Source organism: Lissotriton helveticus, chromosome 10, assembly GCF_964261635.1.
Source record: "Lissotriton helveticus chromosome 10, aLisHel1.1, whole genome shotgun sequence".
In the NCBI taxonomy this organism is placed as follows: domain Eukaryota; kingdom Metazoa; phylum Chordata; class Amphibia; order Caudata; family Salamandridae; genus Lissotriton; species Lissotriton helveticus.
This window is the reverse complement of record NC_136071.1, coordinates 98,245,097-98,533,454: the sequence shown is the minus strand read 5'-3', so window position 1 is coordinate 98,533,454 and position 288,358 is coordinate 98,245,097. Positions and strand designations below refer to the sequence as shown.

The following is a 288,358-nucleotide window of genomic DNA, read 5'->3' as shown; positions in this document are numbered from 1 at the left end:
AAGGCAACACCCAGCCTATAAACAGTGAAAAATCTGACAATAAATCCCTCACTGCGCAGTTGAGAAAATATGAAAAATTACGCAAACAGGAGATTGCCCGATGGTGGGAGGCCACCTCATTACAGGACTATGTAGACAAAGAGATGGTGCCAAGTGGGCTTAGAATCTATATAACACCGTCCCACGAGTCACCCAAGCCACAGATGTTAGATGATTGGGCTTGGAATTCTGCAATAAGTAGCAAAAACATGCTCCACATCCTCATCAAGTACGCATGAGAGGAACGTGAAGACATCCTCAAACAACTCAAAGAATTGGATGAAGAGTTTACCAGCAGTCCAGACCAAGAGACCATTGTCAAATTCAAAGAAGAATTAAAAACTTGCCTAAAAAAACATGAAGACGATATAAAATACCGCAAGCAGCGCAAGTTACATAGGGACTGCGGCGACTATGAGAGTGGATGCATCCTTACGTACAGTCCTAAATATGATTATATGTACAATCAAACGGGGTTACAAAAACAGAGCACATCTACAAGTATACCTATGGCTGAGGCAGGAACGTCCAACATACCGACAGAATCGGACAGTGATGCATCCGGACAAAGTACAAGCACTACATCGGAGCTGGAAATCGTCACCAAGCAAGCAAATTTTTTAGACGAATTCAGAGTGCTGAGGACAAGACGCAAAAAGGCACAGGAACCAACCCCCACATTCCAGAAGAATCCCGCACGGGGACGCCCAAAGGGAAGAGGAAGAGGCAGGGGAGGTCATTCAGAAGACGACTCAAGCTCCAGCAGAGGAGAAGAAAAGAAACAAAAACCAGTGGGAAACAAAAGAGGTGGTTACAAAAACAGAAAATAACCATGGATGCACAAATGGTAAATAAAACTATCATCAATCTTTCTTCTAGAACCCTTACCCACTCTGAAAAACAAACTCTATGTCTGGGTCTTACCTTCTGCCCTACCGAACTCTTCAACTATTCAGGTACTAGGGTGGACATATTTAAGTTCACTAGAAAATTAAAATTGAAGAAATGGCACTTTTTGATACAAAATCGGGGTGCCTTGTATGTGGAAGGTGGGGTAGACATGGCTGAAATTCTGCCAGAGGAAGATCCAACTGATACTATTGACCTGACCATATGGGAAAGTCAAGGAGATGTTAGCAACACGATCCTGGAAGAAAGCAGAACTGATAGAGCAGCATGCTCATCGTTTAAGCCTAAATCAGTCTTCTGCCCGATTATGCCCCATGACGCCATAGATACTTTCCACAAAGTCGTTACTAAAGAACTTACCAAACTTAAACACACTTCGGGAGGATGGGGGGAAGGTGACTTTAATCTCACAAAAAATCAAAGGGAATTTATTCTCTCATTGGCAGAAGACACTAGCATTATACTGAGACCTGCTGACAAAGGGGGCAATATTGTACTTTGGGGCAGGGACATGTATGTCACCGAAGCACTTAGACAGCTTAATACCAGTAATTTCTATGTGAAATGTACTATGATGAACTATAAAGAAAGTATAATGGAAACCTGGGAATTATTGAACGAATGGCGGAATAAGGGTTTGCTTACTTGGCAAGAATTCTGTTTTCTGAAAAGGGACTACCCCAAACTGCCTATATTCTACCTTTTACCCAAGGTGCACAAGGATGCCAGGGTTCATCCTGGCAGACCTATCATCTCATCTATAGGCAGTGTAATACATCGACCACTTCCTGAGGGAATATGTTTGTGGGTTACCAACATATATCAGGGATACCACCGACTTTCTCAATAAGATTGGTACTATACAATGGGTAGAGGGTTCCCTACTTATTACAATGGACGTTAATGCCCTGTATACGATCATCGATCATGTCCAGGGCATGGAAGCTAGCCGCCATTTCCTTAGACAAAGGGACACATGCTGCTCAGACCATACTCACATGCTCATTGAAATGATGAAGATTTGTCTTAAGAACAATATCTTCATGTTCGATGGAGCTATATATAAACAGATACGTGGCGCGGCCATGGGTTCAGCATTTGCTCCCAGTTTCGCGAATCTGTTCCTAGGGAAATGGGAGGAGGAAATCAGATGTGACAGTAACCTCATGAAAGATTTTGAGAAAGTCTCCACTTGGGTCAGATACATCGACGACCTGTTTGTTATATGGCAGGGCACACGAGAGGAAGCAATCACGTTCATTGAGAAACTCAATACTAACACCTACAATATACACCTGACACATAACATCAATGAGAAACGTGTAGAATTCCTTGATACCGTAATAGAAGTGATTGATGGCAATCTCACTTCTAAGTTACATAGGAAGGACACGGCAGGAAACACCCTACTTCATGCCCTCAGTGCTCACCCGGACCCTCTAAAATGGAGTATTCCGTTCGGTGAGCTACTGAAGGCAAAAAGAAACTGCAGCAATGAGGCTGGCTTTGCTGCCAAACAAGAAAATATGCTGAAAAGGTTCGGGGAAAGAGGGTACCCGGAGGGGGTCCTTATCAAAGCAGTTCAAAAAGTGTCGGTTGTAGATCGCAGTGATACGTTGAATCCGGTAGCTCCTGAGACTGATACTGATACTGAGATTGGTACTCGGGTTATAACCACATTTAACCAGCGATCAGATGAGATCCGGAAAATCCTTGCCAATAATTGGAATATTCTCAAGGCAGACAACATAGTGGGTCCTTATCTCAAAGATAGACCTCAAATTACCTACAGACGAGGCAGGAATCTCAGGGACATGTTGATCAAAGGGGACATAACTGAAAATAAACGTCATGTACAAGGCCTAAAGGGGTTTTACCCCTGCGGGCACTGTAAAGCCTGTACAACTAGCATCATGGTCAAACATATTGACATACCAGGCAGGAAGGAACCCAAAGCGATTAAACAATTTTTGACATGCACTACCACCCATGTCATTTATGTACTTGAGTGCCCGTGCAAAAAGAGGTATGTGGGCAGCACCACATGTATGGCTAAGAAGAGGATACAAGAGCATCTCAGGGCCATCACACATGCAGATAGCCATTATCCCATTGCTAGACATTTCCAGGAACATCACCACTCTGATAACTCCCTATTGAGGTACTTTGCGATCGAGCAGGTGAACATTGGGAGAAGAGGGGGGAACCGTGAACTAGCGTTGAGGAAGAAAGAATCGCGCTGGATCATGGAACTCGAAGTTCCCCGGGGGGCATAATTGGGATGAAGAGCTTGCAACTCACCTGCATGAGGATTAGTCAGTCGCATGAGACCTATGTGCCCACTATGATGTACCCACTGATTATGTGTAATGAGAAAAGAATTGAAGAAACTGTGTGTAATGAAGAAGTTAAAATGTTCATTTGATTTTAATGCAGATTTTAACTGTAAGTTATATGTGTTTTTTAGGAGGATTGGAAGATCTTTCTCACTCCTGTCACGCCTATTATCACGGTCTTCTGACCTGTTTGAAACCTGGATGAAAGGCACGAGCACCTGTATGAAAGTAGATTTTTCACTTATTAATTTTCTTTGCACTGTTCCCTGCAGGACACTTGTATTTTTACGTCATTTCTTTATTTCAATGGAGGATCCCAGCATAGATGATTGATTTTGGGCACTAGACCCGCACAATCGTTCTATAAAAACCCACCATTAGCTGCTGGGGAGTACTACACACTCCCCCGCCACGTACGGGTACGTCGTATCTGGCACCCGTTAATCTCACATCCATTTAACAAGCGATAACAGTTTTGGCACTTGACCGAACGCAATTGTATGCTTATAGTGTTAAATGACCCTGGAATTTTTGAACAATCTTATATGGTCTTGGATGTGAATATGGGTTGATATTAAGACAATCACCGCCCATCACGTTTTGTAAGTATACACATGATATACCACTTTAAGATGGCGGCCTTTTGTACGACCTAGTACTACTAGAAAGAGTATGACTGTTAGGGGAAATCCTCTTCTATGTCCATGAATTTGTATAGAGTGTGTATATTATACTGTGACCGGCAGGGGTTTTCTCACGTGTGATCAAGACACGAGATATTGTCGAAACGCGTAGCGTGTAAACTGGACAATAAACCCTTTATGCTGCAGTATTCCTGAGTGCGTCTTTTGCTTCTAAGAAACCTGCTCGTATGTATATATATATATATATATTCACTGAAAAAACCATAGGTTATAGACCATATATAGTTAGGAATTAGCATTTAAAAAACCTTATTTTACTCACACAAAACCATTGAAATTCCATATATACTAGTTGCACTAACTATATATCGCGCACCCGCAATCCACTGCTGATCATGTCACATATTACATCATTCATGACATGGTCAGTGACATCACTGATGACATCACTGATGACATCTCAAATGACATCACTGATGACATCACTGATGACAACATCCAGTGACTGTATGTTTCTGTAAAGTTAAAATATGTCTTACATATTGAAGAATGAGTGGATGTATAAGTGTCTGGATGAAGGATTTAGTAGGTGCGTGACTGACTGTATGAGTGAGTGATTAAATGTGTCTCACTGAATGCATGGGTTAGTGACTAAACTGTCTTAATTTGTGCATCATTATGTCTGTTGTGATGTAAACTGCTGCATCTGTTGATCATTAGCTATACGAGAGGCTATATGTGTTATTAATTGGTTGCCCAAGTATTTCTATGGGAGATTGAGTTTGTGTGGGGGTGGCTGGAAGGTGTGTGACTCTGTGCATAGATGTGTGAGCAGTTTATTCACTAGGTGTATGAGTTCAAGAGTGCATGTGGAAACAGCTACATGGGCAGTTGACTGTGTGCATGAGTGTATTGATGAGTGAATGGATATCTCAATGCTACATGTCATAGTAAGTACATATGTAAAACACAGTACATGTGAGAGTTGGCATATATAAATAACTGTGCATGAGAGCCACTGAATGAGTGAGTGGTTGTATCGATCATTGTGAACTTGTATCAGGGATTGTATAAGAGAGTAAATATGTGTTAGTATATGTTTCAATAAGTAAGGTGTGTATAACTGTATAGTTGAAGACATGGAGGTGAGATTGTTTCTTTGCATGACTGACTGGGTGTGTGAGTAACTCCATGGATGAGTGGCAGTGTGTGAGTGTCTGTATACACTGAGTGTATCTAAGGTTATATTAGAGTCTGAAGAGGTTTATCGTATTAGCACAAGAATGATGTCAAATGAGATGTCATCAGTGATGTCATCAGTGATGTCATCAGTGATGTCACTGACCATGTCATGAATGATGTAATATGTGACCTGATCAGCAGTGGATTGCGGGTGCGCGATATATAGTTAGTGCAACTAACTATATATGGAATTTCAATGGTTTTGTGTGAGTAAAATAAGGTTTTTTAAATGCTAATTCCTAACTATATATGGTCTATAACCTATGGTCTTTTCAGTGAATTTCAATGGTTTTTTAATAGCAAATATCATAAGCTGTCGAATGTCAAGTACGTGGTAAGTAAAAACATTTTCGTGTTTATGCACACTGATCTGCTTTGAATGCTGCCCCCCACCCCTCATTTCTATTAGTAGTACTCTCTCTTTGCAGATAGTGAAGGGTAGTTAACGCAGGCCTTTGCCCCCGTTGTAATCCGTCGTGCCTGCTTCTCTCTCCATTTGATTGATTGTTCTCTTTGGTTCATTCTCTATTTACAAACAAGCACAGAGTCGCAATACTCTGTTTAGTCTTTGCAGATAGCGAAAAATCGTGTAAAAAAACAAAAGGAATCGAGCAAAATCAGTAGGCCACTAATGGGATCTCTTTTTGACCTCCCTAAAATAGAAACATTAGGAACAACCTGTTGATAATACCAATGTGTATGTACATAAGCGGCGTTCATTTGTGTTCACAGTACCCCTTGTTGATTGTTTGAATCGAGCATTGAATTGTTCGAAGTTGGTTCTCTTAAGAATCTTCTCTGCCTGCAAACGAGGAAGAATAGGAATATTCTCTCTCCCTTTGCAGATAGTGAAGGGTAGGTAACGCAAACCTTTAACACGTCGTGCCTATTTCGTTCCTCATTGATTGATTGTTTCCCCAAACATTGACTGTTTGGGAATTGGTTCTTTTTGGAGGTATTCCCTGTTTGCAAATATACGTAGGAAAATCTTTGCAAATAGTGAAAGGGTACGTAATGCGGACCTTTCTCCCCCGTTGTAATCTGTCATGCCTATCTACTCCCCACTGATTGATGCACCTGTTTCACCCGGACCATTTACTAGAGATACGTCATCTGGCCCGACCAGAGAGCACCCCTAGTGAAAAGGACATATGCAATAATAACGAAGTGATCACTGTATCCTGTTAACAGAAACTTTAGCATGAAACAACCTGGAAAGAAAAGAATAGGAAAACGAAAATCAGTAGGCCACTGATGAACATGAACTTTTATTAAACAACGAACAAAGAAACGATAACATAACGTAATGATAAAACCTATTAATGTCCTAGAAACAAGAAAACGTTAGAAATATGCCAGTGGTGAGAGACCAGAAAAACAGTAAGAGAAACCAAATCACCCCTCGCTGTCCCACCGCCTGCCACGCCAAAAAAATCGATAGACTAGGGAAAATGCAAGTCAGTAGAACATCCGCCCCCACTCTGGAAACTTCCAAGGTGGGGCAGGGTTGCGGCTACGCCCAGCCGGGAGCAGCCCATATAAGGCGGGTCCTGCTGCCACGCCTCGGCCAGGAGATCCTAACGTAGGGTGTAGCCGGAGGAGAGGCCGAGGCCAGCGGGACCCGGCCAGGGGATTGCCTTTACAACGCTGAAGAGTTGCAGGGGGGGGAATGTCTCCTCGACCCTCCCCTCTCTCTCCCAGTCCGGCCGCGGTGGCCCTTGAGAGTTTCAGGTAGTCCCGCCACATGCTCTTCCGGTCCGGCTGTAAAAAGTTCAATCGGGTCGGGGACAATCGATATTTGCCCGGCGGTATTGCCTCTGTGACCCTCCAGTTATTTAAATCAATGAAGAGGCAGGCGCTGGAGACTGGAAAGCAGGAAACAAGGTTTTTTATTCTCTCCGGAGGAGAACACAACGAAACGGACAGAAGGTATCGTTCTGAGGTGCTCTAACTGTATTCCTGAGGCCTGGCCTCTTATACCCACATTTATGACTTTATTGTAGATTACACATACATGTTAAAGCTTTGATGTACGGAAAAGACATTCTCGGAACTCCCCTTTGGGCCCGTTCCCACACACATTTACAGTTGAAGTCCCCACCCTAGTCACAACAGGTGATGAGCATCGCGCAGCTGGATAATCCGCCGATTCACGGAATGTGGGGGGTTTGATCGGGTCTCATGGGGTGGGGGCTTTGATCAGCCCGGGGATTCTTTGATGGGGGAAGCTTTCTATTGTACGGGGAGGGGCAAGGATGGTATCGGCAGAGCTGGGTGTCGGCTTGGGAACGGGGAGGACAAAACGGGCACACGGGGAAAAAGGGGGTTTGCATCTAAGGGCCGGAGATCATGAAAGGAAAGCAGGGAGGTGTCGCGCTGGGAACAGGATGAGGGCCTGGGGCAGAGCAGCGCCGAAGAGGGGTTTATGACTCAAGGCAGGTGCAAGCAGGGGGTGGTCAGCGTGCAGGCTTAGCGAAGGCAAAGGGCTATGTCAGGGGCCAGCGGCATGCAAAAGGGTTTGTTCTGATCGGGGCATCTTAAAATGGCGGGCGCGCACGACAAAAGTGTGGCATCAGGGGAAGAGGCAAGATGGCGCAGATAATGTTCACCAAAACGTACTAATTTTCAACAGTCCTCCCTTTAACATATTCAAGACATCTTGCTGGTTCATTTTCTACTCGGGTCTATTGTGGTGGGCATGAGAAGGAAAACGGTAGGAACCCTAGATGAAAAAATTGTAAACAATACATTTTAACATTTCTAGTTTTCAGGAGGCGGGTCTATTTGATAAACTTTGATAAACTTGTTCAGCAGGAAAGTCATAGGAATGTAATACAAAAAACGGTTCTGTAGCGAGCAGCAAGTACATATCATAACGTGAACTGGCAGGTTATTACATATTTCAGATTCGGATTGGAGCAGGATCAATACAATGGCGGCTGGGAGAGAAATGAGGCATAGCAAAAACGGTGATTGTGGATGTCAAATGTTCGAAGTTTTACGAGTTCTCATTGTTCTTTGTGGTCTTTCGTTGGCGCTGTTGAGCACCGGCGGTGGAGCTACGAGTCCAGCTCTGTTCTAAGTTCCGCGTTGCAGGGCACGACCCTTTCCTCGCGTTTCTGGTCGGTAAGGTCCTTTTCGCCCTGTGTCCTTTAAGGTGATTGTCAGAAAGTTCCGATGGAAGAAGAGCGTTCAAAACAGTCCATAGGGTAGGTCAGAGGAAAAGGGGGATGGAGCAAGGCCAAATTGGGAACAAACTAGGGGAACGAGAGACTTCAAATAGGCGGGCGTGTGACAGAATTCAGAGAGCGGGGACTTGTCGACAGGCACTGGACGTCGAGCAGGGGCATCAGGTCGACCCTTTCTTTTCATGCTGTCGAAAACAGTGCCTCGTCCTGCAGCTCTTTTCTGTCGTGGTCTCGCCTTGGCTAATGTCGCAGGTGTTCCTTAGTCTGCAGTCAGGCCTCGTGCTCCCACATCCGGTCCTTCTCTCCTCCAACAGCAGTACCCTTAAACAAGTTTGAAAAGACAGTCTTTAGAAAATTTGCAGATGGAGATAATCAAAAAGTCTATTTCTCCCCCAGCTCCAGGCAAAGAATGAAAATGCTCGTTCTCACAACTGGCATATGAAATGACCGGTGACGGGCCTGTTGGATTCACTTATGACTTTCCCTCATAATTAGTTCACGACAGTTCATCTGATGGTGACCCACCTTCGTGAGACGAACCTGGCGAAGATATGCTGTTCTCTAGAGTTTTACATTTACAAAGGGTACTGTGAGTCATCAACATGGTACTACACAGGTATTTTGCTGAGAGACGAACATGACTAAAACATCTCCTTTCTATAGATGCATCCTGCTTTTAAACTACTACGGGGTTCATTTCGGTTATTTCTTTACCTTGGGCTAATCTGTTAATCTTGTAAAACATCATTCTGGATCCTACGTAACCTTTTACAGCCCGATTACTTAATCAGGAAGGACAGGGGTTTTTATGGGAAACAACCAGGGACATATACAGGGGAGGTAACGGGGGTGATCATTTTTTTTTGGGTTTGGGTATTGCGACAATTCGGGGAGGGGAGGGTCGCGTATTCTGAGGTCCTTGTTTTATACTATAGGAGCCGTTGACATGTAGTTCCCTTATTTCGGGTCAGATTAGGGAACCTCTGTCGTCTTACCTGTCCTTTCCCTTACGGCCCAACCTTGGCTCATTGACTTCTAGCGGAAAAGGAGAGGTAATGACGCGGCCTCAGGGTGATCGTATTAAAGACAAGTTTTTGTGCAAATACTGACGGTATTTGAAGCCAATTAGGTGGTGTGCTAGGGGTGGCAGTCTGCCAATTTCGGGGTTAACCACTCGGAAGAGTGGGAGTGCAGAAATGGAGAGAGAGAGAGAGAGAGAGAGAGAGAGAGAGAGAGAGAGAGAGAGAGAGAGAGAGAGAGAGAGAGAGAGAGAGTGAGAGAGAGAGAGAGAGAGAGAGAGAGAGAGAGAGAGAGAGAGAGAGTGCAACGGCAGGCTAAATAGTACACGTGCAACAGAGAGGGTGGCAGTGTATTCAAGAAAGGCTATTTAGTGCATTACACAGTAAAGGGCATTCGCGGGTCTGCGTTAGGATCTTGTAATCATGCAGTTTGAGCATTAGGCAGGGTAGAGGGGACGCGCCTTGAGAAGAAGGAAAGAAGAAAGGAGGTACCATTTTGTCGCACTTCTCGCATTCTCGGTCCTTCGACCAGTTGGGTCGACGCCTCAGTCACACACACACATTCCCTCATAGTTTCGCATCATACGTGACATGGGTTCATTCGTCCGGTCTGGTTTAAGGGTGATCACTTTGTATCAGGGTTGTGCTAATTTTTCGGGTTTGTTCGGTACGTGAGTAGTCTGCAGGCATGCTTAGACGCCACCTTGCGGCGCTAGTCCGTTTCGTGCATTAGACATGGCAAGGTTTCGGATCTTCGCCACACCTCGGCTGTAATCTCTGATGTAACCTGCAGAGGGAGGAAAAAAGGGGGGGGGGGGTGGGAGACAGCATTCGCGCACATTCAAATACATGGATTCATAAGTCCTTTACTTACCTCTTACTCGTCTTTCCTCCTCGGGGCAGGGTCCCTGGGGGTATGGTTTCTGGAGTCGAGGGGGGGTAGTGTGTTCATATAGGTCGTGTGCGGGGAAACGTAAAAAGGAAACCAGAGGTGCCTAGTGCGAGGTATCTAGTCAAAAGGATGTATCTCACTATCGGGGTCCTTAAACCTTTTTCAACGCTGTGGCGTCTAAGGTTCTTCGGTTCTTGGGCCCCTGATACTTTGGAACGTGGTACTTTATAATATTTACATTATTTTATTTCTCCCTCCTTTACATTCCCTCATTTACACCGTTCGTTTTACCCATCCTTGGAAGTCAAGATCTTCCTCTACGCGAGAGTTCATGAGTCAGACGCGTACCTTGAAGGCGGAGTGTCGTGTTGTCGATCCGATCCGTCCTCCAGGGCTGGGCAACCATCTTCTTTTAACCTTAAAGAGAGAGCAGAGCAGGGTGCACAGAAAAGAACTTTCCCACCGATCCCACATTCTTAAAATAAAGCATGCAATATCCGTCCATAGTTTCAAAAACTTTATTTTTCAAAATCATTTCAGCATGTGGATTATGAGGGTGCGGTCGTATTTGGCCGGTCGTGGCAATGGCTAAAGTGCGTACAGTGGGGGGTGTCGTTTGCAGCAATAAAAACATCGGAAAGTTTTACTCGTTCATTTGTAAGTAACTAAAACGTCTATTAATTGGCTGGGGGTTCGGGGGCATTTAATTTCATAATTCAGAAGCATAATCACAATAGTTGTAATCAGATTTCCTATATGCATACCGTACGTGTGCGTCGTAAATGAGGTTTACATCGGTTATAAAAATATAATACAGTGTACATTTGTAATCAACATTTGTAATGGGGATTCTTTCATACTGTTCGTCGAGTGAGCTCTCCTTGTCTTTTCTAGCCAAGTGTACAAAGGATCACAAAAAAAATCTCAGGACATCAAGTTTATATTAGTGCGAAGGAACACCACGAGGTGTTCGTAAGTTCCGATTGATACCAGCGCCATTTTGGGCGGGGCCGGCACAGTCCGGAAGCAGCATCAGGGGGAAATGTTTCCATTACTGGCAGTTTGGACCAGAGTCCTTTTCGGCAGTTCTAGAATTCACGCTAACAGAAGGTGTGGCAATGTCATGTTTGTTTCGTTGGCGATCAAGGCAGCCGTCCCTTACCGGAAACCTGCAAAGGCCGAAGGTTCCGCCGGGGACCTTTGTATGATCTTCAAGGCTGCGGAGATGCTGTCGGAGATGGGGGCTCGTGCTCCATGGGACAAATGTTCGAGTTATATGGCTGGCCAAAGTTACTCTAGTGGCCGGGGCCCACCTTCCAGCGGACCCAGACGCCATTTTGAGGCCCTACAGGGGCCACTCTCGTCGAGTTTGCAAGAATGGAAGAGATCCTTCGGAGTGAAAGGAAGAGGTCCCTGTTTTGTGTAAGCGGGACGTTCAGCTGGGGTGCAGCTGTGATGCCCCCACCTGGGGGGGCGAGGGAGACTCGTTCACATCGTCTCCTTCTCCCGGTGCACTCCCTGCCGCTCTTTTTCATCGCCCCGCATGAAGGTCTCTCCACATCCGGTGTTCCCCAAGTGCCACCATTGTACGTTCGGTGCTGCGCAAGTACTGGGGTGCCACCATCGTACGTTCGGTGCTGCGCAAGTACTGGGGTGCCACCATTGTACGTTCGGTGCTGTGGAAGTATTGGCACCATCGCCTGACTGGGGGTGTTCGGCGTCGGGCCGGGGGCTGGGAAACCTCCTATCGGTGGAGGTGGGAGAGGCTCGTCCGCGTCGCCTCTCCCTCCCAGCCCAACTTGGACAAATTGTTGTGGAGGTACGTGCAGGACATCCCGCCGTCCAGGACTGCTGCGGCTGTGACGGAAGAGAAAAGGAAGAGGTGCCTCGTTCTCCTCTTGACATGTGGCGGGACTACCTTAGTCTTTCCAGGCCCGTTGCGGCCGGCCAAGGAGACATGTGGCGGGACTACCTGCAAATGCCCAGGCTGCGGGCTCCTGCCTCTCCTCCGGCTCCCCCATACGTTAAGATTTCCTGACCAAGAGTTGGCGGCCGGGCTCGCCTTATATGGGTTGCCGTTGGTTGGGCGTAGCCGTAACCCTGCCCTACTTTGGAAGGTTCCAGAATGGGGGGGGGCGAATGTTCTGTTTGACTTTCATTTTCTACAGTTTATCGTTATTATTCCTTGTTTGTTGTGTTAAATTAAAAGTTCAAGTTCATTAATGGTCTACGGATTTTGTTTTACCATTTCTTTCTTTCCAGGTTGCTTTTATGCTAAGTTTCTGCTAACAGAGGTCGAGTAACACGGAAACACGTGTAGAGGGATGACGCAGATTTGTACATTACATACACACAAACTCAGACGGGGGACAGTACAAGTACGACATACAAAGACCCAAGACAAATATAAAAACAGTTATTGGTCATAATTATCTCTTTCCGTCTGTGAATTTTAAACGAGGCTGGGTTCCCGTCTTGACATTGCCCGACCTAGGAGAACTTGAGCATGCCGCTGAGATTTTCCTGGCGAAATCTGTGCCATCGGGCATAATCAAACGTGGTAGTTCTGTCTGGTCTGTCTATGTAAGTCGGGTTCTTCTTTGTCTCGCGCCTTTTCTCGTACTGTTGGTCTGTCGTTCTTGTCGGCCCTTTGCCTTTACTCACGCTCAGTAGAGTCGGGCATTGGGCTTTCCAGTGTCCGACATACCTACAAAAAGCGCATTGGTCTGACCCTAAGTCTGGTCGTCCTTTGCATAGTGTCGGGGGATAAGTCGTGGGTAGCGGTGTCCTGGGGTTGTCCTGTCGGTATATTTCTCTACTTGGTTTGTCCTCGTCGTTTCTCTGTCGTTTCGTAGCCTCCCTGCGCCACATACCGAGACTGTCGAGCATAATTGGCGTTGTCTTATTATTTCGAAGGGCTATTTCTAACGTTTCTATTTTATCAAGGTCAAAGGATCCTGCCAGTGGCCACTGTTTGTCTTGGCTATCTTCGGTATACCTGTGCCATAATTTATTATAAGCTATGGTGACTAACCCATAGTTTATGAACATGTCCTTATTAGGGGTGCCTTCTAGTGGAGCTATATGGTCCACCTCTAACACCCGGTCCGGGCTAAACAGGCTATTTATCAGTGGGGAGAAGACAGACATGACGGCTCGTAACGAGGGACTAAAAAAAGTCAGCACTGCCTATCTTATCACTAGGTGCAAAGACTAGACAGAATATTTCTATTCTACGTTGTTTGCAGGTAGTGAATACCTCATGGATCAAAAAACCAAAAGACCAATAAATAACAATGGGGAGAATGAGTAGGACCGCAAAGATCTGCGTTACCTACCCTTTTCACTATCTGCAAAAAGGGTGGTCACTTCCCTGTTTGCAGACAGGGAATCTCCAGGAAACAATATTTTTGCGAACAACAGTTCAGTTTCAAGCAATTATTAAGTGGGGGAGAAAGAAAACAAGCACGGCTGCTACCCTACCTATCCTCCACTGCTTGCAAAGAGAGAGAGCCTGTTGTTTCTCCGTTTGCAGACAGTGAATCTCCAAAATAAAAAAAAATAAAAATAAAACGAGCAATACTAGTATTTTTGAACAATCAAGCAATCAAACAAATTTTTTCGCAACTTGTCGTGGCAACACGACCTTACCCGGACCATGTGGACAGTTTCTTGTCTTCCGAATCCAGCGCCCGATCGTCCTCTTTTTCTCGTATTTCTCACGGCACTCCTGATGGTTCCCAGTCAGGACCGTAGATCACTCGAGAGAGGTCTGTTCGGAACTAGTGAAGTTCGGATGATCGGCTGCCAGACGAGGGTCTATTGGGCAAGAGCTCTCCCGATCGTTGCAGTCGTTCACTCTGTCGTCGGGACCTCTCCCACTGGATCCACGAGTCGCTGATGGGCCCCACGCTTGGGACGCCAATTGTAAAAAGTTCAATCGGGTCGGGGACAATCGATATTTGCCCGGCGGTATTGCCTCTGTGACCCTCCAGTTATTTAAATCAATGAAGAGGCAGGCGCTGGAGACTGGAAAGCAGGAAACAAGGTTTTTTATTCTCTCCGGAGGAGAACACAACGAAACGGACAGAAGGTATCGTTCTGAGGTGCTCTAACTGTATTCCTGAGGCCTGGCCTCTTATACCCACATTTATGACTTTATTGTAGATTACACATACATGTTAAAGCTTTGATGTACGGAAAAGACATTCTCGGAACTCCCCTTTGGGCCCGTTCCCACACACATTTACAGTTGAAGTCCCCACCCTAGTCACAACAGGTGATGAGCATCGCGCAGCTGGATAATCCGCCGATTCACGGAATGTGGGGGGTTTGATCGGGTCTCATGGGGTGGGGGCTTTGATCAGCCCGGGGATTCTTTGATGGGGGAAGCTTTCTATTGTACGGGGAGGGGCAAGGATGGTATCGGCAGAGCTGGGTGTCGGCTTGGGAACGGGGAGGACAAAACGGGCACACGGGGAAAAAGGGGGTTTGCATCTAAGGGCCGGAGATCATGAAAGGAAAGCAGGGAGGTGTCGCGCTGGGAACAGGATGAGGGCCTGGGGCAGAGCAGCGCCGAAGAGGGGTTTATGACTCAAGGCAGGTGCAAGCAGGGGGTGGTCAGCGTGCAGGCTTAGCGAAGGCAAAGGGCTATGTCAGGGGCCAGCGGCATGCAAAAGGGTTTGTTCTGATCGGGGCATCTTAAAATGGCGGGCGCGCACGACAAAAGTGTGGCATCAGGGGAAGAGGCAAGATGGCGCAGATAATGTTCACCAAAACGTACTAATTTTCAACACGGCCACCAACGGTCGGGGGGCCGAGGCCGACGGGATCCGGCTGCAGCCGATAAACCAAGGAACCCGTTCATGGGGCCAGAGCAAGGGGCGTCCGGCCGACATCCACCGGAAGCCCGGCCCGAAGACGGACGGGACACTTCTTCTTTCTTGAATAATGGCTTTGACAAAACTGGGGGGGATGTCTTGCACATGCCTCCGACCCCCCCCCCCCCCTCGGCTCATCGCCTGGTCCGGCCATAACAAATCTCAAGCGAGACGCCGTGGGGTGCACTGGGAGGGAGAGACGATGCGAACAGGCCTCTCCCGCCTCCCCAGTGGAGGCTTCCCACCTGCACCCTCAGCGCTCCAAGCGCCCGGAAAAGGGTTCTTCCACTGTGGCGATGCTGCAACGTCTCGCCCGGCAGGGTGGAGCCCGTCCGCTCATTTGACCCCGCGATCGCCAGTAGCTACCGAACTCTCAAAATGGCGGTCGACCTGGCAAGAGCGGGCCCAGCATAAAGAAATGGCCCGGTCACTGGTTGACTCCACCACCGTAGTCCTCCACGACCTTGAAGATTCTAGAGGAGCCGCGGGAGTCTCCGACCCCCGCAGACACCCCCGATGGGGAATGACTGCCATGATCGCCCGTGGAGTGACGAAACTGTATCCGCGGGACGTCGGCGCTCCCATGCTGGCGCCAGCCTCACTTTGAATTACTAGAATCCTGCAGACCTCAGTTCCGGTGAAAGCACAGTGTGACCCGGTAGGAAAAATTGTTGCACCCCCTCCCCTTTTTGACTGATAGTTCAAACCACCGATCCTTTCCTTTGCCCTTTTAACGGAACTTTGGACTGCCTCCCCCTCTTTTACATTTTCTAGAGAAAACAAAACATTAACCACTACATTAGCATAGCAGTTGACACCAGAACTGTTTTCAAATTGAAAACCAACAACATCTTCAACAGAATCCTTTTTGTTTCTGCTGTGACCCTGCTACAGCACAGGCATTGTCCCCAGCAGTAATTCTGCAATGCCGGTAAGAATAGCTGTGGTGCCTACTGGACTCACTCACCCCCGCGGCGCCCCACGCCGTTATTTGCTGGGCGGCAACTTACTAGACATCACTTTCGTGCCATCTAGATTTCAGCGCGTTCTGCTGCCTTGGAACTATTCGCACAACAGACTGCTACTGACGACCCACCCACAGGCAACATCTTCTGAATTTTCATAATTTGAAAGAACTAGTAACATGTCCTCATCAGGAATTCAAAAGAAATTGCCACGGTCTCTTCGTTGTTTAAATGTTTTTACTGTTTTTGTTTTGTTGTATATATTTATATGTTATTAAAGTTTTATATTCCTACTACTTTGTTGGAGTGCTATATATTTTTAATGTGACACATAATTGTAAAAACTTTGATGTACAAAGAGTCATTCCTGGAATCTTCCGCTTCAGGCTCGGTCCCCTCCCCAATCACAATACAGGATGGTTTTCAGATAGTAGGAACACGTGTGGTGTGACGGATCTCATCGGGTGTGGGCCTTGATCTACTATAACTCCTTTGAAGAGGGGTGATTCTTTACAGCTGGAGCCATAAACTACATCTGCAGGGCTAGCTGATAGCCTGGACAATCGGACACAGAGGAAGAGGAGTGTCAGAGGGTGCGGTAGTGAATAGGGCGAAAGGGAGGTGTCGGGCGGGCACAGAGTGTGATTCTCAGGGAAGAGCAGCGCAGATGGGGGGAGGTTTATTGCCCATGCATAAGACAGAGAGCGGGGGTGACCAGTGCCTGGGGAAGATGCTTGCGAGGGTGGGGAGCCATGCTACGAATCGACAGCGTGCAGAGAGTGGGTCTGGTCAAGGCATCTAAAATGGCTGCCGTGCACGACAAAAGTGTGGCATTTCAAAAAAGGCAAGATGGCGCAAACAATGTTTTTCAACACTTCCTCATTTCCTTCGAATCGAACGTTAACAGACGTTGGTGCATAGTACCAAAGTTAAGCGATATTTATCGCTAACGATGCTTACCAACGAATTTTTTACCGCTAAGCATCGTCAGAAATTATCGAAGATAAACCTTGCTATTATCAAGGTTTATCGCAAATGCGATAAAAAACGGCCGCAATGCATGAATATCGCTAAAAAGTCAGCGATATTCATGCATTACCGAGCTAATGCTCTTAGCCATGTTATCCACCTCCCATTGGATAACATGGCTAAGAACTGCTCAGGGCAGGTGTTACTTTTTGGAGATACTCGCGCTTAGCGCGAATATCTCCAAAAGTTGGTAATAGGAGATATATATCTTGCATGTTGTAATGCAAATTATTGTGGTATATGGAACTCATACCATAATCTCTCAGGAAAGCAGAAACTGATCCTTTTGGGACCGCCTGAGAAGGCCTAGGGGGTGAGGGGTACTCTACTTTGCCCCCTTTTCACGTTCCGAACTATTTTATTTTACTCTCTTCTGTAATTACACAAAATAGCAGCGATAAGATGCATCAGAGACACACAGTGAGAGAAAGGAGGCCGGAGATGAAGAAGAGATGTCAAATACACATTGGAGATAATATAGTGGGAGAAGGGAAGTAAATATGAGTAAACTTACCATGTAACATAAAAATGTTGCACTCTATACTATAAGTCTCATTTTATACTACAATCACTTCGCTACAACCTCATAAATTAAAAATAAAAATGAATAATGTCTCAAACAATTTTTGATTTCTAAATATAAATTTATTCTTCAGAATTTTCTAAATTTGAAAGAACTAGTAACATGTCCTCATCAGCAATTTCCTCTTCAATCATCTCATCTGGAATCTCCTCATTAAAAGTCTGCAATGATGATTCTTGTAACTCTATGGTCTCCAAACATTCGATAAATTCGCCATCAACAGATTGATCAAAAAAATCATTTAAGTCATCTCCTCCTTGTGACAATATTTCATTATTGGTGCTGTCAATTTCAATCAATGTAGTGGAATCATTCAAGTCATCTCCTCCTTGTGACAATATTTCATTATTGGTGCTGTCAATTTCAATCAATGTAGTGGAATCATTCAAGTCATCTCCTCGTGACAATATTTCATTATTGGTGCTCTCAATTTCAATCAATGTAGTGGAATCATTCAAGTCATCTCCTCCTTGTGACAATATTTCATTATTGGTGCTGTCAATTTCAATCAATCTAATGAAATCATTCAAGTCATCTCCTCCTTGTGACAATATTTCATTATTGGTGCTCTCAATTTCAATCAATGTAGTGGACAATTCAAAAGAAATTGCCACAGTCTCTTCATTGTGAGCCATTTTATTTTGAAATTGCTTGCTGTAAATTGCAGAAAAAAATAATCACTTTCATTTATCGTTTTTAGTAATACATAATATAAAACTAACTTTATCAAGTATTTAGTATAACAGAAGGACTGCAAATAAATAACAGAAAACATTTTTCAAATTATCTTCAAGTGTACAACATAGTTCCCCTTACAAAGAAATTGCCACGGTCTCTTCATTGTGAGCCATTTTATTTTGAAATTGCTTGCTGTAAATTGCAGAAAAAAATAATCACTTTCATTTATCGTTTTTAGTAATACATAATATAAAACTAACTTTATCAAGTATTTAGTATAACAGAAGGACTGCAAATAAATAACAGAAAACATTTTTCAAATTATCTTCAAGTGTACAACATAGTTCCCCTTACAAATTAACAACTCACCTTTTTAAAAGTAGGAGAAGTGTTAGTACTGTGTAAATCAAACACCAGAAATTCACCACCAAAAATTCCTCACAAATGTACCTCAGACAGTAGTATCACAAAATGGCTGTGGTTTCCTCTCATTTGAGATATATACATAACCAATTAACTTTCATCACACACAAATACAAAACCAAAGTAACATTTTAATTGGTTCTAAATTTCAACACTTTCAAATGTGTTTTCCCCATGCAATTTTCCATAGGACATTTACATACGTCTACAGCCTGAATGGCTGAACGGAATTACACCAAACTTGGCAAAATGGTACATCAAACCTAAGAGGTCAGGAAGGATCTACTATGCCCCCTTATGGTCATTTGCCCCTTCGCTTTGGCCTCCTCTTGTCTCTCGATCCTACCGAGAGACAAGATGGCGGCCGCTACGGACTGTTTGTAATGTTGACAGACGCCGGAGAACCAATCAGCTTCGCAAAGCTCCGTAACGCGAAAAGTACGCGAAGCGGAGCGCTGTTACAGATATATATCTTTTTTTGAACGTTAATTTCTCAAAATCCACTGGAGCACATATATTGAGACCTAGCAAAGGCACATCGGGCTACCAGTCCCTAATATTTTGCCAAGTTTCGTGCAAATCCATTCAGCCGTTCGATTATTGACATTTAGATACGTCTACAGCCTGAATGGCTGAACAGAATTACACCAAACTTGGCAAAATGGTACATCAAACCTAAGAGGTCAGGGAGGATCTACTATGCCCCCTTATGGTCATTTGCCCCTTCGCTTTGGCCTCCTCTTGTCTCTCGATCCTACCGAGAGACAAGATGGCGGCCGCTACGGACTGTTTGGAATGTTTACAGACGCCGGAGAACCAATCAGCTTCGCTTCACAAAGCTCTGTTGCGCGCAAAGTACGCGAACTGGAGCGCTGCCCGGTCCGCTGTTACAGATATATATCTTTTTTTAAACGTTAATTTCTCAAAATCCACTGGAGCACATATATTGAGACCTACAAAAGGCACATCGGGCTACCAGTCCCTACAATTTTGCCAAGTTTCGTGCAAATCCATTCAGCCGTTCGGGCTAAAAGTGAGGCCAACCGCCCTATGGAAAACTCAATGTTAAAAACACGTTTTGGGACCCCCCTTTTTTCTCGACCCCCCCTGGACGAACCCCCCCCCAATTTTCAGGGGCTGCTCAGAAACAAAATGTGCCATTTTCCTGAAAATTTCAGCCAATTCCGTCCACAAACGCCAAAGTTATTAGACATAGAATTTTCAAAAATCCCATAGAGAAAAAATCCTAACTATATATACCTACTGGCGACCGCCAGTAGGTAATATATATATATATATATATATATATATATATATATATATATATATCTATATATATATATATATATATTTCTGCATCTGGGCCCTTTTCAATCTAAAGAGAAAACGGTCTCCTCCGGAGTTCCCCAAGGGTCCATCCTAAGTCCCCTCTTTTTTAACATTTACCTCATCCCTCTCCTCACCCTGATTGAATCATTCAGCATAACTGTCACCTCATATGCCGATGATACTCAGTTGATCATCCCCCTAGACGACAACTCCAACATTGCAGAGCTCAATCTTAAATATTGCCTAACTGCTGTATTCCAATGGATGGACTCCAACCACCTCCGTTGTAACTCAAATAAAACAGAGATCCTCCCCATCGGAAAGAACGCCTCTTTCTGTCCTGCCCTGTGGTGGCCTGATAATTCTGCTGCCCCCCCCCCCCCAGACCGTCACTACCGCTAGAAACCTCGGGGTACTTTTTGACTCTGATCTTTCATTTGACCATCATGCCACGACCGTGGCCGGCAGATGCTTCGGCATAATCAAATCCCTCAGAATTTTTTTTTACTTTCTTCCCCTAGATTCTAGAAAAACGGTAACAGTAGCCCTCATTCTTTCGCGCGTGGACTACTGCAACGGCCTCCTGGCAGGGACCAAGAAGTCCACCCTCTCCAAACTCCAAAGTGTTCTACACACTGCCGCCCGCCTGGTCTTAAAATTACCTCGCAAATCCTCAATCTCCGCAGCTCTAAAGACCTTACATTGGCTTCCCCTGCACAAGAGAATACTTTTCAAGATTCTCATCGTTGCCTTTCGGGCCTTTAACAAAACAGGTCCTGTTTACCTTACTAGACGCTTCCTACACTACAACCCGAGTCGTTCCCTCCGCTCTGCCCAAGAAAATTTCATGGCCTCTACCAGGTTTAACCTGAAGTCTAAAGGAGGTAAAACCCTAAGCTCCCTGGCTATCAAAGCCTGGAACAGCATGCCCAGACACCTAAGACATCAGACACTTGAGAAGCCTTTTAGAAAACTTCTCAAAACATGGATTTTCAATCTCCCCGACGAGTGGACCAAAGCTTCCATTTAGCCTCCCCCTTACCACTCTGCGACCTGGCCTCAAGGACTATTCAGCGCCATGATGCTCCTTCCGGAGCGAACGCCGCGCTCTATAAATACCCCTCCAAATATCCAAATATCCAAATATCCAAAATATCTGTGGCTTCTAGGTGCTATATAAATAAATATATATATGTATAGATATATTTCTTTATATAGCGCCAAGAATCCACAGATACAAAGAATGTAGAGCACCATGCACCCCCGAACAGGGTAGCGTGGGGGTACCGAATATAGAAACCAGCCATGATCTATGCCGGTAACAGAGGTGGGGCAGTGTAAAGGGGGATTTTGAGGGACCATACAGAGGGAAAATTAAATAATTAATTTTCCCGCTGCATCGTCCCTCGAAATCCCCCCTTACATCGCCCAACAGCTGTTACCTACACGGATATCGCCTGATAGAAACCAACTATCAGGAATCTAAACACATCTATCTCATGGAGTGGATGAAGGGAGATTTGGTCAAAGAGTGGTGTTCAGTAGATTTCAGCTTAGCAAAGAGATCCCTGTGGGTGATGCCATGGATTCCAAAATCTCAGAGGCAGAGATAATATACCGGTCACCAGTAGTGTCTATGGTGATGAGTACATGGGACATATTAAATAACAAAGGTAAATTGACTATTTATACCACTATGAGGGCAATACCTACTTTAACCCAGGTTGAAAGAAGGATATGTTTCACAAATGGACTGAGATAGGATGCTTCGGATTGGGGGATATGTTTTAAGGGGATCAAATTTTGAGTTTTGAGACTAGGAGGCAAGAATTTAGCTTTTTGGAGGGGGAACAGTATTGATGTACACAGGTGAGACAATGGGACCACCAACCATTGATAAGGCAGGTCACTACCAAAGGCTTAATGCCAATGGAAAAATGCCCTAAATCACATTCTGAAATTTAACATGGGGCCACTGACCTAGGCCATGTCCTACAGAAACTCAAAGGGAGAAATAAAGCAGCCTGCAGGAAGGCATGGAAAATAGTGCAGGTCTCCACCTAAATGATGATCAGTGGCAAAAGATACTCATTGGAAACATCAGCCATGCTAGCTACGGCAAGGGTAAGGTGACACTGTACAAGATACTTTGTGGATGGCGTTTATCCCCTGAGAGATAATATGCCAGCTATACATACACACACCAGTAAGACAAATGTTGGAAGGGTTTCAGTGAAGTTGCAATGGTCTTGCAAATCCTGTTGAGTTGTCCTAAGATATGGGAGTTTCAGGAGAATATTTTGGGGGCAATGACAGAGATTACAGGAGGTGAGATACACAAGTGCCCTAAAGTAGACGTAATGAGACACCCCTATGAAGAAAAGCAAGCTTATCTCATCCTACTAGTAGCAGGTAAGCAGGAGTTTTGGCACACTGGAGCAGGTCAAGGGGTCCTACATGGGAAATCTGGTGGGTGAGGATCTGGTCGTTATTACCCATGGAAAAGCTGGCAAGTGGTATACACAATTTGTGGAACATGAGTATAGTTACTATTTGATGTTTGTAGAACTGGAAAATAAGGAACATCATTAAAATAATCTGATTCCTTGCCCCCATTGGTATATAAGGGAATATCTTGAAATGACTGTGAACAAGGAGCTCTTGTTCCAAAACGCATAAGGCTTGCAATTTCTTTCTGATGAAAGAATGCTGGTTGCCTGCACTTGGATTCATGGAATCAGTCTGTTCTAGAGTGCGTTTTTTAACTTTTTAACTGGGAATAAATAGTTGAACATTTTATTTTACTGCAGTGCAGCAGTGAAGACTGCACCACCCTTTAAACGGAAGCAGGGGCCATGAAGACACAGAACTGTTGAGTCTGTCAGTGGGAGAACAGAATTGGCATAATTACCAACATTTCTCTTTTCAGAGGCCCACCAGAGAGTAAGGAAAATACAAAGTGACAGTCCCTCCTGGCAGCACAACAGCTTTTCTTCCTGGCAACATGTCCAGAAGTTTTCTGAGTATATGGTGTCCGAGGTCCAGTACTTATACCCATTTCAGCCTTTGAAGTCAGGAGACTTCAAAGAAAGGTCTTTGTAGTCCACAAGATCCTATTCCTTTCTTGACACACTACAGGGGGTGGAGATTTCTTTGTGCGGGGACAGGCACAGCCCTATTCAGGTGAAAGTGTCAAATCCTCCCACTACTCTGACTCAGGAAGGCTTGTCAGCCTGGTGATGGGCCATCAGAATATGCAGGGCACACCTCAGCTCCCTTTGTGTGAGACTGTCTAGAGTGAATTCACAAAGCCCAACTGTCATCCAACCCAGACGTGTAATGGAGGGACAGGCAGAGGCACCAAATAGTTAAGTAAGAAAATCCTACCTTTCTAAAAGTGGCATTTCAGACCTGTAATTTAAAATCCAACTTCACTTACTGATGTGTTTTAAAATTGTGAGTCCAGAGACACGAAACTCCTATTTTCTGTCAGCTCCTATTTAAAAGATACAATTGTAAGGTGTTACAATGCAGCTCCAGTGCTAGCCTATGACAGAGATAGGCCTTGCTGTAGTGAACAAGGAATTTAGCGGTTTTTCACTACTTGGACATGTAAAACTTAAAAGCACATGTCCTACCTTTTAAATACACTGCATCCTGCCCAATGGGCTACCTAGAGCCTACCTTAGGAGTGCCTTAGATGTAATAAAAGAGAAGGTTTGGGCCTGGTAAGTAGGTGAACTTGCCAGGTCGGCATGGCAGTTTAAAACTGCACACACAGGCTCTGCCGTGGCAGGCCTCAGACCTGTTTGCAGGGCTACTCAAGGGGTGGCACTGTCAGTGCTGCAGGCCATTAGTAGCATTTGATTATACAGGCCCTGGGCACACCTAGTGCCATGTGCAAGGGACTTACTAGTAAAGCAAATATGCCAGTCATGGAGAAACCAATTACCATCAGGTTTTAGTCACAGAGCACTTGCACTTTAGCACACTGGTCAGCAGTGGTAAAATGCCCATAGCAATAAAGCCAGCAAAAACGAAATTCAGCACACAGTCAAAAACAGGAGGTCAGAAGAAAAAAGACAGGGGAACCACACCAAAAGATGCCGGGTGTAACACATGCCCCCCCCCCCCCCCCCCAGCTGAAAGTGGGGAGAGCTACCCAACCTCTTGGGAGCTATCATCACTAAGGCAGAACAACCTGGAAAGACCATCAGTGTTGGCGTGTTCTGTTCCAGGGTGGTGTTCCACCGTGAAGTCCATTCTCTGTACAGAGATGGACCACTTCAGCCGTGTAGGATTCTCACCCCTCCTCTGCATTAACCATTTGAGGGGCCTATGGTCTGTCTGAATCCAGAAGTGAGTCCCAAACAAGTAGGGCCTTAGCTTCTTTAGCACCCAGACCACAGCAAAAGCTTCCCTTTCTATTGCGCTCCACCTCTTTTCCCTGGGAAATAACCTCCTACTAATGAAGGCTACAGGTTGATATGGCCCCTTTTCACTTAGCTGTGAAAGCACGGCTCCCACATGATGCTCTGAGGCATCAGTCTGCACCATAAATTCCATGGCGAAGTCACGATCCAGGAGCATGAGTGTCATGCACTTGGTTTCCTTCAGGGTGTCAAAAGCTGTCTATCGAGCCTCTGTCCAGATCACCTGATGTGGCTGCTTCTTGGAGGTCACCTCTGTCAAGTGGGCAACAATGGTGCTGTATCCCTTTATGAATCTCCTGTAGTAACCAGTGATACCTATATAGGCTGTCACTTCTGTCTGGGTCTTGGGGGCTGCCCAAGCCTAAATCTTTGGCTGTAGGGGCTGCACCGTGCTGGTCCCTACCTGGTGTCCCAATTACACAAGAGACCCTTGCCCTATATGGTACTTACTGGCCTTGATAGTGAGGCCTGCACTTTACAGGGCTTTCAACACCTCCTGAAGTTGGTACAAATGGTCCTCCCAACTGGAGCTAAAGATGGCAATGACGTCAAAGTAGGTTGCACTGAAATTCTCCAACCCAGCTAGTACCTGGACAACCAACCTCTGGGAAGTTGCAGGGGTGTTCTTCAACCCAAAAGGCATGACCTGGAACTGGTAGAGCCCCTCTGGTTTTGAGAACGCTGGCCTCACTAGTGCCCCCTCAGCCAAGGCAATCTGCCAGTACCCAGACGTTAGGGCAAACGTGCTGAGGAACTTGGCAGCTCCAAGCCGATCAGTGAGCTCATCAGCTCGAGGGATGGGGTGTGCGTCAGCCTTGCTGAAAGCATTGAGTCCACGGTAGTCAACATAGAACTATAATTCAGGCGTGACACCGGGTGGGGCAGCCTTGGGAACCAAAACCACTGGGCTAGACCAAGGACTGTCGGAGGGCTCAATCACCCCTAACTCCAGCATCTTAGAGACTTCTTCATTGATGCTGTTCCTCACTCTGTCACACAATCTGTAAGATTTGTGCTTAAGAGGCAAGCTGTCCCCAGTGTCAATATCATGTGTGCACTATTGGGTGACTCCAGGGATGAGTTAGAACAGAGAGGCAAACTGTTGCAGCAGCTGGCGATAGTCCCTCTGCTGTTCTAGGGTCCAAGTAGGGGAGAGAATCACACCCTCTACTGACCAATCCTGCTCTTTGGAAGACAGGAGTTCGGGGAATGATTCACTCTCTTCTTCCATCCCATCGTTAGTGACTAAGAGCATGGAAAACTCAGGCCTCTCAAACTGTGGTTTGAGGCGGTTGGTGTGTAGGACTCTCAGAGGGTTCCTAGGAGTCTGCATGTCCACCAGTTAGGTGACATCACTCTTGCGCTCCTTCACCTCAAATGACCCAGACCAGAGGTCTTGTAGAGCACGGGGCTCTACTGGTGCCATCACTCACACCTTCTGACCAGGTTGAATCTCAACCAGAGCGGTATTCTAGTCATACCATCATTTCATATCCTCCTGGCTAGCTTCCAGATTCTGCTGGGCGAGTTTCTGGAAGCGGGTGGTCTGGGTTCGGAAGGCCTGCATGTAACTGAATACATCCTAGCGTGGCTTACTTGGAGCTTGCTGCCAGCTCTCCTTTACAAAACTGAGAGGTCCTTTCACAGGGTGCCCACACAGAAGTTCGAAACAGCTTAACCCAACCCCCTTCTGAGGTACCTTACAGTAAGCAAACAGAAGGCATGGCAAGAGTACATCCCACTTACGCCTCATGGATTCCGAGAGACCCAAACTCATGCCCTTCATGGTATGGTGGAACCTTTCAACAAACCCATTGCTTTGGGAGTGGTAAGAAGTGGGGAACTTGTAGATTACACCACATGCCTTCAACATGGCCTTCATGTACAAAGACATGAAGTTGGTACCAAGGTCAAATACCACCTCCTTGGGACTACCCATGTGGGTAAATATCCCCATCAGTGCCCAGGCCACGGTGGGTGCAGTCACCATCCTCAGAGGGATAGCTTCTGAATACTGGGTGGCATGGTCCACCAAGACCAGGATGAGCCTGTTGCCCACAGCAGTCTTGGGATCCAGAGGCCCCACAATGTCAATGCCCAGCAGCTCAAAAGGGGTGCTCACAACAGGAAACGGTTGTAGAGGAGACGTGCATCTCCCTCCAGATTTGCCATTCACCTGGCAAGTAGGATGGGACCTACAGAACGCATCTGCGGCCTCCTTCTTTGGTGGCCAATAGAAGTGGGTTACAAGCCTGTCAAAGGTCTTGTTCTGCCCTAAATGGCCTGCCGGAGGCACATCATGAGCCAAACCCAGTGGGGATGCTCTGAAGCACTGGGGTACCACCAGCACAGAGCTACCCCAGGCTTAGCAACCTTAGGCTCGCTATAAAGGAGATTGTTCTCCCAATAGATCAGGTATGATCCTGATGCCTTACTAGCTGCCTGGTCCTCAGCCTGTTTCTGAAGACCCACTAGAGTGACCATTTAGAATTCCTCCCTGGTGGGGCCTTCTTCCCTTCCTGCTACCAATATGTCAGCTCAGGCAGGTCCCCCAGTTCGGCCACATCTTCCCATGTAAGTTCTGGGTTATCCCCCTCAGGTTCAGTTCCGTCCCGGGTGGTGGGAATTTCAGGAGCAGGTTTCCCGTGCCCCTTGCCCCCCCTCTTCCTGGCAGGCACCTTGACCACTGTTTCAGACTCCATGTCCTTCTGATCACCCTCTCTGGCTGCCATGGACCTTGTGGTCAGGCACACCCATTCTGGCAATCCCAACATCTCCAAGTACACCTGAGTTCACACTCTTTCCAGGCAGTATGCTCTAGGTCGTTGCCTGGTGAACAATCAACAGGCATGGATGGACTCTCAGCTACTTTCAAGGAACCCGAGACCCTCCCTCATTCAAAGGGAACCTGAGCCACCACACGTTGGAGCTTACTGTTGTCTGTAGCAACTACTTGGTGGACCACAAAAGGGACTACCTGCTCTTCAGACAGCAGATGACATCGGGCAGTTGTCATACTGGCTCCTGTGTCTCTCGGAGCCTCCAACCTCTTCCCATTGATTGTTACCCACTGCCTGTACTTGTCAGGTATAAAGGTTTGTTGAACCACTCACTGTCACCCAGGGAGACTAGGGTCATCTCAGCTGGCTCCCCACCTCTAACAAGGACCAACTCCTCCCCAAGTGCTACACTCGCCATCCCCAGTGACTGCCCACCGGTGGGGGGCTGTGACCACTTGGGACACTAGAGGTTCTCCTTGAAGTCCCCTTCCTGATAACAGGCCAAACTCCTCAAGGGTCTCTTCCCTGGAGACTTTCGTGAAGGAAACCAACTCTTCTGCTTAACAGCGGGTTGGGAATCCATATCCTGGGAACTGGTTTGGAGCCCTTTAGAGAACTCCTTAATCTTATTATTTTATGTCCCCCTCTTCCTTCTGCTGGGGACCCTGCCAACCTTGGCTGAGTCACCCACATACAGATTCTTGTGGACCCTGATGCCGAGTGTGGGAAACTGGCCTAGTATATGATGTCCACTTATGTAAGTGGGCACCTTGCACCAGTCCAGACAACTCTTATGGTGATTTAAGAGGTATTAGACACCTAAGAAACCTCTTTAAGTGGTAGCTGTGGAGAGCAGCCTTCAGGCTTAGTCCAGGAGGAGTGTAAAGCAGCTTGCAATCTTATAGTATAGAATAAAGGAAAAAGAACCACACCAAGTATTTATGAAAATATGTATTTATTATATAATACTCTCTAATACGTTCAGGTATTTCCTACACGAAGATAAAAACAATGCACACAATACTTAGCAAAGGAATACAGTAAATAGCACAGAATACACATTGGGACACAGTGGGGACCAAACTATATATTAAGAAAGTGGTATAAGAACCATGACTCGAGTCTGGACGATGTTGAGAGGGTGTAAAAGTGCTGGGGACCCACGGAACCACCCAAGGGAAGTAGATAGGGACCCCACGGAGAGCGTGTACAGTGCGGAAACATGACCGCGTGCGCCGTACAAGTGTAAGTGTAAGTCATGGTTGGATTTTTAAAGATTAAGGACCCTTCCCAGTGTACCCTGAAGAAACCCTGTGGAAGACAGAAGGTTGGAGAGCCTGCCCACATGTGGATACCCTAGTACCCACGTTATCTACACCAGGGAAGCCGGGTGCATACATGTGAAGTGGTGTCGGAAACCGCTGTTGAACCCAATGGAGAACTTCAGAAAAGTACCGCTGCTGGAAAAGGAGAAAGTGTCAGGTGGAATCTAAGGATGCATTCTAGATGAGAGGTACCTGCAAGCAGAGGGGACAGAGTCTTTGTCACTCAGGAGGGAACAGGAGACTTAGAAGACGAATCCCCCCGAAGTTGTGTGTTGCGGGCGGGAGGACGATGACCTTGACTCTGCAGCTGTGAGGACCAGGCGACACTGAGGAGGACCAGAAGCCATGCACGAGCTGCCCCCACGTAGGATGGCGAGTGTTGAGGGGTTTGGTGTCTGGTGGAGCACCAACAAGCTTTGGCAAATGCAACCAACACAGCTGATGAAGAAGGAGCAATGTTGGGACCAGCAAGGTCCAGGAGACTCACCAAAAGCAGGGGAGTCAGGGCAGGGCCCAAGCAATCAGGGGCACCCAAAAGAAACAGAGGTGACCCTCAAGAGTACCCACAGGCCTGAAGCACTGGAGTCGCAAGAGGACCTCGAGCAGCTCACCAAAAGATGCAGGCCACGGTACACACGATGTGGTGTGGCTGAAGTTTCTGGTCACTGGAGGTGCTTGAGATTAGGGCTACATGGAGGCTGAAGATCTTGTTGGAAGGAAGTCAGCAAGCCTTTGCAACTGCAAGTTGACGCAGTGCACAGGGGTTCGGTTATTGCACCCCCACGAGGGATACTGGCCTCAAACTTGGTAAGAGGGCAGGGCAAGCCACGGGAACTTTGGAGAACCACCACCTGTGTTGCAGAATCTTTCAGAGTTTGGAGGAGCTCAGAATCATGTGACCGGTTGACTCAGTTATGGTGCCTGTGAATGCAGGGAAGTGACTCTTTCACTTCAAGGGAGATTCCTTCAGGTGTCTTTGATGCCCACAGGGCTTGAAGGTTCCTGTATGGTGCACAGGCACAGACGATGCTGCAGACTGGAAAGGAAGACGAAGTCGAGCCCAAACAAAGTCCAGAGTGTCCAGATGGTAAAAGAAGTGGTGTCTGATCTGAATCTTGTCCCATGACAAATCTAGGGACCTACCCACAGGTAAGCCCTTAAGTACCCAAAGGAAAGGGTTGTGATGATTCAGGGGCCCCTCCCAGGGGAGGGTCTGGACAGGGGGGAGGTTACTCTTTTGTCCACTTCCGTGCTAAAGCAGGAGCCAACAGCTCCCAGGACTGGTTTGGACTGAACTATGCACGGGGACACCAAATGTGCTCCTCATGCAGATTTAGTGGCGCTGACAAGCTCACTCACCCAGTCCCAATACACTAAATCCTGTCTGGGAGGTGGTTACACCTCCGTGTGACAGGGTGCCTATTGTTCTGCCTTGCCCTGCTCAAGATTGGCTTAGCAGCAGGAGGGCAGAAATGTGTCTCTGGTCGGCAGCAACTATTTTGTGCTGTCGGGGTCTAGTAGACTGGCACCGGGAACACTGAGAGCCTAACAGAGGGCTCTTCCAGTGCTTGAAATTACGCCTCCCACGTTGTTTATGTTGGGAGGGTGTGACTACAACATGTTTGATACCAAACATGATAGGATTCGTTGCAGCCTGTTTCAAGATGGTCATCGCATAATTACGTGGTGCTCCTCTTTATGGTATATGGCTGCTTCACTGACAACCCCAAGAGAATGGACTCCGTAGGATGTAGGGATGTCCTGCTCATCCAGGGGCACCCTCACACTTAGAACCAAGCTCCCTGCCTTCAAGATTGCAAAGGCCTGTTATAGGTCTGACTTATAGGGTTTAAGTTCAGTGACCCAAGATATAGGAAACTTATATCTCTAGTAAGAAGTGCATGCACCAACTTACACAGGCTGCAATGGCAGGCCTGTAGTTCCATTTTGAATGGTCTCTCATGGGTGGCATAATACATGCTTCAGCCCTTGGGAGGCCTCTGGGGTACCTGTGCCCTGGGTACCTTAGTACCAAGCAGCGCAGGGTTCACGGTGAATTTCCAGGTCGGTGGCAGCGCGTGAGATTCGCTGGGGGGATCCTGTGTTAGTGTGAGCTGATCCTTCATCTACGAGCTCGCTATTTACATTTAAAAGCTTGTCAGGCTACTCAGTGAGCGCAGCATGATTTAGATGCTGGCGCCAAACATCTTTTTAAAAATTGCCACTTACTATGTTTGAGCACTGATTTTAATACTTATATCTTCAACTGCTTTTTTTGCACATTCTTGCTCCTTCTGCGGCCTCCCTCGCCCCGTTCCACCGCAGCTGACTGTGCTGTTTGAGTGGAGGGCGAGGCGCCATCTTGGGCTGTGTTGTTCCTGAAGCCTGGCTGGAGTTAGCGGTCTAGCGCTTTTGGGGAGGCAGGGCATAAAAAGCATATGTGTTTCCGGGAGCGCAGCGGACGGGCGCAGCGGGCGCGCCGATGGCGCGCGAAGGTGCGCCTAAGGTAAGCCCGTCTGCGCCCGTCCGCGCCCCGACAGCGCACAGGGCCAGAAACGCTACACGTTTAGGATTACACCATTCAGGCTCTCCTATTACATACAGCCGAGAGCTACTCCACTCTCTTAACAAATATTCGTGTGGCAACTGCACGCCATGGGATGTTTCTTACTCCATAGATAGGGTATGCCCGATTTGTCAGTTTCAATTTAGTACATCTGCCCCCACTCCTACCTCGCCGGCTAACGGTGATTCTGGCTCCAGAATTCGCGCTGCTCTCATTAATGCGCATTCCTTAGTTAAACATACAGAGGAGATCCGCGAGCTGATAATTGATAACTCGCTCGACCTCTTGTTCATCACAGAGACATGGTTACACACCTTCTGTGCTCCGACGATTGAGCTAGTTATACCGAGGGGTTTTAAGATAGCAAGGTTAGATTGTAGTTCGGGCAAAGGGGGAGGACTAGCTGTAATTTATAGGGACAAATGGTCCCTGATGAAGGAATGCTCAGGTGCCATTGAGGACGGGGAAGCACTAGAATTTTCGATTGCTCTCTCTCCGCAGTTCACCTTGGGCGGGTTGCTGATCTACCGTCCCCCAGGTCCTTTGGGCTCCTTCATCAAATCTCTGGAGGAGGTAGTCGCCCAGGGAGCATTGAGGTTCCCCAAGTTCCTGCTCTTGGGGATCTTAATATTCATATGGATGTTCCTACAGCCCAGGGGGTCAGGGATCTGGGCGAGCTTTGCGCCCTAGCTCAGCTTAGGAAACAGAGCCAGGACATTACTCACATGGGAGGGCACTGCCTTGATCTTGTCTATGCCAATTTCAATATCAAGTCTGATGTCCCTCGCCCAGTTACGTGGTCGGACAATTTCTTGGTGGGCTTCTCCTGGGAGCTGGACAGGGCCCGCGCCTTAGCCAAAGAGCATCAGGTCCCCTTTCCCCAAAAAATTAGCATTCCAGCTTTAGCAGTAGCCCTGACCCATTCCCTTCCGACCAAGTCTGATAACCTAGAAGAAGCCGTTGAGAATTTCTCGACATGGATTAGCGCCTCGGTTAGCCTGCCACCACAGCTCAAAGGTACTAAGCGGCCTAGAGCCTCCCCTTCCTCTCCTTGGTATACGGATCATCTTAAAACCTTAAAAATTGGCTGTAAAGAGCGGGAAAAGATTTGGAGGCAAGAGTACTGCCCAGTAGCTAAGGCAGAACTCCGAGCAGTGCAAAAAGACTACTTCGCTGCAATTAAGAAGGCTAAGGGAGACCACTATGCAGACAGGTTTCGTAAGGCCAAAAACAACAGCAGAGAAATTTTCTCTATTGTCAAAAGTTTTACGTCTCCAGTGGCAGAAACTTTGGCGGCCCCTATATCTGAGGGCTGGTGTGAGAAACTGTCCACCTACTTTATAGAAAAAATAAAAAAAATTCAAGAGAGTCTTAATCCTTTTGATTCAGGCTCCTCCCTATCTGCTCAGGGGGCCCGAGATCAAGGTGATTCTCCCCAACCTCCTACCTCTTTTAACTATATAGAGTCGAAAGACGTGATGTGCTCTTTTAAAAAAGCTGAAGAGAAGGATGTTTTGGCCATCCTAAAAGCTCTGAAGTCTGGGTCTCCAGTTGACCCCTGCCCTGCTAGAGTTTTGAGTGGTGTGGCGGAGGTTATTGCTCCTATAGTAACTGACTTGGTTAATGAGTCTCTACAAACAGGCATGGTACCCCCGCAGTGGAAACAAGCAAAACTTCTCCCACTGATCAAAAAACCCTCAGCGGACCCCTTGATTACTTCCAATTATAGGCCTATCTCCTTGCTCCCGGCTTTAGCCAAGGTCTGTGAGAAGGCTGCCTTTCGGCATCTGGAGAAGTTTGTGGAATCTTCGGGGGCCCTACATCCTGCCCAGTCCGAGTTCCGCACCTCCTTTAGCACAGAGACCGCGCTCGTGGAGGTCACCGAGGCCATTAGAGAATGTCTGGATGGGGGCGGCAGAGCGGCTCTAATTCTATTGGACCTCTCTGCCGCGTTTGACACGGTTCCCCACGTCCAGCTTCTCTCTAGGCTGGAGGATATTGGCATCATGGGCGCGGCCCTCAGCTGGGTCAAATCTTTCCTCACAGACAGGTTCCAACAAGTATGGCTGCCCCCCTACCACTCATCGAACAGCAGGGTTGATACAGGAGTTCCACAAGGGTCGACATTGAGTCCCCTGCTTTTTAATGTTTATTTGACTCCCCTTGTCTGCTTGGCTGAGAGCTTGGGTGCGAAAATAATGGCTTATGCCGACGACACCCAACTTCTCTTCACTTGGGACAAGAATAATCTCTGTACCGACGGTGTCCGGCAGTGCCTGTCCTCAGTGTTTGCCTGGCTTGCCCGGGCCTGCCTCAAGTGTAATGAGGACAAGTCAGAGATTCTTCTGTATGGTCACTTCCCGGTGGCTTTTAAGGAAACCATTTGGCCTAGTGGATTGCCATGTCCCACTGGGGGCTGTGGGGTTGCAAAAACTTGGGGATTTGGTTCAGAGCTGATTTATGCTTCCGGGAACAAATCATGCGACTGGCGGGTACTTGTTTTGGGACCCTAACCACTCTCCGGAGGTTTTTTCCTCTCCTTCCCCAAGAGGCAAAAGAAACAGTGGCCAGAGCACTTATTCTCTCGCGTCTGGATTACGCCAACGCCCTTTACATCGGTGCGCCTGACTTTTTGCTTCGCAAATTGCAGGTGGTCCAGAACGCGGCAGTAAGGCTCCTCTTTGACATTCCTAGGAGACTCAGCGTACGCAAGCAGCTCTCACAGCTACATTGGCTTCCAGTTGCTCTAAGAGTACACTTTAAGATCTTGGTCTTGGCCTTCAAAGCCTTACATGGCCCATGTCCTTCCTACTTAAAGGACAGATTTGCCTTCTACCACCCTTCTCATCAATTGCGATCTGCCACCCTTAGACATCTGGTCATTCCCAGATTTAAGAGAGTCCGCCTAGGGGGACAATCCTTGACGGTTAGAGCTGCTCAGTTGTGGAATAGCCTTCCTGACGTCCTCAGGCATACGACAAACCTCACATACTTTAAAAAACATCTGAAAACTCACTTATTCAGGCAAGCCTTGTAGACCATCTGCTTTTACTTTAGCTGACACCTTGATCCCCTCCCGCGCCAGGACAGTTTTGACTAACAGTGCGCGTTACAAGCAACTATATAACATAACATAACATATACTAGAGACATATAAGGGTACCCCAGTATCCAATCTGGGATGTACCTAAGTACTTGTCACAACAATGTAAGCCCAAAACAGAGAGACTGGTGTCCTGATTAACAGGAACTCCGTCAGACCAGTCCAAAAACAGGTTAGCACCAGGCAAAAAGTTGGGGGGGTAACCATGCAGAACAATCCTACCTTCCAACACTAAGCCTGAGGTTCGCCTTCTTAGCTAACTTTCTGGGAATCAGTAAGCTTACTGTCACTCAAGTGCTGGTGCAGCTCAGGAAAACAAAGACTAGACAAGTGCTCACATGCAATTAAATTGCACAGCCCCATAGTAGTCTGTTACCTCACTGCCTTTACCCACCCATCCAGTGAACTGCAAAAGTAATGAACACACTCAAACCATGTCTGTTAACCAAGTTTAGTACTGGCTCTAAACTTCTGTTGGTATGCATTAGAGACAAGATCATATCTCCTGATCAGGGCTGCCTTCATGTTGGGATATTTCCTCAGATGGGGGTTCCCCCAATGTCAAAGTGTCCCTCCCCTCCAAAATGCTTCCACAATCCTGCCCCCCAATCTCTATCAGGGATCCTGTGCATTTGTAAAGCTGCCTCATAGCCCTGAAACCACTGATTGATGTCCTCTCCTTCTTGATATTCATTCACCACACTCTTGGGTATGTGTACTTTTCCTTCAGACTCCACTGAAGATATACTTCCACCATGTGTGGGTGGACTTGGATTTCAAATTCTGCTCCTTTAAGCGCAGCTCCTGAACCAAAAGCATTTTTCTCTCCTCCATTGCCAATTTATATTTTTCAAAAAATTCATTTTGAGTTTGGCCAGTTCCAACTCAAGCTTCCTTTCTTAATGCCTGTCCCTCAACTCCGTTGAGGACATACTTGAAGAGGAAACACTGCTCTCTGCCACGGTTGCCACATCCCCCCCAGGCAGATCCTGATTTTCAAGTAAATCTAAATGCAGACTGTTCCTCCATATCCACAATCTCATTCTCATCCTCTGGGTGTCCAGCTGCCACTCTGGCTGCCAACCAGGCCCTCAGTGCCTTTTACAGCTCCTTCTTTCTAGTGAGGCCTTTAGAAGAGCACTTGAAATTCCCGCAGAACCTTTTGAGCTGAGGTACCATATAGGTTTCCGAACTCTCCTATTCAAACTCCAAATCTGCTGGGACAGCTGATGGCTCTCTAGACAGAGACATGGGATGTATGGCATTACGACGCGGTGTTTACACCGCGCTAACATTACAACGCAGGTATCACAACGCAAGTCGTTACAACGACTTGCGCTGTAGGTGCCTGACTTAGGAATAGTACGATTTCCTATTCCAACTCCAGCCTACGGAACAGTAGGGAAGGTGTGGGAATAGTAAATTTACTATTCCTTAGTCTCTAGCGCCATCCAGCGCAAGTCGTTGTAACGACTTGTGTTGTGATACCTGCGTTGTAATGGTAGCGCGGTGTAAACACCGCGTCGTAATGGATGTTCCCCAAGACATGATTGCCAAAACTCAGAAGGTTGTAACAAAAATGAAAATCAACAGTATGCTGGCACGTAGTGGTCTGAGATATGGCAGTAGTGTACACCAATCACTGTATGTAATGCACAAATACAAGTCCCATCCCACTGCTGCCACCAATGTTAGAAATGGGGTCTCTAGTTGACAGTGGTTTGAACCGACCCACAGTCTTAAATCAGAGTAAAGTAAATTACACACTAAGAAGGACCTGTGCTCACCCCCTTCATAGCTTGGCAAGAGCAGCCTGGCTTATCCACCGAGGCAATGTGAAGAGAATTTGCACACACACCCACCCACAGTAATACAGTGAATACACAAGAAAAGTACTCTACATCAGCTTAGAAAAAGAGCTAATATGTAACCAAGTAAAACAAGACCTAAACAACAAAAACCCAACATACACACATCAAGGTACGTAGTTTTCAATCTTAAATAAAGTTCAGGATCTTAGAAAACAATAGCTTCGATGGGGGCTATTGGGTTGTGTTTGAAAAGGGCAACTCCACAAATTCAAAATCAAAGATCATGTGTGGCGCAGGGGATATGAGGCATAGCGAAAGCATGTCATGCGTCGGTTTCTTACTGCTGGGCAGGGTCGTTGGCATGTTGGCAATCCGGGATGGTGCGTACCGCAAAGGAGGTGAGGCGTCACTGTAGCAAGTGAGGTGTCAGTTCCTGGAAGCGGTGCAGGTTCGGTGAGACGCTATTGCCCGGGGATGATGCGAGGCTCAGGTGAGGTGATGCATTGGTTGCAGGTGCTATACCTCAGTTCCTTACTGCTGTTCGGTATAGATGATGAAGTTGTCAGTCAAACCACAAGGTCTTGGTTTTGCGGCGTTGAGGTCAAACCATTAGCTGCGGCTTTGGAGTCAGAGTGGTACATCCCGGACATTGGTGATGCAGTTCTCGGGACTCCTGCAATGGTGGTTCTTCAGAGGCACTGTGGCCTTGTCGGGTTCTGCATTGTAAGTTATGGTTGTTGTGTCAAGCGGGGACCACGGCTTCGGTGCAGACAGCGGCATGACATCAAAGTTGCAGACAGACGCTGGATCCAAATTTGTTTGACATTGGGATCTTCTGGTAGTACTGAAGCTCCCTTCCAAGGATCTACGAACAGGATTTGGCACCATTCGGCAAGTAGGGCTCTCAGCAGAGGGGTCCAGGTGTTACAGGTAAACTATTTGATGGTCCTGAGACTTTCAACCGGAGGCAGGCTCAACTCAAGCCATTGGAGAAACATTTTAGAAAGCAGGATCTAGGAGCCAAGTCAAGTCCTTTCACTCCCAGGACAGATGCAGCAGGTTAACACGGCTAAACAAACAGCAATGTGGCAGTCCCTCCTGGCAGCTCAACAGCTCTTCTTCCTGGCAGAATGTCCTCAGTCCAGAAATGTTCTGAATATAGGGTTTTAGAGGACCAGCACGTATGCCTGTTTTGGCCTTTGAAGTAGGGAGACTTCAAAGAAAGGTCTTTGTAATGCACAAGACCCTGCCCTTCCTTGCCCTGGCTCCAGACACACTACAGGGAGTGGAGACTTTTTTTTGTGGGGACAGGCACAGCCCTATTCAGGTGAAAGTATCAGCTCCTCCCACCACTCTAGCTCAGGAAGGTTCATCAGACTGGTGATGGGACATCATGATATGCAGGGCACACCTCAGCTCCCTTTCTGTGTGATTGTTTAGAGTAAATTCACAAATCCCACTGTCATCCAACTCAGGTGTATATTCAAGGGACAGGCAGAGGCACCGTATGGTTAGCTAAGAAAATGCCAACTTTCTAAAAGTGGTGTTTTCAGACCTGCAATTTAAAAACCAACCACTTTTGAATTGTGAGTCCAGAGACACCAAACTCCAATTTTCTATTGGCTCCCAAATTGGAAGATACACTTCTAAGGTGTTACAAGGCAGCTCCAATGCTAACCTATGGCAGGGATACGCCTTGCTGTAGTGAAAAATTAATTTAGCAGTTTTTCACTACTAGGACATGCAAAACGTAAAAGGGGTGCCTTACATGTATTAAAAGGGAAGGTTTGGGCCTGTAAGTAGGTGGACTTGCCAGTTCGTCATGGCAGTTTAAAACAACAATCAGTGCTGCAGGCCCACTTGTATCATTTGATTTACAGGCCCTGGGCACACCTGCTGCCCTGTACAAGGAACTTACTAGTAAATCAAATATGCCAATCATCGAGAAACCAATTACTATCAGGTTTTAGACACAGAGCACTTGCACCTTAGCACTGGTCAGCAGTGGTAAAGTGCCCTGAGTCCTAAAGCCAACAAAAAAACAAAAACAAAATTTACCACACAGTCAAATATAGGAGGTCAGAAGCAAAAAGACAGGGGAAAACACACCAAAATATGTCAGGTCTAACAAATGTCAATGATGCAAATGGTCACAGTTGACGTTTTGGCCCTGTGAGGTAACAAATCAGTGGGCCTCCTCAGGACGGGCACGTCAGACTACTGTAACCAGAAAAGGTCTGTCACAAATTGTTCGACATCAGAACCAAAATATAAATGTTGCCCAGCGGCTCATTAAGAGCTAGGGTCAATATAAATCACTAAATGTGCCAGGAAACCCAAAATAGTCATCAGTTCCGAAAGTAGTAGCTTGCTGACACCGCACGCATCAGACAAGCATTTTTCAGTGAGAGCATCTACATTTCTCAGCAGGGCATTTACACTTGTATTGAGTAATAATAAAACTCCTCAGAAGGACTACTTATCTTTTTTGGGGAGTGGGGGGTAGCAGAATTTCTCAGGACTGCCATAACTTATTACTACTGTACCAGTACTTCTCAGCAGTGATGTCATACTTGCATTTAACAATATCAGTACTTCCAGCTGGGCTGCTATACTTTTCATGGACAGCGCCTACAATACTCCGCGGTGCTCACACTTATTAAAAAAGTCTAAAAAAAATCTCAAAGGTGCTATTATGTGTTTAATAGAACATTTCTAACAAATCTCAGCAGAGCTATATTTCAAACCCTAAACCCATGGGTATATATGATAGCATTGAATAAACTATCCATTCATATTGTCAATTATGGTGCAAGGATTTCAGATTTCAGATTCCTGATAGTCTTACATCATTGTCATTTTCGTGTGGGTGCAGCCAGAAGCAGCATTGAGACAATTTGTTGCAATCTGACATCCTCCTGTGAAGCCTGGAGTGTATTAATGTAGCACTGACCCTGCATGATGTTACAATGTTTGATAAAATCAGATGTAACTTTTGTTTTTTTGTAATATTAATTGTAATCCGTTTTGTAACCACTACGTCGTTTCTGCCAACATATCTTGTGTGGAAACTGATTTAAGTATTGCACTTTTACACGGTTTTCAACAACACCTTAAAGTTTGATTTGTCTACTATAATTTGGATGTGCCAAAACATGTGTTCATCTTTAGCCATAAAATAAATGTACTTATTTTCCCTCTATGTACCTCAAGTTTAAATTACACCCGTGCAAGTTACACTTTTTTCAGGACTGCATATACATTTTAAGCAAGACCCAATCACTCAGCGTGCTTTTAGTGCAGTGGTTAGATTGTAAAGAAATAAGTGCAGGTACCCAAATTTTCCTTAAGAGGCCGCCGCCCACTTCTATCACTGGCCCTGTCCACTTCCACCATTGGCCTCTCTCAAAGATGGGTGTAAAACCTGACCCGAGTTGTAACAGAGACCACCTTCCGCAAAAAAGGATCTGGGGATTCCCTATTCTATGCAAGTTTTTGGGAAACATCCTTTACAACGAAACTTTTACAACGCAGTGCTTTTACAACGCAGGTTTTAGAACGAAAACCATTACAACGCATTGCACTGGGGGGCGCTCTAGGATAGGGAATAGATTTAATTTACAATCCAACACCTTCCCTAGTGTCCACGGGGACTGGAGTTGGAATAGTAAATTAAACTATTCACTATCCAGCACCCCAAAGCGCTATGCGTTGTAAAGGTTTGCGTTGTAAAAACCGTGTTGAAACAGCATGCGTGGTAAAAGCATGCGTTGTAACGTCATACATCCCAAGTTTTTTTATACGGTTAGAATTGGAAAAGAGTCCCCTCTTGGGTCGTAGACAACAGACCCAGTTACACATCAGTGGGGCACATGTGCCCTTTGGTACTGTGTTGGTGCACCCGTTGGGTGACTGATAGCTACGCCCCATGTTCTGTGTGTCCCAGAACTGCTATTGCAAGTGATTTATTGTCAAGTAAGCTAACATTATACTTAATAAAACGGAATATGTGTAAAATGAATTGCTTGAAAAAGAAGAAGAAGAAGAAGAAGAAAAAGAAAAAGAAAAAGAAAGGTATCCCGAGCACTCAATTACACTAATGTTACTCAAATATAAGTTTTGGTGCCCTCGTCGTCGCACGTAGTCACACGCGTGCCTATCTGAATCAGTAACGAATGTTGAGGTTAGGTACACTAAAATGAATTGCTTAACATTATGCAAACTATGCCTTGGCTGATTCTTTTTTAAAGAGACAGTGATAAAATGTGATTATTGTGGTATGAAGCGATGAGACATTGCTGGTGCTGTTCATTCCTGTGGGATGTGTCATCTGCTACATTCAGTTACATCTTTGGTTACCATTTCTGAAAAGCATTGGCTGAAATAGGTTGTGCAGTGTACAAATGGTCACTGGCCACAGCATTGAATGTGCCAATATTTATTCAGAGCTCGTGGCTTTATATATATATATATATATATATATTTTTTTTTAATATGGCTTTAAATGAAGCCCGGTCCCCTGAATTAAGTGGCGGCATATGTACTGCATATGAAACACAATAAATACCTTTGGTAGAATGATGGACAGGAGGCTGCTACCAGGGCCGGATGGGCTGGGGAAATCGTAGCCCATCAAACCAGGAAATCAGCCTTGGGTAAATGGCATGCAATTTTTCTATGGCTGTATATTTACAGAAGCCATGTGACTAAATTTCATAAAAAATAACTCCTCTAGGGTTGTGTGATGGAACATGCATGCGTTTACTATGCATGCCGCTTCCACACAGTCTCAACAACGCAAGACTTAGCCACGCATATCCCTTTACGACGCATGCCTTTATAGAGAATTATGCTTTGTTAAGGCATGTTTGGTAAAGACATATCCGTGGTTAAGACTTGACAGGTAAGTCTTAAACCCCCCGGCCCCTCCCCCCGCCCTGAGTCTTAAAACCACCCACTCCCTCCTGGAACCAACCCCCAAGCCTTAAAATAATTCCCTGCCCCCAATCCTAAAAACTAGCCTGCCCTCCCCATAGCCCTAAAAACTACCCAACCCCCAGGGCCTTGAAAACGACCTGCCCTCCCCAAGCCCTAAAAAACTGCCTGACCCCCCCCAAGCCCTAAAAAAACTACCCTGACCCCTAAACGTACTAGGATCCCTGCCTCCCGCCTAAGCCTTACAATGGCCTAAATCCCCCGTCCTGACACCTAAAACGACCCCCTCCCTCCAAAAAACAACCCCCTCCCCCAGCCCTGAAAACTAACCCCAGCCCTAAAAACTACCCTGACCCCCTAGCTCTGAAAATTACTCCAACCCCCGATCCCTAAAAACAACCCCTCAACCTATACAACCTACTCTCCGCCGCACCAAAACCCGGCCCCAGCCCCACTTACTTCACTGAGTCTCGTCCCCTCCCGATCCTTCCTGCCTCCTCCAGCCAACAGCTAGACCACACACTGCCTTAACCACGCATATGCGTGGTTAAGGCAAGAGTGGTAGCACTTGCGAAGTTGGAACATTTGTGGCTTTCCCCACGTTGTTCTGACTGTTTTCCCTCCTTTATTGTTGGATACTGCCTTTGCAAAACACTTTTCCAGGAGTGCTACTCCAGTGCTTAATTTGTAAAGATATAAGTGCCAGGGCCCTCTTCGGGGGGCGACTTGCCCCTGCTAGCGCTGCTAATGACAGAACCAACACAACTGCTAAAAATCAAATCCTATAAGTCTAACAATTCAGACTATTCAGGGCCCCAAAAACTATAAGAATGGTGTGGGCAGCAAGTATTAGTCAATTTTATTGTATATTGAATTAATAAACAACTGTTGTTATGTTCCTCTCTAATTTATACAAACAGTACCACCATGTGGCAGGGTGTCATAAGTGCCAGTATTGACAATTAAGTGCAGGTGCTGTGCACCAGAAACCACTGGCCCAAATAAAGCACAATGTTAGTAGCATTGGCTCAGTTAAACTAAACCAAGACTGTTTGCAGAATGGTTTGATCTTGGATTTAAAGATTTAAGGCTGAGTTGAAGATACCATCCTGACATTGATTCATCTGGAATCCCATACCGGCCAACATTTGGGACCACATTGATGTGCGATTGGGAAACACATGGAGAAAAAAACATTTCCCAATGAACTCCCTTAATGGAGCAAATTCAATCTGGAGGAAGAGAATTTCGTAAAAAATTTTTTTTAGAGATTTTATCTTCAAAAAGCTGGTCTCTCTCACCATAATCAATAGTGATGTCAAGTATGTTATTGTGGTAATATAATGTAGTTGAACACCACTCTTTCTTCTAATAATAATATGACAGTTATCCGCGCACATACGTGATTTCCTGCTACTGAGACACAATGCTCCTGTGTGCACGGTCAGAATGTTTCGCCGATGCTCTTCAGAACGCAGTGTAAAACCTATGGCTTGTTAGACAACTTGTTCTGAAAGTTACTTACAAACCAATTCTCAGCTTGAGTCCGATAATTTAGCATTTTTCAGCAAAAAAAACCTTTTTTTTTTTTTTTAAGCTTTTTCTCACTTAAAATGTGCATGATTCAAATGCAAGACAAGGGGAAAAGTAATCTATCCTGATGTTTTCCAGCTCGCCCTCTTAAGTGTTACCAAATATTTGCATTTACGAAATTGTGCTGTAAAATATTTTTGAGGTAAACAAAAAAGTGATGGGTGGAAAGCTTGAATTAACCTCACCCAATTACAATTATTCAGAGCCTTGACCAGGTGTCATGAACCACCCACTTTAGCAGCTTCAGCTGAGCTTGTGTGCCAGAGGATAGTTGTATGTAAACTGAAATATTTAAATTGTTGTTTATTGCTCCTTTAGCTGATTAAAAGCTCACAAATACCTGCACGTGTAGTGGAAGTAAGGGAGGGCTGATGGTTGTTAGAAATGGAGGGAAGGATGGACGGATGTGGAGAAGCGGTAGTGTTGAGAGGGATTACTAGAGAAAAGATGGATGTACAGAACAAGAGATGAGTGCATGGATGAAGAGATTGATGGATGATGGGAAGAATGGCGAGAAGGATATATTAAGAAAGGTTTGACTGAGAGATTATTGCAAAGAAGAATGGGTGGCTAGAGAAAAGGATGAATGAACAGAACAGGCCTGGTGCAACAATCTTTTTTGGGACCCCCCCCCATTACCTACTCCTCTGATTCGCTCACTTCCTCTCAGCCAAAGTGCCCCTCGTCTTGCCATAGCCCCTCTATGACATACATTTCTATTGTTTTAAAGCACTGGTAAAGGCTGGCTTTACTAATCCACTCCGCTATCCACATGAAATGCAGATCTGTTCTTTGCAGCTGGCATATAAACACTCTGCGTTACTTTATGGCAAGTCAAAATAGCCACTAGACAGAACTCCTATCTCTCTCTTTAACAGGAAAATTAATCACAAGAGTTATCTTGGCATTTTTATTGCAGCCTGAAAGCTGGAGCCACGGAACTCTGCAGCAGGTGCTTTTAAATCGTAAGTTATTGTAAAACACATTGCCCCCATCCCCCCCCCACCCCAGGGCAGCGCCTCCTCCGGGTCAGCGCCCAATGCGGCCGCACCTGTCGCACTGCTCTAAAGCCGGCCCTGGGAGTGAACAAGAATGTAGTGAAGGATGTAAAAAAGGAAGGAAGAGGATGGAGAGATGAATGCAATGAAGAGTGGATAATCAGAAATTATTATGAATTGAGTGAAGGATGGAAGGAAGACAGATAATGGCGGGAAGTATGCCCGGATGGATGGGCGAAGTCAGGATATATGAATGCATGGGGAGAAGGAAGGGTGGGTGGATGGAGGAATGAAGGGAAATACAAGGATAGATAAAAGAATGGCAGATGAATAAAAAGAAAGAAGGATGGCAAAAAGGGTGGATGGAAGTAAAAAGATGGAACGATTGATGGATGAATAAAAGTACAAAAAGATGGAAAGAAGGAAGAAAAGCATGGTGGAAAGCCATCAGAAAGAAAGCTGGTTGGAAGGAAAGATAAATGGCTTAAAGAAGGAGGGCGAGAAGGATGGAAGGGATTTTCAGACATTCAGAATTCCCTCCTAGGAAGCAATGCTGCCAGTGTCTGCTTGCCTCGCTCACCCCCTCCGTGCCATTTTGGATACGGTTCCAAGTTGATGTATTGTATTATTACAGCTACTCCCTTGTTTCAGACAATTGTTTTGTTTGCCGATTATGCCATCTCAGACAGAAACCAGCTATATGTAAATCAGCCTTTGTTGTGCTCCATCTAGAACAGTCAAGCCAGGAACTGCTATGCCAAGTCCTCTTTGAACTGGAACACCAGCAACCTCAGACCAGTAGTTTTGACCTAAGTGGGCCTTGCCTTTACGTCGCAACTTGGTTCCAGGTGCACAGTGAGCATGGGATCTATGTCCATGCACACCCACTGCAACTAGAGCATCACACTGAGGCATACCTCTGTCTGGGATGGCACAGTGGGTGAAAAATGATGGATTGGAATGCTACCCAAGGCAATTTCCAGTGGTAAAGAATTTGCAAGCATTCCTCCCATCACCTTTTGTGTGTTTAATGTTACACTCTACGCGGCAGTGGGTATTCCTAGATGTGGGTTCTTTGCTCACTGTTCCACAGGATACATGGTATGCCAGGGGTCTCCTACAGGTTGAATGCAAGCTCCCAGAAGCTCACAGGCTACCACTGAGTAGATCACACATTATAATTGCCTGTCAGCAGGCTTGAGAATACATAGCTGTCCAACTAATAAGGCAGTTATTTAAAAAAACAAAGCCCGTGTCTGTGATGCTCAAAAGCTGACAATGCAGGATGATAGGATACTGCAGCCTGCCCTCTTCTGAAAAATAATTTCTTTACTTCTTGTTCTCCTTTTTACTAGCCTCTCCTTCCTTCGGCTTTTTTCCTTGTCTTCTATGTCTTTCTTTCCTTTCTCAATGTATCTCCCCTTTCTTGTTTTCCCTCTTTCTTCCCCCTTTCTTCATATCTGTTAATACTTCTGTCTTTCCCTTTTTCTTTCCTTCTCTCATTCTTTGTTGTGCATTATTTTCCAGTTTCTTTCCTTTATCTTCTTGTCTATATTTTACTCTTGCTGTTTTCTCTACTTTTTTTCTTTTTTCCCATTTCTACCTCGATTCTTTTCATTTTCATCCATTTTCCCCTTTGTTTCTTTCTTACTGTTTTCTTCTCTTTTTTCATTCTTTTTATTTCTTCTCTTTTTCTTGGCTGTGCTTTTTTTCCCTAATTTTTTCATCAACTTTTTCTCTCAATAATTATTTCCTGTGTTCTTTCATTCTTTCTTTTCTTGTCTCGTCCCATTTCTATGTTTCTCCATTTGTTTTTCCTTCCTCCCATCTTTCTTTATTTCACTACTTCTCTACTTCCTTTCTTTTGTCCTGTGTCTTTCTTTTTGTGCTGTTCTCTCTTTTTCCTTTCCTCCTTTCTTCCTTTCAGTCATATCTTATTTTTCTGTCTTCATTGTTCCTCCTTTGTTATTTTTTCTCTGTCTTTCTTGTTGTATTTACTTATTGTAATTTTTCCTTTCATTTTCTAATTTCTTCCTCCATTGTTATCCTTTACTACACACCTCTTCCTTTCTGTTTCTTGCTTTCTTTTTCTTCTACTCTTTATTACCTATTCTTTGCCTCATTTTTCCCTTCCTTCCTTTCCATCCTTTTCTTGTTTGCTTTTTCTTTTTCTTGCCTTCTTTCTATTCGCTCTCTCTTTCGTGCTCTTCCTTCTTTCTTTTTCTATTTCTTCCTTAGTCACTCTTTCTTCTTCTCCTTTCATTGTTTTCCTTTTCTTTCTTTGTTCTTTCTCTTTCTTTATCTTCTTAATTTCTCTCATTCTTCCTGCATCTTCTTTCTTTTGTCCCTTTATCTTTATTTGTCTGTCTTTTTCTCCTTTGTTCTTTCTTTCCCTGTCTTTCTCTTCTTCTTTCTTTCTAATTTTCTTTTATTTCTCTTGCCTTTTTCTCTTATTCTGCCATTATTTCCTTTTTGACTCTTTCTCTTCTCTCTTCCACTCCTTTTTCTCTCACATTCTCTGTCTCTCTTTCTTGCTCTCTTTTTATTTCTCTCTTTCAATGTCTCAAAAGCAAATGGAAAAAAATCATCCTCAGAGACACCAAATATAAACCTTTTCCAATACAGCTCCTCTGTCATTAATACTGCACACTCCCTGGACCAGGATTGAGGTACTCTAGGGACAGTGTTTAAGTTATTTGGCCTCTCTATACATTTATTGAATTCCTCTATTTATTAGGCAGTTGCTCACAACAGTTTTCAATGATCAGACGTACATACATGCCAATAGACCCAATTCAGACAGGAGACTCTTGACTTTCTAAGCCAAAAATGGCTTAATTATGGCTGTCTCCGGCCTGAAATGATTTCTGCTTCAATAGAAGTCAATAGGGCAGCAGCATTACAATAGAGGGGGGTTGAACCCATGCAGTCGCGGGGACCTGGGCGTTATATGGTAAATGTAAACGGGGGGTCCCCGCAAGGAGAAGGTGTTGGGTGAAACACACACACTAATACAATTATAAAGCAATCAATCAAGAATAAACAAAAAAGTTACTCATAAACACATGTTGTCATTTATTCAACAACACTACGTATAAATCAGTGAGGCATTACATTCAAATTAAACAGTAAAAAGCCCCAAGACAGGAGAGGGAAAGGGAGGAAGAAGGGTTGTGCTCAAAAGCGGTGAGGAAGTCAAGCGAAGTACACAGACTCAAAAGAAGTAAGTATTTACAATCTTCAAATCGTAATTGGAATTGTTCCCAAAAGCAAAAAGCCAACACAAGTTATGGCATATATTGTAAACACAATTGACATGGGGACATTCTACGGTCACATATATAGTTCAATATAATCCAGGGAATGTGCCGGAAGCCCCGAAGGAGAGAAGTCGTCGACGTTTCGACCCCTACACGTAGGCTAAATTAAGTCCTTTACCGGGGTCTTCATCAGGACAGGTGCAGTGGGAGAGGGGACGAAGTGGGGCTGTCCTATTTCAGATAAGAACGACGTTTCGACCCCTACACGTAGGCTAAATTAAGTCCTTTACCGGGGTCTTCATCAGGACAGGTGCAGTGGGAGAGGGGACGAAGTGGGGCCGTCCTATCTGTGAAATTAAAAACCCGTGTCAAATAAATGAATTCATTCGACACAACAGTCATCATCATATTACCCATAATTGGCATAAGGAAGTCAAAATAAACCATGGAGTCCGGGCCACAACGGACCTCAGGACTTGGACAACAAGAACAGAGTACGCAATTAGTCATGCTCTGGCTCAATGGTGTGAGTCATATTTACAGAGGGGAAATTTAACCAACAAGGATTGAAAAAGACATAGTGAGAAACACTCTACAAAAGGGGAACTCACTTCAGATAAGAACAATCAGACCGCTGGAGTCTGAAATCCGATTTATTAACTGTTCCAGAAAAAACTAGCTGCTCCAAGAAAACACCAACTCTAGGTTGAATAACAATAACATTGATGTTAGTCTGTAACTGAGAATAAATAAAACGCATATGTCGTGTTATACAGTACGATTACTAACTCACATTGGCTACCCAGGCACGAGGACACTGGTAATCAAGTATGGTGCCAGGTGTCGATCATCCTCGCTGGTTGATGCTGTTGGAAAATGTATAACCCTTATTAAAGATGGGCACGTGTGGTCAACTAAATAAGGTGCCGCAGCAATATAACTCTACCATCATACCTTTAAAAATTGCCGATATGGCCCTTGTATATATCTAGGTGAGGCCACGGAGGATTCAGTTGTAGTATTGTTACGTATTCATACGCTGTAACAAAAATGAGAACAAAACCAATTGGTACCGTGATCAAATGGAGGGGACAAACAAACCCCATTCAAAGGGCCGTGACATACCTCATGTGAAGATCTTTACTTAAATTCGTCCACGCTGAACTAAGCGGAACAGCCTGTTCAATTACATGCGGAATTCGCCATATTTCAGAGGTACCGAGTGCGTGTTGTGAATGAATCCTAAGAAAGACATAAATCGCAGATCAGCGAAACCCATCGGGGATATATTCCCGTTTGTCACAAGGCCATACTGTTGAGAGGCAACGCAGGGGATAATTACTTACAAACAGTCCAGAAGAGGCGAAGTCACGATAGTCTGACTCGTCTCTGCAAACTCCGCTGCAGCTACGCGGAGTTAGGGGCGGGGCCACTCATAGACCTCGATCATAGACATGGAAGAGTTATTTGAATGAGGGTCGCTATTATAGAAATGGCTCCGGACATTTAGCGCTATTCAATATCAATACTAAAATATCCTCGATCTTTCAAAGAAAAGCGGTTGGTAGTGGGGCCAGCAACAGATTTAGAACTATGCGATAGTCACCAATGACATGTATCAGAGGTAAATTAGTGTGCGAGAAATATGATTACTCAGGTAAGGCTCGTGCACTTCACAAACATGAGAGTGTAGACGAGCACACACATTGTGGACAGCGAAGGTAACATATCAGAGCATTCATTTCGGTTAAATTCGCATCAAATGACTCGTGCACCTCTCAAGCATGAGGGTGTAGACGAGTGCAGATTAGAGAGGCATAATGAACAAAATTGAAAAAACATCATCTTAAAGCTGCCAACTGTGCCAGACTACTGTCTTGTTCATTTAGCCCATTTTTAATCGAGTCCAAGAGAGACATCCATTTACATTCACGTAAATTCAGGACAGTGGCTAAGTTACCACCTCTCCTTCCTAGGGACACCTTTTCAATAACCAACCATTTTAAATCAGACACCACATGTCCGGCACTTTGCCAGTGATCTACCAAAGGGGCACCCAACACCTTGCATCGTAGTCTGCTACAGTGGGAAGAAATGCGGGACTTGATTTTTTGTTGCGTTTGTCCAACATAAACTTGATTACATGGGCATACTATAATGTAAATTACACTGCTTGTGTTGCAGTTAGTATGGTGTTTTAAGGTATAAACCCTATCGCCATGTGAGAAAGTCTTCGTCTAGATGGTGGTCTCACAGGCTGTGCATGTGCCACATCTGAAGTGTCTGATTACCGGTGGTAAGTTCCATAAGCTTGTGAGTGTGGGGGGACACTCAGGTTCCAAATACGAGTGTACCACCATGTCTCGAATATTCTTCGCCCTTTTGAAGGAATGGAGAGGAAGATGCGGTTGATCAATCTCTCCCGCTATCAGGGGCCAGTTCCTGTTAATGATTTGTTTCACTTCATTGCTTCTTGTTGTGAAAGTGGTGACACAAATCATTCGATTCTGCTCAGTTGGATCACGAGTTTCTGGATTCAGCAGGCTCTCCCGTGGGTTATACCACGCTCGTTTCCTAGCACGTCTTACCATGCGGGCGGGATAGCCACGTGATATGAGACGCTCATTAAGGATCTCAGATTCCTTGATGTAGTTGGCACGTGTCGAACAATTTCTCCTAATTCTGAGAAATTGGCCAATGGGTAAATTGTCTTTAAGACCTCTAGGATGATGACTCCCATACTGTAGCAGGGAGTTCCGCTCAGTCGGTTTCCTGAAGAGTGTAGTCTCCAGGTGGTCGTTCTCCACATAAATGGAAATATCCAAGAAAGGTATGGCTATATTGCTTGATTCCAAAGTGAATTGGATATGAGGATTCCGTTGGTTGAGCCATTCATGAAACTCTTTAAGTTGGTCATTATTGCCTTGCCAAATACATAGAACATCGTCAATATACCTGACCCATAGGGTCAGCATTATTGAAAACGGATTGTTGGGTGAGAAGACATGTTCTTGTTCAAAATGATCCATATAAATGATGGCTAGATTGGGAGCAAATGTAGCTCCCATGGCCACGCCCTTGGTCTGCACATAGAACTTTTCTTGGAAGATGAAAAAATGTTGTTTCATTGCAATACTTAATAGATCAATTATAAAGTCCGTTGGAACTTGGACAGGCGCCGGTCTTCTGTTTAATGCATCTCTCATTACATCCAAAGCATCCTGTTGAGGGATGCTGGTGTAGAGTGATATGATATCACATGTCACCAGGAGTGTTGTTCTAGGATCAAAAGGTCTTTCATCTATCAGTTGGATGACTTGGGAAGTGTCACAAAGATAGGCTCTGGTGTTGAGGGCAATGGGCTTTAGAAAAAAGTCAATGTATTTACACAATGGTTCCAGCATGGATCCGCAACCGGACACAATCGGACGTCCTGGGGGGGTTTCCAGATTTTTATGGACCTTGGGCAAGGTGTAAATTGTGGCCAATCTCGGGAATTTTTGGTTTAAGAATTTGAACTCTTGTTCACTTAAGAAACCTTCTTCCAAACCCTTCTGTGTGGTTGATGAAATTGTAAGGGCTAGCTCTCTTGATGGGTCATTGGACAGTTCTTGATAGCTGACCCCATCTGCCAGTTGTCTGTTGATTTCCTCCTTGTATTTAGACAGGTCCTGTACGACAATTGCCCCGCCCTTATCGGCGGGTTTGATGACCACTTCTTTGTTGGTGCACAAATCCGTCAATGCTCGTTTTTCATTCTTACTAAGGTTTAGTCTGACAAACTTTCTTTTGTCCAACGCTTGATCCACTGATTTGGTCACGATGTCCTCAAACGCCAGAATTCTAGGGCTCATTGCATACGTGGGTGGGAAGAAGGTGGATGGTTCTCTCAGGCCTGTAATAGATCCTTGTTGCCTGGTGGTTTGGTTACGAAAGAAATACCTCAATCGGATCTTTCTGAAGAATCTGTATAGTTCCGTTTTCAGCAGAAATTTATTAGCTGAGGCAGTGGGCACATAGGAAAGGCCTTTACTTAAAACCTTGATCTCATCAGCGTGTAGTTGATAAATAGAAATATTAATCACAGGATTAACAGTGGGACTGTTGTTGGAGAGTACATTAGAGTCCATGGTGGCTATTTCATTCACCATCTGTAGGTGTTTCTCCGGGTCGAGATCTCTCCGTGAGGTTCGGGGCGGAAGGTCACTTGTTTCTGTTGTTTGCCCCTGTTGCCGTCCCGTCCGGAATTTTGTTGCTGACCTCTCCTCTGACCTCTGGTCCAATTGGCTCCGCGTCCACGTGGGGGTCGCCATTGTCCCCGGCCCTGGTCAACCAACGGAATCCTCATATCCAATTCACTTTGGAATCAAGCAATATAGCCATACCTTTCTTGGATATTTCCATTTATGTGGAGAACGACCACCTGGAGACTACACTCTTCAGGAAACCGACTGAGCGGAACTCCCTGCTACAGTATGGGAGTCATCATCCTAGAGGTCTTAAAGACAATTTACCCATTGGCCAATTTCTCAGAATTAGGAGAAATTGTTCGACACGTGCCAACTACATCAAGGAATCTGAGATCCTTAATGAGCGTCTCATATCACGTGGCTATCCCGCCCGCATGGTAAGACGTGCTAGGAAACGAGCGTGGTATAACCCACGGGAGAGCCTGCTGAATCCAGAAACTCGTGATCCAACTGAGCAGAATCGAATGATTTGTGTCACCACTTTCACAACAAGAAGCAATGAAGTGAAACAAATCATTAACAGGAACTGGCCCCTGATAGCGGGAGAGATTGATCAACCGCATCTTCCTCTTCATTCCTTCAAAAGGGCGAAGAATATTCGAGACATGGTGGTACACTCGTATTTGGAACCTGAGTGTCCCCCCACACTCACAAGCTTATGGAACTTACCACCGGTAATCGGACACTTCAGATGTGGCACATGCACAGCCTGTGAGACCACCATCCAGACGAAGACTTTCTCACATGGCGATAGGGTTTATACCTTAAAACACCATACTAACTGCAACACAAGCAGTGTAATTTACATTATAGTATGCCCATGTAATCAAGTTTATGTTGGACAAACGCAACAAAAAATCAAGTCCCGCATTTCTTCCCACTGTAGCAGACTACGATGCAAGGTGTTGGGTGCCCCTTTGGTAGATCACTGGCAAAGTGCCGGACATGTGGTGTCTGATTTAAAATGGTTGGTTATTGAAAAGGTGTCCCTAGGAAGGAGAGGTGGTAACTTAGCCACTGTCCTGAATTTACGTGAATGTAAATGGATGTCTCTCTTGGACTCGATTAAAAATGGGCTAAATGAACAAGACAGTAGTCTGGCACAGTTGGCAGCTTTATGATGATGTTTTTTCAATTTTGTTCATTATGCCTCTCTAATCTGCACTCGTCTACACCCTCATGCTTGAGAGGTGCACGAGTCATTTGATGCAAATTTAACCGAAATGAATGCTCTGATATGTTACCTTCGCTGTCCACAATGTGTGTGCTCGTCTACACTCTCATGTTTGTGAAGTGCACGAGCCTTACCTGAGTAATCATATTTCTCGCACACTAATTTACCTCTGATACATGTCATTGGTGACTATCGCATAGTTCTAAATCTGTTGCTGGCCCCACTACCGACCGCTTTTCTTTGAAAGATCGAGGATATTTTAGTATTGATATTGAATAGCGCTAAATGTCCGGAGCCATTTCTATAATAGCGACCCTCATTCAAGTAACTCTTCCATGTCTATGATCGAGGTCTATGAGTGGCCCCGCCCCTAACTCCGCGTAGCTGCCGGCGGAGTTTGCAGAGACGAGTCAGACTATCGTGACTTCGCCTCTTCTGGACTGTTTGTAAGTAATTATCCCCTGCGTTGCCTCTCAACAGTATGGCCTTGTGACAAACAGGAATATATCCCCGATGGGTTTCGCTGATCTGCGATTTATGTCTTTCTTAGGATTCATTCACAACACGCACTCGGTACCTCTGAAATATGGCGAATTCCGCATGTAATTGAACAGGCTGTTCCGCTTAGTTCAGCGTGGACGAATTTAAGTAAAGATCTTCACATGAGGTATGTCACGGCCCTTTGAATGGGGTTTGTTTGTCCCCTCCATTTGATCACGGTACCAATTGGTTTTGTTCTCATTTTTGTTACAGCGTATGAATACGTAACAATACTATAACTGAATCCTCCGTGGCCTCACCTAGATATATACAAGGGCCATATCGGCAATTTTTAAAGGTATGATGGTAGAGTTATATTGCTGCGGCACCTTATTTAGTTGACCACACGAGCCCATCTTTAATAAGGGTTATACATTTTCCAACAGCATCAACCAGCGAGGATGATCGACACCTGGCACCATACTTGATTACCAGTGTCCTCGTGCCTGGGTAGCCAATGTGAGTTAGTAATCGTACTGTATAACACGACATATGCGTTTTATTTTTTCTCAGTTACAGACTAACATCAATGTTATTGTTATTCAACCTAGAGTTGGTGTTTTCTTGGAGCAGCTAGTTTTTCCTGGAACAGTTAATAAATCGGATTTCAGACTCCAGCGGTCTGATTGTTCTTATCTGAAGTGAGTTCCCCTTTTGTAGAGTGTTTCTCACTATGTCTTTTTCAATCCTTGTTGGTTAAATTTCCCCTCTGTAAATATGACTCACACCATTGAGCCAGAGCATGACTAATTGCGTACTCTGTTCTCGTTGTCCAAGTCCTGAGGTCCGTTGTGGCCCGGACTCCATGGTTTATTTTGACTTCCTTATGCCAATTATGGGTAATATGATGATGACTGTTGTGTCGAATGAATTCATTTATTTGACACGGGTTTTTAATTTCACAGATAGGACGGCCCCACTTCGTCCCCTCTCCCACTGCACCTGTCCTGATGAAGACCCCGGTAAAGGACTTAATTTAGCCTACGTGTAGGGGTCGAAACGTCGTTCTTATCTGAAATAGGACGGCCCCACTTCGTCCCCTCTCCCACTGCACCTGTCCTGATGAAGACCCCGGTAAAGGACTTAATTTAGCCTACGTGTAGGGGTCGAAACGTCGACGACTTCTCTCCTTCGGGGCTTCCGGCACATTCCCTGGATTATATTGAACTATATATGTGACCGTAGAATGTCCCCATGTCAATTGTGTTTACAATATATGCCATAACTTGTGTTGGCTTTTTGCTTTTGGGAACAATTCCAATTACGATTTGAAGATTGTAAATACTTACTTCTTTTGAGTCTGTGTACTTCGCTTGACTTCCTCACCGCTTTTGAGCACAACCCTTCTTCCTCCCTTTCCCTCTCCTGTCTTGGGGCTTTTTACTGTTTAATTTGAATGTAATGCCTCACTGATTTATACGTAGTGTTGTTGAATAAATGACAACATTTGTTTATGAGTAACTTTTTTGTTTATTCTTGATTGATTGCTTTATAATTGTATTAGTGTGTGTGTTTCACCCAACACCTTCTCCTTGCGGGGACCCCCCGTTTACATTTACCAAATAGGGCAGCAGCAGCCGGTGCAAGTAGGCGTGGTGGGGCAGGGAGCTGTGTAGGGATGTCGACAGACGACGGACTAGTGCAAATTAAATAAATAAATAACTCATATTCCGTCATCTGTCGACATCCCCCTCCCAGTGTCCCGCCTTGCCCCACCGCGCTTATCTGCACTGGCTGCTACTGTAATAGGGGAAATACATTATACAGATTCTTTTTTTTTCTCCCACTTTCCTCTTCTAAAAAACTGGCATATATGGATGTAGCTCAGACATGCCAACATTTTCAAAACTGAAAAGTGGGAGGTTTTGAAAAACAATCAGGAGAATGCATTTACCCCATTTACTTACATTGAACCAGAGGCCATCTCAGGCAGGAGACAGCTAAAAAAACATAAGCCATTTTTGGCTTCAAAATCCTGAGCATCTCGCCTGAATCGGGTCTGTTGCCATGTATGGCAGCTCTCAATCTAGAAAAGATTGGAGACCCCTGTGCCATGACAATACTGAGCTGCCTACTTCACGCGTGGATAGACAAGAAGAAGAGAGGACCGTTTCCTCCCCCTTTAATCATATTCAAAGAAAGACAAAGGTTCTCACTTCTACAAATGTTTACCTTTCCCTTTTAGCAGACACGGTGTGTTTATTCTCAGGCATTCACGTAATGTCTACGCAGGGAGACACACCAGCTGTCACATTTGAGAGGCTGAAGCTTTGCTTGTGGGCGTGGCCACTTCCAAACACAAGACATGTTAGAACCAGGCGAGAAATCACGGGGTTTATGAACTCCGAACAATGAAAACTCGAGGCTGTTGCCTTGTCTAAAAATGGCCGTCCCCTGAGGACTAGCTCCGCCCATGCGCAGTTTAGCTTTTCATGAAGGTGTGAAGGGGAGCGCGTGCATACCAAGCAGGCGGTGGCGTGTGTTGCTGGGCGGCTGCGCGCGCTGCCTGTGACGGGGGAGCGCGCGCTGCTGCTGCTGTCAGGACCGGTGCGCGCGCCGAGCTGCCCGCAGTCTGCTCCGCTCTCCTCCTCCGGTGCCTCTTAACCCTCTTAGCGCAGACAGCAGCAGCAGCGGGCGCAGCACCGGGCGGGCGGGCGGCGGCGGCGGCAGCAGACATGGACGGAGCCTCCTTCGGTGCCGGCCGGGCAGGCAGTGCCTTTCAGCCCATGGAGTTCCTGCGGGAGCCGCAGACCATCCTCAGGGTCACCTCTTGGGTAAGGGGAGATGATTTATTGGGGGGAAAGGTGGAGGTGCTGCATGGTCAGCTTGGACAGGATGGCAGGGTGTTGTGCACGGGGAGCGGGCCACGGCAGTGGAAGAAAGAGAAAAATATGGTATTGTATTGTAATTGCATTTATATAGCGCTTACTACCCCTGACGAGGCGTCGAAGCGCTTTTTCCAGAATACCACGGTCGTGCTGTAGATAGAGGGTACTGTGCAGTATGTACATTGGGCTCTGGGTAGATAAGAGGGTGTGTTTTATGGGGTGATCAGTGGGTAATGCTGTGCATGAGGAGGAGGGGGCGCCTAAAGCGTTATTCTGGACAGAAAGATGCTGTGAATATGGGACGATGTATACGGGAAGTGCTGGGAATTACAGATGCTGTATATGGGGTGAGGAATGCGATGCACGGGGGTTCCTCTGTGTGTGGGTTCTGTGAAAGGTGCATCGGTGGGTCTTGTAAGGGGGTTGCTGCTATGCAGGAAGGATTTTGAGGGTGGGCCATATGTATGGAGCGTTACATCCTGCCTATGGGGAGGGCGTGCGGGTTTTTGTATGTATGTGGAACATAAGGGAAGAGTGGTGCTGTCCGTGGTAGATACCTGTGTATGACGTACTACTGTGCAAACCCTAATGGGTGTTCGTGAGGGTAATAGGTGTGGGGACGCTGTGTTCGGGGAACTCCCCATCGAGGTTCAGCGCAGGAGGAGGGCATGCCGCTGTATGGCGGGATGTTGCACCTGCGCGTGCCGCGCATACGTACATGGGAAGCGAGATGGTGCCTAGGGGGTGGGGATTCTTTTCAAGGGGGGAGCTGTCCATGGTCGGGCTCCTGGAGGTTGGAGGGGATGCTATGCCTGAGTAATGTGGTGAATTGGATTGGATTGGAATACGGGCATTGGGGAGGGGTGTGTTTTATTAGGGGCATACCATATCGTCGGCGCAGTGGGTTCCGGGGTACTGCTGTGCAGTGGTCCTTGCTGGCTGTGGGGTGAACCCACCCAGTCCTGGCGCTGGCTCGGCGAGCAAGCTGTGGATGCATCTCGCGCTGGTATTACCGGGAAGGGGGGGGGGTCGCTATAGAGCTTGAGTGCTGGGTACCCATGGGCCTACTGCCCATTTCCTCGAGTTTTTGGGGATTCACCTCTCGCCACCATGAGCCCGTAGGACTGATGACCCTAGTGATCTGGGTGAGTTTGAGATGAGTGGAGGGTGACTAGAGTGTGTTTCTCACACCTGATACCGTATTTATGCATGGAGTATCTTCTCTAGCACTCTACCCCCTCCCCCCCCAGTATGGATAGCAGGGGGACCGAATTCAGCCCTGGCAAACATGTTCGAACTAAGCTTTCCCTGCTCTGTAGGAGGCTCCGACTGGGGTGGTGAGGGTTTCATGGTCGGGTCATGTCAGTCCATCTAGGTCTGGAAGCGGCGCCCTGGCCTGCAGCGTACCCGCAAAATGCAAGAGTGGCAGAACCCCCAACTCCACACTCCACTCATAATGTTTACCTGCTTGTGTGTAACTTGATGGGGATGTTGGTTTCGACTGCAGTGACCATTCCTCTTCACCCAATGAGGTGTTATGAGTGCAGGACATCTCTCGCTGCCACCCTTTCCTCTCTCACTGCCACCCTTTCCTCTTCATCTCTCACTGCCACCCTTTCCTCTTCATCTCTTACTGCCACCCTTTCCTCTTCATCTCTCACTGCCACCCTTTCCTCTCTCACTGCCACCCTTTCCTCTTCATCTCTCACTGCCACCCTTTCCTCTCTCACTGCCACCCTTTCCTCTTCATCTCTCACTGCCACCCTTTCCTCTCTCACTGCCACCCTTTCCTCTTCATCTCTCGCTGCCACCCTTTCCTCTCTCACTGCCACCCCTCCTTTCCTTTCTCACTTCCACCCTTTCCTCTACTTCTCTCATGCCACCCTTTCCTTTCCTCTTCATCTCTCACTGCCACCCTTTCCTTTCCTCTTCATCTCTCACTGCCACCCTTTCCTCTCTCACTGCCACCCTTTCCTCTTCATCTCTCACTGCCACCCTTTCCTCTTCATCTCTCACTGCCACCCTTTCCTCTTTATCTCTCACTGCCACCCTTTCCTCTTCATCTCTCACTGCCACCCTTTCCTCTTCATCTCTTACTGCCACCCTTTCCTCTTTATCTCTCACTGCCACCCTTTCCTTTCCTCTTCATCTCTCACTGCCACCCTTTCCTCTTCATCTCTCACTGCCACCCTTTCCTCTTCATCTCTCACTGCCACCCTTTCCTCTTCATCTCTCACTGCCACCCTTTCCTCTTTATCTCTCACTGCCACCCTTTCCTCTTCATCTCTCACTGCCACCCTTTCCTCTTTATCTCTTACTGCCACCCTTTCCTCTTTATCTCTCACTGCCACCCTTTCCTTTCCTCTTCATCTCTCACTGCCACCCTTTCCTCTCTCACTGCCACCCTTTCCTTTCCTCTTCATCTCTTACTGCCACCCTTTCCTCTTCATCTCTCACTGCCACCCTTTCCTTTCCTCTTCATCTCTCACTGCCACCCTTTCCTCTCTCACTGCCACCCTTTCCTCTTCATCTCTCACTGCCACCCTTTCCTCTTTATCTCTCACTGCCACCCTTTCCTCTTCATCTCTCACTGCCACCCTTTCCTCTTCATCTCTTACTGCCACCCTTTCCTCTTTATCTCTCACTGCCACCCTTTCCTCTTCATCTCTCACTGCCACCCTTTCCTCTCTCACTGCCACCCTTTCCTCTTCATCTCTCACTGCCACCCTTTCCTCTCTCACTGCCACCCTTTCCTCTTTATCTCTCACTGCCACCCTTTCCTCTCTCACTGCCACCCTTTCCTTTTCATCTCTCACTGCCACCCTTTCCTCTTTATCTCTCACTGCCACCCTTTCCTCTTCATCTCTCACTGCCACCCTTTCCTCTTCACCTCTTACTGCCACCCTTTCCTCTTATTCTCTCACTGCCACCCTTTCCTCTTCATCTCTCACTGCCACCCTTTCCTCTTTATCTCTCACTGCCACCCTTTCCTCTTCATCTCTCACTGCCACCCTTTCCTCTTCATCTCTTACTGCCACCCTTTCCTCTTTATCTCTCACTGCCACCCTTTCCTCTTCATCTCTCACTGCCACCCTTTCCTCTCTCACTGCCACCCTTTCCTCTTCATCTCTCGCTGCCACCCTTTCCTCTCTCACTGCCACCCTTTCCTCTTCATCTCTCACTGCCACCCTTTCCTCTTTATCTCTCACTGCCACCCTTTCCTCTTCATCTCTCACTGCCACCCTTTCCTCTTCATCTCTTACTGCCACCCTTTCCTCTTTATCTCTCACTGCCACCCTTTCCTCTTCATCTCTCACTGCCACCCTTTCCTCTCTCACTGCCACCCTTTCCTCTTCATCTCTCACTGCCACCCTTTCCTCTCTCACTGCCACCCTTTCCTCTTTATCTCTCACTGCCACCCTTTCCTCTCTCACTGCCACCCTTTCCTCTTCATCTCTCACTGCCACCCTTTCCTCTTTATCTCTCACTGCCACCCTTTCCTCTTCATCTCTCACTGCCACCCTTTCCTCTTCACCTCTTACTGCCACCCTTTCCTCTTATTCTCTCACTGCCACCCTTTCCTCTTCATCTCTCACTGCCACCCTTTCCTCTCTCACTGCCACCCTTTCCTCTCTCACTGCCACCCTTTCCTCTTCATCTCTCGCTGCCACCCTTTCCTCTCTCACTGCCACCCCTCCTTTCCTTTCTCACTTCCACCCTTTCCTCTACTTCTCTCACTGCCAACCTTTCCCCTTCACCTCATGAGGTATAATGGGTGCAGGACATCACTCACTCCCATCTCTCCTTCCAGTGCTTGTGCACTGAGCAGGGAAGAGGCGGGGCTTGAGGGGAAGCGGAAGTTCATCTCTCCGTTAGGAGGGTAGACGTTCTTCTTAACTTTCGATGTGCATGGCCGCCCGCCCCTCAGCTACTGTTTGTTGTGCAGTCCTTATGTACCCGTGCGGGTGCGGTACAGAGGCCTATTGCTCCCCCTCCTTGGAAGGACATGTGCTCCGAGTTTCAGACATTAACGTTCTCTCCCCAGGGCTCCTCTCTCTTGTCTCCAACTGATGCTAAGAATTTTCCATGTAGTGTAGGCATAAGGCAAAAGGGGGATTTCATTGGGGTGAATGGGCTGGGCCCATAAATTCTGGACCTGTTCTAGAGACACAATCCCATGGTTCTTTTTTCGCAGCGTGAAAGCATAGAGGGGAGGAAATTCGTCATTATTGCAATTAATTAACAAGGAATCCTTTGGACACATGGTAACCACAGATAACTACGTAAGGTTATTTAATTTATTACAAAGCCATAAATAATTGAATATGAAGATACCTGAAGATGAGTGTAAAAGTACATCGCAATTAGCATAAAGCCAAATCTGCGTATCCAATTGAGACGATGTAGCACAAACAAAACTAGTAATTCCAGAAACAGAATGCAAGGTATCAGAAAGCATGAGTCCAGGTTTCCCTGCATCGAGGGTTGATAAGTAAAAAGCATTAATCTATCACTACACTGACACTGAAGTGACATCCCTACTTAAGCATCTTCAGAAAGGAGGAATAAAATGTGTCACCTGTGGAGTCTTTTTAAGAAGTCTCCCCACAGTCAATGGGTCTTAAAAGCTACAGAGGCGGAGCTCGTTCTAAGATGCTCTCTCTCTGAGGGCAGAATAAGTGGGCACTTTCCCTACTCCCAACAGCACATATTGCAAGTATCTTTCCCAAGATTTATTTTGGGTCATGCAATCTGCTCTGGGTACAATCCTAAAGGTAGTTTTCCATGGGACATCAGTGTTCTTCTTTCGCAACAATTTTTCCTTGGTTCCCAGGCCTTCTCCTGCGTGAAGCACAATGACCTTTCTTCATTGACTCAAGCTATAGAATGTAGCTTTTTCTCTCCTTGACTGAATAGTAAAATAAAGACATTATTCCAGATAACAAAAGTGCTTCTTTCACCTGCAACACAAAACGTGAGAGAGAACAAATTCCAGAGCACACATGAATGAAATTCAGCTATTAATTCTAAAGCACGAGTTTCCAGGGAACTGTATTTCAGGCCTATAAGATTCAGCTAACATAAGAAAAATCACATGAGCTTTTACGAACTGCGTGGACAAATAAGGCACATTCAGTTAATGCATTCACCTACAATTAAAATGACACAACTAAATAAAAATGTTTAATACATGACTAATTATCAGTTTGCAACACAAGTTCTTCACATTAATGTCTTCTGCTAGTTACATTCACTTTCTATGTTAATTCTCCATTTTACCTTTCAGTCCTAAGCACACCACGTTTCGAGTTAATACATTTCAAATTCTAATGCGTCATGTTAATGCAGCAAAGGATTATATGCGGGTGTGCTCTACACGTGTGATTATAATTCACCCCTTCAATTTATATGCGATGTCCGCTACATCTGTTCCCCCTCTGATGACGTTGAGTCATCACAAAAAACGTTTATCCCTGTAGAGTAGACCGATCTAAACAGATGTCGTAGCTAGTCTCCTCTGTATGAACTCTTCCAACTGCTTCAAATTCTCATAATGACTGTCCTGCAGTCTTTCCACCCTTCTCTCTCTCTCCCTAAACGAATTCCCTATTTGTCTCGCCTTGCGCCATGTGTATGCCATTATCATATCTACGAAGATGATAACACAGACTACAACAATTATGACTGGCTTCAACATATATCCAATAATTCCCTTCCCTAGGCTAGCGAACCAACTTCCAACGACTCCAAATCCCTTTCCTATCTTACACCAAACTCCCTCAGACGCCAGATCATGTACTTCATGATGTATCTCAATGATGTTACTTACATATCCTCTCAGATCTTTACTTTTATCAGGGATATAAGTACAACACTGTTGGACCTTTAGCATCCAACAGACTCCGCCCTCCTTTGCTAATAACACATCTAACGCAAAATAGTTTTGCATCACCATCACCCTTATTAAAACCATTTCTCCATCTATGAGTAACAACGACTGAGCTGTGTTAACTGACAACTTATCCACAATGGTAGACAACTTCCTGATCTTGATGTCAGTTAGCACCACACCTAAACTTGGTATAATCGCTCCAAATATATCTCCCACAAATTCATCAGCACTCAGTCCACGCCTTCTCTATGGTTCGATTTTCCTTCCAAACCCTCCAAATCCTCCAGATGATATATCTTTGGAAGCACAACTGCCACATAACAAGTACCATACCAGTTGTTCGGAAGCCAAACATATGCATTCTTCCCACACACAAAATATACTCCTGGCACCACTTGTACTGCTACTTGCAAAAACATTTTCAAAGAACCATCGATTAGAACAATGTGATCACACACACTCCGTCCCACAAAAACATCATAACGACTCTGAACCTGTCGAATGCAAAGCTTGCCTTGTTGTTTCCAATCTGGAGCTATAGGAACATAGCTTCCTTTAGCCATGTGAGCTAACTCCTCCTTGGTCCATTCAAACTTTCCTTCCCTATTATTAAGCTTACCAGTTAAACCTCTATGCCTATCCTCTACTTGCTCTACAAATTTCTTTTCTATCTCTGTTAATATGCAGATTAAATTGTGTCTATGCAGTATCTAATGTTAGTGTGGGTACAAAATACTTTCCCATACTCTCTTCTTGCTTGTTATAGTCATATTTGTTCAGGTGTTTGTATACTGGTACTTCTGAGAGCACCACATCATAATTTGAGAAATAGCACTTGTAATGACCAGTTCCATTAAATATGCTAAGGAGCAAACTGCAACTAATACCATACGTCGGGCAAGTGATGATACCTAATCCCCTCCTCAACCGAGGCAGGCAATTGCATACACACATAACAGACACTCACATCCATAGTATTGACATGCTCGTAAAGCAACTTAGCATAAGCGTTCAACGTATAATCACCTTTAGACAAATCTACATGAAGAAAGTGACTAGTTTGTTCTATTGAACCTATATCCGATCCTAGTGTACCCTCCTTTAAGGCAGCGAATTTCCAGACTCCATTTTAAAGGTGGCTCGGATTGTAGCTGTAAGAAGATCAACACACAGAGTCTCTTTCCCCCGCCTGTTATTCGCGTGCAACACAAGTCTTTGAGTAACTCCTCAAGGAACTTGGAAAAAAGTTTTTTAACGGTCTTGGATACAATATTAATAATAAAGATAGCGAGTAACCCTTCAACCAAAAAGGGAACTGGGTAAATCACAATATTTGAACAAAAGTGTTCCCTTAGTAAGTACCTAGTTATCCGCTCAAATTGTTTATTTGACCTACTCTCTTTCCTCACACATTCCAGTGTCTCTTATTCAGACCTCATACCAATCATACTAGATTTTTCATAACACCTTTGATATAAGTAGAACCACAAAAGGCACTTGGCATAGTAGAAAATATTTAGCCTAACAATGCCAATTTATACATTATGTTAAATTTTATTAAAACATTTAAAAACACCTATCTTCATTGGTCAGTTGTAAATATTTGCCTCTCAATTTGTAGCAATACATCAGATATCTGCACTTAGAAGAAACTTTTACTATAATATCACACTTTGAGATACACAGTCATAATATTCAACATTTCATTAAAAACATATGTATATAATTTTAATAAAACCACAGAGGTTTATTGTCGACGCGTTTCGGTGGATCCTGCTTTCGCACCACCTTCCTCAGGACATTTAAAAAAACACACAATATTCTTTAAAAACTTTCGCAGATTCCCTGATAAACCATCCAAGGAGAATGCAGTCGGCTTCACCAGTAGTTATTTTTTGAGACCTCGTGTGAGATATTGGGTGTTTAAAATTACTCCCCGGTCATCCTATATTTCTGACGGTGTGGCTTTTTTTGTCAGCTCTTCACACAAATTATTCACCCGTTAGTATGTGGTGTTCTCCCTCCACTGTAGGAATTGATGCATGAATATTACAGCAATCTTGGAGCACCCCTCTTTTTTCTATATTGGGATTATTCAATTGTAACTGGGTTCCGCTCTCTAATTTCTTGCGGTAATGCTACGTTTTCTCCTGAATCGACGGTGAAATGGAACAAGACGCCACAGTCCCGGCACAAATTTAAATGCCGGGACGGTGCAGTCTTGTTCCTCTTCCCCGTCAAGTCAGGCAAAAACGTAGCGTTGCCACAAGAAATTAGAGAGCGGAACCCAGGTACAATTGAATAATCCCAATATAGAAAAAAGAAGGGTGCTCCAAGTTCGTGGTGATATTCATGCATCAATTCCTTCAGTGGAGGGAGAACACCACGTACTAACGGGTGAATAATTTGTGTGAAGAGCTGACAAGAAAAGCCACACCATCAGAAATATAGGATGACCGAGGAGTGATATAATTTTAAACACCCAATATCTCACACGAGGTCTCAAAAAAGAACTACTGGTGAAGCTGACTGCAGTCTCCTTGGATGGTTTATCAGGGAATCTGCAAAAGATTTTGTGTGTTTTTTTAACTGTCCTGAGGAAGGTGGTGCGAAAGCAGGATACACCGAAACACGTCGACAATAAACCTCTGTGGTTTTATTAAAATTATATACATATATGTTTTTTAATGAAATGTTGGATACAGTATTTACATGGCATAGAAGACTTCCCTAGCCCTCTTTATTCTTCTAAATGAAAAGTCCCTACTTTTATTCTTCTTCCACTCGGGCCTGGGTCATCTTCTTTCAAGCAATTCTTTTACAGTTCAATTTACATCCCTTATGAGATCAGAACAAATCTCCTCAAGGACTCGTTGTAATGATTCAACTTTCAAAGCTGCAATCTCTTGAGGAGACTGTGGAGCTCCGAAGCTCTGAAATTCATTGACTTCCAGAATCAGAGTCCACAAACCACTCAACCTTGGCGGAAAAGGCACAGTCAGTGACAGAATTGCATTAGCCTCGATTCCAGGAGCTCTCAGTAACATCTCGACAATCAGTTTGCGAACTTGGACCTCGCCCTCCCCGGCATTTGTATTAAGATGCGGCCACTTAGGAGAGGAATATCTCTGGCACAGCACTCTTGCTTTCCGAGACCTCCTAACACTTTCTGTGGCTTGCTCGGACTCACTCAGGTCAGACTCAGAAGATTCACTTATTGGTGCAAGTTCTCTTTCAGATGCAAGTTTCAGTTTCCTTCTTTTCTGTCTCACAGGCCTCGTTTCATCTGTGGCATCCTTCTTCCTTGACTGCACATGAACTATTTCCACACCAGTCTCTTCTGCTGAGTCAGACTCTATACATCTTGCAACATTACTAATCTCTCTGAGTCTATACCAGGGTCTTGTGTAGCTTGACCCCCTCAGCTCGCTCTGGTGGGTATCCAGCCTCTTCAGGAACCTCAACAGCTTGACTTGCCCTCTCCGGTGACCCCTCGGTTACGGCTGAGATTACTTCTGGGAGAGAAGCTGCTCCATCAGAGGGACCTGTGACTCTTTGGGTATATGAAGCAGGGATCCAGTTTGGTACTCCTCCACAATTCACAGCAGTATTGGTCACCAATATCACCTGATCTGGTCTTCGCCACTGAGTGTCAAGACAATTTTTCCTTACATGCTTTTGGACAAGCACCCAGTCACCTGGGCTTAGGTCGTGGCAAAGGTCCTTCAAAGTTGGTGCAATTGTCGCTTCAACCTGATGAGACACAGAATGAACCACATCAGCCAATCCTTTACAGTAGTCAAGGATCAAGTCATCTGTGATATTAATCAATGCAGGGGCTTGTACAGCATTCAAGTGCATCGCCCTTCTTAGCAAAGATTTCATGCGGAGATAATCCAGTTCTCCTGTCAGGAATGCTGCACAAACTCATCAGAACCAAGGGCAACACATCAGGCCATTTCAAAGATGTTGAAGCACACACTTTAGCTAGCCTTGCCTTTAAAGTCCCATTAATTTGCTCCACTATGCATGATGCTTCTGGCCTGTAGCTACTATGCAGTCTTTGATCCACACTCAAGGTGGTACACAGCAATTTCATGACTTCGCTATGGAAGTGTGTTCCTCTCTCCAACTCCACTGTAGTTGTAAATCCAAATCTAGGAATGAGTTCCCTCACCAATAATTTTGCTAAGTCCAATTGGATCCGTTTGAAGGGACCCTCTTGACCTGCAAATGTGACTCAGAGCAACAACTGTTCTCTTTCCAACATTCATCTGTTGGCTCGTGACACACCGATTACACACTGCTTCTGCAATCACAGGAAACCTTGAATTGAACCAAGTCTGCCTGAACAATCTCACCATTGCATCCCTTCCTATGTGAGCTGCTTTCTGAATCTCCCTGGCCATTGGGTTTAACAGATAATCCAGTAACACTGCCCTGCCATCAGTCGAGACCCGTATGTCACTTTCTCCCTTCCCACAACCTGCTCTGATCCAATCTGCTTGTTCTTGATCTATGGCTTCCATTTGCAAACACCTGACTTCATCCCATGTGTCTGCAAAAGCTAGCATCATGCTGAGTTCGGTTTTCTGTGTACTCTTGCCAACATATTCCCAATTAAAAATACATGCATGTGTAGCACAAAAACGAGCAACTTCATCAGCATATCGGTTCTCTGTTGTAACAAAGTCATCTCCCTTCCCATGGGCTGCGCACTTAACAACAGCCACTTCCTATGGTAACTGCAATGCTTCCAGCAATTGTCTCACATATTCCTCGTTCCTAATGGGAGAACCTGATGACGGTAGGATCCTCTCTGCGAGCATAGCTGTCCAAAGACATGAACCACACCAAAACCGTACTGGCTATCAATATAGATGGTGACTCGGATCTGCTCAGAGACAAGGCATGCACAGGTCAAAGCAATTATTTCTTCCTGTAATCCCTATAAACAAGCAGCTTCCACCCCCTCCAGAGGTGGTACATACAGCAAATGCTGCTCTCAAATAACCTTCATTGCCTCTCAAGCATGAATCAGCAACAAAAAGGACTTGATCAGGATCAGGCAATTGTTCTTCTACAAGGTCAGGTCTCGGCTTGGTGCAAAGCCCAGTAACGTCCAGACAGTCATGGTCTTGACAATCTTCCCCATTAGTATTTGGAACAGGTAACAAGGTAGGTGGATTTAACACAGAACAACGCTTCAAAGTGACATTTTCTGTGGCTAGCAACACCTGATCATGGGAAACATCCTTTACAACGCAACTTTTACCACGCAATGCTTTTACATCGCAACTTTTACAACGCAAACCATTACAACGCATTGCGCTGGGGGGCGCGCTAGGATAGGGAATAGATTTAATTTACTATCCAACACCTTCCCTACTATCCACGGGGACTGGAGTTGGAATAGTAAATTAAACTATTCACTATCCAGCACCCCAAAGCACTATGCGTTGTAAAGGCATGCGTTGTAAAACTTGCGATGTAAAAGCATGCGTGGTAAAAGCATGCGTTGTAATGTCATACATCCCCTGATCATATCTTGTCAGCCTGTTATTAGTCAAATGCTATGTTTTAGTTCTCATCATCAAGAGCTCAACTGAATGTGGTACATATACAGTAATTGGGTGACCCATCACAATCCTCTCACATCATTCAATACCTGTTGCAGCAACAGATTTGCGACATCTAGGCAACGCTGAAGCTACAGGATCTAAAGTAGCTGAGAAGTAGGCCACTGGTCTACGGGCACCTCCATGTGTCTGGATGAGTTCAGATAGAGCACAACCCTCACTTCATGACAGAATAATGAGAATGCTTTGTTGTAATCATGCATTCCTAAAACTGGAGTGCGACATAGGCACTCTCTCAACTCCAGGAAAACAAGCAAATAGTTGTTATCCGAAGGTACCAGATCACACAGACATCCTTGGGAGTCAGCATCTGCAAAGGCTTTTCCATCAAGGAGAAATTAGGGATCCATTGTCGGCAGTAGCCAACCGTTCCCAGAAACATCCTGATCTCTTTCTGGGTGGTAGGTGGATTCATTTTCATGATCGCCTCCACTCATTTTGGTGACATCTTCCTCTTGCCTCTCTTAATTTGATGACCCAAATACTGAACTTCGATCAGACAGTACTGAAGTTTGCTCGGAGACACCTTATATCCACTGCCAGCCAAATGGTTCAGTAAGGCGATAGTATCGTCCGTACAAGCCTCCCATGTTTTAGACGCAACGAGGAGGTTATCTATGTACTGGACTAGCACTGAGTTTCGGGGCAAAATTAATCCTCAAGGTTCTTTTTCAGTACCTGGTTGAATATGGATGGACATTCAGTATACCCTTGAGGGATACAACACCACATTGAGACACAATTCTCCAGACGGACAGCAAATAAAAATTGGCTTTCCTCGTGTAATGGGCTGGAGAAAAATGCCTGACAGCGGTCAATCACTGTGAACCATGCAGCCTCAAGGAATCTGAAATAGGATCACAGATGGATTCGGTACAACGGGTAACATGAAATCACAATGTTATTCACCTTTCTAAGGTCGTGAACAATGCGATTTTTCCTGCTCGGTTTCTGCAATCCCATGATAGGTGAATTGCATGGGCTTCCTATGATCGCCTTCAGAATGCCTTGCTCAATCATGCACTCAATTAAAGGTGTAATCCCTGCTACAGTTTCTGGGGTCAGGTTGTACTGAGGTGTTCCCGGGAATTCTGCATTAGGCATGATCTGTGTGCAGACTGGCTCAACTCCTCAAATCAGTCCAGTCTCCTCCCCTATGAAGTGCCACACCACTGTAGAGACAGTGTCTTTCAAGTCCAGCGGCATGTCCTCTACTGCCAGCAAGTGAAACATGGCTGTGTAATGATTCTGATTAGCCAAATTGAATGCAATGTCTTCATTATTAGTCTGCAATTCAATTCCCTTTGGTGTGCAGTAGATGGTACAATTCAATTTGTATAAAAGGTCACGCCCTCGCAAACAGACTGGACCAGAATCTCACACTACAAACTGATAGTGATCCTGAAAGGTTCTAATTTTCACTGGTACCTCGTCTGTCAAAGGGTTGGTCCTTCTTTTGTTAGCAACTCCTATAACTTGGATCGATGTTCCTGAGAGAGGTAGGTTTGGGCCTACTGCAGATCTCACAGTAGAACTGGTAGTGCCAGAATCAGTCAAGACTGTAGTTGGATGACTATCTACGTCTGCTTCTACGTAAGGCCCACTTTGGTCTACCTCTAAGACTGCGCCAAGTGTACAGTCTCCCTCCCCCCTCATCGCTGCAATACCTGGCATAACGCAGAGTCTTGTCCATGGACTTCTTTTGCCAGCAGATCGAATGTTGCTGGATCATGAGGGTAACATCCGGCCTCTGTCATGTCAAAAACTTTGAGACAAATTGGCTCATGGCTTTAGGGTCGAGAGTATCTAACCCGTTGAACTACTTAAAGGCTTGTAACAGCCTTTCATTACAAGCATGCGCTGACTCTTTAGGCTCCTGGGTCGTTTGATCTATCTTAACCCAATCGATATCTTGAGGAGCTATTTTGGACTTCAACCATGTGATCACCTGCTTGTACTTTTTCATAACGAACTACGAAGGACCATAAGTTACTGAATCCCTCTCTGGCTCAGCAGCCAGCCATTCAATAGCTATTTTGCATGCAGACCACAGATCACTAGGAACCACAATTCTGAACAAGGTATTTAAGTCAATCCACAACACCTTCAAGATCTTAACAAAGTGATCGACTTGCTTGTACCATTCAGCAGGCTTTTCCCTCAACCTGGGGAAATCATTTGTGAATGCAGCTAGGTCACCCATACTCCAAGAAACATGCACATGCCCTCCACTCAGTACCTCCCATAGTGGATATGCCTCAACCCTCGGTGTTCCCCCTCCTGGAGGTGGCATTTCCCCTGTTATCTTTCTCATACTCTTCTTCTTAGACCATCTTTCCTCCCACTTATCCAGCATACTCTAAGCCTTTATTCCTATAACCAACTCTCGGAAATGTGTCTTCAATCCTGTCACTCTCTTTTCCTCCAGCTCCTAGTCTCTGTAATGAAGCCTATGATTTCCCTGTAACATTTTCATTCCAGACAAGTCTACTCCATACCGCTGAGCTAACTCTGACAACTTCTCATGTGCTCATCTTACCTGCGGGTGACATCCTTTGCTACAAACAACAGGTCATAGGCTCTTAGGTCTCTATCCTTTCCAGAGGTAAATTTCCACTGACGATCGTATCTGCCTCAGCCTTCAGCCCCACCACTCGCTGCAGCCTTGATTATACCCTGACTTGACGTGTTATTCTGACCCTCTGTGTTATTGTTGTTGTGATCTCTCAACCAGGTTTCCAAATCTGAAACTTCTAAGACATGCTGATTACCAGCGGCTCCCCGACTTGTACTTTCTTCAGAGACTGCAACAATTGGTTTTCTCACTGGAGTTTCCCCCAGCCGTAGGTTTGAAATAGTGCTTGCCCTAGGTATATAGACCTTATAGTACTTGAACCAATGCGTGCCTCCGAAGGATCGGCAGTAGCTACTAAAGGGCTACTAGATCCTCTAGGCACCGGAGATGGACAATTCCTGCTCGTGCTCTCTACTCTTTCCAATCCAGTTCCTTCAACCTGTGTAGAATGTTGCTGACTAAGGTTTCCCACTAAACTTGGGTCATACCCAGGAACAACAGGACCAATAGACAGACAGACAGACAGACAATCACTTTTATTCGATTTTTGAAAATCATAAAAAGACACAGGATACAGTTCATAAATTACACACAAAATATAAAGCGACAATATGTACATAATATGTATACATAATGAATCATAAATCATGTCATCAGGGAAACTATTTTTAAAGTGACAAGTGCATAAACAAACGATATATACAATCCAAGAGTTTAAAAAGACTATTAAAACATTTTAAAACATCATCATATCTTGGTGTCTATTGTCTATTATAGATACACTTAAGATATTTCGTTTATAGTTAATCCATTGTTACCTTTGCTTCGCATTTTGTTAATACGTACTCCAGCTACTAAAAAATTAGCAACATGAAAAGTGACTTGTGCATTGTGCAAAAGTTGCAGAAATAAGAGCGCAGGCCTAACCTGAAAAAAGCCAGCCTCTCTAAGGATGGGAACAAGATATTTTCTTCTGATTTTATCGTAGTGATCACAGAACATAATAAAATGTAATGTGTCCTGGGGTGAAAAGTGATCACAGTCGCATGGCTTATTGTTATCAGGAGTATCCCATCTATAGTATGTGCCCAACAAAAAATTTATTAAATTCAAACAAAATCTGATTAAAAGAAAGCGGTGAAATGGTTTATTGACAAATACCAGGTATGGTTCTGGACCTGGAACAGTTTTAAGTGCAAAATTTCTTCTCACCGTTATTTTCTTTAATTCTATTTCTTCCCGCTCTGCTGTAAAAAAAAATTTCAGTGATGCCTTAATCGTTTTGACATCCTCCTTTTGGATGCCCTCAGGGGAGTTAAAGAGATCAATACGTCCCACCTGGGTTAACATTGTTTTTACGTACATCAACCATGGGATCTTTAAGGCTCCATCCATGCTTAATCAATCTTCAAGAATTTTATAATTTAATAAAATCTAATCATTTAACCAAGTTTTTAACCAGGAAATGACAGGAGCGGCTTTTATAACGTCTGAGACATACCCAACCCCCAGCTCTGAATGGATAGTAAAGGTGGGGGTGGACTGGGGAACAGTGAGTAATGATCTGAGAAACCTATTTTCTGCCCTCTGAATGAGGACTGGACTCGTATATCCCCAAATCGAGGCCCCATAGGTGGCGATCGCCATGCTTTTAGCGTTATACACTTTAAGAATGGCGTTCGTCGGTCTTGACCCCAATTTCCTAGCGAAATTCAAGATGGCTCCAGCAGATCTACTCACTGCATTAGATTTGACCTTATGTTGAGCACCCCAAGTGCCCTTATCATCGAATAGGACACCCAAATAAGTAAAAGAAGGAACCCTATGTACCTCCTTTCCTGTGCAAACAAGGGTTATGGGTTTCTTTTTTCTGCCATTGAGTCCCATGATCATAACATGAGATTTTTGCGTATTTATTTTTAGATCTAGGGAACTCATAAAATCCCCAAAAGAGGCCAATAACTTGTAAAGGGCTACACCTGTTCGTGCCAGGAGGACCGCGTCGTCCGCGTACAGGAGGACCGGAATATTAGTCTCTCATGCACGCGGAACGTCGGCCCCCAAAGCAGAAAGCACCGGCTCGAGTGTGTTTATATACAGTGTAAAGAGGAGAGGGGCAAGGATACATCCTTGCCTCACTCCTCTCTCAGAGCTAAAGGGTTTGGTACATCTACCATCCCTGGTAACTCTGACCGATGCCTCCAATCCTTGGTGCAGATCAGCCAGGAAGCCTACCAATGATTTTTCTATGCCTATTTCCAAAAAGACCCCCCCACAGCCTTGACCTGTTGACCAGGTCAAAGGCTGAGGAGAGATCCATAAATGCCATGTATAAGGCCCCTTTTTTAACTACGGTATATTTGCTGATGATCAGATGCAAATTGAGGCACTGATCTAGTGTGCTTCTTTTGGGCCTGAAACCATATTGTGCGTTAGATAGAATTCCCCTGCCCTCCAGCCAAGATGTTAACCTCCCCAAGATGACTCTGCCCAAGATTTTAATCGCAGAGTCAATGAGGGAAAAAGGTCTGTAGCAGGCAGGGTCACTCTTTAGGCCTTTTTAGGTTTTGACTGGCCATGCGCTTTGCGCATGTGCCAAAAAAACCTCTTGAGTTGTGTGTGTGGGTCGGGATACGCCCCCTCCTCCGATTGGCTAGCTCCATAAATGGAGGCTAGCCATTGGACGAGGGGCCTGTCCGTCAATGCCGGACCAGATTCGTGGGCGTTCCCGAGATTCTTTGGCTTTTGCCGACGTCACGCGACGTCAGCCAAAAGCCGGGAACGCCCCCGAATCTGTCCCGGCATTGAGCCGGCACCCGCCTTCCGATGCAGCATTTTCATTGTTACTATAAGCTTGTTTATTTTATACGTTTTAGCGTTGTGGACATTAAAAAGGACTGAAATGATGTACATATATGTGAATATCCGTTTTAGAGTTAGGTCCTTTGCTGGATGTGTTTTATTTCATGGGAGTAAAGTATACCGAATTCACGCTGGTTTCTCTTTATTTTAATGAGGCGAAAACAGACTAATTTGTGCGGTGATAAATGTCCCAGCGGCGAGCATGCTACTTTTTTTTATTTAATGACAGCCTCATTAGATGAAGTTATTTATTTAGAGCTTCCCATGTGTTACCTATTATAGGGCACCGACCCCCACTGTGAAACCACTAACTTTCCACTTTCCGACCAGAAAAGTGCACCCGGGATCACAGCATCGCCTAATTGTGCACTTCCCGCGGCAGCGAAAGGCCACGAGGCAGCAATATTGTGCTACTGAACACTGCCTGACCCGCTGGGCATTGACAAACATTGCATGCGTATTAACACGAGGAATAAAAAGGTCTGCTTACTACAGAACAAAGGGAATATTTCAAGTAGATAAACTTCCAAATAAGGTAGGAATCGTAAGCTGATAGTTAAAAAAAATTTTTATGCTGTCGCACTTTGAAACTTCCTGCTCACCTTTTAATAAAATTTCGTAACGAACATCAGGCAAACAAAGGAACCGAGAGTGGATTTTAAAGCGTGCAGATTCAGAGTCAGAGTGCAGATTCAGAGTCAGAGTGCAGATTCAGAGTCAGAGTGCAGATTCAGAGTCAGAGTGCAGATTCAGAGTGCGAGTGCAGAGTGCGAGTGCAGAGTGCGAGTGCAGAGTGCGAGTGCAGAGTGCAGAGTGCGAGTGCAGAGTGCGAGTGCAGAGTGCGAGTGCAGAGTGCAGACTGATAGTGCATACTGATAGTGCATACTGATAGTGCAGACTGATAGTGCAGACTGATAGTGCAGATTGAGAGTGCAGATTGAGAGTGCAGATTGAGAGTGCAGATTGAGAGTGCAGATTGAGAGTGCAGAGTGCAGATTGAGAGTGCAGAGTGCAGATTGAGAGTGCAGAGTGCAGATTGAGAGTGCAGATTGAGAGTGCAGATTGAGAGTGCAGAGTGCAGATTCAGAGTGCAGATTCAGAGTGCAGATTCAGAGTGCAGATTCAGAGTGCAGATTCAGAGTGTAGAGTGCAGATTCAGAGTGCAGATTGAGAGTGCAGATTGAGAGTGCAGATTGAGAGTGCAGAGTGCAGATTGAGAGTGCAGATTGAGAGTGCAGATTGAGAGTGCAGAGTGCAGATTCAGAGTGCAGATTCAGAGTGCAGGTTCAGAGTGCAGATTCAGAGTGCAGATTCAGAGTGCAGATTCAGAGTGCAGATTCAGAGTGCAGATTCAGAGTGCAGATTCAGAGTGTAGAGTGCAGATTCAGAGTGCAGATTCAGAGTGCAGATTCAGAGTGCAGATTCAGAGTGCAGATTCAGAGTGCAGAGTGCAGATGCAGAGTGCAGATGCAGAGTGCAGATTCAGAGTGCAGATTCAGAGTGCAGATTCAGAGTTCAGAGTGCAGATGCAGAGTGCAGATGCAGAGTGCAGATGCAGAGTGCAGATTCAGAGTGCAGAGTGCAGATTCAGAGTGCAGAGTGGAGATTCAGAGTGCAGAGTGGAGATTCAGAGTGCAGAGTGCAGATTCAGAGTGCAGATTCAGAGTGTAGAGTGCAGATGCAGAGTGCAGATGCAGAGTGCAGATGCAGAGTGCAGATGCAGAGTGCAGATTCAGAGTGCAGATTCAGAGTGCAGATTCAGAGTGTAGAGTGTAGATTCAGAGTGCAGATTCAGAGTGCAGATTCAGAGTGCAGAGTGCAGATTGAGAGTGCAGAGTGCAGATTGAGAGTGCAGATTGAGAGTGCAGAGTGCAGATTGAGAGTGCAGAGTGCAGATTGAGAGTGCAGAGTGCAGATTGAGAGTGCAGATTGAGAGTGCAGATTGAGAGTGCAGATTGAGAGTGCAGATTGAGAGTGCAGAGTGGAGATTCAGAGTGCAGATTCAGAGTGCAGAGTGGAGATTCAGAGTGCAGATTCAGAGTGCAGAGTGGAGATTCAGAGTGCAGATTCAGAGTGCAGAGTGCAGATTCAGAGTGCAGATTCAGAGTGCAGAGTGGAGATTCAGAGTGCAGATTCAGAGTGCAGAGTGGAGATTCAGAGTGCAGATTCAGAGTGCAGAGTGGAGATTCAGAGTGCAGATTCAGAGTGCAGAGTGGAGATTCAGAGTTCAGAGTGCAGAGTGCAGATTCAGAGTGCAGATTCAAGATTCAGAGTGCAGATTCAGAGTGCAGAGTGCAGATTCAGAGTGCAGATTCAAGATTCAGAGTGCAGATTCAAGATTCAGAGTGCAGATTCAGAGTGCAGAGTGCAGATTCAGAGTGCAGAGTGCAGAGTGCAGAGTCAGAGTGCAGAGTGCAGATTCAGAGTGCAGATTCAGAGTGCAGATTCAGAGTGCAGATTCAGCCCTGTGTGTGGTGAGGAGGGCCCCTCAGTGTTTCACATGCTTCTACGGAGGTTTAGGGACCTTGTTGCTTCACTGCTGATTGGGCTCTGAGACGACCATCCTGCCTAGTTACCTGTTGTGAATGGGTATAAACAATAAACGTCCGATTATGGTGCCGGTTGGACCTATCCCCCCCTCAAGAACACAAAGAACCTACTGACATTTTCTACCTGAAATAGACCATCTAATTTGGAAAGACCACCCTGTGTCCTTCCTGATTTTATTTTCACCCAGTCACTAATCTCAAACTTATACTCCTTTCTCTCCATGCTCACATTTGTCCCCTTGCCTCCTACACCATTTCAACCTTTCAGCCATGCATGGACCAATTTAGTACCAGGTAAGCATCACACATCTATTGAAATGGGGGTCGCAGTGTGTAGGGCTTGCAGTGTGTGGGGGGGGTCGCAGTGTGTGGGGGGGCTCTGTGTGGGTGTGTGTGGAGGGCTCCGTGTGGGTGTGTGTGTGGGGGGGCTTTGTGTGGCTGTGTGTGTGGGGGGCTCTGTGTGGGTGTGTGTGTGGGGGGCTCTGTGTGTGTGTGTGGGGGGGCTCTGTGTGTGTGTGGGGGGCTCTCTGTGGGTGTTTGTGTGTGTCATTTGCGAGAGATAAAGCTAGTTGCATTGTAAATGACAATGCCATTTATTTATGTTTTAAAAAAACACATAAATAAAAATAATGTCAAGAGCAATGCCAATAGCTCTAACTTTAACAAAGGCAAAACCATTGCATTGTAAATGCTTGTTTAAAAATTGGTACTATAATAGATGTAGCCCAGGACTGTGGAAACGTACCTGCCCTGGCGGCATTAAACACATTCGTCAGGATCCTAGCCCAGAATTTGGGTGCTACCTTGTACAGATCTGCCGGGACCCCATCCGGGCCCGGAGCCTCATTTTTAGATGTCTCATTTATAGCTTCTTCAATTTCCTCTGATTGGAAAACATCAATTAAATCAACATTGGGATGAGTCAGGTTATCCTGTGGTTGGACAGTTAAAGTCTGTCTTTAAATATTACCAAAGTGGGATAACCACAGGTCGTCAGGTATGACACACTCCACGGGATGACTATCTGCTCCTGAGAAGTATGGGTGGTTAATAACTTCCCAGAATTTGGAGCTATCCCGGAGGACCTCTGGTGATTGAAGATCCAACCATGCCTGTTCCTTAACGTCCTTCTTCCTGATGTAAATGGCCTGTTTGTACTCCTTCCTCAGTTGTATTATGGTGGATTTATTTCTTGGTGACTCTTTTAGTGCCTTTAACAGGGCAGTGTGAGCCCTTGAGCAGTTAGAATCAAACCACCGTCTAACTTTCTGTCCCCCAATTTTTATTTTCAGGGTTAAATCATTATTGACTTGTTGACATAGTCGGTTAAAAGCCTGTACGATGGTAATATTGGGGGAAAGAGAGTCCAGACAAATGCCTACCTCCTTTTCGACTTTTGTCAGGACTTCTTTTAAAAAACTAATCGGTGTTACATTAGACCATTTTAACCTTCTCCCCTTATCTTTAGGTATTAAATTTGTCACTGTTTGTACACCAGATTCTTTAGAATCTATAAAATCAATCAATCCGTCCTGTGGGACCAATAGTGACTAATACCGTAAGAGCTTCTGGCAACTATGAATTAGTGCTAAATACATTCTGCTCCATACCGGCTAAGGTGGGCACTCCTGCTCCCCCTACGCCTGCTGATATCCTCCCCAGAACTCCTGTGCGGTGACCCACTTGAGCTGGGGCACTTCCGCATTTCCTACACTAGCTGAGTCTCGTCCCCCATCTCTTGATTGTGGATTGTAAAGTGGCGGACGCTCAGACAATACCCATCCAACAGGCTGTCGTCAGTGTCACTACCATCGTTTCCATTTGCCTTTCTGCTGCTGTTCTGAGAATCTCCCTCTCCTACCAACATTGGGTACAACCTTTCTCCCTCAATAGTATCCACTCTCCATCTTTTAAACTGTGCGTCCCATTGTGCATTCTGGCATGCCCTCAAAGCTTTCCTCATCTTGCCTTGATATTTCTCCCTCTGCTTAGCATGTGCTGCACGCATCAATGCATCTAACGCCTCAAAATGTGTTGGTCTAGGCAAAGATCGCAGTGCAAACAATACTCCTCTCAACTGGTGCAGTACATCCAACCGGAATGAACCAAACGTGGGAATGACAATTCACCCTCCTTTTCAGTGATTTTATGCCAATTTTGAAGCCAAATTATAGTATGGAGCCCTACTTTTGTCATCATATAGTGTGCTTGATTATCCTCGGGTGGCACCTCTTTGCCCACTTGAGTCACAGCCCCTTGATCACCTCTGAAAAGATCTCGCAACACCCTAAAATAATGCATTATCTCAATTGCAACTTGTTAAATTTTACGATGGAACAATATTCTCTTCAACCACAACTTCCCGATGACAACCAACCAATCCCATTGCGGCGTTACACTAACTAACCTATCGCAGCGCGACACTCTCTGACGTCACATTCACTCCTCGCAGCGGCTCACCTTCCTTCACAATTTCTCTGTACACATTCAATCACACAATCGTCTTAAACTCTGTAATTGTCGGCCATCTAAAAGATCGCTAGAATTCAATCATCCAAGAACATTCACATGCGGTGACCCTCGACCTGCGCTGGTCACCTGAATCAGTATAGCTCACCTCTGTTCACAAGGTTTTACCAACGGATTCCCATACGTCCCATTCACACAAAATTGCCTGTCTTAAGTGGAACTGCCAATGACGTCACACGACAACTCCTCAATTTTTCGGTCAGGCAATCACAATCTCAATCTCTGTGTCTTCTCTAGCCTTTAATATATCCCGGAATTTTAGCCCACTTCGGGACCTGAAACTCAAATCTCAAACCTTGGACTTCCTCACCAACTCCACAAGACATCACACAATCAATTCATTCCCACACTCTAACACACTGCATACACCCTAATGATATTCACTCCTCCGCACGCTGGCAATCTCCCCACACCATCTAACTCCATCAGTCCCCGCCGGATTCCGTCGCTCTCCATTCTTGGTCATTCTCCCCTCGCTTTATTAGCTAACCATCCTACTCTGCTACCAACTGAAAGGGCCGGGCCCTAAGTTCTGGGCCTGTTCTAAAGAAACATTCTGATGGTTCTTTTTAGCTGCATGGAAGCGCGGAGGGGAGGAAACTTGCCATTAATGCCAATTAATTAACAAGAAATCCTTGGACACATAGTAACCACAGACAACTACATACGGTTATTTAATTTATTACAAAGCCAACAATAATTGGACTTAAAAAAGACACCTCAAGACGAGAGTGTAAATGCACATCGGAATTAGCATAAAGCCAAATCTACGTGTCCAATTGAGACAATGTAGCATAAACAAAACAATGAATTCCAGAAACAGAATGCAAAGTATCAGAAAACATGAGTCCAAGATTTCCTGTATCGAGGGTTGATCAATCAAAAGCATTAATGTATCCCTACATTAACACTGAAGTGACATCCCTACTCAAGCATCTTCAGAAAGGAGGAATAAAAGGTGTCAGCCTGTGGAGTTTTCCTTAGAAATCTCCCCACAGTCAATGGCTTCTTCTAAGATGCTCTCTCTCCGATGAAGTGGGCACTTTCCCTACTCCCAACAGCACATTATTGCAAGTATCTTTCTAAAGATTCAGTTCGGATCACGCCATCTGCTCTGGGTAAAACTCTAAAGGTAGTTTTCCATGGGGCATCTGTGTTTTTCTTTTGCAACCATTTGTCCTTGGTTCCCAGGCCTTCTCCTGTGTGAAGCACAATGATCATCCTTCATTGACTGAAGATTTACAAAGTAACGTCTTCTCTCCTTGCCTGACTAGTAAAACAAAGACATTATTCTAGCTAACAAAAGTGCTTCTTTCACTTGCAACATAAAACGTAAGAAAGAACAATTCCACAGCACACATGAAATGTAGCTATTAATTCTAAAGCGGGAGTTTCGAGGGAACTGTATTTCAGGCTTACAAGATGCAGCTAACATAAGAAACATCACATGCGCTTTCACAAACTGCATGGAAAAATAAGGCAAATTAATGCAATTACCTACAATTAAAATGACACAACTAAATAAGCATGTTTAATACATGAATAATTATTGGTTCACAACATGAGTACTTCACGTTAATGTCTTTTGCTAATTACATTCACATTCTAAATTAATTCTCCATATAACTTTTCAAAGGCTTAAGAACACCATGTTTCGAGTTAATACATTTCAAATTCTAACATGTTATTTTAATACACCAAAGGATTATTCGCAGGTGTGCTCTACCCGTGTGAATATAATGCACCCATACAATTTAAATGCGATTTCTGCTACACCAGGGGCAGTCCAGGCCCCTCCCGGAGCGTGGATGCCCCACTGTGCTAGACGCTCATTGGCTACGTCAGACCCTTCAGCATTATTCTTTTTCTGTGATTTGACAAGTTGCAACGTCAGCATGTACTAGGCTGGAGTTATTCCTCTCTCCCCCCCTCCCTAGGTGCAGAGATGTCCTGGGCTGCCCCATCCCCCTCTCGCCTTCCCTAGGTGCAGAGATGCCCTGGGCCCACCTCTGCTGTTCTTGCCGCCCTATCCTTTCCCTAACGCTTGACTGTCTCTTTTGGGATCATGACCTCAATGCTGCTGTTCCTCGTAGCAGTGGGAACTAAGGGACAAATATTGCCTGTATCTTGCCACCGCATGCCTCTATTCATGCCATTTGGTGAATTGAACTGCTTGTAATTGGGCTACAGACAGTACCCAGGCCACTCCTTTCGAGGACGGATGCCCAGGAGGCACAAAAATCCAATCAATCAATCAGTATTTGTTAAGTGCGACTACCCACCCATTCTCTGGGTCTCTGTCTGTCCTGGTGCAAGGGTGCGACCCCCTCCTCTCCTCCACACTCCATCCCACCCTCCTCTCTCTGACTCTCCTCTGCCTTTGCCTGCCCGTGTACCCATGGTGGCAGTAGCCAGATCGCTTGCACTCGAACCACTAGCGCCCCCTTTCCCTGCCCGTGGTTCCTTCAGGGTGCGAAGCCAGATGCCTGGCCAAGTCCTTTGCATGCACTTTCTGGGTGAAGACATCTTGCTGAGCATCCTGGCACAGTTTCATTCTTAAGATGAGCCTCTGCATGTAGCTTCCTGTGACACAAGGCACTGTGTTCCTGGATGTGACGCAGCAGTAGGCAGATGTTTTAAAAAAAAATATTATTAAAATATATTTATAGGCAGCCAGGTAATATAATCGGTTTACAATGTGATATACTTAAAACACCACCTCAGCTTCTTCATTCCTAAATTACATGTTCACAAGAAAGGAAGGCTTTTAATACATGTGATTGTGTACATACTGTGAAGAGGCCACCTCTCTGTCTCCACTATACTGTGCTTTACGACTGTGAATAGGCCTCCTTTCTGTCTCCACCATACTGTGCTTTACGAGTGGGAATAGGCTACCTCTCTGTCTCCACCATACTGTGCTTTACGAGTGGGAATAGGCCTCCTCTTTGTATTCACCATACTGTGCTTTACGACTGTGAATAGGCCTCCTCTCTGTCTCCACCATACTGAGCTTTACGACTGTTAATAGGCCACCTCTCTGTCTCCACCGTCTGTGTATAGGCCTCCTCCCTGTCTCCACCATACTGTGTTTACGGCTGTGAATAGGCCACCTCTCTGTCTCCACCAACTGTGTTTTACAACTGTGAATAGGCCACCTCTCTGTCTCCACCATACTGTGCTTTACGACTGTGAATAGGCCTACATTTCCAATTGTATTTATCCATATTTATTTTTGTTAATTTTACCTCTATATATCCATATTTATGTTGTGTTTAATGAAAACATAAATCTACAACTAGTATAGTTCCACTTTTATTGAACTGCATCGAAAGTGCACTCGCCTTCATGCCTGATTGGTTTTAGTGCTATATGAAGACATATGCCATGCATCCCTCATATGCAATACAATCATATGAAAACATCAGAATTGTAGCATAAACATGTGCATTTGCAGATAATTGGAGGTTAATTACAGAACCTTTTAAACTCCCCTATCTGTCTGTATGCAAAGCCATTTACCTGGAAGTCACAATCGAGTGCATTGAAATTAAAGCAAAAGAACACTTATATTTTTCCACATTTAAAAATAAATACAGGTGAAGAAAAGATGTTTCTGTGTGTGTGTATATGTAAAAAGCAGTAAAAACGAAAACCGGCAGCCTCATTTATAATAAGTCTCATATCTCAAACATTTTAATGTATTGAACAATTATACTATGCTGTGCTTGTGCTCACATTTATGTGAATAATGCACTCTCAACATATTTATTCGCTTTTGTAAATAGAGATGTTTTCATATAAATGCATTTTTCTTATATGTTTGTGTGGGTTCTTGTGTAAGTACACACTACCCAGGAGCCACTTTTCCTCTGATACATGTACACACCTATTAGTCTATAGGAAAACTAATTTTGATTTCCTAGTAACTTTGATGCAGCTTGTAAAATAGCTTTACATTGCCATAAGGGGTTCTGGTGAGATCACATATCACTTGACCAAAAGCAGAGATTAACTTTCAAGAAAGCAGTGTAGGACTATAGAACATGTCCTTTCTGGAGAAGGGAGAGATTGTTGAAGCTCTCCGTTGCAAGGTACAGCCAGCAATTGGCATTGAATCAGGCTTAGAATGATCATGAATACAATGTTGTGTTTTATGAACTTTTATGGGAATATCATTACAATTGCTATAGCTACGGCGAACTAACTGTGGGGGGCTGTGTTATTTTAGCTGGTCTAATTTTTAGGTCATTTGCTGATTTTGCACTTTGGCGTGTGTTAAATTCCCTTTTGCTGGCTTAACTCGTTCATAGCACTTTGCGCTCTAGTCGCTGCACGCAGGACTTCAAACACACTATTTAATGGCCACTGCCCGTAGGCGCAGCGGACGTGCCTAAGGCAAGCCCGTCTGCGCCCGTCAGCACAGCGGCCAGGGCCAGTTATGCTGCCCAACTGAATGAGGTGGTGGGTGAAAGGGTCGTACGGTCTGCGGCGTTCTTAAAAGCACTTCGGCTGTCTATGTGTCTACCCCAAGGTAGGATGGTTATAACGTGCTGCCTGGATTTTGTTTGCAAAACCTGTGGTTTTAGGCCGATTCTAGATCCCCCAGATAGGATTCCTCCTAGTTTGGCACCTAGGTCCCAGTGTTTTCAAGCTGCCCTTATTAACGTGAGATCTCTCAGGAAGCATCATGTGGATGTATTTGATTTGATATTGGATAACGGCTTAGATTTGTTTTGCTTATCACGGAGACCTGGTTAGACAACACTTCAAATCCAATTGCTGCACTTGCCACCCCAGTCGGCTTTAAGATCGCCTGTTTAGACCGGAAGGTTGGAAGGGGAGGGGGCGTTGCTATTGTGTATAGGGAAAAGTGGTCTCTCCACAAGGAGGACATCAACGTTTGGGGAGATAGTAAAGTGCTGGACTTTAGCATAACCTTTCTGCTCATTTTACGCTGGGGAACTCTCTTATTTATCATCCCTCAGGCCCGGCTAGCAATTTGCTCAATTCTTTTAGTGATGCCGTGGCGGAGCAGGGGTCTTCGCTTTTCGCATTACCTGGTCTTAGGAGATGTTAACCTCCATCTTGATCAGCCTGAGACTAGGGATTCCAGTGACTTTCTGTATTCGCTCAATTTGGCTCAACTTTCACAATGGGTTTGCCTTCCCACGCACCAGGGTGGCCATTTATTAGACCCCATCTGCTCTAACTTCCCCATTCAGGTGGACCAGCCCTTGCAGGTTTCTTGGTCAGACCACTTTCTCATCTGCTTTTCTTGGGATGTCCCGCAACAGACGGTGCCATAGCGGTCCAACCTGCCCCCATTGTTTCATAAAATTGATCCTCAGCAGTTTAACAGCGCTTTAGCTTCCTTGCGGCCCACTTGTCAGCAGGACCTGGAAGGATGCTTGTTGGGGTTTCCCGAATGGATCTCCAATTCGGTGACCGCACTTTCTCTATCGCGTGTATCTAGGCTCGCTAGAGATTCCCCCTCCAAACCCTGGTTCTCGCCTGAGCTCCAATTACTGAAACATGACTGTACGGTATTGGAGAGATTATGGCGTTCCAATAAACTATTGCCCACTGGGGAAGCATGCTCTTAGAACTAAACAAAATAATTATTATAGGGCGATTGTCGGAGCAAAAAAAAAAAGTTACTTTTCTTTGCGCATTGATCGGGGGAATAACAACCCGAAAGACATTGTTTCAATAGTGCAAAGTTTTGTGGCTCCCCGTGCCCAGGTTTGTTCGGCACCAATCTCTGAGACATGGTGCAATGTTCTTGCTAAGTTCTTCCTAGATAAGATTCAGGCTATCCAGGCGGCTTTTTCTGGCTGTTTCATGGGACCCTTTGTTCTTTCTACTCTTTCCGGATCCCCAGTTGGCCCTATCCATAAATTACATGATTTTCCTCCAGCAGAGCTGCCCAGTACCCTTAGAATTCTTAAGGGTCTGAAATCGGGCTTGCCTGCCGATCCGTGTGCGACTAGGCTGTTAGCCTCAGCCGCTGACAACATTAATTCTGAGGTCAACAATATTGTCAATATGTCCCTGTCAGAGGGCCGGGTGCCTGTTACCTGGAAGCAGGCTATGATTCTCCGCCTTCTAAAAAAGCCTTCACTAGACATTGTGTCCCCTGGAAATTACCGCCCAATCTCTCTTCTGCCAAGTTTAGCAAAGTATGTGAGAAGGTGGTTACGAGACAACTTACGGTTTTTGTTGAAGATGCTGGCCTGTTGCACCCAGCGCAGTCTGGCTTTCGAGCCTTTTATAGTAAAGAGGCTGCACTGATAGAGGTTTCGGAAGTTATCCAAGAGTGTCTGGATGCTGGCGGGAGGGCAGCTTTGAATATGCTGGACCTTTTCGGCAGCAATCAACACGGTGCCTCACTCCCTTCTTCTTGCTCGCCGTTCGGAGATTGGTATTGCCGGTTCTGCTTTAAGCTGGCTCACTTCTTTCTTGGCCGACCGGACGCAGCAGGTCTGGCTCCCACCTTGTGTCTCAGCATCACAGCCTGTGGTTACAGGCGTCCCGCAGGGGTCGTCTCCTAGCTCCTTGATATATTTAGCGGAGGAGTGTGGGGCTAAGGTGATTGCCTATGCGGATGACACTCAGCTGTTGTTTACCTGGGAGGGTGACGATGCAGAGGTTTTCTCCGCCTGGCACTGCCTGCTCTCGATATTTCGCTGGTTGGCTCAGGCCCAGTTGAAGTGTAATGAGGAGAAATCCGAAATACTTCTTTATGGTAAATTTCCGCCTAACTTAAGAGTTATTATGGCCCGCGGGGTTTCCTTTGCCCTGTCTGTCAGGCACTGCTGCAAAAATGCTGGGCGTTTGTTTTGAGGAGAACCTAACCTTTGCCACCCAGATTAAGAAACTGGCAGGGTCTTGTTTTGGCATTTTAAAAACTTTGAGGAAGTTTCTCCCTCTTCTCCCAAAGGATGCGAGGGAAACCGTGGTTCGGGCGTTGATCCTTTCTCTCCTGGACTATTCTAATGCATTGTATGTCGGGACCCCAGGCTATTTGGTGAAGAAGCTCCAGGTGGTGCAGAATTCTGCGGCCCGCCTCCTCCTGGATTTGCCCAGAAGGAGTAGTGTGCGCCTCTATTTGCGCACCTTGCATTGGCTTCCTATGGAGGTGCGGATTAAATTTAAGGTCTTGTCAATTGCCCATTCTGCCTTGTATGGCCGGGGACCCAGGTATTTGCAGAAGAGGTTTTCTTTGTATACGCCGTCAAGACAGTTGCGATCCGCTTCCCAATTGTTGGTTCAGATCGCCCGTTTTATCCGTCAAAGGCTTGGCGGTTGCTCCCTTGTTCGGAAAGTGGCTCTTGGCTGGAACGCACTGCCTTTGGCTATACGTAGCATTCAAGATACCTGGAATAAAAAAAAAAGCTGAAAACTTTCCTGTTTTAATTCTTCGAGCTACGATCTGTTTCAAGTTCGTGCCGGGACACTCTTTGGAGTAGCTGTGCGCGATACAAATACATTTAACAATGTTGATTACGCAATGGGCAATGTTAAAGCTCTGCAGAATGGTACAGGGCTGTCATTATGATAATGTAAACCATGTTTCACATGTAACCTAGAAATATTCTCCATATTTCCGACGACAGTTGAAATATTTTCCATATTTCTTGAGTCCCTGGAAAATATATTTTATAGCACTGTATTTTGAGCTATAAAATTATTTATCCATCTAGCCATCCATCTATATCCAAACAGCTGCCCTGCTGTTTCCAACTATATCCTCCTTTCGGGGCCAGAGTAGTTTTAAATAAGAACAAAGTCTTTGACGAAAATCACAACAAAGAACGAGCCAGCACTCCAGGAATTTTATCACAGATTAGTTTATTTTTATCAATGACTTGTTTATATATTATGAGAAGGACAATATGGAACTATACAGTAGATAGTGTTGCACTTGCAGTTTATTGCTTGGACAGTTGGGAATTGCATTTGTATATATGATTCACCAAGTGAGGCGTAAAAAACAGCATTTGCAGGTTATGTTGTTGATTTATTGAAGATTTAATCCAAAAAAATACTTGCCATTAAGTAAACATAAACTGAAAACCATTGTAACGGAGATTTTTTAGAAGGTTTTTTAAAAAAAAAAGAGTACTGCACTAGCACTTTATTGTTGATAGTTTATTCAATTATCTACATATGATTGCTAATATGTGGTCTAAAGGGACAAAAGCATTCAATTTAATCATAATATTTTCTCCTTTTTGAAATATGAGGATGAATTGTGATAATCCGTTGTTGGAAAAGCAAAACATGAGTCTGTTTTCAGTGGCACTAGACACTGCTAATCGTGGGTTTTAAATAGAGTGTGTAAAAGAACGCTCCGTGTGTGACCAAGGCAGTAATTACGAAACGCATTACAGCGGATCAATACAGCGCAAAACAAAAAGAATTTGAATTGAGTCGTTTACTTGCTGTTGGCGTCCGAACCCTATTGAGGAAATTGGAATTGGAGTGAATATTTATATATTTATATGTATATGTATAAATATATAGTATATTTACACTTACTATATATACTCAACTAGCAGCCCGTCCAGACGTTGTCCGGGTATGAATTGCTGCCGACCAGTAGTATATTGTTTTGTAGGATTTCGTTTTGATAGCATTTTTTATCTGTGACAGGCCTGTGAAACGCTCCGATTCACGGTGCACTGCTGATGCACTTAAGTGTGCGCGTTCAGTAGTGTGTGATCTCGAGTTTCCCTACTTTATTTTTCCTTGCAATATTATATAGCGCGAACTCGACAATATGGCATGAGCACAATTTACATTACAGAAGAACACATTCATTTGTGGTAGGCACGGGGAGACAAAGCGATTTGCCTGGAATCACAGGATGTTGAGCTGATGCCGAGATTCGAACGTAGCTCTCCAGCTCTAAAGTGCGCAATTCTAGAACTTGTGGCGGGAGGTGTGTCTAATAGTGTATGTCGGTGCTGGCCATCAATGAGAGAGACCTGTGCATGTTTCAAATCGGTGGTGAAAAAATATGAGTATGTTGCTGGAGATGTGGGCCGCCGTGCCACCAATGTACTTACCGGGGGAGGGTAAACACCCATTATTCCGCAACTTTCTTTCCGCATACCATCACTCCGCATACTTACATTACGAAAGTACCATGACTCTGCAATGCCATTATAACGCATGGCATTACATTTTATATGCTTTTACCACGCATACATTTACAACGAAATTCGTTGTAAATGCATGAATGGTAAAAGCATGTTTTTTTTTAATGTTTGGATAAGGTAAGTATGGGTATAGGGGTATATGTTTTGGGGTACTGAGGTATATGTTTTGGGGTGTTTGGGTATTTTAAGGGTTCAGGGCTAGGTTTGGCTTTTGGGGTATAGGGGTATTTTTAGGGTTAGGTTTGGGTTTTGGGGTACAGGGGTATTTTAAAGGTTCAGGGCTAGGTTTGGGTTTTGGGGTACATGGGTATTTTTAGGGTTCAGGGCTAGGTTTTGGGGTACAGGGATATTTTAGGGTTCAGGGGCTAGGTTTGGGTTTTGGGGTACAGGGTTATTTTTATGGTTTAGGGCTAGGTTTGGGTTTTGGGGTACAGGTGTATTTTTAGGGTTCAGGGGTAGGTTTGGGTTTTGGGGTACAGGGGTATTTTAAGGGTTCATGGCTAGGTTTGGGTTTTGGGGTACAGGGGTATTTTTAGGGTTCAGGGCTAGGTTTGGGTTTTGGGGTACAGGGGTATTTTTAGGGTTCAGGAGTAGGTTTGGGTTTTGAGGTACAGGGGTATTTATAGGGTTCAGGGCTAGGTTTGGGTTTTGGGATACAGGGGTATTTTTAGGGTTTAGGGATAGGCTTGGGTTTTGGGGTACAGGGTATATTTATAGGGTTAAGATGGGTTAGTGTTTAAGGGTGTTGGGGTGTTTTTAGGAGTAAGGGTGGGTTATGATTATGGGGTGCATGGGTATTTAAAGGGAGCAGGGTGGACACCCGGAGCTGGAATGTACAGAACCTGGGAAGAAAAAACAATGAAATATTGGGCACAACGCTCGCTTTTTTTTCCCGTAATCCCGCGCCCCGCACACGCCCACGCCCACAGCCCACGATATGAGACGTGGCATGAAGGGCGGAACGTACCACACGCCCCCAGCGTTTGTCACGCCCCCAGCACACGCCCACAGCACAACGCAGACACGCCCACAAGGGACTACTTTGCTGGCACGGTTCTTTTACCTTTTAAATGTATATGGTGGGCGTCTGCATAGCCTATGTCCTTCTGCTGCAACTGCCCTTTCCAACGCTGTATTGGGTGTTGTGATTGGTGCTGTGATTCCTGAGATTACCCGCCTCAAAGGTTTGGGCTCTCTCTTTATTATATTAGTATAGATATATATGATCTGGTCAATGCATTGAAAGTGTGCCATGCAGCTCCGTCAGGTGGCTTACATCACACTTTCAATATATTTTATTACTTTCATGAGCAAAATCCCAAAGCAGGATTTTCTTTTCAAAAATATTTTTTTTAAACTCACCATGGGAGTGTTTTGTATTCTCATGACGTGGGAGGGTAAAATGTTTTTACTTTAACTTAATACCACATTTTAGATGGTGATGTGTGAAAGTAAAAACTGACCATTTGTCTTCCCATTCTAAATAGGTCGGGCGGACAAATGACCAAAGCTCCGATGGCCCTTATTCCATTTGGACCGTTGAAAGAGTATGTCAGTGATGGAAACAGAGTATTCTTAAGTTCCTCCTGTTCTAAATGAGGCAGGCAGAACTTCAGTTTGGCGGGAGGGTACTGTTGCGCCGTTGTGATGGAGTCACCTCTCTGCCAAACTCGAAATCAGACCCTACGTTATTCAGTAAGAAAAAGCAAATTATGCAGCACAATATGACACATTCTTTAGCAGTATTTTTTCACTTTGTTGTTTGAACACCAATTCATACTGCTGGAGTAAAAGTTTAAAAAGTTTCACTTCGTTAGTACCAGGTTAAAACCAGAATACAGCGACCAGTAACTGGAAGGTGACCAATAAACCTTCATTTTTTATTAACTTTTAATCAATTTGAGCTAGAAACCATTTGTTTAAATCAAAATATGCAAAATATGCAGCAGATGAATTATTTGGTAAGCGCAGTAAATGCTTAATGATGTTCAACGCATCACAATGACACTTTCCGCAGCACAATGACACTTTCCGCAGCACAATGACACTTTCCGCAGCACAATGACACTTTCCCTGGACCTGGTCATGATGCCGTTCCCATCCATTGAACATTAATTAATGTGATGTACTAGGACAATAACATGGAATTTCCTTTAAACTGGTGAATGTATGTTTGCTAGCACTCATGTACCAAATCTCATTATATGGTGTATATATATATGCAGATGTGCAGAGTGTAATATGCTAGTTATTACCATTGTTAAGTGTGGAGAAGGTGCCATGTTCCCCCATTCCCCTTCATGTTGGTTTTTTATGCTGGTTTCTGTCTGGGCTGCTGATGTAAGGATGTTGAGTATTTAATTTTGGAACTTGCAGACAGAGTTGGGCCTTGGGCTGGGGTCCTTCTAGAACAGGTTCTCGATTACTTTGGATATGGTGGGCCGCTGCCTGCGATGTTGCGGATGAGCTTAAAACAGTGGAATGGAATGTGCAGAGAGTAGCTAGCAGTGGTTCACGTTGATGAACTTGTTTCCACTTATCACTTTTGAATTAAGTAACCTGGTTTCTAAGCCTGGCTTCAGCACTTGTCCAAAAATATTGTGTTTTGAGTCACATCGTTTACTCTCTGCCCCTGGGATTGTGGATATGTTTCACTATGTGCACTGTGCTGTGCAGGCATGTCCCAATTACATGTTCCTTTTCCCACACATCTGTCATTGATTTCTGAACAGCACCACAGCTCCTGCTGCACTGTCAAGATTCCCACTGCCCCACCCCCCTGAATTTACGCTGTAACAAGTGCCTAAAAATAATCCTGTGAATGCATTTTCTAGTGCACGACTCAGACTGTTGCCGCAAGAGCTCTGACTTGTTTTGGCAGGCGAGGGAACTGAGGCTGGGTGAGATAGTTATTTACACAAACTGAGACCACATGGTCAAGTTGGGGAGAGCGAGATTGAGACCGTGCAGAGTCCGGTTGAGAAGGCCACGCGTTTGGTGAGGTGGGATTGCGATCATGTCTGCCCAAGGGCCTCAGCTCACCCTCCCACTCAGTCCACAGAAGGCGAGAGGCAAGTCTAGTTAGTGCGCCCATTCAAACCCAGGCCTCTCTGCTGAGGGTGCCTTTTTCATCAATGCTCTCTGTGCAGCATTTCACATAGATACAAAACAGAGAGCTATTTCAATACTTTTCCCTTCAGTGAAAAAATAAAAATGCATTGGAACACTTGAAGATTTTTAAACAACAAATTGCAATGATGGACCCTTCCTAGAGTCAGCACCTGACTAACTTACGCCCAACGATAATTGATATCCCTTAAATTATTGAAGGGGATTGTGTGCACACCGAATGGCACCCATCATCACTGTGCCTATTCCCCTGGGGAATTTAAATGCAATGGAAAAACAACCGCAAAGGTGCACCACAACAAATAAAATAATAAGTGCAAAAAGTATTTGAGCACAATAAAGAAATATATCATGAAGAGATGTTGTTAGTCTTCTTTTAATCTTTATTTTTCAATTTGTGGTGAAACAGAAACAGCCGACGCGTTTCGTCCCAAGCCGGGACTTCTTCAGGGCTTTAAGTTTGATAATACGTCGCTTTTGAAGGCAGGATAATGTAAAGTGAACTGGAGTCCAAGGATAGTCTTCCCAGCAACTTTACTCCTGTTGTGTTTTATTTCTTAACAATGTCGAATTTAAGATATTTGGACTTAAAACATGCCAATCGGCGAAGATGGCGATGTTTATCAAATCTTCCTGAGTGGTGAGCACGGTCGCAGGGGGTGTTTCGCTGTAACGAGGGATGTGGATGGACGCCGGTCGTTTTATCAGGAACGACCTGCTGTATTACAGTGCCCACATCCGAATCTCATGGAGTAATAGGACCTCCTGTCCTCCATTAGATCTATAGATCACTCAGTAATTGACCAAAAAAGGTATACTATTAAGGTGGCAAGACCGTGCTCACCACTCAGGAAGATTTGATAAACATCGCCATCTTCGCCGATTGGCATGTTTTAAGTCCAAATATCTTAAATTCGACATTGTTAAGAAATAAAACACAACGGGAGTAAAGTTGCTGGGAAGACTATCCTTGGACTCCAGTTCACTTTACATTATCCTGCCTTCAAAAGCGACGTATTATCAAACTTAAAGCCCTGAAGAAGTCCCGGCTTGGGACGAAACGCGTCGGCTGTTTCTGTTTCACCACAAATTGAAAAATAAAGATTAAAAGAAGACTAACAACATCTCTTCATGATATATTTCTTTATTGTGCTCAAATACTTTTTGCACTTATTATTTTATTTGTTGTGGTGCACCTTTGCGGTTGTTTTTCCCTTGAAGATTTTTAATACAAATGATATTCCGCAAGAGATTGTTTACAACCAGTTTATTTAAAAGTCCTTTCTCAGTGCCTCCAGCGACGTGCCATCTCCTTAAGGCAAATAAAAAGGAACACGCAAGCCACTTGTATGTGCCTTGGGAGGCCCTGCCGCCTCTTTATCTCTTCCTCACACAAGCTGCACTTAAACATTCCCTGCTCTACCTTAAAGAACTGCATCCTCTACCCCTCAGTAAATCTGGGGTGTGGCACTACACTCACTTGTAAACCGGCTGTGCAGCACTACACTCACTTGTAAACCTGCTGTGCGGCACTGCACTCACTTATAAACTTGCTGTGCGGCACTACACTCATTTGTAAACCTGCGGTGCGGCATTACACTCACTTGTAAACATGCTGAGGGGCACCGCACTCGCTTGTAAACCTGCTATGCTGCACTACACTCACCTGTAAACATGCTGTGGGGCACTACACTCACTTGTAAACATGCTATGCTACGCTACACTCACTTGTAAACCTGCTGTGCGGCACTACACTCACTTGTAAACCTGCTATGCTGCGCTACACTCACCTGTAAACATGCTGTGGGGCTCTACACTCACTTGTAAACATGCTATGCGGCACCACACACACTTGTAAACCTGTTGTGCGGCACTACACTCACTTGTAAACCTGCTATGCTACGCTACACTCACTTGTAAACCTGCTGTGCGGCACTACACTCGCTTGTAAACCTGCTATGCTGCACTACACTCACCTGTAAACATGCTGTGGGGCACTACACTCACTTGTAAACATGCTATGCGGCACCACACACACTTGTAAACCTGTTGTGCGGCACTACACTCACTTGTAAACCTGCTATGCTAAGCTACACTCACTTGTAAACCTGCTATGCTGCGCTACACTCACTTGTAAACCTGCTGTGCGGCCCTACACTCACTGGTAAACCTGCTGTGCTACGCTACACTCACTTGTAAACCTGCTATGCTGCACTACACTCACTTGTAAACCTGCTGTGCGGCACTACACTCACTGGTAAACCTGCTGTGCTACGCTACACTCACTTGTAAACCTGCTATGCTGCGCTACACTCACTTGTAAACCTGCTGTGCAGCACTACACTCACTTGTAAACCTGTTGTATGCAGTACACTCACTTATATACTTGCTCTGTCGCATTGCACTGATGTGCGGCACTATACTCACTTGTAAACCTGCTATGATGCACTACACTCACTTGTAAACCTGCTGTGCGGCAGTACACTCAGCTGCCCCTGTACCATCTGAAACTCTCATTCCTGGTCCGAGTGTCCACATGAACTTTTAGCTATAAAGAGCTGTACAACTTAAAATGGGGAATAACCGTTCGGACACGGAAATGCATTGTTGAACTCTGCACATTCTTTCCTACTCCAAGGGAGTTAACCCTCCCATTTACCACCCGCTGAAACCCTCTGTTTCTAACATCTCATCCGTTAGGGGTCCTTTCCCTTCAGGCCAACCCTACAGCAAGCCAGCATCCCAGTAGCCCTCAGAATTCCAGCAGATTACTTGCTCTCACCCTACAGCACTGGACACCCTCACGTATCAGGCAGGTCTGACTCAGTCTCCTGAAGAAAACACAAATCCCCCCCTGCCCAAAGGCCACCAGCTCAACCTCTACTTGTAAGGAACTAAAAAGGGAAACCCGACACCCATAAGTTATAGTTTGCCAGTTTCTTCTGACTACACCGAGGTTTGCAGTCAGTGGCACGCTTATAAACTCCCCCTGATCCCCCCCTTACCTGAAAATAAAATAACAGTAGCTCGTCCAGGTTATAAATAGAATTGGTTCTGTTCTTTCATTAGAAACCTATGACAAGAGGACGTTAAAACTATCGTGTCTCCAGTTGACATATATGCACTTTGACGCTAGGACTGTCGTGTTATATTCGTCTTGAGAAAGACCCGCTGCGACCAACAAATTGGCGCCTAACAGGGTCGAAACGTCGACATTTCCCTACAGGCCCCATAACTCTAGAACTCCATCGAATTAAAAGAAATTAAAAGAGTTCAGGAAGTGTACACCAATGGAAGGCCTCTGTAAATCAAGAATATTGTAATTTTTGTATTGTATATTTTATCTGAATGTTTTAACTTTGTATATATTGACACGTGATCACTATTCACTGTTTTCACTGCTTTGCACTACACTGTAGATATTGACAGTCGTTATACAGAAAGTTTTTTTTTCAAAAGTATGACATATACAAAATATAAAGAGGATATATAGTCACTTAAAAGGCTTGTCTTGTCATTGACTGTAAGAAAGTGCTTCTTCTTTTTGTTCTCAGAGGGGGTTGAGCTGCTGTTGTTGTGTGTTTTCCAGTTTCAAACTAAAATGAACTTAGGTATTGTATGACAAAGGAATTGTTGTCCGCACCCGACAGAACCAATTTTGTTTGAACTACCAAGTACCCAGGTTCTGAGGGACACAGGGTTAACCCCGTTGTTTTCATAATCAGGTTATAAATAGGGCTATTGCCTCACTCAGGGTAATCTAATGCCAGGTGGAGTTTACACGCTTTAGAACAAGATCACGAGCTAAAAGAGAGTGAGTTCTGAAAGGAGTAAGTACATCTCTTGGCAGTCAGCAGTCACAACAGCAAGGACGGCATGTCAAGTATGCCGGCCGCATAATTTGGCACTTGACCAGGCCTGGTCAGCCGCGAGGCCTTGAGCCAAGTGGAAAGGGCAGCCAGAATTCTCAGAGGGCTGCAAGGCCATATAGTAGACGGATAGGCGCTACACAAATGCTGATAGCAACATTGTATTGTAATTGTGAATGCATTTATATAGTGCTTGCAGTGCCGGACTGGCCGTAGCGGGCACCGGGCAATCCCCCGGTGCGCCACACGGGTGGGGCCGGTTTGGGGCCCCTGGGGCCGTTTTTGTTACAGGGCCGTTTTTGTAACAAAATCAGCTGAAAACCGTCCCTGGCAAAGAGCTCGGTGGCACACCCAACCCCCCGGGGGGAGGGGGAGGGGCCGGCCGAGCACTTTGCCAGGGACAGTTTTGGTTCCCAGTCCGGCCCTGAGTGCTTGCTACCCCTGATGAGCCGTCGAAGCGCTTTTCGGCGAGTAGCGCGCTACTCCGGAACCCAAAAAGGATTAGTGGTAAATTGTATCGGGATTGTCCTGAGGTGCTGGCCAGACGTCATGTCGAGTGGCCGTACAGCTGCGCCAGCACGTGCCGAGCAAACGGGAACTGCGCGGTAAATCATGTTTAGTAGCTGTTGTGATGTTTGCTGTTGCCGCCATGGGACTGGCCTATTGGCATGGCCATTGGAATTATGCGATACTGTGGTCGCTGCTTTTTTCGCATAATTTTATATTTGCCACATAATCCATCATCTGCTCAATAATCTGCAGATTTAAACAACAATAGCATTTGATTTGAGTCCAGCTCAAACAGATCAAAAGTTACTAAAAAGGTGGTGACGTGTTTGCACACAGTTCAGAGCCCTTCGCAAAGGTTAACTGGTCAATTTTTAGTTGCTTATTTCTGGATTTGGTTGTTAAACTGGTACTAATGAAGTGAAATATTTGCCTAAACAGTAGTGTCATGTATAATATGTACAAAATAATCAAGTAACACTATCAGAAAATCTGCTGTATTATGCAGCGTAATTTGCCTTTTCTTGCCACATAATGTAGTCAACCCAGCCACGTAATTAGATGCTTCCCTGTCGCGTAGTTCCATTTGCCTTGCCTACAGTCTTTTAAAAAATTGCTTAAAACTCGTCTCTTTGCTTAGTCTGGTCGTGCTTTCAGTCCCCTGTACTCGCGCCGGGACACTCCTTGGAGTAGCTGTGCTGCGTTCGAAAATTAATTAACATAACATAACATAACAGGCAATGCCAAAAAAGGCTGGCTTGACATATAAGCGTGGGACTTTTTTTTGTCTGTTTAGGGGCCTGTTTATGGCCTCTTGGGCCGATTTTTACTGTTGATTGCCCTGATATTACAGCAAACATTATTTGCAGTATGTGCAAACGTATGCGGTCTCCCATCCCTTGCAAATCACCTATTCAATGTGTCCTTACAAGCGAAAAGTGCCCGGATTTACACATATGGGCCACTTTTTTTGAGCTATCTGGTTTGCTAATGGGGGCCACTTTTATTCTGGTTCCTGGCTTATTTTCTATCTGAGTCCGGCCTATTTATTAGGGGAGGGGTCTTGCAGGGGGGGGGGAGGTCATGCAGGGGGGTCACGCAAAGGGGGGCTATGCAGGGGGGTTAGTAATACCATTTTTTTTTAAAGAATGTACTTGATGCCGCTGACCACCTCTTGCCTCTTCTCCTCTTCCTGGACCCTGCAGCCCCTGGGACAGACCCGCTTCCAATCCCCGTGCTGCAGAGAAGCAGCACAGGGATTGGCCTGAGCGGGCTGGAAAGACGCTCCGCTCAGACCAGGGAGTCTGTGGGGTTTTTCCAGCCCGGCTGTTCAATGCAGCCGGCCTGGAGAGATCTAAGTGTGCATGTGTGTTTTGGCCGGCCTGATACAGCCGGACAAACACATATGTGCACTTAGGGAGTGCACATAGCCCTCTTCCTCCCTCCTCCCATGCCTCGGCCCTGCCCCTCCCTACAGTTTTGGGTCAGAACCGGCAAATAAAAATTAAAATGATGCTAGAACATAGTTTTATTTTTCATTTGCTGGCTCTGAGACAGGCAGTGGGGCAACGCTCCTCCGCCATTGCAGAGGAGCTGCCGCTGAACTCGATCTGTAAGGACTGGGACGAGGAGGATGGAGATGAGGGGGTAATGAGCCTGTTAGTTACCGGTAATCTTCATTACAATTCGTAGTCCTTCTTGACGTCCGAATGACACTGAGCGATAACCAATTATGATAATCTATGATAATGATTTATGACCCCGGCCTGAGAAGGTACCCAGGGGAGTTGTACAAATATGGCGTATGTCATGATTAATAAAAACTGCGGCCAACAACCACCACAAAAACAATGTCTGTTGGCTGTGTGTAGTTATCCATGTACATGGGTATAGTACAGTTCCGGGAATGGGGGCAGTGCGGCCGTTATGAGCCTGTTAGTTACCGGTAATCTTCATTACAATTCGTAGTCCTTCTTGTTGCGAAATCGCCTCAATCTGTAAGGACTGGGACGAGGAGGATGGTGATGAGGGAGTGATGCTTCCAGAGTCAAAGTTGTAGGATGCGGTAAATTCAGGCAGTAAGTCTTATTCAGCAGATTCTCTGACTTAGGACAAACTCTAACAACATGCATGTGAGCCATCCATGTTGCTAAAGTAAGAGTCCTCAGCAAACTTTCTTGAATAAAAGTGAACTCCGAGATAAAATGCACAATGAAATAAAGTCTAAAAGCACTAAAGTGTTATATCTGTCATATCATTCTTCTTCGGTTTCATCAGTTTTGAAAGCCTGGTTGTAAATACCGGGCCAGCTGCAGCACTCCGCACAGCGTTGCCAGTAAGCGGGTTTGCATGTTTGATTAGTTTTCGTCCGTCCCACTAAGTTGATTGTAGCTTAATGAATAACAATTAACTTATTGCGCCTCCTTTAAATGCATTATATGAAATTCTGCACGCCCTAATCCAGTTTATGCCTCAGTTTTTCATATCTAGGACAGCGATTCGTCCACGCTGATGTCATCTGACATCCTGCCGGAATGCTTCCGGGGTAAAGTGGAGACTGACGTAGGCCTGAGCAGCTGAGGGCCAGGCGGTGTTTGCACCAGCCAGCTGCCATATTCAAGCCTTTGCATAATACGCGATAGAGAGTCCGCCACTTCACGCCCAAGTGTCACCTTTGTTCAGTGAGACACTATATTATGTAGAAGAGCATGAAATGTAGATAAACAAAAAGAGAGAGGCCAAATCAGTCTCAGAATAGCCACTAAATTGGAGCGAGATAGAAAAGGATCACACACTCACTTTGGGTGAATAGGAAAGCCCTCACACACCGACCTGGTCAGTGTCATGCTTCATCATCGGGCCCCACCAAAGAGGCCGAGTGCCTCTTCGGTGTGCTACAACGCCAGAAAGACTGCGGAGCTGGTTGTGTGAAGAAGGGCGTGTTGTGAGGGTGAGTGAAATTAAAAGTGTCTGGAAGAGTATCAGGAATTTTTTTTTTTAATAGATGATCCCTAAGACACGTATTTACAAGTATTATGTGTCTGAATTTAGTTGCCAAGGTTTAGGAATGGTAAAATTCAGAGAAATACAATAAATCAGTCAGTCAACATGTTTCTGCCATTTAAGAGGCGTAAATTTACCAAGGCATTCATCAGGACTATACCCCGGCGGTATGGACTCTCTAATCGTCCACCCTAACCTAGGGACGTGAAAGTGAAAAAAAGGTGAAAAAAGTGCATAAAAAGGGAGAGCAAAGGCTCGATCCCAAAAAAAAAACCAAATTCAGGAGAGTTTCTGCACTTTAAAACGTGGCGCTACTTGCACCATGGGTCTCGGGAGGGGGGTTGGAGCGTGCCTGGCACATCGCCCTTGACGCTCACAGCCCGCTAAAAACCTAGGATCTGCCTCAGAACCGGACCCCGAAGAGCATGAAAAGCAGGTGTACACAAATAAAGACACAAAATGGACCCCAGTGGTGTCTTTCGCAATACTGAAGTTGGGGGCAGGATGGGGGAATATAAAAGAAAAAAAACCTAACTGAGTATGCGGCTGCCTTGGTTCTCTTCTCCAGCTCTCCTTGAGTCCCAGCATGCACTGGGGCACAAGCTTCTCTCCCAGTCCCGGCGCTGTGCTCCTGCTATGAGAGCGGTGGCAGGATTGGTCTGAGCGGCATGGTTTGCCGCTCCGACAGGGACTAGGCGCTTGTGACATTTCTCCAACCTGGCTATGCAACACAGCTGGGTTGGATAAACCTAAGTGCGCATGTCTGTTTGGCCGGCCGATGTGCACTTAGAGTGCGCCTACCACTCCTCCCTGCTATGCCTAGCCCCGCCCCTCCCTTCATTGCTGGCATCAGCTCAATCAGTCACCAGTCATTTTATTTTTGACTGGACCGCTGACTGACTGACCATTGGAGCGACGTTCCTCCACCAGTGGAGGAGCTGCCCCTGATGGACCCTCCTTTTAAGGCAGACCTAGAAGCAGCTTTAGGTGTCTCGCCAGCAGTTGCGGCCGTCATGACTCGCAGGGGGTGGGGGTATCATGTGGGGGAGGGGGTCTCACGCGGGGGAGGGGGGTAATTAAAAAAATTAAATAAACTTACCTTCCCGGATCCTGCGTCGTCTCTGCTCCTGACCTGCTCTCCTGCTGGAACAGGAAGCAGGCAGCCTCCCTCCCCTCCCCTAAGCCAATCACAACACTGCAATGGCAGTGTTGTCATTGGTCGAGACGGCGCCCAGCCATGCGCCTATGGGTAGGCCATATTCTCCATGTAGGCTGCATTGCAGACTACATGGAGAAAGGGCAGAGTGCGCAAGACTGCTTTGGGCGGCCCCAGAGGGCTGACCAAACAGTTAGCACCCTCAGCAGTGGGCAAACCACTCCTACCCTGCCCTAAAGCAGACCCGCCCATCCCCCAACCAACCCCTTCTACTTTCTCGCAAAGCAAGAAGCAGGAACATAAAATGGTAGTTTTACCATTTAGGAACATAAAATGGTAGTTTTACCATTTTATGTTTCTGCTTCTCGCACTGCGAGAAAACAGTGGGGTGACGCTCCTCCGCCCTAGTGGAGGAGCCGCCCCTGCTCACCAGTCTCATATAGTACAAAGAATACACAAAAATACATACATAGTGGGTCCTTGGGCCTGCCGTAAGATCCGGGCAACTCTGAGTGGCCCGGTGTTTCCGGACCTGAAATTTCTGGGTGCAGAAACACCACAGAGGTTTTTTACAGATGCGGATCAACATGGTGAAAAACAGGGACAGGGGCTGCAGGGAAGAGGCTCAGTCGCTTCCATGAAAGAGCCTACAATGCCCTCGCAGACCCCCCCCCCACACCCCACCCCCATCCAAATAGCAAAATTAAACTCCCCTAGAATCGGGGGACAACCAGGGCTTTAAGTGGGAAAAAACAACTGGGGGTGCTCTAAAAGGGGCGTGGCAAATTTCTTAAAGGGGTGTGGCCTATCCGAGTAGAGGCGTGGTCTAAATCAAGATAACTAGCATTGTGTTTAAGAAAATCATGAAGTCGCATCCAGCAAAGGATAATAAAATAGGCAAAAAAGTATATTTATTAAGTATAAACCATAAAATACCAAACACTTTAAAAAAACATGTAAAAATTATTTACATTACTTAGAAATCTATCGCAGGATTTCCCAAAACCCTTGAAGATATTCACTGTGTCTATTTTGCTGGGGTTTCTCACAACAATTTTCTTCAGCAGACCTTCTACCTTTTGCCAGCCAACTCTTTACATACAGCTTTGCGTCAAATGTTCCAAATGGAGGACCATTGAGTTTTACCCATAAGTATGAAGAAATGGTCTCTACAAAAAATGTATTAGAATGGTGGCTTTTACTCCACATATTGTTGTTAGGAGAAAATGCCAATTCAAGACTGGAGCAAACTTAACCATCACCAGAGAGAAATTCCACAGTAATCGGTGCAAATGTGCCCAAAGTTTGTGGAGCTGGCTTTAAGTGAGCACTTCCTTCCCATTTTTCTTTAATTATTCTCTTATTACACACTTGAGGGAAACTGTCTAATTTCAAGTAAGTGTTATTTGGTTTCCCAGTAGGAACTAAGCAATTTCGCTGAGACTGCATAGTTAACAGAGGCACTTGATGCTGACTAATGGTTTCCTTTAAGACTTTGATGTCATTTTTCAACAATATAAAATATGGTATAATTGAAGCATTCCACCCATCACTTTTCCCTCACTGAGAAACCCAAGTACAATGGATTTGTCAAATCACGTGTCGAAGCGAAGTTGCACATCAGCCTTATACCTGGTACCAGTCAGTGTGATTGTATATTCCCCATCTGTGTAGTGTCACTGTTTGATTTGGGGGGTCTCTAGTTGGCAGAGGTAAGTACCTTTGTCCAAATAGGGACCATTACTTCTAGTCAGGGTAAGGGGGTACACACTGTAGATAACCCCTGTTCGGTGTGCCGATGAGCAGGTTATTCCCCATTCCAGAGATTTAAACTTGTGATCCCCTTATCTCACGGGGACATGCTGGCCAGAATTGTTAATTGCAAGGAAGGTATCTCCCCCCACCCCCCGCAGAGATAAACTCATAACAAATACCTTACTGTTCTAGTTAAATTGTATGCGAAGCGTAATGTTTTAACTTATAAATTATTGCAAGCTTATGTTCGCCACATTTTATTTTTTTATTTTTGTTGCACATGCTCGCAATAAAACACATTAAAATAACCTTTGCGCCTGCATGTGAAAGCTTACCGCTTGGCTGTCCTAGTGTTTGGTGTTTGTCGTTGTGGTTATGTTTTAATACATCCCTTTTACAGTTCCCACTTTTATTTGCTTCTGGTTTCCTTTGGCATTCTGCCACTTGCACACTTTGCTTTAGAGTGGTGGTTTTGTTTTCTTTTCCCGTTTTTACGTGTTTTCTTCTATATATGTGTGTTTCTTTGCAAACACTACCTCTTTCCAGGTCGAATATTTCTCGGTTCTGCTTTTTGTGCCCCCGTGTCTTCTAGGGTGGGAGATTTACATTGATTGAGACAGTCTAGGCGTAGTCTTTAGCTATTTTGATTAAAGTGGAGCTTACAGGAAGGGAGGGGACTTTGTTAAATGACAGGAAGTGTTGTGAGGTAATGTGTAATGTGATGTGAGGCTTCTTCTTTTCTACATCTTGACACTAAGCATTTGAGTCAAACAGTGCAATATTTACATATGTATTTACTTTTGTGTGGGGTTTGGATTGAGACTTGCATTGCAGATGCCTGGGGGAATATGTTGGGCGAAGATTGCATATGTGCCCATAGTTTGAAATAAACCCTTCTCAAGAATCTTTATGTATCTTAACACATAGACATGGGCGTTACAGGAAACAGTTTTCAGGTTCTGTCTGGATCCTTATAAGGGGAGCTGTATATTTTCTTCAAAGTGTTTAAGGATGATGCAAATAGCCGGGGGAAGAGGAAGGCATTAGTGTGAGGATAAGGGTGGGTAAGGCTGTTCAGGGTGGACGAGTGCTTTAGAAATGACACTGCAGCTTAGTCCCTGTCAGAGAATCTCTGATATCAGTCTGCAAGAGATCAGGGGCGGCTCCTCCACTAAGGCGGAGGATCGTCTCCCCCCAGCTATTTGAGCAGTGCAAAAAAGAAAATGATAATAACAAGACGTTATTATCATTTTATTTTTATTTTTGGGACTGGAGCCAGGTTGGGGCGGGCAGGGCTGGGCTCACCGCTGTCAGAGTGAGGAGTAGTTTGCACTCCCTAAGTGCGCATGACTGTCCGGCCAAACGGTCATCTGCACTTAGCATGTTCTCCACCTTGCTGTGTTGCACAGCCCGGTGGAGAACATGCCCAGGCTCACGGGCACTGCCTGAGCGGCCAACCATCCCGCTCAGAACAATCACAACGCTGCTCGTGCAGCATCGTGATTGGCTGGTAGAGTCCTTGAGCCTGGGTGCTTCCTGTGCTGCTACTGCAGAGAGATGAGAACGAAGGTGAGGAATGAGGCGGCGAAGGCAGGTTTTGTTTATTTTTTTTAATCCATCATCCATCTTCTGCCTCACCACCCCCGTTCTGAAACAGCCGCCACTGCAAGAGAGGCAGGGCTCCTTCAATGACTTAAGCACACAACCTGGTTGGCAATCATAGTAGGTGAGCCTGGCACAGCAGGGTGTGCAGATCCTTGTTGAGGTACGCGTAACGTAAAAGAGAAGAAAGACTATTATTGGTCGTCCAGGAAAGTCTTGATCCTGACAGTGAGATGGCACAGACATGGGGATATGGATATGTGTCCCTCGGCCACAAAAGCATGGTGGTGGTAAACTTCCTGGCTGACAGATGTGCTGCAGATCTCCGGATGGTCCTGTGGTCAAAGCCATTGAAAATCAGTGGGCTTTTCCGGGGTCTAACACATATATCCCGTCACCATGGAAGAGCCGCTGACAGACCCTTGCTGCCCCTTTTGCTCGAATAGGCTGCCAGAAGCAAGCCCAGTCCTCCCTGGTCCAGCCCCAGATGGTCATTGGCGCCTACCAGGGACCATAAAGCAATGTTAAATCATTTTAACCAAAAATGGAAGCCTCACACTTACTTTGATTTTCTAGGAAGTTCATCTTCCCAGCTAAAATGGAAATTTTTGGAGGAACTAGAAATTCTGGCTTGAGATTTTCATGCCTAATCCTTGTAACAAGCGTAAAGGAATTACGAAAAAGGAAACAAAAGAAGAAAAACAACACTACGAATGATAATTGTGGTCTGTATTGGTCATATAGCAAGAACAACATTAATTTTGAGACCAAGGATTAGGCATGAATATCTCAAATGAGAATGTATAGTTCCTCCAAAAATGTTCATTTTATCTGTTAGATAAAGGAGCCACAAGAGAAGATTATCTACATTATAGGCATGTTGTAAGGATAGCATTACAAAAATCACTTTTAAGAATGATTGTTGAGGGCACGGGTGTTAATAAATAAAATATACAAATATGTTAAATAGATTAATGTAGAATTAAAATACAGAAAGGGGAGAGCTCCCAGCAAGGTATATGGAAACATACCGAGAACCCTATATAGAGACTGCATTGTTCCATTTGTGAAGAGTGTTGAGGCCCTCATTGACGGAGTTGCAACGTGTGATCCACCTACATTCACATCTGTGTAGCATGCGTGAGAAATCGCCCCCGCTGGGAGGAAGGGATGATTGATCTATCACTTGCCAGGTTAAGTCTGTCTCTGAATGATTCATGGCCATGAAGTGGGAGACCGGGGGTGCGTTTTCAACTTTATATCTTATCCGGCTCTTATGCTGGATGATACGTTGTTTGTCTCAAAAAAAGGAGAGGGATCCTCCTCACCAAAGGGACAGGACACCAAAATAACACTAAGTCAGACATAACTTCCCTTTGGGTTGTTTAAAAGCACACCATCATAGATACATTACATATTCATACACATCCAAAAATCACCAACGAGTATAACAGAAGCCAAAAACTACTACAAAAATTTTTTATTCAAAGGATCCTGTGTTTAAATTAGAAAGTTCAAAACACAATATAGACAACGAGCCAAAAGTTAGCACAACATATGTAAAATAGTCCTCATAACATTAAAAAAAATGGGAGAATGCAGTTGATGATAAAGTTTAAAATGTAAAACACAACAAGCACCAAACCAATGATCATTACAGGTTCAACACCTCATAATATACTACTGGTATTTTATCAATGGGAACCAATTCGATTTGGTGCTTATAAGTAGCGACACGTTTCAGTGGTATAAGCTGATCCGACCACCTGCTTCAGGCTTAATAAATCAATGTCTCCCAACACTTTCATCTATTATAAAAACATTATATAAAAAAACCTCACATGGTGCAGTCACATTCCCACATTTCCTTATGGGAACATATGTTACGGCCATAAACCAGCTGTAGTATATGCTCCCATAGGGAAATGTGAGGTTGTGTTAATCCCTGCACCATGTGGCAGGCACCTCAAGGTGCCTGCCACAGGGTGCAGGGATTAACAGGGCCCCAACCGTAGGCCGGAAGGGAAACCCTGCTAGAAACCGTGCATCGTAATCCAGATGACGTAAGCAGTTTCAATTCCAACTGGCTGTATCGTAATCAGACGGATGGAATTGAAACCAACGATGTTGATCTTAAAGCCGTAATCGGCCCCTTAATGTACACACAGCAGTCCTGTGGGACTCATTCAAGGTGGGAGACCTCTACGTGATTTAGAGGAATCCAATAATGAATAGCAAAAACATTTCTCCACACAAGAAATGTTTGCGTAACATTGGAGACCAGATAGAATATAAACAGACAACTCCTGTTTTTTCTGTCAGTTGCATACATTAGAAAGTATATATACTTGCAATTCACCTGCAGTCAAAGGTGAGCCAAGTGCATATGACACAGTGCTCAAACGTGAAACAATATTTACAATTCCCATGGGACTGCTGTGTGTATGTTACATGTTGACCCTAGTCCCAGTAGGCGTATAGGGTGGTCCTTGTGTTAGGTTTTTTTTCACACAGCATGCATGCATTCTACAAATTCTCCCTAAACAGTTTGGAGTCTTGCCCAGCACCATATTCACATGCCTGTCGTAGAAAAAGCATCACCTGGGAACATATTTAAAGGTGTCATGTAATGGAAGATGTCACAGTAGGTTTTACAAACCAATCAGAAGTCATCAAACCAAGGGACATTTCGGAGCAATTACTATTGTCACACGAGGGTGAAGAGTGGCACTCTGGTACGCACCCTAGAAGTTGGCGCACACACGCAGAGTGCACCATTTTTATTCTGAACAGTGGGAGTGTTGCAACAAACCATTTGTTGCCCACACCCTGTCCACACCTTCCCACACATCATTCCATTGGCCAGGTACTTGCTTCCTTGGGCTCATGCTGTCTTCCCAGCATCTCTCATCCTCATTCTCTATAAGCTCACCATGTAGCTGTAATACTGTATCTTCGGTCTTGGGTCATTGAATCTGATGATCTAAGTATGAGTAAGCAATGCACGTGTGCTATGAGAGTGACTGGGAAATGTTGGAGTTCAGAGGGAGATGTAGACATTAAGTAGAGAAGGCATGTTACACGTTAGTCACTGCACCACACACATACACACACACACTTATCCACCACAACTCAGAAGTACCTTGTAATTTGACCTCACCAAGATCACAAGAAGACACTGTTCTTCTTAAAACTATATACCTCTTCAGGACCAGGCTTACTACTCAATATCCCACTCCAGTCTGGTTTAAGGGGATACTTTGGACCCTTGCAAGACGCTACACTCCAAAGCGTCGCAGACAATACTTCAAGCTGGACAGTACCCAAACCAATCCCTACAAATGGAACTTTGAGCCATATTCACAATGTGCATTTCGTAGTACGTAAAGTAGTATTACTAATGCTTCTGCCTCTTCTCTTGTTTAAGTGTGGAGGACTCGGACACACTGCAGAGATCTCCACATACGTATGTGTATGTTTTTGTAGCGAATGTTGGGTGGACATAGAGGAATAGCTGTAAAATGGGACTACTTAGTATGGGAGGGGTTTAGAGAAACTTAAGATAGGTTTGGAAGGGGCATGCTAATGCAAAACAAACATCCACAAAAGAATAAGACAAGTGCGAATGACAAAGCACACTTCCAAAGTTACTACAGACCTAAAGTTGTCACAATAGGTGTAAATGTACCCCAGACATTGGAGTAAGTCAGGCACCACACATGGCCAACCACAGGTACTACAATGCACTCCAACAGAAATTAATGGAAGCAAGGAATTCAAATAACACCCCATACGAACTAATGCTAAATTAGTTTAAATTATTAACGTAAAACTTCAACGTTAAAAAATATACTTTGTTTTTAAATTCTTGTAAATGATCAAATTGTTTATATGTATATAAGTAATGTAAACATATTTTAATAGTAAACTTAATTTTAAAACTTTTAATTGAAGGTAATTGAAAATATTTTAAATGGAATAAATATAAAACATTTAAGCCTAGTTCACAGAATATTAAGTTAAAATAAAAATGCTAGCACCATTTTTTAAATTTTTTATTATTGCTTCAAAAAGAATCTTTATAAGTTTAATTAATGTATTTAAAATATTATATTTAATTTGAAGAGTTAATTTGCTGTAAAAAATATTTTTATTATTTCTAAGTTAACAATATATTCTAATTAATTTGCATTTCAATTTATATTGTACATTAAAATATTTTTCTTTTATTTTCAACATCTAATAATACAGTTGATTTAATTGCCTTGTACTTTGACCAAAGCCAGATCTCCCTCTCTGTGGCAGAGTTCTCTGCCCCAACAGCGGACATGTTTGCCAACTATATGGAACATAAACTACATTTGTAAAGTTACTTGCAGTAAGTTAATGGTTGTAAATACCATCATAGGAGGCACTGCTCCATCATTTGAGGATGTGGAGAAATACAAGTCTTCATGTAGGTGTAAATCTTCACTTGAAAATGGTGAACAGCAAAAAAGTTGAGTTACACCAAGGTGTACGCTTTAGTAGTAAATATGCACGTGAGTAAATGTACATGTGTACATTTTCCTTTGTGAATCAGATCCTTTGTGTCCAACCCTAGAGCCACATCTCCAGAAGTTCTAAGATGAATTGGAAGCAGAAATGTGCTGTTTAATCTTCAGCTCCTAGGGTACCTATTTAATAATGAGTCTTTAACCCCTCTAATTAAAGAAGCATGTGTTTATGTGTTAAAAATACTAATATGCTTAAAGAAAATTGGTGAAGATCAAGAAAAAATAGATTTCCTGCAGAGAGGCCGTGGGGCAAGGCAACATGAGGCCTCAGGAGGTATTAGATGCAAATATGTTTTTTTTTCTGAAAAGCAGCAAATGAACAGATCCAGCCCCAAAAAAACATGGCGGCAGCAAAAGTGCATGATTTCAAGAAACTGTGCTGCTGATAGGCCTAGGAGAGTAGCAGACGTGTAAGCAAACTTAAAGCCCTTTGTGACAGGGAGAGGATCTCCCATCCAGGCATGATTCTGCCAGGATGTGGCCTAACGGCTAGAGCTGTTGACCTTAAAGGTGGGGAACTGGATTCAAGTCTCAGCAGTGACGCTCAACATCCTGTGATTCTGGACAAATCACTTAATCTCCCTGTGTCTAACAAAAATGAACGTGTCCGTCTGTAGCGCAACTGGTGCTTATGTAAAGCTCTCTGATCCCTTCGGGTCATGTTTGGGCTATATTAAACTCCCAAAAATTGTTGAGATGAAAGTGGCCGAGGTTGACTGACCACCAGTGAAATCTGGAGATTCGGTGATAGGCTGGTCCCTCTGATAGGCAGGTAGAACTGGGGCGAAGTCGGGCATTGCATGTAGGGTGCTGACCAGCATAAAGACTGTGAGGCACAGGCCTGTTGTAAATTTCCATACTTCCCTGTGTGCCAGGCTATGTTTTGAAAGACGAATGTTAAACTCATTAGTTCATCAACCCCTTTGTTTTTTTAGACATACACAGAATCCTTATCTTTGTTCCACCCTCCGCTCCAAGCCCCTGATGTTTTGGTACTTGTTGATGGCAAAGAACCCAACATCCTTCTATAACCCCAAAAAAACCTTCAAAATATAAAACTAAAGTGAAATATTCCCCCAAATAACATGCAAAAAAATTGCTTTCATATTCCAAATTGGGATTAAATGTATTGTGAGATTTCGAGGGCACTGATTACCCCAAGCCCGTTTTCCCTTGACCAATAGAAGAAAAGCAGTGATGCCCCCAAACATGTCCCATTCATACCAGGCCTATTACAGTGCATGCGCAAGATAGTGCAACGACCCCCGTCAGCCTGATGCATCTGGGGACCGCGCATGCGCGAAAACAATTCTGAAAGATCCGTCCCAGTCCTTACAGAAGATGCCGCAGGCCTTTCCAGATTAAAGATGGCTGCTGCCAAACCAAGATTTTTTTTTTCCGGAGGATATAATTGTCAACCAGGCCTTGCCTTGGTGTTTGCATCTATGCGGCTTGCAAGCTGACGTGAACGTTCTAGAATCTTTAATTGTGTCCTCGGGGAACCCCCTAAGTTCTTTCATGATTCTTTCCACTGCTGAAAACCCCCTTGGGATGCGGCGGAGGAGCAGAGAGCGGTATAGTCAGAGCGTGCAGTGCTAATGCGGCGGATGCAAACGACTGGAACAGACGGCTGTTCTTTTCAGTTCTCTGTAAATGCTTCTTGTTGGATTTCAGTTTCTTAACAGCTCATTATACTACAGCGATGTCAGTGCCAGTGAGTTAAGTGCCTGAGTCAGTGACGATGAATGTAGATTAGAAGCCTCAGCTATGTATGGAACTGTGGAATTGTCATTCTCCAACACCAGGCAATCAGCTTACTTTGCATATAGCACAGGTAGAGAATAGACAGCAGCAGTACCATTCATAAACAGGATATTGACTAGGAGAATGTTAATGACATTGTGGGCTATAATTCACGAAGATAATTTACACTTATGAGTAATTTACTTGTGTAATTTGCTATTACACTTTTGAATACTGTAATGAAGTGGTTCCCCCAATGAGGACGCTGCAGCATCTAGAGTTTAACTCGTCTTTATTTATTACAGTTGCCCTAAAGAGCGCCGAGCCGCAGCTGCTCTCTGTCGGCTTTTTGCGCTTCTCAATGCGCGCTGCGCACGCAGCCCACAAGATGGCGGTCGCACGTCACGCCGGTACGTGACGTGCAACAACTAGACCGCCACTACATATCTCCCCTTTTTTCCCAAACAAACGATTAACTCACTGTCCGGCGTTCATAACAAAGTCTCGAAACCTTGCGGGCTTAATCACCGCCCTACCACTCCGTGTGAGTCTCAGGGGGTCAGGCGGGATCACTCTTTCCTGCGTCTCTTCACTCCTTCCTCCACTTTCAAGCGCGGTCGCGCCTCCATCTCGTCTGCTCATTCCCGCTTCACTAACTGTTCCCTGATCGCCATAGTCCATTCTCTCTCCTCGCTGTTCCCCTCTGCTCACCTCCAACTCTCCATTTGGTCGTTCTTGTTCCTGAGACCCTTCTTCTGCATCTTCTGGCTCTTCTCCACCTCGGTCCCATCCTTGCACTCTGTTGCATCTTGCCATGCGGTCTTGTGACCACACGTTGCCATCACTCAACAAAGCCGCTCTACCCATCACTTCCTTGACTTGCAGGGGTTTGCTGTATTTGCTCTCTCCTTTCCTCCTTAGCGTGGCCAGTGTTACTCGTACCCATTCCCCTTTCTCCAGCACTGTCTCTTTCACGTTTCTCCGTGTGTTGTAGTGTCTAGAGTAAATGGCTTGTGCTTTTTCCAGGTTAGCTCGCACTACCGCAGGGGACCATTCGCTTGTTATGATTTTGTCCTTCCACACGAGGTTGTCCCGGGTGAATGGTTCGCGTCCTCTCAGTATTTGAAAAGGGCTGTAACCTGTCCCTGTGGGGGTGATCCTGTATGCCCACACCATGCGTTCAATCTCTCTTTCCCAGTCCTTGTTGTTGGCGATAGCTGCCTGCACAGAGCCCATCACCACTCTGTTAAATCGCTCCACAAGTCCGTTCCCGGCCGGGTGGTATATGGACGTGTGCTTTGCTATAATCCCATTTCTTTGCATAAAGTTGCTCCATTTCTCTGATCTGAATTGGGGGCCATTGTCGCTTAGGATGGACTTCGGGATGCCTTCCCTCACAAAAGTGTCCGCCAGGAACTTTATGATGGTCTCTGTATCCATCGCCTCGTCAATTTTCAGCTCAGGCCATTTCGAGTACCTGTCCACCAAGACACATACGTACTTCTGGACACCATGCACATCCAGGATAGGGCCCAGTATATCCACTGACAACTCCTCCCACGGATTCCTTGGGGGGTCAAATTTACCAAGGGCTGGGCTGAGTGGTTTGAGCGTTTTGTCTGCCCCTTGGCACTGTGGACAGTCCCTGACGTGCCTCTCAGCTCTTGCGTCCATCCCTGGCCACCAGTAGTTTTGCTTGGCCCTCAGTTTCAGTTTTCCTATCCGCAAGTGTCCCTCGTGGAGCATGTCTAATAGTTTGGGGATGATTTCTGCTGGGGGGGTGACTTTCTCCCCTCTGTATACAAACACACCTAGGTCGTCCATCGACAACTCCTCTCTGACTTCGAAGAATGGGTTGAGGCCTCCACGGGTTAGTCTCTTATCAGGCCACCCCTTTGTGATGTATGATTTCACTTCCTCAAGGACCTGATCTTTCTCATAAGCCTGCCTCCATTCCTGATGCCCTATGGTTTTCTCTTGGTCTTCCATGAGTGCCACCATTTCTTCTGCTCCTGTTTGGTCCTCTCCACTCTGATCCATGGCCGCCGCTCTACTCAGGTAGTCTGCTACCCTGTTCCTACTGCCGGGGATGTGTTCCACGTCGTACCTAAATTCTAGCAGTTTGAGGGTCATCTTTGAGATCCGGGGCGTGGCACTTGCATGACCGCTGGATGTTAGTACCTTCAGCAAGGGTTTGTGATCTGTCCTTAACAAGAACCGTGTGCCCCACAAGAACTGCCTGAACCTGGTCATGGCCCATACGACCGCCAGCATCTCCTTCTCAATTACACTTTACTTCTTTTCAGTCTCACTGAGCGTGCGGGATGCAAAACTGATTGTTTCCATTGACCCTTGACCTCGATCTTGCATAAGGACGGCACCCAGCCCCTTGTCGCTGGCGTCCGTGGTTAGCACAGTGGTGCCTTGGGGATCATAGCCTTGGAGTGGAACTGCTCCAGCCACCTCTCTCTTGATGATTTCGAATTCACCTTGCGCTCCCTCCGACCAGCAGAATTCTGTGTTGTCTCGTGTCAGCTGCCTCATGTGATGGGTTTTGGATGCGAAGTGCTGCACAAACTTACTATAATATTCCGCCATTCCGAGGAACGATCGGACTTCTTCTTTGTTGGAAGGCGGCGGCGCCTCGCAGATGGCTCTCACATTGTCTGCTTTCGGGGTAACCCCTCGCACCCCTATCTCATGTCCCAGGTACGTCACGGACTCCATTCCTATTCGGCACTTGGTCCACTCGGCTGTGAGGCCCTTGCTCTCGAGGATCTTTAGCACCTTTCCTAGTTTGCTGTCGTGATCCGGTCTGTCACGTCCCATTACCAAGATGTCGTCCTGGAAATATTGGACTCCATCGGTGTCTTTAAACAGTTGGTGCATTAACTTTTGGAACACCGCAGCTGCCGAGGCGAGCCCGAACGGCATGCGGCGGAACTGGTAGCACCCGAATGGGGTGATGAAGGAAGTAAGTTTTCGGCTTTCCGGATGCAGGGCGATCTGGTGGTAGGCGGAGGTCAAGTCTATGGTGGAGTACCATTTGACCCCGCTGGTTCTGGCCAGCATTTCCTCGATCCGGGGCAAGGGGAACTTTTCCACCACTATGCTCTTGTTCAACTCGCGTAGGTCGACGCACAGCCTGATCTTCCCGCTTGGCTTCTTCACTACCACCAAGGGCGCGAGCCACTCCGCGCACGTGATGGGTTCGATGATCCCTTTCCTTTCCAGATCCTGCAGTTCTTCTTGCACTGCATCCCTCACCGCCAAAGGTACATTTCTCACTTTGTGGGCGACCGGTACTGCATCGTCCTTCAAGACTATCTTGTGCGTGAATTTCTCCATCCTTCCGACTGTGCCTCCGAACACCTTGGGGAACTCTTCCTTCCATTTGTCTAGGTCAGGCCAGGTTCCCGGTTCCGCGAGTAGTATCTGTTCCTTGCCCCCTGGGTCCAGCTTGATGCCTAAGTCGCCTTGGTCGAACCATCCTAGGACCGAGGGTCCTCTCTCAGATATGTACAGTTTGCAGAGCGCTGACCGGCCCCTGAACTCAAAATTTAATGGTCTGAATCCTGCCATAGGAATGCGGTCCCCATTGTACGTCACTGGGCGGATGTCCAACCTCTCCAGCTCCGGGCCTAGGTGTGGTGCGAAAGTCTCCTCCCACACCGCTCTTTGGATGATGGTGTAGGGTGAGCCGGTGTCAGCCACAACCTTTATCGGTATTCCGCCAATCAGCATCTCCAGGACCGGTTTCATCGTTCTCTTGCCGTCGACGTTCAATACCTGGACATCCACGCCTAGTACTTGATTTTCTATGTAAATGACGGTGACCACGTCTTCCTCTGCGCCCTCTTCTTGTTCTTCGCTGTCCTCTCCAACATACTTCACCATGCTCTTCGAGGTTTTCCTCCGACACACCTTCTCATAGTGGCCCACTATCCCGCAGTATAAACATTTGGCGCGGAATGCTGGGCACTTTCTGTCGTGCGCCTCATGCGACCAGCTCCCGCATCGATAGCATGGTTTCTTGCTGCTTCCCGCTTGTTTCCCTGGAGAGCCTGGGTTGCCTTGCCATTTGTTGGGCCCCTTCACCGCCGAACCCTTGTTCTTGTAGTCCCTGCGGGGCTCCTCCTCGTCTATCCTGTTCACCATGGCGTTGGGGGTTGTCTCTTTCCTCGTTGCTTCCGCACACCTGCGCGCCAGTTCTGCCCTTTTGACGATTACCATCACCTCCTTTAGGGTGGTGTCACCACTGGCCCACAACTTGTCCTGCACTGCTGTGCTCGTGGTATGCATCACCACCTGATCTTTGATGAACTCCTCTTACCAATTATCATACTTGCACGTGGACGCCAGTCTCTTCAAGGCCGCAACATATTCCTCTACTGTCTCTCCCGGGCGTTGTTTCCTTTGCTGGAAATTGAATCTGTCCACTGAAACACACACCGCCGGTCTGTAGTGCTCGTTCAGATCTTCGACGGCATGGGCATACACGTCCCCGTCGGTGCTTCCTCTTTCTTTTGGCACTAGGCTTTTGTAAATTCTCAGGCCTTCTGGGCCCAGGTTGAGCAATAATATGCGTTTCTTCCTCTTGGGATTGAATTGTTCTTCATTCTCATCCTCCAAGACTCCTATGAAATTATCAATGTATTCCCTCCAGTCCTCCCACTACATTAGCGGTTCTCCTGGTCTGGGCAGGAACTGCACCGGCACCATCGCATACCCCGCCTGCGCACTCATCTTCTTGCTCTTGATCGTGGGATGCATGCTCACTTGGCCTCTGGGACTTCCTGGTGTGTTGTCTCGCTCTTCCTTGCCTGTTTGAGCCTGGGGACTACCTTCGTCAGCCCCCTCGATCTTGCCTGGGGGATCCAGCGCGGTTCTCCCTGTCTGGTGGGTCGTCGCGTGCTCAGGTGCGCTTTGCTTGGCGTCTCTGGGGCTTGGGCTACCCCTTTGGGTCGATAATCACTTCCCTTGGCTGTGCTGAGCTCTGCCGCGCTCTTTAGGGTGTGGTACCTGTGTGGGGGCTGCTGGCCACTTCTCGACTGCCTGCTCCTCCTGGTACCGAGTTTCCCGTGGTCCTGTTCCTTGCTGCGTGCCCTCTGGCCACCGGTGGTTGCTGTTTCCTCGGTGGTCTGGTTGTCTGCAGGGGCAGGGGGTCTAGTATCCCAACCTCGTCGCCATTGTAATGAAGTGGTTCCCCCAATGACGACGCTGCAGCATCTAGAGTTTAACTCGTCTTTATTTATTACAGTTGCCCTAAAGAGCGCCGAGCCGCAGCTGCTCTCTGTCGGCTTTTCGCGCTTCTCAATGCGCGCTGCGCGCGCAGCCCACAAGATGGCGGTCGCACGTCACGTCGGTACGTGACGTGCAACAACTAGACTGCCACTACAAATACTTGTACTGCTTTGGGCTATTCACAAAATCCAAGCCCAAAGTTACATAGAAGTGTAGACTTACACATCTCCACCCCATGAAAAAGGGGTTAGGCCAAATTTATGAGTGTAAATTACTTCTGCCAGGAAAAACAGTACTAAGCTCAGCAGAACGCGGCCAACTACTGGTACTGCCATACCATCCCATGGAAAATAACGGAGGTAGGGACTTAAAATAAAACCGAGAGAAAATACTTTTACATTAAATTAAATTCGTTAAAATAATAAAAAATATAAATAAATTAATTTAATGTTAACATAAAAAAATACATATTCATTATTGTATTCTAAAATATTTTAACCTTTTCAAATTCAAAATGTAATTTTGGGTTACATTTTAATAAAATGTAGTTAAAATACTTTCAATTAATTTCATACACAATTTTTAAAAATTATTAATGCATATTTTTTCTTGTTTTAGGTGGGAATTTATTTTTTATTTTAAACTTAAGCAGAATAATTTGGACTTTAATATATTTAAAATAATTAAAGATTTATTTCAAAATTAAGTTAATAGTGCTGTAGCATATATTGATTTTCCATTTGTTCTACATTTAAAATATAAAATGAATTAACAGTAATATGTAATAAAAAAATTCCCTACCTTTTTCCAAGTTGAATAAAGTATTTAAATTGTCCCTGTACTTTACCATAGTGTGATCTTTGCCACTGGGGTGGAGATGTCCCATAGTGTTGTATTGGGAACTTTTCCTCACACTTTAAAATATGGAGATCTCCGCCTCGGTGGTGGAGCTCTCCCTTCCGTAAAGTATTGGAAAGTGTCCCCCTTACTTTACCATTGGTAAATCTCCATACAAGTGGTGGAGTTTTGCTTATATTAAAGTATAGGAAAAAGGTTTTTTTTAAAAGGTTACTAAACATGAAAGAATAGTGTACCAATATTTATGGAAATTCTTTTGCTATATTAATTTTAAATGAACTAAATAAAAAAAATACAGCTTTAATGCCATCATTGAAATCTACAATTTAATTTTTTTTGAATATATTAAATTTAAATAAAAATATTTTTCTGAACTTAGAATAAAAGGAAAAGTATTTCCACCTAACGTAAAAAATTAAATGTTACTTATATATGAATAATTATTAAAAGTGATCTATAGAATGTATTAAAATATATGTAAATATATTTGAATAACAATTTGTTACATTACTTTGCAATTACAAATTGCTAAAATAAATAATGTTTTATTCTTGTTAACATTAGATTACATTGTATGTTTTACTATTTGTAAATAATGTATTTTAATTTAACATTCTTTGCTTTGGGGTTATATTTTAAGCCCATATCTCCACAGATTTCTCTGAGAGGGTGTTGCAGTCACTCTAGATAGCCATGTGTGGTGGTAGACTTAATCCAGCTCTTATCTGGAGGAATTTACTGCTGTTTTGTGTGATTGGCATTGGCCTTGCTCTTCTGCGGCTGGGTGTCTGTCTCTTTCAAAGCCCCTCTCTAACTCCCCCTAAGCTCCTCCTTAGTCTTCCCGTATCCCCTGCCATTTAGTACTAAGTATACTCCTTTTTTAACAGCCACTTTCGGTGGACCCTTCCTCAATTTCTATTAAGTAGTATATTACATGTGTGAGGATCTCCCCATAGAAAAGATAGGGCACGTGGAGATGTACACTTGCAGGTTTGTGAATAACATTTTGTAGCACATTAGTAGCAGTAATGTAGTACTACTAAATGTACTACAAAATACTGTTGGTGAATAGGACCCATAATATCTACAATTGGCTACATAATAATTATGGAAATCTGAAGTTCAGCTTCAAAAGATTCTTGAGAACATTTCTTGTTGTGGCCAGTTGGATGTTTATTTCTTTATCTCTTGGTAGTCACTCACACAACTTTAAATGCTTTTATGTAGATCGGTGATTTATATCTCTGCTTTTTTCCCTTTCTTTCTTCCTTTGATACAAAGGCCAACATGTGCTTTTTCTCCAATAGCCAGAAATCTAGGGGCTTTTTCAGGGCTGAAAGTCACAGTGCAATAAATGAGTCACATATTTACATGTTTAAAGATCAGTGTGTGGGCACTTTCGAGCACTTGCAAAAGTACAACCAACATAACTCACTGGTAGAAATAGGGGTGAAAGAGCAGATGATTACCCTTTGCTGTGTAGTTAACATACTAAATTACAATTATAATTGGAGTAAAATTAATACCAGTTTTCTTTTGTATCTAAGGTGTTAATAAAATTGTCAAGTATTGAGCTTCATTATTTAAAAAATTAACAGTAGTAAAGATTATAAAAAAATGAATGTGTCATGCCTGTATTTAAGTTTAGTAAAGTAGTCAAGCAGATAATATTTGAGACAGCACTAAGGCTACATCACTACTTCCTTACAAAAGGAGACGAGGGGAAAGGGTCCATGAATAGGTACTGACTGAGACATGTTTCCCTTGATGACTGTGTGCCTAAAGGGAGATCTCCCTCCACTTCTTATGATGTCTAAACATATCTCACAATAAGTTATGAACGTACTTAAAAGAGGGCAATATATCCTCTTTGTATGTTCGATTTTTGTCCTGACCATCGGGGATAGGACTATTGATGGTACATAAAAAGAATAGATCTGAGGTATTAGATTAAGCCCTGAAGAAAGCCTTGGACCCCTAGAAGCCACATTTAGAAGGCTGAAACATGTCGGCTTTCTAAGGGTGGAGGGATACAATTTTACCCGATCTCTGGCGCTTATTAATAAAGGGCTACCCAGGTGACCTGAAGGTATTTGTATCTAGTAAGATACCTGATTAGAAAATATCCAGAGTGCTCCCTGGAAAACGGTTGTGCCCACCCGGGTTTATAGGGATCAGACTGAGTCCCAATGAGGAAACACACCACTAATAGAGGGGGTGAGGGTCTAACAAAAACAACCTGGAAGAGTCTTGTGTGGCTTCTCTTATTAGGGCCCATATACACTGTCGAATGGGGACTTATAGGAGACCTCTTGTGAATTAGTTAAACCTAAGAAAATAGTATCTTGTGTCCTAGTCATTGACAATTTTAAACCTTTTCCAAATTCGATTGTGAACTAAACAAATGATTCCAGTATATGGATATTTGTTTGGTGTATACATATTTTTGTGTATTGTTTTGGGGCTCAAATAATAGAAATTGCTTAGGCTGGGGGCCTTGGCTTCCAATAATGACTCAGTGGGGGTCCCGGATTCCAGGCGTCAACAGGATTCAAAAGGTTAAGAACCACTGGACTAAACCATTAAAACAATTTGTTTCTCTTGAAAGTTCCTTACCTGGTCATCCATTTAGCTTGCCATGTAGGATACAAAGAACGTTTTCCCCTCGCGCCTCTTCCTTTTCCAAACTATCTCCCACTGTTACTATCATCTTCCACCACTATCGAGGCACCCAACTCAAACTATATGAATTCCATTTACACTTTCCACCGATCTTCATCAAGGGATAAGTAAATCTTACTACATCTCCTGTATCACTCTTTCGACTATTTCACCACACCTAATAGAGACAGCACTGTTTTTATTCTAATCTTTGCTTCTATGAAACGTTTCCAACAGTAAAGCTCTATACTTGACAACTTCATTATTATTTTTAAAACATTATTTTTTATTACTTTTAATCTAAATATGTTTCCCCCAAATCGTAAAGTGTGATCACATCGTCTTATGCTCCCATTTTTCACGCAGTGTAGTGTTAGTTGGTTTTTCACGAGTGCTCACTAGTGCCCGCCACAGATCTTATAAACCTCTAAATATGTGAATCAGTTGATTCTATTGTTGCTTTAATCCTTGAAAAATCCCCGGGCATTTCGGCCATAAAGAGCGAGCAACAAAGGGAGAAAGAAAGAGAAAACGGGAAAGACATAGAGGAGGCTCTTTACAGGAACTGCCGTGTGAAATGATTACCACGATGTAAAAATACGAAGAAATAAACATCTACTGTCCTCACCAAAATGTTCTGGAGAGTCTTATGAAATTAACTTCATGGTTTTCGATAATTATTGTGAAACCAATTGTAGATGTTATGATATTAACAGGATACCAATGGCCATGATTATGAATTGGTGTATATAATGTCTGGGGTTCACTGGGTGCACCCCTAGTAGCAAAAATTGACGGAGTTGCACCAAATGTGGCTATTTGTAGGGGATACCAAATACCTGCACCCTTTTCTTTCTTATCATGTGCAAAGCCCCCATATAAGCCTCCTTCGCACATGGTGCAGGCACACATGACGCGGTAGCAGTGCAAGCCTCCCTCACATGCTGAACTGAGACACAAGAGACCGTGATAGTGCAAGCCTCCCTCACACCCTGATCAGAGGCACAAGATGCAGTGACCGTGCAAGCCTCCCTCACACATTGAACAGAGGCAAAAGAAACAGTAACAGTGCAAGCCTCCCTACCAAACTTAACAGTGACACAAGAGACAGTGCTGTATGAACAGAGACACAAAAGGCAGCAGTGGTGCAAGCCTCCCTAACACACTAGAGGCAAAAGAAACAGTAACAGTGCAAGCCTTCCTCACACAATAAACATAGACACGAGAGACAGTGGCGATGCAAGCCTCCCTCACACACTGAACAGAGGCAAAAGAAACCGTAACGGTGCAAGCCTCCCTACCAAACTTAACAGTGACACAAGAGACAGTGCTGTGTGAACAGAGACACAAAAGGCAGCAGCGGTGCAAGCCTCCCTAACACACTAGAGGCAAAAGAAACAGTAACAGTGCAAGCCTCCCTCACACACTGAACAGAGACACGAGAGACAGTGGCGATGCAAGCCTCCCTCACACACTAAACAGAGACACGAGAGACAATGGTGTGTGAACAGAGACACACGAGGCAGTGGTGTGTGAACAGAGACACAAGAGCCAGTGGTGTGTGAACAGAGGCAAAAGAAACAGTAACGGTGCAAGCCTCCCTCACACACTGAACTGAGGCACAAGAGACAGGGATGTGTGACCAGAGCCACAAGAGGCAGGGGTGTGTGAACAGAGACACAAGAAGCAGCGGTGATGCAAGCCTCCCTCACACTGAACTGAGACACAAGAGGCAGTGGCTGTGCAAGCCTCCCTCACACACTGAACAGAGACACAAGAGGCAGTGGTGTGTGACCAGAGACACAAGAGGCAGTGGTGTGTGACCAGAGACACAAGAGGCAGTGGTGTGTGACCAGAGACACAAGAGGCAGTGGTGTGTGAACAGAGACACAAGAGGCAGTGGTGATGCAAGACTCCCTCACACTGAACTGAGACACAAGAGGCAGTGGATGTGCAAGCCTCCCTCACACACTGAACAGAGACACAAGAGGCAGTGGTGTGTGAACAGAGACACAAGAAGCAGCGGTGATGCAAGCCTCCCTCACACTGAACTGAGACACAAGAGGCAGTGGCTGTGCAAGCCTCCCTCACACACTGAACTGAGACACAAGAGGCAGTGGTGTGTGACTAGAGACACAAGAGGCAGTGGCGTGTGACCAGAGACACAAGAGGCAGTGGTGTGTGACCAGAGACACAAGAGGCAGTGGTGTGTGAACAGAGACACAAGAGGCAGTGGTGATGCAAGCCTCCCTCACACTGAACTGAGACACAAGAGGCAGTGGCTGTGCAAGCCTCCCTCACACACTGAACAGAGACACAAGAGGCAGTGGTGTGTGAACAGACACAAGAAGCAGCGGTGATGCAAGCCTCCCTCACACTGAACTGAGACACAAGAGGCAGTGGCTGTGCAAGCCTCCCTCACACACTGAACAGAGACACAAGAGGCAGTGGTGTGTGACCAGAGACACAAGAGGCCGTGGTGTGTGACCAGAGACACAAGAGGCAGTGGTGTGTGACCAGAGACACAAGAGGCAGTGGTGTGTGACCAGAGACACAAGAGGCAGTGGTGTGTGAACAGAGACACAAGAGGCAGTGGTGATGCAAGCCTCCCTCACACTGAACTGAGACACAAGAGGCAGTGGCTGTGCAAGCCTCCCTCACACACTGAGCAGAGACACAAGAGGCAGTGGTGTGTGAACAGAGACACAAGAAGCAGCGGTGATGCAAGCCTCCCTCACACTGAACTGAGACACAAGAGGCAGTGGCTGTGCAAGCCTCCCTCACACACTGAACAGAGACACAAGAGGCCGTGGTGTGTGACCAGAGACACAAGAGGCAGTGGTGTGTGACCAGAGACCCAAGAGGCAGTGGTGTGTGACCAGAGACACAAGAGGCAGTGGTGTGTGAACAGAGACACAAGAGGCAGTGGTGATGCAAGCCTCCCTCACACTGAACTGAGACACAAGAGGCAGTGGCTGTGCAAGCCTCCCTCACACACTGAACAGAGACACAAGAGGCAGTGGTGTGTGAACAGAGACACAAGAGGCAGTGGTGATGCAAGCCTCCCTCACACTGAACTGAGACACAAGAGTCAGTGGCTGTGCAAGCCTCCCTCACACACTGAACTGAGACACAAGAGGCAGCGGTGTGTGACCAGAGACACAAGAGGCAGTGGTGTGTGACCAGAGACACAAGAGGCAGTGGTGTGTGAACAGAGACACAAGAGGCAGTGGTGATGCAAACTTCCATCACAACTGAACAGAGACCCAAGAGACAGCGGCAGTGCAAGTCTTCCTCACACATCGAACTGAGACACAAGAGGCAGTCACTGTGCAAGTTTCCCTCACAGACTGAACAGACACACAAGACAGTGGTGTGTGAACAGAAACACTAGAGGCAGTGGCCGTGCAAGCCTCCCTCACACACTGAACAGAGGCACAAGAGCCAGCTGTGGTGCAAGCCTCTCCCTCAGACACTGAACTGAGACACAAGAGACAACGGTGGTGCAAGCCGCCCTCACACACTGAACAGAGACACAAGAGAAAGCTGCAGTGCAAGCCTCTCCCACACGCTGAACTGAGACAGAAGAGGCAGTGACCATGCAAGCCTCTCCCACACGCTGAACACGGACACAAGAAGCAGTGCAAGCTTCCGTCACTCACTGAACAGGGACACAAGAGGCAGCATGTCGTGCAAGCTTCTTTTACTCACTGAACAGGGACACAAAAGGCAGCAGCCATTCAAGCCTCCCACATACAGAAAAAGGACACAAGGACAGCAGCGGTGCTAAATTTTCTCGCACACTGAACAGGGACACAAGAGACCGAAATGGTGTAAGCCTCGACCACACAATGCACACACAGAGCAGAAGCAAAGGCAGGACAAACTTCCCACACACAGTAAAGGCACATATTGAACAATAGTGAAAGGTTCCTCCAGGCACACCAGGGGCAGCCTGAGCACTGTCCAGATGGAACAAAAAACAGCCATGGACATCACAAAGAAAACTAGTGGCAAAACGTGCCTATCTGGGAACAACCCTGGAACTGTTCTATATACAGAATAAAGCAAATCAGGAGATTTTGTAGTTCTTTTATTTTTTTGTATCACTATTCTTTATCAAAAGATTTTGTTCCTTTTCAAAATTACATAAACAATGAACAAATTTCCCATTTCTTCACAAAAGTAGAAATTTAGTATCAATATCACTGTTTCAAACATCGACAGTTTTGTTATATAACAATATTAATAATAAAAAAATTTATATATGTTCACAAGAATGAAAGAAATATATACATTCAAAAGTAAAATCCCTCGGGTCACGCCCTCCTGTACTGTCTAGTTTTATGTTACACTCAGTACCTGGGTAACCCCCGGAGTATGTGTAAGTGGTTGCTGTTTGTCTTTTCCCATCCTGGTGGACTGCTCTTCCTTTTGAAAAAGATCTCCATGACGCCTTTCTTCAAGAAGTCTATTGCAAATTCACAAAGAGTTAAAGCCCAGTAGAGAGCAGCCGCTCTCTACTGGACACAGGTCATTTAGAGCTTGACTGAATGGTTCTTCCACCATAAATCAGCAGACATATGGTTCCAGCACACAGGCTGTCCACCTGCTTCATCCGAAGGTGGAGAAACTGTCGGGCTTCCACCGGAAGGGCCTCGGTCAGTTCTGCTTATGGAATCCTTGGACCTGGTGGTCCACCCACCATAGACCTACCTGGCCACAGTCGAGGTTGCCTTAACGCCACTCTATTTAGGGTGTTGAGACTATCACCCATTTTCATTACCCCGGGCTATCCGGCGAGACACGGGAGTACCAAGTATGAGGAATTGCATTGTTGCCTCCAGGCACAGGGAGAAAACTTCCTGCATGAAGGTGCAGGTACTTGGGGAGTTTGTTCTCGCAGAGCAAAATACTTTGCCGAGCCAACCCATCACACACGGTGTCCGCATGGCAAAGGATCAGTACTTTCAAGTGGAGCTGGGGGCAACACTGAAGGCCCAGAGAGCCCCACTGAAGGCACAGACCCCCTCCAGGCTGGTGAGATCTCTAAACTGGCAAGAAGTCTTCAACCTGGGGAAGATGGAGGGATCTCTAAGTCCTGAAAGTCTGCTTCCACCAGGGGATGCTAAACCTTCCATGAAGTGGTGGACTGCCTGCCAGCCATACCCTAAACGACCCCCTTGTGAGCTCCCTGAATACATCTCCTCTAAATCCTTCCAATGACACATATAAAATCATCACGCCTCCTGGGACACCTGCCCAGACACCTCCTAACATTGACTTTAAATCAACCTATTTTATTAATTCATGCATCCAGGGACTCTGATTTGCATGACAAACCTGCAACAACTTTTGTTCTGAAATTGTTGGAGTCGACAGCTTGCAAATTCATTCTTAAAATCCTGTTGAGCCCAAAGTTAGTCATGTCCCTGGACTCCCACGCTTTTTCTCACTCACTGTTTGTTGTTCCTCACACTTCTGCGAGATCCTGCTTCCTGCTTGAATATATTTGGAGCCCCAGATGCCAAGAAATGAATTTTGGAAGCGGTCCCTGCCATTAGAGGATAGTGCTTCTGGGCTGAGCTATGCATGCGATTGGTAACTTTCCGCTGTGTCTGCCTTTCAAAGTCTTTTTCTGCCCAGTGGCCTAATCACCTTATAACATGCCTAGCTGTTTGCAAAGTAATGCCAATATGTATGTTAGGTTTAACTCTTTTTTTGTTTTAACAAATCAAGTTAACACATATTCTCGCCTACATCTGTACCAGCGAGCGGTTCTTCAATATTTAGCTTCAGTTCCAGGAGTATGGCAGAGATCGGGAAAGAGAAGAAAGCAAAAGAAACGCCAGGGAGAAAGAGATAAACCACCTGGATTAACAAATGTCCTTGCACCCTAACTTGCTCGGCTCAACGCCCCATGGGTATCATGTATCTCACCTTTGGGTGTCATATTATTTCCCAACCTTTTCTCTGGGAGTCTCTCTCAACATTTGTCGTGCTTGCAGTTACCTCACTCAGTTTCATTTGTTACTCTCCCATCTCTTGTTATGTTATGTGTAATTGTAAAGCACACTATCACCAGCGAGGGTTTCCTGGCGACGAGCAGGTGTGAGTGCCCAGTCCTACCCATGGTAGGTTGGTTAATTGAACAAACAAGTCATCAGGTTCTTGCAGAATTTAAGAAGAGAGGAGTTGCTTGGTAAGTTGCTTGATTATCCCTGTGTAGAGGGTGTTCCCACAGTCCCACTTGCTGGTGACTAGGGCATGAGTGACAGTTTTTCTAGTGTTGCTTGGGAGCCATTTGAAGATCTTACTAAGCATCTTAAGGGTATAGAAGTGGGTTGCAGTGATTGCTTCAACTTGTGTGGTCCAGGTTGCTGTCAATGATTATTCAAAGGTTCCTGGCGTGGATTCTGAGTGTGGGGTGGATCCGAGTTCGGCCGGCCACCTGACAGTGTTTCGCGCACTCGGCGCTTGTATTTACATGCTGGGAACCCCTTTGGAACCCCATTGTCCTCTTCGAAGCGCCATCGCACCCACTGCAGTCTATTAGGTACTGCTTGGGTCGACGACTTCGGGCGCCATCTTGAGTGAGGCACGGAGCTGGCGAGCGGTCTAGTGCTCGGCCCCTCCTGCCCCACAGGCATAAAAACTTGCTGAATTCTCCACATTCAACGATTAACAGTTGAATGGGAAGGTCTTGAGGCGGAAGCCGGGACCCTGCGCTAGTGTGTGAAGAGATTTGATTGATTCTCCCTATTTTAATTTGCACTTGCACTTTAACTCGCTTTTAGCCTGACTTTGTTAAAATTTTAATCCAGTGTTTCGCGCACTCGGCGCTTGTATTTACATGCTGGGAACCCCTTTGGAACCCCATTGTCCTCCTCGAAGCGCCATCGCACCCACTGCAGACGATTAGGTACTGCTTGGTTCGACGACTTCGGGCGCCATCTTGAGTGAGACACGGAGCTGGCGAGCGGTCTAGTGCTCGGCCCCTCCTGCCCCACAGGCATAAATGGTTCCATGGCATCGGAAGCGCAGCGGACGAGCGCAGCGGGCGCGCCGGCGGCACGCCAAAGGCGAGCCCGTCTGCGCCCATCCGCGCCAGCTCCGTGCCTAGGGCCAGTCACGCTGCCGGTTTCCATTCCACTCATAGGCATTCCTGGTCTAGTTCCCAGCTGATGGCCTTGAACAAGGGAGCTTGCATTCCCCAGGCACGGTGCAATTTGTCTTCGCTTAACCCTCCCCATTTTAATTGTAAGCAATGTACCTTTTCTCTCACAATCAATAAATCACTCCCTCACTCCCCTACAAATAACCCTCCCACTCCACAACGATCCTACACGGCCGGCCTATTGAATTGCCGTTCTCTACCGCGTCACTCAAGTGACATATGGCTGCTACTCTCTTCCACGTCCTGCGATTTACTTTTTCTCACAGAGACGTGGATCAAGGACTCTTCTAGTCCAGATATTGCCCTGGCCACACCCCCGGGCTACCGCCTAACGGGAATTAGCCGCGAGGGAGGAAAGTCTGGTGGTGGAATTGCTGTCATTTTACAGAATCACTTAACTATCACCTCTAGGAAAATCCCCAATTTAGGACCCATAGAGGCACTTTATTTCTCCATCTCAGAAGCCTCCACTGCCATATTTTCAGATGCCCTGGTATATAGTCCCCCCAACACCCCCCAGCCTGCAATTGCCTCGCTACTGGCAGCCATTGCAGATCTGGCTCTTAAACACCCTCACTTCACTGTACTAGGTGATTTTAATCACCACGTCGACGTCCATGACTGTACACGTGCCAAAAATCTTCTAGATTCTATGCAAGGCTTGAATCTTACCCAATGGGTTAGTGGTCCTACACACTCTGCAGGGCACACCCTTGATCTAATTTTCTCCAATTGGTCTGACCTTTGTGTTCTCCCCCCTCTGCCCCTCACGTGGTCTGACCACTACTTGATCCCGTTTGAAGTATCTACGCCCAGACCGCCCAAGATGGTATCTACCATCAGAGAACAGGGCAGAAAGTGGCATAAAGTCACTTGTACGGCCCTGGAGCAAATATTCAGGAGCAGATCCGATCCTCCTGATGCTGATCTTAATGTAGTAGTACTACCTTTAATAAAGATCTCTCTGCTGCCATTGAGCAAATTGCCCCCACGCAAAACCTTTCCTCTTCAAGATCCAAAGCCTCAGCCCCATGGTTCTCCACGATACTACGGGAAAACAGAAGTAAATGCAAAAAACTGGAGCGTATATGGCGCAGATCTTACGACCCGGTGGCCAAAGCCCTTTATAGATCAGCTCTCAAAGAATTCCACAAACTCAAATGCACCGCCATGAAACAGCACTTTGCGGATAAAATTTAAAAAGCTGAAAACTCCACCAAGGCCCTTTTTAACATTGTCAAGGAGTTCGCTAACCCCTCTGCCTTGGCATGCCCTGTCACCCCTTGCCATTTGCTTAGCGAAGGCCTGTCTGACTTCTTTTACGAGAAAATCGTGAACAGTACGGCAACTATTCCACAGATTCCTACAGCAGCTACTTCAGTTCATGACACCATTTGTGCTGAAGCATTTACCTCATTTAAACCTTTGTCTGAAGAACATGCCTTGTCCTTGTTCCTGAAATGTAAATCCGGTTCTCCGCTCGATCCAGCCCCGGCTCAGATTTTGAATGAAATAGCTCCGCTTTTGATTAAACCTCTGCTAGAAATCTGGAACGCCTCCCTTCAATCGGGCTTCTTTCCCTCTGTGTGGAAACATGCGCTGTTGTTACCGATTGTTTTAAAAAACGGGTGCGGACCCATTATGTTTTAGCAATTACCGGCCCATCTCTCTTCTCCCTAAGCCAGCAAAAGTGCTAGAGAAGGCGGTACAAGAGCAATTGTCCGAATACTTGGAAACGAACCATCTGCTTCATGACACTCAGTCAGGATTCAGGCCGAATTTTAGCACTGAATCAGCTCTGCTGGAAGCAACTGAGTCAATTCGCGAATGTGTGGGTAGGGGAGAGGAGGCCATCTTGGTCCTCCTCGAATTATCCGCAGCATTCAATACCATCTCCCATGACATTTTGCTAAATCGCCTTCAGGAGGTGGGCATTGGAGGGATCCCGCTGGCCTGGGTGAAATCATTTTTGACGGGCAGATTCCAACAGGTCGCCCTTGGCTCTTTTGTTTCCACGGAGAAACCATTGATATGGGGGGTGCCGCAGGGATCTGCCCTTAGCCCCCTCCTATTCAATGTGTACCTGATGCCGCTGGCGAAGGTGGTCGAGTCCTGGGACGTCAGAGTGATCTTTTATGCTGATGACACTCAGCTTGTGTTCTCATTTAAAGATCACTCTGAAAGCTCTTTGGTTAATTTTCGCCAGTGCCTGGTTAACATCGCCTCCTGGATGTCCGTCAACAACTTAAAGCTGAATACTGATAAGACGGAGGTCTTATTTTTTAACCAGAAAACTCCTATCCCCCCAATATCTGGTGGCCAATTAAACTTAATCATCCCCCGGCATCAGTTCAAGCTGCCCATAATTTAGGTTTTCTATTGGACACAGCCCTTTTCTGCAAAACCCAAATCAATAAAGTCTCATCATCCTGCTTTGGAAAACTCTGAATGATTAAAAAAATCATCCCTTTTCTGCCACTTGAGTCCCGCAGAACAGTAGTCCATGCCCTAATAACGTCCCACCTGGACTACGCAAACAACCTGTATGTTGGGGCCCAGGTGTACCTCATCAATCGTTTGCAAACAGTGCAGAACTCAGCGGCCAGGCTGATTTGTAATATCCCTTATCGGCATTCGATTTCACCATATCTGGCCAAACTGCACTGGTTACCAGTGAGATACCGCATTCAGTTCAAGGCTTTGGTCCTCGCCTTTAGGGCTCTCAACGGCCGAGGCCCCGCATACCTAATGCACAGACTTAGGCCGAATTATGCGACACGGGATCTGAGATCCAACCATCTTCGTCTTATGTTCTGCCCACGATTCTGTCTGGCACGTACGGGTGGCAGAGCTTTTGCCGTGGCCACCTCCAGATTGTGGAATCTACTACCGGTGGAACTCAGATTCTTGACATCAGAGCCTCTGTTTCGTAGGAAACTGAAGACCTGGCTCTTTGCTTGTATCTAGCCTCATTGATCCTTTTCAGCTCATCCTTATGACCTTCCTATCCGCATGTTTTTAGCGCCGGGACACCCCCGTTGGAGGTAGCTGAGCGCTCTATAAATGTCTAAATAAATAAATAAATAATAAATGGAGCCACATGGTGAGGTGCTCTTGCCAAAGATCACTACTTCTGTCTTGTCGGGGTTGAGCTTGAGAGAGTTAGCTTTCATCCAGTTAGAAACTTCAGTCCTAGAGGCAGTGAACTTGTATCTTGTGCTGGAAGTCTTGTCCGAGAGGGAGAGTATGAGTTACGTGTTGTCTGTATAGGAGAGGATGTGGATGTTGTGTGCATGGATGCCATTGGTCAGAAGGATCGTGTATGCACTGAAGAGGGTGGGGCTGAGTGATGAACCTTGAGGCACTCCGCAGATGAATTTGCGTGCTTCAAAGAAATAAGGTGCAAAAACAACAGGTGATGGACAGAATGCAGAACAATGTCATACATTCACCCCAGTACAGAGATCTGGGCTTAAATCCATCGTTTTTTTGCACTCCACACCACCCCAGTTCAGACATGGCCATATGCAAATCAGCCTTGACCCTGTGCCTCATGGGAACAGTCCAGCCCGAACTGCCAAGCCATGTCTTTCCTGGACCGGAATCAAGCATCCTAGGACCGGTTTCTGGCTATCAGCCGTCATCAGCCAGGATAGCTTGACTCCAGTGGTGTGGAGAGCACGGGACTCACTTCTGAGCATACCCTTCCCACTCGGGGTGACAAATGCAAAAACAACAGTTGATGGACAGAATGCAGAACAATGTCATACATTCACCCCAGTACATAGATCTGGGCCTAAATCCATCGTTTTTTTGCACTCCACACCACTCCAGTTCAGACATGGCCATATGCTAATCAGCCTTGACCCTGTGTCTCATTTGAACAGTCCAGCCTGAACTGCCAAGCCATGTCTTCCCTGGACCGGAATCAAGCATCCTAGGACCGGTATCTGGCTATCAGCCGTCATCAGCCAGGATAGCTTGACTCTAGTGGTGTGGAGAGCACGGGACTCACGTCTGAGCATACCCTTCCCACTCGGGGTGACAAATGCAAAAACAACAGTTGATGGACAGAATGCAGAACAATGTCATACATTCACCCCAGTACATAGATCTGGGCCTAAATCCATCGTTTTTTTGCACTCCACACCACCCCAGTTCAGACATGGCCATATGCAAATCAGCCTTGACCCTGTGACTCATGGGAACAGTCCAGCCCGAACTGCCAAGCCATGTCTTCCCTGGACCGGAATCAAGCATCCTAGGACCGGTTTCTGGCTATCAGCCAAGATAGCTTGACCCCAGTGGTGTGGAGAGCACAAGACTCACATCTGAGCATACCCTTCCCACTCGGGGTGACAAATGCAAAAACAACAGTTGATGGACAGAATGCAGAACAATGTCATACATTCACCGCAGTACAGCGATCTTGGGCCTAAATCCATTGTTTTTTTGCACTCCACACCACCCCAGTTCAGACATGGCCATATGCAAATCAGCCTTGACCCTGTGCCTCATGGGAACAGTCCAGCCCGAACTGCCAAGCCATGTCTTCCCTGGACCGGAATCAAGCATCCTAGGACCGGTTTCTGGCTATTAGCCGTCATCAGCCAGGATAGCTTGACTCCAGTGGTGTGGAGAGCACGTGACTCACGTCTGAGCATACCCTTCCCACTCGGGGTAACAAATGCAAAAACAACAGTTGATGGACAGAATGCAGAACAATGTCATACATTCACCCCAGTACAGAGATCTGGGCCTAAATCCATCGTTTTTTTGCACTCCACACCACCCCAGTTCAGACATGGCCATATGCAAATCAGCCTTGACCCTGTGCCTCATGGAAACAGTCCAGCCCGAACTGCTAAGCCATGTCTTCCCTGGACCGGAATCAAGCATCCTAGGACCGGTTTCTGGCTATCAGCCGTCATCAGCCAGGATAGCTTGACTCCAGTTGTGTGGAGGGCACGGGACTTACGTCTGAGCATACCCTTCCCACTCGGGGTGACAAATGCAAAAACAACAGTTGATGGACAGAATGCAGAACAATGTCATACATTCACCCCAGTACAGAGATCTGGGCCTAAATCCATCGTTTTTTTGCACTCCACACCACCCCAGTTCAGACATGGCCATATGCAAATCAGCCTTGACCCTGTGCCTCATGGGAACAGTCCAGCCCGAACTGCCAAGCCATGTCTTCCCTGGACCGGAATCAAGCATCCTAGGACCGGTCCCAGGATGCTTGTTTCCGGGCCAGGGAAGACATGGCTTGGCAGCTCGGGCTGGACTGTTCCCATGAGGCACAGGGTCAGACTGATTTGCATATGGCCATGTCTGAACTGGGGTGGCTGAGTGAGCTAAAGAATGGTGATGGATTAAACTCAGATCAGTTGACTGGGGGTGAGTGTTTGATTTGCTCAAACGCTCCGTCCATCATCCCCTTTTGTATCGCTTTGTTCGCCCTAAGTGTGGCAGGGTATGCTCAGACGTGAGTCCCTTGCTCACTTGGCCACTGGATTCAAGATAGCCTGGCTGATGAGGATTATGAATCCGAAACTGGTCCCAGGATACTTGTTTCCGGTCCAGGGAAGACATGGCTTGGCAGCTCGGGCTGGACTGTTCCCATGAGGCACAGGGTCAGACTGATTTGTATATGGCCATGTCTGAACTGGGGTGGCTGAGTGAGCTAAAGAATGGTGATGGATTAAACCCATATCAGTTGACTGGGGGTGAGTGTTTGATTTGCTCAAACGCTCCGTCCATCATCCCCTTTTGTATCGCTTTGTTCGCTCTAAGTGTGGCAGGGTATGCTCAGACGTGAGTCCCTTGCTCACTTGGCCACTGGATTCAAGATAGCCTGGCTGATGAGGATTATGAATCCGAAACCGGTCCCAGGATGCTTGTTTCCGGTCCAGGGAAGACATGGCTTGGCAGCTCAGGCTGGACTGTTCCCATGAGGCACAGGGTCAGACTGATGTGCATATGGCCATGTCTGAACTGGGGTGGCTGAGTGAGCTAAAGAATGGTGATGGATTAAACCCAGATCAGTTGACTGGGGGTGAGTGTTTGATTTGCTCAAACGCTCCGTCCATCATCCCCTTTTGTATCGCTTTGTTCCCCCTAAGTGTGGCAGGGTATGCTCAGACGTGAGTCCCTTGCTCACTTGTCCACTGGATTCAAGATAGCTTGGCTGATGAGGATTATGAATCCGAAACCAGTCCCAGGATGCTTGTTTCCGGTCCAGGGAAGACATGGCTTGGCAGCTCGGGCTGGACTGTTCCTATGAGGCACAGGGTCAGACTGATTTGCATATGGCCATGTCTGAACTGGGGTGGCTGAGTGAGCTAAAGAATGGTGATGGATTAAACCCAGATCAGTTGACTGGGGGTGAGTGTTTGATTTGCTCAAACGCTCCGTCCATCATCCCCTTTTGTATCAAAGAAATAAGGTGCCAGGCTACAGTTAATAAGGAGCAGATCTAGAGGAGAGGTCCTGTAATGCCAATCTCGTGCAGGCTCCTGATGAGGATGGAGTGCGAGACAATGCCAAACTCTGCAGAGAAGTCCAGGAGAATGAGTGTTGAAGTGTCTCCTCCGTTAAGGATCATGCAGATGTCTGTGCTGGCAATGCATGCTGTTTATATATTGTGGTTGGGCCTGAATCCAGACTGCTTTGCAGTAAGTTGCTGGTGGTTTTTGAGGTGAGCGATGAAGAGTCGGTTGATTTGTTTCTCTAAGACCTTGGCCAGGTATGGTAAGAGGGAGATGGGTGTGTAGTTGGTGGTGGTTTCTTGAGTAGGGGCATGATGGTGGCATGTTTCCTGCTGTCCAGGACTGTAGCTGTGTCGATGAAGGCATTGAGGATGGATGTTAGAGCTTCACTGATCGGTAGAATCCTTTGGTGAAGGCGTGGGGGGTCATGGGTCAGATGGAGCCCCGAGTGAATGGTTTTCAGGGGAGCAGCGATTCTGATGGTGGTGGTGGTGGCAGACCATAAGGTCAGTGTTCATTCATCGACCTTGATAGGAAGTTGAATTGCGATGGTACCCGGGTCCTGTTGAGGGTCAAAGTTGTTGTATATAGTGATGATTTTGCTACAGAAGATTTCCGAGAGCTTGTTATAAAGGTCTTGTGAGGGGGTGATGTTGCTGGAGGTGGTAGGAGGAATGGTGAAATCTTTCATGGTGGCGAAGATTTCCTTGCTGCTGTTAGTACTGGCTTCAATACTATCTGGAAGAGATGTGCATTTGGTGTTCCTTATCTGCTGGTGGTGGTGTCTTAAGGCTTATTTGAAGTGGTCTTTCTCTGCATTGTCTTGACTTGTTCTCCACTTAAGCTCCAGTTGCTTGCAGTGGTGTTTCGTCTACCTGAGTCCTTCTGTGCACCAGCTGGCCTGTGGTCGGGCTCTTGTCATTGGGTTGAGCTCGAGGGAAGCCAGGGTGTCGGCGCATTCGATGATCCAGCTGTTGAGGTTCTTGATGGCTTTCGATAAGTTTCTGGTGTGCTCAGGCTGGTGTTCGGTGAGGGCAGAAGTCCACTCTTCTTCTTAGATGCTTTTCCAGCTCCGGTGGACAGATCCATTGGTGGTAGGTCTGTGGTATTAAGGGATGGGTATGCTGAAACTGATGAGGAAGTAATCTTCCCGATCAAAGTTGCTGGCTTGTCGACTGTGATGTTGATGATTGAGGAGAAACTCGGGTCCAGTAGGTGTCTGGCGTTGGTGGGTTCGGTAACATGCTGTGTGAGGCCAATGTTTCTGAGGTTTTGTTGATGGGCCGTAGAGCTTGGATTCGTGGGGTCTTCTAGGTGAAAGTTAAGGTCTCTGAGAAGGATGAAGATGCTAGCATTAATGATGAGGCGTGCCATGAACTCCATGATGTCCCTGGTGAAATTGGTGCGGTGCCTTCGTGGTTTGTTTTTGAATATTCCTATTAGGGAGACCAATGCTAATTTTTCCCAGGCTAGGATCTTCCATATCCTAGAAAAACAATCCTGCCAGGAAGGTATTTTGTCTTTCCCCATCTCACCAGTATTACAACAACTACTGCACCCAGTGCCATGCATATCTGTTTCTCCCGTAATGTTCTCAAAGTTCTGTGTCATTTATACCGTGCTCCCAGGATTATCCCACCCACATCCCCAGGGATATTTTCAACTGATACATTTTGTCAACTATCAAACTTCACGCATATACGTCAGTTCACGTAATTATGAGTAATTGTGCACACAAATCCCACTGCAGGAGGACAGGAGCATTAAATTTAGCTTCTTTGAGCATTTTGGACACGCGGGTGCATTTGAACCAAGAAAATAGTACAAAATGTTGCTTTACCCTCATCACATAAATCCACATAAGGTCACGTAATTTTGCTGTAATTTTGTGTAAGTGCGCTACAGGAAATTACGATAGTTACGCCCAGCCAAGTTTCTATGCCCATAAATATTCACACATTCGCCAACCTTACTGGCTCCAGATGTTGCTTTTATACTCATTTATACATATAAATGCCACAACACATTTTATTTCTCTGTCTATATTTTTTGTCAAAAACTAAAACTAGAAACCGGTTTTTAGTTGAACTCCCCATTCTATCACCAAGCATTCTAATCCAGTGTCTGAGGGCGTTTTGGTCATTAGCCTAGTCTGGGAGTCATTGGCAAAGAAAATGGGTCTTCTGCCGCCGCCTAAGTCCTTATTAAATGACATGCATAATTGGGGTGCGATAGGCCCCTCACACATCTGGATCATAGTGTCCCTGAACCTGCTGCACTATCTCGAAGTCCCATCATTATACTTCTCTTTCCTTTTGTCCTCCCAAACTCAATCTTTCTCTTCACTCATGCCCCAACTCTGCATCCCAGTTGCTCCCCCCTCTATCTCCTCCCCCCTTCTGTCTCTCACTCGTCCTTGTCCCCTTCCTTCATTCTCCCCCTGAATTCCTTGAATGTGGCCCCTTTCTTTGTTCTTCCCCTTTTGCTTGTTTTGATCTCTTTCTTCTTGTATTCCCATACTAGCAGCCCGTCCCGACGTTGTCCGGAGGCAATCAGGCTTGCTTACAGCCTCCCTGCGCTCCTGTCCGCTAAACTTCACCTTTCCTCCGGCAATCAGGCTTGATTACAGCCTCCCTGCGCTCCTGTCCGCTAAACTTCACCTTTCTTCCCCGCGCTCGTGTCGGCTGCAGTCGGCCAAACCCAGGCCCCCAACCACCTCCTCAGCCCATCGCGGGCGCCTCTCACCTACCTCAGCCCACAGCGCAGTTGGCAAAAGTTCACCGCTCCTCCCCAAGGTCCTGTGTGCTAAACTTCACCGCTCCTCCCCGCGCTCCTGTCCGCCAAACCCAGGCCCCCTACCACCTCCTCAGCCCACCGCGGGCGCCTCTCACCTACCTCAGCCCACAGCGCAGTCGACAAAAGTTCACCGCTCCTCCCCAAGGTCCTGTGTGCTAAACTCCGCGCTCCTGTCCGCCGCTCCTCCCCGCGCTCCTGTCCGCCACTCCTCCTAGCGCTCCTGTCCGCCGATCCTCCCCGGGCTCCTGATGATGTCATCACGCACGTCGTTAGCGCACACGGCCGGCGCTACTTCCAAGGGACTACTTTTTTTTAACGTATAGTTTTTTAAAGAACGTATATTTTTGGGTGGTATATAGCCTATGTCACTCTGCAGACCCTGACAATTCCAATGATGTATTGGGTGTTTGGATTGGCGCTGTGGTTCCTGAGTTTACCCGCCTCAAAGGTTCACAGTTCTCTCTTTATAATAGTAGTATAGAGCTCCTTCTCCTATTCTTTTTATCATCTTCCTTTCCCCCTTTTTATTTTTCACCCTTTCCTGTTCTTTTATAAATGTTCTCTCTCCTTTTCTGTTTCTTCCTTATTCTCTACTCTCTTCCACCCTCCCCATCCTCCAAAGAGTAAACACAGACCCAGGCCAGCTCTAATGCCTCGACCTTAAAAAATAAAATACAAACAGAGGCCCCAGTGCAGGACAGTCTAGGGCCTCTCTCACCTCTGGGACCCGGTGCCACTGCACTGGCTTCACCAGTGACAGCTACACCCCTAAATATGGCAGCAGACAAAGCGTAAAGGAAAATAAATATGAATTTCCCTTGCAAGTAGCCAACTCTTGCAACACTCCAATGGCCGTTTCAGTTACTGTTCCCAACTGAATAAACCCCTCTCATCCACTGAGCAGGAAGTTCTTGTTTTGGTGTTTGTAAATGGTGGGCAGTCACTAAAACTAACAGCCTGATTCACAAAGAGTATACTGTGATTTACTATTGTAGTATTCATTGGTTAGTTCTGAATTCCAAGTATAAAGAAAAGTAAAACAAGACTAATCCTGGATTTTGTTTAAAACAAATTGTATTCTTTTTCTTCAGTTATAGTACATGAAAAAGATGTTTACGGAATACCTTTTCTACACAGCAGGAATACACATATATACATGATGATGGCACAGATCCAATACACTCTTAACATAACAGAGTCTTGCATCGCAATAATAAACCCAACTCCTTGGGAAGACTAATCCTGGATAACTCCTGGAATTCAACAGTACACTAGGGGGTCGATTCCGATCCGGTAAAAAGCGCTCCGAATTGCCGTTCGGAGCGGTTTTCCCGTACGAATCGTACCCTGCAACGTCCCCCGTATGTACGACGAAGTACGATCCGTACCAGGAGCTGGACTCCGTACGAATCGTACAGGGACCGTACGAATCAAATCCCCGTACGAATCTCCCTCGGAACCCGCTGTACGCGACATCTGTATGGTTCACGGCTGCTTTTTCCGAACCAGCAAGTACGATTCGTGTTGGGTACGCACCGTACGACCCTTTTTCTACGGGAGCTGAAAACAGCGGTAAAAGCAGAGTTCGCCCCGAAACAGGTACGGAACGCCCCCCCCCCCCCCCGGGTACAGTGCGTACCCCCCATGATCACAGGGGTACGGTGCGTACCCCTGCAATCACGGGGTGTACGAACCGTACCACGCGATCTTGGGGTGTACGCACCGTACACGGGGGGCGTTCCGTACCTGTTTCGGGGCGAACTCTGGGTGTACGGTGCGTACCCCATGTCCGCTGGGAGTACGGTGCGTACCCCCCATGATCGCAGGGGTACGGTGCGTACCCCTGCGATCATGGAGGGGTACGCACTGTACCATGTGTATGTGAATGTGCGCTTTTCCGTACGAATCGCCCTTACCTGACGTGGACCGTACGAATTGCGTCCTGATACCCCGGTCCGGATCGTACTCGTCGAGTCGTACGGTGTGTGTACGAGTCGTACGGAAACGGCTCCGGATGAGAATCGTACGGACAAGAATTTTACCGGATCGGAATCGCCCCCTAGGACTACTATAAGGGTCAGTCACAGGTCTCAAAGCAAAACCTTCGAGTATCAGGCCCTAGTTGTATAAGGACTATGAATCTTCATGATTCATCTTGCTTGTGATCTTATTGGGGAACGCTTTCATTTACGATTTTGTGTAAAAGCAACTCAAGGTCCTTCTCAATCCAGGAAGCAAATTCTTTGGTTGTGGTTTCACGGTGTGAGCTAGTTCAATAGCTGCGAAGAAACCTTTTTTTGCAATCCACATAAACCAGCAAGTTTCACATGCGAACTAATGTTTGAATAAGTTTAGCCGCAAAAGATCAATACATTTATCTGTATCCTAGTGTGCGTATAAAGTTTCTATAAATTAATATGAACAGATAATAGTTACTATAACTATGATATATGATGATAAAATGATTACACGAACATCATAGGCGATGGGACTTGCTTTTCTTAAACATGCAGTGCCCGAGTTAATAGGTCTGGCTTTTTGTAAGTGTTGGGTAATAGTTAGGTCAATTTGTGACTGTTGCTCCCAGCTGTCCTAGAAAGTAAATACCTAATAAAACAAGTATTGGGCTAAAACAATAAGGAAGCTGGCAATAGAACCTCTTAGTTCAACAAATGTCATGAGCATATTTAAGCTGTACCTTCAAAGAACGACAGGAGTGACCGTGGAGGGCTTTAGGTAAAGGGTTCGTCCCTTTTGAAGTTCAATGAAAGTGCTTGAATGAAGGCTGCCAATGGCAATAGGTGAGAAATGAATACTGCAAATTGTTTAGCCAAGGCATGATTGACAAAGTCTCAAGCAAATGACTGACAGAGGCTGGTCAAAGAAAGCCAATGATTGAACAGGGTGGACCAAAACCAGCCCAATCCATATTGTGGGCAATAGGTCTTTTGACAGCTGTCATCCCAAAATCCTGAGACATGGTTGCACTTTTGCACTAATCACCTACCTGTTAGAAAAGCAGTGTATTACACAAGGTCACTCTGAGGACAGACACGTTCAGTAAAATGAGTTGAGTGCTTAGGTGACTTCAGATTTGATGCCAAGTTATGGCCTGAACCCAGCCTTACCATCGTTTAACAGCATGTTTTAGACATTCGGTTGTCACTATTTTCTCTGTCAACTTGGATATATAGGGTAAAAGAGAAATTGGTCTAAAATTGGCTGGACATTTGGAATTAAAGAGGGTTTCTTCAAAATTGGCATTACAATTGCATTTTTAAATGATGAAGGTACTGCCACTAAGTTAGTCATTAATAATGGTATTAAGCAACATAAGCTATTTCAAATCTACCTGCTTTTAGAAGCCATGCGGACAGACGATTAGCTAGAGCCGGAGGCAAGCCATCCATTTTTCGCATTCTGAAACCAGGAGGGGAATACATTTCCTTCATGAATCTGACATGGTTATTTTTAATAAGTTTTCTTCTGAATTCATCATGCTCCATGTTATCTCTCATATTGCCTACTCTCTCGTGGAAAAAAATAGAAAATGTACACATTAACGTTTGAGTTGGAGAGATTTATTTTTGAATAAAGGTGGGATTGGAAAGCGATTTCAGTGCATTGAATAGTTCTATTGCGGACACTTAAACCAAGAGATATTTTTTGTGAATTTGTCTTTTTTTGTCAGTTTGTTCAAATGGTTGTATTTTCTTCAAGCAGGTGGTTTTATCTTGCTGAGTATGTGATTTCTGCCAGATATTTTCTAAATGTTGGAGCTGTTTTATTAACGTTCAACTAAGGAGTGAACCATCGCAATGAATATATTTATATATTTATATATATATATATATATATATATATATATATATATATATATATATATATATATATATATATTTCACAGCATATTCTGACAAAGAGGTGATTTAATTAAGGGCCATCTTTAAAATGGAGTTGTATGCATTTGTCTTTGAATATTAGAGTTTTAAGTCATTAAATGTGCTGTTGTAGCTTTCTTCTCAGTGCATGCAGTCAATGTTTCTGTGGTTATGGATTTCCAGGGTAGTAAGCATTCATAGAAAGAGTTAATGTAATTCCTAGAAAATATTTATTCTTGCTTTTACACAGGCTGGCTGGAGTTATCAATATGTTAAATTTCATGAGGAAGTGGTCTGATCATGGTAAATCTTTTGATAAACTATATAGAATACTGTTAATCAGTCAGAAGATGAAATCTAATTGGTGACCTGCTGCATGGGTGTTGCCACAAAAGTGTTGACAGAAATCCACGTCTCTCTAGATGAATGTATTGGAGTTGCATTCTCCACAGATGTTAATGGCTCCTGTTATAGTGGCCTTATCACAAAGCACGTGCATGCGCATTTCAAAATCCTCAAACCAAAGTAGTATAATGCTTAAGATAGAATATAAACTTCTGGCTCCTTCTAACCAATGTCAATAAACAAAGTTCTAGTTCCTTTAATCTTGGCACATTCTATAGGTGTTATTTTAAGGAATTCATGTGAGATGATAACTACACCATTACCTTTTTGTAAACTTGATCAAAGCCACTGATTTTATAATTATCTTGCACCAGAACGTCTATTATAGAGTTACAGTTTTTGGGTAACTGTGTTTCTGTCAGGCAGATAGTTTGGAGGTGGTCTTTGTCTATTAAATTGACTCTAAAGCTCTACTGCCCACTGCAGAGGTCGGTGTTAATTGTAATCAGTTTCTTTAAAGGATGCTTCATTGGTGAGGGTTTGTGAAATTTAAATACGGGCAGACTCAATTCAGAGGGCGCACTAGCTGGTTTAGGTCAGAATCTGAATATTTATTGTATGATTTACACAAAACCATAATAAAATAATGAAATACCTTTCAATTAGAAATTCACAACAATGCCACATTTAAAATACACATTTCAAAATGTTAAGTTAAATAATTTCAATCAAACATTTTAGGTAACTGATTCACTAATAGAAATCTGTAATGCCTTTATTTCCTGAATAACATGATTAACATATTTGACAATCCTAGATATTAATTGAGGAGAGGAATTGTTCAAACAAACATCAACATCTCAGCTGAGAGTGTGCGCTTTGGCAGCCAGGAAGAATGATTTTAATAATGTGTCTTTTGTTAAGAAGACAAGAACATAAGCACAAAATGCGTGGTAAGCATTTGTTCCAGCTGCCGTAAAACCAGCAATTAGTTGAAATTCCTTTATTTGGATGATTGCCTTCCATGTCTTAACTCTAGCACATATGTTAACATTCACCTACGCCTGAGAAATTAGTGGTATGCATATTTCTTTAGGGAAATTGTTAAATAGGCCAGTGGTTTAATGTTTGTATCACTCTCATTAGTATATTTAGCAGTAGAGGACAGATGTTGAAAGTTCCACATCTTGTAAATATGATTCCAAGTACAAGTAATGACTTATGATGTGGTTAAAATCACATAGTTCAAACTAATCAAGTTACTGCTGTCCGGTGGTGGCTCTTGACATTTGAAAGTGGTGAGGCGTAAAGGTTTGGTATGACTTTTATGTAGTGAGCTTTGTAAGAAGACTTAATGGACAAAAGTGAGTTCCAGGCTGGGTCCTCCTCCAGAGAAAAATTGAAAAAAGATTGGCAAATGGTGCATTTTAAAGCAAATTAATTTAGTGATAGAGCAGAAGATTATAAAGCAGTGGGAATGTATAGTCTTGAAATATTAAACACATTAAACCTACCCTCTATCTTACTGCATTCATATGCTCAACAGCTACTGTAATGTGCAAATTGTACAACTTTAGTGTGCCCACCACTCTTCCCCTGCCCTGCTCTGTGAGCAGAGCAGCCCGCCCCCATGCTGCCGTAGCAGGAAGGATCAAATATAATGATAATAACCTCAAGTTATTATCATTTTATTTTTCCTTTTCTTCACTGCTGCAACGCAGTGGGTCGATGCTCCTCTGTCTTAGCGGAGAAGCCGCCATTGACTGTAAGCACATATCTCTCGCTTTGTGCTTGACTCAGATATTTGGATCAACTTCACAAGGGAACAAGAACTCTGGCCTGTTTGTCTTATTGATCAATTTCGCTGGAGAACAAATGCAGCAGCTCCGCTTCTAACGGGGCCAGGGATGTGCCTGGGGTGTCGCAGTGGGGGAGGTTAGCCTGGCAAGTGGTCTCAGCACAATATACATAACAGAAGATTAGCTTTCTAATACTTACCATTGCAGAGAACAAGGCATAAAAACACACATGCTTGCACTTTGCATCCACTCCTACCTGTGACGAATGGGAAAGGGCGAGATTTATGCCTGTGAATGACAGACGTCTGGAATCATGCAGGGATGATGTTTCCGTGCTCGAAACCTTCCGTCTCCTGCTTCAGAGCGAGGAGGGCAGGCAGCCTAGGACGGACAGCCCAGACTTAAACACATCGATTTTTTTAGAGATACGATCATCTCTCTAAATTAATTGGTCTATTTAATATTTGTACAAGAATGTGTAGGACTTTCAGGGAAGCGCAGCCCCAGAGCCCTATTGGAGAATTGCCCCTCCTGCCGTCAGTGACTTAGACAAGTGTTCCATGAGCATAAAGCACCTTTTTGGGATCAATGCTAGATGAAGCCCCAAATCTGAGGTGTAATTAAGTCATCACAGACCATTCTTGCCCTGATGCAGAATTTGTTAAAACGTGCCATATCTGCCCATCATTGCTTAATCAAGCCAAATTGCAGCCTGCGCCAACATTGCCCTAAAGAGACGGGTAAGGCAAATTTAAACATAAATAAAGAACATTGAGCTACATCCAATCTTTTTCCAAATATCCTTGGGAAGTCTTCAAAGGCATAAGCGAGGATAGGAAGAAATTGCCACTGAATAATGTTGAAAATACTTGTTTGGGTAACTGAACCTGAATCCTGAGAAGGGCGACATTTAGTGCACACGCCCTATGATGAAGATGTATTTGATGACATTTAATACTACTTTGACTGTCTAACCAGATGCCAAGATAGTTAGCGATTGATCAATAGGGGTATCGCCTAGATACTAGGTATATCAACTAACAGCCTGTTTACCAAAGACCATGACATTTGCTTATTAACATTAACTTCTAGTTTGCTATCTCCCTTAAATCTGATTAAGGAATTCACTGCCATTAAAGTGGAATATCAAATACTGCATACAGTAAAAATGTAGTTGAATTACTATGTGCCATGAAATTTAGTTGCAATATTTAAATAAGAAGCTAAGCACGTAGGGTATAGACTAAATAGAAGTGGGTGGAGGGTGCATCCTTAATTCGGGCCACAGTTGGTAAATATCTTTCAAAATGTGGGATTGACCTTCACCAGTTTGATCTGCAGCTATGTGTTTTTGTACAAAGACATAATGGCTGTGACTAGGATGTGCTTTATCCTCCAGTTGTTTAATTTAGACCAAAGGTTGTCTTCTACATCATATGCTGTCAAAGGCTGCCTTAATGTCCACAAGGGAAGCATAAAGTAGTGTGTGCTTGACATATGTTTTATTTGTGAACCATTATCCTTGAGGTTACAATGTTGTCCGAATTCCCACATTATGGACCAAGTCCGTTCCGAAAAGGTGAGATCAGACAATTCACATCCGACCATTCATGTAAGTCATTTAAGCGCAAACAATTTCAAAAATTTCACTTCAACATCTAAAAATTTGATTACTCGATAATTACCTAGCAAGACTGACTCACCTTTTATATAAGGGAACACAGAATCAAACCCCTTCATTTTTTTGGGATGCTGGAAGTTTCTATCTATAACCTACACAAGGAAGCCAAATTGGAAGACCAAAATTGATGTCAGATTTAATTAGGACAGTTGGCTGGCAATTTTTGCCTAGGACACCATTGGTTCGGCTGTCCGATATCACTTTGACTATTGATTTAATGAAAACTGATGCCATTTCATTAAAGAGTTGGACTGAGAATGATGTTATGATATGAGTTATTTTAGAATGTATATAACAGATACATGATGTACATTAGTGTGAGATTGTTGGGCATCCACATCAAGCTTGTGGACAATTTAGCAATTCTGCTGCAGTGAATAAACTTGAAAATGTTGATTTAGGGCTGAAGGACAAAACTTTTTTGTGGTCGCAAATAGGACAAATCGCTGGATAGACCCATTTGCGACCACAAAAAGCAATTTCTAATGTAAAAATCCAAATATGCGATTTGGTAACTTTTTACTGAACTGCTATTTGTTTTAGAGATTCTGTATTTGAAAGAGGCGGGGTTTGGAGCTTCCGAATTTGGTGTGGAATGTATGAATGTATTGCGACCGAATGACATTTTTACACTGACACCTCGAAGGAGGTGGTAACTAATTTGCAGATGGAAAAGTGTCCACAAGAGACCTCTTCTCCTTTGAGAATGTAAAGAAAATGATTTTTTAAGAGCAGGCAGTTGTCCCAGGGACCACTGCTTACTCCTAAGAATTGAAACTTCAAAGTTTCATGTTTTTTTTAAACCTGTTGGGTTTTTATTTAAGGAAAACCTGCTCCATTGTTTTATAAAGTTTGCTTTATTAAAAAGCAATAAGAAACATGGTGGTCTGCTGATCTCAGCATGCGGCCATCCCTGTGATCACAGCGATTCTTAATGGGTCTAAAACAACTGTGAATCGCATAACTCACTCTGGTCTAAATTGGAGTCTCTTCATAATGGGGACTGTGGCCCTCTAAGTGCTAACATATATTTGTGTTTCATGTAACAGATTAAAAATGTAAGTTTGTTTATCTATTACATGTTTTAGGACTTAAACGCATTTGGACCATAATTTATCTACCTCTCCGATAATAGTGACTAGAACATCTTATAGAAAGTAGAAATATGTGTTCTGGTTACCAACACCATTGAAACGTGTTCAAACAGAGAGTCTTCTGTAGGGATGTAAACTCCATAATGCGTACCTAGTCATCCAGTGTTGAGCAAAATAAAGTTCTCTTTGCCCATTCCTGCATGACTAACAGTCACCAATAAAAGGCATTCTAGAATATTTGTTTGAAGATGTCAGCTGCACGTTTGAGATCTGTTGTGACACGATTCACCTGGTACCCCCTTCAACGGAAACCCACACAAGGAGAGAAAAGTAATTATTATGAGGAGGAAAAATAGGTTAAATTATGTGTCTGTAAGGGATTCACATGTTTGGCCAAATTGTAAGCCTTTTTCCCCTGAGTGTTGTTCCTATTCAGTCTTAAAAATATATCCATACTTTTGGGGTTTTCTCACAAGCGTATAAAATATCCTGTGATTGTAAATGTAAATATATTTTCCAGAGTGCACCTAATTTGAAAATAATGCTTGCTGCTCTTGTATTTTATCTGTTTTAAAATTTGAGTTTTCAAATGTATGTACTGGATTTTGTAACGCTGGGGTTTTCATTATAGAGTAGGTTTGCGAGGTATCCCTTTTTAGTTCTGGGTTTTCATTGCACTGTCATTAAATTGACCTATTGCTAACAATATATATGGAGTGAGTTTCAGTCTGCAGCCTTCAAACCTTGGCTTTCTTCGACCAGCAAGATTTTGTCAATCAAGTCTTGGCTTAGCCCAATGGTGTCTTCATCCCCATCTAATACTATTGGTAGTATGGAAGCATCCTTCCACCGCCAAACTAATGCTTGTATTATACATGAGAAACTACATTACAGCTCAAGCCTTCTTTGACCACTCCCTCGGTCTCCATCTCATATGTCTGGCTCTAAAACACCAACATTAATTGTGTTAGAACATTAAACACAGACCTATCTGCTTTGCCAGTGCTTGGTGGAAAATGAATTAGTAAGCAGCCTAAAGCCCTGTTTACAACTGGGGCAAACAATTTCAGTATGTGCATTATCTTTAATTACCGCACATTTTGGATTCCTGAGTCATGCAGAGAATGTCTCAACGGTGGAAGGGCGTGATGAGATTGACACAGTCTTGGATTCATCATTCCTTGGTAAAAGGGTCAGACAGGCAGGGATAGGGAGGGGGTCACAACTAGCACATACGCCCAGATCAATTTTCATCTTGCCTTTACAGCCTGACTTGTGGCATCCCTCAAGGGTCTGCCTTGTCCTCAGTTAACATCCCTTGCACAAATAATTGCGAAAAATAGGTCTCCGGTTTCAGAGGATACTCAATTTAGGGTGGATACAATCATTTGACCACTGCCCATTTTACAGATGTAAAGGCTTGGGGCACCACTAAGGGCCTGATTATGAGTTTGGCGGACAGGTTACTCCATCACAAATGTGATGAATATCCTGTCCGCCGTATTATGAGTTCCATTATGTTCCATTGGATATAATGGAACTTGTAATACAGAGGATGAGATATCCGTCACGTTTGTGATGGAGTAACCTGTTCACCAAACTCGTAATCTTGCCCTAACTGTCTTTGTCTCAGTGCCGGCAAGACGGATATCCTCTTGATATGTTACGAACAACCTGCATCCGTGGGCTTTACTTGGCCTTCTGCGTTGGGTGTCCCCCCAGCTTTAATACACTCTGTCAGAATTTTGGGTCTCACATTTGATTCCAAGTTACATTTTGATCTACAGGTGCAGGCAACAGCAAAGACACCACAGTGCCATCTGTTCAATAGCTCACAAATCAGTTTTCTTTTCTGTTCCTCATCTTTAATTCAACTGAGTCATGCTGTGGTCCTCTCCAGACTGTTTCACTGTTCAGCTGGATGGCTGAATATTCCTCAGAAACAGATGGATATTATCCTCGCAGTACACAGTCCTGCACTCTGAATCATTTTTGGTCTTCAGAGAAGGAATCTTGTTTCCTGCTATGGTGCTCAGCTCGGTTAGCAGAGGGCTCCCAATTAGATCCAATTTAAAAGTTTGACTATTATGCGTGGTTTGGAAAGCTTTTCCTGACTTTGCTCTTTGCTGTTCATCAAATCACACTCCCCTTTCTCTCCCACTTGTGTCTCCACATTGCCTCCATCTATTCATGATCTCGTACATCCATCTATGCACTCAGTCACTTCCCCATTGACTGACCATGCTCCCTACAAATCCCCTTCTTTCACACGGCTCCAGTACCTGTGTCCCCATACACAGATGCCCTTGCACCCTTCATCCATACACACATCCAGCCATCCATTCATGATCTCACACATCCATCTATGCACTAAGTCATTTCCCCATTGACGGACCATGCTCTCTACACTACTGCTTATTTCACACGGCTCCTGTCCCCTTGTCCCCTTACACTTGCCTTGAACCCTTCATCAAGTCATTGACTCACCCATTAACCTAGCTACCTGTCCATGCTTGTTCATTCCTTCCTTCACTATACGTACCCCACCCACTGTCCCTTCTAGCAAACTTCTCTCCTCATCGCCCTCGTTTTTTTAGTATCACCACCTTATCTTTGCCCCCACACATTACCCCTGTCCCTACATTCATCTGTGTAGTCACCTAATTATTTTACCACCCAACCATGAGCTCATGTTTCCTTCCTTGCACTCAATTAGTCACCCATTCATCCACACATGAATGCACTCTGTACTCTATCCAGTTATTCAACCATGGAACCATTCTTGATCGTCGACTCATCCATCCACACGACCACGCACACGTGTACCTATAAGCCAGAAATATTGGCTTTGTTTGTTTTGAACATGTTGACACTTCTGCATCATTTCTTACATTAATACACACTTTTTTTTAAAATATCAAACATCGCTCCTAACCTACCATACCTACATACTTAACTAGCATATCTACATGCCTAATCTACCAAACTCACCTACAATATCTAAATTACCATCCTAACCTACCTTACCTGTAGTAATAGAGAAGTTTTAAGTAAGCTTATGGTACACTATTTGATTCAAACCATTTGTAATTCAAACTATTTGATTTCAACTAACCACTAGTTACCCACGTTGAGTGCTTGCTGTTTGGAGTTCAGTATGTTTCCTTCTTCATTAAACTATGGGCATATCTACTTGTGATGGGAGTGAGGGTGGAAATAAGAATATTTGTTGTGCTTTTTGACCGACTGATCTGTTCTTGGGGGTAGATGCAAACTCTCTGACATTTTCCTATTGGAACTCCAATGTTTTTTTCTTAGTTGTGCTCAAGATTAAACTGGATATTTCTTAAATTGGGAAGGCAGAACTACGGGCCTTGTTTTTCGAGTATGACAGGTCATCAGGGAGTGGTTGTCTTTGGTGGTTCTAGGCTGTGAGAATTTTAGTGTGGTTCTCTTCTGATGGCAGAACTGCAGGTTACGCCTCTAAAGTCACCGTGAAACTGCAGGGAGGTTATTGTTGGTCATGATAGGGTTTCAGGGGTTCTTACTTTGTGTCAGATGTATTTCTTTGGGCGAAGGTGAATAGACAGTTTTTACTGGGTCAATGTGAATCTGCAAACCTTTTTGTTTTAACTGGTTAGAAGTAGACGCTGCGGCTGGTTAGGTGAAAGTGGGACATAACCTGATTCTTTATTGATGCACTGAGCCTTGGATCTTCCCCATTGATCCATGCTGAACTCTAGCGGATTTAAGGAATCAGAACTTTTCCCCCTTAGCAAACTACTAGGGTCTGTTTTCAGATATGTCCTAGAGTCAGCTTTAGCGGTTTGGCCAGCCCTCATGTGTTCACAGAAAATTCATAATAAATATAAAGAAATATAAATCTATCTATCCATCTATCTATCTATCCATCTATCTATCTATCTATTTATTTATTTATTTATTTATTCAAAGTTTTATATAGCGCGAACAAGATCCTTACAGATATCAGAGCGCTTCACAAAGACAGGGTAGGGGCAGTAGGAATGAACAGAGATAATGGAAGCAGTATAATAGTCACTGACATGGTAGGATAATAATAACATACATAAAACATATCAATATACAAACAGGTAAACAAGTAATATAAGACGGCACCAGTCATTGATCCCACTACAGAGGTGTTCAGGTACACCTTGGGTGTGTGGATGGCTTATACCAATGTCTTAGTGTAGAGAGAACACTGAGTGGGGGCATCGGGAGAGTGAATCAGTAAGCCAAAGTGTATCATATATTGGTCGGTATTAAGAGAGTAGCGTAATAGTGTCCCCCATCAAGTAGAAGTATAGTGCCAAAGGACAATATCTATCTATCTATCTATCTATCTATCTATCTATCTATCTATCTATCTATCTACTCGCTCTCTCTCTCTCTCTCTCCCTCTATATATATATATATATATATATATATATATATATATATATATATATATATATATATATATATATATATATATATATATATATATATATATATATATATATATATATATATATATATATATATATCCAATCACAAGAGTTAGCCCCAATGGGAGAAACCACAAGGTAAGGAGTGGTTCAATCTTTTAATGAAGGCAGCTGCATACAGGTTACTGCGAGGGGACAGTTTATCAAATCATCCGCCCCACCAGACGCGTTTCGGGATTCTTCTCCCTTCATCAATGGCATGCAGCACAGCTAGAGACAGCGTTTCCGGCAACTTTTAACTTCCATTCAACCGGCCTCAGTGGGCGTGGCCGTTTGCACAGCCCCATGGTTGATGTAGTGCCGGATTAGTAATCTCAAGTGAGTCCGTCCCTTTAGCTGAGCAGTTTTTAGGCAAAATTAACACCAAGTGGTCGATACTCAGTCCCACTACAAGTACCTGACGTTTTCACCAGCTGTCCTCGAGAACTTTACCTCCCGTTTGCTCGTGACGCCCGGTGGCATCCTCACAGGTCCGTATCACCTACGGTGGGTTTCTCCCGCGGCTGGGCTCCAGCCGCTAGAAATCCAATCACAAGAGTTATCCCCAATGGGATAAACCACAAGGTAAGGAGTGGTTCAATCTTTTAATGAAGACAGCTGCATACAGGTTACTGCGAGGAGACAGTTTATCAAATCATCCGCCCCACCAGACGCGTTTCGGGATTCTTCTCCCTTCATCAATGGCATGCAGCACAGCTAGAGACAGCGTTTCCGGCAACTTTTAACTTCCATTCAACTGGCCTCAGTGGGCGTGGCCGTTTGCACAGCCCCATGGTTGATGTAGTGCCGGATTAGTAATCTCAAGTGAGTCCGTCCCTTTAGCTGAGCAGTTTGTAGGCAAAATTAACACCAAGTGGTCGATACTCAGTCCAATACAAGTACCTGATGTTTTCATCAGCTGTCCTCGAGAACTTTACCTCCCGTTTGCTCGTGACGCCCGGTGGCATCCTCATGGGTCCGTATCACCTACGGTGGGTTTCTCCCACTGTGCTGCATGCCATTGATGAAGGGAGAAGAATCCCGAAACGCGTCTGGTGGGGCGGATGATTTGATAAACTGTCACCTCGCAGTAACCTGTATGCAGCTGCCTTCATTAAAAGATTGAACCACTTCTTACCTTGTGGTTTCTCCCATTGGGGCTAACTCTTGTGATTGGATTTATTTATATATATATATATATATATATATATGACCAAGGCCTCTTGAAGGCTGAAACGCATCATGGTGGGCATGCAAAGCATTCAGTAAATCCACTTGCTCTTACAACTGGGTCGGATTTCGTCTGTTCCTGAGTCCTGTGATTTGGGATGGCGAAGTTTTCAGCATATATATCTATATATCTATCTATATATGTATGTATATATATATATATATATATATATATATATATATATATATATATGAAATCTTATGTATTTTTTGTATATATATGTAAGATTATGTAATTATATATATATATATATATATATATATATATATATATATATATATATATATATATATATATATATATAATATCATAAATACAGGAGCTTTTGGTCTTCTTCGTTGATTGATCTGATCAAGTGTCTTTTACATTTTGGTCTGCCCACCACAACATTTAGCATTGTCAACCCACTTCAGCATTTCATCTCTTTGCTATGACAAACGCCATTTTGCTTAGAAGGGATTGTAGTACAGAATCCCGAGGCTTGGATCTTGAGATGTACTAATATCATAGATAGAATATCAAGGGGCAAACTATTGAAAAGTAAATGCAGAATATATATATATATATATACTCAAGTTACACATAATATTCAGGGACAGATGGCATTCCCTCTTTGGAACAGTGGTGGTAAATTTTTTGCTACAGTGTGACACTGGACTATCAGTGCTTATTTTGAGCTGGTGGTATCCGGTGCTCAGCACCGGCACTTAATCAAAACCAGTACTCTTTATGGGCACATGTTAAGGACACATTCATTAGGAATGGTGATTTGCCCAGAATCTCAGAATGTTGAGCTGATGTCGGACTCGAACCTGGTTCGCCAGCTCTAAAGTCAGTAGCTCAAGCTGTTATGCCACATCTTCTCCCCACTTTTATGGGGTTTTTTTTGGGCTGGCTCTAACAGGAGAAATGGGCTGGTGCAAACTGCCTCCTGTCAAGAGCCCCTGTACTTATTTTTTTACAAATCAACCACTGTACAGTACAGTATGCGGAGAGCTATTCTCCTTGATATACACCAAAATAAAAAAAACGACTAAAAGCCAGCAGTGTTACTTATATATAGACACACGCACACATCTTCCCCCCCCTCTCTCGTGCACAAGCACACACAGGCATGAACAGTACCAAAAAGAGACCATGCACAAACTTTTGTTAAGCTGCTGGAGACAAGTAGAATGCCAGGAGGCTGCAAAAGGGCAGGTATATTAATAAACTCAAAAGGGCAAAATAAGTCACCCCAGAAATTACTGTCCAGAGCGAGTAATAAAAGACATTTTACAGGATCAATATGAGTTTGTGTTAAGTGAATCATGTCAAGCTAATGTTATTTCCCTCTTCCAAGAAACTACAAGTAAGTTGAACCAGGAGATGCCGTATGCGCGGTCTTCCTCAATTTTCTTAAAATATCAATAGGATGCAACATGAAAAAACAATAAGTGAACCTCTAGGGATTGGAATGGACATGCATATTATGTTCTGAATTCCTGATGGTTCAAAAAACCACAGTCCAACAGGAAGGGTACATTTAAGAGCTTTACACTGCGAATAGCAGGGTTTGCTGGACTACAAATTCTACAGATGGATCAAACATCTTTCTGCCCACAGGACTTCCACGTCCCAAGAGCAGCAGCCCCGGTTGAGGAGACATTCTCTGTTCCAGATGCATATTGCGATACTTCGATTCCTTGTAGTTATAATCCATAGTGACTGTAAGACATAATGCAGGGTACTGATTAGTGTGTAAGCAGGAACTAGCTTTAAGAATTGACCTATCTGAGCGATCACATACTTTCTTAACGAGTTGGAGCTAGGATATCAATTGTTGATCCAGAAAAACCAGTGTCCATGCCAGATCTTCAGCATGTCAACACAAGTTACATTTGCCAAAGATGAAGTAGTAGCACGGATCCAGCTATGTTAGAGATAATCAAGAAAGGAGTGCCAGCAAGGGACTTCTTTTGAGTTAATTATTTATCGGAATAATGATTCTGTGTTAAAACTAATCACAGAAAAATGTGAGGAATCAATCACGTATTGAGATCATTGAATTGGGGAATGCTATTATTTAAAACATTCAATCAAATAATTTGAGAAACTGCTCTACATAGTTTATCAAATTATTTGATTGAATGTTTTAAATAATAGCATTCCCCAATTCAATGATCTCAATACTTGATTGATTCCTCACATTTTTCTGTGATTAGTTTTAACACAGAATCATTATTCTGATAAATAATTAACTCAAAAGAAGTCCCTTGCTGGCACTCCTTTCTTGATTATTTACATTGACCCAAGCTCGCAAGGGTTTATTGGGTTTCCCACCCTTTTGCCAAATGTTAGAGATGAGGCTTATTGTGAACTACTATCTTAGAGATAAGGCTTATTGTCAACTGGTGTCCAAATGTCCATAATATGTGCAACCAACGTGTGAAAAGGAGACCCTGGAACATAAAATCTTGAGAGTTGTGGACTGTAAAAGTGCATGGTTTCTTTTCAACAGTCTGGTATACCATCGAAAAATCCCTCAACAGCCAGGGAGACTCGCTCTGATGGTAGTACCCCAAGTGGCTTTGCGTGCTACGTTCTCTCAGCTACTTTGTTCTTTCTGGGTCTGGAGAATGGCAAATTTGTTGTGGAGGACCATGGGAAGCTGCTGGTCTTTTAGTAGAGCTGATTGTGACGCCATAACTGGAATGTCAGGGGAGTAACCCAGCACACATTATAGACTGTAGAGGATCCACCAGCCAGTTCTGCACCATGGATCGTCCTCATCACTTGTCCTCAAGCCGCCCACTCCTTTAAAGTGGGCTGCACCATTTGTGGGTTGGGTCGGCCCTGGAACTAAACATGTCTGCTGGGGCACTGCATGCAGCACCAGGCCTTGAAAAATCATAACAATCTTACTAGACTAGTGACTTAAATAATCTACTCGACCTATTTGTAGTGCTCTTGACTCATAAATTGGTTTCATATGATGTGATAGTCTGCAAATAATTTTATTCCTTGAGCCGCCATTTTCTTCATTATCACATGTGAGAGATCCTTCAAATGTGCGAGTTCTGCATGCCTGCTGCACAAAAAACTCTTGTATGATTTAGTAGACTAACCTTTTTTTCCATATATAATACAAATCTAGCCACATATAGGATACACATTACCCCTTACTTGCCTCTTAGTTCATTAACAGCCTTTTTATAAGGGCTAGGGCAGGAATGTTTTTCAAATCATGTTTAAAAACTATCACTTTTGATACATACATAACTAAAGTATGAAGTGATTGCACACTGTCATTTGTAATCAGCAGATTTTACATTGAAATGGCCACAAACTTTCCCATCGATGTGGCTTTACTGATAAAACTATATAGTGTACAAACATTGTTTGGAAATAGCGTTTCTGGAAATATCTGTCATTTGCACACCACCAAGTAAAGTGTTCTGGTTTGTTTTGATCCGATATAACTCTATAATATTTTTAAATATTTGTAGTATTAATTTACAAGCTATTTATTTAAATATCATGTGTTAGAGAAAAATAACTGACATCTTTAGACAGCTCACTTGACAAAAACCTTTAAATCTAGTGAGAGAAAAATAAACCTTATTTTCCAAGCAGCAATTAGTTCAAAGACAAACTGACTTTTGACCTCTTTCCTTGAACAGACAGCAAATGTGTCAAGATAAAATCAAGATTGAATGGCATCTTTATTGCTCATCCAGCTTTCTGAATGAACAGAACACCTGTTTCTTTGCAGCCTAGCTTTACTCACCAGATGGGACTAGTAGGTGCTAAAAATACCTCGACCTGATAAAGTTTTACTTGCAATTGTGAGTGGGCGAGTGGATTTTTAAAGGCCTGAGCTCCTCCCACCACTAGGGTTGGACTTTACATGCCTTCATCTGAACCATGCCCATCACACCATCTGATATTTCAAATGACCAGGGGGCATGGATCATTGTGTAGTCATGTATCTATGGGCCTGATTCACAGAATTAACTTAAGACTCTATCCTAATCTTACTACTATTTTGGTATTCACAGAATGCACTTACTACTTTTGGCATTCACAGAATGAACTTACTACTTTTGGTATTCACAGAAGTAAGGATTTTGTCTTAAGTCTGTCTTAAGTCTGTCTTAATAAGTTTGTCTGAAGACAAACTTAAGACAAAATCCTAACTTCTGTGAATACCAAAAGTAGTAAGTGCATTCTGTGAATACCAAAATAGTAGTAAATTTAGGATTGAGTCTTAAGTTCATTCTGTGAATCGGGCCCTATGTGTTTTAGTTGTGGGGGATCCATAAGTTTATTCTCCGAGTTGTCTTTGTTATTTCTTCACTAAGGCGCTGATATATATCATGGTGAAAGGCATGCCGTTCCGCCATAGGGACGGAGTAAATTAATCCACCCACATGGCGAAGTGGCCACCCGCCTAATTTATAAATGACTGCCAAGCAGGCGGTTATTTATAAAAGCATTGCCAGGAACAGCTGTCACCACGGTTCCTGTCAATGCATTGTACTCTGTGCTACGGGGCTGCGTCAGTAGGTCGCAGCCCTGTAACACACAGTAGTCTTTTTTTTCTTTACGTAAAGAAAATCTTAAAACGAGATTTTCATTTTGTAAAGAAGAAGAGTAATGTTCCCTCGCAATGGATGGGGAGAGCAATATTACGATATTACTGTTCATCACTGCCAGGTTTTGTCTGGTGGTGAAGAACAGCTTAAAATGGCTACATGTCTCCTTAGTACCGCCTTGTCTTTATTTGCAACCTCCCATTAGGACTGGCCCTTTTACTTCTTTTGTTACACAGTATGTCTCATTTAGTCTGTAAGCACTATTTTCTTTAAAGAGTTTCTCCTACTGCTGGAACTGCATGCTTTCCTGCAACATTCAGTGCACCATGCATGCTTTCACTTCCCAAGCAGCCTCGGGCAATGGTGGCGGCTTATTTGATATTAAATAGGCCTCACATTTACAAGAGTTTCAGCTATTGGCATTGTAAATGACAATGCCTTTTATTTATGTGTTAGTTATCAAAACAGATAAATAAAAGGCATAGTCGTTTACATTGCCGGTAGCTTAAACTCACGCAAACGCTGTTACTGTGGTAATCTCTCAATTAACCAGAGAGCTTGCTACCTTGTGGCAGACTGTCACTAGCGCCAGTGTTGACAATTAAGTGCTGGTGCAGAGAACCAGAAACCAGCGGCTCAAATTAAGCAGTGGTGGTTGTGTCAAGGCAGCCAACCCTGCTGTGAAAGGAGCCCCCAAATTTGCAGCCTACCGATGAAATACCAGAGCACCCTTAGCTAAATGCACAATGCACATCAGCAATTACACCAAGGTAGGGAATGCAGCAACATCATTCCTCATACTGATTAGCCCCCACTTATTTTTCAGACTTGTTCTCTGCTTCTCCGATTCAATGGAGGGTGTCTAGAAGTGGCTGGTTGGTGTAAGAAGTTAGCCTGCCATATGATGTCCTCTAGTTCTAGTGGGCACCTTGCACCAGTCTTATCGACCCTTATTGATGGTGGTTGTAAAGTCAACCGTATAGAAAGTTATCCTAGGGGTAGCAGTGACAAGCAGTCTTCAGGCTAAGACTTCAGAGAGCGAATTAAGCGAGTTGTTTTACCAATTATAATCCCTTGAGTACCAAATGAAAGCACACCACACAAGGTATATATCAAATATATATGTATTTATTCTAAACACAACCCCTCTGCACTCTTTATGAGGTCAGAGGTAAAAGTACAATACAAGTTACTTAATTAGCATACAATAAGTTGCACAGTATATGTTTTTCCCTAGGGGCCTCACAAACCATATACTGAAATAGTGGTATAAGAACCACGTGAGAATTAGAAAGCAGGCCTGGGGCCTGTGGAATCGCTGGGGCTACTCTAAACAACCAAAGGTTAGGATGTAGGAGGCCCACGGGAGACGCGTGCAGTGACTAAATACAGACGCAGGTTACCATTGACTTTCTATGGGAAACGATCAAATTACAAATTTACAATTTAAGGACACTTCTAAATAAACTACGATGGAACACTTTTGGACTTAGACACTAGGAGGGCCAATACCCTCGAGACTACCAGAGTACTCGTGTTACCTCACCCACGGAAGCCGGGTGCATAGGTCTCTTTTGGTGTTGGGTTTCGTCGTTGATTTCAATGGAGATCTGCAAAGAAGTGCTGCAGGCGACCAGAGGAAAAGTGTCCGGGTGGATCGAAGATCTGTAGAACCTGAAAGCAAAAGGGACAGAGTCTGGGTAACTTGCCAGTGACCAGGGCGGTGATAGGAAGATGCCACCAGATGTCGGGTGATTTCAGGTGAGAAGGTGAAGCTTGTCTCTTCAGCCACGAGGACCAGGAGGTGTCGACGACGACCAGGAGCTGGATTTGAGCTGTCCCACGAAGGATCTAGTTGACTGTGGTGTCGGTATCTGGATTGGACCCAACAAGCCTTGGCAAACGCAACCCATGCAGGAAGTCGAGATGGGCTTCGGTGCAGACCAGCAAGGTCTGAGGAGCTTCTCCTTTGCAGGGAAGTTGGAGCAAGCCTGGAGCAACCAGGAAAGCAAGTTAGATTCAAAGGAAAGTCTTCGGGGGCTCATTAGTCAACGGGCAAGGAACCGCAAAGACGCGTCGAGCTGAAATGCAAAAGCGGGGCCCACGGGTCACTCGTGGATTGGGGGCCTCTAAGCTTCGGTGCAAATGGTGCTCGGGTCTGGGGCTTCAAGCACCTCAATGCACAACTTCGAGATACCTCGTGAAGTAGGTGCAGCTTGCAAAATGCAGGATGTCCAGGAGTTCCAGTCCCACGTCTCTCGTGTCCGCCACGGGTCTCAGCTTTGCTGTGAGCGAAGGTCGGGGTCAGAGATGTCTGGAAGTCCGTGTCCTGTGTCACAGATTCTTCGGGATCCGGCGGGAGCCTCGAAAATGCAGACCGGCAAAGTTGCTGTTGGTGCCTGTTTGAACAGGGTGGTCACTCCTTGACCACAAGGGAGATATCTTCCGTCTTCCAGTCGAAATGAAATGTCGAAGGTCCAGGATATATGTTTCAGAGTTTCGTCCAGGGTAATCTAAAGTCCTAGGGACTGGGTTCCTATACTTATACTAAGTTTAGGGGCTGGACTACATTTAAAGTCCCTCCTATGGATGGACCTGGGAAGGGGGTGGTTACACCACTTTCCCTTTGTCCAATTTCGCGCCAGAGCTGGGGCAGAGTGCCCCAGCAACCGGTTTGAACTGGGAAATGAATGGAGCACCTTGTGTGCCCCAGGCAGTGTCTGGAAAGCATTCACTGAATGCAGCCCTCCCTGCCCCAATACACTAAAGCCTGTCTGGACAGGAAACCTATTGTCCAGGCCTCCCCTGCCGGAGTTTCGCCTAGCAGCAGGAGGGCAGGCTCGTGTCTGTGGCAGCAGCTTCCATTTTGTGATGCTGAGGCTCTGTTTAACTTTAACCGGGTTTACCAGTAACTACGTGTCTTCTCCCTCTAGAAGGGCGGAATGCTACCCCCACCGCCAGAACTGGCGGGGGGTGGGGGGGTAGTATCCCAAAGTGTTTGACACCTTACACAACATGTTTTGATAAAGCCAAACCAAAGTTAGCATTAACCGCGAGGATTATAATGCACTTAAGAGTATATGGTATGGCCCTCCAGGGTTGTCAAGGCCTGCCATAGGAGTGACTTATAGGAGTATATGTGTCTATATGTATAGGTATACTATATCTAAGTAAGGGGTGATTACACCACCTTACCCAGGCTGTGTGAACAGACCTGTGGTGTCAGTTTGGAAGGCAAACCGGGGTGGCACAATAAATGCTGCAGTCCCTGGTAGGCCTAGGGTGCACCTATGCCCTGGGTACCTATGGTACACTATACAGGGGCTCACAAGGGTGACCCACTAACCAATCTGGTATGTACCTAAAGTACATGTTATCAATTTGGAGAGAGCTATGTTAACAACAAGGACCCCCTGATACGGATAGTTATCCTGGGACAGGGTAAACAATATATGTGAAATAACAATCCCAGGCATATATTAGAGCAATAACCAATAGATTTAAACAAAACAAACTAGTACAGTTTTAGGACATATACATTTTTAATTTGATTAAAAAGGATTCAATAAAAAACAGTGCATTGATCAAAATTGATAAAAGATTCTATAATGATACATGTGTATTCACAAGGAAATTTAATTAAAAAGGAGGTCAGGTGGCATCCGGTCGACGCGTTTCGACATAAACTATGCCTTCATCGGGACTTAAACCATCCAATTTCTGTAAAAAAGATTATAACAATAGTTTACTTATTACACCTTCTATCCTTAAATGATATAACTGAACTAGTTCTAGTTTGTTACAACATTCTATTGGTATAAACATTCGCAATAATGATGTACCGCCTTATATACAGATATTTTACACCTATGCATATACAGATTTCCATACCCAAGCCACATTTTAATATGTACGGGCAAACACGGAGATGTGATACTCAGAGTTCAATTATTTGGCAAAATACAAAAGTTAACACATTTTGTCAACGACATTCTTGTATATCATTCCTTGTTCTAGCAATACTGCCAGGTTAATCAGATCTAATGGTTCAATTGGTGGTTGTCATCCAATTGCCTAGTCCATCTAAGCATTTCAATAGCTTTGTGTTTGCTTAAGGCTTTTACTAAAACACGGTTCCTTATTATTTCTTAAGTACAGGGAGAATTATAAAATAGAGAAAATAGGAGAAAAGATAGGAAAGGTAGGAAAATAGAGAAATTCCGTATTTGTTACACTATTTCAGTTAGGATCCCTATTTTAGAAAATTGGTGTCTTAATTATAAGCATCAGTTTACTATGATTTTATGGAGACAACTTTTCCTACGATTCAAATGCATACGTTTCAATTTCTTACCTTAGGTAAGAAATTGAAACGTATGCATTAAGCAAACACAAAGCTATTGAAATGCTTAGATGGACTAGGCAATTGGATGACAACCACCAATTGAACCATTAGATCTGATTAACCTGGCAGTATTGCTTGAACAAGGAAATGATATACAAGAATGTCGTTGACAAAATGTGTTAACTTTTGTATTTTGCCAAATAATTGAACTCTGAGTATCACATCTCCGTGTTTGCCCGTACATATTAAAATGTGGCTTGGGTATGGAAATCTGTATATGCATAGGTGTAAAATATCTGTATATAAGGCGGTACATCATTATTGCGAATGTTTATACCAATAGAATGTTGTAACAAACTAGAACTAGTTCAGTTATATCATTTAAGGATAGAAGGTGTAATAAGTAAACTATTGTTATAATCTTTTTTACAGAAATTGGATGGTTTAAGTCCCGATGAAGGCATAGTTTATGTCGAAACGCGTCGACCGGATGCCACCTGACCTCCTTTTTAATTAAATTTCCTTGTGAATACACATGTATCATTATAGAAACTTTTATCAATTTTGATCAATGCACTGTTTTTTATTGAATCCTTTTTAATCAAATTAAAAATGTATATGTCCTAAAACTGTACTAGTTTGTTTTGTTTAAATCTATTGGTTATTGCTCTAATATATGCCTGGGATTGTTATTTCACATATATCAATTTGGAGAGAGAACAGCTAGGCTGAGGGGCTGATTAGCAGGACCACAGCCAGACTAAAGTCGAAAAACCAGAGAATCACAGCAAAAAGTGGGGGTAACCATAGGAAGCGACCCTACTCTCCTACAGTTGGCGCTATACAAAATTAATAGATGGGTGACGTATCCATGGTTCTGTAGTCTGAGATGCGCTCTTATTCATAGACGTTGCCCTAGGACCTCTAGGCATCATTTTGCCTTGATGGAGATAGGATACACCAATAATTTGGTGCAGTTACTCTTATTTGCCAATAGAGTCGATTCTGGTGGGAGAATCCCGACTTTTGAAGCAAATAAGGCTTTATCTTGGATGTCCCTAGCCTGAAATTGCCCCTGCTTCAACAGAAGTCAACAGGAGAAATATATTCTCCTGATTATTTTTTTTTTTGTTAAATCTCCTCCTTTCCTATTCTGACATGTTGGCATGTATACTGGATTCCATGTGTGCACATATATTTAAATATATTATGTATTTTTGAATGATGCTTGTTTTTGTTTTTCTCTTTCTGTGTGCCAACCAACGACACGGGTGGCAATGCGTAAGCTGCTTGCTGAAATACCTGTTCCCTGTGGTTAGTGTGCTGCCCATCCCATCTTAGGCCCCTCACCACCAGTAAACGAGCAGCCGTCACGTCTCTGCCCAGTGCCCACGCCTTTGCTCCCGGCCCTGCTTTGTTTAACAAGTGCAGAGAACACGGCGCACAAGCAAATGTTATCCAGCTCCCCACTGGCACGACGGAAGCGAAAGCAACAAAAACAGCGGCTCGGTGCACTGCAGCGGAGGGCAGGTGGGGGCAGCTGATGCAATCTTTCCGGGAACGCACGCGCTACCCGAGCCGGCACCTCAGGCGAATAACATTCGGCGGAACTTAATAAAAAGCCAAAGCAAAGAGCGCGCCCCCGCCCCGCGCGCCCGTCTGCCAGCCCGTGCGTCTGGGCGCCAGGGAGTGGGCTGGGAGCGCGGCTGGCGCTGCCGGCTCGGGGCCTGTTTGCACACACCGAGCACGCCTTTTCCCGCCATTTCACCAACATGGCAGATAGCAGCCTGCGCACACAAAGCGAGTGCGCGTGATGGCGAGGCATATGAAGGGAGGGAGGGCTGTCACTGTCGGCCGTCTGTAGTCATTAAAAGGTTGTTAGTCGAATATTCTGGGACTGTGACGTCGAATTGGTGGTAATGTCATTAGCAGAGCGTGTATGGCTGACAGCTTGGGAATCATAGCAGCAGAAGCAAGAAATATATATTTTACGTGTAAAGTAGCAAGGACGCCACAGGCCCTGGTGGAAGCAAGGAAAATGGCGCGTTTGACTGTTGTTGAGGTAGTAACATGCAGCATTATCATTGTTCAATGTGTCCTTCATGATTCTGGGCCCTGGTGCCACTGCACCTATTGCACCAATGGTAGCTACGTCCCTGTTATAAGTGCACTCTTTAAAACAAACATATCTCACGATAACTAACATGTATTCGGCCGCTGTTATTACAAAAAGTAAATAGTTTAGTTGTTGCTTGGCCCACTTGGAAACTTCTGTTACCTTCAGATAGGGCTAGAAATCGTCACCGCATTTGAAATTTGTATACGTTTCAACCATCCCCAAATCATGCTAATTTGGAAGCTGCCTCCCTTTTTGTGCTAATTTTTTTTACCCTCCAACAGGCAAGCTTCCACCCTCATACTTCAGTGGGATCACTTTAAACCTGTTCCTCACCCTCCCCAAAAATGTTTTCATCTCTGTTAATTTTTAATGGACTCACCCTCCAAAACCACTCAGTCTCACCCTCCTCCTTTGAAGACTCAAAAGGTCGCGAGGGGTGAGGTTGTGTGGTGTGTCTGCCATGCACCACCTCCCATACCCTTTTAAACACAGAGCCTGTCTGGGGCCTGGCACTGTGTTTACTCTTGAGTGATGGTGGCAGGATGGGGGAAGAGAGGGTAAAGACAAAATGGAGAAAAAAAACAGGAAAATAATGAGAAAATGCAAAAGTGAGAAAGTGAGAAAGGTAGCAGAGGAAAAAGTGAAAGAAAGGAAGAAGAAAACGAGGTCAAGCAAAAGGTTATAGGAAACAGTTAAAATGGAGGTGCAGTAGGCCCCTCAAATCCCTGTGCCCTGGTCCCATTACACCTACAGCACTATTGATACCCATACCCTTATTTTCCTTCCTAAAATCTACTCAACTTGATATTCAGTTATTTTATTTTTGCCACCCCGTTAGCACTGAAACCTTTGCAACAAATGTTATTACCATGCCAGCACCAGGATGCATAGCCTCTAGTGTCACCGGAGCGTCACTTTTTATGACACTCTAGTGGTGCTGTGTGCCTGCCCATATTTACAAGGCAATGCAAAGGCGCTCTGTGTGGCTTTTCATGGCCTTGTAATTACTGCCCCTTTTCACGCATCACTTTACGTTAAAGGGGCGTGCAGTGGTTGTTGCTGTGGTCATTCCAGCGCAACACCCATTGCTTTTTTTAACACAAAATCCTGCGCACTCAAACAGAGTCTCAATAGTAATGTAACAGTAAATAAGATTGCATAAAAGAGAAATTCTTTAAGTCCAGCGCCGTTTTCATGGAGGTTCATATATCTCTCCTTTTTATTAGATCATCAAAAGGCAATAATATACAGCCAGCCGACACGTGTTTCGTTGTAGGCCTGTACATACACAGAGACTATAACTCTTCAGGGCTCAATAGCTGAAACATCAATACTTGGGCCCAGTTCCGGTGATAATTCCAACCCGGAAGGGTAACCCTTGTCGTGTGACACGCCAAATAGTCCTCACCGCTACGTGTAAAAAAAACTCAATCCAATGCGTACATATCAATCCATAAAGTTCCAAAGTTCAAATTAAGTCGACTCGTATTCCATTAGTAAAATTCCAATTTAAGACCGTAACCACTGGTGTATGTGGTATGGAATCCTGTAGGCACAATCCAGGGGCGCAACTAGGTCTTCATTTCGGGGGGGGCTAACATGGCAAAAGAAGGGGCGTGGCTAATGTTAATCAATGGGGCGGAGCTAAAATGGTAGATAATCAGGATCGGTTAATGCTCCCTCACACCTTAAAACCCATACCCGCCCTGAACCCTAAAATTACCCCCGGCACCCCAAAACCCATACCCATCCTGATCCCTAAAATTATCCCCCCCTGGCACCCCAAAACCCATACTCACCCCACACCCTAAAATTACCCCCTGGCACCCCAAAACCCATTACCACCCTGAACCCTAAAATCACCCCCCTGGAGCCCCAAAGCCCATACCCGCCCTGAACCCTTAAATTACCCCTGGCACCCCAAAACCCATACCCACCCTAAAATTACCCCTGGCACCCCAAAACCCATACCGCAGTGATCCCTAAAGTTACACCCTTGCCCCCCAAAACCCATACTCACCCTGAATCTTAAAATTACCCCTGGCACCCCAGAAACCATACCCATGCTGAACCATAAATTCCCCCCTTGCCCCCCAAAACCCATACCCACCCTGAACCTTAAAATTACCCCAGGCACCCCAAAACCCATACCCATGCAGAGCCATAAATTCCCCTCTGGCACCCCATAACCCATACCCACCCTGAACCCTAAAATAGCCACCTGACATCCCAAAACCCACACCTGCCCTAAACCCTAAAATTACCCTTGGCACTATAAAACACATACCCACGCTGAACCCTAAAATTAATCCCATGTCACCCCAAAACCCACACCCACCCTGAACCCTAAAAGTATCCGCCCCCCTGGCACCCCAAAACCCATACCCATCCTGATACCTAAAATTATCCCCCCCCCCGGCACCCCAAAACCCATACCCACCCCACACCCTAAAATTACCCCCTGGCACCCCAAAACCCATTACCACCCTGAACCTTAAATTACCCCTGGCACCCCAGAAACCATACCCATGCTGAACCATAAATTCCCTCATTGCCCTCCAAAACCCACACCTACCCTAAACCCTAAAATTACCCCTGGCACTATAAAACACATACCCACGCTGAACCCTAAAATTAATCCCATGGCACCCCAAAACCCACACCCACCCTGAACCCTAAAAGTATCCGCCCCCCTGGCACCCCAAAACCCATACCCATCCTGATACCTAAAATTATCCCCCCCCCGGCACCCCAAAACCCATACCCACCCCACACCCTAAAATTACCCCCTGGCACCCCAAAACCCATTACCACCCTGAACCTTAAATTACCCCTGGCACCCCAGAAACCATACCCATGCTGAACCATAAATTCCCTCATTGCCCTCCAAAACCCACACCTACCCTAAACCCTAAAATTACCCCTGGCACTATAAAACACATACCCACGCTGAACCCTAAAATTAATCCCATGGCACCCCAAAACCCACACCCACCCTGAACCCTAAAAGTATCCCCCCACCCCGGCACCCCAAAACCCATACCCACCCCACACCCTAAAATTACCCTCTGGCACCCAAAAACCCATACCCATGCTGAACCATAAATTCCCCCGGCACCCCATAACCCATACCCACCCTGAACCCTAAAATTGCCCGCTGACACCCCAAAACCCACACCTTCCCTGAACCCTAAAATTACCCCTGGCACACCAAAACACATACCCACGCTGAACCCTGAAATGACCACTGGCACCACAAAACCCATACCCACCCTAAACCCTAAAATTGCCCCCTGGAACCCCAAAACCCATACCCGCTCAGAACCCTAAAATTAACCCCTGGCACCCCAATTTGTAACCCACCATGAACCATAAAATTACTCACTGGCTCCCTAAAACCCACACCCACTCTGAACTCTAAAGTTACCCACTAGCACCCCCAAAAAAAAAAAAAACACTACAAACTTACATTACAGTTGCATATTTGGAGGGGACTGTCCTCTTTGACGTTTCTATGCATGTAAGTCAAGAACAACATTCACAGTAACCTAGATATGCAGGCAGTAGGTAATGCTGTGCTGAAAAATGCTTTAAAGTTACTGGAACTTACATAAAAAACTGCTGCCTGCTCCTCTGATACTATACTGTGGAGTCGGGCTGATCAGCAGCACTGCGTCCTGGCATCCAGCCCCTCGAAGGTCTCAGAGTAGATAGGTCTCCTGGATTCTCCTTGCCTGGGTCCCCTCTGCTTCTTCGCTGCCTCCCTTGGATGCGAAAATACAAAGATCCATGGCCCTGTTCACCATTTATCTGGTGAGCAGTGCGGTGGATGTGAATTCCATCCAAGTGCAAAGACAGCAGGGTGAAAGGGATGGCCAGTGCAGGTGATGCTTTTCCTTTGAAAATTCATTTCTGCTGGTGTCTTAGCCCAGGGTTTGCTGTCTGTGCACTTGTATGGAATACACATCCTTACAAGTGCACAGACAGCACACCCTGGGCTATGACGCCAGCAGAAATTCCCATACAAAAGAAAAGCGTCACCTGCACTGGCCATGCCTTCCCCCCTGCTGTGCACTTCACACCCCATACTTATAACCCATCAAGTGCTTAGGTGAAATCCCTGCCTTCAGGCAAGGATTTCACCTCGGCGGCGACACTCTAAAGGCAATCAATAGGTGAGGGCAGGGGGCGTTCACTCGAGGAAACTGTTCAGAGACTGGCTGTCTGCTCGGGCTGCTGGGCCTCTCAGAATGCATAATAAAAATCACATTCTCGGCTCCGATGCGCAGCGTTAGTTAGTGATTTCAGTGCGTGTCATCTTAGCCCGGGCAGAGGAGGCGACGGGGGGGGGCTGAAGCCCGGTGAGCCCAATGGGTGTTGCGCGCCTGGCACAATCGCCCTCGCTCTACTGGCGTCCAAAACCCGGAAGTGAACCCATTGCTTTTTGACACTACCCCAGATTAAGGATCTGCAAATCTAAGGCAGCGCCAAAAACTAACGCCAATGAAAAGCAGGAGTTAAAAGTGGCGCAACGAGGAGAAACTCTTTTATTTCTCCTTGTTTTTTGCTCTTTCTATGTGTGCTGCATGCAGCACACAGAGAAGAAGCAAAGTGCCTTTAATGATTGTCCCTTCCGGCACACAATTAATCATCCCTGCAATGTAGGCACCCTTGTACCAAGGCGCAAAGGTGTCTGCATTGGCGCTAGGCAGCTTTTTTAGCGCTGACGCAAGGGAAAACACAGGGGTGTGCCGAATTCTTGTGAATACGGTGCATCCCTGCATTTTTTTAAATGACGCAGGATACTTTGAGACAGGAAGGCATAGAATGCCTCGGTGCCATCAGGCAGGGGGTAGCATACTCTTGCCAGCAGATGTTTAAAGGTCAGTAGCAGCAGAAAGGCTGAAGCTTTTACAAATGGTAATGGCAGTTGTTGGTGACGCACAGGGTCAGACTATGACAGAAAATAGACGTGGGCACCAACATGAAAAAGGGTCCCCCATTAGTGAATCAGATACCTAAAAGAAAGTGGCACAAGGTTGCTAATTGAGGCAGTTTTGAACTTGTAAAGACATCTGCATAGCTGTTTTGCAAGGTTTGGGAGACTGCATGCATTTGTGCTCGCTGCAGGCCAAATTTTTGGTAATGTCAGGGAAATCAACATTAAAAATCAACCTAGCAGACCATATAACAGGCCCACACGCAGCCAAAGCACCAGACCAGCCCAGCCGTTCTGTCATTGCCAGATGGACATGCGGGACTGCCCAGCACTGGTGCTGTACCTCAATTGTGGCGCTAGTGTAATATTTAATGCTCCAAATGGTATTCTGGCGCCCTCTTGTACCCCTGCGTCCTTGTCCGCTGTCTAAGTGCTTTAATGCCGCCCTGGCCTTGCAGATAAGCATTCTTTTTCAAAGGTCATAAGTCATGACCTTCCTGTTTCATGAGACAGAAGCTGTACTGAGCTGCTATCGGTGGAGTAACATTGGATAAGCAGTTCTGTATTGAACCATTGAGAAGTTGCAGAAATTGGCAGCCTATATGGCAAATTTTCATTTCCACCCAACAAAATTTAACAATGTAGGCCACGTGTTCAATCATTTGTTATCAAGGCTGCCACCGGCCCATGTGTAAAATAGTTCCCCTGCACATCGACATGTAAAATATCTACAAAGATTAATGAATAAATAAAAAAAAAGAAGAAAAGGTCAATAACAGCTCCAGGGGTGAATCAAGGCCGTAGGCTGGGAGATGTCATCTGCGCTGGAAATTAGCCTGACAAGAAATCATTGGCTCATTAAGGGAAGGGCAGAGAGCTTGGAACTGCAGTTAGGTCACTGTTTGCGCTGGGCTGTGTCTCCGTCTGTAGTGTACCATTTAACAGTGAATAAAACACATTTCACCAGGCTTAATTAATTCAGCAAACAGAAACATGTGTACAAAGGATTAGCAAGGTTGCATCCTCAGCTGGCAGCGAAGTGGGTTAGAGCACAGCTCTCTCTCCCGTCCAATGGCAATCTGCCTTTCTCCCACCCCCTTCACTTCTGAATCGTGAATGGATGAGTGCCCTCCGGAAGTGACAACAGTAGTACATCCCCTCAAACTTAAAGGGGCATCTGGTGAATGATGTCACAGTAGGTTGAAAAACGCAATAAAGACATAATCAAACAAAGCAACGTTCTGGAATGGCTATTGTTATGGATTGTCTGGGATGCGAGACTGAGTAAAGAGAACTGTTTTTTACTGTACCTGGATGTCCACTTTAAGACAAAAACATGGAGGCCTTTCTAGAGGCTGACATTTACATGAGGTTGGGAAACTTAAGGTTCCGGACTGGGAGAACTTGGTGGGAAGCATGGTGAAATGGGTAAATAGGAGGCACAGGCGCTAGGACGCGAGTGCTTTTCTGTGGTTCCTTCATCTTCTGACGACACTTGATGTCGAGCTGTGTTAAGCAGTCAGAAAATGTTACGAGGTCTGAGTGATAGTGTTACCTCCTTCTCTCAACACTGTAAACATAGAACCACAGATAGACAGATCAGGGTAAAAGGGTGAGTCAGGGCTCTGATTCCTTCCATTTTAGTTAACATATGATCACCTTGGCCGAGGAACGAAGATAAAACTCTCCTTCCCATATAGGATTCCATCTTCTTCATATGAACCTGCTATGCCTTTTCACTTGGAGAAGTTTGCTTTCTGTCTTCTTTCTTGAGAGCAGTTTGGCCAACAACTTCCCAGTGCTGCTGTCTGAAGTGCTTTTTCATCACTCAATGTTTGGCAGAGTACCTGAGATTGTCTTGTTCGTGAGTTTGGTGACTAGCATGGCATTCTTTGGTGGTTTTGCCTGTTAAGGTTTGATGATGCCTGTACTTAGGGCCATGCTGGAGTACTATTTATTTGTTTAAAGCCCATGCAGGGGTTGGAAGTTCTCAAATTGGATTTCGTTTAATGTAGGACCAGTGTCCTATTTGACAACCTCGGCGCACCAAGGTGCATGAGATCTTGTCGATGGCGTTGACGATGACATCAGCACGTGCTGGGAACAGTCACGACTTGAGGGGAACAGTTGTCCTCATGCCTAAGGAGAAGGGGGTATTCATACAGAATGGCTACTTCTTCCCAAATGTTCAGTAGCATCAGCGAGGTTTGCTGATGCTTGGAAGAAGCGGGCTTGTCGGGGCTTTGACACTTATGACAGCTTCCTAATCTTTTCCTAGCAAGTTAATCGAGGAAAGAGAATCAGGCTTTCTTTCTTTCTCAAAAGCTATTTGGCTACAGTCCCCTGAAGGTCCTGGTGGATAAGACCTGCCGTGTGTTCTGTCTGAGATTTTTGAATAACTAGCCGAAATTCCATCAGAATCAAACCTTTCCAGTAGCAGCCCTGTGGAAAGGGCAGGGGGTGAGGTGCTAGCAAGAAGCACTGCTCCCGCTTTTGTTACAGGGGGCCGATATTGCCGCACTGCTGCAAAACTGGCCCCACTGGTGCAAAACCAGCCCCCACCCCTCAGTCCCACTGGGAAAATGCCTGGTGCCTGCTATGGCCTGTCTGGCCCTGGGTACTGGTAATTTGTTTGTGCCGCATTAATAGGGATTATAGGAGTGACCCTTAGGTTCCACTGAGAAATGAGGACTTAGCTTGGTACCCACCAGGAGACTCTACTTGCTATAGTTAAGAGGAGTTTCAGGTTGAAATAACACAGATTTGCAAACATACTGTGGTTCTAAAAATTCCAATGCGTCTGGTATCTTCCGTACATGGAAAGGTCCCATCGAAAATAAAGGCCTTTAGTTATTAGTACTTGGGTCGTAGGTGGCAGTTCCTACTTTAACTTCAGCCAAAAATGTTGAAATGCCTTCAGCGAGTGTCCGTGGTCGAGGGTCGGGGGCTCTCTACTTTGTATCATACAGATGAGGTCAGACAGAGCCCTACTGTTGGTTACTACATTGTGGCTTCAATGAAGTCTGGTTTTGGTTTGCCACTTGCTGGCGTTACTTGGTAACTTAACACATGTATTTCTCTGCAATCGAGGGTCAATATCTGATATATGTCAGGGGAAACCTTCAGAAAAAGCCAGTGGATTCTTCCTCTCGCTGCACACAATGTGCAAATGGTATTACTGAATCTAAAATCAGTCTGCTCAATGCTGTGTGGCGGTTATATGTCGTTGCATCAAATTCCATTGCAACGCATGCCTTTACCACGCATGCGTTACAACGGAATTCGTTTTCTACGCATAACCTTTACCACTAATATTCCTTTACCACGCATAAATTAACAAGTTTTTCGTTGTTAATTTATGCATGGTGAGGGCATATTCTTGTTAAAGGTTACACCTCTCCCCTTACACGTCCCCAGCCTCTACTCCTTATAAATACCCATGCCCTTAACCCTTTTTTTATTTTATTACATTTCCCGTTACCTTTTTAACTCGTCTCCTCTCCATCTTCTTGGTTACGTCAGCCGTACGTTGTAAAGAGGAAGCGGAAGTTTAATTCAGTTTCCTCTTTAACGACTCTGATTGCTTGATCTTCGGCACTTCAGGTTAGTTATTTTTTTTGGGGGGGGCCCAACCCCTCTTTCTTAATCCCACACTTTTTTAGTTTTTGGGGGGGAGACCCCCCAAACCCCCTTTTTTTTCTTTCATTTACCACACATACCTTGCGTGGTAAAGCCTCTCGTTGTTACCACGCATGCATGGTAAAGATTTTTTGTGGAAACGGCCGTGTTGTAGATGCCATTTCCCCTGTGTGGCATTTTGGCTTTGAATTTGGCAAAGATAGTAACTGGTAGGTCTAGTAGTCATTGACAGTAGTGAAAGCCTTGGATATATGAACAGGTGAAAATGCTTGCAGACCCAGACCCATATTCACAAAGGTTTAGCATCAGGTTATCCCATAGGTATTATTATACAGAGTTTATATAGCACTAACTTGATCCGAATCGGGTATCAGAGCGCTTTACATAGCACCAGTTGCATTACATGAGGACACATTCATTTATGCTAGGCACAAGGAGATTAAGTGATTTGCCCAGAATCACTGGATGTTCAGCGTCATTGCCGAGACTCAAACCCAGTTCCCCAGATTCAAGGTCGACTGCCCTAGCTGTTAGGCCAACTCCTCTCCCCAAGCGTTCGTTTGCATGGTAAAGCAACTCAAAGGGATAGAAAGAGACAAATTATTTTGCCATACAACAAAGTCTATAAACAGAGGATTAGCAAAGTGCCATCCGGTCAGAGCTGTAAAATGACAAAGGCATTTTATCACTCCAGGCACAGCATTACAGCTTTGAATTGGTAAAATAGCAGGGTAAGACATATAGAGATCTGCTGGAACTTGTTTTAGACAGCAATGAAAGAGGGTCTCTCATTCTCAGTGTCAGTCTCAAATCAGTGTAGGTGGGTTCAACGCAGAAGGATGCTTAAGGATTCTGGGAGTTGTTCTTGGAGTAGTGAGGGTGGCATTTATATTGGAACAATGGAGGTTTACTATCAGGTTGTCTGCTGCTTTTTTCTCCACCATGATAGACAAAGGCGTGCAGGGTTTAGAACCTATTTGTAATGGAGGGTATATTCAAAAAGTTCAAGGATGGCTATGATTTATATAACGCCCATTCGTTCAATAATTTGCAGATACACAATTAAACATTAATAGATGAGATAACGTATTTTATATATATTCAAACACATTATTAACATAAGCTAATGCTGGATCTAGGATTGGAATTCACTTGGCAAATATTTGCTGGTCATCTTTTTGTTTGTTGCTGTATTAGGGTTTTAAGCTGGTACTAAGGATATTAAACCTTTACCCAACAGTGTTAACATGTGTAAAAAATGACGAAATAAAGAAGTGATACTACCATAGAGTGTGCCAAGTCAAGTCAAGTCAGAATTTATATAGCGCACTACATACCCAGAGGGTCTCAAGGCGCTTGAGGAAGGGGGGGGGGGTTTATTTATCGAATATCCAGGTTTTTAGCTGTTTTCTGAAGGCTAGGTGGTTTTGAGTAAGGCGGAGGTGTATGGGAAGGGAATTCCAGGTTTTGGCCGCTAAGTAGGAGAAGGATCTTCCCCCCATGGTGGCTTTGTGGATGCGCGGGACGGCGGCGAGGGCTTGGTTGGACGACCGCAGCTGGCGGGTGGGGGTGTAAAAGGAAAGGCGCGTGTTGAGGCAATCCGGTCCAAGTTCGTAGAGGGCTTTGTGTGCGTGGGTGAGGAGACGGAACGTTATCCTTTTGTTGACGGGGAGCCAGTGCAGGTCTTTCAGGTGACCGGAGATGTGGTCTTTGCGAGGGATGTCTAGTATGAGTCTGGCTGAAGCATTTTGGATGCGTTGGAGTTTTTTCTGCAGTTTTGCGGTGGTACCGGCGTAAAGGGTGTTTCCGTAGTCTAGATGGCTAGTAATCAGTGCGTGGGTGACCGTTTTTCTTGTTTCGATGGGGATCCAGCGAAATGTTTTTTTGAGCATGCGTAGGATGTTGAAGCATGATGATGAGACGGCGTTGACTTGTCTGGTCATCGAGAGTGAGGAGTCCAGGACGATGCCCAGGTTCCGTGCGTGGTCAGTCGGTATGGGGGCTTTTCCTAGGGTCGTTGGCCACCAAGAGTCGTCCCAGGCGGAAGGGGATGTACCTAAGATGAGGACTTCCGTTTTGTCCGAGTTCAGTTTCAGACGGCTGTGCTTCATCCATTCGGCTACTTCTTTCCTCCCTTCATGTAGGTTGGTTTTGGCGGTGTTTGGGTCTTTGGTGAGTGAGAGGATCAGCTGTGTGTCATCAGCGTAGGAGATGATGTTGAGGTTGTGTTGACGTGCGATGGTTGCGAGGGGGCTCATGTAGACGTTGAAGAGGGTGGGGCTGAGTGATGATCCTTGCGGGACGCCGCAGATGACTGCGGAGGCCTCTGATTTAAAAGGGGGGAGGCGGACTCTCTGAGTTCTTCCAGCGAGGAACGAGATGATCCAGTCCAATGCTTTTCCTTGAACTCCGATGTTTCTGAGGCGTTGTATCAGGGTGCTATGGCAGACTGTGTCGAAGGCTGCAGAGAGGTCAAGGAGGATGAGGGCGACTGTGTCTCCGTTGTCCAGTAGAGTTCGGATGTCGTCTGTTGCTGCGATGAGGGCGGTCTCGGTGCTGTGTTTGGTTCGGAAGCCAGATTGTGAGGAGTCGAGTGATTTGTAGGTTTCGAGGAAGGCGGCGAGTTGATTGTTGATGGCTTTCTCAATGACTTTGGCAGGGAATGGGAGGAGCGAGATGGGGCAGTTGTTTTTGAGTTCGGTGGGGTCAGCTGTGGGTTTCTTCAGAAGGGCGCTGAGTTCGGCGTGTTTCCAGCTTTCTGGGAATGTGGCGGAGTTGAGGGAGCAGTTGATGACGTCTCGGAGATGGGGTGCGATAATGGAGTCTGCTTTGTTGAAGATGTGATGGGGGCATGGGTCTGTAGGGGATCCTGAATGGATGGAGTTCATCAGGTGAATGGTGTCTTCTGTGGTGATTGGGTTCCAGTCAAAAAGGTTATTCAGAAGAGGCACGGGTTCGGAGATGAGAGGGGTGGACTGGTTTACGGGTTGGTTGTTAAAGCTGTTATGAATGTCGGCGATTTTGTCATGAAAGAATGAGGCGAGGGAGTCGCAGAGGACTTGAGAGGGGGTGATGTCGTTGGAGCTGGCGGTAGGGTTAGTGAATTCTTTGATGATGTTGAAAAGTTCCTTGCTGTTGCGAGCGTTGTTGTCTAGTCGGTCTTTGAGTGCTGATTTCTTGGCTGTCCGGATTAGTTGGTGGTGTTTGCGGGTGGCGTTTTTGAAGACGGCTAGGGTGGTAATGTTTGGGTCTTTTTTCCAAGTTTTCTCAAGGGAGCGACAGAGCTTCTTGGATTTCTTAAGGTCATCGTTAAACCAGGGGGCGTTCTTGCTTCCTTGCTTGATTTGATGTTTTTTCAGGGGTGCTAGTTTGTCAGCGGTTTGGGTTAGCCATTGTGTGAGCTTGATAGCGGCTTGGTTAGGGTTCGTTGAATAGGCAGGGGGTTTATGAAGAAGCGATGAGGAGATCTGGTCAATGGTGATTTTGTTCCAATTTCTTCGCAAAGTTGGTTGAGGGTGGTTGTGGTTCGTGGTCTTGTTGTAAATGAAGTGGACGCAGCTGTGGTCCGTCCAGTGTAGGGGTGTGGTGTGAGTGAAGGAGATATGCTTGCTGGAAGTGAAGATAGGGTCGAGTGTGTGTCCTGCGTGATGTGTGGGGGTGTTGACAAGTTGTTTGAGTCCGAGATTGGCGAGATTGTCCAGAAGGGTGGTAGTGTTACTGTCGATGCTTTTTTCCAGATGGAAATTGAGGTCTCCCAGTAAGATGTATTCTTCCGAGGGGAGGGCGTGTGGGGTGATGAAGTCAGTGATGTCTTCGCTGAATTTTGTACGGGGTCCTGGTGGCCTGTAGAGGAGGGTGCCTCTGAGTGTGGTCTTGGGGTCGGTGTGGATCTGGAAGTGAAGGTGTTCGGCGATGGCGAGGTTGTCTTCAGAGCTGGTTGAGATGTGGATGGTGTTCTTGTGGACGATGGCGATGCCTCCTCCTATTTGGATGGTGCGGTCCTTACGGATGATCTTGTAGCCGTCCGAAATGGCTATGGTGATGTCTGGAGCTGAGGAGGCATTCATCCAGGTTTCTGTTAGGAAGGCGATGTCCGGAGAAAAGGTGTCGAGTAGATTCCAAAGGTCGATGGCGTGTTTGTGAACCGAGCGGGTGTTGAGAAGAATGCAGTTAAGGTGGTTGGTGTTGGATCTCTGTTTGGTGTTTGAGGGTTTGGTGTGGGTCTTGATGCAGGAGAATTTGCAGGAGTGGCAGGTGAAGGGTCCATGGGTGTGTCCTGGTGCTGCTTGGGCGCAGGTAGGGAGTCGGCCGGGGTTCAGTGATAGGAGGGTGGGGGCTTCGTAAGTGATGCGGGAGGGGTGGGTGATGCGGGGACCAAGGGGTCTGGCGCTAGGCGCGGTCCAGGCGCGGACGGGCGTAGACGGGCTTACCATTGGCGCACCTTCGGCGCGGCCGTTGCGCGTGGACACTGCGCGTTGGTTCATCTGTCTGAAATGGAGAGTGGAGGGGGGCGGAGCGTGGGAGGGTCGGCTGGGAGGCGGGAGCGGGGAGGAGACACGGGCCACAAGTAAACACCACAACCAAATTGCAGAAATCGAAACCGGGGCACAGCCGGAGTGCGAGCAGAGGTACAGTAGCACAGAAAACACAAAAACACTTTTAGGCTGTTTTAAAAATCGCCGCAATGCAAGGCCAATGATCAATAATAGAAATGAAATCCTAACGATACCAGGCGCTATGTGCAATTCAGGCGCTGTATCAGGGCAGGCAGCGCTGTATCGGGGCAGGCAGCGCTGTATCGGGGCAGGCAGCGCTGTATCAGGGCAGGCAGCGCTGTATCAGGGCAGGCAGCGCTGTATCAGGGCAGGCAGGCGATGAGGTCAGCAAGGATCAAGGCGTTGGTAGGTTAGGCAGAGAGCGAGGGGAGCGACCGCTATGGAGCATAGTTTGCAGTATCCTACCACATAATTAGGTCAACCCTGCCACATAATTTGACCCTCTCCTGTCGTATAATTCCATCCCTGACCATAGTTAATGGAATTGTACATAGTTTTCTGTTATAACATATTTATAACCCACTAAAGATATAGTTAGATACATGGATGAATAAGTGAGTGAATGCAAACATGCTCAAGAAAACTAGTCGCCGATAGGTGTAGTGAACATGTGTTTTAAGAAGAGTTTGTGAATTGAGAGCTAGGTCTTCAGAAATGTCACAGTAGGTGACCGCTCTCTAATTGTAACATTTTTATAATCCATTAAAGATTTAGTTGAATACATGGTTGAATGAATGAATGAAAACACACTCATGAAAATGAGAATGTTTGGTGCTGTGAATCTGTTTATAAAATATTTGTGAATAAACAAACTGGAACTCACTGGAACTTTTTTAATAACTGCAGGCGGTTTAAAACATACAACATTTAGGAAGTCCGTGTTTTGGTCCAGTAGTAGAGCTTTGTATAGGGGAATGATCCACATTCGGGTTTCATGGCACCTGAACATCAAATCTTCTTTTGCTATCAATAAATCAATCAATGGTATTTTGAAGCGCATGCTACCACCCGTAATGGGTCTCAAGGCACTGAGGGAAGATGGGTGGTGGGGGGGGGGGCTGCAGATCCTGGAGGGTCACTGAGTTCCATTGAAGAGCCAGGTCTTGAGGTCCTATAGGAGTCTGCCGAAGGTGCAGAGGGAAGGAGTTCCATGCCCTGGCATGCCCTAGTGCCTCTAAAGGAGAGAATAGCTGGCAGACTTGGCAGCTGTTCTGAAGAGGAGCATATCGGTTTGTGTTTCATGTAGGTGCAATTGGATCTGTGGTTGATGTTATGTTATATAGGCTTATATAGTGCACGGCTGACCCAGCCAAGGGGCGTCCCGGCGCTTGCTGTTCGTACCTGGGGTGGGGGGGGGTGGGGGGGGACTGCTGCTGACGTAAACTGCAGATGACATAACATAACTAACAGAAGAGGTGGGGCTTTATGGCTTTTCTGAAGGATAGGAGATCTTTCAGTCCACGTATCTGGGCTGGAAGTTTATTCCAGAGCTTTGCTGCTAGGTATCTGAATGAACGACCGCCCATCCGAGCTAATTTAATGCGGGGGACAGTGGCCAGGTTCTGTCCCTCCGACTGTAAAGTGCGTCGAGGAATATAAGATGAAAGAAGTGGGCACAGCATGGGGGGAGGCAGATTTCAGGATTTTAAAAGCGAGGCATAAGGTTTTAAAGTGAATCCTCTTTTCTACCGGGAGCCAGTGTAGTTTCATAAGGGTATTTGTTACAGACTTGTGGCGGGGGAGGCCCGTCAGAGCTCTCGCAGCGGCATTTTGGACTCGCTGCATTCTAGATTTCTCTGCTACGTTAGTCCCTAGCAGCAGGGAACTAGCGTAGTCCAGCCGTGAGAGAATGGCTGACTGTACCACCAGTTGGCGAGTTTGGTGATCAAAATATTTTAAGATAGGCCTTAGGTTTTGTAAAATCCCGAAGCAGGTGGCCGCCACTTTTTTCGTTTGATGGGTAAAGTTCAAGGCAGAGTCCACCCATACTCCTAAGTTTTTTACAACATTTTTGGGCACAGGTGGTTGTCCCAGAGTCTCATGCCACCAGTTATTCCCCCAGGCCGTTGTATCTTTACCTACCAGCAAGACCTCCGTCTTGCCGGCGTTGAGTTGAAGGTAGTTTGATGTCATCCAGCTAGTGATGTCGGCGAGAGTCTGTTTAAAATTCTGCGCACTCAGGCCGCTCTCGTCTTTCAGTGCCACCACCAACTGGGTATCGTCGGTGTAGGACACTGGTGACAACACGCGTTTCCTAGCTACCTCTGCCAGAGGTTGAACGTAAACATTAAACAAGGTGGGGCTGAGGGCAGACACCTGGGGCACTCCCTGTTCAATGGGACATTCTTTGGAGAGGTACGGCGGGATGGAGACCCTAAAGGATCTATCTGACAGAAAAGCCTTGAGCCAGCTAAGGGCTTGACCTGATACCCCTGCTTCCTCCAGCCTGAACATCAGCACCTTGTGTGAAACCGTGTCGAAGGCAGCACTGAGATATAAAAGGATCAGTGCTGCCGTTCCTCCTGAGTCTAGTATAGTCCGAAGATGTTCTATCACACTCAGGAGGGCTGTTTCGGTGCTGTGCCCGGACCAGAAGCCATGTTGGGACCTGTCTAGAATGGAATTAGACACCAGAAAATTGGTCAAGGTGAATTCACATGGGCTTCCGCCACATTGGCTGGCCAAGGAAGTAGTGATATGGGCCTGAAATTTTCGGGTAGGTTAGGGTCCAGCGTGGGTTTCTTTATGATGGGGAGACCCATGCTTGCTTCCAACTGGCGGGAATACTGGCCGTAAGGAAGGACAGGTTTATAATGTCTCTAAGGGGGCCTAGTACTGTCTCGTCTGCTTCTCTGAATTGTTCAGGTTTAAGGGGGTCTGCAGATGAGCCTGATTTAATTTTATTACAGAGTATCAGAAAGTTTTCTTGGCTAAGTGCTGGAATGGTGGAAAGTTTGGGCCTATTCGGGTCAGCTGTGGGAGTGAGTTGTAAAGTGGCCGGAAAGGCGTTATAGATTTTCTGGATTTTGTCCATGAAAAAAGAAGCCAAGTTGTCGCATAATGCGGGTGAGGTGATGGGGTTGTCTACAGTTTTTTTTGGCACTGAGCTCTTTCAATATTCTAAAAATAGTTTTGGATGCATTCTGGCTATTGTTAATCTCTGTAGCGTAGTATGCTGCTCGTATCCTACATATGTTACGGTGATAGCTTTTTTGTGACTGGACATACAGGGTCTTGAGTGTGGGATCATAGTCCCTTCTCCATCTACGTTCCTCTTTTTTTAACTCCTTTCTTTGTAAGGTGAGCTCGTCATTAAACCATGGGGTGGATTCATGAGATCGTGCCTTGATCCACTTCGCTGGTATCAACGTATCTAAGGCCCTGTTAATCCAGTCGCAAAATCTATCATACCCTAAATTAGGGTCCTCACTAGGTGTAGGAGGATCAGAAGTGAGGAGTGCGTGGAATTCCTCAAGACGGAGCTTTCTCCATGGTCTTTTCCGAACCTGCTGGGCGGGATTTATGTGCGGGTCGCCCCCGATGGACAGTATCATAGTCACTAAACAGTGGTCTGTCCAGGTCATGGGGATAGGCGATTCTACGATCGTATTGGTCAGGTTAGAGAAGATCGCGTCTAGGAGATGTCCGCCACTGTGAGTGGAGCCGCTCACAAGTTAGCAAAGCTGTAGGGCGGCTAAGTCAGCTATCAGAGTGTTGATCTTGTGGTCAGTGGTAATATCAAAATGGATATTCAAATCCCCTACATTAGTGAAATTAGCAGTTCCAATAACCAAAGAGCACACATTCTCAAGGAGTGATGTTATGAAGTTCGTGTCTACTCCCGGGGGTCTGTAGATCAGAAGACCCACAAGGGTAAGTTGGGAGTTAATTTTGATGTTGTATCGGGCGCATTCGCAGTCTTCAATTTCTAACCTCGTGAATGTGCAGGTGAAGTGGGATTTTACCATCATCGCTATCCCACCACCCCTAGTGTGTCTATTTAGGGTGTACGTAGTGTATCCATTGGGGGTAGCTAGATTGATAACTGAGTCCATTTCATCTTGTAGCCAAGTTTCTGTTAGGAATAAAATGACTAGGGTGTGGTTGGAAAGTAGTTCGTGAATTTCCAGGTGATGTTTCTGCATGGACCTTACATTCAGTTGGCCCACCCTAATTTGTTGTCGATTAGCTTTGGTGAGAGGCGGTGGCAGGGAGGGTGTTGGCAGGGAAAAGCCACAAGGGCAGGTAAGGCGAGCTTTGCTCCGTGAAAGGTTGAGTTTAGTACATTCACCTTTCAGACATTTGAGAGTTAGTAGTAAGTCTTGCCTAGAATACATAAGTTCACCTTTCCTAGTTTCACCAGGGGCCCTGGCGAGAGGCGACAAACAGGCACGGACGGGTGCAGACAGGCAGGACTCTGGCGCGACTCCGGCGCAGGTCCGGCGCGTCCGCTGCTCCCGTCCGCTGCGCGAAGCCATCTACGTCCCTTTTATACTTAGCGCTGGACTGAGCCAAGCGCTTCCTCCCTATCCAAAATGGCCGCTGTAAAATGATCATCGGGACCGACCGACTCAGCCCCTCAATCGGCTGCGAACTGGCCCAAAATGCGGGAATGACGAGGGAAATGAAGCACAATGCGCTCCTAAATCGAGGCAAAGTGCAAGTGAAGTTAAGTTTAAAATAATGTTAAAATATTGTTAAAAAGCGAGAATTCCGTGGCACAATAGGGAGAGGGTAGAGGAAAGCAGTATAATCATGTCGAGAAAAGACTAGTCTGTTCATTGGTACTGTGAGGCAGGTGATCATGGGAAGATTATTTGGCAATGAACTTACAATTGATTTTATCACAAATAATCAACACCCACTGTACAGTCCTTTGAAAAAATGATTGTACATTTCATATAATCAAGGTTACACAATTCACAGACTCCATTCCGGTTTGTAAAAAAAAAAAAATTGTAATCCTTTATTTAATGTTCTTCTTTTTCGCATATTTTTCTTCAATGTTGCCTATTTACCAAACACGTTTCGTCTCTTCTCAGAGACTTTTTTAGGGCTTTCCAATGTCCTTACTCAGTGCTTATCATGTGTGGGTAAAAACCTTTCATATGGAGTGCGAGCTCTTTTTGTTCAATTTGTCTTTTATTTATGTCTGTCCTATTCCTATGGTTCAATCGGAGAAGTTGCCATCAATAAATCATGTTCCTGCCCATGTTGGCATCAGAATCCAAGTCACTATTTTGTACATCCAACGTGGTATAGCAAACATCAATTTCTTACAATTGATTTTCTGGTTTCAAAGGCTAGTTAGTCTCCTTAGTCTTGACGGGTCACTAGCCGGAGTAAAGAAAGCTGATAATTGGGTGGCTCGCGACAAAAAGCCAAAATCTAGTTAAACTGCTTACATACTATAGAACCGGTCTGACCTACTATGTCTTACTAATACACACATGTCTAGCATCCTGCCAAAGGCCAGGCAAAATGTGTGCTATCTTACGGCTGAAATCGAAGTGCCAAATGTAAGGGTTCTGGGGTGGTGGCCCCATTAGTCTACCTAAACCTTCCCACAGAAACCAAAAGCTAGGAAATGAAATAAACAAAATTGTGTGTTTGATGCACAGGATCTGTAATTATTAATTAATTCATTGATACTTTTGGACTGTATGTAGCCCCTACTGCTCATGTCCATACTTCATAGCTCATCTTTAAAATGTATAAGCAAGACATTATATTAGTAATGTGACTTGGGAAGAAAGAGAATGTTTTACATTGCAGGTCTCCCTACTGGATCCCTGAACAAGGCTAAATTAACTTTAGGCTTTCTTGCTGGATGTTCAGATGTAAAAATAACATAGATAGAGAGACAGATAAACAGACAGTTAGATAGATGTTCACTGAGAGAACTATTCCCTTTAATATCAGTAATAACTCAGTGTGAAGACCTAAAGCTTGAAATTGTTAGAATGCTTTTCGGGAAGCATTCTAAAAGATTTTGTTTTTGAAATGTGGAATATTGATTAATAATGTTGTCTTATTCTTTGTTGCCAGTATCTGTTGGCCATGAAAATACTCAGTGTTATTATATCACCGTATGTCAGGCTTTAAATGTATTCTCCTTGAGTCAGATGCAATACCTATAGACGAGGGTCTCTACGGAGACAGGTAGATTTTAACAACATGTTTAACTCGAAACATAGGAGATAAAACAATATTAGGATATTCCACCGATTTAAGGCAGAAGTTTCTAAACTAAAAAGGGAAAAAATAATTTTGATTGATGTTGCAGGAGTCCTATACAAGATTGTTTGTACTATGTCATAGTCTTCAGCAGGGTTGTACGACGGTACAACACAGGTAAATACATTGCATGCCTTTGCCACACATTGTTTATCATGCATGTTTTTACCGTGAATATGCATTTTCAACGCTTGCCAATACCACGCATTGCTTTTAGATTTAAAAACAATGTATTTGTGTGGGGAGACCCCCCACAATCCCCAACTTACCTTAAATGCGTGGTATATGCATGGATTGTAAATGCATATTCGCGGTAAAAATATGTGTGCTAAAAAATGCGTGGTAAAGGCACAACGAGGTAAAAACCTCGTTGTAAAGGCTGTTTCCCCTTCAGCAGAGTGCACAGTATTCCAGTGTTATAATATTGACACCTGCACTCTTCACCGTCTTAGCTTGAAGAGAGGAGCAAGTGTAAAAAGAGAATTATTGCAGCAGTTATTCTGACCGACAACCACTGGCTTACAGGTTTGACTGTTTACATGTTGTCAGTGTTTGCAAGTAAATCATTAGCTCTGTGATAGCGAATTCGACTGATCCATATTTAAGTGTATTGATACTAAATTAGCCTCCTTCCATACCTATTTACTATAATTGATGACTCTCTTGCGTCAGCTCCATTATGAGATTCTTAGATAATGTATAATTCACAGTTATATCACTCAGTTGCCTCGGTACCTCCTAAAATATGTTTATATGGTCATTATGTCAAAAACCTGCCTTTGTCAGCTGACTTTTGAACATTTTTTTAAATATTTGTCAAGCTCTGATTATTATTACGTTTTATTTATATAGTGTTTTGTGAAAGCAGGAACCCCGAAAAAGAAAAGGGCCAGCAAAGTAGAAACAGATCCAAGGCCCAGATGTAGGTAATAGCAATTTACCGAATGGTAAATACCGAATTTTACCGATTCAGTATTTACAATTTGGTAATTGCTATGTAGGTAAATAATTCGGTAAAAATACCGAATCTGTAAGATTCGGTAATTACCGATTCGGTAATTACCGAATCGGTATCTGCCATTGATTCCTATGGGCCTTGAAGCCCATAGGATTCAATAGCAAATACCGATTCGGTAATTACCGAATCGGTAAAATTACCGATTTTACAAGGGGGACAGGGTGTCACTTTGACACCCTGTTGCACCCCTGTTTCGGGCTTGTGTGCCATGTGACACACATACATACCCTTAGGGCATGTCTGTGGTGTACATGCACAGATGTGCATGTACACTGGAATTCGTTATTTACCATGCAATAATATTCCATGGTAAATAACAATTCGGTAAGGGCCTGTGGCACTGATTACAGTGCCACCTACATATTGATTTACAGAATCGGTAAATTTACCGATTCGGTATTTTACCGATTCTGTAAATGTACCGAATCGGTAAATATACCGATTCGGTAAATAAAATGCCCCCTACATGTCAATTCCCAAATACCGGTCGGTAACGGCCGAAATCGGCCGTTACCGACCGGTAATTGGCGAGCTACATCTGGCCCCAAGTTTATTAACAGTCAACAGAAAGTCCATCCACTCCTCTCTCCAGCCTGCCATCAACTCCTAACCAGTTGAATGATAACATTCTAAACTAACAGGCAGGCAGGAGACTGGAATGCTCTTTTATATAATAACGTTGAGTCACGGTAAGAATTAAAGGAGAGACATCACATAAATAAATACACCACAATACCCAAATATCACACTTTTCATCCAGATTAACAAAATGTGTTGAATGGCATTACAGCAGTACATTGCTTACAGTGTACATGGAGTAATAATGGAAATGGCTCATTTATGAATTAGGTTCAGCAGAGGAAAAGAATGTTTCTTTATTTGGGTTTTGTAAATAATCAAAGGCGGCACATGGTGAATATGTCTATGGACACCCTGGTGTGGGTGGCAGGAGGAGAATTATAGAAATGTAAGTAAATGGGAAGAGGATTGAGATTGTTAGGAATGGTGGGAGCAGGAGGGAGCTACTGAACATGTTGAATTTTGACCATATATTGCATGAGCGATGGAGAACTGCAATCCAGCCCCATCCATGCAACATGACAGTTTGTTACGTTGGGGAGTGTTTTAAGAACAATTATAACATTGGAATGTTGAGTGTTCCATTGAAAACAATTGAGTTCTCCAGCCTTCTAATGGCATCAACATTCCAATGTTTAACAAAGGCCTCATGGAGCCCGATGGGATTTCAACCGCCTCGGGCTCTGTGAGGCCTTTCTTTTACAAATTACAACATTCTGCCTTCTAGCGGCAGAATGCTTTATGGCCTTAGAGCCCTCCGTAGCGGGCTGTACCGGACATTAAAGGCCCACTCCCTTGTTAAAGGCCCTCGTACGAGCCAAACGCTGGAGTGGGCCTTTAATGGCCGGTAAAGCCCGCTGCAGCGGGCTCTATGGCTATATTATCCAAACAATTTTTGTGGATTGATATGCAGTCCTGAAGAAGTAGGAGCACTATTTTTCTGCATAAGCAAGTCATGTTTGTGAGGGTAAAACAAGAGTATGTTGCTCTTTCAGCTCTGCTCACCAGTTTGAGGATTGAGCATCCTTCCAATCCTGGAATCGGCCACTTGTCCTTCAGACTCGATAAAGCTTTCCTTGTGGTGTCTGGCCAGACAAGCTTTGTTAGCAGAAGGCAGATTGGAGATCTTTTAGGATGTTATTGGTGCCTGCATGGTGTTCCTGAAAAATGTTTGAAGGCGTGGCTAGATGCGTTAGGGTAATCGCTCCATATAGCCAGGTTGATCTAGAATCTTCACAGGTTGTTTATAACATTAATCTTGTTTTTTTTAAAGTGGAATTACAATGCAAGCTTTGTATCAAGTTTGCCATCACTCATTGTTAGAAGAAAAGGAAAGATTGTTGTTTAGAAATCCAATTTCACTAAAGGTCAGTGGTGAATGAGATCAATTCGCAGTCAGTTCTCTTTGGGTCTTTGCGCTGTAGCTGTCTAGGGTGGTCTGTCCCCTTCTTCTGTGGCATTCGTCTTTGGATCTCAGGGACTCTTTCGAAGAGCGGTTCTATGCAGTTGTCCAGCTGAAGCACTCAGTGCTTTCAAGTAATCATTTGTTTTGTGGCTGTTTTCACTAATACTCCTTCAGTGGAAACCAGAGTGCTTAAATGATTAAATGTTTATTTAGATTTTAATAAGCTATCCTGCCTGATTCATTAATACCAGTCTATTGTTAGGTTCCAAGTAATTCACCCTATCCCTTAGGAGAATCACTAAATCCCCCAACCTACCTAGAAGTGGTCTTCACCTCCTTTCTAAGCTGCAGAATGTTTGCATCACATCTGCTTTTGAAGAGGCGGTGCCTAATGTGAGCCGATGGTTGCATGTGGGGCCTACTGGCACTCATGTTTGGGGATCAGCACTTATTTTCCCTCAATAAACATGGAGCCATAGCAACAGAGATCAAAACCCAAAAGGTGGGAAGAAGGAGGAAGAAAAAGGCAGAAAAACAGTGACAAAGGGAGAAAACAGGGATGAGAAAGAGTCTTCAAGGGTAAGATGTAGGGGAAGGGAGTGCCTTGTGGTAAAGAGGCATGAGGTGGAATCAAGACTAGGCAGCCTTGATATTCGTAACCCGACAATCAACAGCATCATCTCCTGGCTTCTGAGCAAAACATTGGTCACCGGCACTTATTACTTTACACACTAAGCACTGAAAGGGGGCATGTTTCTTACCCTGGAAGCATAGATGTTGAAGGTAGGTATTTTGTTTTTTTCTTTTTAGTATATGTTTTTTGAGTATCCCGTCTCGGTGTATCCTAGCTTCTGATGTGGCTTTGTCCATATGAGGAAGTTAATTTCTTTGCCAGTTACCCTGGAACACCGGCTTGGTGGCCTTTATAGGATGCATATAAACTTTTAGTTTTGAGGGACAAATGGTGCATCCCTGAAGAGTGCCATCTGAAGAAACACAATCAGGCCACAGTGCATAGCATATCAATGGTCCAAGAGGACGAGCTTGGATAAATATAACTGCAGAAAAAAAGAAACAAGAACACAGTGCAATGAGTCTCTCTTTTTTTCCTTTGTGCAGATTTTTGCCATTGTGGTGTTCGGCTCCATAGTGAATGAAGGCTATGTAAACCACGGAAACCCTGAGCTGCACTGCGTCTTCAACAAGAACGAGAGCGCCTGCAACTATGGAATCACCATCGGCCTCATTGCCTTCCTCGCCTGCGTCTTCTTCCTTGTTGTGGACATTTACTTCCCACAAATCAGCAGCGTGAAGGACCGAAAGCGCGTGGTACTCCTGGACATGGCCTTCTCAGGTAAGTCATGCAGAGCGCATTGGGCGGGTTCAGATATTGAGATGTTCATTTACATATGATCATAACTGCTGGAGAGAGGTATATCACCTGTGATTTATCCGAGGACTCCAGCTGGCAAAAATTGCTGAAATTCCCTGGTGTAACTCTGGGAGTGAATGAGAAATTACCGGGGGACTCAGACCCAGAGCATACTATATATAACCCAGGCATACTAACGTGCGCGTAAGCTGGCAACCATCAGGAACAAATGATAAAATTAGAAAGACGTACAGAATTACAGTTGGCAAATCAATATACAACCTTTTTGCAATAAAAAAAGTAGACAGTCTTACTGCCTTTGTAATAACTTTTCATAATAAACAGGCCAGACCGGTGAAATCTGGCACAAATTAACATTTCCATGCACGATCAAGCCTATAGCTGTTATCTTTGGCTTGTCACCATAACCACCTCAGGCCTACAGTACTGAACGTAAGCTTTCCCACAGGGCAACCATAAGGCATACAGTCATAAAATTGCAAATTGATATGCAATTACAGCTGGTAAAGCAAAACACTCTCTCTACAGGGTTTAACAAGTATTGTTAAACCCTTGTCCCTTGCCTACTAAAAAATTCTATGAGATTTCATGTAACACAAACATGTCTGTAGGCTTTAATTAACAGTAATAACAATCCACCCTCATATGCCTGTTCATTTTAATATATGCTAACATATACTTTTCATAATCAATATCCCCGTCAATAAACGATCAGGCCTATGACTTTTTCATTGGCTTGTCCACATACTGAAGCTTACTGTACTGAGCTTAAGCTTTCCACAAGGCAACCATCATATATAAAGTCGTAAAACAAATGTACACAAATTAACAGTTGAGAAAGCAAAATACTATCTCTCCTAAGAGAGCCTAACAAGGATTTAAATTATTGCATTTATTCTGTCCCCACAGCTTGTTCGGGTGGATCATCAAAACCAAAATCCTTTGTTACTATGGCAATCTTTGAAATTCTAAGTAACAAAATGTCTGCCTACAGGATTGAGCACTGTGTAAAATAAATCCATCGTTTAACCCTATTGTCTTCAAAACATGCTTTTCACAATACTTAGGCCAGGCCTAATGTTATTTTCAATAAGTTTAATAATAAACATATCAGACCTATAAAAACTGGCATGGTGTTTCCCATAATACGTATAAAGCCTTTACCACGGTCTTTACACTTTATCCATCCCTGCCCTATTCAAATGCACATAAACTGGCAACTATCATGCATACCATTATAAAATTACAAATATGTGGAAAATACAGCTTGCAAAACAATATACAATCCTTCTCAGCGGTGCCTAGGCGTACTGGCTGCAAAAACTTTTTTCACTATTAATAAGCTAGACCCGCTGCATTTGTAATAACTTTTCATAATAACCAGATCAGACATATGGTATCAAACATAATGTTTTCCAGTGCACCAATCAGGTCTCTAGCTTGTCATTATAACCAACTGGGGCCTACAGTTTTGTAACAAAATACTTGTGTATAGCCTGCATGGCTTTAAAATGTTTTTCACAATTAATAAGCTAGGCCAGCTGTGTTTGTCATAACTTAATAATAAGCAGATTAGATTAGAACATAATATTTCCCAGTGCGCCAATCAGGCCTATAGTTTTTCACCATAACCAACACAGGCCTACAGTTTTGGGCAAACACCTTTCCCACAAGCCAACCATCAGACACACGGTCATAAAATGTGAAAGATTTACAAATTGACACTTGGCTAAGCAAAATGCGATCTCTCCTAAGAGGGCCTAACAAAGTTTCTCACAGAGCGACCTTCTATATCCACTATTTGTCATATGGGGTAGCCAACAAGAAAACCATTGTCTACTACTGCAATCTATGAGATTCCATTAATCAAAATATCTATCTGTAGGTTTTAATATAGCGTGATAACAATCCACACTTAAATGCCTATTGACTGTAATATGTGGTTTTCGCAATAAATATGTCACGCCTAGTCTCTTTATCATAGCATTTCATTTTAAACAGATCAGACCATGATCATTGACTTGGCATCATAACCAACTCAGTCCTGCTGTATCAAGTATAAGCTTTTCCACAAGCCAAAAGTGCAATACAAGCAGTTTCTTTAGTGGAAGAACACAACTTTGCCAAGATAAAATCTTGTTACTTGGTGAAACCTATGTATGGGTGAAGCCTAAACTCCTCCTTTTTGTTAATCACTTAAGGTCGATAACAATAGCATTGTCAAGCCAGAACTAAAACTCCTTGTAGATAGTTTAGCCGTGGACATCCCAGACTTCTCCTAAACTCAAAAATGCACTCTGAAGTGTAAATGTAATGATGGAAGGGAAGGGTGCTGGGAATGCCTGCAATATATTCATCATGACTGCCTTCACCCCATTGGTGATGCTGCCAGAGAAAAACAAACACCGTAAATGATCTGGTTACTTAAGACATTTTGACAGCATTACAATGTCATGTGGTCGTGGACCTTGGTCAGCGTACTCGATAATTCTCGCTTCGGTGCTTACTCTAATCAGGGGTTCCACTCGGCAACTCTGGGCATTAGCTTGCCTAATCTCCACAACGGCCCCACCAATTCCGGGGATGCCTGGCTCCACCTTGGGGACTCCCAGCAAGGGACCATCCCACAGGGAAAGCCAGGACGGGTTCCCCAGAGTTATACAGCGCCAGGAGACCTATGGACGGGTAGCAGTGCGCTTTACAAGCTCAAAAACATTTACAAAAAACATGTGTGTGCCCCTGAAAGTTCAAGTTTAGGCAGACATAATGCTGCGGTCTCAGGCAGCTGGGTGCATAAACAAAATAATTGCAGCTGCATGAAATGGAAGCACTTTTTTCTGTGGAAGTACATAACTTCTGCCCAACCGAGACAATGTACCCTTGGCACATGTGGGGTGCAGCCAAAACCCCACACTGTCTTACTTGTGAACTCTCTTTTTTAGGTTGATCACATTATATCTTCCGAAAGCTATGCTGTCATACGAGGCCTAAAAAACAATGGACATATTTTACCCCCAAAGAGTGGAAAAACAGAAAGCCCTTTTGGCATGCATGTCCTTGAACATAACATTCCACAAAGCTCTTTCTAGATGAAAGTCATTTTACTAACACAATTGCTCACAGAAAGCAATAAAAAATTAACAGTGTATAGACTCTCTACTAACCAAACATAACCAAAGACCAACAAAGCAAAAGACTTTATCAAACTATGCTCCCTACTGTTTAATAGACGGTCTTATCAACTAGCTCCACAGGAAAGAGCGTCAGGATAGTAAATGTGCCACAATGCTATAACAATGGCCATTCACACTAAATAAAAGCAAATCACATTGTGTGGTTTACCCTACGCGCTTGATAGTGTAGGATTGGCTGTCTGAGGTTTTAATGGAAAATGTTGCTCAACTCGCTAGTCACTTTTCTAAATGCAAACCGTATCAATTGAGCATTACACATGCAGGAAATTAGGGGGATCCAGTAGGATGCTGGATCCAGAAGCTTTTATTGAGCCGAATCCGGATTGGCCCCAAAGAAATATGCTGAATTTGTCCTGATGTAATTTGGCGACACCGGGACACATTCAGCAGCACCTGCACTTTGTCTGCTTTCTGTTCTGAGCAGCAAGAGGATTTCTTATTTTCACTTCCAGCTGGGCCAAAAACAAAGGTCTGACTTAAAGGTCCATCAGCCCTCCTTTACTTTGAGTGTCACCCTAGTTCGGAGCTATCTGGAGCCTAACAACTATATGCCAATTCAATAGAGGCAAACAAAGGCACACAGCTTCTTATCACTTGAATGAATGAATGAATGAAGGCATGTATAAAGAGCAAACAGTCACCCGAGGGGTATCTTGGTGCTAAAATCTGATAACATAGAAAAACTTATACAACCACAGCTGACAATGTAAAGGAACAAAGGGAAGAAACACATCTGTGTGAGTTGGGAGAAAAGCCAGGTTTTCAGAAGCTTTGTGAAGGCATCAATGTTAGGAGCTACTTTAACAATGCAAAGAAGGTCGTTCCAAGCCATTGACCCAAGAACAGAGATAGTGTGCCACCTCTGGCTTGTAACCTAAACTTTGGGATCCTTAACAATTTGTTATTAGCCCCCAATCTTAACTCTCTGTAAAGGTAATACCTCACAAAATGCTCTAAGATAAACGTAGGTCCAGTTTTTGTAAACAATAAATAAGAATTTCATTAAAATCTGGTTTTCCACGGGAAGCCAGTGAAGAAGCTGTAGACCCTCGGTAGCAGAACTAATGTGAGGGAGTTTAAGGGTCAGTCTGATGAACCCCATTTTGAACCACCTGAATCTTCTTAATTATATATTTAGACAAACCGAAATAAAGACTATTACAGTAGTTAAGTTTTAAAGTGATCAAGGGGTGAACAACCGTCTTTCTCGCTGAGAATGGAAGAAAAGCAAATAACTTTTTAGGGGACTTCATAACAGAACAAAGATCCCGGAGACCGAATTGACCTGTTGGTGGAAGTATAGATCATTATCAAACTTAACACCTGTATTCCTTGCTACCTTGGTAGGTGGAGGAGGGTTATCAAGTTTTTCCGGCCACCAGTCTGAGGCCGAAAACTGGTTATTAGATGCAAAACAGAGAATTTCCGTTTTCTCTGCATTGCATTTTTTTAAATTCATGGTAATCTACCTAACCACTTCAGAGAAACAAGTTTTAAAGTTTAGTTCAGAGGTGGAAGAGTTCTTATCAAGAGCCAGAATCAATGGGGTATCGTCAGCATAAGACAAAACGAAGATCTCAAAAGATTTGATAAGAACTATTAGGGCTAGGGTTAAGGGATTAGCCCTCAGGGACGTCATATTTGAACAATCATTCCTTAGATTTAAAAGGCCCATCGTGACCACCTGCCTCCTATTTTCTAAGAAAGAGTGAAACCACCTCCAGGCACGGCCACCAATACCTATGTCATGCAACCGTTGAAGAAAGGTATTGTGACAAATCATGTCAAAAGCTGCCAACATATGCAAAAGAATCAGCACCACACGTTTTCCCCTATCTAGAATAAACTTGAAAGATTCTGAAACTTCCAGAAGTTTCAGATTTTGTAGAATAGTTGGGTTTAAACCCAGCTTGAATTCCACAAGTTGGTGATTGACCATTTTCTCCAAAACTTGAGCAGAGATATTGTTCTAAAATTAAACAGGATCGTTGTATCATCATTAGATTTTTGAGTAATGGTTTAGCAAAGGTAGTTTCCAATTATCAGGAACAAAAGCAGAGAAAAGAGATTGATTGGTATACATTTAAAGATCAGATTATTGACCTCAGTAACCTTTTTTTATGGCACAAGGAGGACAAGAGTCTGACAGAGATCCTGAATTTCAATTACTAATAGCCTGTTCACCGTGCACCAAAGGTATCAAGCTGAAATCTGTAAGAGAAGGTGTCATAGAACAGTCCAAGGGGACCCTTTTAGCTGCACCTTCTGAGTTACATTACGAGTGAAACTAGCACAGATGGTTTCGATCTTCTGATCAAAAAAGTCTGCCAGCTTGTAAAACAATTCTTGTGAAGGATCGAGAACAGGTGTACAGATTTGGGGCTGAAGAAAGTCTTTGGAGATATAGGAATTGCATGATAATCATTTATTGCTGCTTCTATCTTAGCAGCAAAGCACATTCTCTTAACTTCTAGAATGGATTTATGATATCTTTTTAAGGCAGTCTGATACATCTCTCTATCTGAGTATGTAGCCCTCCAAGGGTGCTCTAACTGTCTAGAGCCAAGTCAAGAGAGGTGAAAGGAAGGGGCTTGAGCGAACTCACTTCTTCCGATGACTGAGCCCTTGAGGCAGATTAAAACAGTTTAGGATCTCTGGTTACATCTCCCGTAAGAGAAGGAGAAGAACAAGCAGCTGTTGAAGGAAGCAGGTGGCATGTCATTTAACCCAAAGACAATGCATAGGATTCATCCTTTCGATGGATCGACTCCTAGATCTGACCAGATTCTATGCGAGAGTTAATAGGACAAACTTATGGTCTGTCGATGTCTGAACCTTAGAATCACTGACCTGAAGGGACTGCAGGTTAGTGAAAACTAGATCCAGCGTATGGCCGGCTTGCTGTTTCGAGCCGGTTACCAATTGAACAAGATTAAGGGTCATTAACTGATCGATAGGAATCCTGGCTGCAACATTCTTTGCATCATGAAGATTACAATTAAGGTCACCTAAAATGGTAAAGTTTGAATATTGAAGCAAAAAGGGAGCCATGGGCTCTAGCACTGAATCCGAAATTGATAATAGGGACCAGGAGGACAATAATTCAAAATACCGGAAAAGGCATCTTGCTGTGAAAACTTCAGGCAGAAATCCAGGCTTTCTGCTTCTTCTGATTTATCAACATGAAACACCGATCACTCCAAGGTATTGCGAAAAACAGCAGCTAAGCCCCCTTCCCTATTTCCTTTTCTGTCGGCACAATGTATAGTGTAGCCCACAGGAATCCCCAAAGCTATATCTGGATTGCAGCATTCCTTTAAACAAGTTTCAGTAAGAAAGAGAAAATCTAGATTTTGGCCTGCCAACAAATTATGCATAATATATCCAGGGCGTGTTTAGGAAGTGACCTAACATTCATAGGTCTCTCCTGTAAGTTCTCCTGCAGTTGTGACACTAGCCCGAGTTAACACCCTGACCCATGTCATTAATTGAGAACACGTCTTACTGTATACAATTGATGGCTTGCAATTTACAAAGAAGAGGCTGCGGCACAAGGATACCACGCACAACACATACAAGGGTTGCTTGGTATTCAAACCTTTGTGGTGCTCGAGTCTAGAGGACCAGCAATCTTTGTTTCCAAAACCAGGAGACAAATCTCCATCAGATTCAAAGGAAATGTGACTCCGCACCTAGGCCAACGCTTTTCGTCCAATAGGACATCTTCAGGGATCGTTCAATGTATATCCTTGGAATTTCTACAGAAAGTTCCACACTCAAAAGTCAAAAGCGCTAGATAGTGCACTGTTTCAATAATCTATATATACGCTAAAAGTTCTTGCAAACCAATCTAAAAAAGTTACTCAAACGTCCGTGGGAATTACCATACCCCACGCCTCACAGGTTCTGACATTGAACCATTTTGCTTGCTTTCATCAAGACCCCATCCATCAATGGATTATTAAATCTTTATTTAAATATTGATTTTATAACTTAGAAGTTGATGTCTGGTTACTCTCTTGTCATCGAGTTTCTTCTACTCTTGGATCAGTTTGTTGTAACATTTAGCGTATATACAGAATATTGAAACAGCTCACCTTTTAGCACTTTTGAGTGGAGAACTTTCAGTTGAAATTCCAAGGCTATACATTGAACGAGTCCTGAAGAAGTTCTATTGGACCAAACACTTTGGATACAGCAAAAATCCAAGAAGAATGAATGAATAAGGCTTCTCTTTTTTATTAAGAAAAATATTCTGGGAGTCTGTGCAATTTGATGTTCGGTTACTGCTGTTATTAACAAAGTTGTTACTAACAAAAAATTGTTGGGGTGTGGATGCTGAGTCACATTTTCTTACAATTGATGGCTCGTTTACAGAAGGAACAGGATAAAGGTCCCACAACCTTTCACAAGTACTTAAGAGAAACTACGTTTAGGAGGCAAGTGCATGACTTTGTCCAGCCCTTGAAATATACATGTACTGTACATATATCAGATCTATCGTTTGCAGGAGTAATTACACAAATCATTTATATAGCACTTACTAATCTATTTTTTAGGTCTCGCTGGTGTTAGCAGCGCATAGCGCTGCTCCAGCGAAAGACCTATTGTGGTGGGTTTCCTGGGAATGGCTGAGAGGGGTGGTTACGCGCATTACCTCGGCAATTTGATCGCGAGGACGCGCTTCTGCTGGCCAGCTGACTCTCCTGGGCGCTCGCGCTCACACACACGCTCACACACACACACGCGGGCTTACACACACACACATGCGCACACACACACACGCGCACACAGCATACACACACGCTCACACACACACACGCACCCCCCCAACCTACTCACGGGCTCACGCGCACAGACACACAGTCACACGCGCGCATCCACACACTCGAAGTGCCCATCGCCTGTCTCGCAAGCCTGATGCACAAAAAAAGTGTTTTCACGTCCCCCTACTCACTGGGCTGACTCAGGACTCCCCCGCTGCTCTCCAGGCCGGTCTTTCTTTTTCAGGTGTGCAGGGTCAGCGGCTCAGGCTCGGCTCTCCATGAGCACGGGAGCCCCGCAGGCTCACATGCTCACGCGCAGGAGCGCGGGGTAGGCTCCAGTCTGCTTGCTGTCTTCTTGAGGCCCCGCCCCCGTCCCAACATAGGTTGCCTGGCTTCCTAGCCGGGCTGGTGATTTCCTCAAGACGATGGCAGACGACGGTGCGGTGCACTTCCCCTAGGGAACTGCACTGCAGAGCAAATGGCTGCCTAAGAACATCGGTCTGTCGGATCGGAGACTAAGAACAGCAGTCCAGAAAGAGCCTCGTAAGGAAAAGGGGTCAAAAAGGAAGTTCAATGCATCGGAACAGCAACAGCAACCGATGGCCCTGAAACAAAGACACCAAAAGCAAGTACTGGATGGAAAATCAAGATACATACGGAGAGTGCTGGGTAGAGCGGCAAGATGGCCATCAAGACAAGCAGAATCGAAAGTGAAACCGCAACACGGAGGGATAAAAGTGCAATAACATGTGACACTGCCAGCACCAGCAAGTACCGATAAACTGTGCCGGAAGCCAGGATAGCACTCTGCCTAACCCTAATAACAACGAGTTGGACAACATATGCTGACACTGATGAGCAGCTGCAAGCAAGAAGGTCACGGCGTCAGCGACAGTCTAGCGTTGGGATAGAGGCTGCCGGCTCCCCCTATTCGGTCTGGAAAACCCCCAAAATCATGCATGGGTAATTACGTGATACAGACCAAGGAAGGGGCGTGAAGCGGCCTGGGGGAGCACAAAGGTTTCTGGCGCGTTGGGAGGCACAGGGAGATTCAGTGAACTGAAAGCATCACCGTGCGCTGGTAAGCAAAGAGCTAAGAAAAGAAGCTGTGAGGGATGGGAGGTGTTGTGGAGGGCACTCGCAGATTAAGTGAACTGAATGCAGAGTTGTGCGCTGGCGAGGAGAGGGCTAAAGAAAAAGTAGCGCTAGAGGAGGCATGGCGTGTGCTGTGTATGGATGGTAGTGGTTTGTTAGCCTTTCTATCGCCAGAGATTGCCACTGCTCTTTAGAACTGTGAGCTGGCTGGTGCCACATTGAATAAATAGGGTGTAGGGAGCAGCGAGCCCCAACTGCACCCCTGGGCCTGGCTTGCTGCTCACTGCAGTGTACACCTGCCTCTTGCCACGTAACAGCTGGGAACCGGGCTGTGGGGCTGCACCGCAGGGGACATCGCGGACCAAGTGGCGGAGAGCCCCCGGCCGGAACAAGCGCATAATTGTTGAAAAAGCCCTCCCACCAGCTGCTGCGTGTGAGGGCACCGGCTCTGGTCTTCCTTTACCCGCCAGAGGCGGGCGGGTAAAAGTCGAGGCTAGCCTGTGATCAATAGTTGCTCCCGAGCTTCGGGGAGAGAATGCGAGCAGGCCCCAGTATCGGCAGAGGGCAGGAGCAAGCGCTCCGGAGTCGGCCCGCCGCGGGAGAGGCGCCAAGGCCGAACGGCGAGGTACTGGCCATCTGTATTTCAGCGACGTGGGCACACACGCGAGCCTCTATTCGACGGGGGCATAGAAGATAAAGAGAAATAGCACAGAACAGCTGGTGCATACCTGATACATTATATATATGGACATGTGTTACTTGGACACAATTACAAGTTCTAGCGGGTCAACACAACCTTTCACCCTTCACGTGTGGGTAAGGTGAGGTCCTATAGCTCCAAGAGCCAGGTTGAGATGAAAGTGCGCTTTAAAAACGTGTCTCCGTGTCGTGTATGTATATTATAGTGTTACAACGGGAGTTTGCCCTGTCCTTAACCTAGGGTATCTGTTTACATGTTCTGCACACATTCTGTGGCATAGCGTTGGATGGCGCAGCAGGTGCAGTGACAACAAGGCACAAAGATATCAGATACTGTACCCCAATAATGGCTGGATTTTAGTACCTGACGGGGGCATTTTCCGTGCTTGCATTGAGGCAAGTGCCACACCTACAATCCCACCGTGTGGAGCACCTTAAGTGGCACAGTTGAGTATCCAGAAAACACATCTGTTCTCCCCTAAGGTGCCCCCTCTGTGCTGCAGCTTCTTGGCTGGGTTTGGTGCCTTCTCCAAAGACCGCTTACAGTATCCACCCCCTGTTGTGAGGGAGCGGACTGTCACAGACTCGGTTGCCTCGCTCCCGCCTGACAGCAGAGCAAGCCCGGGAGGCCGTTTTATGCCTCCCTACATGAGGACTGGATGTCAGCGGCTCGCCCCGACCGAGCCTGCTGCGGCTCGGGAGGGAATGTACCATGGGGATAGTAGAAGCACCATGTCCCTCTGCCACCAGCGTGAGGAAACGTATAAGATCACATGTCACATGAGCGATGTTCTTGCGGGAAACAAACTGTCCTAATCCTAGCCAGAGGCTTAGCTATCATTCACAAGAAGGTGTGAGGTACTGTGATGACCTGCGAAGCACCATATTACTGTACCGCAATGTTCCTAAAAGCGAGTCACACTAAACAAGCATGTTGGCTTTTAAAATACAACACAGTGTGTTTCTGTCTTCCAGACAGAATACCACACGAATACATGATAAAAATGCTATCTCCCTTACTCTTATCTATCGCCCTCACTCTATCTATCTATCGCCCTCACTCTATCTATCTATCGCCCTCACTCTATCTATCGCCCTCACTCTATCTATCGCCCTCACTCTATCTATCGCCCTCACTCTATCGCCCTCACTCTATCTATCGCCCTCAGTCTATCTATCGCCCTCACTCTATCTATCTATCGCCCTCACTCTATCTATCGCCCTCACTCTATCTATCTATCGCCCTCACTCTATCTATCTATCGCCCTCACTCTATCTATCTATCGCCCTCACTCTATCTATCGCCCTCACTCTATCTATCGCCCTCACTCTATCTATCGCCCTCAGTCTATCTATCGCTCTCACTCTATCTATCGCCCTCAGTCTATCTATCGCTCTCAGTCTATCTATCGCCCTCACTCTATCTATCTATCGCCCTCACTCTATCTATCGCCCTCACTCTATCTCTCTATCGCCCTCACTCTATCTTACTATCTCCCTCACTCTCTCTATCTATCGCCCTCACTCTATCTAGCTCTCTATCGCCCTCACTCTATCTATCTATCTATCGCCATCACTCTATCTATCTATCGCCCTCACTCTATCTATCTATCGCCCTCTATCTATCTAAGTATCGCCCTCACTCTATCTATCTATCTGTCTATCTATCGCACTCACTCTATCTATCTATCGTATCACCACAGCATCACTCAGCACCACCACAGCATCACTCAGGGGCACCACAACATCACTATGCGCTACCACAGCATCACTGAACGCCACAGCATCACTCGTTGCCACCACAACATCACTCGTCGCCACCACAACATCGCTCGTCGCCACCACAACATCAACCTGTGCAACCATTTAACAACAACTGGTTCAAATATCAAATTCTTTCCGGTGTTTGTGGCCTGCATTGTGCTTTGGTTGGGTCCAGGCTTTGTGCTCGAATTTAAGTTTTTTTTCTTTAGCATACAGTGTTTCTCCCAGTGTTCTTTCCTTGAAATGCAGAGGGCAGTGTTGATCTCCCTGGGCAGATGCTGGAGTTTCGGATCTCCTCCGCTTTGTGTGTTTTGGTCCTGCTTTTATAGGGGGTCTGCCTTCAACTGGGGGGTGGGTCAGTGGGTCTGGTTAAGATTCTGTTTGCATATAAGCAGTTTGGTCTGTTTTCTCCTCTGGGGATACAGGGGTGGTCTGCTTGGGGCATGCTGCTTCCATGGCTGGGGTGCAGGGTGCTTCTTTGCTGGATGTGTGTCGGATTGCCTCTTCGGCAGGTCCTTCTCCTTTGGATTTCATTGTGAGGTGGTCCAGGGTCTGGTGAGTCCAGATTTATTGGGTCCCTTGGTGTTGCCTTTTGTGTTGTGGACTGTATTTTGCCAGTAGCTTAAACTTGTGTTTACATTTTCTGTGCAGTTGTCCTTGCCCACTTATTGGCTTGGGTACATCTCACTAAGTGAGTCATCACAATGAGGAGGACAAAGGCGTAATGCTGCAATTACTTACCGGTAATAGCATTACTCTGACTCCTTCTCTCACCGTGATGACTCAGGCCTTCCCTCCCGCGCTTTTCGTATTGCCCAACTGTTTAGTGAATGGGCTTGGTACGGAACAGGAAGTAAGGGTGGGGGAGCGAGAGAAGGACTCCGAGTAATGCTATTACCGGTAAGTAATCACAGCATTAAAGCTAGGAGAGTTTGCAAAAGTTTGTTATTGTAAAAATGGGTCGTTTTTGTAAAACGTTTGGGAAGCACTGCTCTATGCTACTTTATGAGTCAAAACTGGGATTATACAAAACACAGATCTCTCCAGCAAGTGCATTATCAACAAAGCTATCTTACCATTATTAGCTGCTGGGCACGCAAAAATCTCTGTAGCAGGTGCCTTACCCGCATAAAATATTTTAAAATGCAGCTTCTTTATGATCAATTACGATTTCGTGTCTCATTTGCCTTGTCCACTTTTTAACAACAAGGGACCCCAATTCAGTCAGGCAGGGACCTCGGGGAACAATTTTATGGAAACAACAGTGGTCCCATGCATATGTAATAAAACACAACCAATAAATATAGACAAAATCGCTTCTATATTTTCAGAAGGACATGTCCAGCCGGACAGAGGTCTTTCAGGTTTACTTAATAAACAAGATTCGTCAGAAAATAGAAGTTAGGAATACCTTCCACAGTACCCCTATGTGGTACACAAGCCTGTGCCCAACACTCACGGGGACGCCAGGGAAACACTCCATGACCGAAGCAATCGGCTTGCCCTGGCGTCGTCCGGTTACGATCGCGTATACTGGCTAACCTGACGCCACACTGTGGGCGACTGGTCCGGGCATCGAGAAGTATTGATCTATCTGTGCCCTAACGCGCACTGCCTCGGCAAAATTGAGGTTTAGTGTAAAGGCAAAGTATTTAATTGTCCTGATGATGGTTCCTATGATTCCTTAATGGAACCGAAACGCCGTCGACTTGCTCATGCACCCGATACAAATCTGATTGATTGATTTTATGTAATGGTGCAGCTTGATATTTTCTGTGTAATTTGTATGTAAACAGAAAAACGTTTGTTTTGCCTTGAACCTTTCCTGTTTTCTCCAACTGTAATCACCCCGTGAGTGTTGGGCACAGGCTTGTGTACCACATAGGGGTACTGTGGAAGGTATTCCTAACTTCTATTTTCTGACGAATCTTGTTTATTAAGTAAACCTGAAAGACCTCTGTCCGGCTGGACATGTCCTTCTGAAAATATAGAAGCGATTTCGTCTATATTTATTGGTTGTGTTTTATTTCATTCGTTTTTTTGCCATAGAGTGAAAAAAAAAAAACATATAAATTGACTGTAAGACTCCGCTTTTCATGACTCCACCCCCTTTACGCTGCGTCACCTTGACCAGCGATGTCTTAACACCTTCGCTGCGGAGGCTATTCCGCCGCAGCGCTAAGGGGGCGGGGCGGCCGCGCGGCGCGCCCATGCTGATGACGGAACCTCTCCGTCACCAGCCTCGGTTGAGCTGTGCTCATGACGGAGCGGTTCCGTCATGGCCCCGCCCGCTCAATGGAATGCCCAGCGCAGGCGTCGAATCCGCGCCGCGGGCCATGACGGAACCGCTCCGTCATCAGCACAGGGCCACCGCAGCTGATGACGGAGCGGTTCCGTCATCAGCATCGAAGGAGTTAACATGGGCACCGGGGCCCCACGAATCTAGGGGCTCCAAGGCAGACCAGAATTTAACACCAATTTTACGTTAAACATTTTTATTCCTGTGAGTGGTTGTCAGTGCACTGCTTTGCCTGGTGGCCTATAATGCTGTTAAGAAGCCCTGGCCTTGACACCGAGTTTTTGGGTTCCCCGAGTATTTTCAGTTCCATCTCGGGCTGTGACTCATTTCACACACTGGCACCGCCGCTCTGAGCTTGCCTTCCTTTAGAGTGCTGATGGAAACACCTTTCCATAGCAGACGCTCCTCTGCGTGGGCCGCGTGACGTGGGGAGGCGCACAGACCCCAGTTGCACGGGTTTTTTCTACAAATGGAGAAAAGCGGTTCGGGACTCTGCAAACACACCCACCGAGGCTGTGAATGTATACACGGCTGAGCTCTGTTTGCACAGACGGGCCGAGTGTGGGTGGATGCTTCGCCAACAGCAGCATCCGCGTGCTGACAGGCTGAGTGGGCCGCGGGGGGAGAGGTTTTAATAAGCCTACCCCCTGCCTGGCGCGTGGTAGTAAGAATATTTGTATTTCAGTGGGTGGGGGTTGCCCTGCTCCTGTGGACATGATCAGTTGCTATCATAACTTGCGAACATATTTTTTATTCACACCTTCAGTTTGTCGTTTTTTGGAGCGCCAGGCATAATGCTATATATTATGTTACGTTGTGTTAAGTTATTAAGGGTATAATCCAAGCACCTGCGGAGAGGGGGGTGGGCTGCCCAACCCTTCAGGAGCCCCCAGATCCTTCAAGGGGGCTCCGTTAGGTCTCAAGGCCAATTAATATCTGTTATGGGAGACTCTGGGGCCCCTCTTCATTTTATATTGGGGGGGGGGGGCTATCATTTTACATCACACCACTGTATGTTGTGTTATGCTATGTTATTTTACACACAATGTTACGTTACGTTAAGTTATTAGTGCATTACGCAAACCCCTGCGGTGTGTGTGTGTGTGTGTGTGTGTGGGGGGGGGGGGGGTTCCTGCCCAGGAGCCCCCAAATCCTTCAAGGGGGCTGTTAGGTCTCAAGGCCAATGATTATCTGTGTTATGTCAGACTCTGGGGCCACTCCACGTTTTTTTTTACGGGGGACCTTTCATTTTACATTACACTACTGTATGTTATGTTACATGATGTTACGTTATGTTACCCAGAATTGTTTTGCCTAAATAAACGTGTGCTAGGAATCTGGGTCTCATTTATGAGAAATGACCCATCGCTGCGTGAAAGCAGCGATGCGTCACTTCTCAGTGCGCACTCCTTGCGACATTCCTGATGCGTCATATTTGATGTATGACGCATCATGTCGCAAGGAGTTACAGATACATCAGTATTTCTGACGTATCTTTAAGCGCAAAAGTGGCGCATTGCTGGAGTGTGTCACAAAAGTGACGCAACTCCAGCAATGTGTCCTTTCACATGGGGCAAGCCCCATGTGAAACGGCCTGCGTCAGTCTTACGCCTGCTGTGAGGCAGGCGCAAGATTTTGACGCAACGGCGTCCTAAAAGTGATGCAGTGAAATCTCATAGATTTCACTGCGTCACTTCTACGACCCTTCCTTGCGTCAATGCGCCCCCCTTGCATACATTATACCTGGCGCAGGTATAATGTGGCGCAGGGGTTTACAAAGTGATACATCTACCTAGATGCGTCACTTTGTAAATATGGCGCAACAAGGTGCATTTTTTACGACACGGGTGCGTCACAAAAAGTGACGCACCGGCAGCGTAAAAGTGACGCAAGGCCTCATAAATGAGGCCCCTGATTCCTAGGTATGCGTTCTCTGTGAATGATATACTTTTTCTGTTGGTACACCATTTACAGAGAAAATTTGTTTCAACGGAGACATCTGGTATATGATCATCAATATAGTTTATTCATATTGTTTGTTCGCTTCTTTTCCGCACAATATGTCAAAAGCCCTTGACTGCATGATTTATTGCCAATTTGGTCAATGTCGAAAGAATGGCATTATCAGCATTTTTTCATAACCTAGCCTTGGAGCAACATGGTTCATATTTGTAAATATGCTTCAAATCAGTTATGTAAAGATTAATTGGGTTGGTGCTAGTACACATTGTTGTCGAACCCCAGGTTGTCGAACTCCAGCATTTAGGCCAAAAGTGTTGTTACACTCACCTTTCCTCCCGTATCGGACTTTTTGGCTACAAGTCGTTGTTCTCCAGTACCTTGTAACTTCACAGCTGCCCACAACAGCTTCCTGTCAAATAAGTCCCAGGCAGAAAAGCTGGGTATGCAGCAACTTTCTTGATTTGATTTGATTATACTTTAAGCCAATTAAGTGGAGGCCCATGGCTTGTTTAGTAGGAATTTAACCCTGCCTGAACCTGGGTTGTGTATATATCTCCCAATGTGATCCTCCAACTCCGTGCGCTCTGCTACTGGTGCCTGCTTGGAGGCCGGACCATGGCCCAATTTCAACAATTGTCACACCAGGGACGCGGCACTCAGGATTTGGATGTTTTCAGCTTAATTTTATTAACCTTCAAAGCTCGAACCGACGTGTTTCAGCCTAACCTCAGCTTTGTTCACGTGAACAAAGCAGAGGTTAGGCTGAAACGCGTTGGTTCGAGCTTTGAAGGTTAATACAATTAAGCTGAAAACATCCAAATCCTGAGTGCCGCGTCCCTGGTGTGACTATATATATATATATATATATATATATATATATATATTTTTTTTTTTTCCAACCCCAGCCAGCTGTGAGATCTTGCGATAATTTGCAGCGTCTGTCTGAGTAATTGCCTTACAATGATGGCCGAATGTTATGATTGAGGGCAGTAAGAAGATATAGCCACTGCATTTAACACATTAGACAATATTGGGTCAAATCTCTACTGATGACCAGCAAATGTCAACCAGGACTCTTTCGGTCCTGGTAGTTTATTAGCTTTTGCTTATGGATGGCATTCTTGTTTGAGGCGAGTTCTGTACCCCTGATTTCCAATCAGTGGATTGTAGATTCTTCTGCTCTAAACACAGAGCCACTTACTGTAGTTGGGTTAGCAATTGGGAACTTTAAGAAGAAGGACTTACTGGAATCGCCCTCCTTGCCATGATGCGTGATACAGAATGATTCAACCATTCGTTGGCCCGACTCCTGGTTCCAAGCACGCAATCTCATCTCTACATCCTCATGAGGCCCGTTCGCAACATCTCGTGTTGTCCTGCTCTGCTTTAGCCTTCTTTACTTCCTCCTAAAGTCTGTCTAGGCCTTCTTTCTTCTTCGTTTTGATGAAATGCTTCTCTGCCTTTCTGTCACATATTAGGGCTTATTTATAGAGTTGCCTTAGCATCCTAGCTAGCTCCTTTCCCTTCTGCAAACTAGGTCGTCATGTTTTGTCTGTTGTTTATGCCATGTTCAATGATTTTGGGGTGTGCTTCCCTCTGTGGTGTTGTTAAGTATGGGAATATTGTTTTCAGGAGTGGGTGAGTGAGGGTATCGCCTTGCTGAGCGAGTGGTCTAACCAGCTCACAAGCATGTGCTTTATTCAGGAGAGTAGAAGGAGTCCATGTGCCTGCCTGTGTTAGGCTCCTTGGTGCCAGTGCTACAAATGACTTGAAGGATATGGACTTCCAATTGCAGCAGTAGGAGGGTCTGTTCTAGTTCTCATCGTGCACAGGCCAGTGAATAAATGGCTGGGTGGATGAAGGGATGAAGAGCTGTGCCTGTTCAGAATGTTTTGTTATATTGGTGCTTTAGTTAGTCCATGCAGGGGTAAGAGTCCAAAGTGTGGGCCCGATTCATAGAACTAACTTAAGACAAAATCCTAAACTTACTACCATTTTGGTATTCACAGAAGGCACTTACTCATTTTGGTATTCACAGAAGGCACTTAGGGCCATATGTATCAAGATACCCATTTGCGATTCTCAAATAGCAATTTTTAAGAAATCGCTATTTGAGAATCGCAAATGGGTATGTTTGTACAAAATTGCTTTTTTTTGCGATTCCTTAGAATTCCTTAATTGCGATTAGCAAATTGCGAATCGCAATTAAGGAATACTTTCCCATTCATTTCTATGGGCCAGGAGGCCCATAGGAATGAATGGGAAGTTATTCTCAATTTGCGATTCGCAATTTGCTAATCGCAAATGAGAATAATTTCAAGGGTGCAGGGGTGTCCAAAGGACACTCTGTTGCACCCCTGAAATATGCATGGGTGCACATGTGGAGCACATACATGCCCTAAGGGCATGTATGTGCGTCACATGTCACTTTGAAAAATGCAAAAATGTGCATTTTTCAAGGAATTCGCAACTTACCACCTACCACCAACTAGAAGTTGGTGGTAATTTGCGATTCCTTAAGGGCATATTGCTAATTTTTTTTGTTACATACATTGCATTTAAGGAATCGCAAAATTTGCGATTCCTTAAATGCAATTGCAAAATAAGGAATCGCAAATTTTGCGATTCCTTATTTTGCTTCATACATTCCATTTAGCAAATTCGCATTCGCAAAGGACGAAATTCTGCGAATTTCGGCCTTTGCGATTGCGAATTTGCATGATACATATGGCCCTTACTCATTTCGGTATTCACAGAAGTTAGGAGTCCTAACTTTAGGACTCCTAAATGCCTTCTGTGAATACCGAAAGTCTTAAAGTTAGGATTTTTCTCTTCTCAGTTTAGGAGTAGTAAAGTGAGAACAATCCTAACTTGAAGACTTTCGGTATTCACAGAAAGCATTTTGGAGTCCTAAAGTTAAGACTCCTAACTTCTGTGAATACCAAAATGAGTAAGTGCCTTCTGTGAATACCAAAATGGTAGTACGTTTAGGATTTTGTCTTAAGCTAGTTCTGTGAATCGGGCCCTAAGAGTGGTGCTCTACAATGCTCTCACCAGTGTTTTGTCCAGAGAAGGACTCCTCAAAGCAGGATCCCAGGGGCAGATGGAGAGTTTGATAGATGGGCACTTGACCTCACTTGAGCCTCTTATTATGCCCTGCAGTCACCTTGTTTCCCAGCACTTGGATTGGAATGGCTTGTGCCTTTACCTTGGGTGTGTCAAGTGGCAGAAAGCGCCATGGTCTACACTGGGATGATAGCCCTTCTCAAAATTAGCACACAGTTCTCTGAGATGCTTCAGGGTTGGAGAGATAGGTAGCCTGAGAAGACCTGAATGACACTGAGAGCTAGGCCAAGATTCTGCAATCCAGGCTTTGCCTTGTGAGAAACCAAAAGGGCCTAGACTCATTGTTTCCCTTCATGAATGTTTATATGCGGACGATTCATATTTATTTCACAAGACTTGGATGGAGTGCATTCCCCTTAAAGGATCCAACATTTTTCCTTTTTTCTGGGGGAGAGTGCAACCCCGAGGCGTGACACAAAATTATAGTGCCTTCTGCAGAATGTGATGAGGGGCCCCTGAGTCACCCATATCTCATAAATATTTATTGGTCATGAAGGGTTGGGGGCCCCTCTACACCACAGTGTAAAACCTCAATAGCTGGCTGCATTATAAAACTCGTGGGGGTTTGTGTGTAAGAAAAAGCCTAAAGAAGAGGGGTGTTATAAATTGGGATTCTGGTTGAGGGGTTTAAACCCTACTCAAGCAGGAACCACAATCCTTTTCTGTGTGAATTCACAGGCAAACCCCAAATTAACCTGTGCTCAACCCTCTGGTAGTTTAACACAGAGCAGTACGGCTTATCACAGAGGCATTGTGTAAATTATTTATGCATCACTACAAATAGTAATAAAGTGAAAATACTAGACAAGAAAAATCCCAGACCGATTTAGAAAAATAGAGTAAGTATGAATAAATAATCAAGACCAAAACAACAAAAATCCAATCTTTAAAACCGGGTATATGCAAGTTCAAAGATTTATGTGAAAATAGCGCTAAAAAGTACCAAGCGCCAACTGTGCTTATCTGTTTGCGCTGGCCTAGGACACAATCACAAGTTCAAGCTGACCGCTATGGAGCGTGGGCCAACTACAGGTACCCAATGAGGCCCATTGAACAAGAGTAACTTAAAGCCTGGTTGCGAAGAGATGTGGAGTCCTGGGTCGAGGATGCACCATGCAGTAGAGATGATGTTAGGGCTGGGTTGGGATATGTGTCGCCCAGCGGCGGTTCCGACGGGCTGCATTGGGTGAGGCTTTGTCGTTTTGTAGAGGTGCATCACCTCTGATGGCTGAAGCTAAACCATGGTGTCTGGGAAGTTTTTGTAGCAGAGAAGATGAGTCCGCTCCGAGTGCGATGGGTCAGGCAGCAAAGGTGATGCTCCGGTTCTACAGGAGATGCCCTGTGGAAGAGATGCAGTGGTTCTTCTGGGTCCACAGATGGATTGGCAGGTCACCTTCAGGCCTACTTCCGAGGGTCGAGAACTTGGGTGGCACCACTTGGGAGGCAGAAGTCACACATGACAATCCAGGTGCTAAGTTCAAGGTTTTTGGAAGCCTTTTATGTCCCTGAGGCTTCTGGAGGCCAAAGTATGCAAAATGTGGCCTCACCCTCAAGACACTGGATATCTTATCTTGTTGTGACAAAGGTGCGGGATTGTTTAAACTTTTCCAATGCCCAGCTCGTGTGTAATCCACTTATATGCTACACTCGCTGTGTCATTCTTAAAAAGTGTGTAAAAATAAAAAAGTCACTACCATCCAGACAACCCACTATACATACAGTGAAAAATATGTGGGAGGAGAGAGAGAGTCCCTCGCGGTAGAACCGCCAATAGGGTTGCTGGTTGACAATTACCAGTATACCCAATTATCATCATAGGTAACTCTCTCTCTTATAGTGGAAAAGAAATGAGAAAAAAAGAAAGAAAAAGACTAAACAACAGATAACAGTGCTTTTTCTCCACTCAACTTCAGTTTGTGTGGGGGGCGGCCTCCTTTCTTTCCCCCTGGGCTCCCATTATATTGGCGCTTCTGGAGGCCAGCCATAGCCATTAGAGTCACTTTGGGGTCCTTAGTTTAGAGATGCATGTCCAGTCCTTCTTACCCTGGCAAGAGGGCAACAGGTCAGCAGGTCAGGGCAACAGCCCTTCAGAGCAGCAGTCCAGCAGAGTGGCAGTCCTTTCAGCAGCACAACAGTCCTTCCTGGTAGAGTCCAGAAGTGTACTGAAGAGTTGGGGTCTGACATCCGATATTTATACCTGGTGCCCACATTGGAGTCTAGAAAGCTTCTAGAGAGAGATTTTGAGGGAGGCTTAAGTGTCTGGCATCCCCGTCCCTCCTGTTCTGGTCCCAGCTTGTCTGGCGTCACAAAAGAACAGTGTCAAACCTTTTGTGAGAGTGCTCAGGCAAGTGCAAGTGTGGCAGGTGATAGCTCATCCTTCCTATTAACTCAGAGGGGCCCATCCTGTCAGTAGCTCATCTCACTGTCTGAGAGCACTACACAAAGACCAACTGCCAGCCAGCAACAAATAGTTAGGACAAGAAAAGGGAAACTTTCTGAAAGTGGAATTTTCGGAATAGTGATAAAAAATCAGATATTACCATTAAAGAGGGCTTTTAATTGCAATTCTTTAGACACCAAACTTGACCAGTCACCTGCTCCCAATTCGAAGTTATAGCTCATTAAATGTAATAAGGTAACCCAGTGTTATCCTATAGGAGAGGTAGGCCTTACAGTAGTAAAAAATGAACTTGGGAGTTTTTCACTACTAGGTGATGTCCTACATTTAAAATACACTGCACTGGGCTGTTCAAGGCCCACTCTAGGGGTGACTTTTTTGAATTAAAAAAGAAGTATTCGGCCTGGCAAAAAGTTTACTTTGCCACTTCGAAATATCAATTTAAAACTGCACACAGAGGCTGCAATGGTAGACCGGAGACATGTTTAAGGGGCTACTTAAGTGGGTGGCACAATAAATGCTGCAGGCCCACTAGTTTGCATTTAATTTACAGGTACTGAGCACATGTAGCACCACTTTACTAGGGACATATAAGTAAATTAAATAGGCCTATTGGGTGTAAAACAATTGTACCATGTTTAAAGGAGTAAGCACAAGAACTTTAGCACTGGTTCGCAGTGTTAAAGTGTGCAGAGTCCTAAAAGCCAACAAAAATGTGTTCAGAAAACAGGAAGGTGAAGGCAAAACGTTTGGGAATGACCCTGCAGAAAGGGCCAAGTCCAGCAAGGGGGATACAAAAGATAGAGGGAGATGGCATGGATGAGAGATTTGGAAGATATCAAAGTAGAGTTGGAGTCATGGATTGGTGGGAGGTGAAGCAGAATGAACGAAAGGCAGCACTGAATTTTGAGGCGGTATTGTGGGAGGGAGTGAACAGAAATGGATTCGACACTGATGTTGGTATACAACACAAAACATGCCATGTGTGCGGTCGCAGTCTGCTTGTTCTGGATCTGAGTTACACAGAGGAAGAACAAAAGTGAACAATAAAGGGAGTGGTATGTGTCTCTGCTTCCAGAGTGAGGGTCTCAAGGCGCTGGGGGCTGCTGATCCGTCTGGGTGTGGCTCTTCAGTTGAAGATTCTGGTCTTGAGGACCTTCCTGAATTGTGTCAACGACGCAGATTGCCTAAGGTGGAAGGGCTGGGTGTTCCAGGTCTTGGCGGCGAGGTAGGAGATGGATTTTGATCCGGTTCTGGTCTTGTGGATCCGTGGGACGGAGGCCAGGGCGAGTTGGGCGGAGCGGAGTTGTCTGCCGAGTGTGTGGAAGGCAAGGAGGTGGTTCAGATATTCTGGTCCTTCGTCGTGGAGAGCTTTGTAGGAATTTGTGAGGAGCTTGAAGGTGATTCTCTTGTTGAAATGGAGCCAGTGGTATTGTCGGAGGTGTTGTGTCACGTGGCTGTGGCTGCTGGATGTCAAGGACCAGTCTGGCTGGATGTACTGTAGTTTCCTGAGCTGTTTCTGGAGTGAAGCATCAAGTAGAGTGCATTGCCATAGTCCAGTCTACTGGTGATGAGTGCGTGGGTGACCGTCTTTCTGGATTCTGTGGGGAGCCATCTGAAATTCTTTTGAAGCAGAGCGTGTGGAAACAGGATGAGGATACTGCATTGATTTGGCGGTTCATTGAGAGCGAGGAGTCCAGTATGATGCCAAGGTTGCGTGCGTGGTCTGTAGGGTGGGGAGGGGTTCCTAGTGCGGCAGGCCACCAAGAGTCATCCCAGGCTGAGGGGGTGGGGTCCCAGGATGAGTACTTCGGTTTTGTCTGAGTTGAGCTAGAGGCAGCTGTCTTGCATCCAGGTAGTGACTGCCTTCATTCTGTTGTGAAAGTTGATTCTGGCGGTTGAGGGTTTGTTGATGAGGGAGATGATCAGCTGGGTGTCAACGTCGTAGGAGGCCATGTTGAGTCCGTGGCTTCTGATGATGGCTACGAGGGGAGCCATGTAGATGTTGAAGGGGGTGAGACTCAGGGAGGAGCCCGGGGGCAGTCTGCAGCTGTTTTTTGTGGGTTCTGAGAGGAACGGGGGTAGTCTCACTTGCTGTGTTCGGCCGGTCAGGAAGGAGTGGATCCAGTCCAATGCCTTATCGGACGATACCTGTCAGCCTTGGAGTCTTGTGATTAGGATGCGGCGGGAGACGGTGTTGAAGGCGGCCGAGAGGTCGATTAGAATGAGGACTGCGGTTTCTCCCCAGTCAAGGAGGGAGCGGATGTCGTCGGTGGCAGCAAGGAGGGCTATTTCCTCAGAAGATGATAAGCTCTCTTTCATCAACTTTCATCAACTTTCATCAGGAGTTGCAGAGAATAGAAGAGGGAGATTTTGAGGGAGGCTTAAGTGAGCGATGGAAGAAAGTACGGGATGACTAGAAGGTAGAGCACAGTGGATGGATTCTGGCAGTGAGCAAGTAACGAACGAACTGTCAATGGGAAAGAGAGTAGTGCATGAAGGGAGCAATGGCTGAAGGGGGAGGTCAGTAGAAGGATTTATGAAGGGAGAAGGGCTAAATTGTTGGAATACAACAAAAGAAGAGAGGGGAAGAGAGTGGATTTGATCAGTAAAGGGAGCGAGAATGGCAGTGAGGCGGAAATGGAGTGGTGGGAATGATATGCTGATCACATCTGAGTCACCCACAGAGCACTGTGTCAGACAGCACAATCTAATGTGTCAGTTCCATAAATGAGTTGCTTTGTAGGATTGAGAGCATCATATCTCTAGTGAGACCCATTCCCACCAGCAAGTGGATTTATCACATTGCTCAAGTACTCTGAGATATTGACCCATGTTCCCTCTTGCCGGGTACCCAAGGCATCCATTAATTCCCCATAAATACAACATGCTGCTATTCTATGTTGCTCATTACGCAGCCCGGTACTCCCAGCGGAACAATATGGCTGACAACATTAACTCACTGCAAGTGCTCGTGTCAGGCATTGACGATTCCTTTGCGCCTTATTGATTTAGAACAGTGCATTCTACTGCTTCAACATGCAGAATATATGATCAATTCATTTTACACATTTTTTATGAACGTAGGGCATTCATTTATGAGGAGGGATTGACAGTGCAAAGCATCTCCTCTGTGCATGATCTTCCTGTCAACTTTATGATGTGTTTCAAATTGAGTTTTACGAGATACAAAAATGTTAAGGACGTAATTTAACACAGGCTTATGTGAAATTCAGTCTTAAGACACAGGGATCTGTGAAATTGTGAGGTCGTAGTATGGGAGTGCTTGGTGACAATATTTTTTTCATCAAGGTAAGTGGATGTTGAGGTTAGGATAGAAAATACACACTTATACAGTAAAAGAATTGTAGTCAGTCATTTAAATAAACCAATATTTGGATCTTGAAATATCTTTTAAAGTGTTCTCAATTTTAAAAATGCCCCTAATCTGTCTACATTATGTTCATTGTAGGAAGCTGGCTTTCTATATTGTGTACCATAACGAGGTGCACTGTGTAGAGAGTCCAGGTATTCCTTACTAGTGCACAGGGGCTTGATTTAACAATCCCAAGGTGCTCTATTTGTGGTTGTGTTTGAGCAGCCTTAGGCTTATCAGAGGGGATTGTTAGGCATCTGTTGCATACAGAAACAATAAATGAGACACACTCAATAAGGAAATGTGACACCAATTTAGAAAGATAACCTATTGTCCACCTACAATAGGTTTCCTGGAATTGTTGTGGAAGAGGTCATGTGCAGCCTCCTCCCAGTGGGGAAGTTGACGCTGAGATAGCTGGACTCCTCTTTGAACAGTCCACAGTCTTATCTTTATCGGTGCAGTCCTTGACTGTGGTCCGAGGTGCCGCAAGGGCTCGTCCCACCTTGGGTACGAGGACAAAACAATGAAATGACAAAGTGATGTGTGCACCAGTCCGAAAAGTGAGAGAAAGCCCCATATTACTGAGCACAACTGTGTTTTTAATTACGAAAACACAATAGAATACTTATTCCATTAAATATGATTTGTAACACCTACCTCATTACTATTATGAGATAGGTCAAACTGAGAACACCTGCAATTTGGAATTTTGTGGACCAGCACATTCGTATATAGGTCGATTGGTAAAATACTGTGGGATTTGCAAAAAGTCGGTGCCTCAAGTTCAACCACTTTTTGCGAATCCTATCTTAGTTCATTTTGCCCCAGGGCCCTAAAGTGAGTAATATGTCTACTGGATTGGCCAAGCTCTCTTTGTTCCTTCAGAACAATGTGGGTGCTACCTTCTAAGATGTGGAAGGCAACCACTTGATTATTTTGAAACGCTATTGCCTTTTTGGTCCTGTGGCTCTTTTGGGGAGACATTTTCCTTCCCATCCTTTCTCTACCTTTGGTTGATCCAGGTTGGAGCGTAAGATTTTGGCTTTGGTTGAAACGCCTTCCTTTTTCCCATTTCACCTGTTACTGTGCTGAAGTTAGAGCACTGCAGCCGCGTCCGCCCATAGTGCTGGGGTCTTCCTGTTGTAGGGTTTGCTTGTGTGGGCTGATGTTTGCCTCTTGCTCAATGTTGATGATTTTTGATACTTTCACAAGTATTTAGGAAGTGAGAGGGAGTATTACTGAGTTCCCTTTACCCATTGTACTGATAGTCCTGGGTAACCCTTAATACAGATGACTCACCAGCATTCACTACATTCATGTGGGCGGACGTTATCTTCTTTCTGTATGGAGAGTGAATACCAGGAATTTGGAATCCAGCTTCTGTAAATGGGGCATGGAGTCTGGGCATGAATGTGCTGCCCTGGGGCTTTTTGGCTAGGCATAGATTATCTCTGGAGAAGAATCTGGAGGGAGCAGTAATGGGATAACCTGTACGACAGCTGTTATCATAAGTAACTTTCACTTTTCCAAATATATTTTCTAAAATCATTTTTCTTGTAAACAGGTATCCCTGTTTTCTCCACCGGTGCACCTCTTCAGCCGGCATCACTGGTTGTGTGTTTGATTAGTACTAAGAAGCAGACACTCTTATTAGTCCTCATATTGGGTGTACTCTAAGTTCACAATATAGATGTAGTAAACAGTGTTAAATTCTGGTTGTTGTTCCTGAACACCCTTTATCCCATAACCTCCACAAAATGAATCACATTCAGAAGCTGGCAGGGCAGAAAGTATATTCACTGCACCCTGTCACAACAGGGCAAACTGTACATAGAACAACAGCTTTATAGATAGCAGCGTGCAACCACACATAAAGTGAGCATCTAAACAGTAACTCAGAACACAAGCCCTAGTGGCTCATATACACGCTAGTGAGGTAACCGCATTCTCTGCGGCACCACTCCCCATTACCATTATAGCTGCGAGAAGTGCTCAACAGCGACTGGAGAAGGCAGTTAGTAAGTGGTGAAGCAGCAAGTGATATTGTAAACCTATGTCAGTCCACTTCTTCCCTGTCTGTTTTAGGTCCACCAAAGTACTGAACTCTGCCTATGGTCACCAATAGAGTAACTGTTGGTCGCTTCGCATCCAGGAGCCTCGCGAGGACATCAAGCTGTTGGGTCCCTCTGAGTTTGGTCCTTTCTGTTGGACTATGGCACCTGGTGTAACAGGATCTGACCACCCAGGGAGGCCATCAGACCCTTGCCACTCTTATTGAAACTGGCAGAGCAGGGGTCCCTTTTGGTTGCGCTACAGGCAGTGATCATGAGCGCTGAAACCTCACATCCTGAGGACTCCTCTCAACTAACACCAACTAGAAAACTCAACTCTGTAGTAAACTGCCATGCGCATTCAGCCAGCCATGCAGAAGAACGCTTCTCCTAATCCGCCCAACCATCCTGAAGCCCATTACATCATCAACTTTACATCACCCTTCCTTCCTGGAGAAGATACAGTGTTACAGCTTTCACAGGCATCACTCTTATGCACATTCACATACACCCGCAGGAAGGGTGGGTCTATATATCCTTTCTATCATCTGTTTGCTGTTATAATTAATAGCTTTTTGGGATTACTCAACAAAGTCCATGGAAACCCCTCAACTATGGATTGCTTTGGTGGTGCACAGAAAAGACTCACGCTTCAGCCATGCAAACTGCATTTTCTACTGAGTGTATTAGTCACGGTCTCTCTTCGTCAACATGCTTATAAAGTAGGCTATAAGTGTAACAAATCTCCAGTGTGGCGTTTGCTGTCTGGTGCAGCGCCAACGATAAACACTAATTATCCTTTGTTTCCCAGTTAGAGCAGGGCAGACCCATTGATCGCATACTGATTAGATCGGGCTATCCACACTTATTGTGAATTAATTAACTGGCGGGTTTGATACAGAAGCCTGGCATCAAAATAGCATAGGCTGTCGCTGAACACGTTGGGTGCTTGGCAGGCTTTGGGCAAAACACAGAGTTGTGTTTTATGCGTAAATTGGCTGGAAAAGCCACGTCTTTGCCGACTTGTCGCATATTCACTGAATGCTGCTGAAAGATTCTTCAATATTATTTGTCTACCCCAATATCAAATATAATGAGGTGTCTCAAAGTGATGCCCTTCATGGTGCACTGTTGTTATTGAGATGGTCATTACTAAGGTGGGATTTAACACACCATGACTTGTTTTCTGTGCAGTGCTTCATACCACACGTAAAGCATTGTAAAGTATGTGGTTTTACCATTAACAGTCTCTACAGGGTGGAAGGCTATGTTGACCTTGGCAGGATTCACGCTTGCGACTGACAGGTCACTCGTATCTCAGCAGCGGGTGTTTAACTCACAGTATTTTTAAGGAGTTCACTCGGCTAAAGGCCAATATGCTTATGTTCTTGAATACTGGGAATAGGCCAGATTAATTAAATGATCATTCACTAGCCCTCTTCTGCCATTTACATGTTATGGATTATTCTTGGCTAGACTTGTAGAAAAGGTGATCTACATTCAAATGCTAGAGTTAGTTGAAAAAAAATCACATCTTTTCTAATGTACTGGTTGGTTTCTGCTCTTGCCGAGGGACGGAATTTATACTTACTTCATGGAGCTGAGAACAGAGGCTGATTCTAGTGGAGTAACTGCGTGGATCCCACAAGACTTCTCTTCTGCATCTCGCACTGCCCATCACCCAACTATTGACCAGGCTCCTGAATGTGGCTATTAATGACAACGACCTTTAATGGATCTCATTAGCCTCACACACACAAAAAATTATAACGTCTGGCTACTGGTGTTCCAAAAAACTCCTCCATCTCACACCTTCTCTTCAACATCTACCTTATCCTTCTGACTGGATTGATTCCCCACCTTGGTCTCACTTGTTTTGATTACACGAATGACACGCAGCTCATGTTCAGGTTCCAGAACCTCGATGGCTCCATACCCTCTAGGATTGTACCCATCGTAATCAAAGCTACGATTGGATGACAGCTAAATACCTTAAACTCAATCCAAACAAAACAGAATACATCAGATTTAGAAGCTGACCACCAAAGCAAGAGCGCAAAGCCTTGAGTGCAGTTTTAAGAAAGATGGCTAAAGGAAGCATTATAGACACATACCTTTCTTTGGAACTCTTAAATACATTCCTTCATGAAATCTTTGTGAATATGCTCAGAACCTCTAAACAGATTTTCCAATATCTATATTTTCCTCAGAGTTCGAGCCATAGCCACTCTTGTACTGCCTCACCGGAAGTGTGCAGTTTGCCTAGAAGCACTTATATTTCTCGTAAACATTTTAAAGTGAGTGTAAAACTCAAATGTCTTAAATGCTGAGATCATATTATCCTATTCCTCTTGACTCTGAACTGCATACGTCGGGTTCTTTCCAGGTCCTATAATTAACGCACCGAGTGCTGCAATTAATCAAATCAAGATTCCACCATCAAAAAATTCAAATCCACTGCCTTAGACCCTGCCTCTGTCAACAAATGATGCTAGTCTAGCAAACATTTTTCTTTCAAAGCAACTTCTTTATCCAAGGCGGGAGTTTCTACCAACATTCATTCTAACCCAAGACTAGTTCTACCCCTACTGCCTTAATAGATCCGTGACATGGTGAGGATAAAAAGCAACTCTACATTTGACCTCTGTGGCATTAAAAAAGAAGTTGTTTCAATATAGGTTGAAGCGTGTGTGAGAATATGCATTGATTAAGAAAATGTCTATTATATATATATATATATATATATATATATATCATAGAAAAAGGGTCCAAAATTGAAGATGCACTCAGGACAGGCTGACTCCGACACCACAACAAAATCTTTATTGAGCTGGACCAGCAGCATTATCAGGAAATTCATATCACGCCCTACGCGTTTCGGAGCTTTGTGCTCCTTGTTCACAGGCTAAGTGAGGCGGCAAAACAAGCACCAGCGTCATCTGTTGTTTAAATACCGCCCTTGATGGGTTCATCAGACAGCCTCCTGGGATTTGTAGTGCTTGGAATCACTCCAATTGGATTTTGCCAGTCAAACATGATTAAATGTATATTAGGCAATTCCATGGGCCCCCTATAAGGTCCCCAGTCCATGTACTGCCCTCCTGTACCTCTGTGACGCTTGGCGTGAATCCGCAACCACAGTCCACATTTTCATCTTGTGGCGGTGCAACTACCCGACCTGGACAGGCCAGAATACATCATACAAAAAGAGCCCAAAATTTCCTGTTAATGCCTGTCCTGAGTGCATCTTCAATTTTAACTAAATGGCCTACAGTAATCATGACACGGTTCAAACAATAACGTTATAATTTGGTGTGTAAACCCTCTTCGATTCCGTGTGCCTGAGTAAGGTTTGTGCTCGAAACGTGTAGTGTTCAGCAGTACTGAGAGATAAATGCAGTATTGCGTATCGATTGCAACACATGCTAATAAAATCTTGAAAGTTCCTGAAACTCCAAAGCAATGAAGATATTTTGGGGGAAAATGCTCAATTTGCACTGTGAAAATATTAAAAAATGTTAGTGGAGGAGTGGGACAAACTTTTTAAGTTTGATTAATGAGCCTCCGTGATGGCCTTGGTTGTCCAAGAATGTGTGTGGTTGAAAAGAACCCTGATTTAGGGGTGTGTTCATTGTGACACCACCCCGAATTAGGAGTGTGTACTCTTATACATCAAGTGCAAGTCCTACTGTTTCCCATCCCATTCTTGAAGTGGAGCACCAGGAGCATGCAGCACATTGACTTTGGCAAGCACATCATTCGTGCCTAATGCAAGAATCATTTCTTCAACACAGCCTTCTCCTTTTCAACCAAGTTACAGGAGTGACAGTTCCCTGACAGGGTTTCAGGCTAACCCCATACTGGACCTTTACCCATAATCAATCTAAAAGGGAATCATTTACATAGTCAATAGTAAACCTTATTTATGCCTTGGCTCCAAGCCTCCTGAATCTCAATTGAATACCCCAGTAGCATGCTATCTTGAATGTTGATATTTGAGGTGCAGTGTTATTCGATTAATTGTGAGATTTCTGACCTGAAGGGAAACAACCATTACAACGCATGCGTTACAATGCATGCCATTACCCCGCATGTTGTTACAACGCGAAAGGCTTGCTGCAGGGGGTAGAAGGTGTTGGATTTAACTCCAACACGTTCCCTACTGTTGCACTCACTGGAGATGGAATAGTATTGACAGCAAGTCGGGGTAAAGGTATGCGTTGTAACGGCATGCAAGGTAATGGCATGCGTTGTAACGTCCTACAACCGATCTGAAGTATAAAAATATTGTTGGTGGCTTGTGTCATCCTTCTGAGGTCAGTGAAACTTTCTAAAATGTGAAATATGTGTGGTTCTTCCGAAAGGTATTGTAGTTCTGTTTCTCAGCACAGGTGTAGCATCCCTCTCGTCTGTGATGCTATCTTTTGGTTTGTATATCTATGTGTTCAACTCTCTTCTAACTGTGATAAAAGATAGAGACATCTGCTTGGTCCATTGCTGCTCTTACTGACAATGACATCACAGTGGAAAATAAGTGAATCAATTAATAACAGTATATATTTAACATGATTCATGATTTAAAAGCTCTCCTTGGTGATTACTGTAGAAGATTTTTATGTTTCAATTTATTGTGCATCATTAACAAGGTGCAGACTGCATTTTCACACTCGACTTCATGCGTATACACTGATATAGTTATGTGGCTTTTGAAACATATTTCCTTTTGATGTGTAGAAGTGAGTTTTTTTTATGTATGCTAACCAGGTCACAAATTAGATACAGGCACCATCTTGAAACTCATGCTTTCCCCCTCCCACCTTCTTGCCCCACATACTTTACAGTACCAGTCAGGGACACATGTATTGGTTTCCTCTCTTGTTATTCTGCTCCAAACATCTAACAAGGTCCTTCCGTTGGTTCACAGTCCCTAGCCATTCACATAACACGTTATTCTTCATGTATCTAGATTTGTTCTAGCATCTCCAGACAACATCAGCATAGAGGGTGCTGAAAATAGTCTATTTAGTGGGATATGATTAGGTGTTAAGGAAATGTAACATTTTTTTTTCATGTGCTTTGATTTTCTGATGAAATGTTACATTTGCTCACACCAATGTGAGTCTGCCGATTCAGTAATTTCATATTCAGAAATAGAAACATCTCGATTTTGGGAAGATGGGAGAGGTTTTAGAGAAGAGTTTTCTGTTCTTCTAGGGGTGCTGTCCGTTACTCTCTTGATTTTGCTGCCTACTTGCGACTTAAAATAATTCCTGTTTTTGCATTCTCTGTATAACCGTGCTTTGAGAGCCTTCATGTCATTGCCTCTGTACCGCTTTATTTTTTAATTCTGAAATAAAACCTTTTAATTTTGTTCATTGATCTAGTACTCGATTGCTCATTTACTTAATAAATTGTGTTTTCACTGTCTCTGATCCGGTAAATGTGGGAACTCTAGTTGAGGTAAATTTTGAGGTGTCTAAAATCTTTGCACTTCCCCTTCTCCCACACCAAAAGTGTAGAACAACCTCAATTGGGAAGTGTTGTTGACCACAACCCTTCTGTGTGCAGGCATTACCGATGGTACATGTCATGGTATGCACCAGGATTTAATTACATCCACTGCATGCTGTATGCTTATGTCCTGGTTTCTAGTACACAGGAACACCCACTTTTGTCTTTCAATGTTACAGGATTCTGGGCTTTCCTGTGGTTTGTCAGCTTCTGCTTCCTGGCTAACCAGTGGCAGCGTTCGGAGTCCAACGCCAGCACAGCGCAGGGAGGCGACGCAGCCAGGGCGGCCATCGCCTTCTCTTTCTTTTCCATCCTCTCCTGGGTAAGTACATTGTCTGATATGTCTAGCCTCTCCTGCAAGGAGACATTGGGAAGCAATGGGAGGGAGGGGGGCTAAGCCTTTCTACAAGGCGTACATGTCCCTTTCATCGATAAGTTGCATCTATATTATGGTGACTGCTCCTTTTTCAAATTGGTCAAAGAGAGAGAGATGGTGTGTATATATTGAGTTAAGTCCATGACACCACGTGCGAGTAATATTCTTGAACAAGAGACTTTTTTTGTCTGTGTGGGTGGCAAGACATCAGTTACTTTTTACTGTGGGGAGGTGTGGTGGAATGCTAAGAGTAGTTTGGGTGGGGGCAGGATACCAACAATGCTTTTTTAAATTTATTTGAATGTGAGTGGTTAGTTTGACCAGAGCGCGTTGACAGAAGGTAGCAGGGAGGGGACAGGTGTGTAGTACATGGCTTCCATATAACTCCTCCATTTGTGAACAGAAGGTTGAGTTAAAATGGAAGGGATACATAATATAAAATTGTAGATTGTGTAACTGTGGATAAAGGGTTAAAGGGGATGTCTTTGAATTTGGAGATAGTTGTAAGTGACATAATGGACAACTCATGCTTTGCTCTCTATTCAGTGTCACAGGGAACTCCTTGATAAAGAACATCCCTGTTGTTCATAGATTCCCACCTATAATTGTATGACCACTATTATAAGTGGGCCTTATGGGGCTGATGTATGTATGTATTATCATTTTTAGAGTCCAATGGTTACTCCAACGGAGTGTCCCCGTGCTGATCCCACTCTAACCAGTAACCTGAGCTACACTACCAAAAGAAGAGGCACACCATTAAAGTTGTCTGAAGAACCAAGTTTTTAGCTTCTTCCAAAAGATTATTTCAGACTGTTCCTGCCTCAGGTCTACCGGAAGTGAGTTCCACAATTTTGGCAAAAACTTTAAAAGATATTCTTTCCCTCATCGGGAGCCAATGCAGTCTTCTCAAGGCAGTGACCATAGAAGTGAATCTGGGGATGTTAAGCAACATCCTTGCCGTAATAGTCTGAACACGTTCCAGAGCTCTCATTTTACCTTGGGTAAACTCAAGGTAGAGCACATTACAATAGTCCAGTCTGGACACCAAGAGAGTGTGGACCACAGTTTTTTTTGTCTACATCAGACTGCAGTCCCAAGAACTTGTGCAGCATCTTTAAGATGCCAAAACAAGCCCCCGTAAGGTTGACAATCTGGTCATCAAATAACAGGTTATAGGCAAACCAAATTCCTGTCCCAACACATCCGGCCACTATGCTGGAGACCAGATGGAGTGCTGGTTCCCACAATCAGAACTTCTGTTTTTCCAGCATTTAAGTTTCAGACAACTGTGGTCCATGCATTCAGCCAGTTAAGCCTACCGCGCAGGTCCTAAAGTTGCCTGCAGAAAGTCCTTTATTCTGTGCTAGAGAGAGGCATAACTGGGTGTCATCGGCATAATACACGGTTTTGACACTAAAAGGATCCACCACATTCAACAGAGGATGCATATATAAATTAAACTGGATTGGACTAAGGAACGAACCCTTGGCACCCCCTAACGTAAGGATAAGATCTCCGAAGCAAAAGACTGATGGCTCACTTGAAAGGTACAGGTTTTGGAGGAAGTTGGCCACCCATGTTAAGGCTACACCTCTGACACCTACACCCCACAACCACTCAAGAAGAAAGCTGTGGGACACGGTGTCGAAGGCCACACTTAAGTCCAATAGGACCAATGCAGCTGTCCTGCCCTTATCAGCCATGAGTATCAGGGAGGCAGAAGCAAGCATCTGTGCTGATTCAGTGCTATAATGGGGCAAATTGAGTCTCTTGCAGAAGCTTTTTCCTCTCCATATGTTCCATCAATTGCTGGTTGACATGATTTTCTGCTATCTTCGAAAAAATTCGGAAGCAAAGCTATAGGTCTGAAATTTTCTCTTTTACCCGGATCTAAAGAAGGTTTTTTTAGAAGAAGAATAACTGTTGCATGTTTCCACTTAGAGGGAAACTGGCCAGTAGTAAAAAATTGATTGAGCAAGTCACGCAGAACAGGTAGAATTAGCTCCATGCCATAAGCCAGTCTAGTAGGTGGAGCACTGGCCAGGGGAGAGCCTAATTTGATTTTAAGAACAAAAGGATGAAGCTCTGCGATAGAGAGGGCATTTAACCTAAAAGAATCCCTCAAAGAGTTAGATGGCAAAGACCATTGGGATACGAGGCAGAGATTCTCTGGCTTCTACCAGAAATGACGTATAGATCATATCTATTTTGTCAGACACATTGATTACAAGTTTCTACTGAAATAGTGGCAACTGCAGAAACACACTCCAGAGAAGAAAGAGATATTCCTATCCTAAAGATCTCCTGTGGAGAGTCCCTTGGAGAGCTCGATCTTCTAGGCAACAAGCTGGCTTCAAGTATGCCGAATTACAGCATGGTAGTCTTGTAAAGACTTCTGATAAATATCTTTACCTGCAATATTATAGTTTTTCCTCAAAGGCGTTCAAGCTGTTTACAATATTTCTTCTTTAGATGTAGCTCCTCTATGTACCTCTCTGCTGAGGGGTTCAAACGAACTTAACGACCTTTTTTTCTGGAGCAATGTCATTCAAAGCCTTGCGGATCCAGGAATCCACCTGGAGATTAGCTAGATGGGTCTCTTCTTCAGCGAGGGACATTTGGATTGAAGGCTTGCAGTAATAGTAGAAGCAATAACCCCGAACCGGTTCCTAGTGTTAATGGTGCTGATCTACTACAAAAGGGGTGGTCAGAACATTCATAGAGACCAAAATGGGAAGAACATAATGAGGTATTTGCTAAAGCTACTATGTACCATTACCCATGTTCAGAATCAAACCAGAATTCACGCTACGCCTTTTTTGGGGCCTCTTCTCTCAATAAATGTAAGAAGGTTTGAACTGTTGAAATCTGTTAGGGGAATACAACAGGAGTGCAATGATCATTACAAAGTTTTGAACATTGAGCAAAAAATCCTGTTTCAATGTTATAGAAATTTCACCCGCTACTTGTAATCAGGGCGAGTATGATGTGAATCCACCGGGGTCTCCAGCGATGCCGATGGCTCAAAATCTCACCCCAAACAACAAAGCTTTACAAATGTAGGTGAACAACTTGTTACATCTAACTCAATCATTATTATTTTTAATTAAAATAAATACAGCCATGCAGTGGAATACCTAATACCAGCCCAAATTACCGCTCCAGTATCATTGATCACAACGCATCAGATCGACCTTCCCGGTGGACCCGCTTCTCATAGCTCCCATTAAGATGCAGTTGGTTTGGGGGACGAACACTGCACTTTAAGGCTCCAGCTCTTGGAGCACCCTGCTTTAGCGCTAAGTTGGAGTTTAGAAAATTAAACGCTTAGGGCTAGATGTAGGTAATTGTAAATTACCGATATGAAAATACCGAATTTTACCGATTCGGTATTTTCTAATCAGTAATTGCTATGTAGATAATAAATCGGTAAAAATTACCAAATCGTTAAGATTCGGTAATTACCAAATCGGTATTTACCGATTCGGTAATTGACATTCATACCTATGGGGCTTAGGCCCATAGGAATGAATGTCAATTACCGAATCGGTAAATACCGATTCGGTAAAATAGGGAAAGAGTCAAGGGTGGCAGGGAGTCACTTTGACACCCTGTTGCACCCCTGATTAGTGCTTGTGTGCACATGTGGCTCACATACATGCCCTAAGGGCATGTATGTCTGCCACATGGCACAGTTGAAAATGCATTGAATGCATTTTCTAAGGCATTCCTTATTTACCACCAACTAATAGTTGGTGGTAAATAACGAATGCTTAAAGCACATGAGCACTGTTTAAAGTGCTTCCTACATGCCATTTACCGAATCGGTAAATACCGAATCGGTAAATGATGATTCGGTAAACACCGAATCGGTAAATACCGATTCTGTATTTACCGAATCTGTAAATTGGCCCCCTACATAACAAAAGCCTATTACCGGTCGGTAACGGCCGATTTCGGCCGTTACCGACCGGTAATGACCTTCCTACATCCTACTTACAGAAACAGTAATAAGTCGCCCAGGCACAATATTTAGCTTTTGGCACACTCCACGTCCAGTAATTAAAAAAACATTTTTTGGCAAGGTGTGCCTTTCTGAGGCATCAGACCTACCCATGTCCTCCATCAAGTATAAAGATTTTGATCTGATTTAAAGTTTGGTAGCAGTTGAAAACTTTCCTTTTTTTGCAGAGAAAATGTAAAACAGGATGATCTTTTACTCACAGGTTTTCCTCTGCCATACAGAAAATTCCATAGGTGGGTTTGCCTCCGTACATAGCAATTATCACAAAATTGGAATGATTCCCATTACCACCAAAAATTAAATTAGTCTCTTTGACTCATTGCTAAATTTCTCTTGTTGCTCCTTCATTTCTTACCTCCCGCCTTGCATCACAAGTACTTTGAAGCAATTGGCTGCGTCAGGGCTAAGCAACAATAATAAACACAATGAAAAATAAACAGTCAAAAGAGAGTGAAATAGGAGTGGGTTGGAAAGGGCTGCCAGAATCTCTACTGGACATTTCATTTTCCACCTTGATGTGAAGGGTTTGTCCTAATTTTGCATAGTTTGTACTATGTGTTCTAGGATCTTCTATTAAACATTGCCTGTGTGCGTTTCTTTTAGATCTGGGTTCTGACAGCGCAGCTATCCAACAGACCTAATGCGTACAATTTACATAGAATGGACTTTAACTCTTTCCTTACCACAACCCTTCTTTTGACCAGCCTGTTCCAGCCTTTGGCTTGAGAATTATCTGTCTCCTCTTAGCTCAGCCCAGTGGAGTATTCATCTCTCACCAAGTGCTATTGGCTATTGAGGGTATCCCTCTGCCTCTATTTACATACTCGCATTATTCTATATAAGGTACTATTTTACAACTGTAATCCACTTTATTTGGAAATGAAACAGTAACAAGAGTTTATCTAAGGCACAGAAGCCTTCAGTATAGTCCACTTTTCATGTCTTGTTTTGATGTGATGCACTTATGCTGCAATAGTTAGCACTAATTAAACTCAGAACTGTTGGTTTAGCCAATGCTTGTTATGTTTTTCTCACTAAACGGTAGGCATGTTCCAGAGCAACATTTTCGAACGCCAGCAATGCAAGTCATACATTATAATAAACAGAAGATAAAGGTTTTCCACTTTTGAAGTGGGACCATTTGCTGGATAGAATGCCCTCCGCTGATGCATGTAATGTTGCGAACCGTCTGGAAGACAGTCAAAATATTTCCTATTTGCACCTGTTCTCTAGCTGTGTCGTCAGCCTATCCACAGTGGGATGTTTCTAAATAGAATTAGAATTTTATTTTAGGAAGGTCCCAGATAAAGACACCATCTGGCATCTTAACGTTGGGAAGGAGGGTTCAGAAATAGGCGGCTTGCAAGGGACTTCTGCTGGCGTAGTGTTCTCGGAAGGTGCATTTGTCAATGTTCTTTTCCAGGAGTTGCTAGCACCTGGTGGTCTAGGGGCTGTGAAAAGCAGGAACCCAGGCGCCTCGTGCGTAAAGCCAGGCCATCAAGAAAGGTTTTGTGTGCTCGATGCACTAGATAAGTGTGCACTGTGACACACAAAGGGGCTTATTTACAAGCCTTTTGCGCCACTTTTGCGTAATTTTAACATGGGAAAAGTGACATACGGTTGGCGCAAGGGGCTTGTAAATAAGCCTCAAAATATTTTACCAAGCATACTTTTGAAATCTGATGCACATTGTGCCCTAGACGTCGTTTGGGGGTTGCCAAGTGTAGAATCTGGAATCCCCGGCTTGGTCTTTACTACCTCTAGGCAGGGAGAGGTGGTAAAAAGGGGCTTAAAGAACCCTATTCATTTTCAGTAGTTTCCACTCCTTGTTCTGCCCCTAACGCCTCAGCAATAGGTACTTCCTCTTTGAGTGGCTAAGAGTTGACAAGGGGCCAAACCATTGATGTCATCAGCAGTCAAATGGTGCATGCAGCCACTATTGCTACCCGTGCCATTTTAATGCATCGGTATACATGCCGGTGCCACAAATGAGTAGGGGAGGTAGTAGGATAAGGGTTAGCCACATCACCTACCTACCCTAGTAACTACAAACTCCACAAAAGATATAAGAGCTGCTCTAGGGTTTGGCCGAAAGGTTTCTCCGTCACAAAAGTGACAGAGTACCCTCTACGCCAAACTGAAGGTCCTCTGTCTGATTTGCAGACGGGGGGATCTTTTTGTGTCATAGATGGAGGCTACTCTGTCTCTGCCAATAACATATTCCTTACTCCGTTGAGCCGTTGGAAGTTTGGCCATTTGACTGCCTGTCTGATTTAGAGTGAGTGGTCGAATCACCAGTTTTTACCTTCACATACCGCCATCAAAAACTTGGCGGTAGGTGAATGGAAAATCTTTCAAATGACCCCCAATCCCTCGTGGAAAACTTGCATGGTTGAGGGATCATTAGTCTTTTTCTTTTCAAAAAGAAAATCCTGCTTTGGAGTTTTGGTTTTGAAAATAAAAAAAACTCATTGGAAGTGTGACCATGGGAACCATCATGTTGATGGAGCCGTACAGCACACTTTCAATACATTGACAGGAACTGCCATGACTGTGGTTTCTGCCAGTCGTCAGAGATGTCCGCTAGGCGGCAAACATCTCTAAATTCAGAGTGGAGTTACTTCGAACCCTAGATCAGGCCCATAGTCAACAAAAGTAGAACAAAAGTGAGTTAGATACTTTGATCCAATATCCAGAAAGCCCCTACTAGAAACCACTATCATGCAGATGCATCAAAGAAAATACCGGGAGCAAACGGGCAGATTCCCAGAATCTGGCCGTTTGCTCCCGGTATTTTTGCATTTGCTCCCGGTATTTTTGCATTTGGGATGCATCATCCCAAATGCAGAAATCGTAATTTGAGGAATCTCTAAATAGCGATTCCTTAAATTGCTCTTGCATTTAAGGAATCCCAAAATGAGATTCCTTAAATGCAATGCATGAAACCCAAAAAAATAGCGAATTCGCTAATAGGGGGAGCAAATTACCATGAAGTTGAACTTCGTGGTAATTTGCTAAAACTTTGAAAAATGCACTTTTGTGCATTTTTCAAAGTTACATGTTGCGCACACACATGCCCTTAGGGCTTGTGTGTGTGTAACATTTGTGCACAGGTCCATTTCAGGGGTGCAACAGGGTGTCCTTTGGACACCCTGGCACCCTTGAAATAGCGGAACATTAGCGATTCTGTAATAGCTAATCGCTAATAAGGAATGGCTTTCCCATTCATTCCTAGGCCCATAGGAATGAATGGGAAAGCCATTCCTTATTAGCGATTAGCTATTATCCGAATTGCAAATAAGGAATCTGTAGGAATCGCTAATAACATTGCGATTCCTACATGCATCCCGTTTTGCGAGTCTTTAATAGCGATTCCTTAAAATAAGCTATTAAGGACTCGCAAAACATAACTTTGATGCATCTGCCAGTATGTGGTTTTAAAAAGACTCCCACATATTTTTGTGGCATGCTTCATCATTTAGTCCTTTTTCCAGAATGACCATGCCTCTGCATGGGCTCAACCTATAAGGGAGCTCTTTACATTTCCAGCCTTAGGGATATTGCAAAGAAAGTATGGTTGAAATTACCTAGGAAGCTGCCCAAATAATACCTTCATTGGTGAGGTCCTCTGGTAAGATTAAAAAATGGGGTGAAGCATAGAGATGATAATTATTCTGGCTCATATTGGATCAAAGTGTCTAACTCACTTTCATTCCACTTTTGTTGGCTATATGTTTTGTGCTTTTATAGGCACATCCTGTTGCACCATATTCTCATGCTAATTTAAGTTTAACTTACCAACTTGTGTGTCAGTGTCATTCAGAACTCTGCGCCGACCTGCAACATAACTTGTCTGTTTTTTTGTAGCAATAGTTAGTTCATTTCAAAATGTTTTTGTGTGACAGTACTCGAAATCCCCAAATAAAAACTCTCAGCTAATTGTTATTCATTAGTGGCCCATCTTTGTAATAAGTATTTGCGGATCAAGAGTTTCTTGCAGAAGATCTTGGAAAAACAATCCACTCCAGTGGAAACCTGTAAGCTTGTGATGTCATTACACAAACCAGTACATCATATTATTTTCAGAGAAATGAGGAGCTGTATTCTTTTCTTCTGAATGCATGCCTGTTTCTTTTCAGACATTTAATAGCCAAAGATGATTAGCTGAGTATTTGCTACGGAAGGTTTTTGAAATGTTTGAAACTATAGATTCTGTAAGGTTCCAATGATGTACTACACAAAGGTGTTTTGGCGCGTGGTCGTTCACAACACTCCTTTTAGTGCCTAATCGAGGTACTTTCTTTTGCTGATAAACTTTCCTCCGTGATTTACAGACCGCTGAGGTCTTTGAGCCAGATGAACTGAAGGACATTTTAGATTCCTCTGAGGCATCAGATCAGGATGCCAGCTTGAAGGGACATTGCACTGATGTCAGTCTTACAGCTCAACCGAATGCAAAACCAAAGAACAGACTGACCCAGAGATACTCAGCTAGGGAGGAACTTCACCAGGTGGTTAAAGCTGTCACCAAGGAAAGGGACAAGTCACACTACCCTCTGAAGTCTATGGTCACACGTGGTGGCCCTCCGGATCAATCTGAACTACATGTTTCCCGAACGGTTTCCCCATCATCCTCCCACAGTCCTGCCTGTTTCTTCTGTCCCTCGCCTGCTCCTTATTCAACACTGAAGTGTTCAGCTGGCTGCCTGGTTACCTCCCTGCATCAGACGTTTACTCCTGTTAGTAGAGTAGCTCTAAACCTACACATAGCAAACCACTGCTTATTATATCATTGACTATGAACGGCATGACACATTTTATTTAAAAGATGAAAGTTCTACACTGTCTTAAAACTAAAAAGGCAGACGGAACCCTTTGTATTTGGGTGGCATCCCATTTGGGATGCACAGCTAGGGCCCTTAATACTAACTCCCTGGATGTTCAGTGCGTGCTGTTGGAATGGTCGAACCGTACACAACTCGCGCTGATAAATGTATACTCCAGACCGGTGGGCATAACAAGGTCATCGCCCACCTTTGATGAGCTCTCCCTATTTTTGCCCACATTACCTAAGGGTGCTAGGATTCTGCTGGGGGGAGATTTTAATTGTCAGTTTGAGCCGCTAACTCTGGCTATGGAGGGAGCACTTCTGGAGGAGGATGACCAGTGGGGAATTCCGCAACTAGTTGGCCCTCCAGCTAAGCCATGGACTCCCCTAGCAACACAAATTCTGGCACTTACTCTCAATAATTCTTTGAGGGCTTGTAATGGCCGATTTAGGAGTGACATCCCTTCACAACCTACTTTTAATAAATCCGGGCAGGAGTCCCACTTGGATTACATCCTTGTTCAGACCTTGGACTGGAACAAGGTCTCTGACTTTGAAGTAGTCCAAAGAAGAGACAGCGACCACAACGCGCTGATTCTCTCGCTGGTTTCGCCCAGTGGTCCTACGGATGATCAGCCGGTTGAGGCACCCCCAGATCATAATCTAATTTTAACTAACGATAGGCGTAGAGTTCGATGGACTAAGCTCCTGGATAACCCTGCCCATATCTCCGAGCTTTATGCACGGATCCTTCCTACATTCGAATGTGTAGGGGCCCTTATTAATCAATCCTCTTCAGAAGATCTATTCCCCAAGTTGAGTACCCTCCATATGGATTTGGTGGATACCCTTGTGGAACTTTTAAATCCAATTGCGAGGAAAGGGCCCCGTAGGGGGCAAAGACCTCCATGGTTTAATTCAGCTTGCAGGAAGGCAAAGGTCAAACTGCTCGCTGCATTGAAGCACCCCAGGGATACGGAGATAATTAAGGCGAGGAGGGCGGAGCTGAGGCAAGCCATCCACCTTGCAAAGGTGGATTGGGATTATTCCAATTGGGAAAATATGTTGGCCTCCCTTCAGGCTAGAGACGCTCGTAAATGTTGGCAGATAGTGAGAACAGGGTCTGCAGAGCCGACTCAAGCTGTGGAGGCCAACATAGCGGCTTCGGTGTGGGAAGATCACTTCCATAGTCTTTACGAAGAGGTTGGCCCGGGCCTGCACAAGCCCCAAGTTGGGTCACTATCTGAATATCTTTTATTCCCTGGTGGGTTAACTGCGCAAGTTTCAAATTTGGGAGGCGCTGAACCATTGCTATTTTCACTAGGGGAGGTCTTTGACGCAATATCCAAACTCTCATCAGGAAAAGCCCCCGGATTAGATAAAATCCCGGGTGATCTATTTAAGCAGGGGAGAGGGGTTGGCCTAACGGCTAAGGCGCTCGACCTCGGAAACTTGGTTCGAGTCTCGGTAACGACGCCAAAAACCCCCTGGGATTCTGGGCAAATCACTTAATCTCCCCGTGCCTAAAAAAAATGAAAGTGTGTCCTCATGTAACGTAACTGGTGCTATGTAAAGCGCTCTGATAACTGATTCGGTTCGGTTCAAGTTCGCGCTATATAAAACTCTAAAAAAAAAAAAAAAAAAAGCACCAACCTGGGGTTTGGGCTCCCTATTTGTTAGTAGTTTTTAATGCAATCCTTGGGGGAATGGCGGTCCCCAGTACTTGGCTGGGAGCAGAGATTGTACCTATCTTCAAGAAGGGCTCTCCTCTGCTCCCAGCCAACTACAGGCCAATCAGCCTCATTGATGTTTCACAAAAAGTTTTTGCGAGGCTGATCCTCGACCGCCTGCAGGAATGGATGACGGACCACTCAATTTTAAGCACATTCCAGGCGGGGTTTAGGAGTAAGGTGTCAACCACGGATCAAATCTTTCGGATGGCCCTTCTCTTTTGGAAGACGGTGCGGGTGGAAGGGGGTACATTGTATACCGTCTTTGTCGACCTCCGCGCAGCGTTTGACCTGGTTCCGCGGAGCAAACTTTGGACGGTACTTGCCAAACTTGGCATCCCCCCCGCTCTCCTAGACATCATTGTTCGCTTACATACACATAATTATGCACAGGTTAGGTGCGGGAGGATGGGTTGCCTCTCTAAAAGATTTCTCGTTGGCAGAGGGGTAAGGCAGGGCTGTGTATTAGCACCGACCCTGTTCTGCCTCTTTGTCAACGGGGTAATCGATTTTTTAAATAATGTCACCAACACAGATGCTCCTAGGCTCGGCGGCAGCAGGGTGCCCGCAATTATGTTTGCGGATGACACCCTGCTGCTGTCGAAATCCCCTATGGGGATTCAGCGCATCCTGGAGGGGTTTGAGGCATTCTGTGGAGAGCATGGTCTCGAAATAAACGCCATGAAAACAAAGTATATGATCTTCAATCCCCCTAAAAAAACACAACCTAATCCATCTATAGGCCGGAATAGATTAGAAAGAGTCTTTACGTTTGAGTACCTGGGCGTGACCATCAATGATAAACTGGAATGGGGTGATCACCAGGCTAAGTCCCAGCTCAGATTGGCTCAACTAACAGGGGGAATAATTCGGCTAGTAAATTCCAACAGATCTTCTGTCAGGCCGCTAGCCGCCTCGTTGGAGATCTATAGACTCCAGGCCAGAGGAGCGATCCTCCACGGTAGTGAACTCTGGGGATATGCATGTAAAAAAGAGTTGGTCATTCTAGAAAACAAGTTTCTTAGACAACTCCTAAAATTACCGGTAAGTACACCACTGCTGCCTCTTAGGCTGGACCTGGGCCTGAAGCCCTTGGACGAAGTGGTGGGTGTAAAACCTCTAACTTTTTGGAGAAGATTGTGGTCCACTCCTGAGTTAGCCAATTATAGGCAGGAATTGCAGGAAGTTCTTGCTCTTCCTGCTACAGAGAACATCCCGTGGTTCAAATACATAAAAACTGAATCTGCCCGGCTGGGCCTACCGTCCCTGTGGAGTGATCCTGAAGTGGCATGCCAGGCTTTGTCCCGTAAACATCTGGTGGCAACCTTTTATGCATTTAACCTGGCATCCCATACACAGGGTACACGTCCAGACTCTTTGGCTAACATTTTTCTCAGGGTGAAAGACTCCTATAAGTTTGAGTCAGTCTTCGATGATATCTTTCCAAATCTGGCCAGGAAGTTATATCTCCAATGGCGGTACAGTACTCTTCCGCTAAGAGCATTTACCAGTAAATGGAAGCAGCAGTCCCTGGAAAACTGTCCTGGTTGCAATTGTAGGCTCGAAGATGAACTGCATCTAGTCTTCTTTGTCCCGCCTACACTGCGGCCAGAAGGTTTTGGGTAATCCCTTTATGTAAAAATTTAGGGTTTCGTAAATGCCCTGAGGCCTTCAGAATTCTCAAAACTGACTTATCAAAAGCAACTGTTTTCACAATGGCTAAATTTCTAGAAGCAGCATGGCACAAGAGATTGCTCTTAATTCCCAGGGTACTATATTTCTGAGCCTCTGTATGTGCTATTTTGTGCAAAAATTCTGTGTTAGGTTACTATATAGTAGTGGTTTACTGGATTGTTATATAGAATAGGTGACGCATTCTCCCTTTGTACTTATGTGCTATTTCGCTATTGATGTAACAATGATGTTGATTCTGTTTGTATCAATTTTATGCTTACCTTTTATGGCAAAAATGCCGAAATAAAGATTAATGAATGAAAAAGGCAGATGTAGCCATTGTTTAGGAGGCACGCCTCTCCCTCACCAAATCAGAAAAGCTTAGGTAGGGTTGGGTAAGCAGGGTGGTAAATAGGTGGTGTTTAGCCGCCACCTGCACAAAAAAGTGTGACGTGGTGATCCTCCATTGGAAGTCTCTCCTGTATACAATGATCAATACTTGGTCAGTCCCAGACGGCAGGTATGTTTTTTTTAAAGCTAAGGAATGCTGTAAGGACTTAGATTCTGAGGTCAGTTTCTACTCCAGACTGCAATAGATTGGGATTCCTTTCTTGCCTGTCCAGACTCTTTCAAATTTGACAAAACCTAGGGTGTTGTGGGAGGAGACTGGAACTGGCTGCTAACCTAGTTTTTGACAGATCTGGAATTATAAACAAATGTAATCACTCTAACAGACCCATTTTGTGTGTTTTAATGTCCACCTTATGCTGACTGAATGACCAATCATAGTCTAGTAGAGCCCTCTGACAAATATTCATGCATCTTTCCCCTATACATAGCAGGGCATCATTTACTGACTACTTTGAAGTACATGGTCCTTTTTTACAGTTCATTTCTGACTGTGGCATACTTGCAAGAGGTATTTAGATCATTCCCGTTTATTAGTGGACATTGATGTGGACACATATCATGCATACTGGAGGACAAAAGGCAGTCAAGGATAGACCCTGAAGGCAAAAGAACCCTAGATTTGCATGTGAGTGTGAATAATGAAAATTAAAAACTGCCCTGGTGTTTTGGATGGCAGGTAAGGTGACCTGGTGTGGCCTGTTAATGTGTGACTCGCAAATTCGAATGAAGGAGTCACAATTTTACCAATCTAGATTGGAGGGCTCTATCACAATCCCTAACCACTGAGTTCAAACATGACCCATCACCTGACCTTTGACTTACATTTATGTGCTTTTATGACTGTATTATATAGCAGCCGAATAAAGCTTTCCTTGACTTGACATTAGAAACTGAAAAATGTGCTATTAACATGCTTTTTACCTCGGCCGCAGAGAAAGCATTGATAAAGATGAAATGGAAATACTAAAAAAGAGGTCAGACATCTTGTTTTCTAAATTCAACATGGGAAGCACAACTATCTATATCCCCTATCTGAAACAGTTCAGGGTACCTACTGACACATTCAGTGGTCATCTCTGAGACCTTGCCTTCCTTCTATTTTTCTTTTCAGTTTTATATAGCACACTCTGAACCCAAAGGTATTGGGCACTTTACATAAGCACCAGTTATGTTACACAAGGACACATTCATTTTTGGTAGACACAAAGAGATTAAGTGATTTGCCCAGAATCACAAGATGTTGAGCTGACACTGAGGCTCGAACCTGGTTTTCCAGCTCCAAAGTCAGCAACTCAGGCCATTAGGCTGATTGAATCACGTGGAAATTATGTTTTGGGGCCGTTTAACTGCCCTGTTTGAATGCTGAAAAGTGGGCTTCCTAGAGGGTTAGATCACTAGCCACAGCCCTTTCTGATATTCCTAGTGTAGATCTCCTAATAAAGAACAGTTCCCTGGTGAATTCTGTAAATTCTGCACGACTCAACTGGTCCCAATATTATATGATACTTTCAGGCTGAGAAGTCCGTCTCTTTATGCGCAATCTCTAATGAGGGCATCATGCACCAGGAAGGCAAACACCAGACGGAATGCGGGAGCTATTGACTAGCTCATTGTTCGATGCTTATTTGAAGATTGTAGCTAAGATCTTGGTGTCTATACAAGAGGGCATCAGAAATTGACCGCTCCTCTGGGAATCATCGGAGAACTCTGATGCATCTGCTGTGAAGAGCCGAGGGCCTGAAGGAAGACCATCTCCCTTGATGGCGAAAAGGCTGTTGACTGAGTTGAATGGGGATGAATTTTCCGAATGATGAATAGATTTTGCTTTGGAAAAGATTTCATCTCCAACGGTAAATGTCTGTATTCTTGCCTGACAATGCAGCTGTGAAGATATTTTGTCCTGCCTTATATTGAAGAGGCATGAGAGAAAGTGAATCCCTGATGCCACTTTGCTCCCTGCTTACACTGGCTTCCTCTGTCCACAACAATCTGGAATTTGACCCACATCCTTAGTCCTGCTGAACCTGCTAAGTCCTACCGACATGGTGATTATTCACTCATGACTATCTCTGCCCCAATACCTCCTTATTGGCTTTAATACCCTTCTCACAATTCTCTGGGTGCAAAATTAACTGGAAAAAGTTTGAGAAAACCTGCCATGCCAGCTTCATAACAGGTGAATTCTAAAAGGCCAGTAGTATTTGGGAATTCTCATCAACTGAGGACTTCATAGAAAGGTTGTGGGCAATTTTGTCCCCTGATGGCTAAGACCCAAGATGAATTTGCCAAGCGCACACTGCTGCACCAGTCAATGTGTATGGGTGGTGAGGATGGTGGCATTTCATAGATTTATTAGGTCTTCCACGGCTGATTTATCAGTCAATACTAACCTGAATTTACTCTAATATCAATTTGCTTGTATGCGGAGGATTGAAACCCTTACTTATCCCTGATAAACTTCATAGGCCAGCAGGACCTTTAGAGCTTTTCTTGCCACATTTGAGATCTTAATATTTGGCTCATCAATAGTCACAGCTGGCTTACTTGATGTCCAAGACAAAGCATAGTTGGTTGATATTAAGAGCAATCTACTTCCGAGCAAGCAAGGGCTGACTATGCTGTGCAGCAGCAATTCTCTACTGACCATGTTCATCAATCCTGTTCTTAATGTCAGTGTGTAAACAGCTTTAGGTTGACGAATGGCTACATTTGTGTACCGCTCTTTGATGAATCCCATAGGGTTCACTATGGCTGTTGCAAATCTCCTTTGCCAGAACGCTTACAGTTAGTCTGTCCCTGAAAGCAACTTAACCAAGTGCATAGGTTTCTTTATTCATTGGTGACACTATCACAAGCAAATCACAACCCCCAAAGCTGAGTGCCTGCCAAGGCTCCCAGATCCAAATGCATTTAATTAGTGTGTCTCCTTTTAGGACCTTGTCGCTATGATTGTGCCTACTTTACGTATGAATATTACCTCCTTTTTGCAGTATCTCCCCATCCATCCCATTCAGGCTGTCTGGTACGGAAGTGTGTTTATACACCCATAAGCATTACCAGGTGACCTGCTTTATGGTTCTGCTGTCTGTTTTTATCTTGCGTAATGTTTTGCCACTGTCTTACAAGCCCCTTAAAAACATAAGATGGTATGCATTACCTGTTGTCAGTCTGTACTCTGTAATATTGATTACTATTGTATTTATGGATGTATAACTGGCACTGTTAATAAAAAATTGATGAAACGAAGGTTACATCAAACCTCTGAATTTCAAAATGTGCATGTATTTGGTGCGCGTTCTCGAAGTGCTTTTCGAATGATTTAGAAAAAATAATGTCTGTATTCTATTGTGACATATTCAAATATGCTACAGATATGCACAATCATTTTCAAGCTCTTAACCCCCATACATGACTTTGGACGCCTGTGCCATAGGTGCAACCAAACTTGGGGGAGGGGCGTTGGAGACCCAGGGTACAGGATTATTCACAAACATCACCTCATCCTTGTTGGTCTCCCTCAGCTTTCTGATAGCCATGGTCTTCAGTTTGTCTCTGGAGGCTAAGTCCTGCTTTGGTGATTCAGTGGTGCTGACCTCTGTACAAGCAGATCGCTTTGATCCTTATGGAACTCCCTCTCATGCAAGAGATCAAGGCTTGTGGGTCCTAATATGGACCCTGATACAGAGTGTGATGGTAAAAGTCAGTGGAGGCAGAAGAGTTACATTCCACTAGAAAGCATTTCGCAGCTGCGGTGAGGGCACTGCATGCCCGTTCGGTAGGACCTCGACTTCACTCCTAGGCAATGCAGTCGCGTATGCTTCAGTGGCATCATCTGCTCGTCCAAAGAAACATTGCATCTTTGGAGAGATACCAGCTGAGACATAGACATATTTGCGCCTAGTGAAAGCATCACTCTGCACTATTGATATCCAAGACTCTTGACAATATGTACAGTGCAACCAAAAAAAGAGTACAGTCTGGAAATCATCCTGACCATTAAGTGGTAGTAAATAAGTGTGTTTGAAGGGAATGATACTTTGCTCCCAAATTAAGTATACAATGTTATCCTATCCTTTTGTAAAACGCTATATACATCAAGTGTATTGCCGTGATCTACTTTCCTTAACACATTTTGAACTATCCCTCAACCTATTGTAACGTCCTCCACAAACCACTCCTTTGAACATATTGTTTGTAAATATCAGAAATAAACAAAAATCATACAGACACGACCAGGCCTGGGAACAGAACTGGTTATTATCTCAGCCACTCAGGACCTTCAAATGATTGTTGCCAGCGGTGGTTCTGCGGTAGCGGGGTAACCCGGCAATCCTCAATTTTATTACCAGACTTGCAATCAGAAGGAATTTTGGGACCCAACTCAATGCCAAGTTTAAGAGCCTGTGGACCATGACTATGATTGTGTTTGGTTAACATTACAATGACTTTTGTAGTGTTATGTGTTTCATCTGCTGTAATTATCTGTTAATGTCGGTTGTACCGAGGTAGCTAGAAGGGCAGCTGGAGGAGTCCTGTTAGCTGATGGGGTACTCAAATAAGGACTCACTTGTTTGGATAATTCCTGGCCTGTGTGGTGGTCACCTCTTCATTTTTCTTTCTGACCCAACTTAGTGCCAAGCACAAGAGTTTTGCATGATGGATTGGTACAGTGCCTTCTTCTGTTATACAGCTTAAAGATCAGCTGACTGTTGAAGTCTGCGCTCTCCCCGGGCCGTTAATCCTAAAAAAGCTCCCATAATTTCAGGAGAGCCCAAGGTATTCCATCTTTCTAATGACCCCAACATGGCTGTATCAGTTCTGGCACTTGGAGCTCCTACACATACACCATCAATATGTCATTAGACTCCTTTAGACAATTCCAGGTTATTTATCCGCCCTTTAAGTGCCTCAAGTTCAGGCTGCACTGTTCCCTTGGGAGCAGAGTCAAGACTGATTTGCATATGGCTGGGTCCAAACTGGAATGGCATGGCAAGAAAAAATGATTGATTTAACCCAGATCTTTGACTGGGGGTGATTGTTTGATTTGTTCAGCTTAAGTGGGATCGGTATGCCCAGACACGGGTCCCGTGCTAGCTATGCCATCAGAATCAGGCTAGCCTGGCTGATGAGGGGTGATACACTGAAACCAGTCTCAGGATGCTTGTTTCCAGTCCGGGGAGGACCCGGCCTGGCAGTTTGGGCTGGACTGTTCCCATGGGGAGCAGCGTCAAGACTGATTTGCTTATGGCTGGGTCTAAACTGGCATGGCATGGCGGGCAAAAAAACAATGGATTTAGGCCCAGATCTCTGTGCTGGAGTGAATGTTTGACATTGTTCAAAATTTCGACCGTCAATTGTTTTTTTTTCAATTTGAGTCTGGGCCTCTCTTTGGACAGCGCCTGTGAGAGATACTTCATGGGGGGTCAGTAAAATTGGAAATTACTGAGATCTTGTCTGAACGTTGGCAAGAACAACCAACCACCAAACATTCTGTGTGTATGTTTAATATCCTTTTCTGGATATTTAACCAACCTGTACTTCTTTGATACACACAAGGCCTATTTGGTAGCACTTGGCACCAACAGAAACAAGCCAGAAGACTCAAACAAGGGAATTCAGTGCCATCTGATTGGTCTCTCATCTTTTCTCCCGTGGTAAGACTTCCTTCAAAAAGGTGATTTGTGATCCAATTCTCTCCTGTCTATTTGACAAGTGTTGAAGCTTAAGCCTCCTTGAAGCTCAGATTGCCCCCAAGGAAGATGAGCTTTCTTTTTGGCCATCACCTCTGCACAGATTATTAGTTAGCATGTATTCTTTATTCCCCCCAAAGTCGACAACATTGTTCATCAAGCCGACATTGTCCTATAGCGTAGTCAATCTTATTAGGGAAAGATATATTCTGTACCGTTTCTTTTTCCCTCGGTCCTCCTCAGGTGAAAAAGTGTTGTCCAATATCAATGTGAGGAAACTCTGGCCTACTACAGTAATTTGTGAGATTCCACAGTAGAAAATACCTGGCTTTACCGCAGTGCAATAGTAATCCACACCTACATGTTAAATGGCTGTGCTATATGCTTTTCACAGTAAATAAGTTGGGCCTACTCTTTTTGCCGTAACTTTTCACAAAACACAGATCAGACACATCATACATATGACATCAAGCATAACGCTTCCCAAACAACCTGTAACAGATCTATAAGCCTAATCATTGGGTTGGCGGCATAACTAATTTAGGCCTACTGTATTGAGCATAAGCTTTCCCACAAGACAACCATTGGGCATAGAATCATAAAATTGCAAAAATGTACTACATTACTGCTGGCCAAACAATATTAACCCCTCCTAAAAGAGCATAACACGAATTACCACAATGCAAATCTTCAACACCCAGGAGTTTGGCAGAGTGGTAATCAGACTGGCGCTAAAGCTCTTTCCCAATAGTGTAATCTGTGAGATTCAAAACAGTGAAATACTTTTGTGCAGTTTGTCACACAGCCTACTCCCTCTGTCATAACCTTTTCCTAGTGAACAAACAGATCATCTCACATATGGCATCATTGACTTGTCACGGTAACCAGTTCAAACTACTGTATTGACCATATACTTTCCAACAAGACTTAAAGTGCAGTGCAAGCACTATTTGTCAGGGGAGGCAGACATCTTCTACACAATCAAATGATTTGGTAAAGGAAATCCTCATTTAGGTGAAGCACACTCTCCTCTCTTGTTTCTCATCAAAGAATGTTTATTTCGGATATAACAATTGATAAAACACAATACAACAAGTTACAAAGTTCAAAGTTAGAAATATAAAAACAATTAATATAGTTCAAAGCAATAAATACCAGCCAATGACATTCAAGTGCCAGTGCCTTAATCATAGGAGTAACACGTAGGAACCAGAACCAGAACAGCACAGAGTACTAAAAAATGTCTGTAAGTAATAACAAAGGAACCACTAAAAGTATTAAAAACAGCATCCAGCAAAGATAAAGGTGGAGTACACCTATAATAAACAAAGCTAATATCAATAAAAAGAAGAAAACAAAATATACCATTAAGGCATACTAATGCTTCATCGCTTTAGCAATAGGGATACGAATAAGCCAAGCAGCATGCAAAAATGTTGTAATTGCAACAAAAATCACCTTTCTAGAGTTAGAGTGTAGAGTGCGTAGTGCAGGCGCATAGTGATGGAAACCCACAAGTTTACACACAGTTTTTGCCCATTTTTTGCGTGTCCTAGCATAGGTAGGGCAAAAAAGGCAAAATAATGAAGTTTCTTCTGCTAGGTTACAAGAAGGGCACTTGGCAAACTACAATACCTCACGCCCCATTTCTCAGAAAAACTATTCACCGGCAGATCCCCGTACCTCCATTTTAAATAAAGTTGCAATGGGGTAGATCCTGGGAGGATATCAAAGAACAATTCATAGGCAGGGGAGATCTTTATATCTAAGAAAAGGTCTGTCAGGCTCCTCGCTTTAACACATTTCAGTTCCCTCAGCCACAGATGCTCCTTTAATCCATCTTTAATCAAGGAGAGAGGAACGAGCTTGGCTGTGTCCAGATTATCCTAAAAAGATGGCAGGCCTAGCTCATACAGCACAGACTTAATGCAGGCAAACCAGGCAATCTTCTCACAACCCGGAGATTTTAGAAGTGCCTTAATCAATACTGTATAGGTTTCCAACTCATCTGTGGACCAAAGTCTATACCAATACATCATAGATCAAGACATGGTGTGGTGATTGATTGGGCGGATGCACGTGTGCAAAAGTTGGGGAGACTGGGGGCGCTCTGTGAGAGATTAAGGATACTCCTCACAAATCTTATTTTCTTTTTTACAAATGTCATCGATCCTAGCGTGTTCCCACAATTCTGCACCATAAAAAGCTGTACTTTTTGCTTTAAGATTATAGATCTCCACCACTGGTACAAGAGAGAATACATGGGCTTTCTTGCACAATTTGAGCACATCACCAGCTTCTTGTTGGAGCTTCAATGCACACTTTCTGGTATGCATAAACCAGTTCATTCTGTGGGTTGTTAGACAATCCCCCAGATAAAGAAACTCCTGCATTTGTTCAAGAAGGACACCTTTCACCAAGATTTTTTCTCTGATAGTTTTGTAGGGGTTAAACGCCTTAAATTTAGTTGAATTGACGTTGAACTCAAGGCCTCTGGCGCTGCAAAAATTCAAAAAGCAATCAACAACTGACTGCAGGCCACGCTGGGTTTTGGAGATTAAAAGCATGCCATCTGCAAAAAGCAACCTCAAAATTTTGTGAGGGCCTAGTTTAGGTGCGTAATTTCCAGGAAAGTCAAGGACTTGAAATAAATCATTGATATAAAGCGTTAACAGTGTCGTGGCGAGCACACAGCTTTCTGTCTACCCTTCCCATAACTTCTAAGCTCTGAATAACCTCTTGCTTCTTATATTTCTCCTTCTCTAGGCCATCTCTTAAGACACTATGGGGCGTATGTACAAGTCCCTATCACCACGGAAACATCACTTTTAGTGATGTTTCCGTGGCGTTAGGAGCTTCGCCTTATTTTTAACGCTGCATTGTAAATACGGCCCCCTTTCACAGTATGCTTAGCGTGAAAGGGGTGGGCTGTGGGTGTTGCGGTGGGCGTTCCACCGCAACACCCATTAGTTTTTGACGCTGCCCCCTATGGACAAGTGCAGCGTAAACATGGGGCAGCACCAAAAATTAAGAAAGCGTAAAACCTGGTCTCAAACAGGCGCAGCGAGGAGAACTGTTTTATTTCGCCTCGTTTTTGCTTTTTCCATGTGTGCTGCCTTGTGCAGCACACATGGAAAAAGCAAAACGCCTTGTATTGTTTATGTATAGGAAGGTGACCCTTCCTGCACATAAACAACCCTTAAAAGAAAATTACATTTTTTTATTTCCATGTGTGCTGCATGAAGCAGCACACATGAAAGTGACAGAATGGCATTCCTAGGATTGTTTATGTGCAAGAACGGTCACCTTCCTACATATAAACAATCCTCCCCTGCACACAGACATCCTTGCATTATTGTACAAGGGTGCCTACGTTGGCGCTACACTGCTAAATGTAGCACCATCGCAGGGGGAAACGCAAGGCTGCACCATATCCTCATTAATATGGTGCAGCCTTGCGTTTCTGAAGTGGTGGAGTGAGGCGTTAAGCCATCGCCGCTAACGCCGCACTCTGCCTAATCCTTGTACATATCCCCCTTATCTTTGACCTAGACAAATGCCTCTTACCATCCCTCTTAAAATTATTCACTTCTCTGTGTTAAATTCACCTGTTTTGTTCTAATTCGCTAACTTTGTACAAAATTCTGTGAACTTCCCGGAATCATGATGATCGGAAATGATTTAAACTTACTCCTCAATGTGAAAATAGATTCAGTTTATTAATTACTGAGTAGGCAGGTGAAATGTGTTAAACAAATAAACCACTACAACAACATTTGCCTGCAAGTGTTGAAAGGCAGATTTATTATTTACGTGTAAAGCACTTAAGATTGTCAATATCTTGCAAGTTTCAAAAGACAAATGTTTGTTTTACTTTTGAGGCACATAGGATCGTCAATATCTTGCTTTTGTTGAAGGGCAGATTTTTAAATGACGTTTGGAGCACATAGGATATTCAATGGCTTGCAAGGGTTAGATCATTCCACTGAGGTACAGCCAGATATTAGAACAGAGGGCCTTTTCCAGTTTTCCTGATGTTGAATGTTGCACATGGCATGGTATAGCGGGTCTTGGCAAAAAAGCGGGCTGAGGCCAATAATGACACAAAGGACCGCACAAAATATGTCAGACCTTGTACCAATACAAAATGTTCAAAATGTGTTCAATATACCATACCAGGCTTTCTGACGTCCACCCAACACCGTAGCTCAGTGGTTCCGACCACAGTATTACGATGTGACTGCCCATAGGGCGGTCGCATACCTCCATTTGTCAATGAAAGCTTGTGGGGCGGGCGGAAAAGGCCTGCCGCACAAGCTTCCATTGACAAATGGAGATTTGTAAACATCCCTACACCGGGTGGCAGGCACGGCCCCCAGGCCAATTTCTTAGGGTAAGGGGGCCCTGCTAGGGGCCCCCAATGTCACTTTACGGCAGCTTTTCCATGTCGGAAAGGCCGACATGGAATGGCTGTCGGAAACCAACATCATAATTCGGTGGCGGAGTCACCGTCATTAAGGGATTATGCGGTCTGTCTGATGCACCGATGGGCTCCTTGAGCCTGTTGGAACCACGTTGGAATCCCCCCACAGGTTTAACTCAGACCGCCGTCATCCTAATTCGGCGGTCAGACTGTAAACCTACCATGTCGGGCGGAAAGCCTCCGACCACTGGTTGGAGGCTTTCCGCCCTACATCGTAATTAGGCCCTTCGTTTTTTGTGTTTTTAGGTTTTAGAAACCTATAGAGCCAGTTGGAAGAGCTGCTAGATGCCTAACGAGTCATCAGGGCTAGGGATATGCCCCTGGTCTGAAAGCCACAAGCGCTGGATGTGACCGATAGAATTCTTACAGTTAGATACTCGGTTGTACAAAATGTTCTGGTTGGCGCACAGGCTTTAAGTGTTCGGTTTGTGCTATTGTATCGTGCTCCTGTGGTATCACTCTCTCCCCCTTGGAGTGTTGTACATGAAGAATTTGAAGCGTCCTCTGTGTAGGGGACGACCCACTGGGCACAACTTTTTACCGCTTATATGCATGTAACATTTGAAAAAAATGTTTGATCCAATCAAGGTGAAATTTTCATATGTTGTATATTTATTCGAAGATAATTGTTGTCACTAACTTCATAATTAAATTCGTATTGACAGTATTCACATAATTTTATAATCCATAACTTCTTTCAAAAAACTTTCCCGATGCATTTCGTGCACTTAGTGCACTTCTTCAGGGGAATCTAAACGTAAAAGATCAAATGAACTCAGTATGAGGATAGGATCCTATAGTGCATGTAGATAAACATTTTCCAATTTAAACATTTTTTTTATAAGAATGCAATCTGTTATCAAAAATAAAGACTTAAGGGGTTCAAATAATGATCAGCATAACGGGCAAGGATAAAGGTATGAATTACCAAAGTGTGATGAGTTACCAAAGTGAAATGTAAAGGACATGATAGATAGTTAACCGATATACGTGAGATCACATAAACGCGTGCATTTACTCTGTTAAGTACATCGCGCTGTAACGCGATTGAGAATGTGCATAAAAAAGTGCTAGAGTCAGGTTTCTTACCGTTAAATCATGCAAATGGAGTGCTAAAAGGTGTCTCTCGTGCTCTGACCGGGTTCCGAAAACGAGCTCGCAGTTCATCCGTGATGGGTATGTTTGGAGATAAATATAGGACTAAAGGGTGATGATTCAAAGTGGGCGCCATCTTGAAGTGGTGGAATGCATGCATTAGTGTGTTTAAACGGGTATCTGTGTTGATTCGCAATAAGAACTATCTTAAAGGGTGACAAAATACTCGTGTCAAATCTCTTACTTATAATTCATGAGTAAAGAACGCTAGCTGGTGTCTTCCGTATTATGGCGGGGTTCCATAATGGAACCTGCAGTTCATCCGTGATGAGTGTGGTAGGAAATCAGTATAAGACTAAAGGGTCATGATTCAAAGTGAACGCCATCTTAAAATGGTAAAATGCGTGCATTAAAGTGTTGAATCACCCTTTAAGATAGTTCTTATAGCGAATCAACACAGATACCCGTTTAAACACACTAATGCATGCATTCCACCACTTCAAGATGGCGCCCACTTTGAATCATCACCCTTTAGTCCTATATTTATCTCCAAACATACCCATCACGGATGAACTGCGGGCTCGTTTTCGGAACCCGGTCAGAACACGAGAGACACCTTTTAGCACTCCATTTGCATGATTTAACGGTAAGAAACCTGACTCGAGCACTTTTTTATGCACATTCTCAATCGCGTTACAGCGCGATGTACTTAACAGAGTAAATGCACGCGTTTATGTGATCTCACGTATATCGGTTAACTATCTATCATGTCCTTTACATTTCACTTTGGTAACTCATCACACTTTGGTAATTCATACCTTTATCCTTGCCCGTTATGCTGATCATTATTTGAACCCCTTAAGTCTTTATTTTTGATAACAGATTGCATTCTTGTAAAAAAAAATGTTTAAATTGGAAAATGTTTATCTACATGCACTATAGGATCCTATCCTCATACTGACTTCATTTGATCTTTTACCTTTAGATTCCCCTGAAAAGTGCACTAAGTGCACGAAATGCATCAGGAACGTTTTTTGAAAGAAGTTATGGATTATAAAATTATGTGAATACTGTCAATACGAATTTAATTATGAAGTTAATGACAACAATTATCTTCGATTAAATATACAACATATGAAAATTTCACCTTGATTGGATCAAACATTTTTTTCAAATGTTACACGCATATAAGCGGTAAAAAGTTGTGCCCAGTGGGTCGTCCCCTACACAAAGGACGCTTCACATTCTTCAGATACTCGGTTGTGCCTGGGCTTTTGATGTTTAATCTATGCAAGACCATCTCCCTATCGCTGGAATTCAGATAAGTCGTTACTTTAGCTGGAGTCAGAGGGAGATCTAATTATCAGAATGATTGATATGTCTTCATAATTCATGAAAGAGCATCCACATGACTGGAGAATAGCACCGAAGGGGCAGGGATACTCATAAAAAAAGTAAGGATAGGGCCAAACCTTGTGGTACTCCACAAGAACTTCCTAAAGATCTGGATACTAACAAAAGGAGATGACACTGTATTCTGTCCAAGAGGAACAATCCCTATAAGGTGATATCTCTTATTCTCCATTCGTCAAGTTGGGTTCACAGAATGGCATGACTGACCGTCTGTAGGTCCTGCAGGACCAGGGAACTGATGTCGCCATCTTGTTAGGCTGCAACAGTCCTCCAGTCCTTGGTCTGGGCAGATCCCCTTCCTGAAGCGGCTCAAGAACAGCTATGGCATCATTCAAAGATTGCATTGAATGTATTACCACCTTTTACCACACTTAGCTCAGTTAGTTCCAGTTCACACAAAGTAATTTACTTGGAAATGCAGATTTTAAACACTGGCTAATTGTTTTCAGTATATATTTTTATCCACTGTGATTAACACTTTCATTTTTTTGTGATGCATTCATGTGAAAAGTGCCTTTTGTTTTAACTGCTTTTGTTTCAGAATCCTTTTATGTACACACAGGAAGGTTTCTGTGGTTACTTGTTGCACTTTTACTAACGTGTCAGAAAATGGTGCAAATGTTGCCCACTTTACAAATTTGTAACTTTGGAATCCAAGTTCACCGTGCAGAATAACTTCTTCTTGAATGGCTACCCAAATCCAGCAATCTCGGTTAAATGCCATACTTTGTACAGCCACACTCTAAAATGTGTGGGTTCTGCTGCAACTTAAAGGATGGAGATATGTAAATTAAGTGCTGTGATCTGTATTCTTCTCAATGGTTTGGTATTCTGATTGAGTTGGGTATTTTGATAGGCATTGCAGTGATTCTGCTTCATAGGACCTTGAATTACAATAGGTAGGATGCTCCATTTTGCCTTTCTCATTAGATTTTCTTCTCTCCTTTTCCCTTCAGGTTGGCCTCGCGATCAAGGCAATGCAGAGATACCGCCTGGGCACCGATATGAGTCTCTTTGCTACAGATACTTTTGACACCACTGGCACCTCAGGTTACCCCGGATACCCAACTGGCAGCGGCGTGGAGACCACCGAAACATACCAGAGCCCACCCTTTACTGAAACACTGGACACAAGCCCAAAAGGCTACCAGTTGCCCGCCTACTAAAGGACAGAGTTCACGAAAGGTCGTGGACGCGAGAGATGAAGTGTATTTATGATGCAGTGCAGTTTACTGGATGGTTACAAGTGTATTAAGTGCTATTCCCTTCATGTGGCAAATGGGTTCTGAGTTCCTTGCAGTTAGTTAGTTAAACAGTGAACTCTGTTCAGTGGTATTGGTTTCCTGTATGTCAACCTGTGGAGGATTATTTTTTAAACTCGGTGTTCCCTCTAGGCATTAAGGAAATGGATAATTGCCGGCAAATGAAATAAGAAGGCATTTGGTCTTGAAGGATCACTCAACTTTCTTCGAACGGTACTGCGAGATCTGCGATTTTCTCTGTACAGCGCCATAGGGAAATAAGGATATTTCCTCGGAGACCTACCGCCTACATTCCTTATTCTCAAATTGTGGTCTTCCCTTTGACACTCCCGTGTCCTGAGACTTCGCAAAAGATCAATCTGTCTCTTCACACCAGACACATCATACAATCTTGGAATACAAAATAGTATCACATTCTAGAATTGGAAGCTTGTTTTGATGCAGCACTTGGTGTCCTTGCTTGATGAGGTGTGGCACTTTATATTTAGATATTAGATGATATTATTACCCAGGTCAGTTGAGTTAAGTTTGAAGTGCTTCCCCCGTGAGTTCAACGCAGACTCCGCAATTGATGCGCTAATCCTCAGCTATTTTCAGCTAGAATATGCATCAGTAAGAGAGTCAGTCATCAAGTATATTCCTGGCATTAAATTGCAAGAGAAATTGAAATTTGTGGCACTTTTCTCTTGAATTCCGAGTGGGTCCCAAATACATATATTGATACTTTCAATGTGAATATAAAAAAAACTTTTAATTTAAAAGATTTTCTGGTGTGAAATATGCTGTATATTGAAAACATACTTAACTAAAGATACCACTTTGAAAGTCTCAGTCTCTGTATTGGCCATGGTCTGACTCTTAATGAGGAGTATTCATTGAAACTAACATTTTGGGAAATCACAAATGTTAAATGTTAATAGACTTGGAAAGGTGTCCATAGTTTGGTATCTGAGCATTTAAGACAAGGGTGGACCGGCATACTTTATTTTAATAATAAATATTGAGACTGGCCAAAGTTGTGCCAATGCTAAATTTTTTCCCTGAGTGATGATGGAAGGAGTATAGGTTGCCATTGCTGAAACACCCCTTTAAGTCTGCTGTATGTAATTTACATCAGGAGAGAGACGTGTTATAGAGATTCTGCTCCTGACTCTGGAACCGACGTGGGTTTTAATGCCTGTTCTACTTCTTAATAAATATTTTGTGATTCTGGGAAAATCACCATATGAACATGTGGCCTAGTTCTGCCCTGTATCAACGTTAGGACCACGGAGAAACCGGTTCGAAAATAGTTTTAGGTGCTATTAGGATGATGATTTCTTTGCACAGCCACCTCAACTAGAATAGAAGTCATACACCAAAAATGTGTTTTTCCAACTTTGTATAGTATCCGTATACAGTACAGGTGTTGTCTCAGAATGATCATCTTAATACGATCAGTCACTAAGATCGGATGACACACACAATTCCACATCAGACATCCAAGGCGTACTAAAGGATTTCATGTAAAAACAAATTCTATTAGCTACTTTTAGAAAAAACAGCTCATGTATGTGTGTTGCAATAAGGTCTTGTGAGACAGGTGCCAGGGGTTAGGATTTGAGAGCCAAAGCGCCCTTCTTCAGGTCTTTAAAGCCGCAGGCACTGCTTGACGAATGCTGGGGTTACACAACTGGAGCGCCAATATTTTGGCCAATGTCTGCACATCTCAGCAGACGCAGGTGGTACCCACATGTCTTTTCTAAACCTAGCCAATCACTGAGTGGCCTAGTTAGTGAGTAACACATTTATCCAGATAATTGAAATATCCAAAATGATGTTATATGAGGGAGGCAAAAGTGTCTTCTAAGTGGACACTACTGCACTTTTGTCTTTCTTTAAAAGGGCAGGCTAATTGCAAAACATGCAGTCCATTATTGTATATTAAAAAATCTACGCCGCTCCCTATGGACAACCATAAATACCGATGGTATGGGGAGCCCATCCTGAGTGCTGCACAGGAAGTAGAAAAGTTCTCCAAAGATTTCCTTTGCAGGTTCTTCATTGTGCTGTTTGCCCACTACGCACAACCAATGGCTAAAATGCATCACATAAGCTCACCTTTCCAACAGCAGCAGAATCAAAACAGGTACAAGAGAGACATCTGCGGATCAAAAATTACATGTAAAATATACATCCTCAAGCGCGTAACAGGAAATGATTGATCTATGGCTGCAAGAACCAAGCACGTTTTGAGGTGGTAAATTTAAACCCAAAGCAATACTGCACTTTGAGGGAACACTGGCACTTTCAGTAGCACAGAGACCTAAGTTAAAGTGTAATCAATTTAACAGTTTTGCTTAAATTGATTGTATCTATGGGATAATGTTTGTTGAGTACTTTGTATCCTTTTCTCTCTAATTTATTTACTGTATCTATCTATCTATATATATAACGGTTTAAAACCCCTTTTCTGTAATGATAGAGGACCAAGTGATGTGTGAATGCTAGAATCAGTTCAGATCTGTGCTGTAAAATGTCTCTAATAATACAACAGGAATGTAACCACAGGATTCCGACAATGTATTACTTCACTGGATCACGGCAGAGATTTGTAAACTTTCTATATTATGTCTTCACCAGATCGGCCACTGCACAGTGTTGGTCACAATGGACGTGTCTTTCGAATGTCATCTTGATTGGTACACTACTATTCTGTCCTTGTCCACGTACTTGCTTGTGAGTGAGTAGATTTTAATTACGTGGCTCCTCTCTGTAGAAGTTGCCAGAGGAGATATCGTAGGACATGTGAAAATGAGTTGGATCTCTGCTTTCGATTGTACTTGACAATGCTCTACGCAACGTGTGGTAGCCACCTTTGTGCTCCTATGCTTTTTCTCTTCTCCCTAGCTTGCTCTCCTGGCTCTTAGAAGACAAAAAAATTGGATGGATTATGAGACGCTATCGCACCAACGTCCTCCCACTCTTCAGACTTCATCTGTCCCGTGTACACTTCCCTTGGCCACTTCCCCCACCCTCCACCCATTCCAGGGCTTGTTGTAGTTGTAGGGAGTTATAGCATTCACTTGAGGCTAGTGCAAGAAGGTTTGCCGCCTTTGGTTAAAAAAACACTTGCAGCACAAAAGCAACATTTGTTGCTTGTAGCGTAATGTGGTGTTAGCTTGCCGACAGACGGCAAAGGCTTAGATGGCATAGGCTTGCCATATATCATGCCTTGTTACAGCAATGACTGTATTTCACTAACATCCAAGCAGAACTCTTGTGCTCCTCAGAACTTCACCCATACTTTGCAGTGCTTCTTTTTTTAACTCCTTAAACACTGCTCAGCATCCATATATCCGCATTGCCATGTTGGTGGTTATGTACGCGAATGCATTATATTATGACAGTGTTGTATCCCATCTCAACAGTGCCTTGTTTGCCATTAGTAACAGTGTGGCACATTTTACTCCATTGGTAGAGAATGCAGGATCCATCTCTGCAGGTTTTTGCTAACCACCCACCAAAAATGTAATTCTTCCTCCGTAATAATATGTGAAAAAAAATGATATTCCACCCGAATGTTCTTACGGTTCGAGGAACGTTGCATGACTTGCAAAAACTACAACAATTTAGCAATGCATGGACAACTTGAAGGTTCTTTGTCACTGAAGAGAACATCTTCATCAGTCACTTGCAGCAACGTCAATCATGAGTCGTTTCGATGATTCTACTGAGGGGGGGGTAACAAGCTTGATGCATTTCTTACCAGTGCATTAATGTTGGCTAGCCGTGATGAACAATTCAAGTATACAGGGCAGCGTGTCTAAAATATATGACCAGGAGGGCCAGATCCACACCAAATATTTCGGATAAGCACACACTATGCAGATGTGTTTCATATAGCTCCATTATATCTTAATTTGTCTGTTGTGGATAGCTAGATAGTGTGGCTTGGAGCTAGCACCCCTGGACCTACCTTGGTCACCCGATTTTAGGGTTCATTGCAAACTCTTCACTTGAGAGGTCTCACATGGGTTTAGCTGCCACATTGCTAGAATTGGATTGTAAGTTGGTCTATGCACAATGTTCTCCATGAACCAATGTAAAAAGATGCATCAACTTATTTGCCCTACAATATGTTTGCCAATAGTTTTGTCCATGCACATTAATTTGCCCATGCGCTGTGTGATGTTTTCGTTGGTTGTTATGATGGATTTCTGTAGTTCATGTGCTGCACTGATATCATTCATGCCACCACTTGCCAATAGAGACAAAGCCAATGAGGTTTAGTTTATTGTGACACATTTCAAAACATGCATGCACCTTAGATGTGGTGAGTGTGATGCTTTGTAGATTTTGTAAAAATAAATATTTGTATCACCCATTTGGCGAATGATATCCAATAATATTGATGCCGTGGATGCCTAGGACGCCATCTATCACCTCAAAAATAGGCGTTTGATATTAACACGATTTAAGGCATTGGAAACATTCTATTTCACCCATAATTGTATTTTTTGCAGCCACCCAGAATTCTGGTGTTTTTTTTTGTTCTGAGAATATCACCATAGGGTTTTTTTTGGTTGAGCCTGTTATAGTGCTACAGATTTGAATGCAATTAGTTAGATGGGATGGAGAACACAAAATGTGCCCCTCCCCAGTGGTTATAAAAATGGCTATCCTGGTGGAGTTAAATCTTACCATTGAGGTACAAAGTGAAAAGCCTGCTTTTTCCAATTAGGGTTACTGAGGTGGGTCCTTCACATTTTGACAGTCAGCCCCACGTGTCCATTTGTCCATCGCTTCATCTCCTGTCAACCACATTACAGGAATACTACTTCTCTGTTTCCGCCGAGCTGGACTTTCTCAAGCTTGTCCGAAACACGTCAAGTATGCCCCTGAATCACATTTCTTCAGGCTTATGCTAACTCATTGGCTTGCAGTCCACGAGTGCATTATGTGTTATACATAGAGCACACATAACGGCTTTAACAAAGTTCCTGGTGAGTTAAATTACTCAGACCTTCCGTTTCAGAGTCTGAGCTCCTGCTCTGTAAAATTGTTGGTGTTCCGACCTTCTGTCAACCAAGACATCCCAAGACCAGTACGAAGACCTCTCTATGAGTGCCGGTGGCATACCTCCGGAATTCTCTGCCACTCGTGTTTGTAATGTGATTACAGATCAAGCCTGGATCGTATAGTCCATCTTCAGTTTTTACAAAGCAACAAGACTCCACACCAAGGGTTAGAGCTCTTCGAAACAGGCAATTCACGTCATATAACCAAAATAGACATTTCCAGAGAACAGCCGTATTGTTTCTTCATACAGGTCATTGGTCTAGGGCAGGGTTCTCCAAAGCTGGTCCTGGAGGGCCGGTTCCATGGCAGATTTTTAAGAAAACTAACTACATTTATATAAATGGGAATATGCAAACAAATCTGGCATGGACCGACTTTGGCGAACTCTGGTCTAGGGTGTAGGTGGGAGAGGTTTGCATCTCAAAACCATATTTTGTAGCGGTTATCAAAGAAGCCCCAGGCTCTATGGACTGTTGGATGGATAGCCTTTTGCGTCACCTGGCTGGTGCCTTTTGTAGCAGACGATGCCCACTTTATCTCGTGGACTCACCTTTGCGACTGTCTAATTAGGAATGATGCAGCCCCCACTTTGTTCTGCTGCTCATTACATTAAAAGTCCATCTGCATCATTTGGACATGCTTAACATCCCCTATCGTCATTTGACTTGAATTCAACATTCGCCACGCGTAGCAGGGTGGCCACGGTTCCAATGCCACAAAGACTCTGGAGCCTTGCGACATACCTGCATGACCTCTCCAAGTGGTCATTGCATCTACTCTTACGCCTTGAAGCTTATGAATGATTTACCGTGGCACAGGCAATGTGTGTGGTTGTGCTGTTTTTCGCCTTCTACCACTGTAAACTTTGGATGCAAAGAGGAAACCTGCATAGCTCCAATTCTCAGACAAATTGCCCAGTGGCTGATACAATCGTGAGCAAGAAGGACATATTAAGGGCCAAAATACAACGGGAGAGCAAATCCTGAGTTGCAATTGTGCATCCGCTATGTACTGTTTGCACTGTGCTCTACTTAATAGATGCACAACAGACCCCAGATTCCAATTTGCACTCCTAACAAGGGAGAACCAAGTGCAAATGGTACATTTCCAAGTAGGCAGGCCGAGAAACAGCCAATTTGCACTACTTGCCTTCGCACTTCACACATGGTATGATCTGGTGAAAATCTCAGGGGCCACTATACCCCTGATGTGTGATCCCATGACAGGCTAAACTCCTTTTTTGGTCACATACTCCTGTTTGAACATGAAACAAAATAAGAGACTCGCCTTTAATCAGTGTCGACTTCTATTATTCTGCGCCCAGATGACCCTTGACCCCAAGCAAATCACTTCTGGAAGCTGGGAGCCCCCACCTCATCAATTTATATGACTTGAAACCTCAAACAAAACACAAAAAACTGACAAAGAAATAAACATCAAAGAAGTACAAACATTTTATTTAGCGCACAAACAAAATTCAAAATTGTAATCTGAATGGGAAAGTTGGACCTTTTTTGAAAATGTACTTTCATTTCTAAAAGATGAAGTGATAGGCTAGGCTATAGCAAATTACTTTGTTTTTGTTGTTCTAATGCATGCTCTTCTTTTGTCAATACTTACCAGTGCTTTGATTGAGGCCAGCAATTGTCCCTAGTAAACTCTGTTCCTTGTACTTGCGGTGCTCACACAAATCAAGGTGTTACCAACTCACTTTGTAGGCTCAAGTCTCAAATGCCATCATATTCACAGAGCGTTTTATTACGTTCACATTATCTTTTTATGTATATTTATATACACTTTATTCATTTGCTAAAATTTCATTTTATAAACATTGGTGAACCGCCTGAGTAGCTGTCACAGACCCCCAGGGGTCCTGTCTAGTGGCGGGTCTGGTGGATTACTGGACTAATGTGTCCACTTTAGGGGCTTGTGTTTGACCTCATGGTCCCAGGTTAAAATCCTGGTGGGTCCACTCAGCCTTTCATCCTTCTAAGGTCGATAAAATGAGTACTATTGATTTGGTTAACACTAAACATCTGTTATTCAGCGCCAAGTTGCCCATGGGTGAACGTGCGCTTTACAAATGCACATTATGCTATGTTTATGTAATTTGCCTGATTTACATATGTTACACATAGGAATACCAGGAAATAATCCTCTTGCCCATTATGTGCCATGGGGTTAATTTGTCATTAGGATGGCTGTGGGTCCGATCCCACAGCCGTTTCCTCTGGCACCTCACATTACATCCCCTTCGAATGAAATAGTTGGTAGAGGAGAGGATCGTCTTGGGCAACGCAAAGCATTTTTGCCAGTGCAGCCCGTCAACTTCTGGCACAAAGTTGCTTCTGTCCCAGAAAGTTGATCACTGGTGCATCTTGCCCTTCTTTGAGTTGCACACCATAGATGAGTGCAGCCAGCGCCTTAATTAAAAAAGTATTGAAAAAAATATATATATTTGGAACAAAAATAAACAACTTTGGCTTGGCATAATTTACCTTAGCTTAGATTTACTAGTCTGATAGCAGTTATGCTTGGGTGCTAGAGCCAAGTCGTGGAAATGGTAAGTTATAATACTCAAATTTCAAACTTCTTTTCCAAACTGTTTAAATGAACATTTCAAACTAAATGTTTTCAAACTAAAATGTTCAAACTATGTAAAACTATTTGCCCAAGACCTGCCTAAACCTAACTTGCCACCTGTTTGCAAACTAAATCGTTGAACGAGTAAAGTGACCAAGCACCACCCAACCAGTCGACTAACTCATGCTAATACATTAAACCCGCGCTCATTTTTAGGTTAGTTTTTGACATATTTGCCATTGTTGTGCCCCCTTTTTCTGCACTGCATGCCTCTCTCACCTCCTCATAATGATTGTGTTCTACGTAGATTTGTTGGAAGTACACACTTTGTTGTATTTGAGCTCCTTTTAGCCACTATGCAGTGCCATTGAGGACATCCTAGTTGTAATCTTCTATGCCCAGTGCAGGCCAGCACAGCTGCAAATGTGGTAGACACATGGACAGCAGTACAGAAGCTTAGAAGAATTGATCAAGTTTCAGAGTTTACTTACCACCATCAAATCTAGCCACCTTGAACTGTCCTTTGAGCTTCAGTTCTTCCAATTATGCCTGGGCAGAGTTCTGCTCCGTGGAACTCCACGAAGTGCCGAAAAGATTCCACAGCGCTCTGCAGAGTTCCACGAGTGGCGAAGTGTGGTAAGTCGCACTGCTTGCACTGACTTTTAGCACCTGGAGTTTGTCCCGCTCTGTAAAGCCAGATCAAAAAGCACTAAGTGTCGCGCCAGAGGGCGGTGCTTCTTTCTGCTGCTCGAGTAGATAATTTTCGTGAACAACAGCTTCCTCAATGTAAGCAGCAGTTTTTTTAACCAGAGCAGTCGCGACTGCCTACGTTGAGAAATCGCGCCTGGATGAGGTCTATCGCACGATTTTTCTCACTGCGCTCAGCAACTTCATGCTGGCGAGCCGCATGAGAGAAAATACTCTGCTCCGCGACCTCCACCAGCAGAGTGGATTTTTTTTGCCCAACCCTACTTCCAATGTCCTCTAACTGGTGTGTTTGCAGCCCAACTTTGTGATCTTAGTCAGTTTTTAGACCACAGCACGTTCCTGCTGATTCTTTCCCCTTGCCCCCATGTAGTATCGCTTTATATAAGAGCAAAAATACTGCCAATCTGTTCTATAACATGAAGAAAAGCCTCAACAAATCAAAAGATTTATAATAGCAAAACTATACCAAATCTAGTTTGCAGGGCTTTACAGATACCTCTTGGAAACTAGAATAAACCGGTTACAAAAACTATAGATAAAAACAATTTAAAAAATGGTTGCAGTTGTTCGTGAACGTATGTGCATTGTAGTGTGCAGGATGAACTGTCTGAAACAAAGTGAAATGTTTACATTCTTTTTTGTATATGTATATAAATATATAAATATATATGCTATCACCAGAAAAGAACAACCTGTGATTGTGTATTTTCAGTAATGTCTGTGCCCAACTGCAACTTTGTTTTCAATAAAGATTAAAAAAAAGGGAATAAAAGTGCATTGGAAAAAAAATTGAAAGAAATTGCCGTTCTCCTTTAAACTATGTTACTTTTTTACGCAGCAAGAGTGAGATACTTTGTTTTGCATTAGAAAACGGGATTGAACAACGCAATCCTTCTTTTGCTCTAAGATATTAAATCATAACGTTTCCAAGGTAATAGTGTGTGTTACAAAAACAAGTCGACAATTCTTTTTCAGTCACTTGTAAGGAAACACTACCACCTAGTGGCCATGTAAAGTGATGTGCGGTTATTTTCACTTATTCCTGTTTGGAAAGTTTTTCACAGCTATCACTGATCTTCAGGCACTGCCACCGTCTTTCGAAAATCCCAAAGTACAGATGTGGTCGTAATCTCCAACATTAATGCCTCTGTAAGCAGCATATGCAAGGTAAGGATCACAGCCCAGCCTACTTTATTTCTCACTAGGCCTCAACTAGTGAGGAAGCATATCTGGGCAATGTGGGTCTGCAGGCCAGACCACTCATTAGAAATGCAAGGCGATGCTACCAATAAGGGTGGAACGTTTACCCTTAATCAGGGTAAGGCCCTGATTACTAAGCCTCTTGCCAGGTTTGCATGACTCTGGTATCGCAAACCCGATGCCAAGTGTTATGCTGGTATTTACTAACCAGTGCAATTCAGGATTGACATTGTATAGTTTCCCAAAGTAACACAGCTTTGCATTATTTTGCGTGAAGGGTGTGTTCCATGAGTGGGCCATAGCTGTTCTCATGCAACCATGGGTTTTCACACAAATCCCTATCTACAAACATCCGCACACCTCCTCGAAGATGGTGTAACAAGGAGAAATGTTTTTATCTTTCCTAGCTTCTCCTCCATGTTTGCTCTATTGTGTAGTGCACACACAAGCAGGAAAAGTGTTAACCCATAGTTTTTGTACTGGAAGGGTTCCTTTCCAGTATAAAAACAACTCTTTACAGAGCGCACACACCCTTGCACTATGGCACTAGAGTATTTGCACTACTGCACAGTAACGTAAAGTGCGTCAGTGCAGGGATCGAGAGAGAGGAAAACAGTGCCAACTCACCGTAGATTTGGCGCTGTACTGTTTTCCCTTTCTCACAACGCAGCACAGTAACTTTAGCTGCGCGATTTTTTCATAAATCTGGGCCTGTCTCTTTAGAAGATGGGCACAAAAACTGTCTTGACATCAGTAAGGACTACTGATTTATTCCTAGACTTTGGAGACGACAGACCATTGGCAGCGGACATGAAGATCACAGTGACAAAGTAGCAACTAGGGGCCCGATGTAGGAAGCCTAATACCGGTCGTTACCGGCCGAAATTACTGAATTTAGTCCGTTACCGACCGGTAATAGGCTTTTCTGATGTTGGGGCCTAATCTAAGGATTAGGTAATTTACCGAATCGGTAATTTAAGGAATCGGTAACTTATTGAATTCTTAAATACCGATTCGGTAAATTACCGAATTCCTAATGTAGTGAGCACTTAAATGAGTGCTTTTCCCATGTTAGGATTCGTTATTTACCACGAACTACAAGTGGGTGGTAAATAACGAAAATCTCGATTCGGCAATTCCTATGGGCCTCCAGGCCCATAGGAATGAAAGGTAAATACCGAATCTTAACGATTCGGTAATGCTTACCGAATTTTTCCCTACATAGCATTTACCGATTCTAAAATACCTAATCAGTAAAATTCGGTATTTTAGAATCGGTAAATGTCCCTCACCTACATCTGGCCCCAAGAGACTAATGAACAAAGCGATTTAGTTCACTTTCCTGATCAGATGGTGCTGGAAGTGCTGAGCATTTGCCACAAGTACAAGTGTCAGAGTCTTTGCAAAGTCAGTGCTCCTAAACTCCTTTAGAAACCTCTAGCCCAGTTTAATGGTGCTTGGAGGAAACCGCTGCTGATTTCTTTGGCCCAATCCCCTCTGGTCAGTGCCTGCTGGTTGGCATGGATGAATACTCCATGTTTCTTGAAGTTTTTCAAGTGACCAGCACAGCAGCGCATGCATTAATCGCCACACTGAGCAGGATATTTTCAACATAAGTAATATTTGGTACTAAACTGAGCACTGAAAGAGATTGGGAGTAATATGCAAGATTTGTGTTCAGCATGTGTGGTGTTCTTGCAATTCTCACACATCAAAGAGGGAACAAAGACAGGGAAAGAGGGTACCTCAGTCTCCAACATGAAAGTTCAAAAAACACAAAAGTGGGTTGCCTAAAAATTCTACATGGAAAAGAAAAGAGTTGAGAGATAGAATGCCTGCGTTTTTTTTTTTTTTTTTAACAGACTCCCACCCACAAATCGCTATGTGGCATGCTTCATTATCGAGTCATCGCTCAGTACATGTTTTTGCTGGCAGATGGGCTCAACCCCGCTTAGGCAAACAGAAGTTTGTGCAGGATCCAAGCTGCTGGAGATATACATACATACATGCATACATACATGCATACATACCTACATACATATATATATATATATATATATATATATATATATATATATATGTATGTAGGTATGTATGTATGTGTTTATATATCTATAAATCTATTTAATGTTGTTTCCGTACATTCAAGATTAGTGATGATCTGACTGGGAATTGTATTCTTGGTCAGTTAAGCCTGATCTGATGCAGTCAGGATCTGTGGCTAAGATAAAGGACCTCATTTTTCTTACCTTGTGTGTCAGGAGTCTTCACAGTTGTGACGAGTGGGCGTAAGAGCACCTTAACACGACAAATAAAGGTTTTTGTACATCACCTTCAAGGTGGCAGTCAGGGGTACTGGAACCCTGCTATAGCATGGCTATTCTTCATTGGATTTCTCTATCGATCTATATCATTGAGTTGCAGATGGCCCTCCCTGTTATCTTCGATAACCATCTTCAATTTCGAGTGCCGCCTCCGAAGTACTTTAATCCTCTGATGTTGCGAGCATGCACGTGAGACACTGCGTGCAGATTTACAAGCCCCTTGCGCTGCCAGTGACGCACTGGTAGCGCATTTCTCTGCCCAATATTTACAAGGACAGGAAAAGCCACCCTGCGTAGCTTTTCCTGTCCATGTAAATACAGCCCCTTTACATGCAGCACTTTGCATAAAAGGGGGGGTTCCATGGGTGTTGCTGTGTGTGTTCCCACGCAACACCCATGGAACCAGACACATTTCCAGTTTTACGAGGAATCATAAACCTGGTAATGCGTCAGTATGCTCCTCGGTTTTTCCCACTTTCAGTGCGTGCTGCATAACAATTTTTTTCTAAACATAATATGAATAACGACACAAGATCAATTGAGTAACAGTCTCCTTTATTTTCGTTCTTTTAATGCTTTCTGCACACATATGTAATTGTCTACCAAATATTACCTGTTGGGATATTGTTATTTGTTTTGCATTCCACAGTATGCATTGAAAGAGGATGTGAGAAGTTGGCCTGATAGGTGATGTTTCCAATTCTGGAACCACCTGTTATCAGACCAAACAATCCCTTATGGTGTCAGGTTGTAAGTCAACCTTGTTAGACAAGCTATCCTAGGGGTAGCATGGACTAAGCAGCCTAAAGGCTTAACTTAAGAGGTCGTGTTAAGCGAGCTGTTTTACCACATACAATCCTGTAATATCAAATGAAAGGACACCACACAAGTATATATTATAAAAATATATGTGTTTATTACTAAAAACAATCCCCACTACTCTTTATGAATAAAGGGGCACAAGCGTTAAATCAAAAGCACAGTTTAAACATACAAGTTGCACAATTATGGATGAGGGCGGGTGGCCACTCAAACCATATACTAAACAAGTGGTATAAGAGATACCAATCGAACAGTGGTTAGGCCTAGGGCCTAGGGAATCGCTGGGAGCAGTCAGGACAAGCAGTGCTGAAGTCGGGAGAGGCCCACGGGATTCGGGAGCAGTGCGGAAAGCGCACGCATGCACCAATGTTAACCAATGGTGCGTAAGAGTTACAAAGTTAAAGTTTAAGGACACTTCCGCTGAACCTAGAGGAACAAAACTTAAGACACAGATCCTAGAGATGTGTACCAGTGTGGGAACACCGGCGGAGCAAAGTTACCTCACCCACAGGAAGCGGGTGCACAGGGTCGAAGTTGAGTCGGGTTTCGTCACGCAGGCTCTTGGTGCTTGAAGCTGAAAGGGCTGCAGGCGGGGTGAAAGAGAAGTGTCCGGTGGAGTCCAAGGGTGGACTCGAGTCGAAAAGTACCTGAAAGCAGAGGGGACAGAGTCTGGGTCACTCAGCAGTGACCAGGGTGGAACCAGGACGGAACCAGGCAATGTCGGGCGCAATCAGGTCGCTGTCGAGGTGCTTCTCTCCGCTGTCACGTGGGCTCTGGGGCATCTACGACGTCCAGGAGCAGGTCACGATCTGTCCCACGCAGGCTCTCGCCGTCGGCGCTGTCGGCTTCAAGATTGGAGCAAACAACACTTGGCAAAAGCAATCCACGCGGAACTGGGAGATTGCTTCTCACTCGAACCAGGAGGGTCAGAGTGGGGGCTCCTTTTCAGGGGAGCTGGTGCAAATCTGGAGCAACCAGATTCACAAGTCGATTTCAAGTTTTCGTCGGCGCAGGGGCCACTAGCCGGCTGGCAAGTGACCGGGCCAACGCGTTGAGCCAAAAGAAGCAGAGGGGCCCCACGCAGCACTCGTCGAGTGTGCAGGGCTGAACTTCGGTGCAAGTGTGGCTCAGGGTTGGGGCTTCTCAAACCCCGGTGTACAGCTTCGAGGGTCACTCGTGGGCTGCACGGTCAGCGTCTCGTGGTCAATTCAAGATGGCGTGCCCCACGCTTCCGGTCGCCTCCACGGGTCCCAGCTCTGCAGGGACTGTGGATCGGGCTGTTGGAAAGCAGGCAAGCTTGATCTCGTCGATCTCTGTCGCTCGAGTTCCGGCGGGAACTGCAACAAAGGAGACGTTGATAGCTGGATGGTGCCTGTTTGCACAGGGTGGTCACTCCTTGACCACAAGGGAGATTCTTCGGGCTTCTACGTCGAGTAGGATGTCGAAGGGTCCAGAATTTCGTTTCTTATGTTTCTTCAGGATAATCTGAAGTGTCTTGGCACTGCTCCCACTCTTATTCGAATTTGGGGGGCTGGATTACCTGCTAGGTCCCCTCCTATGGGTGGGACCCAGGAAGTGGGTGGATACACCCCCTTCCTTTGATCCAGGCCGCCCTGGCACGAGGGCTGGAGTGCCCCAGAACCGGTTTGGCCGGATTATGCAAGGGGCAGCCTTGTGCTCCCCATGCAGTGTCTGGTTTCTTTCAAACCTCCCTGCTACAATCCACTATCTCCTGTCTGAGGGGGTGTAACACCTCCCTGCAACAGGAAACCCTTTTTCCAGGCCCCATTTGGCTGAGTTTCGGTCAGCTTCAGGGGGTCAGACTCTTGTCTGTGGCAGAGGCATCCATTTTGTGGATCTAAGGTCCTTTTAGAAATTAACCGCATTTAAGTAAAGTAACATGTCTTACCCCTCTAGAGGGGTGGAATGCTATCCCCGTCGCCAGAACTGGCGAGGGGATAGTATTCCAAATCGTATGACACCTTACACGACATGTTTTGATAAAGCCAAACCAGAGTTGCTATATAACCGCGAGGATTATAAGGCACTTAAGAGTATATGGTATGGCGTTATCCTGAAACAGCTTAGGGAGTTGTTCCCGACAGCTGCAGACAGGCTCAGCTCATGCTAGAGCTCCATCTCACATTAAACCACGCACTCTGCCTCCAGGATTGATGAGGCCTTCCATAGGAGTGGCTCACAGGTTTATATGTGTCCAGATATAGGTTTAGATATAGGTATACTATACCTAAGTAAGGGGTGATTACACCACCTTACCCCAGCTGAGTGATCAGCCAGTTGTGTCAATTTAAGAACCAGCCAGGGGTGGCAAAAGATATGCTGCAGCCCCTGGTAGGCCTTGGTGGCCCCTATGCCCTGGGCACCTATAGTGCATTATACAGGGGCTGACAAGGAGTCCATTTCCAATTGTGGTATGTACCTAGGGTACATGGAATCCATTTTACAGAGAGAGCAGATGGCCTGGGGCCCTGATTAGCAGGGAACCAGGTCAACTAAGTCAAAAAACCAGCTAAACACAGGCAAAAAAATCTGGGGTAACCATAGTCAGGTAGCCACCTTCCTACACAACCCCCCCCAAACGAAAGGAGATAAGGCTATCCTTGGCCAGGTAAGCCTATATTGCCTGAGTGGCCATATAAGGAAGTACCTGCACTAGCATGGGTACCCCCTGTCTCATGGTCCACTAAGCAGTCCCTCACCCTTGGGGTATTAGAGGGTCTCCACCATAGGGAATCACTACCTTGGGTGTGTTTATGCAAAGTTAAAGGCTGGTTTGGATATGGAGTATTGAAGTGAGGCTCTACTAATTTAGGGCTTAGCTTCCTCCAATTATCTTCCACCATGTGTGCCTTTCTTTCTTTAACTGAGTTGCACTGTGCTCTCAGGGTCAACCTCTGGCTACCTAAAGCTGGAGGCTGGGTCCCTCTGTTTGGCTTGCTGGAGGGACAGTTCAGGTTTGGGCCCCTTGGGTCCCAGGTTTGGCTGTGCCCAACAGAATCCACCTGTGGGAGGTCCCTAACTGTTTTTAAGGGGGCTCCCTCAGGAGTTTTTAAAGTTTTCACCTCACTAGGGCTACTAGTTTTGGTGCCCCTAATCTGTTGATGGGGGTGCTTTATTTGGCAGGGGACCCTCTGGGTCTTACTGTCCTCCTTGTCCTCTGCAGCCCTGGGCTGAGTAAGGCAAGGTAGAGAGGGGCAGGTTACCTGCTCCAGACTGGGTCCCACCTGAGAAGGGTCCACCGCCATCAGAGGCTCTGTCAGGCCAGGCCTAACAACCTCTGGGGCAGTTCCTTCATCAGGGGTAAGATCAGTTCCCTGAGGAGGCTGATCCTGTCCTAAAGTCTGGTGAGGGGGAGATTTCTCTTCCTCCTCCATGCTCTCAGTTTGTGTGGAGTTATCCATCATTTCAGGCTTCACAACGCACATATCAGTTTGAGTTGGGGCTGTGGCCATCACAGCCCCACCAACCTTTTCAGGAGGAGACTCAGTTTGGGTTTCTGCTGTTATCATAACAGCTTTGCTATTCTGTTCAGGAAGAGCTTTTGCTAAAGATGGGGCAGAGAGTTTCTCAGCCCTACCAACCTTTTCAGGAAGGACATCTTGGATTGGGGCTGTAGCCATTACAGCCCCACTAACCTTTCCATTGGAATTTACCATTCTAGAATGGATTTCCTGTTCAACCTCAGCCCAGGCTGAGATTTCCAAATCATTACCAAGTAGGCAGTCTACAGGCAAGTTTGATGACACTGCCACTCTCTTTGGGCCAATGACACCTCTCCAGCTGAGACTTACTACTGCCATGGGATGATTTGTTTTGATGCCATCAATGTTTGTTACCTGGTATGTGGCACCAGGTAAAAGTTGCTTAGAGGGGACTATACCATCAGCCACCATGGTGATGCTAGCCCCTGTGTCTCTAAAAGCTTCAACTTTCAAACCATTGATGATGGGCTCTTGTCTATACTTGCTCAAGGTATTTGGGCAATCAGAGAAGTTGGCAAACCCCATGCCAGTCTCATAAACAAGATCATTGGGTGATGGGGACCTGGATAGGCCAGGGTCCACCTGAGCTCCAAAAGTAAACCCACCCAGATTCCTGGGTGTGCTCCCACTTCCTGGGGGATTACTGCTGACAGTAACAGGAGGTGGTGGAGCTGGCTTTGGAGGTATATTCTCTTTATTGTTATTCTTGGGACAACAGTTGTCTGTTTTGTAATGCCCAACCTGTTTACAGGCATAACAATAAGGCTTTTTCTCAGTTGAAGAAGTGTCTTGGGACCCACCCCCATTCTTGGAGTTTTGGGGCCCTGGGGAAGTCTTTTCTTTATTTTTATCCCCACCCTTATCTTGAGGCTTGGTAGACTCCTTCTTCTGGTTACTGTCCTGATTCTTAGGCCTAATCCTGGTTCTGACCCACTTGTCTGCCTTCTTTCCCAATTCTTGGGGAGAGGTCAGATCAGAGTCCACCAGGTGCTGGTGTAAGAGCTGGTTCTGACAATTACTTAGGATCTGCTCCCTCATAATCAAATTATACAATCCTATAAAGTCATGTACTTTGCTGCCATGTAGCCAACCCTCCAGAGCCTTAGTTGCACAATCAACAAAATCAGTCCAGTCCTGAGTCTGTGTCTTCTGGGTGTCTCTGAACTTCAACCTGTACTGTTCAGTGGTTAAGCCAAACCCATCTATCAGAACACTCTTCAGGACTTAGTAATTGTTTGCATCCTCATGTCTAACAGTGAGGAGCTTATCTCTCCCTTTCTCTGAAAAGGAGTACCATAAGATTGCTGCCCACTGTTCCTCAGGAACCTGCTGTACCATGCAGGCTCTCTCAAGAGCAGTTATCCACTTGTGGATGTCATCCCCTTCCTTGTAGGGGGGCACAATCTTTGTCAGGTTTCTACTATCATAGGACCTGGGTTTCTCTTTAGGAATATTGCTGCCACCAGTGGCATCTAAGCCACACAATTTTTGCTCTCTTGCCAAGGCAAGTCTAGCTTGAGCCAGGGCTACCTCCTCCCTCTCTATCTGGAGTTTGACAGCTCTCATCCTGGCCTTATGCTCTAGCTTTTGAGAAGCAGTCATGCCTCTCTGAGATTCTCTTGAGGCACTAGAAATATGAGAGTCCCCTGAGGGAGATCTCACTCTTCTGTTGCCTGGGAGAATGACATGGTTGGATCTGGGGAGGTGCTGGCCCTCTCCATTTCCCAGTAGGTCTAAGTTGGCCTGGTTAAGCCTGGCAACTTGGACTTGGCTACCCCTCTGATCCTGATTCTCTGGGTCCTCTACATCTGAGTCGTCCTCCTCCTCTTCTTCTTCCTCTTCTTCTTCCTCCTCTGGAGTGGTATCAGTTACAGTGGGGTTCACTCCTTCTCCTGATTCTAAGGGAGCTTCATTTCCCTTCTCTAAGTCATCCTGCTCTAGAATGGCTATCAGGATAGGACAGGTGGGACTTCTGCCCCTTTTTAACCCTCTTGATATGCACAAGGCAATCAAGTCCTTTCGGGTTAGTTTGTCATAGCTGGAAGTTGCCTTGGTAAGGTCAACTGTTACAGGAGCAGACCCTGAGGCTTTTCCTGTGTCAGACATGACTCTAGTGTGGTGTAAGTGATGCACCTACCTACACTAAGTGTTTCCCTACTGTACCTTGCTAGTGAGTTGTAGTCAGGGTGTGCTAATCCCTTTTATCTACAACTACTAAGTTCAGTAGAACTTAAGTATGCTAAGCTTTTGATTTTATATGTACCTAGAGGTACTTGATGTGATCTTTCAATTTGATAAAAGATTGCAATGGTAAAACAACAGCAAGCTCAAATCCGCACCGCTGCTCACCAATGTGAGAAGTTGGCCTGATAGGTGATGTTTCCAATTCTGGAACCACCTGTTATCAGACCAAACAATCCCTTATGGTGTCAGGTTGTAAGTCAACCTTGTTAGACAAGCTATCCTAGGGGTAGCATGGACTAAGCAGCCTAAAGGCTTAACTTAAGAGGTCGTGTTAAGCGAGCTGTTTTACCACATACAATCCTGTAATATCAAATGAAAGGACACCACACAAGTATATATTATAAAAATATATGTGTTTATTACTAAAAACAATCCCCAGTACTCTTTATGAATAAAGGGGCACAAGCGTTAAATCAAAAGCACAGTTTAAACATACAAGTTGCACAATTATGGATGAGGGCGGGTGGCCACTCAAACCATATACTAAACAAGTGGTATAAGAGATACCAATCGAACAGTGGTTAGGCCTAGGGCATCGCTGGGAGCAGTCAGGACAAGCAGTGCTGAAGTCGGGAGAGGCCCACGGGATTCGGGAGCAGTGCGGAAAGCGCACGCATGCACCAATGTTAACCAATGGTGCGTAAAAGTTACAAAGTTAAAGTTTAAGGACACTTCCGCTGAACCTAGAGGAACAAAACTTAAGACACAGACCCTAGAGATGTGTACCAGTGTGGGAACACCGGCGGAGCAAAGTTACCTCACCCACAGGAAGCGGGTGCACAGGGTCGAAGTTGAGTCGGGTTTCGTCACGCAGGCTCTTGGTGCTTGAAGCTGAAAGGGCTGCAGGCGGGGTGAAAGAGAAGTGTCCGGTGGAGTCCAAGGGTGGACTCGAGTCGAAAAGTACCTGAAAGCAGAGGGGACAGAGTCTGGGTCACTCAGCAGTGACCAGGGTGGAACCAGGACGGAACCAGGCAATGTCGGGCGCAATCAGGTTGCTGTCGAGGTGCTTCTCTCCGCTGTCACGTGGGCTCTGGGGCATCTACGACGTCCAGGAGCAGGTCACGATCTGTCCCACGCAGGCTCTCGCCGTCGGCGCTGTCGGCTTCAAGATTGGAGCAAACAACACTTGGCAAAAGCAATCCACGCGGAACTGGGAGATTGCTTCTCACTCGAACCAGGAGGGTCAGAGTGGGGGCTCCTTTTCAGGGGAGCTGGTGCAAATCTGGAGCAACCAGATTCACAAGTCGATTTCAAGTTTTCGTCGGCACAGGGGCCACTAGCCGGCTGGCAAGTGACCGGGCCAACGCGTTGAGCCAAAAGAAGCAGAAGGGCCCCACGCAGCACTCGTCGAGTGTGGAGGGCTGAACTTCGGTGCAAGTGTGGCTCAGGGTTGGGGCTTCTCAAACCCCGGTGTACAGCTTCGAGGGTCACTCGTGGGCTGCACGGTCAGCGTCTCGTGGTCAATTCAAGATGGCGTGCCCCACGCTTCCGGTCGCCTCCACGGGTCCCAGCTCTGCAGGGACTGTGGATCGGGCTGTTGGAAAGCAGGCAAGCTTGATCTCGTCGATCTCTGTCGCTCGAGTTCCGGCGGGAACTGCAACAAAGGAGACGTCGATAGCTGGATGGTGCCTGTTTGCACAGGGTGGTCACTCCTTGACCACAAGGGAGATTCTTCGGGCTTCTACGTCGAGTAGGATGTCGAAGGGTCCAGAATTTCGTTTCTTATGTTTCTTCAGGATAATCTGAAGTGTCTTGGCACTGCTCCCACTCTTATTCGAATTTTGGGGGCTGGATTACCTGCTAGGTCCCCTCCTATGGGTGGGACCCAGGAAGTGGGTGGATACACCCCCTTCCTTTGATCCAGGCCGCCCTGGCACGAGGGCTGGAGTGCCCCAGAACCGGTTTGGCCGGATTATGCAAGGGGCAGCCTTGTGCTCCCCATGCAGTGTCTGGTTTCTTTCAAACCTCCCTGCTACAATCCACTATCTCCTGTCTGAGGGGGTGTAACACCTCCCTGCAACAGGAAACCCTTTGTCCAGGCCCCATTTGGCTGAGTTTCGGTCAGCTTCAGGGGGTCAGACTCTTGTCTGTGGCAGAGGCATCCATTTTGTGGATCTAAGGTCCTTTTAGAAATTAACCGCATTTAAGTAAAGTAACATGTCTTACCCCTCTAGAGGGGTGGAATGCTATCCCCGTCGCCAGAACTGGCGAGGGGATAGTATTCCAAATCGTATGACACCTTACACGACATGTTTTGATAAAGCCAAACCAGAGTTGCTATATAACCGCGAGGATTATAAGGCACTTAAGAGTATATGGTATGGCGTTATCCTGAAACAGCTTAGGGAGTTGTTCCCGACAGCTGCAGACAGGCTCAGCTCATGCTAGAGCTCCATCTCACATTAAACCACGCACTCTGCCTCCAGGACTGATGAGGCCTTCCATAGGAGTGGCTCACAGGTTTATATGTGTCCAGATATAGGTTTAGATATAGGTATACTATACCTAAGTAAGGGGTGATTACACCACCTTACCCCAGCTGAGTGATCAGCCAGTTGTGTCAATTTAAGAACCAGCCAGGGGTGGCAAAAGATATGCTGCAGCCCCTGGTAGGCCTTGGTGGCCCCTATGCCCTGGGCACCTATAGTGCATTATACAGGGGCTGACAAGGAGTCCATTTCCAATTGTGGTATGTACCTAGGGTACATGGAATCCATTTTACAGAGAGAGCAGATGGCCTGGGGCCCTGATTAGCAGGGAACCAGGTCAACTAAGTCAAAAAACCAGCTAAACACAGGCAAAAAAATCTGGGGTAACCATAGTCAGGTAGCCACCTTCCTACAGAGGAAAATGCCTGTAGGGATTGTTTTTGTGCAGGAAGGTGCTACTTCCTGCACAAAAACAATCTCTCCATGACGCAGGCATCCTTATACCATGGTGCAAGGGTGCCTGCGCCAGCGCATGGCAGCGGTTTGTGCGCCAGCGCAGGGGAGAGCACAGGAATGCAATATATCATTGTAAATATGTTGCATTCCTGTGCTCTGAAAGTGCCGCAGCTTGGCTCAGACAAAGGGCTTTCGGTGCCGCCCTGCGGCACTTTCTTGTAAATCTGCCCCTTCATATTCTTCACCTTTTGAATCTTCACAGGTGCCATACTGGACCTGGAACTTTTTCATAGCAATAGCTCCCCCACACCACTAGGTGTAATCACTGGACTTCGCAGCGACCCTGTACCTCAATCAAGTGATGTCGCATAATTGTATGTAGGAGCCAGCCACCCCACCATGATTACATCAGTTTACCTTAAACTTTTATGCACTTTCAGATGCAGATGACAACATAAAAAAATTTGGAACAATTACTGTTTGAAATCTAATTTTGGTTCTCTTTAGAATCTTAAAAGCCCACTCCACAGAATGGGGAGGAGGGAGGGAAGTGAGTATTATGTAGTTAAGAGTATCCACCAGAAAGAGCGTTAACCAAAGGTAAGTAACTTGTTCTTCCAATGCATAGTCTAACCGCAGATACCAAAGCAGTACACTCCATAAGGTGGAGAGTCGAAACAGTGGAATTTCAATGGGAGGCACAGAATGACCGAATGGGCAAAAGGACCCTCCTTGAAACTTGATTAAGCAGAAAGTAATGTCTACTGAAGGTGCATGTGAAGACCCATTTAGATACTTGGCTGAAGTCCAACAGCAGAACACCTCTTGCCTAGGGAGTTGTGGGGGCCTTGGCACTGCTGAAATGGGCCGAAGGCCCTTGTTTTGGCCAGAAAATAATATGGATTTATGGTCAGGACAGCAGACCTAGACAAGGTTTTTTCAGCATTTCCTTTCTGTTCTAAGCGCTGGCAAAGCTGAGAAAAGCTGGTCATCCACGGGATGCTCTTTCGCACTTGATGCACAAGCAAAGAGCACCGTTAGGGACTGGGAAAGTCTCTCCTCCCCTGTAGAGTGAGGCAGAGCGGAAAAAAACAGGGAGATTGATGGACTGCCCCACCCGAAAGGACGCCCCTCTTTTGATGAAAACAAAATGCGACTCCAGAGCAATAATTTAACCAAGGAAAGGGTGTTAAACGGAGGTTGCAATGACAGCACCTGCAGATAATTAACAGTGCCCCAAAGCAATTACAGAGAAAACCCCTGATAGTCAATTAACTCTGAGAAAACTAGGCATGGGCTCGAAGGAAGTGCACATTAAGAATTTATGGACCAAATTAAGGTCCCTTTGGGGCATAATGAAGGGTGAAGGTAGGAATTATGCATGTGAGCCTATTAAGACATGAATCTCAATGAGTAACTTCAGTCGCTAAAATTAATCAGGCAAACACAAAAATGCTGAATGGGCCAACAAATAACCACTAACATTGTCCACTGCAAAGTCTAAATGGGCAGGAGATATAACAAAACATCCAACAGTTTAGCATGCAGGTGATCTTGGTCTCTGCAACAGGCCACAAACTAAACCCATTAACCGGAATAGAAAATGCTGCTTACCCTGCAAGTATCTGTTTTTACCCTGTAGTGCTGTAGATACATATGCTTAGCATACTACTGCCATCTAGTCTAGGGCTTGGACGTTTGCAAGTTATTTTCTTCAAAGAAGCATCCAGAATCATGAAATGTGTTGTGACTCCTCCTCATGGTGTGCACTGTGCATGGCCACCAACTCTATGTTCGATGGTTTTTTACACAGCACGAGTGTAGGTATGGTGCGTCAAGCACAATGTGAAGTGGAACAGAGTAAGAGACCTGCAGAAGACACAGGCTTCCAGGGAGGAGTGTGGGTGCATGTGAATCAGCAGCACTGCACACGACAAACAGATGCTTACCGGGTAAGTAGCATTTTCCGTTCGTCGCATGTGTAGCTGTGGATACACATGCTTAGCACAGATTTTAAAGCAGTGCCCTCCAGAGGTGGTGGCTAACTTGTGGATAATGCAGATGTCTGAAGCCCATTGCTTAACACAGTCTGCCCACCATGGCCTGAAGTCAGATTAAGATGTCCACAAGGTAGTGCTGGGTGTTGACCAAGTAGCTGCCTTAAAAATATCCGTTAGAGGAATGTTTCCAAGAAAGGCTACGGTTGCCCCTTCCTTACAAGAGGAGTGCACGTTGGGTGGAGCAGGTAGAAACCTCTTTTCTTTATGGTAGCAGGTTGGGATACATTTGACCATCCACCCAGCATTTCATGCCTTGGAGTTGGGATGCCCTCTATGAGAGTTTCCATAAATCTGATCAGTTCTTTATTGATTTTGCAAAGGCTTGAACTTGTCAATGCAGTATATAAAAGCTCTTTTGACGTAATGTGTAGTCTCTTTCCACGACCGATTCCGGTTGCCGAAAAAGGACTTGGAGCTCAATGGTTTGGTTAATGTGGAAGAGTGATACCACCAGGAACATAGGACTGGATCCAAGAACAACCCTGTTCTTATGGGCCTGTATAAAGGGCTCTTGTAGGGTAAGCACTTGCAGTTTGCTAATGTGTCTCAGTGAGGTAGTTGCTACCAGTAAGGCCGCCTTCCAGGAGAGGAAAAGAAGGGGGCATACATGCAGAAGGTCAAAGGGTGGTGGCATAAACCTTGTGAGGACTACAGGGAGATTCCACATGGGAGGGGGAGGCACGCTAGGGGGTATAATCCTCTTGAGACACTGTAAAGACCTTACCAACTTAAATTTTAAAGAGAGGTAAATGTTTCCTATCCTGTATGTAGGCTGCAACTGCAGCTAAGAGTTGGCAGATGGAGTTGTAGGCAAGGCCAGCTTTTTAAAATGGCAGAGGTAGCTGATAATATCTTGGATGGTAGGTTCTAGAGAGTTCAGGTTCTTGAAATACAGTGATTAACAAACCTTTCCCATTTCGCAGCGTAACAAGTCGTCGTGTGCCGTTGAGCATCTTCAAGATAGACATAAATTCATGGGGAAGGTTGAAGTAACCAAATTCTAGGACTACAAGTGCCAGACTGAAAGGTAGCATTTTCTGTGTCCTGGATGACTGTCTCGACCTTGCCTCTGTTTGAGGAGGTCCAGCCTGAACGGGAGCCTCTTGTGATGGCTGATCAACATCTCTAGGAGAGTGGGGTACTAGGGTTGTCTGGCTCAGGTTGGAGCAATGCGAATGAGCATCAGTGATGTTTGCCTCCACTACCTCACCACATTGTCCAAAAGCAGAGGAGAGCGTGTGCAGCTTTGTTTTTGTAGGTAGTACATGGCAGTCAGGTCTGTCTGGATGAGGTCTACCTTACACTAAAAGATTTGGAGGAAGGCTTTCAGAGCTAATTGAATGTGTAGGAGCTCCAGGTAGTTGATGTGGTGACCCTGTTGTTGACAGAGCCACGTTGACAGCGATTCTGTAAAAGTGTGAGAGAGGCGTCTATGGTATTGGTTTGTGAAAGGCCGCCTGCCTTGCAACAAATTGTTGCTGTTCCACCTCAGCAGAGACCAGTATACACTGGCCTGTATCAATACTAAATCTTTCCAATGACCATCTGCTTGGTAGCACTGCACACCAAGGCAGGCTTTTAGGGGGCGCTTATGAAGCCTTGCATGGGGACCCTGGTGATACGCAAAGGCATCATAGCTGGAAGACGCATGACCGTTCTTACCATGAGATGACGATTAAGCTGAAAAAGCTTTAACAGTTGTTGAATGGCTGTCACTCTGGTTGAGCTATGCTTTCCCCGTGATTGCATCCAACACAGAGGCTAGAAATGGTTGCATCTACAGAGGCTGTAGGTGGGACGTGGTGGAGTTTATAGAGAACGCCTGGCTGTAGAGCAGACACACCAGTTTCTGTGTGTGGGTTAGCCACTGCAATCTGCTGTCACTCTTGATCAGCCAATAATTGAGGGAGGGAAAAATGGGAATGCCCTCCCTTTGCAGGTGCACAGTCACCATTGATAGGCACTTTGTAAATACCCTTGGAGTCCCCAAAAGGAAGTACTTTGAATTGGTAGTGTTGTCTACTTACCACAACATGAAGGTGCTGCTCATCGGCAGCACCTTCATGTTGTGGTAAGTAGACAACACTACCAATTCAAAGTACTTCCTTTTGGGGACTTCAAGGGTGTTTACAACGTGCCTATCAATGGTGACTGTGGATAGGTATATGCAAGTAGGCATCCTTGAGATCCTGCACCGTAATGCAATAGCCCTCCTGAAGGAGGTGATGATATCGCGCAGAGTTGTCATGCCAAAATGTTCTGATAGGATGTGGCGGTTGGGAGGCCTGAGGTCGCGGACTGGTCTGGAGGACCTGTCCTTTTTAGGGATCGAAAGTAGAATAAACACCGCTCCCATGATGCTGTGGAGGAACTCTCTCTATGTCACCCTTCTTTAGGAAGACCGTACACTTCTCTCTTCATGTATGGAGCGGTGTTTTATTTTGGCTTAGAGCATTTGTACAGGATGGGATGTTGGGAGAGGTGGTGTGTAGTTCAAGTCACTAGACCTGTTGGACCACTGCTGGAACCCACTGGTTGGACGTGGTTTATTCCCAAAGACAGGAGTGCAGGTGCTCAGGTGTGGCTGATTTTTCTCCACTCCGGGATGCGGTTTACAAAAGAAGTTCTCATGGGAAGTGACTTCCAGCACCCCATAGACTTCACTGTGTCTATATCGTTCTTTATTTTCTCATAACATCTCATCAACCTGTGGCCGAAAAGGTGCTCCCCGTCAAACAGGAGCTTGAGGAGTTGCTGATGCACCAGGGCTTGAATCCGGTAATACGGAGTCAGGTACGGCGTCTAAAGAATATGCTGGTATTAATGGCTCTACAAGCTGTATCAGCGGTATCTAGCATAGCGAATTCGGCTATTAGCCATGACATTGCATTTGACACTATTTCCTCCCCCTCGTTTTCTGTACTCCTCTGAGAGATGTTTAACAAGTTCCTACAACTTCTCCCAGTGGGTCCTTCCATATCTAGACAGGAGTGCAAAGAACGGACTATTTGTCAATGTTTTGTGGCCCCCACTGCATCAATCTTTTTGCTCTGTCCTTGCCCAAAGAAGGCACACCTCCAGTGGCCTGGGCAGACACTCATGGGGTGGCGTGGACCACTTGAACGTCAGGAGGAACCTGGCCTTTGATCTACCCAAGATCACTAGGGCGGGGTTTGATCTTTTTCTCGACCACTGGAGTCACTACACTGGCCATGACAGGCTCTTGAAGTTGTCCAGAGCAGAGTCTGACATGGGCAAGAATGGGATGGTACGCTCTGATATGGAGTCATGAAAACCGTTGCCCTCTTGGAGGCATACATGTGCACCTTGAGAAAGACTGCGGCTCTTTACATCACCTAATGATACGCTGTGGTGTCATCAGGGGATGAGGCCCTTAATGGTTAGGCTGAATCAGGATCGCCTGGGAGGTCTACATTATATCACCACAGGGAGCATCAGTGGGACCTGGACTGAAGTGATGGTCATAAGGTTCAAAAGGGCCAAATGGACTGCATGGACTTCTCCTTGGGAAACTGTGGTGGAGAGAATGGGGGTGTTATGTTTGAGTGTGGTGGTGGTGGAGGCATAGTGAAGGTGGAAGTAAAGGTGGGCTTTGTGGTAGAGGAAGAGGACTCGTGGCTTTATCCTTCCGGTTGTTCGGTGCCGGCTTAGGGGAGGGAGGCTTGAAAGACTGTTCCTACTGGAAGGCCTTTCTCTTTCAAGAATGGGGTTCTATAGGCACTGGTGGGGAAAGTTTTGTTGACATAGTGCCTGTATAGGAGTGGATGAATAGAAGAGTCTGCCTGGTATCCGCAGATTTTTGAGGATTGGGGCATAGACCTCCTTGGATGATAGCACTTAGGTCAGCTTCGACTTACGTATCAACTAAGGCAGGCATGGGGGAAAGTTTCAGAGACAACAGAGTATTATGCAAATACATAGGTGGAGCCTTATGTGCAAGCTTTAAGTGAGAACGATGGTTCTCAGCGCCCTTGGAGTAGATTGGGCTCGATGGTCGATGGGTGCAGACACTCTTAGGAGGAGGCTTGCTCAGCTCAGGAGCCCTTTCCCAGTGCTGACCGAAGGCAGCTGGGCCATTAGCTTCTTCTTTGTTTGCATCCATGCTCGGGGCTTGACACCAGACTCTTTCAGTAGTGGTTCTGTATCTTGGCGTGGGGTTTATTTTGGGGCCCTGGTTTGGTGGGATTGGCCCCATACGGCCGATGGCATACTCACAACCCTAGGCATGGTCTGATGTAAGGGTCCCTATCTGGCATCACCTCAACCATATCCATCTCCTCATGGTCCATTGTGCTCGAAGACAGTGTGTCTGGACTGGGTGTCACCTGGGTGGCCTGTTCTTCAAGGCCAGGGGGATCTTTCCCCCCAAAAATGTATGGGGTCTTCGAGGAGCTCTCTTGGTACATCCTCAGGCCTGCCTAGCATCATTCTCTCTGGTACTGTTTCTCTTCCTGGATCTGTAGCTAAGGCAAGGCCAGACACACTGGAGGCACGTGATGGGCAGGCAACAGGCACAAGTTACACACTGTGCTGGTCCGCCCTAAGGTATTTTGAATTGAATTGGAAAGGTGCCCATTTCATCACTCAGGCAGCGTTCTCTGGTGCCTAAGGACTGGAGATGGGGTGCAACGCCCTTGATGTCCGGGGCATTGATGATGGTATTTGGTGTTGCTGAAGGTAATCAAGCCTCGGGAAGATGATACAATGGGATTGAAAAGGAACGGAACAGATCCAACGAGACATGCTCAGAGCAAGACAAACTCCAAGCCCATTCTATATATTGGCAGGCAGAAGAAAACAATCCAAAATGGATTTGGTGCCCATGACCGGTGCACACCAAGAGGAGTCATAACACATCTTGTTACTTGAGAGTCTTCATCGAAGAAAAATAACATGCAAACGTATAAGCCCAACTCTATATTGCAGGAGTATGCTAAGCATGTGTCTCTACAGTCACGCATACTATAAACAAATAAATTTGGTATATGGGCACCAAGCCTCAAGGGTAACTTCCTCTACCTCAGCATGTAAATCAGATCTACTATGTTGGTACCAGCCAATCTCCGTGCATGGAGTTATAGGTTGTGGAGATTAGGGTAGGACCTTGTTCTCCCCAAGAGATCGCCCGATCGTTGAACACCTACCCTGGTTCAACAGACTGTGGTATATCTCTTAGCCTAATCTCGAGCTATGTGTATGTCTTCAGCCTAGCCCTGCCTGGTCCTCTAAACTCGAGGCAGTAGAGGTGAGGAAGCATACAAAGAAGCCGTCTTCTCACTAGAGGAGAAATGTGTTTCCCGGGTAACATCTTGGAGGAAACTACAATGAGTAATAATCATGAGTGTGCATTGATGGCTGTGTTACTAAGATCCAACAGGGCATGTACAACATGGCGAAGATGCTTTGAACCAACTCTGGATGAAGAAGCCATTGTGGTCTGTCAACTGATGTCTGCAGAGATGTTTGGTCCTGTTGTTCAGCAAGCCTAACAAAGGATTTGCTGTTAGGATGAGCTCTTGATGATCAAGCAATTTCTGGTCTTAATGCATCAGAGCACAGGATTTGTAAACCCACTTTGTCCTGCCTGCTGGATAACCACATGGTGGCAATGTTGTCTGTTAACACTGGGACCAGCTTCCCCTTGATGGCTAGATGCCTTCAGATGCCAACCAAATGGTGTGAAACTCCAGCAGGTTGATTTAGAGCCACTGCTTTGTCAGTGACCAAAGGCCCCTGATCGCCAGCTCGCTCAGATGCCCGTCTGAATCCCGGGAACCAACAAACGTCATTCGTGTGAGCTCTGGGTAAGCGAGTGAGAATAGTCTGCTGCAGGTCTGATTGGTGTCTCTCAGCCAACATGGAAAATCCTGGGCTGGCTCCTCCCAAATAAGAATACTGTCTGAAAGGTAGCCCCAGTACTAAGCGCACTGCAGACAGTGAGTCCACTGGAAAGCCTGCATGGGTAAACAGGCATTAGGATCAGCAGGAGGCAGAACATTTTAAAAGCCTCAGAACTGCCACCACCAGAACCCAAGATTGAGCCAGAAATACCAGGAACCAACCCTGGACCTGCCAGACTCACTGTGGGTGTGGAAAGGACTTAAATGCCACTGTATACATATCCAGTATGGTTCCTATGAACACAATTATATGCAGAGGCTACAGATTTAATTTAGCATGTTAATGGAAAGTCCCAGGAATGACAAAAGGGTGAGTGTTGTCTGTAGGTGGTCCTAGGAGGTCTGTGGTGAGCAAGTCTTCAGCAGCCAGTGGTCGCGGTATGGGAATACATATAAACCCCAACCTGCAAAGATGGGCTAGGACCCCTGACCGTCCTTCGTAAACACCAGAGGGGCAGAAGTGAGGTCGAAGGGTTGAACGACCCCACCACAACCTGCAGGAATAGTGTCTGTTGGAGTTCAGAGCGAGAACATGCAAGTACACTTTCTGAAATTGCTGACGTCATAGAGGCCCCTGGATTAAGGGTGGAAAAAACCTCTGGGCTAAAGTCAACATCTTGAACTTGTCGTTTTGAAGTGCACCGAAATATGAGGTCCAGAATCGGCCCTAGTCCACCATTTTTAAGGCACCAAATAAAAGTAACGGGAGTAGGACCACCTGCCCTTCTCCACCGCCAGGGCTCTCCCTACGGCCCCTCTGGACAGTAGTGACAGAACGTTCTGCACAAGGATGGAGACATGACCTGCTAAATCTACACAAAAACATGGAGTGGGGGAATTGGAGTTGGAGAGCGGGGGAATTCGTAATGGAGAGATTAACTTTGTTGAACTATCTGCACACCCACTGGTTCTAGTGTGCTGGCCGGGCAGCACAAAATAAATTCTGCCCCCATCCAACACTTACTGTGGTGTGGGGTAATCATGGTAGGTCGCCTACAGCTGCAGCAGTGGAGGAAGAAGTGTTAAAGGAAGCGTTCAAGGCCTTTGGCCACGCCGCCACCACCACATTCGTCTGCCCCACAAAAGGGCTGTTGTAAGGGCTGATTTTGGCCAAGGTGAAACCCCAAGAATATCCTCTGAATTTTCAGTACTGTTGGTGGAATTGATGGGCTGGTAATAGCAAGCCCAAAAAGCGGCCGAAAGATGCATTTGAAGTGCTTTAATTAAGAATCAGCTTTCTCTCCAAAAATCAGGAGCCATCAAATAGCCTGTCTATAAGAAGTGCCTTCTCACCCCCCAAAAATATTCTAGTGTGCATCTATGCATGACGCCTGATCACAACACTGGTGCCCATGCCGCAGCCAGCATAGACCATTGTGTCCAGGCTGGTCCTTAAGAGGTATTTTGCTGCTTCCAGTCCGTCTTGCATAATCTGATCTAGGGTGTTCCTGAATTCAACAGGGATTGCTAAGCAAAATACTGCTGTATTACAAAGTGCACCTCTGTAATGTCCCAACAGTCATGGATCTCTAGGCCAAGCAGTCGGAAGAGAACACCCTCTCCCAAATGTGTCAGTTAGTTTAGAATCTGTATGGTGGGGAGGGAGGGGTTGCTTTGCGGTTCAGCTTGCTAGTGGAAGTCTGAACTACCATGGTCCTGAGAGTTGACTGCAGAGTCAAACAGGCCCAATTTCCAGGGGCGAGCCTATGCTGAAGTTGAGCATGGCTTAGACAAGTCGCCATGAAGGTTTCTACAGTAATCAAGCACCACCCTGGTCATATTTTCTCCTTGCTTTAGTATGGTTGAAACTACATGAACTGTAACCTCCAGCAGATTCCAGTCCCATGACCATCCACCTAGAATCTCCCCACCATCCAATTCCAATAGCCTCATCCCTTACATTACGGGATGTTGCATATTCTGAAATGTCTGCACACATATCCCTCTTTTAATATACAGAACAAAATAACAAGCATTTACAATGCAATGGTTTTGCCTTTGTTAAAGTTAGAGCTATTGGCATTGCTCTTGACATTATTTTTATTTATGTTTTTTTTTTAACATAAATAAATGGCATTGTCATTTACAATGCCACTAGCTTTATCTCTCGCAAATGACACCCACAAACACCCACAGAGAGCCCCCCCAAACACACAGAGCCCCCCCACACACACACCCACACAGAGCCCCCCACACACACAGCCACACAGAGCCCCCCACACACACAGCCACACAGAGCCCCCCACACACACAGCCACACAAAGCCCCCCACACACACCCACACAGAGCCCTCCACACACACCCACACAGAGCCCCCCCACACACCTTCTGGCCCATTATTTTTTCTCCTCATCAAAATAACTGCCACGCCCCTTTCTTTGTTCTGAAAATGGTAGATAGCAAGCCATTTCAAATCTAGGGGCCTGTGGCCTAAAAAGAACTTTCTGAGGGCATGGAAAGAACAGCAGCCTCCCTTTTCATGGATGAGCATCCCCTAGCTCGGTTCTTATGCTCCACCTGTCTTTCTTTGATACTTCCTCCATTCTTTCCATAGTGTCAACAGTGGGTCAATATGCTTTGTCCTTTCTTTCCATAGCATCATGGCCGCAGTTGGATTCGATACCAAGTCCCCTCTTTCCATTGCTATCATAAACAGTCTGTCTCGATTCCTCCTCTTTTCGTTCAATAGCTTTCAAAGACTGTCTGGGAAAACGCGTGCTCTAAATGTAAGACTGGAGGCAAATAATATCTAGAGGCAAATAATATCTAGAGGCAAATAATATCTGGAGGCACTCGCATCATGCACACTCCCAGACTTGCTTGTGCATGTTTTTTTTGTAAAACAGATAAACAAATGGCTTTGTCGTTGACTAGTAAATAGCTTTATAGTTACGAAATGTGAGACCTATTGCATTTGCACTTATACACACATATAGGTATATGTACACAGAGCTATACACACACACACACAGAGCTCCTCCTCTACACACATTGACAGGCTTTGTATACACAGCTACACACACACACAGCTACAGACATGCACAGTTATACAGACAGACACAGTTCCACCCACACACACACACACACACACACACACACACACACACACACACACACACACACACACACACACACACACACACACACACACACACACACACACACACACACACACACACACACACACACACACACACACACAGTATTGTACATACATAGCATCACACACACATAGCATTACACACAGACAGCATCACTCTGCTCCTGGACACATATCTGCACACATACACAGCTACAGACACACACAGCCACACATTGCTACACACATACACGGGGTGCGGGGGCTTAAAGACAGATAAATAACAGTTCAGGTGGGGGTGTTCGGAAGATGCGAAGGATGGACGCACCTTGTCAGAAACTGACAAAGAAATACACAATTAACGCTTTTTGCCAGGAAACACAGCATGGCTAACGAGGGGTCATGTTGTAGAATTAGATTTTGACAAATATGTCACAAAAAGACTAAACATAACCAGTATTTTCGCCGATTATTCTACATGGTTTTGATGAAGCTTGTTCGTGGAAAAATTACAGCTCTTAAAAAAAAAAAGGTACTTTAAGAGCTATGTCCTGCTTTTGGTGCACGCCACAATTTGTGAGCTAGTTTGTTTTTTCCAGACCCAAACTACTGAAAGCGTACCCCTTTAATGCATTTTGTTGGACTCTTTATTATTTTTTTCGTGCAAATGAACACTCGCCCTGCAGATTGGTTTAGTATTGGCTTTAGGTGAATGCGAACGAGGTAGGTGGGGTGCAATATGAACATAAAACAGGTATGTCGCGGGCATGATGGGAATCGGATGTATAACTAACCCGCAAATATTCATGCACTGGCATTCGTCATAGCGCTTAGACGAGACGAGGCGCTTTCAAAGTGGACAAGTAAATATTGGGCACTAAAACGTCACAGAAGCGATTCCAAACTTTCAGTAGCGCTTCCCACGCATCCACCCCCTGCCCCGAACCAGAGCTTCATCAACAACTAGAAGGGATCTCGAATCAGAAAGCGCTATATGCCATCTTTAATTCATTGTGCCCCCCCACCCCCCTGCAAATTTGAACTTTAGTGAGCGAGCCTGACTTCCCACGGAGGCGCACTGATGAACAAGTTACTTACCTTCGGTAACGATATATCTGTAAGAAACAGTAGTTAGTATTAGATTCCTTACCTTAGAATATCCCCAGGCGTCAGTCTGGATCCGGAAACTTTTGCGTAGCAGTACCCCTGCGCATCGGTAGGCGTCGTCTGCAGGCGTCCCCTGCGGCTCCGCGTCCGTCGTCGGCGTCGTGCGCCGTGATGACGTCGCTGGAGTATATAGACGCCGCCTCCGCGCGCTGACGTCAGTTCTTTGCACACAGCTTTTCCGCGCCAGAACACGCAGAGCCATGTGAGAACCAACACTGGTGCCATTTGAAACTAGGGCCCTGAAAGGGATGTCCTTAACCCTAGGTATCAGTTCGCAGAACGGGGAGGATGGGTGGGGCGGTAAGGAATCTAATACTAACTACTGTTTCTTACAGATATATCGTTACCGAAGGTAAGTAACTTGTTCATCTGAAAGAAACAGGTTAGTATTAGATTCCTTACCTTAGAATAGATACCCCAGCAATACCAACCCCGGTGGTGGGTCTGCGAACCAATACAAACCTACACCAGAAAATCCTGGAGGACCGAACGGCCAAAGAAGCCATCCCTCCGGACTTGACTGTCCAGGCAGTAGTGCCTCGCAAAGGTGTGCAGCGAGGCCCACGTAGCCGCCTGGCAAATGTCCTGCAAGGGGACTCCCCGGCCCAGGGCAGTAGTAGCCGCCGTGGCCCGAGTGGAATGGGCTCTCAGCCCAACAGGAGGCTCCTTCCGAGCCAAAGAGTAGCATGCTTTGATGCACAGGACGACCCACCGAGAGATGGTGCGTTTCTGTACCGCCCTTCCCTTCTTCTCACCCACGTAGCCAACAAACAGTTGGTCATCCACCCGGAACTGGCGTGTGCGATCCATATAAAATGAAAGCGCACGTTTTGGGTCCAGACGATGGAGCCGCTCTTCATCTTTTGAAGGATGCGGAGGCGGGAAGAAGGAGGGTAAGGTGATGGACTGCCCGATGTGAAAAGCAGAAACTACTTTGGGCAGGAAAGAAGGCCTAGTCCTAAGAACCACCTTGTCAGGATGGACGGACATGAAAGGAGGTTTGACAGAAAGAGCCTGGAGCTCACTCACTCTCCTGGCAGAGGTGATGGCAACCAGGAAGGCCGTCTTAAGAGTGAGAAGACGGAGAGGACAGGAATGAAGCGGCTCAAAGGGAGTACACATCAAGAATGTCAGAACCAGATTCAAGTCCCACTGAGGCATCACGAACGGAACAGGTGGATACATGTGCGTGATGCCTTTCAAGAACCTCAGTACAATAGGGGACTTGAATAAAGATGGCTGATCAGGTAGCCTTAAGAAGGCGGAAAGGGCAGAAAGGTAGCCCTTGATAGTGCCCAGAGCAGAGCCCTGCTGGGCAAGAGAAAGAAGGAAGAGGAGAACCTCGGAAAGAGGGGCAGAAAGGGGATCCACAGCCTTTGCTGTGCACCATGCCACAAATCTGTTCCACCGGCAGGCGTATACCGACTTTGTGGAGGGACGCCTGGCTGCCAGAATCACATCACAGACTTCAGGAGGCAAGTCGAATGGCCTCAACTGTCGCCGCTCAATCTCCACGCATGGAGGTGGAGGCTGGACAGGTTCGGGTGGAGGACCGTCCCCTGCTGCTGCAACAGAAGGTCCTCCTGAAGGGGCAGGCGGATCGAGGGACCGACTGACATGCTGAGTAGCTCGGGATACCAGTATCTTCGAGCCCAGTCCGGAACCACAAGGATAACTTGGGCCTGGTCGCGCCTGATCTTCTTCAGCACTCTGGGCAGAAGTGGTATAGGCGGAAAGGCGTACAACAGACCGCAGCTCCACTCGCGCCGAAAGGCGTCGCCGAGCGAGCGCCGTCTTGGAAACTCCAACGCGCAGAACTGATGACATTGCGCGTTCTCTTCTGTGGCGAATAGATCTAACCAAGGCTCTCCCCATTGCTGAAAGAGGCCGTTCGCCACGTCCGAGTTCAGACGCCATTCGTGATCCACCGAGCACCGACGGCTGAGTTCGTCCGCCCTGGCGTTCAGAGAACCTGCCAGGTGTTGAACCGTCAGAGTCACGCCCTGACGTTCCAGCCATTGCCAGAGGCGCAGAGCCTCCTGGCAAAGGGTCCACGACCCCACTCCGCCTTGTTTGTTGCAGTACCACATGGCGGTGGTGTTGTCCGTGAACACCTGCACTACACTCCCGTTGACAAAGGGGAGGAATGCCTTCAGTGCTAGGCGAATCGCCCGCAGCTCCAACAGGTTGATATGGAGCCGGGACTCCGCCGGAGACCAGATGCCTCTGATCTCCGCCTCTCCCAAGTGGCCACCCCAGCCCTGGAGGGACGCGTCCGTCACAACTACGTGCTCCGGTTGGGGAAGGGAGAGGGATCTGCCTCTGACCCAATCGCGGTCCGAAAGCCACCACTGCAACTGTCTCGCAGTGCCCTCCGAGATCAGGACATGGTCGGATAGGTTGCCCTGATGCTGGGCCCACTGAAACTTCAGGTCCCACTGCAGAGCCCGCATCCGCCACCTGGCGTGATGCACCAGTAGGATGCAGGAGGCCATCAGCCCCAGAAGCCGCAGCGTCAACCTGACCGAAACCCGGGATAACGGCTGAAAGATGGGACTCAGAGCCTGAATATCCTGGACCCGCCGTTCCGGAGGATAAACCCGAAACTGCGCCGAGTCGAGAACCGCTCCGATGAAAAGGAGCTTTTGAGAGGGACACAGGTGTGATTTCGGCACATTGATGGAAAACCCCAGCTCGTGCAGGAGGTCTGCCGTCATCTGAAGGTGGTGGACGACTGTTTGGGGCGAGCCCGCCTTCAACAACCAGTCGTCGAGGTAGGGGAAGACTGAAACCCCTAACCGGCGCAGATGAGCTGCGACCACCGCCATCACTTTCGTGAACACCCGTGGGGCGCTGGTAAGGCCGAATGGGAGCACAATAAACTGAAAGTGCTCCTGGCCTACCGTGAACCGCAGGTAACGCCGGTGGGCCGGCAGGACGGGGATGTGAAAATACGCATCCTGCAAGTCCAACGCTACCATCCAGTCTTGTGGGTCTAGAGCAGCCAAGACCTGAGCCAAAGTCAACATCTTGAACTTCTCCTTCCGGAGGAAGCCGTTGACGTTCCTGAGGTCCAAGATAGGACGGAGGCCTCCTTTGTCCTTCTTGGGCACCAGAAAGTAGTGGGAGTAGCAACCACACCCTACTTCTGGCCCAGGAACGCGCTCGATGGCCCCCTTGGCCAAGAGGGCCGTAACTTCCTCCTGCAGAAGTGTCAAGTGGTCCTCCGACACACGGTGGTTCTGCGGTGGCATGGCTGGAGGAGTGGACTCGAAGGGGAGGGAGTAGCCCCTTCGGACGAGCTGCAGCACCCACCTGTCCGATGTAGTCGCGCGCCAGCGGGAGTGGTGATGGCGAACCCTGCCACCCACTGGCGTCACGTGAGCCCGAAAGCTCGGACTAGGAAGACTTGGAGGCTGCAGCGGGGGGAGGTGTGGACTGACCTCGCCGCTGCCCTCTACCGCCACCACGGCGGAATCCACGGCCGCCACCGCGCTGGGGAGCGTTCTGCGGCGCGTGGCTGGCAGCACGTGTGGGACCGCCCCTTCCTTGGCCACGAAAGGGGCGAAACGAACCCGTCTGCTGGCGCTGGGTCGAAGGACCCAAGGACTTGGCCGTGACCCAGGAGTCCTTGAAGCGCTCAAGCGCGTTGTCCGCCTTGTCACCGAACAGGCGACTGCCATCAAATGGCATGTCCATGAGGGCATTCTGGACGTCCGGCGAGAAGTTGGCAGATCTCAGCCAAGCATGGCGACGAATCGCCACCGTCGTGGACATAGCCCGTCCCAGCGAGTCGGTTGTGTCAAGACCACACCTGATCGAGTACCTCGCCGCGTCCCGGCCTTCAACCAAGGCCTGGTTGAGCTTGTCCCGCACTTCCTGCGGGCATTGCGGCAAACACTCCGCGACCGTATCCCACAGGGAGTGGGTGTAGCGGCCCAAGAGGCACGCGGTATTACAAGACCGCAGTCCAGCGCTCAAAGACGAAAAGACCTTTTTGCCAAATTGGTCATATCGCTTCAATTCCCGATCGGGCGGAGCCGACGGGAATGCGGACTGTGAAGTGGAGGCCTGGATCACCAGACTCTCCGGGGAGGGATGGGTGGAGAGGAAGGCAGGGTCGTCCGAGCACGGACGGTGACGCCTGGCAACGTTCCGGTCAACCGGTGCACCGGAAGCGGGCCTGGACCAGGTGCCCAAAAGGACATCCGTCAGGGCCTCATTAAACGGCAGCAGAGGCTCCTGAGGGCATGACTGCGGTTTAAACACTTCGGTCAGAATGTTAGGTTTGACCTTAGCGACGGGGAGCTCAAGGCGCAAGGCCTTGGCAGCCCTCATCAGGACCACCGAATAGGCAGCCCCCGCCTCTGACGCCACAGGGGAAGGCGAGACAAACCCAGGGTTGGGCGACTCGTCCAGACCACTGGCATCACCCAAGTCACCTACCCAGTCCACGTCATACTGGCAGGCACGGGATAAAGGGTCTTCAGACCCCTCCCAACCCTCTCCATACTCGTCCACATCGCCGTAGTCTGGGTCGACGATATAGACTGGCTCCTCGGAGCCAATGTGCTCCAACGGCGCCGGACTCGGCGTCGGACGATGCCGGTCCGACTCCGCGTCAGGAGTCAGAGAGGGAATGGGGGTGGCGCCGCGCGGCGCCGGGGACCTTACGCCGGCCGGAACCGACGGCGGAGCCACGGCGTCGCACGGGGGCGGCACCACGGGTTGGCCCAATGGAATCGGCGCCGGAGAGGCCGGTAGACCAGCCGGCGACGAACCTGAGGGACCCAGCGGCGCCGGGGCCGGAGCCGCCGGCGGCGTCGGGGCAGGAGCACCCGAACCGCTCGGGCCCCCAGACGGGACCGACGGGCCCGCAGGCGCCGTAGGCCCCGCCGGAGGAGACATCGCCCTCATAGCCATGAGGAACTCCTCAATCTCCTCGCGCGACGCGCCTTCCCCAGGGACCGACGGGTATGGGGCAGACGGCGTCGGCGGGGCCGTGGGGGTGGGGCCACCCGAACCCCCGGCCGCATCACGCGGGCGTCGGGGGGAGTCGGGGGAGCGATGACGACGCCCCGACTTCTTTGGACGCTTACCTGACGAACCGGAGGAATGGCGGCGACTCCCGGAGCGCTCATGGCGGCTCCGCGATCGCTCCCTCGACCGCTCCCTCGACCTCCGACCGGACCGGGACCGCTCTCGAAGCGGGGCCGACACTCGGAGCTCGAGCAGCTTGCGGGACCGCTCCCGTCTAGCTTTACTAGTCAAGGCCCGGCAGTCGACGCAGGACTCCACGTCGTGGTCCGCGCCCAGACACCGGAGGCAGAGTCGATGGTGGTCGGAGACCGACATCAGGCGGTCGCACCCGTCGCAACTCTTGAAACCGGGCATCCTACCGGCACCGTAGAAAGAATTAGGAATTATCAAAAACTTGGTCAAAAGACCGGAGTACTGCTCTTCGGATCTGCGCTAACTGGCGCGGAAAAAAGAAGAACTGACGTCAGCGCGCGGAGGCGGCGTCTATATACTCCAGCGACGTCATCACGGCGCATGACGCCGACGACGGACGCGGAGCCGCAGGGGACGCCTGCAGACGACGCCTACCGACGCGCAGGGGTACTGCTAAGCAAAAGTTTCCGGATCCAGACTGACGCCTGGGGATATTCTAAGGTAAGGAATCTAATACTAACCTGTTTCTTTCAGATGTGTACATTTCCTTCTCTTTCCCTTCTTCCATTATTTTTTCTGTAAGTCCTTTTTCCTGTCCCGTCAGTTTGTCCCCATCTCATTGTGCGTGCCTTCCCTTGGCACGTTTTTCCCTTCTTTGCACCCTCGCGCAATGTATCAAGAACAAGTTTGCATTGTTGCTTTAATCTCCGTCTCCTCGCTTGGCTTCTGTGCCCCCATACCCAGGTCAAAAGTTAAGGGTCCTATTAACATTTTTTCCTGCCCCAGTAGCCCCTTGAAGTTAATTTAAGGGGTCTACAATGCTACCCGATCAGGCAAAGACTTCGATTTTTTGGGGGGGGTCCCATTTTCGAGACCCCCCTCGTACAGCCCGATTTCAGCCGCACCTTCGGTTTCCTGGAAGCGCGGGAGTCTTGAAAACAAATCGCTCGGGCTAAGATGGGCAGGTCCGACGAAAAGTGTGGATTCTGCGCCGACCATGGGGGAAGGGGGGGGGGCGGAAAGGCAAAGGCCTTCGACCTTGGCTGGAAGCCCTGCGTGGGTCTGACTCTGTATAAAGCCCTATAAACCAATTTTTCCCTCCTTTGGACTGGGAAGGGGGGGGGTGCTCTATTTTAAGTGGCTAAATTCTAAAAAGTTTAGCTTTTTGGAACTCGGTCTTCACTTTTGAGCCGATCCAAATCATTTTACTCAAGTTTGCAGCTTTAATATAGTGCTTTATGCTGGATGTCTGCCTCTGAGCGCTTCAGGTTTCGCAGATAAATGAAATAGGGGCAGGGACGTGCCGAGGAGCAAACTTCGGCATAACATTTAACCGACTGACCTGGTTCTCTGTGCAATTTAAAAAAAATAAAAAAAATTTAAACACAAGGATGGCATGTCATTTCTCCGCGGAACCCTGCTGAAAATAATCAAAACTAAAGGGCAGCTTTAGGGTCAATGCGTTAGACCACCACCCTCCTACTGCCCTCACATGTCGCAGAATTTTGCATTCCCTTTATTTCGCACAGGTTTAATATCTGTAGGGGCCCCACCCCTGATTGACCTAAAACAAGTCAGACAATGAAAAATGCAGATTCAATGACGATGTACTTTATGTTAAAGGGTGCAGCTGAACCGGGGTGCAGAGGCCTCTAATGGCGTAATGCCACGAACCCGTGGCGGTGCTGGCAAAACCCGCACAGCGCAGAGAAGCCACAATCGTGGCACCATGCATTATGCAGTAAATAAATTGCCTGGGGCGTTTCAAAGGAGTGTACTCCATGGAGAGAACCTTCTGACCTAAACGGGTAAAAGCGCTTTTCGTTTAGCACTGTGCCAATGATTGCACTGAATATTATGGCCATCAGCTGCCACTGACGTCAGCCGCCAATTTGCTTCTAGCGCCTACTACAGGGGCGTAACGTTTCCAAAGCACTTCCAGTTTTAGTGGACACGCCAACAGACGCCGAGGGGCATGGATTTCTTTACTTTAAGGTAAATTCCTGTATGTTACCAACACCAAAAAGCTAGATTGGGGCAGGAATCCAACGCCCCTTGCACCAGTGAACGTCATCAGGCGTTTGCCGCCGGTTGGCCACATCTCCCGTTGTTACCAATGTGAAGGAGGAGCTACTGAGCGGCCGCTGGGTGTGTTCAACAGCATTTTTTAAACACGTTTATGGATTGGGCTTCTTGGCGCTAGGAGTTCACAAAAATTGCCCATAGAGGATTTTACGCCATTAAAAGACCCAGTAAGCGCCTCTACTCCATTGACTCCATTCAACACAGTTGACTAGGAACCTCCGAAATTGTGTACCCACCCACCACGCCCCAACCCCCGCGCCAAACACCCATTGTTCTAGCGTCATTTTGCAGACGTTTAGCGCTATACCTGTGAAGCCGGGTACAAGCAGGTCACAGCGCTACAAGACAGGAAAGGCCTCCCTCCTGGTAAGTTTGTTTTGGCGGTATTTGTTAGAACACCGGCTACAGGCTGGCGGTATATGAAGATTAGCTGCAATAATCTGCGTTTAACTGGTCAGCCAAAACGGTAGTGCACTATCTCAACATAATGCACATTAAATTGTTGCCAGTAGATCATCAACAATATTTAGCGCAATTAAATAAACGCCTTTAGGTTTTAACGCCACTATATTAAAATGCAGCTGTGACCTATTCATGGGCTACAGCACGTACAAGCGTGCCATGCTTGAACCACAGTTTGGAAGACAATACCACACAACCTGGGGACACACTAAACCAGCAAACAAGTTCCATTCGCAAGATTTCATAGCGCCTCGACAGTGCATCCTGCAGCCAACGAGCTTGGCAGCTGCAAGGGCCGAGTGCGCACGCGCCAAACTCCGTTGATCCCAAAAGCCATCAGGAAAAAAACCTCCGGAAGGTTAGTCTTTCACATTTTACCCAGGGGCACCACATTTATTAAAAGTTATTGCAGCCTGTACAAAAAAAGTTTGTGTGCACCACATCGATCAGATTTTTTACATGTTAGCGAGTATTTACATAGGGCAAGATAAAAATGAAACAGTTCTCACAATATGGGGGTAGTAAGGGAGGGTGGGCACAACTGAACCGAACGGCCAGCGGGAGGGAGCGGGAAAGGAACGGCCAGCGGGAGGGGGGGGGGCGGGAAAGGAACCGACAGCGGGAGGGGGGACAGGAAAGGAAAGAAACCACTCACCTGGACTTCCTCGGCCGGCGGTCGGCCGCCAAATGGCCCAAACAAACCTCGACGAGCCCAAAAAAAAGCCCCGCCCACCGCTGCATGACGTGGCCAAAAGAGAAAAATTCTCGGGAACGCCCCCGAATCTGGTCCGGCCTTGACGGACAGATCCGGCTCCCAATGGCTAGCCTCCATTTATGGAGCTAGCCAATGGGAGGAGGGGGCGAGGAGGGGGCGGATACCCGACCCCACAGAGCAAAACATAAGATTTTGCTAGCGCATGCGTACTTCGTACGCATTGCCAAGGCAAAACCTAAAAATGACAAACAATGTTCTATTGCACGGCATGAATTATTCTGCAGGGTACAAGTAAAATTCAGATGCTAACAGTGCAACAGGAAAACAAAGAATGTTGATGATATTCGAAATCATCCTATATAACATAAGAGAATAAAAAAAAATGAGGAAATAAATCCTCACTTCACTATTCTCGTGCCACTGACCTTACATACATTTCCCATAACTCCACTCTCTCCCATTATCCAACTGTACAATTGATTTGTATCACCTTCCGTGATTGGAAAAACTTGCTATCGCTTTTTCTCATGAAACCTGCTTTCCTTACAACCACTCAATCTCCAATCTCCACCTCCAGATTTTTCACACCTTTCCGTTTGTCATGATTAGCTTTGTTACAGTTCTGCAAATCAGACACTTTCAACCTAATTTCCTCACTGTCCACCCACACCTAATTCTTCACTTGTAACTACATAGGAGATTCCTTAGATGCAGGTGCCCTACCCTTCAGGGCTAAGAATGGAGATACACCAGTCACAGAATGAGGCGTCACCCTATGGGGCCATACCATCTTTTCTAATTTGTCCCTCCATGCCAACCCATTTGCAAGGCACAATTGAATGTTATCCATGATAATACAGTTTACTCTTTCCACTAATCCATTGGTCTGTGGCCGGAACAATGCCACATGGTCATGATGCCTGATAACCAACTTCACGAAAAACTGTCATTGCTGTGGAAACCAACTGCACTCCATTATCTGTAACCAACACTTTAGGTATTACCTCTTCTAAGAACACCTCGCTTAAGAACCTCACAACATTACTCATAGTCATCTGCTCCATGTATCTAAACACAAACCACTTGCTGTGGTAATCCACCAAAACAGCCACGAAATGATCACTTCTCCCTAGCCTTTCTATGGGTCCCCAAAAATCCACAGCCAGTTTCCCCCCATAGCCGAGCCAGGAGATCCATACATCCCACGGGTGGCTGCCTAACCACTTTGACCTTATCACTATTGCTGCCGGCATAGCAATCCTGAACCACATTAACCACTGCTCTATCCATTCCTGGCCACCAGAAAAATTGCCTTAACCTACTTTTAGTTGAATTCCTCCCCAAATGCCACTCGTGCACAATCCTAATCTATCTCGCCCTCAACGCACTGGGTAGAACGATATGATCTCTCCTTAATATTGTATCTCCCCAAATGCTGAGCTCATTCTTCAGCACCATGTATGGTTTCACATTCTCATTTAACTGATTAAATTCTTGCCTATCCCATACTGTAAACATGGTCAGTTCCTCGTACTCCTTGTCAATCTCTATAGCCTCTCTCCACTATCCCTGTCCGAGGGCAAATTTCTCATTCAACACAAAGCACTTAGCTTTCCATCTCCTAAGTAAAATAAATATCCTCCACGGGCATTTGTGATAGGCAATCAGCATTTACATTCCTTTTGCCTCTTACATATCAAATAACAAAATTATAATCTATCTCAAAAATCCGAGCAGTCACACTTCCTTCCAAACCCCAGCCACACTTGAAAACGTGTACTTGAGGTTTGTGATCAGTTTTGAGAACAAATTGCAAACCCCACAAATAATATCTGAAGTGGTTCATTCCCCAACAACAGGCTAGCTCCTTTTTCTCAATGGCAGAATAAGATTTTTCTGCACCCTGTAGTTGTCGGGATGTAAATCCAATTCTAATTTCCCCCTTTTTTAGCTTTCTGGGTCAAAACTGCCCCAAGGCCTATGATACTAGCATCCGTTGTTACAATAGTTTTCCTACTAGTGTCGAAATTATCCAATGTTGGTGCATGAGCAAGTGTATTGGTAAATGCAGCTTCACACTCTGGAACCCATTCAAACACACTTCCTTTCTTTAACAGTACACTCATAGGTTCAACCACATCTGCAAAATTAGACACAAATTTTGAGCAATACTCGGCAAGTCCCAGAAAGATTTAATTGTTCTTTGTTAGTGGGCTGCAGAACATTCTTAATAGCGTTAATAAAGTTGTTTTATGGTCTTTTCCATTCGCTGACACTTCATGTCCCAAATAATTTACCTATTCCAACCTCAATTGATAATAGACACTTCTTTTTTATGGTTAGTCCATGACTAGCCATTTTCTCCAGTATTTGCTCCAACAACATATCATGTTCTTCAAATGATTTTCCCACCACCATGATATCATCCTGGAAACATAATACCTTCTGTATACCGTGAAAAATATTTTGCATAATCCTCTGGAAGACAGCAGAGGCAGACCCAAAACCAAATTGAATTCTGCGATATCGGTACGCCCCTATTGGTGTAATAAAAGTAGTCAAAGGGTGAGGTTCTGGATGTAAGTTCACATGGTGGTACAACACTGCTGCCATATCCAGCTGGTGTGGAAAGACAAAAACTGACGTCAGCGTGCCGGCTATATAAACAGCGCAACGTCACGACGATGAATCAAACAAGTTCAAGTTCAAGTTCGGACATTTGTATAGCGCACTACTCACCCAGAGGGTCTCAAGGCGCTAGGGGGAGGGGTACATTATTTGTCGAATAGCCAGGTTTTGAGCTCTTTTCTGAAGGAGATGTGGTTCTGAGTAAGGCGGAGGTGGGTGGGGAGTGAGTTCCAGGTCTTGGCAGCCAGGAAGGAGAAGGATCTGCCACCCATGGTGGACTTCCGGATGCGCGGGACTGCGGCGAGGGCTTGATTGGACGATCTTAGTTGACGGGTGGGTTTGTAGAAGGACAGTCGAGTGTTGAGGCATTCGGGTCCTAGGTTGTAGAGGGCCTTGTGTGCGTGGGTGAGAAGGCGGAATGTAATTCTTTTGCTGACGGTAAGCCAGTGGAGGTCTTTTAGATGTCCGGTGATGTGATCTTGGCGTGGGATGTCTAGTATGAGTCTAGCTGACGCGTTTTGGATGCGCTGGAGTTTTTTCTGTAATTTTGTTGTGATTCCGGCGTAAAGTGTGTTACCATAATCTAGTCGACTCGTGACCAGAGCGTGGGTGACAGTCTTTCTTGTTTCGAGGGGGATCTTTTTGAGAATGCGAAGTACGTTGAAGCAGGAGGATGAGACAGCGTTGACTTGTCTGGACATCGAGAGAGAGGAGTCTAGGATGAAGCCAAGGTTACGTGCGTGGTCTGTGGGTGTGGGTGCTGTGCCCAGAGCGGAAGGCCACCAAGAGTCGTCCCAAGCTGAGGGGGAGGATCCTAGTATGAGCACCTCCGTTTTGTCTGAGTTGAGTTTTAGGCGGCTCTGTTTCATCCATTCAGCCACTTCTTTCATGCCTTCGTGAAGATTGGTTTTGGCGGTGTTGGGGTCTTTGGTGAGGGAAAGGATTAGCTGGGTATCATCGGCGTAAGAGATGATGTTAAGGTTGTGTTGACGCGCGATGGAGGCAAGAGGACTCATGTAGACGTTGAAGAGGGTGGGGCTGAGTGAGGATCCTTGAGGTACGCCACAGATGACTTCAGTGGCCTCTGAGTTGAATGGGGGAAGTCGGACTCTTTGAGTTCTCCCAGCGAGGAATGAGATGATCCAGTCCAAGGCTTTTCCTTGTGTACCGATGTTGTTGAGGCGTTGTATAAGGGTGCTGTGGCAGACTGTGTCAAAAGCGGCGGAAAGGTCGAGTAGGATGAGGGCCACTGTTTCTCCGTTGTCCAGGAGTGATCGGATGTCGTCGGTCGCTGCAATGAGGGCGGTTTCGGTGCTGTGTTTGGCTCGAAACCCGGATTGAGATGGATCAAGGGAGTTGTTGGATTCAAGGAAGGCGGCGATCTGGCTGGTGACGGCTTTCTCTATGACTTTGGCCGGGAATGGGAGGAGGGATATGGGTCGGTAGTTTTTAAGTTCAGAAGGGTCAGCTGTGGGTTTCTTCAGGAGGGCGCTGAGTTCGGCGTGTTTCCAGCTTTCTGGGAAGGTGGCGGAGTTGAAAGAGCAGTTGATGACATCGCGGAGATGGGGTGCAATGATGGAGTCATCTTTGTTGAAGATGTGGTGGGGGCAGGGGTCAGAAGGCGAGCCAGAGTGGATTGAGTTCATGAGGCAAATGGTGTCTTCA

General features: G+C 45.2%; 1 protein-coding gene across 1 annotated transcript; it reads left to right on the top strand.

Moving 5' to 3' along the window:
* Nucleotides 1-55,370: 55,370 nt before the first annotated feature.
* SYNGR3 (synaptogyrin 3) lies at nucleotides 55,371-246,440 on the top strand. The gene is made up of 4 exons (XM_078664857.1): nucleotides 55,371-55,698; nucleotides 182,568-182,802; nucleotides 215,265-215,407; nucleotides 241,769-246,440. The coding sequence occupies exons 1-4, from the start codon at nucleotides 55,600-55,602 to the stop codon at nucleotides 241,976-241,978; spliced, it is 687 nt and encodes a 228-aa protein (XP_078520983.1). The 5' UTR covers nucleotides 55,371-55,599; the 3' UTR covers nucleotides 241,979-246,440.
* Nucleotides 246,441-288,358: the final 41,918 nt, after the last annotated feature.

What these genes read in the sequence shown, in the direction of transcription:
- SYNGR3 (XM_078664857.1), top strand. Translation starts at nt 55,600, where the DNA reads ATGGACGGAGCCTCCTTCGGTGCCGGCCGGGCAGGCAGTGCCTTTCAG. An exon ending in TCCTCAGGGTCACCTCTTGG is followed by an intron (nt 55,699 to 182,567) that starts GTAAGGGGAGAT and finishes TCCTTTGTGCAG; the next exon opens with ATTTTTGCCATTGTGGTGTT. An exon ending in CCTGGACATGGCCTTCTCAG is followed by an intron (nt 182,803 to 215,264) that starts GTAAGTCATGCA and finishes TCAATGTTACAG; the next exon opens with GATTCTGGGCTTTCCTGTGG.